This window comes from Paroedura picta, chromosome 8 (assembly GCF_049243985.1).
Source record: "Paroedura picta isolate Pp20150507F chromosome 8, Ppicta_v3.0, whole genome shotgun sequence".
NCBI lineage: Eukaryota > Metazoa > Chordata > Lepidosauria > Squamata > Gekkonidae > Paroedura > Paroedura picta.
This window is the reverse complement of record NC_135376.1, coordinates 89,507,559-89,795,916: the sequence shown is the minus strand read 5'-3', so window position 1 is coordinate 89,795,916 and position 288,358 is coordinate 89,507,559.

The following is a 288,358-nucleotide window of genomic DNA, read 5'->3' as shown; positions in this document are numbered from 1 at the left end:
ACCACATGTGGATTAGGGCAGGGGACATTTTGGTGTTTGTGGCCTAATCGCGCCAGTTTGGTGTAGTGGTTAGGAGTGTGGACTTCTAATCTGGCACGCCAGGTTCGAATCTGCGCTCCCCTACATGCAACCAGTTGGGTGACCTTGGGCTCGCCACGGCACTGATAAAACTGTTCTGACCGGGCAGTGATATCAGGGCTCTCTCAGCCTCACCCACCTCACAGGGTGTCTGTTGTTGGAAGAGGAAAGGAAAGGTGACTGTAAGTCACTTTGAGACTCCTTCGGGTAGAGAAAAGCGGCATATAAGAACCAACTCGTCTTCTTCTTCTTCAACAAGAAGGGAAATGACATTAAATGCAGAACTGGGAGGAATGGGTTGCTATGTAATCTCCCCCTAAGAAGAGCCTCCAGTCTGATTTTCCCTTCACATATCTGAAGACATGGCTCTTGAAAGCTCATCTGTAACCACTGTGCCACAATTCCCAAAGGTCAGTCCTCTCCCAAACTCAATGAACATTCCAAACTTCAGGTTCTTGACACCCATCACTCCACACCCCTGCCCTCATTTGCCACCACACCACCACAACCTCCCACACCACACACACATTCAACCCCATGCCCTTACAGACTAGACAAATCCTCCTCTTCCTCTTCCCACCTCCAAGCTCTAGTGCCCCTTGTATTCCTGGATGCAACGGGCTTTGCCCCTAGTAAGAATATAAGTGAAGTCATGTTGGATCAGTCCAGTGGCCCATCTAGCCCAATGCTCTGTGCCACACAGTGGTAAAAACCTGGTTGCTATCAGGAGTTCCATCAGTGGCTCCAGACCTCCAGAAGTCCTCCCATTGTTGCCCCCCAAGCACCAAGAATATCACTGCCCCAGACATAATATCCCACCTGTGTCCTTTGGCAAACAGGTACAGTTGGGGCTCTGCTCCCTAAGTTTATCCAATCCCCTCTTGAAGCTGACAGAGACAGCAAACCAATAGCAACTCCATTTTGGATGCTAAAAAATCTTGGTATAAACTACATTCCTTAATTCTGCCTAAGATTTTATAAGACTTCTGTAAGAAAGTTAGAACATGAAGACGGAAGTTAGAAGATGAAGACATAAACCGCAAACAGTTGCCTACCTTTGAGTAAATGCCTGTGATCTTTAGGGTAAGGGTGCCTTTGGAATGGGCATTAAAGAAATGGAATTGGTAAACATAGTAAATTATCATGAAAACATAGAGAATACATAATGAACCCAACATATTAATTGCTCTTTGAGTGAATCCTGGCAAGGGCAGAACACAGAGAACCTCCCCCCAATCAAACTAGCTGTTGACCCTTACTCACTGCTTTGTTGGGGAGTGGGAAAATATCAATCAAGGATCATCATCATATTCATAATGTTGTAAAGTTCTAAAACAGTCCAATCCGCTTAAAGCTTGGGGATTCTTTAGTGGTCCCCAACCACCGGGCCGTGGCCTGGTGCCGAGCCACGAAGGCCCTGGCACCGGGCCGCAGCTCCCTCTCCCTGCCCCCCCCCCGCAGTAAAAAACTTCCCAGGCCGCAAGCTTGCGGCCCGGGAAGCTTCTTACTGCAGGAGGGAGGGAGAGGGAAGCTGGGCTGCGCACGTGCAGAAAGTGCAGTGCATGTGCGATTTTGGCCGAGCATGGCACATGCACGCATGCGCAGCTGAGCATGGCACATGCATGGCTGGGCAATTGCCCTCCCTGCTGCTGCCGGTCCCCAGCCTCAAAAAGGTTGTGGACCAAGTTTAAAGGACAGGCAACCGTCATGCTCCTGCAATTTTGGTATAATTTGGCTGACCCCTCCCCCAAAAAAGTTCCTTAAGCTCCCACCTAAAGGCCCATTGGAGATAATAGGGCCAGAATGCCAATGGACTTGCATGGGCTCCATGTTCAGCACAGAGAAGTGCCATTGCAAATGTGGAAATCTTTTAAAGAAACCTGCCTTGGGTCTGGAATAACAGCCCCCAGAATGGAATGACAGTCCCACTCCATGTTCAGATAAAGGCGAAGGAAAATCAAAAGGAAGATTTGAGGACTGCAGCAGGGATAAGAAATCCTTATTCTCAGGTTTCCCAGATGCTGCTCCTGCCCGGGGTTCCAAAAACACTCCGGAAAAGATGGCAGACAGACAGGATCAGAAAGAGGTTGGTCATTAATACCTAAATAATAACGGGAAAAGGAGCAAGAAAGCCAAGGATGGAGATTCTGAGCAAGACCTGAGGACCACTGTAAAATCAAAGATGCACTTCCCCTGCAAAATTGAAGCCTGAACTTCAAATGCCCCCCCTCCATTATATTACATAAAGAATGTCCTTTATTGGTAACAAAAGGAAATGGTGGCAGATGCTGCAGAAATAATCCAAATGAGATATTTCATAACACTTTTATAGCGGTGGCTTTATTGCTCTGCTATGGGGAGCTTTAATTATTCAGTCGCCCCACCTGCTGTTTAGTTAGCAAAATCATAGAACTGATCAGTCAAAAATGTGGTCTCTGCTTGGATCACATGAAACATGTAAAATTTGCACACTGCACAGTAGGGATTAGCAAACCCTCCCACTGCCCATTCTCTGAATAACTGGGCATCAGAAGACTAAACTTGTAGATTTCTCTGGGGGTTTTTGGGGGACGGGGTGGAATTTTCCTCTTAAATGTATATTTCAATATGAATTTTTAATTTGGTGTTTGATATATTCCCTGTGCATTTAAGTGAATGAACAGAAGCAGGACTATAATTCACTGACAATTAAAAAAAAAATCCCAGATCTTCATATTCCACACATGTGCTTTTGCAGATGGATTTTTCTGTGCAAAACATGTGCATTGCAAAGTGAAGTGCATTAAAAGTGCATTATGCAATATGTGTGGAATGGGCAGTGTTAACAGGCAAAAACTCTCCTCAAACTGAAACTCTGAGTCCCTGTATAGCCTATAATTGACAACATGAGCTCTGAAGACCAAAGGTATAAGCCAAGTTCAGTTGTTCACACAAACAAATTCTGCATTCATGTATCTTCCCAGAAATTTGCCCAAGAACTAGCAAATTTGACAGATGTCATATCCTGTGTGAGCACAGTACCTATAGAAACTATATAGTTTTTTTGGGGGGAGGGTGACATCTTTATTATATGGAAGGGTACCAAAGACAAATTGGCTGAATTTACTGGTTTCATTAACATAGAATCATAGAATCATAGAATCATAGAATCATAGAATCATAGAATCATAGAATCATAGAATCATAGAGTTGGAAGGGGCCATGCAGGCCATCTAGTCCAACCCCCTGCTCAATGCAGGATCAGCCCTAAGCATCCTAAAGCAACATCATGCATTAAAGTTGACATGAAATGTGATAAGATAACCATGATCTTTTTAGGTGTGACAGTTAAAAAACAGGGCAATGCCATTCATATATACTTGTATAAGACCTCTCATTCTGGACCTTTTAGTAGAGAAACAAACAGCAGGATTTTCCAGTAACCAGGGTGGAATAGGAAATATTTTCTGGCTGAAGATTCTGCCAATATTAATAATTTGCAGGACCATACCTAGCCATATCAGATTTAATACGTCATGCTCCCTGGTTATAAACTGGGGGGAAAAGTTATATACAACTGTGTGTGTCTGTATATTGACCTCTGTTGAAGATCAGTATGATCGAAATATGTTAGATCTGGGTTTGTTGGCATTTGTGGTGTACACACTGAGATTTTTTATGTGTGTCCAATAGACATGATATTCTTGTATGGTTTTTAAACATTTTTGAGCTCTAATAATAAATAGTTTCAATTTTTCTATACATGTTTCCCCCCCCCCCTAACCTTATGGATGTCTTTGAGGCCAGGACCTACCAACAAATTTACACCAGACGAAAGAAGTGCTCTCAGGGGAACATATGGAGAGAGGCGGTCCCAGACCATGTAGAGTTCTAAAGGTCAAAACTGGCATCTTGAACCTGATTTGGAACTCCACTGAGAGCCAATAGAACTGCTGGAGGACCGATCAAATATGTACCGTTCATGGAATGGTCTGGGGAGCAGTTGTGATTCCACGAGGTCTCTAGGCCCCATCTGGTGGTTGGCAACCATACTTGGTGACTTAATCTCACTCAAAGTAGTTGGGAGGATGAAACAGAGGGTGAATAAACATTGTACATTGCCCCAAACTCCTTTGAGGAAGGGTAGGATAAGAGTTCTGAGAATAAAGTGTAGGATAAAAAGAGTTCTGTTCATTCCCAGAAATCCTTCTGTCTCTTGTCATGTCTTGTATGGTTGAAGGGCTCATGTTAACTATAACGAGACTTTATCAGGGAAGAAGGTTGCTTTTTTTGGCAACAGCAGCGAATCTCCTGTTACATGTGATTTTCTCCCAACAAATAGCTTCTTGCTGGCAGAATTACTGTTTCCCCACCATCGTGATACCTGCTCACTTGTCATGCTCCACACCAGTTTCTGTAGTAAAGCATGCACATGCTTTACAACTTTGTGCCATGTTTACAACTTTGTGCCATGTTTAGATTCCCCCTTCCCTCAAAACAAAATTGACCTTTGCATTCTGCTTTAATTCAAAAGTAGGGTGACAAACAGAAATTCAGAAAGTCTGTTGGTAAGGCAGACCACACTGGGTAATTTCCCAGTTTTCAACACAGTTTGGAGAAATTTAAAAGTACCACACATTTTTTTAAGTTTAATGTATGTTGTATCGTAAATGTATGTTACTAAATATGGTACCGGATAATGTTAAAATGTATAAAGACCTTGTAAAATATCTGTGCTAGGATCCGTCATGTATCCATATGGAAAAAAGATTCATTACCAGTTCTTAGAGCCTCTTGTGGCGCAGAGTGGTAAGGCAGCTGTCATGCAGTCTGAAAGCTCTGCCCATGAGGCTGGGAGTTCATTCCCAGCAGCCAGCTCAGGGTTGACTCAGCCTTCCATCCTTCTGAGGTCGGTAAAATGAGTACCCAGCTTGCTGGGGGTAAACAGTAATGACTGGGGAAGGCACTGGCAAACCACCCCATATTGAGTCTGCCATGAAAACGCTGGAGGGCGTCACCCCAAGGGTCAGACATGACTCGGTGCTTGCACAGGGGATACCTTTACCTTTACCTTACCAGTTCTTATGGACTGGTAAAAAAAAAACCCTGATGGAATATGGGACAATGATGAAACTTACCTATATGATACACAACAAATCAACATTAAAATTCAGAAGAAATTGGAGATCAATATTAGATTATACTGAACAGTAAAATAAAGTTGTACATAATAACAAGGGCCACCATTTAGACCTTTAGAGATTGCCTCTGTGCCCAGAAGGAGGCTGCAGAGCCAGACAACCAACATGCACCTGCCCATCTTGGTGGAGAAGAGGGTGGCGGGGGCTATATGGTAACTGGGCAACACTACCTGCTACAGACTCATCTGCCAGCAGTTCGGGCTGGGCATGTCTGTTGGCTGAGAGATCGTGCTGGAGGTCTGCTTCACAATGGAGGCAGAGCTCTAAAGCAAGGTGGTGTGCCTGGGAGGAGAGATTGGCAGACTGCGGTCCAGCTATGATTGTTAAAATATTTATTTTGCAAAAAAAGACACATAGCAACCCATACGCATGGCTATACCCCCTGGGCACATGCTAGGAAGACTGGCACAGTTTGTGCTGTGAGGTTGCTTTAGTCTAAAGTGTTTGCTTTGTTTGTGTCTCTCTTCCAGAACATGGATGGGTTGACCAGCTGGGATTCCCCCACTGCATTGGCACTTTGGACGGTTGCCACATCCCAATAAGAGCCCTGAACATGAGTGTCCAGGAATTGGAAACAGAAAGAAATTCTGCTCCATGTTCTTAAAAGGGATCATCAATCACACTGGATAGTTCATAGATGCAAAAGTGGGCTGGAATCCCACCTGCACACTGCCATGGGTGCTGGGGTTTTTGTCCCAGGAAACCTAACAGTCACAATTGAGGGAGTCCAGATGCCAACTCTGATCTTGGGTGATGGGGCTTGCCCACCTACAAGTGGCCATGCACCAACAATTAGAGGTACTACAACCTGAGGCATTCCCGGGCAAGGAATGTGGTGGAGCATGCCTTTAGGACAGTGGTCCGCAACCTTTTTAAGGCTGCGGACTGGCGGCGGTGGGGAGGGTGATTGCCCAGCTATGCATGCTGTGCATGCACGGCACTGTATGCGCATTTGCGCCATGCGCAGCCACAAACACGTATGTGCGGCACTCCCGCACATGCATGCATGTGCAGGAGTGCCACGCATGCACGTTTGCAGCCACGCATGGTGCAAACGCGCATGCACGGCCCTGCTTCCCTCTCCCCCCCACACAAAAAAAAGCTTGCCGGCCCGCAAGCTAGTCGGCCGCTTGCGGCCTGGGAAGTTTCTTACTGGGGGGGGGGAGAGGGAGCTGCGGCCCGGTGCCAGGCCTTTGTGGCCTGGCACCGGGCCAAGGCCCGGTGGTTGGGGACCACCGCTTTAGGAGAAGGGATGCTGGAGTTGCCTTCTTGCGAGGATTTATGCGCACCTGGACAATGTGACACCCATGGTCATTGCATGTGTGATTTTCAATGACATATGCGAGAAGGGGCATGGGATTTAAGGGGCATAGTGCACCAGGAAACTATGGTTGAGAATGAAGAGTCACTCATCACTGATCAGGCAAAAAGGAGGATTTAGGCCAGGGCAGGCCAGGCCAGGTATTCCAGTCCTGGCACGACTTAGGCCTTTTTTTGCCCCAGGAACATAGATTCGTGTTCCCTTCCCCCCCCCCCCGGGTGCCAACAAGGCCTATATTTGGCCTGGGCCATAGGGAAGGGAAAGAGCCTCTTGTGGCGCAGAGTGGTAAGGCAGCCGACATGCAGTCTGAAGCTCTGCCCATGAGCCTGGGAGTTCAATCCCAGCAGCCGGCAAGGTTGACTCAGCCTTCCATCCTTCCGAGGTCGGTAAAATGAGTACCCAGCTTGCTTGCTGGGGGATAAATGGTAATGACTGGGGAAGGCACTGGCAAACCACCCCGTATTGAGTCTGCCAAGAAAACGCTAGAGGGCGTCACCCCAAGGGTCAGACATGACTCGGTGCTTGCACAGGGGATACCTTTACCTTTACCTTTATAGGGAAGGGAAGATTTGGGCCATTATGGCCTGGATCCTCCCTGCCCACAGCTGCAACTAAAGCATCCCAGAAGGGATAAAAAACCCCGGGTGGTTTTGCTGCACAGTGCCTGGGGGATTTATATTATTTTTAAGAATGGGGTATTGTGTTGCAATTACCCCATTCTTCAAAATTAAAATGGTTCCCTGCCACCCTGCAGCACCTTGCTGCTCTGGCTGCCTCATCCAGAGGCACAAATCTGGGGCAGACTGGGTCCAGTGGGGAAAATGCTCCCCCTTCCGGAACCGGGAATAGGTGGGGCAATTTGCTCTGGCTGAAACATCCAGTAGCAGCCCTGCGCGGTGCTTCCAGTGCAGAGCAGGTCAGAGAAAGCATGAAAAGTGAATACTGAAGTCAAACATGCAGAATGGTTAATATCTCAAGCATGAGGCAAAGAACTTCAGAAGGATTTCTCCAAAGGGGGCAACAGAATGACAAAAAGGGTCTTAAATGAAGTGCAAAGTGACAGGTGCAAGAACCAGAGGCAAAACTCCGATGTTCCTGGGGCCAGGGGAGACGACCTGAGGGCATCTGGTGCTGTTTATTATGAATGCTAAGCAAATCTCAGCTTTTACAAGCCGGATGGGGGATTAGCTTCAAATCCCCATGCAAGCTGCTCTAAGGGTAAGTGGCATAGAAATGTGACCAATGAAATAAATATGTTGATGGGCTTTCAGCATGGAGTAATTCAATGAGGAAAGACATGCTGGTGTCATTGAAAGAACAGGTTCCGTGCAGTGTGAATAAAATGCAGAGTCTGTCTTTGTAGGGAAGCCCACAGTCTACAAGGAGAGTGCTAAGCCCCATTTCTGGGTTGCCTGAAATTGCAAAGATAGGGAGATTGCCCCCCCAGAATATGGGTCTTGTAGGCTGTATTAAACTTGGTACGTTTGTTTTTAAACTGAAAGTTGAATCTTTTGAAATGTGGTTTTGGAAGGATGTTTTATGGATGTGATGGACCTCCAAAAAGACAAATCAGTGGGTTCTAGATCGAATCAAGCCTGAACTCTCTCTAGAGAAGCTAAAATGACTAAACTGAAGATACCATACATATGTCACATTACAAGAAGACAAAACTCAGCAGAAAAGACAAGAATGCTAGGGAAAGTTGGAGGTAACAGGAAAAGAGGAAGCTTCAATGCATGGTGGGTTCATGTAATCAAGGAAGCCATGACCTTCTGTCTGCAAGACCTGAGTAATGCTGTTTACAATAGGGCATTTGGGAGGTCATTAATTCACAGGGTGGCTATAACTTGGAGCCAACTGGATGGTGCTTAACACTGTCGACAGAGTTTAAATTTGTAAAAGAGCCAAGCACTGACAGCTGAAAAGAATAAAACAGTTTTAACAAGAAGAGAGACAAACATTGTATAGAAAGAAATTCCTAATTGTCTATTCTGGTCTGGAGGCAGAAAATCTCCTACTGAGCCAATCAGGACACTGGAGGAGACTATTTGAAAATAACTTCCAGGACATTGGGGCAAAAACTCTATGGTAAATTTGGCTTCTACCATAGAATTGTTTCCTAAATACCAAAGCATTGCCTTGGCAACCTGGACATAATCACATTACTTCTGGGTCACATGGGCAGGAATGCTTCTCTTCCCTCTATTTTGGTGCAAGTCCCGCTCCCTGCTGGCCAGCTGATCAGTGGGGGGGGGGAGATGGGGCCCTCCACCAGGGGGGAGGTGATCTGGCAACCCTACGGCTGGCAGAAGAAATATTGAAGATGACTCATTTATAGGGCTATGGCTCAAAGCTAGAACAACTGCTTGGCATGCAAAATGTCACAGGTTCACTTCTTGGTTGGCAACCCTACTGTGATTGGGAGGGGCAGGAATGGTGGAACAGAGAAAAGGATGTTGTCATAGGCAGGCTTGAAAAACCACTCGAGGTGACCGAGTCACCCAGAGTTCATATTTAGGGAGATGAAAAGCCTAATAAGAGAATTCCAGGGCAATTACCATTCAGTGTAAATAAAGTCATAAAGCTTCTCCTGTGCGATTTGAGCTACAATTGCTACCCAGAGTAATCTCTGAACACTTGCTGAACTGTCGCTTGGCCAGAAATGCTTATTACAACCTGCCTGCGTCCAAGTCGTCTCTGGTGAATTAAGCCAAACACAGAAATAGGATAACGGGCCCAGGGTAATGGGCTCAATCTTCTTGCTATTTTAGAAGTGAATGCCGAGAGTGTTTTAGAGGCCTTGTCCATTGCTCTTTATGTTGTAAGGGAAATCACACCGCCAAACTCCCAGCCTTCAAGTCAACTGTCTTCTCAGCCATTTCTCCTATCCCCAACAATTTACACAACTCCTGCTTACCCTTTGTTAATTGAAGGTGAAGGTATCCCCTGTGCAAGCACCAGGTCATGTCTGACCCTTGGGGTGATGCCCTCTAGCGTTTTCATGGCAGACTCAATACGGGGTGTTTTTGCCATTCCCTTCCCCAGTCATGACTGTTTACCCCCCAGCAAGCTGGGTTCTCATTTTACCAACCTCAGAAGGATGGAAGGCTGAGTCAACCTTGAGCTGGCTGCTGGGATCGAACTCCCAACCTCATGGACAGAGCTTTCAGACAGCATGTCGCTGCCTTACCACTCTGCGCCACAAGAGGCTCTTCATTAATTAGTCAGTGATTAATATGGTCTTAGACCAGCAAAGGAAAGGAGCCTAATAATAAATGTATGCATGAATAATCGGCACTTATAAAAATTGATAAATTATAAGTTGAAACATCAAACTATTTTTAGGATAAAATATTAGGTCACCCATGGCCGTATGTATTTCACAAGTGACAGCACAAAGTCTCACAACAGTCTGATATATTCTAAGGTGGGGTGACCTCAGAAATTGTTCCTAATGGAGTAAATTGTCATGGAACGAACTGCTTGATAGAAGGGGCAGTGGAGTAAAACGTGCACTATGGACTCAATTCCCCCTGGTCTCTAAAGGGACACGCCCTTTCCATGAGCACAGTCTTCCAACACAGCAGAAAGTTTATTTATCTCATTCATTTCTATTCCACCTTTCCAGCTTGATGTAGTGGTTAAGGGTGGCGGTTTCTAATTTGGCAGGCCAAGTTTGATTTCCCACTCCCCCACATGCAGCCAACTGGGTGACCTTGGGCCAGTCACATTTCTCTCAAAGCTCTCTCAGCCTCCCCTCCCGCAATGGATGTCTGTTGTGGGGAGAGGAAGGGAAAGCAATTGTAAGCTGCTTTGGGACTCCGTCAGGGAGTAAAAGTGGGATATAAAAACCAGCTCTTCTTCCGCAAGGGCTAAGGTTGGCTTACAACGTTAATAGTTTAACAATTAAAATATTCAAACATTCAATTATTATTAACATGGATCTATAATTTTTTTTAAAACCTCCAAAGAATCACCACCTTCCCTTGGGTGGGAGACAGGTGGAATAAAGTGCTGGGATGAAATTTACTATATGGCATCCAGATGCTAGTGTCTACTTAAGGAGACCAATTATTGTGGGTGTCTCTATAAAACTGAGCCATAGACCTGGTGGAAGAGTTCTGTTTTACAGGCTGTATTGAACTGCTTTAAGTCCTACAGGCCCCGAGGTTTCTTGATGAGTTCCCAGAATGGTAAACATTTATTGGATGTTACAAACATATATGATCATGTTGACCTGCCCTCCCTCCCCAAATGGCCAATGATGGGCCTAGAGGAGTTGGGCAAGGGAGGGGCCCAGGGTGGGTGTATACATACACAGCTATGCTTCAGGGATTTCTCAACAGCAAAAAAGATTAGAAAGGTCTCCCACAGTAGTGGCAGATCAAAAGACCAAGCAGTGGCATGAATCCTACCACTCCGCTGAGCAAAATTGGAGACCTTCTTCATCCACTGGAAGACCCACTTGAGTAGGAAAACTTCTTAGGAGGGTGGAACTTCCACCCTAAGGCCCATGTGTCCAGCTTTTGCACCCAAACGCCTGAGATTACTTTTTAAATAAATCAAGTGCACCCAAATGGAGAGTTTCCCAGTAGACAGCATCTTCATTCATTATGACTTTAAATATACAAAGATCCAGGAAGTGAGTGAGCCGTCTGCTTTCTTAACAGCAGTGTTTGGGGAGTGTGAACATTGGGTCAGTACTTATCAATATAATATTTGGAGCCCAGGATCCGTGTTGGTTTGGAATCATGAAGCGAAACACGGAAATAGTAATCCATGTGACCATGTTTCCAAACTCACGTCACAGGGAAAAAAACACTTCTTTTCACTTCCGTTGATACCAAAATAGAATGACTGGCACACTCACTGCTGACACAGCAATCACTGAATTGTTCTGGATGCCATTTTTATGCTAAACCCCTTCATGGTCCAGAATAGACCCCGGCTCGTAATCCAAGAAAATGCCCAAAGCTGTTAGTCCACACGAGACATACAGTCAGTCTTGTAACCAGATTATTTTGTTGGCAGATGTGTGTATACGGCATAGGCTCAGCTTGCTCCTAAATATATAGGTTGCAGTGCAAAATCCAGGCAGGAAATTTGATTCGAGTCTCCTTATCAGCTTTCCACACACTTGTTTGCAGGGGGGCTTCCACTGAATGGGGCTGTGTCTTGCCAATGTTGATTTAGAGAAGGATGAAAAAGAGGGGAACAACCTTTAAGAAAAGCCCTTGACAGGATTTGGGATTAGGGTTTCCAGACAGAAGACAAACAGGCAGACGGGAGTTGTCTGCCACATTCCACAGCAAAGACCAAGAGCAGTTATAAACAAATCTCTCTCTCTCTCTCTCCCTCTCTTGCGCTCTCTGTCTCCTGTTCTATCTTCAAAATCTGTCACCTCTTCTATTTAAATTCAGGAGAGAAACTGAATATCCCACCTCCTTGCAGTTTGAGGCAGCTTACTCTAATAGTTAAAAGCATTTTCCGTTTAAAAGAAGAATAGGTTTTTATACCCTGCTTTTCTCTACCAGAGGGAGCCTCAAAGTGGCTTACAATTGCATTCCTGCCCCCTCTCCACAACTGGTGTTTTGTGAGTTAGGTGGGGATAAGAGAGTTTTGAGAGAACTATGACTGGCTCATGGTTATCTAGCGAGCATCATGTGGAAGAACAGGAAGAAAAAGAGTAGGTCTTTATACTCCACTTTTCTCTATTTTAAGGAGTCTCAAAGCAGCTCATAATTGCCTTCCCTTCCTCTCCTCATACCTTGTGGAGGTAGGTGGGGATGAGGGAATCCTGAGAGAACTGGGACTAGCATGAGGTTCCCCCGGCATGCTTCATGTGGAGGAGTGAAGAATCATACCCAGCTTGGTGTAGTGGAAAATAGCAGCATCTTTGAATCTGGTGATCTGGGTTTGATTCCCCGCTCTGCCACATGTACCCAGATAGGTGACCTTGGGCTTGTCACAACCCTAATAGTGCTGTTCACACAAAGCAGTCTCTCAGCCTCACCAGCCTCACAAGGTGTCTGTTGTGCAGAGACGAAGGGAAGGCCATTGTAAGCCACTTGGAGTCTCCTTCGGGCCGTGAAAATTGGGGTATTAAAGCAACTCTTCTTCTACCCAGTGCTCCAGATTAGAGTTAGCTGCTCTTACACACTATTCCTTTGTCTGGAACCACCTTAAAGCTCCCTTTGTCAGACACTGCCTGAAATTATCTTGATGTGTGTCCTGTTTTCTGTAGAAGACTGTACTGTAGCAGTTGGTGCCAATAGCACCCTATGGGCAAGGGGGCAAGGAATGAATGGGAGCTTTGGGGCTCCTAATACTTATTGGGAAAGACTGGGGGACTCAGTCAAAGTGACACTGATCATTAAAAAATGACATACCAAAAAAAATAATCCATCTGCCCAAATGAAAAGGGAGAAGGAGAAGAAGAGGGAAAAGAGTTGTGTTAATACCCTGCTGTTCAGTACCCAAAGGAGTCTCAAAGCCTTCCCTCCCTCTCCTTATAATGGACACCCTGTGAGGTAGGTGGGGCTGAGAGAGGTCCAGGAGAAGTGTCTGATCCAAGGTCTCCAAACTGGCTGCATGTGGAGGAGGAGTCGGGAATCAAACCTGCCTCTTCAGATTAAAATCTGCTTCTCTTAGGCACTGCACCAAGCTGGCTTCCTTCAAATGCTGGGCTTTCCACATGTTAAAGACCTGGAAAGTGACAGGTCCATGTACGCCTAAGAGAAACAGGCCCTTTTGAAAACAAAAGCTCAGTATTCAAGGAAAGAGCTGAGAAATGACGGGTCTCTAAGGGATTCTTGTAATGGAATTTCTATGCCAGAGAAAACTTTGCCTTGATTTTCTCACTTCAATTCCACTCCTAAAATAATACAGCTGTCTGTATAATGGTAGCAAACTGGGATTTATCTCTAATTTATTGTGATCACCCCAATGACACTCATTGCTTCTATGGAGCCTCTGTTACATTCTGGACAAGAAAGATGGGGCACCTCCATTCTGTGCAGTTCCCTAAAATTCAGAAATGTTCCCATTCTGGAGCTGATGGGGGTGGGGGAGAATTGTAACAGGACTCCCCCCTTGGATTCAGAAAAGCAGAAGTCTGTTCACAATTCAAATGAGGACAGTGGAGAAAATATTCTTTCTTTCTTGTCTTGACGAAGCCATTCTGTGCGGTCCAGTTCTTGCAGCTTCTGTGCCTTGGCGCCTGCTGAGTCTTCTGTCCCCAGTGGGTAGAGTAATGAGTTGCACTCGGTGTATCGGGTTTCGAAACGTCCAAATGGCAAGATAACAATTTATTTGGCGTGTTAGGAAAGCTAAACACTTTTGATACAGCCGCTGCAATCAAAGGAACTGTTTGGAAAAATAACAGTAACAGCTGTAATATCCATGCTGTGTGTGCATTGCCATGCATACATGCCAAATAATTAGCATTTTTGAAGGAGCGGGGAGTCACATTGGGAAGAAAATCAAAATCGTCTTTGAAATCCATCACAAGAGTTGAAATAGCACAGGACCCAGGAATCCTTGCTAAGACTGAGCTGGCCAGGGTTATGATTTGCAAGTGGGTAGGCGGTCACCTAGATAAACCACATGGAGGCTTGTGGTGTAAAGGAGACAGGATATATATTACCCAGGCCAGTGGTCAAGTAGGGGTGGGGAGTCTCCTGTCCTGGGCCCAGGTTCTTTGGACCAGCAAGAGAGAGAGAGGGGGGGGAGGGAGGGAGGGAGAGGGAGGGAGGCTTTGGCTGCATTGTTCTCACTTCTGGCAAAAAAAAAAAAAACAGAAGTGATGTAGGGTAACTCTAGGAAGCACTGGGAAATCTATGGTTTTACCATAGAGTTTGCAGTGATTCCAAGAACTACCCTACATCACTTCTTGTTTTTCCCCAGAAGTGACACAGGATGCAGCCAATAGCTGTTGTCAGACCTGGCAACCTTAATACACATGCAATTATAGGTGATTTGGTTCTCCTCTGTATGTTAATTTTGTCACAGAGTCATTACAATTGACATGTAGATTTGTAGATTATTTTTGTCTATGCACATATGCAGTTTGGGGAAAATTCACATTCTAGTGTCCTATTTGTAATTTATTCAGCGGTTCCCCTCCCTCTAAAATGAAGTTTAGTGACAGTCCAAATCCCTTGCCAGGACAAAGCTAAAGATGTAGGAGTCTGTAATCAAATCCTGACCTGGGAGGTTCATTCTCCAGTTCAGGGTCCCTGCATTGTGCCAGGAATTAGAAGGTGAAGAAAGGTGAACTGCAGAAAGAATTGCTTTGTTTTACATGCCAGGGTAATAGAGTTTATACTAGATTTTGGCCAATCCAAATGTTTGCTGGTGTTGGTGTTGGGCTGATGCTGCACCCCCCTCCTTACCTACACTGTTCATGGGACTTCTCCAGATGTGAACCCTGCCTCAAGGAACTACTTTCTTGGTTCATCCACCAGTATCCTTAATCAGCTTTCCCAGTGAACTGTTATGGCATCTCCAAACTCTTCTGACTAATCACTTGAGATGCAATGCAAATCTTTCACCCTCCTTGTTTTTGCAGATGGTAGCAATTGGAAGACTCATGCCTATAGCATGTGAAGTGGAGCTAATTTTTAGGGATGAGCGATTCCGTTTGGATAAGCCAAAAAGTACCCAAATCCGCACTGACCTATCCAAGCCAAATCACCCATTCTTGCCATTTAAACAGGCTTAATCAGTGATGGCCAGTCACAGTTTGGTGATTTGGCTGCATTCTGTCCACTTTAAATGCCTCCCCTCCCCCATGCTTTGTCAGCCAGCACCTGAAAAGGCAGGAGAGAGAAAGGCTACCAAGCAACTGCTGTGTCATCTTCAGCTACTTGGTGCGCCCATTAAATGCTTTCCTTGCTTACCCAAGCAGCACCTACCTAAGATGGCAGGGACTGGAGAGGGCGCACCAGCTGTTTTGAAAGCCCTTTAAATGCCTCAACACCCAGCCCCCCCCCCCCCAGCCTTCTCTGGCAGCAGAGAACTGTTTCTATTTGGAAAACTCCACTAAGTTCATCCATTTCTCAGCTTGGTCCATTCCAAATGGGTGAAGTCTGTGTGTCGTGCATTCCAGTGAACTCATGATGATGTCAATGGATTGTGCTGTAGCAAGTCATAAAATGATTCTGTAGACTAGGGCAGTGGTCCCCAACCTTTTTATCACCAGGGACCAGTCAACGTTTGACAATTTTACTGAGGCCCGAGGGGGGGGGAGTCTTTTGCCAAGGGACGTCGCTGCTGTCTGAGCCCCTGATCCACTTACTTTCCCGTTGGCGCCCCTGACTTCCTGCTGCCCGCTAGGGGGCGCTGCCAGCAGTACTATGCTGAGGAGCCCCAGCCATGGCGGCCATCAGAGAGCACCAAAGGTGAGCCGGCGGCAGAGTGGCAGGGCAGCCCTCGAGGCAATAGCCGGGAAGGAGGATGTGGAGGAGCCGTGGCCCGGTACCAACTGATCCACAGACTGGTACTGGTCTTCGAACTGGGAATTGAGGACCACTGGACTAGGGGATACCTGAGCCTTTGGCTTATTTTGGAGGAAGCCAGGCCTTGCTGCCAGTCTGCCCACCAATTTGGAACAGATTGGCTTGGCTCCGGATCAACAACGTGCTCATATGACAACCATGTGTTCACATGTCAGTCCGTATCACTGATATATTTGATCCGGATTGCCTAAATGAAAAGGGAGATGTTAAGATAAAATAAACTAGGTCCTAGGAGTGTAAAGTACCCAGGTTTCACAAATGTAGACAGAAACTGGCAGACAATACTGGTACATCATCAAGGCCAGTAGGAGCACAGGTGCAAGGCAGCAGATTCCCTTTAAGCAGTATTATATCCTCTGATAACAGACTACATAACAGGCCTCTGGGCAAGCCAAGCTAGGAAATGGCTCAAATGATCCTTTCTGTTCTCCATAAACCACTGGTCATATCTTATCATGTGGGGAGATTTGGGGGCTGCCTTTTACCGATCTTTGGGTTTGTTTCTACATATCTAAAAAACCTTATGTGCCACCCTCCCCAGAGACCTGCTTCATAGAACAGTAAAACATGAGAAAATGATCAAAACAGCATAACAATTGTTAACATTAATGAGCCAGTAAAAACAGCCATGAAAATCCAGATAGTTTAAAAAAACACCCAGCCAGAGCATAAAAACATCCAGAAGCCTACAATGATCATCATAATATAGTTTTCAGCCTAGTTATGGCTCTGTCCTCACTCTCCTGGCCTGTGAATGCTTTTCACAGTGGCAATGAGAATTCCATGGACAATCCCAGCAGAATGGAGGCAGACTTCAGCAATGTTGGAGAGGAGGCAGTTCAGACAGCAAACTGTAGAGAACAGGAGCATCTGCACATGCAGTGTTTTCAAATCACCAGGGACATATGATGACCCCTCATGGTAGAGGTACTAGCTCCAGGTTAGGAAATCCCAGGAGATTTGGGGGTAGAGCCTGAGGAGGGCAGGGGGTCCATGGTGTATAATGCCACAGAGTCTGCCTTCCATTCTCCCCCACATGCTACCAGCTGGATGACCTTGGGATCACCACAGCACTGATAAAACTGTTTTGACTCAACAGTAATGTCAGGGCTCTCTCAGCCTCACCTACCTGGGTGTCTGTTGTAGGGAGAGGAAAGGGAAGGTGAATACAAGCCGCTTTGAGCCTCCTTTGGGTAGAGAAAAGTGGCATATAAGAACCATTTCTTCTTCGTCTTCTTCTTCTTCCAAAGCACAATGTTGTGTATTATCCAGCCCTCTTTTTAAAGAGTTCAGAACCTAGACAAGACCCTAGCAACTTTTCCTGCTCCTTCTTCAGATTTTGAAAAGCTCTCATTTCTAATATCTGATAATGAGTGCTCTATAATAGAGCAGGCCTGGTGGAACACTCTGCCTAATGAGATCAAAGCCCTGCAGGCTCTTCAAGTATTCCACAGGGCTTGCTAAAGAGAGCTGTTCCACCAAGCCTATGGTTGAGATGGAGGACTACAGTTAACATCCGCTGTTCCCTCTGCCCATACCCATCCATTTACACCTACATTGCTGTTCCCCATCCCCTAGAAATAGGATATGTCTCATATGGAACAAGAACCATATATTTAAAATCATTATAACTGTAATGCCATTTTAGCTTCTATTCTATTTCTATTAGTTGTATGTGTGTATTTTAAACCTGTAGGCTGCCTTCGGTTGTAGGGAAAGGTGGCCTAGAAATGAAATGATGGAGGAGGAGAAGGTCAAGGTTAGCTGTTATTGGAAGGGTGGTTGATGCATTCATTCCTTCCTAATGAGGGAGACACGTGCTGAATTTCCACTGTGCCTTGAATGGGAGGGACCATTGTGGCTAGCGGAATGAATGTCAGTTCAGATCTTCACTGTACTGTGAAACTGATTAGGTGGCCATAAGCTAGCCGGTCTCTCAACTAAGCCTCCCTCACGGTTGTTGTGCTGAAAAAAGCAAGCATGCTACCCTGAGTTTCTTGGAGGCATGTATGTATAAAGGGTATGGCTATTGCCTCACCCCTAGCACAACGAGGTTAAAGGTATCTTGTATCTGCCCCCTTGCTCCATACCCTGTAGAAGTGCTCCATTCCAAACAGGCTTTGGGAGAGGTGAAATATTCTTGGCCCCTGCCAATTGGATGCAAATCAGATGGAACCACAGATAACCGACTTGATAGAGGTAGACTTTGCAGGAGGTCTTGAATGGAAAAACCCTGTTTGTTTGGAATTCAAGTTGGAAGAATGCTTCACTATTCAATTGCAAAAGGTTTACAGTTCGCATATGAGGGAGGGAGAACTACCTGTCCTTGGAAGAGCCATCCTTCTGTACTTCTGCATGTCATTATTTTAAAGATGCCCTCTGGCATAGGAAGCAATTTCAAACTCATGTTGAAACCCAGTGGGCAACCCACCAGCCTACAGTGGGTGATTGTGATGCATTGCTGTCTCAGAAATGATTGATGCAACAATACTTTATGCAAAGACAAAGAGCTTTTCCACATTCTCATTTTATTCAGTTGTCAGTTCCTGTTTCTTCTGGGGGTGATCTGTTCCACACATGTTTTGCTTCCTATTGTTAGTGGTCAACTCAGTATTACATCGCTTTATGCCCGGCAGAAAAGCCTGCAGTTTAAATCTGCAAGGAGATATGCCAGACATAAACTGGTGTAATATTAAATCGACCACTAGAGGGAGTGGAACACATATGCAACAGAGGAAAAGCCCTGAAGAAACAGGAACTTATGAATTATGATAATGAGAATGTAGAAAAGCCTACAGTTGGAGGTGTCTGCCCTGATCAGAGGATGTTTTAAAAGAATGCAAGTCAGTGCAGTCACTCATACAGAGTTGCAATGAGCAGCCTCTTCCATAGAAGGGACTGTTAGTTTATTTTACAGAATAATTGAGCAATTCTCTGGTAGTGCATTAGTGTTCCCAGGTGCACACCAGCATGCTGTTCCTGCTGCTACCTCCCTACACAGATACACAATTGAGAAGCTGATTTGCTTCCAAAGTCTTTGCTCACCCTATCTTAAATTCATATATGCCTAAAGAATCTTGATCATTCTTGGCAAGGCATCAACTGTCCATATAGAGTCCAGCATGACACCCTCTTTCAAGAGTGAACAGCAGCTGGGCTTGTTAGATTGAATTTCTCAGCTTCACACTTTCCCAGCTGCCAGACAGTAAAACTCTTCAGCTAAAACCAAGACTTATCAATGTCACTGACTTTTTCCTTATTTACTGCTGAAGAGGTCCATATGGCAAATTTACATAGCAAGATCAGAGCAACGTGTCTTGGAAAATCAAAAGCATGCCCCCCCTCCCACCATGTCCACACTGGCAATTCTGGGGGTTATTTCACACTTTTTTCCTCCTGAGTGACAGGATAGAGAAATCCATGTCATTTTCATCAGGACAACACTTCATAAAAAACTACAGGTTATTTACCGAGTTCTTGGGTGCCCTGGAGTTTTGAAATATTGGATATGCCACCAAATTAAAAATATTTTATATTTACATAGCAGAATCCTGCATATAGATTTGCCAGCTGTGGCTTGGGAAATACCTGAAGTCTTTGGGAGTGAAGTCAGGAGTGGGCAGGATTTGGGGCAGGACATTAATGGTTCATGCCCCCTGCAGGGCTCTCTGCTCTGCAGGCATAAACCTGCTGGCTGTCCTGGGTCCCCGAGACATTTGCCTGGTCTCAACCAGGGCCAGGGCTTTTTTGGCCCTGGCCCCAACCTGGTGGAATGAGCTCCTGGAGGAACTATGAGCCCTGTTGGAGTTGTCAGCTTTCCGCCGGGCCTATAAGTCAGAGCTCTTCTGCCAGGTGTATGGTGGAGGCCAGGATGGGGGTCTTGGTATTTCCAATGGAGGATCCCTTAGAAGTGGTTAGTTGCTCTTGCTCCTGATGGGAGAACTCATTTGACCGAATGCTGAACAGGGGGGTGGGAGTTAGAACTGGGATTATATCACCATCTTGAACATTTTAATGTTAAGGTTTATATATTAAGGGGTTTTAAAGGTATTAGATTTTAATATTTTATTGTAAACGGCCAAGAGACTATGGTAAGCGGCAGTATATAATTTCAAATATAAATAAAATACATATCTACATATCATGTGATCCAACAAGTAGAATGCAACCAGTTAGCCATTTATGTTTGTCCACCAAGGGAATGATAAGGATCTTATTTCTGTTGACTGCCCAACAATGCAAAAACAAGATCTGCTGACACTTAAGGTGCCCTGAAGTCTCAGAGATTACAACCCTAGTTGTAACTCCTTGAAGGACCATGTATTTTGCTAGGGCTACCACCCTCCTTGTAGTGGGCATCCAGGGGTAGTTAACCTGTGTTCCTCCAGGTGTCTATGGACTACAATTCCCATGAGCAAATGCTGGCAGGGACTCATGGGAATTGTAGTCCATGAACATCTGGAGGACCACAGGTTGACTACCCCTGCTCATAACCACTCAGAGTGGCAATAGGAGAACTTGTGGAGAGGCTTTACTTGTGGAAAATCCCAGAAATGATTTCATGCCCTTCTAGGAATCATTGCAAATTCTGTGATAGAAACCATAATGTTTCTGACAATTCCTAGGAAGGACTGATATCACTTCTTTGTCTGGAAGTGATGTCACTGGAAATTCTATGGTAACTACCATAAAGTGTTTGACAATTCCTAGAAAGGACTGGTGTCACTTCTTTTTCTGGAAGTGATGTCACTGGAAATTCTGTGGTAACTACCATAAAGTGTTGACAATTCCTAGAAAGGACTGGTGTCACTTCTTTTTCTGGAAGTGATGTCACAGACACTGATAAGACCTGCTCCCTAGGTCTCCCACAGACTGCTAGACTAGTACTGAAAATCCTATGCTTAGCTCATCCTCTCACATTGCTTTATTATTGTTAATGGTAATAATTATGACAATAATAAATAAATAATGAATAAATACATACATACAAATAAGTTGGTTCCTCAACTGATTCGGGTCCCAAGGAGTACTATCCAGACCTGTATAACTGCTCTTCAACCTGCTGCAGCAGAAGAGCTCCATGCTGAAATAATTCTGAAATCTTTTGCAAATCTGCGTGATTCCGGGGGGCTGTCCCTACAGGGGGATGTTCATTTTGTTGCAAGTTGCAAGTAAATGGATTGGCTGTGGCTAATGGGATGGGCACCTTGGTTTTGAAACCTCTGTGAACTATGTGTTAAGGCATGTGATTGTTCCTTAACACTGAGAGCCATTTTGAGATGTCAAAGAGTGAAGCAAAGCAGCCCCAAAGTGCCATTCAATGCGGCTGAGACTCACCTCCAGTCGCCGTTGATGTGGCGGAGGAGCAGGGCAGGAAGGAGTGCTTGGAGAAGCCCCCGGCAGCATGCACGGCAGGTGCGGCGATGATGCATCATGCCCGGGGAGGGGCTGTACGGGGAATGGAGTGCCTTAAAAGCTGCCACGTGCAGAGAGCCCGGCCTCTTTCACGCAAACTGCCACTAGAACAGCTTGCCTGTTCACAATGGCCAGGCAGTGTGGGGTGAGCCGGGCAGGCCCATCAGAGTGCGCTGGGAAGCTGGCATTAAGATGCTTGGCAAGAAGCTTACCAGGCTCTGCTGCATAAGGGCTTTCGGGAAATAATCCACCCCCTCCGGTTCGGTCAGTGCAAGGCTCTGCTAGCAGGGTGAAAGAGCCACCCCGCCCCCCACCTTCTTCCTCCTTCCCCCCATGGCTTGTTGCCTGGGGTAGTGAGGAACGTGTTGCACCTGGGGTGGGGTGGGAAAGGGCAGGACTGGAGCACCTTAGAAAGTGTCACAAAAAGCGGCCGCGGCTCGGCGGGGCCGCCATTGACGCCGCGGAGGCGGCCAGCGATGACGCGCCTCCAAAGGGCGTCATCAGGCCGCGCCGTCGCGCGGCCGGAGAGGGGTGGGGCGCCCGGCTATATAAAGGCCGGGCGCTCGGCTTGCGGCCCTCTTCGAGCCGGACGCCGTGGGAACAGCGTGCTGTTCCCGCTGCGTGGGGGAGTAGGCCGGGCATTCCAGGAGCGGCGCGCGGCGCTGTGGGCGCTTGCCGCCTCCTGCCCCCTTTGTTTTGTTTAGGAGGGGGGTGGCCCGGCGAAGAGATGCCGCGAAAACACGCGGCAACGACGACGAAGGGCAGGGCCACGAGGGCGGCCTCCGGAGCGCCATCCAGCGCGGCGAGGAGCACGGGCCGGGCGAGTCCAGGGCCCGTTTCTCCGCCCCGCGGGTCAGGCGGGCGGCGGAGTGAGCGGCACGCGGGGGCGAGGAAGAGCCCCGAAGGCGGCGGCCTGGCTGGAGACGGCGGCCGCACCGCGGGGGAGGCCAGGCCGGGCGGTAAGGCCGCGGGGGGTGGGGGCCGACCCAGAAGGGGAACGGCCACCCCCCCAGGTCCATCGGGACGGGGCGAGGAGCGGGCCGCGCAGTCAGCCCCGCCCCGACAGGGGGGGCAAGGCATGGGAAAGGGGGGCGGCGGAGGTCGTCTCCTGCCCCGGAAGAAAGGGGGGGCACCTTGGCCACGCCCTCAGCCTCGGATGCGGGGCCCGGGGGGGGCACGGGGGGCCGGGGCACACGGCGCACCAGTGCCCTTCAGGCCAGTAGGGCCTGGGCTTCCGAGATCCCCGTGGCCCGACAGCGGGAGGCTAGGCCCAGCACGCCCACGCGGGCGCGGCTGGGTGGGGACAGGGGGACCGGCCCACAGGGTGGGTCCGGGTCCAGCCGGGGGGGGCGCTCCCCTTCGGCTTCACCACAAGGTTCCAGGAGGGGGCGGTCCAGCACCACGTCCCGACGAGGGAGCTGGGCTGGGGAGTTCTCTGGTTCCAGCTTGTCGTCCGGTTCCCGTCGCAGCAGGCGGGGGGTCCGGGGCGACCGCAGGCTCCGGGGAAGGGGCCGTCCACGGACTCCGTCTCCTTTACGGAGGCCGGAGAGGTTGGGCGGCAGGAGGGGCTCTCGTTCCAGCAGGTCCCGTTCCCGAGCGTTGGATGAAGGCAGGCGGCGGCTCCTTCAGGGACGTCTGCGGGTCTCGCGGGACGAGGCCGCCCGGACCCGTTCTCCGCGTCGGTCGAGGTCCACGTCTTCAGATCGCAATGCGCCTCCCAGGTCTTCTGAGTACTGGGATGGTTATGCCAAGGCGTTGGGGCTTTTTACTGATCGGAGTCCCGGTCACGGGAGCCCGGCTCGACGTCGCGGTTCGTCTTCCGGGAGTCGGGATAGGAGCTCGGAGGGCACTCGGCGGACGGATCGGGACGGGCGCGGCACCAAGCGAAGGAGGAAGACGGATAGGAGGGCACACAAGAGGCGACGCTCTTCACGGCGCAGCCCATCCTCCGGTGAGTTCTCTTCGGGGGGAGCCGGGGACAGTGCAGCTCACGACGGGTGGTTCTGGATTGAGTCCGCCTACGTTCCTGGGATCCCCCCGTGGATGAAGAGCCGGAGGCGGACCACCAAGCGCCTGTTGGACGAGGCGGGCGTTAGTGAGCGTATGCGCGAACCTCCCGGGTGGTTCAAAGCAGGGGAGGCCCCTCCAGGGGTGCATCTCCCATCCAAGCTGCGTGAGAAGGCCCTCAACGGTTATTTCATAGACCTGTTTGACCTGGTCAGGGGTCGCAGGAAGGGCGGGGACACAGGGTCGCGAAAAGATAAGGATCAACCGGAGCTGCAACCAATCGAGCGCAACATGCTCAACTGGTTGAAGGGGTTCACGGAGTATCATGGCCTTATCTGCAGTGCTTACCCTGAGAGGGGTTGGCATCTTTGTCGGTACCTGTACACCGTTCTTGAAGCGTGGGAAAGGGGCAGGGAGGAAGCAGCCATGGAATATGACAGGGAGTTTCGTGAGCTGGCTTCGCATAACGCATCCACGCGATGGGATTTGAAGCTGCGCGATGCATGGATCGTGCAAGTGGGCTATTCTGGACGGCAGCGGAAGGACAAGGCCAAGACAGGGGCGACGGCCTCTCTAAGGAAGCTCAGCGGCTTGGTCTGTTGGGACTATAACCGGGGGGGGTGCAAGAGGCGGCGGTGTCGTTTTGAGCACCGCTGTGAAACCTGTGGAGGGAGTCACTCCATGGCATCCTGCAACCAGCCTCAGTCCTCTGGGCAGCCCTTTCGCGGGACCCGATCTTCCGGAAAGAAGGACGGGGGATCGGGAACTGGGGGAACTTCAACCACACAAAAGGCAGCCTAGGATCGCTGGGCGGCTACAGGGTTTAGCACCCACGCCGGTCAAGTTGGGCACACTGGTCGATTGGCTGGAGGGTTATCCCGACAGGTCGGCAGCTGTCACCTTGGCAAAGGGTTTTTTAGAGGGCTTTCGGATTCCCTACATGGGCGACCGTCGGCCATCCATGAGTGGGAATCTGCGTTCCGCTCGGGACCTTCCGGAAGTGGTGGCGGCAAAGATTGACAAGGAACGGGTAGCGGGACGGATAGCGGGCCCGTTCGATGAGCCCCCGCTCCCGAACTTACGAATCTCGCCGCTGGGCGTGGTGCCCAAGAAGACGCCGGGGGAATACCGTCTTATCCACCACTTATCGTATCCGAGAGGTGGGTCCGTGAACGACCATATTCCCCCGGAACTTTGCGCAGTGAAATATACCCCATTCGATGCGGCTGTGGCGATGGTGCGCAGCTGCGGTCGGGGGGCGCTGCTTGCAAAGTGTGATGTACAGTCAGCGTTCCGGCTCCTGCCCATCCACCCGGATGACTACTGCCTACTGGGTTTCCGGTTCCGGGACAAGTGGTACGTAGATAAGGCCATGCCGATGGGTTGTTCCATTGCTTGCGCGGCCTTTGAAACGTTCAGTTCCTTCCTGGAGTGGGTGGTGCGGGAAAAGGGTGGTTTCGCTCAAATAGCCCATTTTTTAGATGACTTCCTCATGGCCGGGTCCGGGGGGACGACGGAATGTGCCTCCCGTCTACGCACGTTTCAGGAAATGATGGCCGCCTTGGGAGTTCCTTTGGCCGGCGAAAAGACCGAGGGTCCGGCCACTAGGATCACCTTTTTGGGGATAGAGCTGGACACCGTCGCCGGCACGTCTCGGCTGCCAGAGGAGAAGTTGTCCTCTTTAAGGGGTTTGCTTTCATTGATGCTGGGCAAACAGAAGTGCACGTTGCGGGATTTACAAGTCCTGCTAGGTCATCTTAACTTTGCCTGTCGGGTGGTCACACCCGGCAGGGCGTTTTGCTTCCGGCTATCCAGCGCGACCAGGGGGTTGACACACCCTTTTCACCACGTCCGGTTGTCCAGTGCGGTCAAGGCGGACCTCAGGGTGTGGGAACGGTTTTTGGAAACCTTTAATGGGGTGGCCATTTGGCAATCGCCATTCGCCCCGAGGGACACCCTGCAGGTTCAGTCGGATGCCGCTGGAGCCAGCGGCTTTGGGGTGTACTTTTCAGGCCGATGGTGTGCTGAACGGTGGCCAGCGGACTGGCCCCCCGAGGTTCGAAGGGACTTGACCTTTTTGGAGTTCTTTCCAATACTGGTTGCCGTTCTCTTGTGGGGCCCTGACTTTGCCGACAAGAAGGTGGAATTCCTGTGCGACAACCAGGCGGTGGTGTATATCATCAATCGGCAGTCGTCAGGTTCCGCCAGGGTGATGCGCCTCGTACGGCGTTTTGTCCTCACCTGTTTGTCTCATAACTGCACTTTCAGGGCCCGCCACGTTCCAGGAGTCACTAACGAGCTCGCCGACGCTCTCTCCCGATTCCAGGTCGAGAGGTTTCGTCGGCTCGCTCCGGGGGCGGCCAGGGTTCCGGAACAGTGCCCAGCGGAAATTTGGCATCTTGGAGCCGATTAATTCTTGATGGCGTCCTTTCCTCCTTGGCGGCGTCGACCAGACGGGCTTACCGCCGGGCGGCGGTCGGCTTCTTGGATTTCGCTGGGAGGAGGGGCGGGCGTTCCGCCTGGCCGATGAACGAGGAGATGGCCCTCCGCTATTTGGCCCATTTGCGTGGGCGAGGCCTGTCGCATCGCACGCTAAGGGTCACGTCAGCGGGACTATCGTTTTGTAGTAAGGCCGCAGGTTCCTGGGATCCCGGGAAGTCGTTCCTGGCCAGGCAAGCGGTGAAGGGCTGGGGGCGGCAGACGCCGTCCAGTCCTGATGCCAGGCGCCCTATTACACAGGAGGTCCTGTCACGTTTGTTGGCGCTCCTGCCCAGGATATGCAGGTCTGGGTACGAAGCGGACATGTTCTCTGCGGCCTTTTGCGTGGCTTTCCACGGGGCTTTCCGAGTGGGTGAACTGGTGGCGCAGTCCCGGTCTGCCGCCGCATTCACCGGTCTCCAGGCCACCGACGCACGGTTAGAGGAGTCGGGGGTGGAGTTTTTTCTCCGCCGTTCAAAAACCGACCAAAGGGGAAAGGGAACGCACGTTTTCCTTAGGACCGTACTTGGGTCCCCGGTCTGTCCACAGGCCAGCATGTCTCGTTACCTTACAGCACGCCCCCCTGTACCGGGTCCGCTGTTTATTCATCGGGACGGTACTTGTTTGTCCCGGTTTCAATTCATTGCCGTTCTTAGGGCCACCTTGCAGGCCGGGGGGTATCAGGCATCAATGTACGGTGCACACTCGTTCCGTATTGGAGCGGCCACCCAGGCTTACATGTCCGGCAAAAAGGCAAGGGACATACAACGGCTGGGGAGATGGCAGTCCCGGGCGTTCAAGGGGTACATACGCCCGGGGCAGGTTGACTAACGTGTTCCTTTTTCAGGCATTCCAACGACAGCCTCGGTCGCAATAGTGGGGCACAGTATACCCTATTGGGCCGGCCGGTTTGCAGCATCGTCTGGTTGGGGATCGGCGCTTGGAATGGAGGACAGCTGTCGCATCGCGTGGTGGGCGAGGCGGGGTCTGAAGTGGCACTCCCTCCTGTCTGTCGTGGCAACTGAGGTACACCGTGCAGGAGCTCCTGACATCCTGGTGATACATCTTGGAGAAAATGACCTGCCGGCGATGACAGGAAAACAGCTGGGCGCCCACATCGTCGCGGATTTAACAGTGTTGAGGCAGCGCCTTCCCAAGACATTGCTGTTATGGTCCGACATGCTGGACAGACTGGCATGGCGGGACGCGGTACGGCCTGACAGGGTGAACTGGGCCAAACAGAAGGCAAATAAAGCGGCCAGAAAGGCGGCGTTGGGGTTAGGGGGTGGTGTTGTTCCGCACCCCGGGATCACGTTTCGTTCCCCATCCCTTTATCGGGCCGATGGTGTCCACCTGTCCGACCAGGGCTGTGAGCTTTGGTTGGCGGCCGTAAAAGAAAGGTTGTTACAGGTTTGGAAGGAGGGTTGGCGGGAACAGGCGTAATAATACCTGTTCAGTGGCGGTCATGCTTGGTGGGGAGCCTGTTGGCAGGGAGGCCCGTTTGCATGCGGGGCTCCCTGAGGTGGGGGTCTCCGTAAAGAGACCGGCCAGGACCTGGGCGCGGCCTACCCGGCTGGGAGGCCAGGGGCCCGGGGGCCAAGTGGCAAGGGGGTCCAATGGAGGCGGACGCCCTTTGGGCCCCTTGTGGCTGCTTCCCAGGAGAACCCGGGGTGAAAGGCGTCCCATCCTCCCGGCTGGGAGTGAGGCGTGGAGCCTTAGCCTCGGGTCTTTTCGTGGCAGCCGGACGGCTGACGGGGGTCAGGCTCCCTCACCAGCAGAAGGCCAACCCTCCGTTGGGGGTTGGGTGTTAATAAACGGCTGCGGCCAATTTATTCGCCAAACATGGAGTCGTGTCTTCGCTGGATTAGTCGCCTCCTGAAAGTCAATCAGAGGGCCCAGCCTCTTTTACTTGAGCTGCTGTTAAAACAGCTTCCCTCCCTCCCTATTACATTGGCTAATACTGTTATGCTCGTAAATGGGCCACTTTCATATGTCTTGAAATTGCATTTCATCACAGCTGACTCCCCAGGATTTGAGCCTCCTTAAGAGGTGGCAGGTCTGCAAGTACAGCCAACCTGGCAGGGAAGGCATAGGGCTTGCAGTGCCAGGTAGCCCAGGGTGGAGTGAAGGAAGGCATGTGTGTCTCTTTGGCACTCCAGGGTGGGCAGTGCCAAGTGGCCAGGGTGGGCAGTGCAAAGTGTGCACTTCCTCTTGGCACCCCAGTTGGACACTTCCCTACGGTGGGAATCCAGCAGCAAGGGGACCTGCGTTCCCATTGGAGGAACCAGGTGGGCCCCATGATGCTGCTGGACATTTCCCTTGGGTGGGACCCCGGAAGCAAAAGGGCCCGTATTCCTGGTGTGGGAACTAGGTGGGCTTGAGGATGCTGCTGGGGTCCAAGTTCTTCTGGTCTGACTGCAAGTCAGGCTCCCTCTCCCATGCTGTGCCATAATAAAGCTGTGGCCTTGTTCAAGCCAATGAAAATGTGCGTGTGTCTTCCTTGAGCCCAAGGTGCCCTCCTGCAAGTCAATGATATTTTAAGAAACAAATCCCAAGATTTCCTGTATCACATTTTTAGTTCTGTGATATTAGGTAAAGGTATCCCATGTGCAAGCACCAAGTCATGTCTGACCCTTGGGGTGACGCCCTCTAGCGTTTTCATGGCAGACTCAATACGGGGTGGTTTGCCAGTGTGTTCCCCAGTCATTACCGTTTACCCCCCAGCAAGCTGGGTACTTATTTTACCAACCTTGGAAAGATGGAAGGCTGAGTCAACCTTGAGCCAGCTGCTGGGATTGAACTCCCAGCCTCATGGGCAGAGCTTTCAGACTGCATGACTGCTGCCTTAACACGCTGTGCCACAAGAGACTGTGATATTACAGGTATCCAAATAACATTTGAGATCCTGGAAGGAGTAACGTTCCTGAAATGGACCAATGCTAAAAGAGTGTTGAGTTAGGAAATTGCTTGGGAATTTTTGGTGAGGCAATTGAGAGGGGAAAAAATGGGAAACAAGGAAAAAGCAGTGCTCTCTCTAAGGTTCAAGGGTAAGCGGCCATTTGTTTACAAAGGAAGCCCAGCAAAGTGAGGCCATGCATGGCCTTGCATTGTCCATTCCACATTTTAAGATTACAGCAGTGATATTCTGCTGTAGGATGAATTGCTTCCCTTAGTAAGGGGAACAGAATTAGAGGGAACACTGGAAGTAATCCAATTAAATTCTGCATTTTCATCCGCTTTGACAGTACTTTTCATGTCTCCGTTCAGTTCAAACATTAGCTGCAAATAACACAGTTGTGTTTCTTTTTATTCCATTTTTAGATCACTGTATTAAACAAAACACGCACACCAAAATACAACACACAAATAACTATAGGCATTAAAAGGTACAATTAAGCATTAAATTTATCCATTCTAATTGGATCATTTCTGATCAGCTAAACTGATTTTTCCCTCCTGTACCACTCTCTAAGCTCAATACTGTATTTAAATATATGCAGAAGTCCTTTGTGCTTACATAATGCAATATGTTAATTTTCACAGACTGATTATATACTGAGATTTATTATTCCCAGTGACAAACGTGAGGGTAATTCCTTGGATCCCCATTTTGGTGTGGTTAAAAGCCTCCCAGTGATTTATAGGGCCCAAACAAATGACTCATTCTTCCTCCTACCAAGATACAATGGGGGCAAGGATGCTCTTGTAATTGCAACCAGCCAGTAATTTGGTGAACTCAGCCTTGAAGGACTGTTGTTAAGCTGTTTAAGCAACTGCACTGTACCTGTGTGCTCACTAGTGGCATCAAGTGGCCATTGGAGAGGTTGCAGGAAATTCTGAGCCATGTGGTCTGGGGATTCCTCTGTCAAAGGTAGGCTCCCATCACTTCCTGCTTTTTTGGGAAGTACAGTTTAGTGTGATTGTTTGCTGAAGCAAGGACCAGCCATTTAGGTCCTCTGTTCTTTCCATTCACTGATGTGTAAGCATGTGGTCTGCTTGAACCAGCTATAGGGGCTTGCAATGTAACTATCTTTTAAGCTTTTGTACTTCTTACTGAAGCAGATGCTTCGGTCTTCTTACTTATCTTTCCTAGTAAAGAGTCTCTCTTTTAAAAGAGAGGGCCCAAACAAATGACTCATTCTTCCTCCTACCAAGATACAATGGGAGCAAGGATGCTCTTGTAATTGCACTTTGGGCGCTTTGAGTCTGGCTCTGTGCCTCATCCACAAAGCTGAAATAACTGCATTCTTTCAAAACACTATGTAACTCTGCAGCTCTATTTTTCTGGAGGACTCATGACCAAGTCTAGCTCAAAACCCTCAACACATGCCCTAGTAATATTTCTACTTTTGCACTTTCACTAAAAATAACCAAAACATTTGTAGTAATGTACCCCTTCCCTTGAGATTAATGATTGGGCCCAGGAAAGCAGACTTGATGCTTAAGAGTTTATAACAGCAAGTATGGTGTACCAATTCAGGTGTTGGACTAGGCTCTTGGAGACCCAAGTTCAAATTTCCACCCCGCCATGAAAGCTTGTCAGCCTAGCCTACATCATAGGGCTGTTGCATGGATAAAATGGAAGAGGGATGAACCACACCAGTCACTTTGAGTCTCCACTGAGAAGAAAGACGATAACCAAATAAAATGAGCCATGACTAGAACACAGTTAAGCTGTTGGAGGTAGTCCTGTCTTCAGCAGCCAGATTAGAGCACTGGCACATCTCCTGGAGGATGTCTACTGCAGCCTTTTTCAACTACTGAAATATTTTCCAAGCTTTGAGATAAAAGGAAGTGATGCCTCCCTGCCACACCCCCACCCAGAAGTGAGAGGAACCTTGGCCAGCAAAGGGTTAAATGTCTGTGGCCTCTCCCCAAAAATTGAAGTGAGTGAACAGGAAAGAACCATGAGTGAACCATGGAAGTGAGTGAACAGGAAAGAAAATATGTATGCTCCAATGAATACATATATACGGGAAAGTATGTGGCTCAGTGGTGAAGCATTTTCTTGGTGTGCAGAAGATCCCAGGTTCAATCCCCAGCATCACCAAAGAAAAGGACCAGGCAGATGATAATGCGAAAGACCTCTGCCTCAGACCCTGGAGAGCTACTGCCAGTCCACATAGATAGTCCTGACTTTGATGACCATTGGATCGATTCAGTATAAGGCCACTCCATATGCATGTGATGTGTATCGGATGCGTGCTCAGATATTTCACATCAAAGCATAAAACCAGCCATGAAGTTTGTGTTTTTTTACCCTGCCTCCCCTTCGACAATCAATAGCTTGTTTGCTCAATTGGAGCCCACCAATAATGTGGACATAATTCATTCGTCAAAAGGAACAAATGTACCAAATGCAGCACGATGGCACAACAAGGTGGTCAAGGGACGCTGCGAGCCGGAGAACAAAAGAGAGGCTGCTTCCAAGGCTACACTTTGCATTTCACTTATTGGCTTTCTTGCCCGGAAGTTAACGATCCGCCACAAAAACTTAACACACCTGCACGTTATTTTTCCCATCACCAGCTCCATCAATATTCGGCTTTCTTTTCTTTGTTTTTTCTTTCTTTCAAGCCAGTTGTATTTCAGCTCGGATACTGCAAGAATACAGCTCCCCGGGGAATGTTTACACTTAATATTCATTGATCAGCTCAAGATATTCTGCAACACTCATACTAAAATGTCCCTGGTATTTATTGCAACAACAATGGTCAGCAAATGTGTGTTTTATTAGCTCGAGCAGCAGAAATGACAGGGTCGGGCAGGACGTTCTTTTAAAAACTCTCATACGGTAGACCAGAGTGTCTGAACCATGGTGCCGCAGCACTGTAGGGTACCACAAAGGCCCCTCAATAGTACCGCAGCATGGGAGTTATCAAAATGGCAGCTGAGGATCACCTCCCAACCTGGGCCTGCCATCTCTGCTTCTGAGTGAAGAGGAAAGAAAAAGGGGGTTGATTTTGGGGGGGTAAGGTTGACCCGCTGCCTCCCCAAGTGGCTAATGATGGTCCTGGAGGAGGTGGGAAGGGAAGAAAACTACCAGAAATGATTAAATGGAATGATCTTTCATTGCATTGTCTTTTTTTGTAGTAGTAGTAGTAGTAGTACTAGATTTTTTTTCTCATTTTCAGCCTTTTTTTCATCCCAGGAGCTCAGAGTGGTGCTGATTACTCAAATGCAGGAGGTTACAGGTTACAGAGAATTAATGTTTTGATCCTGCCCTTCATTCAGTTTCTACGAGCAGAAGAAATATCATATTGGATCAGGACAATGGCCCATTTGGTCCAACACTGTGTCACATATTGGCTAAAACCCAGGTGCCATTGGGAGGTCCACCAGCAGGGCCAGAACTGTGTGCCCCCCCCCTCCCAAGAACCAGGAATATAGAACATTTCTTTCCCAGATAAGCCATGTTGGATTAGGCCAATGGCTCATCCAGTCCAACACTCTGTGTCACACAGTGGCTAAAACCCAGGTGCCAATGGGAGGTCCACCAGCGGGGGTGGAACTCCAGAGGCCCCTCCACTGTTGCTCCCAAGCACCAAGAATACAGAACATCATTGCCCTAGACATAAGCACAGAAGAGAAGCCATGTTGGATGAGGCAGTGTTCCATCAAGCCCAACACTCTGTATAACACAGTGGCCAAAACCTAAGTGCTCTCAGGAAGTCCACCAACAGGACCGGAACTCCAGAAGCCCTCCCATGCCCCCCAAACCCCCAGAGCTCGGGGAAGTGTATTAGGTTGTCCTCTTATTTTGCTCTCACAATACCTCTGCAAGGTGGGTTAGGCTGGTGGTGTGAGAGTGACTGGCCGCAGATCTCCTGCAAACTTCACAGAATACAACTTTGTACCTGGTTCTGCCAAGTCTTGTTCCAACCACTCCACCACACTGGCTGATACCATAAAATCCTTGTTCCTTCACTATCCAAACTCTTATGTTATAATGGGTGGTGATTTCAATGCAGGAATAGGCCCTGGGGTAGTTGATGTAGGAGGTAATAATACACAAATAGCCACCCATGCCTATCTCCTGGATTGTTCTTCAAAGCAGTGGCCCCCAACCTTTCTGAGGCTGGGGACCGGCAGGGCATCGGGCCGTGCCCGTGCGGACCGCAGCCGCTCATCGGACCTTGCCCGCGGGCCGCGCCCCTGCGGGCCATGCCCGCGCATCGGGCTGCACTTGCGGGCCACGCCCGCACAGGCCACGCCCGCGCATCAAGCCGCGCCCGCGGGCCGCACCCACACGGCCACGCGGCCCGGCCCTGGTTCCCTCTCCCCGCCCTCCCGCAGTAAGAAGCTTCCTGGGCCGCAAGCTTGCGGCCTGGGAAGTTTTTTACTGCGGGGGGGCGGAGAGAGGGAGCCGCGGCCCGGCGCCATGGCCTTCGCGGCCCGGCGCCGGGCCGCGGCCCGCAGGTTGGGGACCACTGCTTCAAAGGACAAGATCGTCAACAAATTTGGCCTCAAACTTCTAAAATTGCTCTTTGGCCAATCTATACATTTTGCACTCCACTCCACTAGCTAATTGTCCAGCTCAATGAATCATAGATTGAACACCTATTAAGGGAACTCATGTCCTGTGGTTTACATCTAGGGTTGCCAGCTCAAGGTAGGAGAATTCCTGGAGGTTTATGAAGATAGAACCTAGGGATGAAGGGACTTGGAGATGGCAAGGATTTCAGCCAGTCAGGGTTTAATGCCATAGCATACACCCTCCAACGCAGCTCTTTAATCCGGGGGAACTGAGTTCTGTCATCTGGAGATCAGTTCTAATCCTGGTTGAACTCCAGACCCCAAATGCAAATTGGGGACTATTTATGTTTCATGTTCATATCGAAAAGCATACAGTCTTCTCCACCTGTCCACAAAGGGGCCACTACAGAAAGTAAAGGGTATGGACCTCTAGCCAAAATGTATTTGCAAACTTGGGAAATGTGTTTGGTATCAGTGGCCTGAGCCTTCTTTATTGTGGCCTCCAACTCAGTGCAGTGATCCAGGAACTTAATGGAAGATGGATGACGATTTTGTTCCGCTGTGGCACTCTCTATTTTTGAAAATAAACAGATGGCCCTGCCACCAAGTGACCCAACCTCCACGCATTTCTCAATGGTGCTTGGAGATGTTTAGCCACCTGAGCACCACGGAGCAGAGCATGGGTGAGTGCTTTACATTCATAGCCATAATAGTCTTCCTCTGCCCCCAGTCAAAATGCATGTTCTCGCACAAAGATTGCTCCTTCCTCTGTTATTATAAATGCCTTGTATGAACATGGAAATGTACTTATATTTTTTTTAAAAAAGGATTCTTACGGCCTTACATCGTACGCCCTCTGGGGATGAGGTGAGAGGTCACGAGCAATTTAAAAACTAGAAAAGAGCTCCTGTAATTTGAATCTTGCCAAGTTTCAATGAGCGGCTGAAGAATACAAGGTGGGTATATCCATTCCCAACTTCCCTTTAATTACAACTTTGATTTACACTAAAGGCCTTCCGGTAAAACTCTGGTTTTACATATTAGCTCAATGCCTGCTATTCTGGGAGTGGGCCAGCTGACAGCCTGTGTATTTTAGGAACTCTCACTTCTACACATTCATATCAGTGAAGCTAAAGCAAATCAGCAAAACTGTGGTTTGTTTCATCTATGTTTTGTTGGTGAAAATCAAGATTCAGCTCACAGGCATCGCTCAAAAGTCTGGTTTGCCTGGGCAAATGCTGCTTGTATTGTTTTCTCACTGTCACCAGGGAAGGCCTTGACGGAAAGAGATCCCAGTGCTCGTTACGCACATGCCAGATAATGCACATTCAAGGCATGTAAGATCCAGACTTTCCTGTTCCACACAGGAAAATCCAGCTGCAAAAGCACATTGAAAGTGCTTCATCTAATGTGTGTGGAATGAAAGGCTTGTTCCGCACACATTGGACAATGAACTTTCAATGCACTTTAGTAATGATGGCAAAACAGCCAAAGGTCCACAGTGGACCCAGTAGGGGCAGGGAAGCTGCCTGGATACTATACCAGGCCAAGTGGCAGCTGCCAGAGAGCACAGGATTGGCACCGGACCAGATGGCAGATGTTGGAGAGCATAAGCCTGGCAGGGGTGGACTTCTATACCGGTCCAAAATCCAGAAGAAGAAGAGTTGGGTTTTATATTGGCTTGTCTCTACCACAAGGCTTACAAATCACCTCCCCTTCCCCTTCTCACAACAGTCATTCTGTGCCTGCCCCAAGGTCTAAATCAGGGGTCGTCAGACTGCGGCCCTCCAGATGTCCATGGACTACAATTCCCAGGAGCCCCCTGCCAGCAAATGCTGGCAGGGGGCTCCTGGGAATTGTAGTCCATGGACATCTGGAGGGCCGCAGTTTGACTACCCCTGGTCTAAATGCCCCAAAGTCTGCCCCAGCACACTTAATGTGGAGGAGAAGTTGGGGAATCAAACCTGTCTCTCCAAACTACATCATGGTTTTGCCAGGTGACCTCTCATTAAAAGAAAATCTGAGCTTTTGGCTGGCATACTTAATTTTCCTAATATCCCAAATGGGCTTGCACAGCATTCTCTGCTTGTTTCGTTTCTTAACTGGGGCGGGGAGGGGGGGTGAGGGTGCCCAGGGCAGACGAGGAAACACACCTCCTTGGTAAACTTTTCCTTTTGTTCTTCAAATTACCCCCTTTGTAGAGTCCATTTCAATTTAATTCCACCAAAACGAGGCTTTCAGCATATTGAAAGCTGGCACTAAAAGCCTGTTTACTATTTGCGATAAAAGCAGCCCTCTGCTGGAGCTGACCTTCAGGCAGCCGGCACCATGGCCCTCCTCATAAGCCTTGCAGGTTTTATGTGTCACTGTCCCACCTATTAAAATATGTGTTTAAAAATAAAGAAAGAAAGGGCAAGGAAATGTTCAGCACAGCATGTTGTTTAACAGCCTGCATCCCTCTACCTTGACATCTCCCTGTTCTCTGTTCACCTGTCTTCTGTAATCTTGGGTGCGCTACATCTTTGAGTATGAAATGCATGCACATGTACAAATAGAGAACTAGATTGTAAGGCTAATCCTAACATGCATTTGGCTAATCCAAGCTGGAAAAAAACACCTGTAAAATGCCTTATTGGCCTTTTCCAGATATTAATTCAGCCAGGTACTGATTTTGATGGGGGGGGGGGGAGCTTTCCAGCTTCCAAATGGCGAAGCCTGAAAAATCCTGAAAATATTTGGGATTTTGGGGGACTGCCGGACAGCTGCACTGGAAGTGCATAAAAGGGCTCTCAAATTGATCTCTTAACATAAAGAAGGCATTTAAAGGGACTGTGAGAGCTTTAAATACCTTTGGAGTCCACCTGCACCACTGCTGCAGCTTTCAAAAGGGATTAAAATGTTAAAGGAACCACTTTTCCTTTAAAGCTTAAATGCCTTTTTACCCATTGGGAACAATGGGGGATGGGGCACTGTCTTCGGGGATCCATAGAATTGGACCTCCTGGTTCAAACTTTTGGGGTTTTCTAGGAGAGGCACTTGGAGTGATGTTGTGAATGTGGTGCCTTTCTCTCCAAGAAAGGATCCTCCCAGAGTCCCAGATAACCCCAGAATGATTCTCCATTATAACCTATATATGAACCATTAGCTATAAGAATCCCTATAGGCTATAAGGGAGCTGGGGGGAAAAATCTGCATTCCTGAATGTTTACTGCATTTGAATCACATACTAGTATTGGGATTTGGGAATATCCAGAAATACCAGGGGGGGGGGGTGTTCAAGATATCCAAGCTCCCAAAATACCAGGGTTTTTTTGCATAACCCCATCAGACAGACAGACAGACAGACAGACAGACAGACAGACAGACAGACAGATGTCAGGACCCATCCACTCTGATTTCCACGGGAGTCCACTGTTCTTACTTTATAAATGTACTGGCTTGTAAATACACACATACCAAGGGGTGATAAGAGGTCAAGTTCTGGAGTATCAGTCTACCTACTGTTAAACTAGTTAAAGCTTTGGAGGATGCAAAGAAATTCATCTGGTGCAAAGCAGAGAAAGAAGGAGAGCTTGACTTAATTCCCTACCCATCAGGTGGGCCTCATGGGCCCAACACCACTGACTTTCTACATGGTGGAGAAAGGAAACCAAATCCAAATGGGATCAAATCCACTTCAAGTAGGATGGGCTGCATAGTCCTTTTATTACTGGATTTTGTGACCGATCTGATATGAAAGATCAGGTGTAATTGAATCAATTGCCCACATTATATTATACTGTGACTTTTATAAGGTTGCCAGAAGCCGTTTAATCTTGCCCTTGCTATCAAGGTTTCCTGGACTTACAGATGATCATCTAATTAACATCTTGCTTGCAGATAAAGATAATTCTGTTTCTTACGTGGTGGCAAAGTTTTGCTATACTGCCAGCAGAGTGCGGAAATCTTTGGCTATTGTTGATGCTGAATGACCTGACTGTCAAAATGCTGTATTTATGTTTTGTGCCTTTGTCAACTCCCTGATGCTGAATGTCCTGCTAAAAAGCTGTAATAATGTATGTCTGTAGATACTTTGATGCTGGTCAATGACCGTAAAAATAAATAAAAATAAAAATAAAAAATAAATAAATAAGATATGAAAGCTCAAGTTTTTTTAATGGTTTCTCCAAATAGAAATGTTGCTGTGAACCGGCCAGCTGCCTCCTCTTCTCAGAATGAGGAAATAGAAGAATTAGGTTCTATACCCCTGGAAAGCCCACCTGAGCAGTTGGAGTTAGAAGCAGAGCCAGCAAAAGGAGAGTCAGGAAATGGAGGTTGCTCATTCTGGCAGGAGATGAAAGAGCTAGAACAGATATCAGAGTGTCAGTTGTCGCTGGTGTCTCCTGAACCTGCTGAGTGCAGGAGATGTCAAGAGCATTGAACATCTCAGGAAAGACGGAGAAGCACCTGCTTAATTACACCATGGTGATCAGCACTAGTTGCTGAAGCAGAGTCATTTCAGGAGCAGGAATGACAAGCCACAGAGAAGCAGGGTTGAGTCAGCTAATTAGGCTGATACAAGGAACACACTCTGTGAGATGATTGCAAGCCCCAGTCCAAGGTCAGAAAGGCAGTCCAAAGTCAGGGCAGGCAGATGTTAGAAACATGGTCAGAACACAGTCCAAGGTCAGGGCAGGCAGGAGACCAAGTTGAACATCAAGGCAGGCAGGGGATTAAGACATGGTCCAAGGTCAAGAAATCAAAACAGACAGAGGTCAAAGTCTCAGAGCAGGCTGAGGAGGTCCTGTACAACAGTGAGTCAGTAGTCATACACTTTGCAAATCACTTTTCCCGGACATGGCAATCCCGGACATGGCAATCTGGACAGCATTCAGCTGTCATCTCGCAATGATTTTCTTTCTTTTTCTAGTTCTGTGCAATACTGGGCCTGCAGATGAATACTATGTCTTTTCTTTTTAAACCTTTGTCTCTGCTGCCGTCTAATGGTGTGAGTGCTTCAAGTGAGCCGATTGCACTTTCCTTCATGGGAGGTTCATTTTCAGGAGATGAATCTTCTGCAGAACCTCTCTCCAGAGACTTGGTTTCAGGCTGTTTGCTTGTGACATTAGGATCCAAACTTGCATAGAGAATTTGTTTTTTATACCCCACTTTTCACTGCCCAAAGGAGTCTGTTAAGGGGCTTACAATTGCCTTCCCTTCCTCTCTCCACAATAGACAGCCTGTGAGGTAGATGGGGTCGAGAGAGCCCTGATGTTCCTGCTCTGCAAGAACAGCATTATCAGGGCTGTGATGAGCCCAAGGTCACTCAGCTAGCCACATGTGGAAGAGTCCAGGAATTAAACTGGGTTCACCAGATCACAAGTCACTGCTTTTAACCACACTGGCTTTCTCAGATTCCTTATCTCCCAATGACTGCTGAGGATTGATGCATGACAACTTCAGACCAGGACCTAGTCTGCACACAATAGATAATGCACTTTCAATGCACTTTTGAAGTAGATTTTCCTGTTCCACACAGGAAAATCCAGATGCCAAAGCACATTGAAAGTGCATTATCCTGTGTGTGCAGACTAGGCCCTTGTCTCCTATCGTGGCCCCAAGCTTTGAAGCCTGTTCTCCAGAAATTCCTGTTTCTCCAGTGTTTGTACAGAATGTTTGGCTCCCTGTCTCTGTTTTGGTTTATTGACTTTATTCTTGTTTCTTGTTTTTGGCTCAATTGTGAGAACATCTGTACATCTGGATTCCCGGGCTGAGTAAAAAGAATCACGTTTTGCCCTGAACATGGCATTTGTTTTGCTTGCTATCAACTGGGTTTGTGCATTCCGGAGGTTCATGTCTGGTAAACACCAGGGTTGGCCTTGAACATGACATATTCAGCCACCCTCTTCCCTGACAGTGTGAACAAAGTCTACCAGAAATAATAAATAACATAAAATATTAAAATAGACGTCTCTTTCATTCTATTGTGTGTATCATTGGAACACGATGACTGAGACAAATTGGACAAAGAAAAATGGCAAAATTGAGTGGATAATGGGTTTCTCAATCATGTATAAAACAAGAATGCCCTTGTACTCATGCATCCTTCGTCAATCAAGAGGCACTGATAGAAAGAAGTTAATACGAGACAAAATGTTCTATGTGCTTCATTGTAGTGAGAATTGAGCACTAAGCAGTTAAACCCAAGGATTTACAATCTTTGCCCTAAAGATGTTCCTGATTCTTCCTAAATCTGTAAGGGCGGCCCAGTTGTCAGGAATGGGGCATCTCTGGGGACTGTTCCTCTCGTAAGCCAAAATAAGCAAACTCTCTTTGTTCAGACCCAGCAGCACGGGTGATTTCACATGTAGGCTACAATGACCCAAAGGAGACAAAGAGAGCTGCACATTAAGACAAGGTCATTCGGCACAAAACATGGATGCTCAATTAAGCTAAGCACCAAGGAAATGACCGCTTGCCTTACCTTGCTTAATAGCATCCCTCTTTTGGCAAGCCTTAAGGGGTGGCAGCAGGCAGGAGCTGCTTGCCGCTTAGCTTAACAAAAGATGCCATCCCCCCAAAGCATTACAAATACACCAAAGGAATAGTGGGATTTCTGTTCCTAACATAGAGATTGTTAATTAGAACAGCCACCAAATATAATCCTAATGAGCTTTGATACAGATACAAGAATGTATGCTCCAGTCTAAAAAAAACCTGGAAAAGCTGCCGCTGGTAGATAACTTGACATGGAATTCAACTCTGTTTAAAGCATGGAGCACTTTGAGAGATCAGGGATGGCCACTCTTAGGACAGTTGTCTCTGCCTTCCAGTATGTTCTTAATAATTCAGAGAATCCTGACACTGCAGCCCCCTCCCCTCCCCTCGCCCATCAGCTCAGTGTCTATATAACGTTTTCTTCAAGTAGGAGACTGATTTTTAAAAAAGACAGCTAAGTGGCTATTTTCAATCAATGTGGTTGAGTTTTTTTCCCTACTACTTCTAGGAAGGGGGGGAAGAAAAAGAACACCTTCCGTGTACCCATTAACGAAGAGAACCTCGTCAAAGTGATATCGTCTCCAATTAATTAGCCTTTATAGCTCACAGTGCAAGTGTTGTTCTGTTTCTCAGGGAGGGTTTTATTGCAGGAAACTGTTTGGATCCTACACCCATGGAGGAAAGAAAGCTCATTCATTTGTCATGGTCAGCAGAAGAATAATTGGACACTGTTTATGAGGCAATTGCCATTTCATCTCTTTGCCAGTGCAACTTGAACCAGGAAACTTCAGTGTTTTTGAGCGGGCGGTTCAGGGCGGCAGTTCAAACAGGTCTGCCGTAATCTAATGTCTAGCTTTACTGTGACTATCTAACAAGCTAAGAAGTTAAGAAGAACCTTGCTTCCATTTCATTCACCGTCTTGTTTCAGGCCGCTGCCCTGGAGGGCCAACAAACAGGGCATAGAGGCCAGCATCTTCCCCTGATATTGCCTCTTTACACTCAGATTCAGACATCAGTTGCCTCTGGATATGGGTGGGGGTCCCTTTAGCCATCGTGGCTAGTAAACAGGGATGAGCCACACTTCTGTGAAATGGTCTAATCCCCTTTTAAAGCCATCTATGTTCCAGGCCATTGCTGTGTCCACTGGCAATGAATTATATAATTTAATTACTCACTGAGTGAAGAAGTACATCCATTTGTGTGTCCCCATGTGGATTCCCAACCAGGGGCATAGACCCCTCCTACCTTAATGGACTCAGCCACAAGCTAGGGAACCAGATACTTCAATTGTTCCTCCTCTACCCCCTCCTGAGCATGAGTGAATTATTTCATGGTTTCTGCACTGAGGAAGGGACGGAGCCTGCATGCCTACTCCCACTTTAAACCACCTCCTGTCTCTCCCACCTTCAGTCCTCTTTGATATTACCTGTTAATCTGGGTCCTGATGTCACTTCCAGTGACATCACACTTCCGGGGGTGTGGCCAAGTGACACATCATTTTCAGGGCTCCTTGAAGCCCGAAAGATTATTTCAGGAATCCCCCTATGGTTAAAAGGTTGAAAAAGGCTGTTCCAATACCTGCCAAAGAGTGGGACCAGGGTATCGAAAAAGCCAGTTATTCTTGTGTGACCATTGCCCCCTGCCTAGACAGAGGCCTTTTCTGGGTTAGTATTCCGGGTGTGCAGTGCCCCCAGGAAAACTGACTCAGTGAAAACCATTTTCTATTTAACTCAGCTCTTAACCGTTGAGATGACCATGCTGATATTTTAATTTATTTCTAGTTTAATGCCGAGGTTGATATGGTTTTCAGGAGCGGTTTAAAAATTTGTGGGATCCATAGCACCACCACGAGTTTAAGGATTTGTGGGGCCCTAACAGAGTACACTTTCAGAGTGACCATCCAGACTGGGGGTGGAAGGGCCCCACACAGTGAAAAGGGGTGTCACTCTGAGAGGAAAGAGGGGAGCAGAGAGGTTATGACCCTGATCCATAGGGGGAAAGGCACCACACAGGGCCCCTGGAAGCACAGGGCCCATAGTACATGCCACATGTTATATGGATAATATGGCTTGGTTGTTTTAATACTTTGTTGGTTGGTTGGTTGGTTGGTTGGTTGGTTTGTCTTATATATTGGCACTCTCAGAACAGCTGGCTCATTGCAGTTTACAATACAAACATAACAATACAAAATACAATATCCCCATACATACCCATACAATGGATGGCAGCAGCAAATTTATCCTCAACCCCTCAACCCCTCGACTCTTCTGATGTGATGAACTGAAATGAAGACAATGATTTAATGTGTGTATTGATTATTGTAACTAATCTGTAATTATATATATATATATATATATATATATATATATATATATACACACACACACAAATACATACCTACATACTTATTTATTTATTTATTTATTTATTTATTTATTTATTTATTTATTTATTTATTTATTTATTTATTTATTTATTTGATAGTTGTATTTATATACCGCCATTCACCAAAAGGTCTCACGGCAGTTCACAATAAAATATAAAATCGCAGTAAATCACATAAAACCCGATAAGTGCCCATTATTAAAATAAAAAGATGGTATTCTATTCTGTGACTCTCCCCGCTTGTTCAGAGAGAGGTCAGATGTTAGTTCCATAAGAGAGGGAGGAGAGAAAAAACTGGCTGATGAATTAGGGATCTTGCATGGAACCCGGGCTCTGCCCTGGCCTCAACCATACGCCTGGTGGAAGAGCTCCCTCTTACAGGCCCTGCGGAAAGATGATAGTTCTGGCAGGGCCCTTAGCTCCTCCGGGAGCTCATTCCATCAGGTTGGGACCAGGACTGAAAAGGCCCTGGCCATGGTCGAGGCCAGGCAAACGTCCCACGGGCCCGGGAGAGTCATACCCACAGAGCGGAAAGCCCTGCGGGGGGCATAAGCAACCAAGTGGTCCTGCAGATAAGTAGGACCCAAGCCATGTATAGCCTTAAAGGTTAATACCAACACCTTAAACTTGACCCGGAAACAGACTGGTAGCCATTGGAGATGACAGAGTACTGGTTGAATATGGGCCCTCCAAGGTGTCCTAGTGAGGACCCTAGCTGCTGCATTTTGTACCAGCTGTAACTTCCGGATCAGAGTCAAGGGTAGGCCTGCATATATATGTATGCTGTGTTATAAGAAGCCATGCTATTGGTCCCCCTCAGTCAGTCCTGCCTACTCATATTGACAGTGGCTCTCTTGGATTTCAGGCAGAAAAAAAGTAATAATCAACAACTCTTCCAAGATACCTTTGAACTGGCAGTGCCTGTGAGTCAATCTGAAATCTGCCACAAGCAAACCATAGTCACCCTTCTCTTATATTCTCTCCTGAAAACCTCCACTGTCATTTAATTTAATGAAGAACAAGTTGGTTCTCATACCCTGCTTTTCACTGCCCAAAAGAGTCTCAAAGTGGCATATAATTGCCTTCCCTTCCTCTCCCTACAGCAGACACCCTGTGAGGTAGGTGGAGCTGAGAGAGCTCTAAGAGAATTGTTCTGTGAGAACAGGACTGTGGCTGACTCAAGGTCACCCAGCTAGCAGTTCCAGAAGATGTCTGTGAAGTTGAATGGACTGAAATTGACACAGAACATAGAACTCTGACAAAATATGGATAGCCCTACATCTGTGAAAGTCCATTGACTGTTTCTCGATAGGGCTTCCAAACCAGGCACCATAATAAATGGTGGAAGTCCTATTTCTCAACTAAGTTCAAATGCCCCCTCAAAGCTGCAACCAGAGTCAATTTGCGATTGCCTTGCTCTGATGTGACAGTTTGCTATTTCTTTTCTCTGCTGAGTCTTCCTTGGTGATCTCCCATCCAACTACAAGCCCTGCTTACCTTTCAAGGTCTGATATGGGGCTAGTCTGCGCTATTACAGCTGCTATTTCTCAACTGCAGGCAGTGATTTCCTTGCTTCCTTCTGCTGCTGGAAGAAACCACTTCCCGGTGGTCAGCGAAGCAGTGATGTAGCAGCTGGACAGGGCCTCTTAACAGGGCTATCTGTTCCACTTAATATTTCTGGTAAGGGCTTGGAGGAGGAGTGTGTCTCATGGCTTAAGTGCCACTCAGCACTTAACACCTACTCTGGGTGAGTGCCTTCTCCTCCAACCGGCTTGCCTGTCTGTCCAGCGGGCAGCCAATCACCTTCTATCCCCCACCCCTGACCACGCCCTTCTCTTTCCACTTCCCTCTGAGGCTCGGAGGCTGCAGATCCCTGCCGCATGAGAGCTGCCCCTGCTGGTAAATTCCATAACAGCTGTCTACAGCCTTTCCAGGTCTTGGGGGGAGGGGGAGGCTGTCTGCAGAGTGCTTCCACTTCACTCCCCCCCCCAATCTGGCACCCATATTCCTGAATTCAATGGGCTTGGCCCCTAGTGTACTTATAATTTGGAAATCCAGTCAGAGTCTGTTGCAAATACATTGGCTCCTGGGTGAACCAGACCTTGATTAGAGAGCAGAACCCAGAAATGAGTCTTGAACAGAGATCCTTCACTGGTGGATTCCCTTTTTTGAAAAAGGCTTAGAATCATAGAATCATAGAATCATAAAATCATAGAGTTGGAAGGGGCCATACAGGCCATCTAGTCCAACCTCCTGCTCAACGCAGGATCAGCCCTAAGCATCCTAAAGCATCCAAGAAAAGTGTGTATCCAACCTTTGCTTGAAGACTGCCAGTGAGGGGGAGTTCACCACCTCCTTAGGCAGCCTATTCCACTCTTGAACTACTCTGACTGTGAAACATTTTTTTCCTGATATCTAGCCTACATCGTTGTACTTGTAGTTTAAACCCATTACTGCATGTCCTTTCCTCTGCAGCCAACGGAAACAGCATCCTGCCCTCCTCCAAGTGACAACCTTTCAAATACTTAAAGAGGGCTATCATGTTCCCCCTCAACCTCCTTTTCTCCAGGCTGAATATTCCCAAGTCTCTCAGCCTATCTTCATAGGGCTTGTAAACAAGGATGCTGTCTCAGAGGGCCTCCAACCTTTTAGAGCCTGAAACATGTTTTGAATTCTGATACTGGGTCAAGAACCTAGCCACATGTCACCTACTTACCTGTTCTCATGGTCCCTTCTTTCATTGCCCAGTATGTTTCCACAGACCAAAGGCCTGAGGGGAGAAGCATGCCTCTTTTCCCAGAGCTTTTTCTATTGTTCTGACCTTTGTCATACCTAGATTTCAGTGTATGGGAAACATTGACCAGGAAAGTTGTGTGCCCGGTGTTTTGCTCAGTGTGCCTATTTTTAAATTGAAGGGAGGACAAATAAAGTTATGCTTATAAGCTTGCCTTTTAGTTCTATCAAGGAAGCACCTGGTACTCTGTTTGCTATTTCCTTCAACAGCGAATCTGCTTATTGAGAGTTTGACAGAGGCCTGAAAAGTAGGCACAACCACAAAATGGCTGCTGCAGGAGGCAGAGCCAGGCAAAAAATGGCTTCTGTAGCTTACTTTCAGATACACAGTGAAGATCCTTGTGCTACGGTGGCAGCTGCTGCCAAAGCAACAAAATCTCCACAGCCAATCAAATCTCCCACAGCCAGTGAGAAGCCCAAGAGTTGTACTTAGGATGAGGTGGGTGGTCTGGCCCAGGTGAAGCTTACAGAAGGCCTTGAAGCCTTGAAGCATCATGCTGCATCCAGCTGAACATCTTTCCTTTTATTTTCCAAATGCAGCCACGAGGGGCGCAAGGAAGCCCACAAATAGTAGAAATCATGTGAGGATCAGCTAAACTTCCTGTCCTCCAAAACTGAAGCAGATTCACATCACAAGAAGCTGCCACAGTAATTGCCAGCCTGTAGATAATTTCTTCCAGTAGTCTTTCTCTCTTCCTTTCCTTCCACCCAGCTTAGCCAGATCATGCAAATAGTAGTTAGGGTGTTGTAGCAACACTGTCTCATCTGTAACCACTCCACACACATACACAAGCATTAAAATTGAACAATTAAAATCTGCTCAGGGTCTCCAACCAACAAGAAGTAAAACTGGCCTTGACTTGGGCCAAGGCTTTTTCAGGACCTTGGACAGCTCCACATGGCCTGCAAGTGGCACCCTGTGGGGGTCATCCCCCTCCTCACATAGCAAATTGCTTGCAAACTGCAACACCCCAACTCTGCACAGATGCTAAACCCCTCAGAAAACCTGGTATTCAGAAGAAAAAGCTCGCCATCGAGGCCATGTCTCAGACCATGCGGTTGACTCAAAAGAGGCTTTGCTAACACGGTACATCTGAACATCAATGGTGTGTTCAACGAAGCCCACTACCCTGCCGACTGACACTTCCCGCGCTTTGAAAGGCGCGGAATGGATTGTTTGCCCACTGCAATGCCTCATGGGCAGACTAAGCCGAGTCTTTCTGCAAAGACAAGGCCATCAGTATGGTAAGCTTGGCTGCAAGGATTTTCTCCCCCTCCCTACCATAATGTTTTATGGGGTTAGCTTAACTCCAGATGCCAACCTGTTGATCTATGGTGCAGCAGTTTGCAGCCAGACGCAGAATGCAAATGAAGCATTGCAAAGGCTGGCTTTTGAATGGCTTTGTGTTCCGATTCCTCCCTGTCACTTGGGGGGAATATGAGCAACATTAACGTCTTGGCAGATTGCTTGACAACTGGGGCCGGGCCGGGCACTTGAGAAGAGATTGACAGATCCATTGAAGCCAATGAACTGTAGTGATTTCCATCCATGCCAGAGAAGATGAAACAAGTTGTTCAATATGGCAGGAGCCTCAGCTGAGAGGTCTTGGTGTGTGGTTGAGATGACAGGCATCTTATCCCCCCCTGGGGGGCCATGAAAACAGGGAAGGAAAAGCCAGAGATTGCAGAAAAACAATGACTGAAGGTGACAACCGAAGTCTGAAATGGAAATGCTGGGATCAAGAATGTCAACAGTGACAGATACAAATAAAAGAAAATCTGGACCTGGTTCTGTCTGTGCCTTCTCCCACTTCAGAAAAAGATACAGTCATAGATGTTGGCCAGCAAAACCGGGTCTTTTTCACACATGCAGAACAGGAGATGGCTGATTGCATGGACTTCAAGATTATAGCTTGAAGAGAAGGAGAAGAATGAGAAAAAGAAGAAAGAGAACAAGGAGGAGGAGGAGGAGACCAAGGAGAAGGAGGAGGAGAACATCTGGGTCTTTTGTATCCCACTTTTTACTACCCAAAGGAGTCCCAAAGCAGTATACAATCCCGTACCTTCATCTCCCCACAGCAGTCACCCTGTGAGATAGGTGAGGCTGAAAGAGCTCCGAGAGAACTGTGACTAACCCCTAGGTCACCCAGGGGGTGGAGGAGTGGAGAAATCAAACCCTGTTTGATTAGAGACCCCCAGTCAACTTGTCTCTCGAAAGAATTTCTGTCTCTCGCTCCAATTAATGAGAAGTTCAGATAGCCTTCCTTTCTCCTTCTCAGGCCCTGTCTATGCTGGAGATCATCAATCAGTGTCCCCAAGGCCATCATTAGTTATTCCTTTTGGTCATCACTAACACAGAATGACAACACTTGGCCTTCATTTTTTTAGTCCCCAGTGTCATTCTGTTCCCTTGAAGTGCCAGTAATTTGTGGGTGGCATGCTACCATCGAGGAGGGAAGGCGGCTTGGTGTAACCCGTTCTCATCAGATCTCAGAAGCTAAACAAGGTCAGTACCAGGAAGGGAGCCCACCAAGGATGATGCCGCAGAGGAAGGCCGTGGCCAACCACCTCTGCTCCTCGCTTGCCTTGAATGCCCCTTGCTGAGGTTGCAATAAGTTGATTGCGCCTTGACAACACTTATCCACGCATACAATTTAACTTTCCCTTCAAGGAGTTCAGTCTAACTGCTCTTTCTGTGGTGTCAGTTCCTAGGTTTAATAGGTTGTGCGTAACCGATGCCTTCAGCAGATTTAATATTTTACAAAGGTTGCATTGATTGCCCTCCCCCTCTGTTTTTTTTTTTTCTTCTTGCATCTGCGCGGCTAAAAATAAAGCGACTGACATCCCGTAACAGAAATTATGTTCTTTTTTGTTTGCGCCTAATGAAAAGTTAATAACTTCCCATGGGCTGTATCTAATTTGACTTGCCAAAAAAAAGAAGAAGAAGAAGAAGAAGAAGAAGAAGAAGAAGAAGAAGAAGAAGAAGAAGAAGAAGAAGAAGAAGAAGAAGAAGAAGAAGAAGAAGAAGAAAACAACCTCTGGACCTTCTCTCAACTGGATCTGACTTAACCGTTTGTCTGTGGGGATGGCAGGCACCCATTAGACGTGGGGTTAAATGGTTTTTCATGGAGGAGATGTGCTCAGTTGAATGCAGTGTCTAAATGTCATTGCCGATGGGTAGTGGCGCGGCGGGTTTGCTCTGTGACAGTGTCACGCTGGGGAGAGCATGTGACAGTTCTAAAATGACTCTGACTCATCATGAGCAAAGAACAATATGGCGGATGCAAGATTATAGTTTACCCTGGCAAGAGGTTTATCACCCTGAATTTTTCTCGCTGTTAAATGCTGGAGCCTGTGGAGTCCTATTGTGCCAATCTCTTGCATGAGGCCTGTCAAGAGCATTGTTACGCTATGGTGACAAACTGCATCGGACGTTCTGGCAGGGATTTTCAAAGCCAATGGGGGTGGATTCTAATAAGAGGTGAGCATTCTTGGCTGCCTTAATAGGAAATAAGCTACATTAAGCCAACTGAGAATTAAGAATCATAGAATCATAGAATGACAGAGCTGGAAGGGACCTCCTGGGTCATCTAGTCCAACCCCCTGCACTATGCAGGACACTCACAACCCTATCACTCATCCACTGTCACCTGCCACCCCTTTGCCTTCACAGAATCAGCCTCTCTGTCAGATGGCTATCCAGCCTCTGTTTAAAAATTTCCAAAGATGGAGAACCCACCACCTCCCGAGGAAGCCTGTTCTACTGAGAAACAGCTCTGTCAGGAATTTCTTTCAGATGTTTAGACGGAGTTTCTTTAGAATTAATTTCATCCCATTGGTTCTGGTTCATCCCTCTGGGGCAAGAGAAAACAACTCTGCTCCATCCTGTACATAGAATTTCTTTTGAATTAATTTCATCCCATTGGTTCTGGTCCATCCCTCTGAGGCAAGAGAGAATAACTCTGCTCCATCCTCTACATGGTGGCCTTTTAAATACTTGAAGATGGTTATCAGATCAACAAATGGCAGGATAGGGGAATTTGTGCAAAAATCCCACATACCTATCCAGACAGTTCCTCAGGGACATCAGAATCCAGTAAACTGATCCATGGGGTGTGAAAATCCTGGATCCTTCAGCCCCATGGCTATCAGCCCAAGGTAATGCCCACCTGTAAACTTCTAGCTTTCTCTTTTTTCTTACAAGCCCTCAGTTGCCTCACTGACTCTACGAAAATCCACCCCATGATCACCTGGTGGGGCAAGTGGGGGGAAAAAATCTTTATTGGAGTGAAAGATTGAGACATGCTACGTGCCCCCCTTCCTTCCGTACTCTCTCCCTTACTGGAAATCGTAACCCCAAGTGGTGTGTGGAGGGCTCAAGTAGGAACTAATTAAGAGATTACTCTGGGAGCACTCCATTCCGGAATATATATAAACAAAAGCTGCACTTTTATTATTGTTGTTGTTGTTGCTGTTCTTGTTTGATTTATTGCCTGCCACTCTTGGACATGCAGGGTTGTGGCGAGTTATATAGAATTCATTCATTCATTCATTCATTCATTCATTTATATACTGCCCTCCCCGAGGGCTCAGGGCGGTTTACAGAAAACGGGGAGGATACAATTAACACATGGTAACAGATAACAGTAACAGCAGTAATATTATAACAATAATAATTTAACATGATAATAACAATAATACCATAAAATAGAAATTGTAAGAGCCTCAGCTCAACTCTTACTGACCCTGTGGGCAACCGATTAATGTTGGTCGTGGGGGGGGGGGGGGAGCTTGAGGGCCAACTGGAAGCGGTGGTTTGGTCGACCTCAACCAAATGCCTGGCGGAGGAGCTCCCTTTTGCAGGCCCTGTGGAACTGTTTAGGTTCTGTCAGGGCCCTGATCTCCTCTGGGAGCTCGTTCCACCAGGTGGGGGCCAGCATGGAGAAAGCTCTGGCCCTGGTTGAGGTCAAGCAGGCTTCCTTGGGGCCAGGGACTACCAGGAGGTTGGAGGTAGTAGAGCGCAGGGCTCTCTGAGGAGTGGAGGTGGAGAGGAGGTATACTGGGCCCAGACCGTGTATGGCCTTAAAAGAAAAAGCTGCCTCTGTAAACGATGATGTACACTGGCAATTTGACTGGAAACAAAGGAACTCAGCGATAAACTATCTGGTTAGCTAAATAAACAGGCAAAGGAGATTCTCTTTGCTGTCTGGGAAGGTGGGGGAGAAGTATGTGCAGGGGGAAAAGTGCAGAGTGTTTCAGAAGGGTGGTTCAGGGGGTTCTGATTCAGCCTGAATCGATTCCCAACGAATCCAAAATGGTCCAATGGCACGTGCCTAAACTCTAGTCCAGGGGTAGTCAAACTGCGGCCCTCCAGATGTCAATGGACTACAATTCCCATGAGCCCCTGCCAGCGAATGCTGGCAGGGGCTCATGGGAATTGTAGTCCATAGACATCTGGAGGGCCGCAGTTTGACTACCCCTGCTCTAGTCTATTGTGTCCTGTTGAGATTCTCCCTCTTTCCCGGACGTCCTCTTTCCCGGACTACACTCCCAAAATCTCTAGGTAAGTCTGAACCCAGTGGGTGTTAGACCCTGGGATGGCAAGGATGAACAGTATTAAAGACTGTTTTGACAAGTGAATGTCTGAGTTGTTGTGCCAGAAGAGTAAGGCTGCCACTCTCCAGGTAGGGTCCTATCTAGAATTCCACTCAAACCCACAGAAGGAAGACTGAAGACAAGGTCCAAGGATATGGCAAAAATAAATAAGCTTTTAAACTTCAAAGCCCAAGTCCCTTTCTTCCTTTATTGTGTAGAAAATGTGCTCAAAATAATAATGCCCAAACAATTGTCAAAACAGCATTCCAGATTTAACAATCGTTTTCAATATTCACACCTTCTTCAGGGGTGCTCCTTATGGAGCAACAAACAGTAACCTTTATGTCTTCCTAAGAGTGGAAATCTCACCATGCAATTCACACTTGCAGGGGGATCTCCAAAAAATGGTGAGCTTACAGCCACATTTATGCTATAAGTGTGAATTGTATGAGCCGCAAGGGGAGAGCAGTCTATAAATATAATAAATAAAACAAATTCCCTGATACCTCCTAGAAGAATGGTTGAGAATCTCTAGCCATCCCAGTGTGGAAAAGGAACTGAAATAACCAACAAAAGTATGAGATATACATCATGGTAACCATAGGTCGGGGATACAGTCTGTTACCATGTCTTAGGCCAGGGGTGGCCAAATTGTGACTCTCCAGTGAAAATTGCTGGCAGGGGCTCATGATAACTGGTCACCCCTTGCTTTGGGCAAAGTATGTACATTGAGCTTCTCCTCATTATCTCTACAAAACTTCTCTGTCTGTGGATCTCTCTTGGCCAGTGTGCAATAACTGGGCTGCCTTGTACTTATTGTTTTCCTGCAACCCAAAGTGTGTATGTACATGTGGGGGCAAGGGTTGGGGGTGGAATAAAATGGAAAGAACGAGGAAGAGAAACCACCAAGGAAGCAGATAGCAGGGAAATCTTGCGTTAAAAAAATGTTTGCTACATGAAAGAGGAATTCCATCCTGATTTTCCCCCCTTATCAGCAAACAAACACTGAATCACAACACAGAGCAACCCTGGGGCAGAGCAAAGCCCCCTGGGCCCTCACTGACTAGCTAAGCAATCCCCCCACCATGCCCAGCTGCAAAGCTCTTTCACAACATCTCAGTCCAAAACCACAATAACAACAAAGGGAACTTGTACTTGTCTTACACTTATATAGAAGAAGAAGAAGAAGAAGAAGAAGAAGAGGAAGAAGAAGAACAAGAAGAACAAGAACAAGAACAAGAACAAGAACAAGAACAAGAACAAGAACAAGAACAAAAAGAGCTGTTTTTTTTAATATCCCTCTATTTCCTACCTGAAGGAGTCACAAAATGGCTTACAAATACATTTCCTTCCCTCTCTGATGAATGGCAGTTCTGTATTTGGCAGGCAGTAAAAAAGGTAAAGGTATCCCCTGTGCAAGGTCATGTCTGACCCTTGGGGTGACGCCCTCCAGCGTTTTCATGGCAGACTCAATACGGGGTGGTTTGCCAGTGCCTTCCCCAGTCATTACCGTTTACCCCCCAGCAAGCTGGGTACTCATTTTACTGACCTTGGAAGGATGGAAGGCTGAGTCAACCCTGAGCCAGCTGCTGGGATTGAACTCCCAGCCTCATGGGCAGAGTTTTCAGACTGCATGTCTGCTGCCTTACCACTCTGTGCCACAAGAGGCTCAATTGTCAGGCAGTAGTGCCTCTCAAGCGTTATAGTTTGGAAAACATCACCCCCAGCATTGTCTAGAGTTTTTTCCTAGATAGGTTTCATTTTCTTAGTTGTGGAGATTTATTCAGAGACCATCTGCATGCTGTATGTCACTTCCTGAGTCCCGATCCTGCTGGATTTTGTCATGTTTTGGCTCATCATATGATTCATGTCCATCCCTCATTAACATTCTCTCTCTCTCTCTCTCTCTCTCTCTCTCTCTCTCTCTCTCTCTCTCTCTCTCTCTCTCTCTCTCTGTGTGTGTGTGTGTGTGTGTGTGTGTGTGTGTGTGTGTGTGTGTGTGTGTGTGTGACATCAAAATGTATTAACATGGAAATGTTGGCAGGGATGGAAGCTTAACGGATAGAAAGTGACAGGGAGTGAGAGAGTTCATGAACTTTTGTGAGAGAATCAATTCTTCTATGTATGCAATAAAGAAATAATCTTACATAGAAGGCAGGGCAAAAAGGAATCATATAACTATCAGAGTTCAGAGTGAATAATCAAACGCCTTCAAGATTACTTTCATTAAGCCCATCTTGAGATGCTAATATTTGGGGAAGTTTTAGGAGAAGTAATGTAATCTCCTGGTATTCTTTGGAAACATTACTGCATTTGGGATTTCTTCACAAAAGTCCGCAAGCATTTTGCAAAAGAAGACAGTTACCAGGGTCATCTCCAAAAGGCAAACCCCATCCCATATACCATTGTGTAGATCCTGCCCAGTGAATCTAATAATAGGATGGTAAAGATTGAAGACCCAAAATATTCCTGCAAAATTATGCAGCTTGCCATGTGTTCCCCTCTCAATAGTGCTTATAATCATTTGCAACAAACATTGCTCTGTCGGATTTCAAATGGCCTTTGCAATCAGTTAGGTCACACCCTGCCAAAGCAGTGCTCTTGATGATGAATTCCATGATGGTCGAGTGGTGTCATAAACATAGCTTCTGCCTTCACTTGGAGATCAAGGAAAGGCAGAGGGGTGGGTCACAGAAAAATGGTTCTCTTCAAACGCTGTTTTTGAAGATTGACTCATCAGAGCACTTAACCACGCTGAATGTGTTTCCCATTGTAAGGCTGTTCTGTTCTCAAGGTTGTTCTACTGTTCCTTTTAACGTGATTGCTTGTGTTCAGAGTGCCATAGGCGTTCCCTCGAATGGGAGTGTGGGAGCATGCTTGGATCATCTGTAGACACGTAACATTTTACGGGAGAGAAACTTGCCCCGTGGTGCATAACAGCCTTTTATGTAACCTGGAACTGTGTGAGGGATGAACCACAACTGATGGGAACCAACTGACTGTTCATAGTAATGGGAGGCTTGTAGGAGCAAAGTCTTCTTGTCAAATTCCATGTCCACTTCCTTTCCAAGGAACAGCCATGGCATAATAGCAAAAGTGATATACTGAAGAAGCGATGCAAGGCTTATTATTCTTGTTGAAACAGAGCTGATAGGCAACACATTGATTATGATAGTTCCAGGTTCCTAGCCCCTACTAGCATCAACCCACCCTGAAATGTTGAAGGCAGAACTTCTCTTTTTCCCAAGGAAAAATCAGGCTCTTCTGGTCCCATGGAAAGTGTGCAAAGTGTTCAGGTGTACATGATATAATTTGTACCCAGCCGATCAAGGCCAGGCCTTGTGGTAACATCCTACCTCCCAAAGGGCCAGTTTGGTGTAGTGGTTAGGAGTGTGGACTTCTAATCTGGCATGCTGGGTTCGATTCTGCACTCCCCCACATGCAGACAGCTTGGTGACCTTGGGCTCACCACAGCACTGATGAAACTGTTCTGACCGAGCAGTGATACCAGGGCTCTCTCAGCTTCACCCACCTCACAGTGTCTGTTGTGGGGAGAGGAAGGGAATGCGACTGTAAGCCGCTTTGAGCCTGTTTCGGGTAGAGAAAAGTGGCCTATAAGAACTAACTCCTTCTTCTTCTTCTTCTTCTTCTTCTTCTTCTTCTTCTTCTTCTTCTTCTTCTTCTTCTTCTTCTTCTTCTTCGTCTTCTTTAAGGTGAATGCCTTAAGATATGAGTTGCAATTGTTACAACACTCTTACTCTCTGTTTAGAAGAAGAAGTTTAGAGATTATTTCTCAATATTGAGGTTCGTGTTGAAAACATTATAATCGATATCCCTTGAAAAAGTTATACAGAGAAACACATTGGGATTTGTTGGATATTAAAGAACCATTGAAGTTCGAAGACTCTGTAGAAGTCTATTCATTATACTGTTATATAGAGGATGGAGCGGAGTTGTTCTCTCTTGCCCCGGAGGGATTAGCCAGAGCCAATGGGATGAAATTAATTAGAAAGAAATTCCGTCTAAACATCTGAAAGAAGTTCCTGGTAGTTAGAGCGGTTTCTCAGTGGAACAGGCTTCCTCGGGAGGTGGTGGGTTCTCCATCTTTGGAATTTTTTTAACAGAGGCTGGATATCCATCTGATGGAGAGGTGGATTCTGTGAAGTTTCAAGTTAGTGGCAAGTTACAGTGGATGAGCGATAGGGTTGTGAGTGTCCCGCATAGTGCAGGGGTTAGACTAGATGACTCAAGAAGTCCTTTCCGACTCTATGATTGTATATCCTTAAACTGACTCTGGTGGTATTGGCCCTATGAATCCTTAAACTAGCCCTAGACAGAATATCTGGAATCCTCTCTTCCCCCACCCCCGAACTCATGTTTTCCCAGTTGTTCAATGACTGGGTGGAACATTGGTTATGTGGAGAGGAGGGCTGCATTTACAGTGTGTTTATTGCATGTCTCCAGAGACCCTTCCTACGTATTTCTCATATATACAGCTGGGTCTTCACCAGCTTTGTTCCATCTCCCCTGTCCAAACCCCTCCCGCCATCCAACTGCTTGAATTTTGCTTTTGCAATGACACGCCATAAAGCCACAGGATCCCTCCTGTTTATTGGGTTTGCAAAAGAAAACATGGTGCTGTTTATTTCTCCTGGCAGATAGACTTCATGCTTCTAATCGCCTTCTCCCAGAATTCATTCCTCTCATCTTATTAGCCACGTTGAATTCACTTGGCATCCATAACATGCCCTGTTGGGTGTTGCCAAAGCGTCTTTCTTTAACTAATTGTGGCTTTGTGCTTATTTTTACATGCCTGGCATTATCACTCACTTCTGGGGGCTAGCGCTACAACCTGCCTGTGTCTTCTCTCTTTTTTCTTTTAAGCACGGGAATCAGATTCATGCCAATTTCTTCTTTTGCTATTCATGAGCCAGTTGCCTATGGCTGTGTTGTATAAAGAGATGGGGAAGCCCAAGTGTCTGCCCATTGGCAGAAAATCAATGCAGGGGAATGCCAACTCAAGCAGCAATGCCTTAGAGTAGCAAGGGTCTGGATCCAAGGATGGAGCGGGTGAGCAAAGGTGTCCCCAACACATCTATATAACTAATAGCAGCATGGCCCCCATCTGCAGATCGTTAAGACTGCAGATCGGGAGCACATTGATGCTGTGTATTGTTCTGAAAACTTGGAGTACTCCCTAGATTTGCAGAAAAATGCACAACGTTTTTAAAAAATACACTGGGGTTTTAAATTCAGACCCGTTGTGATGGTGGTGGCCACTGTGTGTGTCAGCTCTGGGCCTGGTCACTGTTGGCAGAGGATGCCAAGTGACACTCAAGGCCTAGCCACACCAGCAGAACACTTTTGGGAGGCGCTCCCTGCTTGGTTGCCATGGCAGAGTGCTCTGGTGGAGGATTCTGGGGGTGCCTTTGGGGCCAGCCGTAGTGGCCGAGGTTGTTTCACTCAACAATGCTGTCCCTTCAGGGGAATGGTGGAGGCTGGATTTGTGATGGGGGCGGGGGGGAGAGAGATGAGATCCCCTCCTGTGAGTTTCACATGTCTCCCATTTGTTGGTTCCTTTTGCCCAAGCTTAGTGGATAAAGAGGCAGTGGTGATCTGGCCTTTCACTTTCAGGTCTTACAGAGTCAAAATGGAAGTCTATTTTCCTGTCTTGTGAATCGGCATTGGTATTTAAAAAAAAATAACTAGCATTGATGAACAGATACTTCATGGCAGACTTTTGTCCATGAGACACGCTACATAATCAACATGAATGCAACATACAAGAGTGTCCAGCTATTTTTGTGGATGTAGATTCTTGTCTTTCCTTTCACAGCTCACAGAACTCTGAACCTTGAAGTTAAGTTAGGACCTAGCAGTGGACCCTGTGTGGCTGCAGATGCAGAGTTTCCAACTCCAAGCTGGAGAATTCCTGGCAATTTGGGGATGGAACCTAGGGAGGGTTATGATTAGAGAGAGGAGAGGGAACTCTGCAAGGTATAATGTCGTTGACCAGGGGTGGCCAAACTGTGTGAGACAGGATGTTGGACTAGCTGGACTATTGGTCTGATCCAGCTCTTCTTCTTCAGTGCTGAACAAAACAGGAGACACAGGGCTGGACCCAGTCGTTTTATACTTTTAGAAAAGGAAGGATGTCCTCTTTGCTTTGTCCCCTTATGCTAGCAAATTGTGAGACCTGCATGGAACAAAAGCCATGTGGGTTGCAGGCTGAAATAAGGAGGGTGAATAGGAAAGACAGAAGGAAATATCTGTCTGGATCCAACCCATATTGTTTATGGATTATGTAAAAAAATATTGAATTCTTTCAGCTTTGCATTTGAGACACCCCTGTTGACCTCAATAAAACCTCCATCAAATATAGCATCCACACTAGTCAATTTAAATTCCAAAACCTTTCTACCCTCCTGCTAGAGCACCACCCTGCGGTATCTAGCATCAAACCACTACAAGGATTCAAGTTACAAAAGGGAATATTGACTTCAAATGAGAAAACAAAGTAAATGAGAGGAACCAGTGTCTATAGCTTAAAAAACTGAATTATGAGCAAATGAATTCCTCTCCCCCAAATAGCACAAATAATCAGCTCCCTGCTTTCAACTGGTGAGCACAATATGAGCCAAACTGGTAGATGTGAAAGATTCCCATTTCTAAAACCTTAAAAAAAACTGATTTTAATTTTTTTTAATGATGCTACCAGAGTTGTTTTTTAAAAGAAAGACCAGGTAGTGACGAAAAGATTGTTTTTTCTTCTGAAAATGACCTATTCCAACTGCAGTAAGCCCTGCTGGGGAAGCACCTGGGGGCAGATGCATTTGTTCCAACAGAAGTAAAAACAGCTTGGAGGGAATGAATTTTGGCAGGAAAGTGGTCCAGAGAGGAGAGGATTATGAAGTCTTTCTCCCTTTCAGTTGTCCTATTCTGTATCACAGCTCCAGTAAATGTAGTATATAAAATGGGGGGGGGTCCCCTCTATGTACCTACAACTTGCAGCTTTGCTTTTAAAGGGAATTGCCAGCTGGCTGCAAACATTATCACTTAAAACAACAGAGTTAGGGACCTGCCAAAGTTTATGGAAACCAAAGGACTTGTACCTCTCTCATTCTAATAGAAGATGAGGACTTTTTGAAATAAAAAAATGAAACTTGCACAGCACTGTTTGTGATTTGCACACATGGAGCAACCTGCAACTACACACCTGTGTGTTTTCCTTAGGTGTGTACCACTGCCCTTATCATTTGGGTTACCATATCCTCAGGTGGAGGTTGGTTTCTCAACCACTACCAGGCCCAGCCCCCCCCCCCCAGCTGCTGATGAACTGGCTGGCGGAGGGACTTCCCAGGAGAAATAAGGAGGCCCAAGCCACATTGCCAGTGTTGCCTAGGAAGGCGGGGGGAGGCAGGATATAAATTAAAGGATAATAATAATAATAATAATAATAATAATAATAATAATAATAATAATAATAATAATAAGAAGAAGAAGAAGAAGAAGAAGAAGAAGAAGAAGAAGAAGAAGAAGAAGAAGAAGAAGAAGAAGAAGAAGAAGAAGAAGAAGAAGAAGAAGAAGGGCAGCAATATTTGAGCAATACTCTGGTATCCAGGCAAAACTTCTATCATAGAGGTTTTGCCCAACTACCAGAATATTGCTCAGACATTGCTAGTGCAGTGATGTCACTTCCTGTACTACACTGGCAATGTGGCCTGTGCCTTCCTCTTTCTCCTGGTAAGTTTCCCCACTGGCCACTGGCTACCCAGAGGGATCTGACAAGCCTATTTATCATAATATTGACAAGTTCCTATGACCTGACAGGAAGAAGATTCCTCTGGTCTACCATGATTTCCTCCACGTTTGAAATATCTGCAGAGGGCATCTTTGACTGGGAAAGGACAAAAGGGATATGACTCACTAGGGTCTGATGTTTAAGAGAAGCCCTTGACTTTTCACAGTGCTATCAGTTACTTGTAACACAATACAATTTGGGCAAGACCAATTGCACCGGTGAACTGCAACAATGTTCTTCTGAAACTGCTCATACTGCGAATGCTGTGTTCGATTGCCCATTTTAAAAATCCCAGGAGACTGGACAGCCATTCTAGTGGATTTCCCAGTCTGTGGGCCAATCATTTAATGCAGGATGTGCCCATGGTATGATCTGCAGCTGGAAAAGGAAGGAACATAGTTGCGATCGACAGAAACTGAGTTACTTAAAGGGAGCTTGCATAGCAGCTAAACAGTGCTGCGGAAAAAATTAATTTCTCTTCATCTAGTTTCTCCCTCATTTCTAACAATCCATTTCTTTTCCTCCTTGCTGAAGGGAAAAACCGTTGGATTTTCTTAAATTATTACTGGAAAAATCCAGAACTTGATCTCAAAAGACCAAAACACCAGTAATCTGTACTTCAGAATAGTACTGAAATGATCATTTGAGACCATGCAACGTTTTCATGAGGTAGCATAATGAAACAGGTTAATAAACCAGTCAGGATATTATTATGGTCCCAATATAGGGAACGGGTATGCATTCAATGTGAAGCTAACTTTCAGACTGCCCTGTAAATAGGCAATGCAGTTCGATTTTGATGTAAAAAAAGCATGACGTCTCAACAATCTGTACTGTTTAGACATGAATACAATAAAGAAATACTGGAGGTCACACGGAAGTTTGATCTCTTTCGACTCAGACATCCGGCAGTTTATAATGCTTGTCTTCAAAGCAAGCTGGAAATTACAGTTTCTGGACTACTGTAATGAATCTTACAGTCCAGAAAATATTTCCTTCTCCTTCTCCTCCTCCTCCCCTTACCATCTTAGGGTTGCAAGCTCTGGGCTGGGAAAGACTTGGAGACTTTGGGGGTGGCGCTGGGAGTGGATAGGATTTGGGGCAGGAGGGGACCTCAGTGGAGTACAATGCTATGGAGTCCACCCTTCAAAGTGGTCAGTTTCTCCAGGGGAACTGACCTATGTCACCTGGAGATGAACTGAGCTGGGGGATCCTGAAGACTCACCTGCCCACTGAATCACCATGGGTTACAAGGCATATAGAATCATAGAATCATGGAAGGGGCCATACAGGCCATCTAGTCCAACCCCCTGCTCAACGCAGGATCAGCCCAAAGCACCCTAAAGCATCCAAGAAAAGTGTGTATCCAACCTTTGCTTGAAGACTGCCAGTGAGGGGGTCTTCAAGCAAAGGTTGGATACACACTTTTCTTGGATGCTTTAGGATGCTTTGGGCTGATCCTGCGTTGAGCAGGTGGTTGGACTAGATGGCCTGTATGGCCCCTTCCAACTCTACGATTCTATGATTCTATGATTCTATATGCCTTGTAACCCATGGTGATTCAGTAGCCAGGTGAGTCTTCAGGATCCCCCACCTCAGCTCATATCATTCCTTCTCCATTCCTTCTCAGGCCTTCTGAGAACTAGATTTCCCAAAGTACACATTGTGCCACAGACACAACATAAGTGAGGCATCCATGGGATATGCCAAGAAAGAGTAAGAGAAAGAAATAAACCAGTCAGGATATTATTATGGTCCCAATATAGGGACCAGGTATGCATTAAACATGAAATTATCATTCAGCCTGCCCTGTAAACAGGCAATGTAGCTCTGTTTAGAGCAGGGGTAGTCAACCTGTGGTCCTCCAGATGTCCATGGCCTACAATTCCCATGAGCCCCTGCCAGCAAATGCATGGACATCTGGAGGATGTAGTCCATGGACATCTGGAGGACCACAGGTTGACTACCCCTGGTTTCGAAGACTCTATGGCAGCAGCTTGTAAGCTGCAGAAGAACTTCAGTTTTCTAATCGTGTAAATGAGAGTGCTGTGGGGTTTTGAACACACTGCGGGGTTTTGAACACAATTGGAGGAGCTTGCGCTATGATTTATCTGTCTTGTTCCAAAGAGAGCTGGGGAGGGGGAGCTCACTCATCTCTAGGCAGTATGCCTCCATTCCTGATTTTTCTTCTTTTACCACAGAAGAGTCACCTTTACCCGGAAGGACTGGATGCCCTGCTATCATTAATCATCTCTAGTAATCCACAGGATTTCCATTTAGATGGCAACCTGTCTTAGCGAGTGGAGGTAGGACCTGTTCATAATACTTAAGAACACAGAAAGGGATTGATAGAAGTGGCGAGAGATTTTGTGGATGCGTTGTGCTTTTTTCATTCTCAGGAGATAGCAACTTTGGTTCACTGCAGAATTTGAGGCTTAGTGGAGTACAGCAAGACCTAAGAACCTGGAAAGAGCATGTTGGATCATGCCAGCAGGCCATCTAGTCAAGCATCCTGTCTCAAAGAGCGGTCAACTAGTTCCTTTGGAAGGCCAACAAAGGGGTGCAGGGACCATTGCTCCTGACATTGCTCCTTGGCACTGACATTAAGAGGTTGGCAACCTCTGAATGTGGAGGTTTCCTTTAGTCACCAGGACACCTTGGTTCAAGTCCTGGTTTAGAGTAAGACCCACTACATCCTCATGTGAATTGTAGTCCATGGACATCTGGAGAGCCACAGTTTGGCCATTCCCGTCCTAGAGCAATAGTATTCAAACTGTGGTTCAGTATTCAAAAGCGGGCCCTGGCAGGTTGTAGGGTTCCAAAGATTTGGGAAAGCTCAGTGACAGATTTGGGGTTGCTTGTGCATGCAATATAAATATGACCCTGAGAAGAGTAAACCATGAAATTGGTCATTTATATGGTGGAGGAGGGAATAGTGTGGAATTGCATCCACTCTTTGCAAAAGACTCAGTGGGCTATTAGACCTCTTTGCAAACTCCAGCCATCCTGTTCTGAATCCAGATATCACACTTCCTGTGTTCTTTCCATTCCCAATGTCGGCATCAGAAACCATATTACAAACAAACAAGCGACTACCCCAGTTCATAATTTCAAAGAGAAATTTGAAGAGAGGAGAGGCAGAAAAGGAGTTTCTGCTAAATTTCAGAATGTTATTCTGCAGATGCTCAGAGGTAGGCAACATCTTCCCCAAGCTTCCTGCAAGAGCAGCTTCCTGCAAACATAAAACAATGGCAAGGGCTGAAGTTTTGGCAGGGCACCCAATGGTGAAGCCAAAAACCACAAAGAGAACCCAAGAGAAATGGAAAGAGAAATTCCTCTTTTGAAAGAGAATAAGAAAACAAAAGGAGTCAACGGCTAAGTAAATTGCTCCCCAAAACAATACTAGGACGTTTATCACCCAGGGGGAGCCACACCAGGATGCTACCGGGTGTTTGCCTTGGGTCAGGTTGCCCCACCCCTTGGGTCAGGTTGTCCCACAGGGGAGTGTTTGGCCCAATGCACCACGTCCACCTCGGAGTTCTACTCCCGCACAGCAGCCAGGGTGACAAGGTTCCACGATCCTGTGGGTGGTGTGGGCCTTTTTTGTTTGTTTGTTTAAGAATGTTTAACAACACGATACCACATTCTGTAACAAAAAAATGCCCCAGGTGGTTCCACCTCACTGGAACATATTTTTGTCCCTTCTGGGATGTCGTATTAGGCATGGGTGGGGAGGAGCTGGGCCAGGACAGCCGAACTCTTCCACAGCTGCATGGCCCAGGCCCAACATATGCCCCGTTGATGCCCAGGGCAAAAGAGGGAATGCGGATTCCCTTACTGTGAGTCAAATGAGGGCTTGAGTTGGGCCAGGCCTGAGACAGCCATGGAACTGGGAATTTGTTCCACAACCGGACGGGTGGTAAGTCAGGCCAAATTCCTGGTGTGGAAAAGGTCTAGGTGAGAGAAAATGGCTGAGTCTTGATTTCAACATGTATCTCCCTGGTCCCAGTATGATCCTCTAGTCACTATACTACACTGACTATATCTTATTTGTCTTGATCTGTAGGAGTATAAGAGTAAGAGGTATTTGATACACATTTGATAAAGTTACAAGCTGGAGGAGTGAGTTTCCCAGTGCAGATTTTCCACACAGGGGGTAGACTTACCTATTAATTCAGAAATAATGGGTTAAAATAAGGAAGGTGAGTGAAATAATGTTGAATTACTGTTTACCCTTGAGTCCCAAAGTCACTCTGCTTGGCTTATTAGATATGGTAGGTACTGAAGTGCAAACCTACGTTTAATTAACAACCACTAAAATTATCGCACCAAAGAACTTGCATAACCCTGTAATTCTATCGATTAAAGGAACAGATGCTGAAATATCATGCTGAAATGTACAAATGGGTGAACTGTCAAATTCAAGATGGAAGGCTGATCTTAAAATCAGGGCTTCATCAGAGCCAAGATTCCAAGGGCTTTTTGCAAAACATATTGTTTTCGGTATCTGCAATTGCTTGTGAACCGAGTTCATCTCGGTTTGGTATTCGTTGGGGCACCATTTCAAATAGGTTTGCACCAATGTAGTAGCTGGGCAGAAGAGCTGGATATCTTTCAGCCTTCCAGTCACTAGTGGACCTTCATAACAGGTGAGATTGATTTTCCATCGGAATTATGGATGGTTGTGTAGTTAAATTACACTAGGACTGTGTATTGTAAATGACAACTGTCTTAGGACTGTGCAAAACCATGCATGTGTGAACTATGGCAGGTCTAGGCACATCAACAGCCATTATGGTTGAAGGGATACACACACACAGGTGAACATCAAGCTAGAAAACCTTTTTAATAAGTCTGATGGGGCTTATTTTTATGAGACCAGTTTTGTTCATTTTTCAGTTGAACAATTGGTTGTGGCGCAGAGTGGTAAGCGGCTGAAAGGCTGTCTGAAAGCTCTGCCCATGAGGTTGGGAGTTCAATCCCAGCAGCCGGCAGCTGGCTCAAGGTTGACTCAGCCTTCCATCCTTCCGAGGTCGGTAAAATGAGTATCCAGCTTGCTGGGGGGTAAACGGTAATGACTGGGAAAGGCACTGGCAAACCACCCCATATTGAGTCTGCCATGAAAACGCTAGAGGGCGTCACCCCAAGGGTCAGACATGACCCAGTGCTTGCGCAAGGGATACCTTTATGTTTACCTTTAGTGACAAAGAAGCAGTGATGCAGGGGAGGGGGGTGCCGATGTGGATTGTGTATGACTGCTTGCATACTCAGAAAGCAACCTGGTGAACATGTTCAACCTGCTCAGAAGCAACCTGAACTGCCCACCAGGCAGTTGGCTCCCTTTAAGGACCGAGAAACAGGGCATGAGTGAGTCTTCCAAGCATCATTACTGAAAGTGAATTATTGCTTTTCAGGTAACCAAAGTATAATATCGATATTTTGGAACCAAGTCACATGAATGGACTTTCTTTATGATTGGACTGTGTTGTCCAGCCAGAGTTACTTGTAACCCCAGGATTACTCCAGAGCTCCAGGATAGTGTCAGGAGGACAGAGTGGTTTTCTACTCACCTGTCTTGTCTACAGTGGCCTTGCTGAATCCACACACAATGGAAAAGGAATGGGAGGGAAGAGCTGAATCTGCACCATTGGCAGAGAGGTATGGCCAGCTGACATCACTTCCAGGGTTAGTTGAAGCCTGAAGAATATTCCAGGCTCCGCCATGGTCAAAAGGTTGAAAAAGGCTGTCATGAGGTTATCAGACTAGAGATGTCAGAAGAAGTTTGCCAAGTGGTTGGCCATTGCTTGCCTCTACATAGCAACGATGGACTTCCTTGGGGATCTCCCATCCAAGTATTAACCAGTGGCACCCCTGCTTAGCTTCTGAGATCTAATGAGATAAGGCTAGCCTGAGCCATCCACCTCAGCAGTGTTAATTGCACAGTATTAACATTTAATTTAAAAATTGTTTTGAATGCAAGGAGCTTGGGGGCTCAACGTCCTTTCTAGTTCAGAACTCTGTAAAATGTTGACAAACAAGGTCTTCCAAAGCAAACTGATGGAGGATAAGTCAATCAACAGCCATGATAGGTAAGCAGAATCTTCACGTTTAGAGGAAAAGTAAATTGAATAACAGTTTCTGAGATTAACAATTATACTGGCTGTCAAAATCATGTTATGCTTTTGTCTTGTTATATTTGTGCTATGCTTTGCCATGCTACATGCCATGGCATTTTGCATTGTATATTTCTGTTCTGTTATTTGATTTGTGTACCTCAGCTCTGTAATTTAATTCCTGTCAATTATCACCCCACCAAGATTATATGGGGTCCTAGGATTTTCAGCCTCATGGCCTCAGTTTTTGATCTTTTGTTACTGGCTAGAGTAGGAGTGAAAGGAATGAGCCCTGGACCTCAAACTTTCTACTTTCCTACTGTGGACAGGGGAACTGCCATCTTTCCCAGGACATGAAATCCCAGCTGGCACCTTCATGCAGCTACTGTTCTTGCACCTAAACCATTTGGGGCAGAAAGGAGCTGGGGGGGGGGCAAAGGGTAGATAAAGGAGTAGTTTGATTAGGATCTACAGTCTTACCAAAGTCTCCATGATGTCTAGTTCATTATTCTTTCAATAAAGACCTTTCTTTTTCATAAATGAAACCCACTCATTGGTAGTAATCAACGATTCTCGCATTGGCCTTTGTACGATTTAATTCAGTCTGATCCACTCTTACTAGGTTTTCCAATGCTAAGTCAGGGAAACTCCTTAAAATTTGGGAGATGGAGTCTGGGGGGAGGGGAGGGAGTTTGTGGAAGAGAGGGACCTGAGCAGGGTATAATGCCATAGCATCCACCCAAAGTACCCATGTTATCCAGGGGAATTGATCTTTGTAGTCTGGAGATCAGCTGTAATCCCAGGAGCTCACCGGATTCCACTGGGAGTTTAATAACCCCAACTCTTCTGTTTCTATTTTCTTACAATTTGCACAGTTTGGGTTGATGTGAAGATCACGCAGGCTGAGGCAAACACTCAGGGTGTAGCTGCTTCGTGTCTCGGTAGGAGCCCAGTTGAAATGAGAAGTGAGCCCAAAGTCCCACAAGGACCCATTATGCACGGGGGGAATAACGCACATTCGGGGTGGAATGGCAGCGACTAAAATGAGAGCCAGTTTGGTGTAGTGGTTAGGAGTGCGGGCTTCTAATCTGGCATGCCAGGTTCGAATCTGCACTCCCCCACATGCAACCAGCTGGGTGACCTTGGGCTCCCCACAGCACTGATAAAACTGTTCTGACTGGGCAGTGATATCAGGGCTCTCTCAGCCTCACCCACCCCACAGGGTGTCTGTTGTGGGGAGAGGAATGGGAAGGCAACTGTAAGCCGCTTTGAGCCTCCTTCAGGTAGGGAAAAACGGCATATAAGAACCAACTCTTCTTCTTCTTCTTCTTCTTCTTCTAAAATCACCGATAACGCACGGTGCCAGCTGCAACCGGGCGCAGATTCGGTGCATGCTGCTAAAAAAGCCACGTTAGTGAAACACGGAAGAAAGCGCAGCTTCCGGGTGACCGGGGCGCAACCAGAAGCGGCACCGGGATCGCCGCGTGCATAATCGGTTACTCTGGGTTTTGCTGCCGTCACACCCCGTCCCGTGCATAACCGGTGTGCTTCGCGTCTTCCCCCTCCGCGTTTTCCATGTGACCCGAAATTGCCATTTCGGCGGCCGTGCATAATGGACCAAGGTGAGTTGTTTTCTCCTGACCCAGCACCATGCCTAAAACAGGTCCTAGCTATAACAATACAAGGCAACCTTTCCTTCTTTTCATAATTGCAATGTATTTCGCTTGGGACATTCAGAAATTTTGCATGAGCGGATTATGTAGATAAAAGCCCTAACAAATGCTCGTCCCTCGCCAGTCTCAGGAAACTAGTCTAATTGTAACCCTCAACAAGTAGAAAAGACTGTGTAATGGGATCTAGGTTTTATGCAAATAAAACCATTATACCCATTACTGGAGCATAACAAAGCAGGAAGAACTCTGCCCTCCTGGATAATAGGACATGGGCTTTATTTATTTTAACAGTTCTCATTTTCTCTTCAGATTTTATGTGCAGTTTCTCACAACAATCTGAGCTCAGGAAAAATAAAAGGGGCTTTCTTGAACTAATCAATTGTGGAATGAATTACTTGAATGGGAAGGAATGCTTTTCAGTGTGTGTGTGTGTGTGTTTGTGTTTTGTTGCTTTGGGGGTATCACTCAAGGTCTTTATTATGGTCAAAGACCAGCACAAGCCTTAACAAAATTCCAGTCCACCCCAATGAGTAAGAGAAAACTTTAAATAATAATTGTATTTTATTTCTAAATAATTATGTCAAAACGTGGAATGAACTTTAAAAGAACCTGTCAAAATGGGAGAAATGTAAACTGCCCTTACTGGGGAGAATCGCAGTGATTATAATGAATGTATTGCCTAGAAGGTTATTAAGTTAAAGTGAATGTTAATTCTAAAAGTTTTGATATTAGACATGCAGTTTTGAGGATTTGGAGTAATAAATCCAGACTATGTTCAAAAACAGCATGGTGGATTTCAGCACAAGAAGCCTTTTACAGATGAGAAATGACAATGTTAATTTACGGAGATATATTGGATTTTTCTCAAGGGGAGTGTAAAACAAAACCAAATGAAGAATGAATAAAAGTAGGTTTTAATTGTCAATGTTTTAAATGCACAACTTGTAGAAAGATTTGAAGCTGATAAGAAAATTTATAGCTTTGCAAATCTTAAAACTGTTATTGAATGATCTACAAATGCTGAAAATGTTATTCCAAATTTATAAACTTTTATTGAAATGATACAGACGATGAACAGGCAAAAGTCTGTATGATTAAATGGAGTAAGAATTTTGGATACAACATACAAATGGAACAAGGGGGGAAATTGTCAGTGAAGGGGATCAAATTTACACTAAGCTCTAACCTAAACGAAAACTTTTATAACTGTATAAATGGTATATTACTCCAGATAAATTGGGTAGAATGTATTAAAATATGTCAGATTCTGGAAATGAACGATTAACAGGAACATGTGTGGTAGATTCGCAGTAGAGAATGGAAATCCTGAATACAAAGACAAGTATGCAAAAGATTGTAAAGATCAACTTTCCAATGAGAACAGAAGCATTTTTATTAGCCTTGATTGATAAGAAACTGGAAATAGTCATGGGACTTTGTTTTGGTATATAGTGACTGTGAGACTTTTATACTGTTGGAATTGGAAAACTACAAATTTATCTACAACAGAGGAAGATGCTAGAACTTGCTGAAGCTAGCAGAATGCCAGCTTGGTGTAATGGCTAGGATCATGGACATCTAATCTCTAACCTGGTGAGCCAGGTTTGATTCTGCGCTCCCCCACATGTAACCAGCTGGGTGACCTTGGGCTCATCACAGCACTGATAAAGCTGCTCTGACCCAGCAGTAATATCAGGGCTCTCTCAGCCTCGCCTCCCTCACAGGGTGTCTGTTGTGGGGAGAGAAAAGGGAAGGTGACTGTAAGCCGCTTTGAGACTCCTTCAGGTAGAGAAAAGTGGCATGTAAGAACCAACTCTTCTTTTTCTGATGAAATGGCTATAAACTTACAATACTGCCCAAAGACTGACCAGGCCTCCCCCTCAGAAAGTTTTTAACAATAATGAAGAAATTGCTTTTATCCTAATTTAACTAATTTTAAAATGTAAACTAGATTATTTTAATTAATATTGTTATATAAATTTTCTGCAATTGTTTTTAATTTTGTTGTCACCTGCCCTGAGCCTATCAAGGAAGGGCTGGCTATAAGAATATTATTGTTATTACTGAAATTATTATTAATACTATTACTATTATTATTAATAAATCATGATTCTTGGGGGGGGGGAGCACATATGATAAACACTAGCCAAAAAAAAGTTACTGAATAATCATAGTATTTTGATAATCTTTGGCACCTTTCTGTCTTGGCAGATGCTTCCTTTTTTAGGTCCAGACAGTCCTCATTCCAGGTTGATAACTCTGTTCTTTAACCAGATGGTGCTGGTAATATCCCCGTGGTGTTATTTGCAAGTGTCCATGGGACCATCTTGAGAACTAGGATCATGACATTGACCAAATTGCCTGGATCACCCCATATCAGTGGCATATACCTTACCCCTCTACTCAACGAACTCTGAAACCTTCCTCCAGGCCAAGGACCACATGGATACTAGAGGAAGGGCAGAAACATTGTTTGATGCTGTGCTTGCAAACCTACCAGTGGGGAAAATGAATATCCTACTGGTTTCCTGTAGCAGACCAGCAGCTGCTGAGTTTCATCCTGAAGAAGACTCCCGTTGTGTTCCACAGCAATGGTGCTTGTGTGTGGGAGGAGATGTCAGGGCCAGATAGAAAAGGGGAGAGAGCTGCAGTGACCTTTTAATCTTCTCCATTTTGTGATACAACCTGGTCTGTAATGGGGCAACCCCAGTCTGTCCACCATGCACTGCACTCTGGGAGTCCTCCTCTGGCAGTCATTCTGGAAGGTCTACATGATTCAGGAACCTGGCAAAGGGATCTTTGTCTCTAGAAAGCCTGCACCTTGGAAACCTTGTTGGTCTTAAAGGAGCTACTGGACTCAAATCTTCCTGTTGTACTGCAGATCAACATGGCTAGCCCCTTGAAACAAAATTCAGGAAGGCATCCAATATAATTTTACATTTGAGACATAGCTTTTTTTAGCCTCACTTTGGGTTTCCATTTTTATGTTGCCCTCCTCCCAGCTCCACTCCCAAACCTCCATATATTTCCCAACCCAGAGTTGGCAGTCCTCTCTTCCTCATGTGGGAACTCACTCATCTGTCTGCTGTAATCTTCTCAGGCCCTCAATCTCAGGAAGTCACACTCCTGCTCACCGTCTTTACTGCTCTCTTGATTGTCTCTGGTCCAGCGTCAGTCTGTGCAGGGCTCCATTGCCCTGTTCAGTCCAGGAAATTAAATGCGCCATCAAGCTATTTGTCATCCCACTACTGCTCTGAAACACCTCCTGTCTACAGTGTTAACTTTCATTGATGACCTAATTTAAACCAACTGTTTTTGCTAAATCAGAAATTAATGATGTGGACACTGCTAATTATGGTGGGGGAGTAGATGAAAGTTGCATGGCTAATGACAGACCAAAATGACTTTTAAAACCCTGCCAGTGTTCCAGACAGAATTCAATCAGATAATAAATTCTTGTCTTGAAGGAGCTAAAAGGGAAAAATCCATGCACCCGAATCTCAGTAAAAAGTTCTCCTGGTTTGTTTGGGCTCTTGGGGGAAGGTTACTGGCCAAGTGTCAGTCTGGACCAGCTAAAATGGCTACCAGGTATTGGGTTACATGTTTTTTAAAAATCATTTGAATTGATGTTGCTGTGACATCAGCAGTGACAGGATGCTTTGATATTTGGACAAAAACTCTATGGTTGAAGAGGCACATGTCATAGAGTTTGTCCAGATTCCAGAGCATCTTAAAGCACTCTATAATTATAAGGACAGATGGACTCACCTTACTACAAATTATGTCAGTCCTTAAGGTGCTGATGGATTCATGCTCTTTTCTATTGCTGCGGGCAGAGTGATATGGCTACCCATCTGGATCTTTTTTCACAGATGTGATGTCTGGTGGTGGAAATTGCCATCAAGTCATAGCCAACTAATGGCTACCCCATAGATCCCCAAACAAGAGATGAACAGAGGTGGTCTGCCATTGCCTCCATGTAGCAACCCTTCTGAAGAGCCTCTTGTGGTGCAGAGTGGTAAGGCAGCAGACATGCAGTCTGAAAACTCTGCCCATGAGGCTGGGAGATCAATCTCAGCAGCCGGCTCAAGGTTGACTCAGCCTTCCATCCTTCCGAGGTCGGTAAAATGAGTACCCAGCTTTCTGGGGGGTAAACGGTAATGACTGGGGAAGGCATTGGCAAACCACCCCATATTGAATCTGCCATGAAAACGCTAGAGGGCGTCACCCCAAGGGTCAGAAATGACCCGGTGTTTGCACAGGGGATACCTTTACCTTTAGCAACCCTTCTTATTCCCTGGTAGTTTCTCATCCAAATACTAACCAGGGCCAAATTTGCTTTGCTCTTCAAATCTGATGAGATCAAGCTAGCCTGGACCATCCAGGTCAGCACATAAAATGTGACATGGAATTTCAGCAGACTCGTGACAACCCTTTGTGGTCTTGAAGGCATGAGAGGTGGTTTCTCCATTTCCTGCCTACATATAGTGACCCTGAACACCCATGGTGGTTTTCCATCCAACAACTAAACAGAGCCGCCCCTGATTCAGGACTGGTTTATCCATGTAGCACATGTACAAAGTGCTAAGGACCCAACACTTCCAGGGCCCCTGCATGTCCAGGGGCCCTACATGGGGCCTTCCCTCATGGATCATGGCCATAGCCTCTCTCCTCCCCCTTTCCCACTTGGAGTAAGATCCCTTTCCACTGTGGGGGATCCCATCCTCCCCCAGTCTGGCTGTTCCTGCTGCAGTTTTATTCTGCTGCAGCCCTGCAAATCCTTAAATTACTCCTGTCTGGCTTAGCTGCCAAGATCTGATAAGATGATGCTAGCCTGGGCCATCTAAGCCACAGCAGGCAAATGCCTAACCCCTTGAAACCTCTACCACCTATTAAAAAAATAACTTTGAAGATTATGCAGCACAACTCTAGTTCTCCTAATATATTCTGAGTCAGTACACTGAAGTAAAGTCGACTCAGTCCCTTGCAGAAATCACATGTCATGAACTTGACCCGAATGCACAAACCGATTTGCTAAAAGGGATTTTAGCCAGCACTTACTGTCAAAAATAGCATGGGACATAAAAAGGGCTCACTGTGTTATTTATCAATATGTGGCAGTGGGTGGAACTTTCAGGACCAGCCCTCGGAGTAAGACATGCCATCAGCAACCCATCTTCTCTTAGGTCTGTGGTGTGATAGCAAAGATCCCAGAGCGTCTCATCAAGCAATTTTAATGCAAATGTGAAACTACTACTAACTTGCCCTTGCATATTCAGCATTAAATGTACCCCACGGATGAAACATTTGAAGTATCATTAGATGTAATTAAGGAAAATACCAACAGCCCTGAAATACATACTGCCTTTAACTATGGTGATGTGTGCTAATGGAATGCTACTGCGGAATCATTGAACAAACGAGCGAAAAAGCCTATTGTACTTAAAAATACAACAGGCACTAGGGTGCTCACCACCACCACTACGGGCAAGGCAGCCAAGACCTGGAGAGGCCATGGTGGGCCTTTGTGTGATGAGGGGGTGTTGGTGGGGTCTCCCCTCTCTCTCCTCCCACCCTGAAAAGGCCCACCATGGCCTCTCCAGGCTTCAGCAGGCCTGTCCAGTGGTGGGGGGAGTGCTGGCGGGGACTCCTTTCCTCCCCCCTTGGCCCCAGGCAGCTCTGATAAGGCCTGGCAAGGCCATGACTGGAGCTGTTCACGGTGGCAGGAGCACTGTCAGGGACTGGTTTGTCCTCTCCACCCCGGCAGCATTGCCAAGGCCTGACGAGGCCATGGCCTGGGTTGCTTGGGGTGGGGCAAATGCTGGCAGGGGCTCCCTTCCCTCCTCCCCCCTACTGGGCCTGCAGTCCAGGCCCTCCACCTTCCATCCCAGCTCCTGCTTTCTGGGCTGGCACTTCATCTATATGGAATACTCTGGAGGAGGATGCTGCCAGGGGACAGATGGCCAATGAGGAATGGGGCAGCCCACCTTATTGGTGGTTATGCGATGAGTCCCAACTCCTCCTAGCACTCTCGTACCATTTTATGTGTGTGTGTGGCTGCTGCTTCTTTTTTCAGCAAAAGACACATGGGCTTATTCTGCACAGGTGGAAAAGGACAGGAAGGCACTCTTATGGAAGCAGAGCTAATCCCTGCTTCCCCATGAAGTAGCTAGCAGGCTGGGCCCCTCCCGGGCGTGACATGGTCCCGGCCCTCATTTGGCCTGCACGAAGAAAATGCAGAAGAATTCACATTCCCCTTTTCACTGCAGGGACCATGTAGACACGAAACAGCTGGCCCTTCCAGGCCTCCCTAGCCTACAGAGGCCTGGAGGGGACCAAAAATACCCCACTAAGCTCTGCGGCACTTTGTGGCACTGTGAGGCCGAATGGGGCTTCTTTCTTTTTTTTACAGGAAGGTGGGATTCTGTTTTCACCCAATCCCACCTATCCACCCAAAAAAATGCCCATTCTGCCATGGGGGAGCAGTGGTGCTTGCAGGAAGGTGGGATTGTGTGAGAAACTCAACCCCCACCTGCAACACCCCCCACTACTACCACTACCACCCCCTACACGGTGGAACCTTTCTGCCATGGCTGAGTCCATTAGGATACAGAAACCGGGGTGGACAGTGTCCACCGCTGAAATGTGTCCCCTGTGGGGACATAGGAAGCAGCAGAGCATGCAGCTCCACCACAACACACCAGTGGTACCCCAGAGTGGCACCGCTGATGCAATATTGGCCACAATGATCTGCCATTTCCCTTCCTGAAGGCATGGGATTTTTTCACTGCAACTGCAGAGTGACCATTAGGTGCACCAGTGGGCACATATGTGCAGCTCAGCTGCTTAAACAACTTAATTACAGCTTCAAGGCTGACTGAAAATCACCCAGAATTTCAGTTGACTCCCAGAGATCCATTCCCCTGGAGAAATTGGTTGCTGTGAAAGGTGTACCCACCAACATTTATTTATTTGTTTGTTTGTTTGTTTGTTTATTTATATACCTCCTTCCCTGAAGGCTCAGGGTGGTTTACATGAAACAACAAAATAGTACAGGTAACATCATTCAAGTAACAGTAAGGTGGTAACAACAACAATAATTATATTACATTATATCCGATTGTGGTCCCGCCCCTGCTCTATCATCCTTGGATCTCAAGGAATCACCCAATCCAGAACAGGCAGTCCTAAATTTATGGGAATTGGCCTTCAGTCTTGAGCAGCCAAAGGACAGACACACATCCACAGGAAAGTGCTTGTGGGTTTGTGGAAGTCAACTCTTGCATCTGGAAGTGAGCCAAAATGTTTAGCTGAGATGCCTGTTTCAGTGAGCTGCCATTCCCTTCTGTTCTCCCCTGTATCCCAATCACTTCAATATTTACATAACCTTTGAAGTCGATAGATGCAACCCTGTCTGTTTTCCATTCTCTGGTTTGTATTCCAGCCTTGCGCTGTTCATAAATAGGCAAACCATCATTGACTTCAGTAAAGCTTACAGCAGGACAAGCGGACTCCTTATTGCTATTCTTTGTATTGGAAAATGCAAAATGGCAATTAGGCATATGCTGGGCGAACAAATTCTTGCCACTCTGTTAATCTGCCCATAACACAGCAAACTCCGTACAAACCGAGAAATGTAGGGGGAAGCTTTCCTCCGAAATGCGTGGGATTCTATTCAGCGCATAAAATCCGAACCCCAGCTCTCTTTCCTTCTTATGAGGCTTAATGCTGTTTCTGTAATTGTGATAGATTTCTGAAAAGGCCATTAGACCTTTGAAATAAACACCCTATTCACTGACCCAACAACATGATGTGTTTTATCAGTATTACATTATATGGGGGGGGGGGGCAGGAAATGTTCAGGCCCATTTGCTATTATCTGTTTTGAAAAGGAGACGAACTACTCCCGCCACCCCTCTGTGAACCAAACTGGAAGGGTGACGTACTATATCTAACCTGGAAGGTGCTCCTTCCCTTAGAAAGGTAGGTGCCCCTAACAAGGTGTCCCTGGGCACAAGGGTACCCTCGAAACCTTTCTTGATGCCTGCCAAAATGGATGGGGCCAGATAGAGTTTTCAAGCAACAGGGCTGCTGATCGGCTATGTGGATTTTTTAACAAAATGTTGCTTTGGCAGCCATTGCCACCGTAGTTCAGGGATCTCCACCGTGTAACTGAAGGTAAGCTGCATGTACGCAAAAAATACTTTGAAAATATGAGTGCGCTTTAAAAGGCAGTCTTTGATTTTCCTTACCATAGACCAGGGGTAGTCAAACTGCGGCCCTCCAGATGTCCATGGACTACAATTCCCAGGAGCCCCTGCCAGCGAATGCTGGCAGGGGCTCCTGGGAATTGTAGTCCATGGACATCTGGAGGGCCGCAGTTTGACTATCCTTGCCATAGACCCACTGGCTATGATAATATAGGCACGGAAAGCCAAGGACTGTGAGAGCAGAGAAGGTGGAATGATATGGAGATGTAGCAACAGGAATACCGAAGAATTCAAGGCCACAATGAAATGATGCCCATGTTCAAAAGAATGTGGCTTTTCTTCAGTCATGGTAACTTCTAGGACAGTGATCCTTACCAGGGTGCTTGTGAATTCCATAGTAATCACCAATATGTTTTCTAGTAGCTTTTCACTCAGAGTCTCTTCCCAAATACCCAAAAGCCAGCCCTAGCTCTCACTGGCTTAACTTAAACCGGTGTTTCAGAAGATCCTGGAATGCTCTGCAGATCACACCTGTTTGCCTGTAGGGCACACCAACACGAAACACGAAAAAAGGAAGGTTCACAATAGAATACCAACAGGAAAAAAACAAAAAACAAGGAACCGACCCAAAGCAATATTCTTGTTCTAACAAAATATATATTCGATTATAATATATATATATTTATATATACATGAAGAATCAACCATAACGGTTTCTAGATCATTTCCATTTTCAATATCTTCTTCACTGGTTGAGTCCTCCAATATAAGATTGTTGAAACAACAGTGAGGGATTAGTGTGAGAAAACCTAGTCACAGTGATCCATGCAACGGTCACCTCCAGAATAGATTTCTGTAACTTGCTGTACGCGGGCCTTCCCTTGTCCTTGGTCCGGAAACTCCAGTTAGTGCAAAACGCAACTGCCAGGGTCCTCACTGGTACACCTTGGAGGGCCCACATTCAGCCAGTGCTGAGGCAGCTGCACTGGTTGCCAATTGCTGCCCGGATCCGGTTCAAGGTTTTGGTTTTAACCTTCAAGGCTTTACGCGAGTTGGGACCCACATACCTGAGGGCCCGCCTATCGCCCTATGCCCCCCGCAGAGCCTTACGTTCTGCGGGAGAAAATCTGCTGGTCATTCCCGGCCCAAGGGACGCACGCCTGGCCTCGACCAGGGCCAGGGCCTTCTCGGTCCTGGCCCCTACCTGGTGGAATGAGCTCCCGGGAGAGCTGCGGGCCCTGCGGGATCTTCCATCATTCCGCAAGGCCTGCAAGACGGAGCTCTTCCGCCAGGTTTATGGTTGAGGACGAGGCCAGGATGGCCTTTCCAAGGTCGGTGTTGTAAATTTAATCTGGGAGTTGGCAGGTGGTACAAGGCAGGCAGCCATATCCCAGAGATGTAGTCATGAGGTCTGGTTCAAGGTCAGAGGTCCAAGCAAGCAAGGTTTCCGACAGGACTGGACAAGGAGGGTCTTAGCTTCCTAACACAATGCTCAGTTGCTTCCACATTGGCTTCTCCCCAGACTGTGGCTTAAATGTAGCCTGTAGACTGCCTAGGCAGTGGTTATGTGGCTACTCAGTGTCAGGTAACTTCAGCTGCCTCTGGCTAGTCTTCCAGATCTCCTTCTCTCATGCAAGACCCCTTGTAGTATTTCCTGCAGTGCTGGATCATGGAAGATGAGTTGGGAATGCTCTGTGTCATAGAATCATATAGTTGGAAGGGACCTCATGGGTCATCTAGTCCAACTCCCTGCACTATGCAGAACACTCACAACCCTATTGCTCATCCACTGTAACCTGCCCCTCCTTGAGCCTTCACAGAATCAGCCTCTCCGTCAGATGGCTACCCAGCCTCTGTTTAAAAATTTCCAAAGATGGAGAACCTACCACCTCCCGAGGAAGCCTGTTCCACTGAGAAACCACTCTAACTGTCAGGAACTTCTTCCGAATTTCTTTTGAATTAATTTCATCTCATTGGTTCAGGTCCATCCACTGCTGGTCTGCTAGTCACTGGTCTGCTCCCCTGTTTCCAGCTGCATTCTGTCAGCATCCAGGTGTCCTCACTTGCAGGTGTTTCAGCTGACTGCCAATCAGACGCTGCCCAGCTGGTCTGAGCTTTTTCTTCCTGCACCTCTTCCTCCTCCTCAGGAGAACTGTCAGTGCTGCCAGAGGAGGCCTTATTGGGAAGGCCTCCTCTGGGAACAGCTCTTTGGGGAACCTTGAGGCTCGTCCTACATACCCATTAGAACAGTTTTGTTGAGGTTTTGTTGCACTTTTACTATTTCCTAAGCCTATTTGAGGACCCCAATCAAAAGTGGGCATAGAGGCTTTTAAATAAATGAACAATCCATCCAGCTACTTTATAAGCAAATATTCACAGAGGTTTGGCACGGCTCTAAATTAAATCAAGAGTCAATTTTACTCTTGTGACGAATGGTTTTAAAGGCACATTTATCACATCAAGGTATTTTCAGGGCAATCCAGAGCAGAGTCAACACCCTTCTAAGGATATTGACATCAATGAACACAGGCGGGGGATAACTCTGGGTAGGATTGCGCTGTGCGTCTTTGTCCAAATTTACATTTTGGCAGTCAATATGGCAGGAGTTGGAGTCACTCATTTCATTAAAGTTTCATTAAGTTAGTGCTTTAGTGATTACTGCAAGCCTCCAGAAGGATCCTTTTGATTAAAGGGAAAGTTATAAATATTAAAAACAAACAAATACATAATTGCTATCACAAATACACAATTTTAATGCTCTCTGCTGAGGCGGTGAAGTAGGCCTTCCCTCAGTGCGTCTTCTGAGGTGAAGGAAATTGGAATGTGCCCCTGAGAAAACAAGATTACACAGACTGGATTCCATTAATTCCTGAATAAATCTTAAACTCTATGAATATATCTATTTTTTTCCTCCAAGGCTGTAATAATGATAATAACAATAATAAAATGGTTTCACGTGTTAATGTAGATATTTCCAGCTAAACCAAGCAGGCTCCTGAGGTAATACTTACAGAACCTCCTTATCTGATTGTTTTTTTTTTTATCTTTGCATAATTCTCAAAGATTTTTGATTTCCCCACATTGTATGAAATTGGGATTAATTAAACCAACTAGCCTGGCTCATAATAATTATAAATAGAGGCATTCGTAAGATTGAATGCACCATGAATGTCATGGGCATTCCTTTTAAAGTCTTTTAAAGCTTTCTACAGCCCAAGTAAAACTGCTCTAATAGTAAGGCTATTTTCATAGTCTGCATGTGGTGAAATAAAAAAGATCTGTCAAATATCTAGATTCAACAAGGCACACCTCTGTGAGGTCAAGGCCAGTAGCAAGATGGCCACCAGCCTCCAGCTGGGGGCTGGAGGTCACCTGGGGGCTGGAGGTCAACTGATTTCCAGAAGGTAAATCCCCTGAAGACAATGGCTGTGATAGAAGGTGGACTATCTGGTGTTACACCCTACTAAGGTCCCTCCCCACTCCACGCTCTCCCCTCCCCCCCAAAGACTTGATTTAACAGCTCAAGACCTGGGTATCTGAAGGGTATACTCTTCCCACACTATCCAGTCTACCAGTTAAGGTCTGCTTCATAAACCCAGATCCTCTGTCCCTGCCTTCACAGGTGAGGCAGGTGGTGACTACAGAGAGGGCATTTTCTGCGGTGGCACCTCATTTCTGGATGACCCTCTCCCTTGAGGCTCACCTGGGAGCTCTCTTATTAACCATGCCTTCAGGTAGACAGTTTACCTTACCATGCATTATTTATGGATGCCTTTCTTATGGATGGGCCATCAGCCTGATCCAACATGGCTTCTTTTACATTATTATACTCTTATTCTGTTTAGGAATAATCTTTATGCTGGTTATATCCAGTGGCTGATTTTAATGGCTTAATTTTATATATATTGTTATTACATTATTTCAATTGAAAGCCAACTTAAGCAGAACTTGGAAGAGAAGGAAGGAAGGAAGGAAGGAAGGAAGAAAGGAAGAAAGGAAGAAAGGAAGAAAGGAAGAAAGGCATGAGAAATAATTTTTGTGATTTTTTTTTTAAGTAGGGATCCATTTGAGGCTGTAATGATTTTTACAAGTAACTTTTATGGCCCGTATGTCGCTCACAATATGTATGTAAGTAAAGATCAAATGACAACTAATTCTGCTCTCAAGATTTATAAAACATAAGTTTCAGTGGAGAAGGACTGGTGAGGGAATGCTGGTCAAACATTTTTGTCTACATGGAGAACCATAGCAGAACCTTGGGCAGTCTATAAATAAAACATCTTTTTTTCAATAGGCAGCAAAATGCCAGGCATACACAGATAACAAGAGTCCCCCAGACCCCTAGATTGCATTTAAAGGGCTTTTTTTTTTTTTACATTAACCACCATGCACCTGAAAGCCCTCAGAACTGTTCAATGCCAGATTCCATTACAGCTACCTCCAGATTGGCCAGCAGTTCTTATACCTCTGGGAGCCAATCATTGTGAATTCGAAAATGTGGAAGTGTGTTCTTCAGAGCTGAGGGAAAGTAAAGTTTTTTTTAAATGTTTAAATATTTCATAACAAACAGAAACAACATTTTCTGGGAGAACATATATTAACTTTTCATACAAGCAAACCATTAGCAGTTGACCTTAACCCTTTTCATTAGAACTGTTATGAAAATATTAGAGATTACTATTATTTCTCTTTTTCCCCTACTGAATCTATGATCCACTTGCCCTGCCAGGCATTCTTCTTCTTTTAAATCTAACATCCCATACATTGTCTAGTATCCTCAATCCTGTGAAGAGAAGCCTGCATTTCAGTACACTGTTCTCTTTCAGCCTGATACAATTATTTAACTTATTCATTTATTCTCCATAGTCTGAACAGTGTTTTTGTGATTCTTTTTCCTCAGGCCTTCAGGAATGAAGCTAATCAATAGTAAAAGCCTTGGATTTTGAGGCCTTCCAGGCTGCATCAGAATAGTTTTCATTTTAATGCCAATAGGCATCAAGTGGATTAAATATTTTTTTTTCCCTCACACATTTTGCTTTCAGGCGTATTGAGATAAGCAGAAATAAATTGCTGACCAGCAAGCAGTAGCTCATGAACTACTCCAGTAAAATATAAGATTCATTTTCCGTCTCAGTTGCACCCGCAAAAGCAGTTTCCTGAGCACATTGATGTATACTCTGGTTACATCTAGATTAGAGTAGGGATGTGCAAAAAATAAATAAATAAACTTGTAATTTTCAGGTATGGGTGTATTACACCCCCCCCCCCCCAAATATCAGTATTTCCCAATATTCCCAAATCTCACTACTGGTATGGTATTGGGATTTAAAGAATATTTGGGAAGCTGGGTTTTTTTTTTTTGTCTCCAAGGCATCTAAAGGGACCAAAATCTATTCAAGTCAAATAGCCATTATTGGAATAAGAAAAAAAGAAAACCGTAACATGATATACAATCAACAATACCCAATTCAGACATCAAATTATATAATTGACCCAGGTCAAATAATTATAGCCTCATCAAGGAACTTGTCTACAATTGCTGTTGTTTCTTGGTCTGCATTATCAAGAAGAAACAGAACCTTAAGATAAGAACCTTATGCTAAATGTCTTAAAATAGGGTTTAAAAATTTAGAACAATAATCTGATTAAAAAAAAAAACCAAAGAAGAACATGAGGAAGCATTTCAGCGTGGACCTTCTCATCAAACAGCTGATCCTGTGGAGAGAATTTTGTCAGCAGGATGGGTGTGGGGTCTGCAGAGGGCTCTGATTTGAACCAGCCTCTCCACAAATAGCTTATACTGCATGGAGAGAACTTAGGGTCTTAAGGGGGGGCCTGGTTCGAATTGGGCCCTTCACAGAGCTTGCCAAACAGGGGATCCCAGGGCAAGAAGTGACTACAAAGAATTGGCTAAGGCTGTGCTGGGAAGGGGGGTAGTTTGAACCTGCAGAGCACACTGGAAGGCTTTTGAAAGGGGGGGAGCAAAAAGGAGGGTTTAAATGGCTGCCAGATCACCTGACCAGCCCTTTGAGCTGGTCTGAGGCAATTGTTTCATATAGTCATAACTGTTTTAAGAAACAATTCAGAAACATGATGGGGCATTTCACTATCTCGTTCTTCTTCCTTAATCACCGTGAGAGTCCTTAGAAATCTAGGGTCAGTGCCGGCATCTTAAAAAAAAAAAAACCTAATTATATCCCGCCATCGTTTTATTGATGATGCTCGCATCCTAATTGCTCATTCCACCATCGCTGTGGGCAACACAATTAATAAAAGATGTTAGTGCAGTCAAGCAGGGGAAAAAGTAATCATGGCGTATACTGAGGGTGCCTTGCTTTCTCCTTAGTTATTCAAGTTGTGCTTTGAACACCGACTTAATTGAGTTTAAGTTGCCCAAGCAATTTCAAAGATGCCTTGTGTTAACGGTGGGTTTAAAGCAATTGGGTAGCACAGCTGAGTTAGATGTTGTTACCTGTTAAACAGACAAGCGCACCTGGTTCCTCTGCAAACATTTAATAATGAATTAGTTTGGAAACATTCATTAAATTGGTTAAAAGTCTTCTCTTCATAGTTAAAAAACCTTCTGGATGAGGTGGTCAGCACAAGTGGATATCATCAGATGGTTTGCAGGTAGGGAGGTCATTGTTTGATAGTATTATTTATTTATTTGTTTTATTTTTCAATTTATTGACTACCAGTCCTAGACCATGCCAGCTTGTGTGGTGGTTTACAAAAGGACAACAAAATAAGAATAAAACACATTTGCCTGGCAGCCTAAACCAGTTACTACCCCCTCCGATTTCTCCAACCAGTCCCAGTATGCACCGCCCACCATCATTGGCCTCAACCATAGGCCTGGTGGAACAGCCCTGTACTGCAGGCCCTACAGAAGCTAATCCACTGTGTTTATTATTCTGCAACAGCTTGGTTGGACCATGATAGTAGGTACATTCTTTTCTTCATTGGCTGGAGAAAACTGAAGAAAATCAAGAAGAAGAAGAAGAAGAAGAAGAAGAAGAAGAAGAAGAAGAAGAAGAAGAAGAAGAAGAAGAAGAAGAAGAAGAAGAAGAAGAAGAAGAAGAAGAAGAGTTGGTTCATATATGCCACTTTTCATTGCTTGAAGAAGTCTCAAAGTAGCTAATAACCACCTTTCCCTTCCTCTTCTGACAATAGGTAGTAGGACTGAGAGAGCTCTGACAGGGCTGCTTGGTCATAACAGGGCTGTGATGAGCCCAAGAACAACCAGCTGGCTACATGTGGGGTAGAGATTTCAAGAGATGTTCATTCCACATACTTTGGATAATGTGTGAAACAGGGGTCTTATCTGCACTGGGCTTTTTACCATCTAACAGCCCACATTTTAATAAGCAATCTGAACCTTTTCCAATTTCCATTTTGATTTTAATCACTTTAAATTTTCCATCTGCAACGTCTGTGATTGATTGCGCGGTGACACCACTAAATCTGAGAAACATGTTCTGAAAGCCCTGTATTGCAAGTGTGGAAAGAGAGGCTGGAAATACAGCCCTCTCCAGCGTTGTGCTCCTTCAATGCCAGCTGGAGCTCCCCCCCCTTCCCCCACACTCCAGCATCAGAGCTGGCCAGGAAGGGAGAAGAAAGTGCATGTGGCCTCCCCCCCACCCCCGATCAAGCAGGAAGGAGAGAGGAGACTGACAATTGGAATGATTCAAGTGTGGAAAGCAGCATCTTACTGAAAGGTGTTTTGAGTTGCAGAAAAGGAACGTTGCAGATTTGTTGCAAGATCTAGGTTCAGATTGATCAGAATTCCACAGGATTGACAGTGGAGGGAAACATGAGTGTAGTCAGTACCAGGAAAATCTACTTTTAAAGTACACTGAAAGTGCCTTATTCAATGTGTGCAAAATAAATAAATCTGGTTGTTAAGAAAATGGCAGGGATGGAGATCGGGAAGAGTCTGTATTTAGTGAACTGGTAGAAAGATTGACCTTGTAAGTCAGTTGATCACCTCCACTCCTACATTGAAATATGGAGCAAAAGTGCCTATCAGACAGCTAGATGGGACCTGGAGATCCACTGGAATTACAGTTGAAGAAGAGTTTGTGTTTATACCCTGTTTTGCACAACCAGAAGGAGTCACAAAGCAGCTTACAATTGCTTTTTCTTCCTACCTCCACAACAGACACCCTGTGAGGAGGACAGACCTGTCTACAAGAACAGCTCTAACAGAACTATGCTTAGTCCAAGGTCCCGCAGCTTGCTGCATATGGAGGTGTGGGGAATCAAACTCGTTTCTCCAGATTAAAGACTATTAACTACTCCATCAACCTGGCTCTCTGCATTCCTGCTGCAATATTCCTGTGCCACAATTACCATCATCCGCACCCCATGTGCAGTTTATGAACTTGGTTTTCCCTGTCTTTATTGTGTACAAAAAAACAGTCCTTCTTTAAGCACAATGCTGACCTTGTAGAAACCTCATTTACCAAGCCCATGAAAGTGGAAATCCCTGTCCAGGGACCAAGGACAAACTTCAGATACTTCAAGCACACTTGAAAATGTCACCTGCTCCCCGGGCTACTCTCAGCTCCCCACCCGCATGTCTCACTTCTTTCTTTACAAGCCATGGTTGTTGTTTTTTTATGAACTGAGAGCTTTGTAGCCTTTTGACACATTTATCCTTCTGTTGTTCTTTCAGTCTCCAACAAAGTGATCGTTTGTGTGCCACCCCAAGAGTTTTTATAATCTTGCGGCAAAAAAAATCCCCATTCTTCAAAGAGTAATATAATCTGACATTTCCTCTCTACTTCATAAACATCTTTATGTATGTATCGTCTTTCTTCTTTCCAATCAGGATCCTGACATAACGGACAGGGTGGCAACATTTTTACAATAAGCTCTTAGGCTATGGAAACTTGAGACCCAACTGATTCCATCTTGATTAATCTTATTACATATTTTGTAAATATTTCATATGCCAGTAAAGGTGTTTGTTGTTAAATAGTTTTGTGACTTCTGCCTTACATAATTTTCAGATTTCACCATTTTGAAGAGGCCCCATGGCTTCACTAGGCATCCAAGGTCCTATGACACCTGGGCACAATTCCCAAATGTATATGATGACCCTTAAAACTAGTTCTTGTGTTTTGCACACATTGGGACAAAAAATTCCCACTTGTGGGGTCAGAATTTGCTGAGATTGAGAGGGTAAAAGTTCTTGGGGTCATAGCAGATAGCTGAATAAAATTGTAAACACAGAGAGTTTTCACATTAGCCTCACTTTAGAGTTCCTTTGGATGCAAATCTGAATGATATTGCTAGTGTAGAAATGGTCCCAGTGTGCTGCACCAGTGAAAAAAAAGGCAAAGTTTATGGTAGGAGTTATTATGTATCTTGGTAGTTGGTTTTGTTGCTATGAGTTGAACGGTACATTGGGGTCACTATAAGTCTGATTTAAGGGGTATAAACTTTCAAGCCAAAGCAGTTTGTATAGGTTTGTGAGCCATTTAAAGTTTAAGCCCCTGCTTTCTGCTCCCCACAGTTTTTCATGGGGAAGAAGAGAAAAAGAGCTGGTGTTTTTTTTTTTACTCTCCACTTTTCATTCCCTGAAGGAGTCCCAAAACGGCTTAGAAACACCTTTCCTTTCCTCTTCCCACATCAGAGACCCTGTGAGATAGATGGGGATGAGAGACCTAGGAGAACTGCTCTGCAAGAACAGTTCTAAGAGAACTGTGATAGCCTAAGGTCACCCATCTGGCTGTATGCGGAGGAGTGGGGAATCAAACCGGCTTCTTCAGATTAGAGTCCACACCTTTTTAACCACTAGAGCACTCTGGCTCCTGTGAAGAGCAGAAAGGAGGGGTTTAAAGGGCTTTGAACTTTTCACAGTTTGTGTATACAGTACCATCAAGTTGCATGTGACCTATGGTGACCCATCATCGGGTTTTCCAGACAAATGATGTATCACAGGTGGCTTTCCATTGTCTTCCTCTGCAAATTCTTCCTTGGTGGTCTCCCCCCCCCCCCATGTACTGATCCAGATTAGATGAGATCAGGCTTTACGATACCATTCCACATCTTGCCGTTCCCTGACCCAATCATATTCAAGAGCACATCCTTTATGTTTATGTCTCTAACTAAGGCAATCTTATTTATTCATTATTTATCATATGGGGCATGTAGCGTAGCCAGGGGACTGGAGGATTCTCTATCAGATTCTCTATAAGGAATGCTTAGAGGTGATTTGCCATTCCCTGACTCTGCATCATGGCCTCCTAGTGTTCTTTGCAGGAATTACCACCCAAATTTATGGAGGTCTCCCATCCAAATACTAGCCATTGTCGACCCTGCTTAGCTTCTGAGATTTGATGAGATCGGACTTGCCTGATAACAATGATCTACTGCAGTGGTCCCCAACCTTTTTATCACCGGGGACCACTCAACGCCGGGGACCACTCACCGGGGACCACTCAACGCCTTTTACTGAGGCCCGGTGGGGGGGGGTAGTTTACTCCTCTACTCTCAACCCCTGGCCTAACGCTCTCTGATTGCTATGGTAATGTTTAAACATCCCTTCAAAATAAGATACAGACACACTACAACAATGAACTTAAGGAACATTTTATTTTCATGGAAATTTTAACTCATGACAATGACAAATTAATGGGAACCCTGAGCTTGTTTCTCTGCAACAAGATAGTCCTATCTGGGAGTGATGGGAGAGAATGACACCCAAAGTGTGTTGTAAAGGGCCAGGGGGGGATGAAGTAAAGGGCCGGGGGAGGGGGGTGAAGGCGTCCTTCGGGGCCCACCTCCAATTAGTCGACGGACCACATGTGGTCCGCAGCCCACAGGTTGGGGATCGCTAATCTACTGCATCCATTTTCCTGGCAGGTAAGCAAATGGGTTATTACTTCCCTGCCTATCTTTCTCCATAAAGGTGGACTGCTCCTCTCAGCATGATCCCAGAGTTATTATGACTTAGTTTGTGGGTGAGAGCGTTTCATCTGAACCGAGGGCCTCTCAGGGTGTTAATCAAGGCACCCTGCATTTCCCAATTACAACACAAGGTCTGAACAGAGAACAATGTACTATAAAGTTAGGTCTTCACGTATACCTTAAGGCCCCCGTTATGCTTGTAGTATAATTGGAAATGCAGGCACCTGAAATAGGACATGCTAAAAGGGAAATGCCTCGCTATGCCTTGCTTGCAAGTGTTGGCCCACTTTTCATTCCCAGAAGCCAGTGCAGAGCTCAATCTGGAGAAAGACTGCTTATGCAGACAATAATAATAATTTTAAAATGCAGTGCCTTCTGGGCGAGGAAAGAACCTGACTCCTGGGTTCTGACTAAGCATTCTCAGAATAAAAACAGAGAGAGAGGAGATCAGACTGGAGCTAGGTGGGTAGGGGGCATTGCATTATGTCTTGATGAACCCATAATTATACATTGCAGGTAAAAAAAAAATCTAAAACTCCTCCGATTGCAGATTTAAAAATAGCAGATATAATTTTAGAAAGTTAAAACAAAATTAATGTGGAAGAGCAATCAAATAAACACAGACCTCCTTGCAATCAGTGCTGAAAAATACCGGCATTTAAGAAGTCCAAATGAATTAGGAAGGGAAATCATTAAACTTCAAGAAGTTTACTTTTGGACAATAAACTCAGGAGCTTAAGGAGACACTCTGTGAATGTCTTTCAATATTGCATCGCTCTGGAGAAAGGATGCTGTGGAAATCTCCCTTTTATGACTATCATATGCTTGGTTTAGCCTCAGATGCAAGGATTTCATCAATGTTTCCGGCAGGGAAAAATAAAGTATGATTAGATCCTTGAATTTATTGGTGAAAAGTGAGAAGCAGCTGAGAACTGCTTCTCCCTCCTCCCTCCCAAGTCATCCTGAATATCAGTTGCAGACAGAAACCAACATGGCCCTGCAGGTGGACCTCCTGGTGGCACCTGAGTTTTAACCAATGTGTGACACAGAGGGTGGGACTGGATGGGCTGTTGGCCAGATCCAGCATGGCTTCTCTTATGTTCTTGTGCTTTTATGGGGTGGTGGATAGACTGGGATAAAGGAGACCCTGGTTGTAATCCTCACTGTGTCATGGAAGCTCACTGGGTGACCTTGAACCAGCTCTTTTCTCTCATTGTAACCTACATCACAAGGTGGTTGTTGTGGTGATTAAATAGCGAGGGGGACAATGTCACAAACAATGTCTATCGGAAAAAGAGGCTGGGTCTAAACATCTCAAAACAGAATAAATAACATTCATGGCTTCCAAAGGTTAGTAAGATGCTGATGCTGAAGAAGAAAAGCTGTTTTTTGTACTCTGCGGAATAAGTGAGGCTGAGAGAGCTCTGGGAGAACTGTGACTGGCCCAAGAATACTCCTCTGGCTGCATGTGGAGGAGTGGGGAATTAACCTTGCAGATTAGAGAATGCCACTCTTAATGACTACACCAAATTGGCCTTTAAGCCATTTCAGTTCCTATTAACTGGGGTGGGGAGCAGGGCTCTTCAATTTAGACACTGATCTTAGATGTAATAAGGACTAAAATGGTAATTATGTCTGAAACATGTTGAGTCACAGGACTCTGAGGAAGAGGCAAAGAGTCCTCCGGTGGCCATTACTGCTTGGGAAAATGGCATGGGAGGGGAGCCGGAAGGACCTCCTTCCCCTATACAGGGGTTCAAGCCGCATTCATTGACAGAGAGCTTTTGAAGGTTATTCCGCACATGAATGCAGGATTAAGAATCCAGGTGGGCACCCATAATTCATGCACCTACCTGAATATGTTATGTAAGATGTGTTTCTATTTTTGTAAGTAAAATTTCTTTCTCTTGTTACAATTGGAATGAGATCATTTTTGTTATTGGTTTGAACAGCATTTTCCCTTAACTCGGAAATGCAGAGAATCAGGGGTACTCTGCAAAAAGCTTCTGTGCTTCCGAGGAACATTATATTCCTTTTTACATTTAAATCAATAAGATTCGGGGGGGGGGGGGTGGAGCCTGAGGAAGGTGGAGTTAAGGAAGGGGAGGGACTATTGATCCATAATGCTCTCAGGCCCACCCTCCAAAGCAGCCATTTCCTGTCCTGTTGGAATCAGAGCCGGAGACCTCCAGGCTGTCCACCCTACATGGTGCTCTGAGAAGCGTTATTGAAACTTTCATGAAATGTTAGCTTAAAAGAGGATGTAAAAACAACTAGAAGGTCAGAGAATCTGCTGCATTTTAGAGACTCAGAGAGTGGGAAGGGACCACACAGGCCATCTAGTCCAACCCCTTGCTCAATGCAGGATCAGCCTAAAGCACCTGGGATAAGTACTTGTCGAGTAATTGCTAATATCTACCGTATTTCCTTAAAACCTACTATTTTGAGGATGGTGATTGATGATGATGATGATGATGATGATAATGATAGCCATTCAGTCATGTCCAATGTTTGGCAATCCTATGGGTCAACTGTCACCACATTATTTGATCTTGCACCGCTGCTTCTTTTAGTAGAATAATACTCTGTCCATTTTGATCGTACCTAACCACCGTCCTCCTCCTCGTCCTCCTCCTTAGCTGCTGCCTCGGGGGCTGCCCTGCCACTCTGCTGCCGGCTCACCTTTGGTGCTCTCCAGTGGCTGCCATGGCTGGGGCTCCCCCTCAGCATGGCACTGCGCAGTTGCTGCTGGCAGCGCCCCCCAGCGGGTAGCAGGAATTCAGGGGCGCCAGTGGGAAAGCAAGCAGAGCAGGGGGTCAGGCAGCGGCAGCGGCAGCGACGACCCTCAGCAAAAGACTAACCCCCCCAGGCCTCAGTAAAATTGTCAAGCATTGACCAGACCCCAGTGATAAAAAGGTTAGGGACCACTGCTGTAGCTGATTCATCCTATTAATGGATTCTCTCCCTTTTCTGGTAGACTAAAGACTGGCCGCTGAGGAAACTGGGCAGCCCAATAGTTTTCTTGGTCCTGGTCTGGTCTCGCCCCCTCCTAAAGGGACAAGCTACCGAAGTCCAGGGATCAGCTCCCCTCTGTTCACAACAGCCAAAAACAGAACATTCGCCTGCCGAACACGCTGGCCCCAAATGCATGGCCTTCCCTATTCATAAGCCAGTCACTTCAAATCAAGCTCAGGGGAGTTTCCTCATTCCCAGTTTTGTAAATGATACGTTTGTCACCTGCCCGCCTGCTCGATGTGTGCTTGCAAAGTTTAAACATAGCACCGCCTCTTCTGTTGAATGCCGTCCTGTTCTCCCTCCTTGGGATTATGCTAAGCATATGGAGGCCTTGAAGGAACGGCTGCTCTTGCTGCACACGGTGTTCCCTGGGATGGGATTCCATTGCAGAATTAGATGCCTACAGCTGGAGCCCCCGTTCTGGATCGGCACATGGCTGCTAAGAATCTTCTCCTTAACCAGGGCAGTCAGATCAATGTGAAAGTAGAGCACGAAATCATCATTTGAATTGCGACCAACCCATATGGCCCCCATCTCCTAAAAATAAAATGTCAGCACAAATTTGCTGCTTGCTTGGCTGTAATAGAAATGTGAGCCGGACGAGGACTTGTTCCATCCAATTAATTTCGTTCTCTTAAGTCTGGTCCATGCATGCGGCAGAAGGAGGTGGTAAGGAGGGGAGAGAGCACTGGGGTTATAAAATGTGCCATGTGAGACTGTAGTGAGAATAGATATTAATTCAAAGTTCCCCTATAATAATGGTTCTCTGTGATGAGGAATTAAGCACAGCAGGTGAAGGGCTAGAGTAGAATTTCTCCCTGATGCGTTATTTTTTTTTTCCATTTGAAGGTAGCATTTATAGAGGCGAAGAATTAAAGATATCATCCCTTCCTCTGCATTCTGAAGTCTTACAGATAGATTGGCCAGGTTGCCGGTCGCAGCAGGCCTTGCTAGCTCCGCCCTGCTTTTCCAGCAAGAGAAAATGGGGTATGATGTCATAGAAGAAGGTACATCACTTCTGGCCATGGGGCCTGGAGTGCTCTAGGAATATCCCCAATCCCTGTAGTTTTTACTATAGAGATTGGAGGAATTCCTAGAGCAGTGTGGGAGGTGTGGTGATGACACTTCTGGCTGCTCTTGGAAGTGATGCTATGGTGTCAGCAGTGATCCCCCTAACCACCTCAAAAGCCACTGAACGGTGATCAACCCTATATAGCAGGGGTAGTCAAACTGTGGCCCTCCAGATGTCCATGGACTACAATTCCCAGGAGCCCCTGCCAGCGAACGCTGGCAGGGGCTCATGGGAATTGTAGTCCATGGACATCTGGAGGGCTGCAGTTTGACTACCCCTGCTATATACAGCCCATTCTGATGCATGTACAGACCAGACAGTAGTTAATACTGTGGTGGGAACGGCTAATAAGTTGAATTAAGGGCCATTCAGCACCACAGCCTTTTTGCAGTGCTTGGTTGTTCATTTTCTGCATTCATCTGCTCGTGGAATTCCAATGGAATTCCAATTCCAGTGGGTAGCCATGTTTATCTGAGGCAACAGAACAAAGTGTGAATCCAGTGGCATCTTTAGGACCTACAATGTGGTATTCTGAAAAAAAAAAGATTTTTGTGTCGATGCACATTTCTTTAGAAGTATCTGAATAACAACATCAACAACAACTTTATTTTTATAGCTCACCCTTCCCAGTTGGCGAAGAAGGTATCTGAAGAAATGCGCATGTACATGAAAGCTTATACCCAGAATAAACCTTTGTTGATCTTCAAGGTGCCACAGAACTCAAATATCGATGGAGATAGCATCACTGAAATATACTGCTTCCTGGATTTCTCATCTACGCAACAGATGGTTCTCCTCGGATCATGACTGTCTCCCTCTTGGATGGTTCACTGATATTTAACAACTGGTCTCCTGTGTCTGTCTCCAGTGGGGCTCTTGAAGTGGCTCACCAAGACAATTTTAACAATATCTACCAAAAATACCACAAGACGTAGCCCATATCTTATTTTGTCACTGCTACAAGATGGTCTCCAGTTTCCATATAACATTCCCTATCTTCACATGATTAAGACTGCTTGCACTCGAAAGCTCATGCCTTGAATAAATCTTTGTTGGTCTTAAAGGTGCTACTGGACTCTGATTTTGCATGATTAGTAAGCTGATTCTGTCTACAGTTTCCAGAGGGTCTGGCAACCCTCTCCCTTTGGGTCTGCCCCATAATTGTGGCTGTCTAGAAAACCCAAACTCTCCATTTCAAATTCCACATTTCTCCTCACAAAGTAAGAAATTGTACTATGCCTTAATATAATTTGATGCATATTAAACACACATCATCTCTCAGCATCTCCAGTTTACCTGATTTCTCCCCAACCCCCTCCATTTCTATCCTCACCATCTGGAATTCCATTCATAATTTTCCTCCACGGGCCTTTTTGCTGGTTGTTTAAAATATAAATAGCTGTGCTGCCAACTTTTGTCAAGGGGAGTTCTTCAAAGGATTTTTGTTTCTGGTGCTAATATTGCACAAAAGCCATTTGGGAGTGTTTCTGCTGGAAATGACGCACTACCTTTTTGCTACAATATGTTTGACTTGCATGGGGGAAGCTCTCTGCTTAATAAGACGAGGACGACAGTTGTTGGCATAACAGGCCTCAGCTCTTTAATAACCAAGCATGGGGTATGTTGGTTTGGCAGGGTGTTAAGAGCCACTCCATAGCTATCCAGCTCCCCTGGATCCCACACCAGTTCCCAGCTGGGAATGTACGTCCCCCCATGCCGCTGTAGCCCCTAACCAGGAAAGTGCTCACCTGGGATGCCAGAGGAGGCACAAACCACCTCTGGCTCCATCCCAGGCCACCTGGCCCTATAAGACCCCTAGCCTTCCTAGCCGGGTCAGCCATGCTCACATGTCCCCTGCCAGTGTGCAAGCTGTGACAAATAAACATAATTAACTTTCACCAAACCAAACGCAAACTGCTGTGCCCTTTAACGAATGCCAACCTGTCCAAGGGGTGGAAGGGTGGGTAGTGTCTCTGCCCGTTGCCCATTGAAAGAGGCTGGGCCGAGCACGCGGCTGCTTATAAGCAGCCGGCGTGCTCCACTGCTTCCCCCCAAATCGTCTGGATGCACGCTGCATTCCTTCCTGGCTGCCGCATCTTTTTTTGCCAGCTTCATGGCATCATCAACGGTGGTCCCGGGTGACTTCGGGCCGCTCTTTATTTCTATTCATTCTCATCAGACACATGGACACATGGAAGACAACTTTTATGAATCTGAAAGGTGAAGGTATCCCCTGTGCAAGCAGGGGTGACGCCCTCTAGCGTTTTCATGGCAGACTCAATATGGGGTGGTTTGCCAGTGCCTTCCCCAGTCATTTCTGTTTACCCCCCAGCAAGTTGGGTACTCATTTTACCGACCTTGGAAGGATGGAAGGCTGAGTCAACCTTGAGCTGGCTGCTGGGATCAAACTCCCAGCCTCATGGGCAGAGCTTTCAGACTGCATGTCTGCTGCCTTACCACTCTGCGCCACTGTTCACTTACCCTTCCAAAGAACAGTTTTATTAGTGTCTGCATGCAGTTTTACAGCATGGAGATTGTAAAGATCTAAAGAGTCCAGTACTTGGATGGGAGGTGTTGGAATTGCAATCAGAAAATAATTTGGTGAAAGCAACCTTGAAGAGCTGTTTAAGCAGCTGAGCTGTACCTATGTGCTCACCAGCACATCAAGTGATCACAGGTGAGGCTTCCATGGAAAAACTGGGGATACTTTTGCTTAAGATGGTCTCCTGCCCACTTTCTCTTCATCCAGGAAGAAGAGGAAGAAGTGGACATGTGTGCTTTTTGCTCAATTAGGAGCAGCACCCTTCAATAGGTTCAATAGGTTCACCCTTCAATAGGTTCCTTCTGCTGACGTGGACATGTAGTCCTACTTGCAAAGCCAGCCATAGGAGCTTGCAATGTGTTTTCTATGTAACTATCTTCCTCTTAATAATGGCCCCAGTTTCTTTGGTGGCATCCTGTTGGGGCATTTGTACTTGGCTCAGTCTTAGGTCCCTCCAGAAAATTAGAGCTGCAGAGTAAATTTTAAGATTTTGTACTATGTTTCAGTATGGAGATGGAAAGAGATGAATATATTTCATTAAATAACCATGCAGTAAAGATTCTCTCTTTTAAACCTCAAAGCACTGTGAGTGTGGATCTGTGCCTCATCTGCAAGGGTAACTATTAACTTCATACTTTCAAAATGCTTTGTTACTCGGCAGCTCTAATTTTCTGGAGGGACCTAGGATTGAGCCAAGTCCAAAAGCCCCAACAGAAGACCACCAAAGAAGTCTGGGGCTCTTATGAAGAGGAAGGCAATGGCAAACCAACTCTACTCATCTCCTGCCTTGAATACACCATGGAGTTGCCATGAGTTGACTGCATTTTGACAGCACATTCTTCTTCTTTGAAGAGTTTGGGGGCAGAGTCTTTGAAGGATTGCCTTCTTCTGTCCTCCTAAAGGAAATCTTTACACAGAGAGTGACTAAAATATGGAATTCTCTGAGGGGATGTAGTGGTGGCCACAGAAATATTTGTTTATATACCGCCCTCCACGAAGGCTCAGGGTGGTTTACAGGGAACAGGAAAAAGATACAGATAACATATGATAACAGGTGATAACAGTAATCCTTATCCATGTTTCCTCTATATATTTGTGAAACAGCCGGGGGGGGGGGGGTGGAACATGTCCAAGTTGGAATAGGGCCAATCAAGGTGCAGCCAGCTACTGATTGGCCCTGCCCCTGCAGTTCCCGCCCTCCATCCCTGGACTCTAGCCTCTTTGCTCTCAGACACACCTCAGTGCCTGGAGCCAGCAGCAGGTAAGGGGAGAGGGCCCTGGGCAAAGGGTCATGGTGGAGAGCCTGCTAACTAGGACCTCTTGGCCTGCTTGGCTGGGTCTGCTAAGGGCCTCCTGGCCTGCTAAGCAGGGCTTGCTAACGAGGGCCTCCCGACCTGCTGACTTCCTGCTAAGGAGCTCTGTCCGGGACCTGCTAACGAGCTGGCCAGCCCCCACTCACTCCGGCTGCGAGCTGCAGCCCAAAGCCAAAGAACCTGATTGGTCCTTATCACAGGCAACTCGTTGGTCCATAAGTTCTTTTAGTAAGAGTCAATGATTGGTTAATTTATGGTTCCTCATTTGCATAGTGTACAGCATTAGCACCATTGAGCCCACATACATAACCAATGAAATACTGGTCTGACCTATCTGGGTTCTTATACTATCTAGTTCAGATCCTCTTCTCATGCCCTGCTTTCTGTGCTCCACTTGCAGAGAGCATGCACATGGCAGAAAGAGACAGGATATTTCCAGTTGCTGGAAGGTCCCACCCCTTCAGGTTTGACTGGCAGCTAAATGACTTGCCTTTAGACACTGTATTCTTTTACCGAGGCTTTAATTTTTAGCTGTTTAATGATCTGCTTCTCTCTGAAGAGGGTTTCATCCATATCATTGTAGTCTGCTAAGTATTAGCTTTGTGCAGTCTCGATGCCCCTGATGGTTTTGAACGGCTTCTTGTTCGGATTCTTGTGATTCTCCTTGAGCAGCTTTTGGGGAAAGGCAGCATATATAATTTCGAAATAAATAAAATCACAAATGAGTTTGCTTTGGAAGAGCCTTTTCTCCACATCACATTATAATCTTTTGTGGTCTCTGGTGAAATGAAAATGCAAATTGACTTCTGAAGGAATTAATGTTACGCATGAAACAATGATGAAATGAAGGATTTCCAGTTCAAGGCAAATCAGGAATAAAACCATCCATTAGAGTTGCCATGGCCCCACTGGTCACTGGTGGGGTGGGGGGTTGGAAACTCAGGGTGGGAAACTCCTAGAAATTCAGGGATGGCGTCGGGGAGGACAGGGACCTCAGTGGGGTATCATGACACAGAGTCCACCATTCAAATATCCATTTTGTTCCACTTTGGATGCTGTTCATGTTTTTTGTGAAGAAATTCCAGATTCTGTCTGTGCAAAGATAAAGGAGGGTCTATGGTATGCAGAAGGCCCCAGGTTCAATCCCCGGCACCTCCAGATGCCAGTGTGTAGTGGTTAAGAGCAGCAGCTTCTAATCTGACAAGCTAAGTTTGATTCCATACTCCTCCACATGCAGCCAGCTGGGTGACCTTGGGCTAGTCACAGCCCTGATACTGCTGTTCTCACAAAGCAGTCCTGTTAGAGCTCTCTCAGCCTCACCTACCTCACATGGTGTCTGTTGCGGGGAGAGGAAGAGAAGGGATTGTAAGTTGCTTTGAGACTCCTTCGGGCAGTGAAAAGCGGGGTATAAAAACGAACTCTTCTTCTTCTCCAATTAAAGATCAGGTCGAAGGTCAAGTGAAAGGCCTCTGCCTGAGCCCCTGGAGAGCGGCTGCCTGCCTGAATAGACAATACTGACTTGGTTGGACCCAGGGTCTGATTCAGGATCAGGCAGCTTCATGTGTCCTTCCCTCCCCAGAGAGGTTAGATGATTGTCAGCAAATGTGCTTTTTGTTATAATGCCAGCTTCTAAAAGGAAGCTTATATCTTTCCAGGTCTCCCCAATGGTGTGTAGGCATGATTTATTGATAGGAAAGCCTAAGAGAGAGAAACCTGGACCTAAACAAGTGACAAGAGAGTTGTGATAAATATGTAATTGTGAGAAAATATCTATAAATGCAAGTCTGTGATCTAGTTAAGTTATATCTTCAAACATCCAATATGAATCAATAAGGCAGTGCTGTCAAGAATACGCACACTTCACACAATAAATCCTTGCAAGAGTCACTCTCCATAGATTTCCTATAGCTCGTTGACACTATAAAATCTGCTAAACTGTTAAAACGTGTTAAATTGGTCCACTGAAAAGGGAGGGGAAAGGAGCGAGAGTCAGTGGACAGCTCTCCAGTTGACTCTGCCCCTGAACAAATCCCATGAGAAGGTTCAACGGAATGTGGAAACCTTCCCATTTCATCATTTTCAACTGGATGTCTTTAAGTACATTGGGCTTTCCATTTTAATGGGGTCCAGCTGACACTGGCTGATTCTTGATCTAGCATTATTGCTGGACAAGCAAATTAATGCAGGGGCAAAACTATCTGGAAGAGGGCTGGCTACTTTGACTTGGCTGATCTGGACATGTAGATCCATGCTATGATTATTTGAGGCTAGACTGTTGTAAAGCACTCCACATGGGTCTGCCCTTAAAGTAAGCTCGGAAACTCCAACTGGTACACAATAGGGATGGGTACGGACCGGAAAATTCTAGTTTGGTTCAGGGCATTCTCGAATTGACCCTGCTGACCCAGATGACCCAACCCTCCAGAAGCAAACCAGTCTGTTTTGGCTGCTAGTTGAACCCCCAAACTGGACAAAGGTCTGTGAAATGTTCAGGGAAGGCACAAACAGTCATTTTCATGGGGAAAATTGGTTTACGCCCCGGTTCATGCCAATCCCTAGTACAGAATCTCTCCGTCAGATTACTCTTTGGCGCTAGCTGAAGCAGGTATGTCATAGCATCCTGCAATCACTTCACTGGTTAACTATGAGTTGCTAGGTTCAATTTAGTTCCTTTTTTGCCATCAAGTCACACCTGAGTTATGACAACCCTGTAGGACTTCCAATGGAAGAGATGTGGCTTGCCATGACCTGCCTCTGTGTCATTACTCTGGTATTCCTTGGTGGTCTCCCATTCAAATACTAGCCAGGGCTGAGCCTGCGTAACTTCTGGGAGCTGATGAGGCAGGACTGGCCTGGACCTTAAAGGCTGTAGACCCAAATACATGCAGGTCTTCTACTATGCTCCACCAGGAGAGATTGATGATATTCATTGATAGCCTAGAGAGGAAACAACTGAGGCAGGAGCTGATAACCATCCTCAAGTATTTAAAAGGCTGCCATATAGAGGATGGAGCAGAGTTGTTTTCTCTTGCCCCGGAGGGATGGACCAGAACCAATGGTATGAAACTGATTCAAAAGAAATTCTGTCTAATCATCAGGAAGAAGTTCCCGATACTTAGAGCAGTTACTCAGTAGAACAGGCTTCCTTGGGAGGTGGTGGGTTCTCCATCTTTGGACATTTTTAAACAGAGGCTGGATAGCCATCTGACGGAAAGGCTGATTCTGTGAAGGTTCAAGAGGGTAGCAGGTTACAGTGGATGAGTGATAGGGTTATGAGTGTCCTGCATTGTGGGGGCCGGTTGGACTAGTTGATCCAAGAAGTCCCTTCAAACTCTGATTCTGTGTTTTGGAGCTCAGTAAATTCAAATGGCTATGCTGGATTTTCAGCTCCACTGGAAATTTCCCCCTTCAATTTGGGGGAAATTCTACAGGAGTTTGCATGGAAGAAGAGGTAGCTTGAAGAAGAAGAAGAAGAAGAAGAACAACAACAACAACAACAACAACAACAACAACAACAACAACAACAACAACAACAAAAGTTGGTTCTTATATGCCGCTTTTTTCTGCCTGAAGGAGTCTCAAAGCGGCATACATTCACCTTCCCTTTCCTCTCCCCACAACAGACATCCTGTGAGGAAGGTGAGGCTGAGAGAGCACTGATATTCCGGCTTGGTCAAAACAGCTTTATCAGTGCTGTGGTGAGCCCAAGGTCACCCAGCTAGGTACATGTGGGGGAGTGTGGAATCAAACCTGGCTTGCCAGTTTAGAAGTCTGCCCCCCTAACCACTACACGAACCTGGGTCGGAAGATGAAGAATGAGTAATGAGAATGAAGAATCTGTAATTAACCAGATCAAGCTGAGTAGCAGTGTCAGTCTGTCTGTGGTCATAGAAAAAAGCAAGAGTCCAATAGCATCCTCAAGCAGGGGGTTGGGCTAGATGACCTGCATGTCCCCTTTCAACTCTATGATTTTACTAACAAAAGTTGTGACAGATTGTAAGTTTTCATGAGGTGCTGCTCAAGCCCCATAACATCAAATTGCAGAAGTTAATCAGGGTAGGCCCAGGCCTACCTGGATTATTTGGATGGGAATATTTGAATATTTGGATGGGAGCCCACCCAATATTGATTGATTGATTGTATGGCATGTGTAGTGTAGCTAGGAGCTCCAAGGCTTGTCTGGCAGGCAGGCAAGGCACATTCAAGGGTGGTTTACCATTCCCTGCCTCCATGACATGACTCCTAGTGTTCTTTGGTGATCTACCACCCAACTCCTTGGAGGTCTCCCATCCAAATACTAGCCAGGATCAGCCCTGCTTAGCTTCAAGAACTGATGGAATTGGGCATACTTGGACTATCCATCAAGGAATACCAGGCTCATGACTTGTTCTCTGGCTCTTTTCTACTATAACTAACCAGGACGGCTGTATCTTAACCAATTCTCCTGTCTTGGACTTTAGCCTGTGTATTGGAAATCTTTTGGATCTCCCCTCATATTTGTTGCCATGGGTTTGGATTAACTAGTATTTGGGCTGATCCTGACCAAATTGAGCAGGGGGTTGGACTAGATGACCTGTATGGCCCCTTCCAATTCTATGATTCTATAAGTATTTGAATTTTGGACTGGAATTCTGACCAACTCTGACAGCTGGTTACTCCCTTTGTCTACACACCGTGTCTGTAGCAGGACATGTTCTCTGGTATCCAGAACGTCTCTTAGTAAACACCCAAAGCTGCTTTCTACTGATTGGCCCTTCAAAGGAAATATTGCAGGCTCAGATGGGCAGACGAACTCTAGGGTCTTGAGCAAAGGACTTTCTTATTACCTACTGCCAGATCTTTAAACTGGAGATGCTGTGGATGCCAAGCAGATACTGTAGCACTCAGCCACAGCCCCACCTTCATCTTTGCTTAAGTTTGAGATTTGTTTGGGAAAATGGCTGAGGTACATAAGGGAGCCTTGCAATAAGAATCTCTGTTGTAGAAGAAGAGCTGGGTTTCTGTACCCTGCTTTTTACTACCCGAAGGAGACTTAAGGTGGCTTACAAACTCCAACCCTTCCTTTTCCCACAACAAGCACCCTGTGAGGCTGAGAGAGCCCTGAGGGAACTGGGACTGGCCCAAGGTCAGCCACCTGGCTGCATGTGGAAGAGGTGGGGAATCGAACCAGGTTCTCCAGCTCAGAGGCGGCCACTTTGGCTCTCCAAAGTGGTTACAGCCTTACAGGCGCCATGCTGGCTCTCAAGGTCACATGGAAAGTGCAGAGTGACTATATTGTGGTCTTGGGCCTAGACCAGGCTATCCCTTCCCTTGGCAATGCACAGAACAGATAGCCATGGGGAATAGAGAATGGCTCCTTCTCCATCAGTCACTGCTCAGATCTGCCCCTCGCCTTTGCTAGAAACCATCCTTACAGATTGTCAAAGGTGAGTCTTGTATTAGGCTCCAAGCAGTACGAATGACTGCCACACCATTGTAAATTTTCAAGGTTTTCATTACATTTCAACCAAGGGAATGAAACCTTGACAAATGGCAACCAGAATACTTATTGCAAGCCAATATAACCCACATCGGGCCTTCTCTCTCTCTCTCTCTCTCTCTCTCTCTTTCTCTCTCTGTTGTTAATACATGTTATTTATTAAAATGCCTAGAATCAAGATAAATTTTATTTCCTTGGTATTTACTGTTCCATCAGCTCAGAAGAGGGGGGGGAGGAAGCTGCGAGCGCTCTGATAAATGGGCCAAGAAGATGTCTGTTTTCCACACTGCTTCTTAAATACCGCTCTTGGTTGAAAGGCAGTTTTTGTAGCCTGCAACAATAGTCTTTGGGGAATCACAACAGCATCTCCTAGAATTGCATCGCTCTGCTGGGGATTAATTATCCTTGTTCCTCAAATATGGAAAGGGGGGAGGGAAGCCCTAGGCATAAACGCAAAGCTAAATAGCATCAGAATTTCAGATCTCAGTAGTACCAATAGAGTCGCCAACCTCTAGCTGGTGGCTGGAGATCTCTTGGGATTAGAACTCCATCCAGGCACCAGAGATCATTTCCTCTGCTTTGAAGGGTGGACTTTATGGCATTATACCCCATTGAAATCCCTCTACATCCCAAACTTCCCTCCTCTTAGTCTCTATTCCCCAACTCTTCAAGTATTTCTCAGCCTTGAGCTGGCAACCCACCTGGCAACCCAATTCTAGACAATCCCACCTTCCAGCAAAATTGTTAAAACCCCACAATTATCCCCACACACACACACACATATACATGGTAGAACTTGTTTGCCGCCACTGCATTTCCCAGTTCCAAAGCTCTGCCAGGAGAAAACCAGGAGAGTGCTGGGGACTGGGATTCTCTGAATCAATCGCTGCTGGTTGCACTGGTGCCACTGAACTCTGACTTTGCATAGCCATGGGCCTATGGGGGAAATCTATGGTCTGGCAAGAGTGGGGCTGGCAGAGCTTTGGAACTTGACCGTGGAACGCTGAACTGTGACCAAAGGCCCCCCCCCACGGCCCCCAGTTTCGATGGTAAAGTTGACAAACGGTCTGTTGGTGTGTGCGCTTGTAACCCTGGATTCCAACCCACCTGAAGACATATATAATTCTTTTACTGAACCCTGACTGTTGTATTTTATGGTTCCTATGGAAGACAGGTTGTGCTTTTACTTTGGGCTTTAGATTCTAAGAATGCTGTCATTTTGACTTGTTGCTTATATATGTTTTATGATATTGTATACTCTTAACCTTGGTTTTGGAATTGTTTTGGAATTGAATATAAGGGGAAGTTAGTTTTAAATGTGGGAGAGTGTCAGAACCAGGTTGGTTCTGCCAAGTAATGGTGGTTTATTGAATGGAACTAAGAAATTCATGTGCCTGGATTGGACATGCAGACTTGTAGTTGCATATAGATGATTTCTGAACTTGTATGTAAATAACCTTTCTTTTATGCTTATGTATGTTAGAGGTCTTTCACTCCTGTTTCCAGGATTGCTTAGTTTAAACTGGATCGGAATGGGAGGGGGCCTTAAGGGGAGCCGAATGTCATGAACCCAGATTCATGACGTTTTCATTTCCTGGACTCTGGCAAGGCTAGCCGTCATAAACCTGTAAATCTGTCCTTTGGCTCCAAGACTTTCCCTGCTTTCCCAGCGGGGCATCCTCCTCCCTTTCCTTTATCAGGCTGTTCCCGCGACCTTGTATAGACAACAAAGACTCAACAGAAGTATAGCTGTAGAGATTAGATTCTGGCCATCTGGCAGCCTGTGAACTCAGGCACCTTTGGTTCCCTCTACTCTCCCGCTGTAATGCCTATGTCCTCCCTCCCTTATCGAGAATAACCTATATCTGTTCTGAAGTGTCTATTGTTCTCCGTTACTGTTCTCCGTTACTCCGTTACTTAGGAGGTCTTGGCTTGCTCTAGTATTTCTGTAGATTCTGTTTAATAAAGTTCTTCCTTGGCTTTTCAACTACCTGTTGGATCTCAGATGTGTCTTTATCACGGACTCTACTGGCTAGGCTCAGCCTGAATCCTGATATATACCCATTCCATTGGGGGAGGGGTGTCATGATGAAGTTTGACTACTTCCTGCTAAGAACAGGTCACTGGAATGAGCAATATGTGCATGAGGCCCTCTCGGAGCTTTGGAAGACCACGAACTCATGTTATGGGGCTCCTGTGAAAAGGTGATAATTGCTATGAGTGACCAGAATTAGTGGCTTCAGTAGGGAGTGGCAGAGGTAAGTAGCAGATAAGGGGCAGCGAACACTGGCAGGGGCTCATGGGAATTGTAGTCCGTGGACATCTGGAGGGCCGCAGTTTGACTACCCCTGACTTAGACATTCAGTTGAGATCAAAGAACCAGTGCATGTTTATATACTTGGGACTGAAGAAGCCTGCCACACCCTGTAATGCAGTGGTTCTCAACCTTCCTAATGCCGAGACCCTTTAGTACATTTCTTCATGTTGTGGTGACGCCCAACCATAAAATGATGCAAGAGTTCTTTCGCAGAAATTAAACCAAAACTGACCAATGGGGTGAAGATCCATTGTTCATGATTGTATATAAATTGGGCATTTTTTCCCCAGGGTTTCTCAGTTCAGTTCTGTCCCACCATGCCAACCTTGCTCTTTTCTGCTGCTCCAGACTGATGAACGCTCTATCTCGATCTACCCCACAAGGCTGTTGTGTGGCGCCTCCAGGAGGAGCGCCAGTTTGACTACCCCTGGTCTGTAGCATGCGTGAAGAATATCCTGCAGGGGTCATTGGAGGAGTTGTGTATTTAGCATAGTTAGATGAATTCACCAATTCATCAATTTCCTGATATTTTTTTCAAATATTCTCCTCTTATGGCCTGATTGTCTCTTTTGGGGGCTTTCTGCTCCTTTGACCACATTTACTCCCTGCTTGCCTCCAAACCAGACTGAATAAATGCAAAACAATGGAAACAGGTAGGTCTCTGTCTCTGTCTCTGTCTCTGTCTCTGTCTCTGTCTCTGTCCCTGTCTCTGTCCCTGTCTCTGTCTCTGTCTCTGTCTCTGTCTCTGTCTGTCTGTCTCCTCTTTCTATACCAAGGCTATTTCTTTTCTTATTAAAACTAATAATTCTCTTAAGCAGCCTGGTTTTTTCATGCTTTGCATATTTAAACTCAGCTGACACAAACATTGTCTGGAAAATGAGACTCCAATAGCACCTTTCAGACCAACAAAGATTTATTCAAGGTGTGAGATTTCGAGTGCAGGCACTCTTCCTCAGACCAATGAGCAACCATCATAGCAGTGGAAATATAAGGCATATGCTAATTGTGATAAAGTCATAAGCTGTATCACAACATCCAAATTCAGCCATAGGATGCCAGATTGTAACTATTTCCTAAAACAGCAATCAGTCCCCTTAAGTTCAGTTGCAGTTCACAAAAACATTGGAGAAATAAAACTGTCTATGTTTGTAATTAATGGCTGTCACTTTACCAGTTGTTCACAATGCCAGCTGCTTCCTGGTTCTGCAGATCCTTAGGTTAAATTTTGTCTTGGAAGTAAGGTTGCCAGCTCCAAATACCTGAGGATTGGGGAATAGAACCCGGGGAGGTCAGGGTATGGGGAGGGGAAGGACTTCAATGGGGTATAATGGTGTACAGTCCACTTTCCAAAGTAGCCATTTTCTCTAGGTTGATGGACCTGAAGATCAGTTGTCATCCCAAGAGGTCTCCAACCACCATTTCAACCCTACTTGACAGATCCTGGTTCAGTACTGAGAAGTAGTGAACGAACAGGAACCCAAAGACCAAGCAGCAAATCTTTTGAAGGCTTCAAATGTGTCCTCAATGACCTTCCTAACTTGCAGATTAGTTTTGTTCTGCAAGTTAAATGGTCATTTGTCGGCCTGAATCAGAATTCACAGAATAGCTTAGCAGCTATTTAAAATGTAATCTCCAGGCCTTCCTTCAACATAGCAGCCAAGGGATCACCATAACTGTCAGTGATGGGAACGAAAGGTCCAAAGGCATTATTTTTGATTGTCTAGTTTTTGCAGCTACCTTGTTAAGATGGGTATGATGCATGTCCCAAGGCCTCTTGCCTGGTGCTGAACTCAGATGTGACAGCCATCTTTACATTGAAATCCTCAATAGAGTACCTCAAAAATTGCAAGTTTTATTTTTGACACTTTTATGATATCTTTTAGACTAATCATAGTTTTCAGGGTGATTTACAAGGATATCAGTTTAAAAAAACGCAAGAAGACAGCTAAATTTGCGATTGATAGGCTCTTAAAGACCAACAAGATTTTCAAGATATGAGCTATCAAGAGTCAAAGTTCCCTTCATCAGATACAAAGGGGAGAAGAAGAAGAGTTGGGTTTTATACCCCTCTTTTAACTACTCAAAGGAATGCCAAAGTGGCTTACAATTGTCTTCTCTTCCTCATATTTGAAAATGTCCAAAGAAGTCATGGCTAGAAGAAGGAAGATGCGACTTCCCTAGGGAGGAAATCCAATCAGGGAAGGCAGAGGGCCCTGCTCCCTATACTGAAAAACAGAAGGCTCAAAGTATAATATTAGTAAATATTAGGAAGGGTCCCTCTTTGTTTGAGATCCATGAGAGTCACTTCTACTCAGATTAGAAATTATTGAGCTGCGTGGACCAGTGGTGAGATGCATCATAATACAGCTTCTTCTGTTGCTTTCTGATAGCATTACAGTTGGGACCTTTGGGCTTGGCTTGGTTCTGAGTCCCTTCAGAGAAATAGAGCTGCATAGCATTTTGAATGAATGCAGTTATTATTTACCTTTGTGGATGAGGCTCAGTTCCAGACTCACAGTCCTTTGAGGTTTAAAGAGAGAATCTTTACTGGGAAAGATTATTTGCAAACTTATATCTGGATGAATTTCTGTCTTCAGTTTTTAAATTTAAACTGACTGATGTATCTTGACTATCTTTGTTTATCTTGCTAATCTGCTTTATGCCAATAAAGATATTGTGTGTGTGTGTGTGTGCAAACTTATATCATATTCAACTACTTCAGTCTCCTAGTACAAAACCTAGAGTAGATACAAAGAAAACACATTGCAAGCCTCTTGTGACTATGCTGCAGGCAGACTACATGCCACACATCAGCAGATGGAGAAAGCTAAGCCTAAGGGCTGCTCACTTGCTTGAGTAAAGGACACACACACTGATCTGGTCTTCCTGAAGAAAGAGGAAGTAGGCGGGTGTCCGCCTTAAACAAAGGAATCCCCAGCCATGTGCTTGGGTTTTTTCCAGTGTTCATGGCTGCAATTCCCAGCACTGACCACCCAGGACCACTAGAGAGCACTCAGGTGCAGTTTATCTGCTTAAAGATTAACTACAGACCTTTAGGGCTGAATTCACCAAATTACTTGCCGATTTTAATTCCAACAATTACTTTGATTCTTCTCCCTCCTTGGCTTGATCTATCATCAAATCAAATCTTCTCTCCAGCACATTGTCATTGAACCTCCAAGTGCTTTTTTCTGTGAGCTAGACAACTAACAAGCGAGGTCTAAAGATCTCCCAGAATTACAGTGAACAACACTGACAAGTCCAACCACTCTGGAGGGTGGACCCTAAGCATTGTACCCAACTGAGGTAGCTCCTCTCTCTAAACCCAGTCCTCCCCATGTTCCACTTTCATAGCTCCAGGAATTTCCCAGGCCTGAGTTGGCAACTGTACCATGAACAGACAGTCTCACACTCTGTTCAAGGATTCTGCCCTTCTTTTAAAGTAATTGCAACCCATCTTTGACTCATATGTCTCTGTATTCTTCCTCTTCTCCATTCTGCTGTTGTCTCTTTGGTACCCAGAATACTAAACCTGGGGACTTTCTTCCTTCTGCCTGCCCCCGCCCCCAGCCTCACTATAGCCCTCATGTGTTGCTAACCTCCAGGTGGATACTGAACTTACAACTGATCTTCAAATGACAGAAATCAGATCTCCTGGAGAAAATGTCTGTTTTGGAGAGTGGACTGGATGACGTTATGCCCTGCTGAGCTCCATCTCCTCTCCAAAACCTCCCCTCCCCAGGCTCCACTCCCAAAATCTCCAGTGATTTCCCAACTCAGAATTGATAATCCTTCCACTATAAGTGCACAATGTACCCTCAGACTTTTCCTCTCCATTCTACAGCTAAACAAATAGCTAGAACACCGACCTTGCCGTTCCTATCACAGCATGGATTCCTTAAACAATAATGAACATCTAATTCTTTCTTAAAGCAACAAGCCCCATGGGGGGGATGTTATTCTAAAAGCAGCCTTCCCCTGCCGCTAATGCACAGCCATCTCTCGTCAAGCAACTGGGTTGTTGTTGGGTGGATAAAATTGATAAGGAGAAATCCTGTGGCAAACCTCCTTGGATCTTAGCATTGCCAGATCTACTGGCCCAGATGGGGGTGTCCCACTTTCCAGACACACCTTGCCCGCAAACCCTCCCCTGAACACACCCCAGACCCCCCAAAAAGTCACTTTAAAATTTGACATACTGATGTCGGGGGGGGGGATGTCAGTCTGGGTTTTGGGCAAAACTCTATAGTTTGAAGCAAATTCTACCATAGAGTTTTCCCCCAAAGCCAGAGTGTCACCTCTCAACAGCTCTTATGTGCTGACATCACTTCCATGTGACATCAGGACATCCAAAAGCATCTGAAAAGCAGCGCTGATAGACCTGGCAGCCCTATTGGATCTCCAATGTGGAGAAGAGCAGATAAACATAGATCCATATTTAAATACATCTAAACTATGCAATAACTTTGGCTTAGTACAGTGGTTAAGAGTGGCTGTTTCTCATCTGGAGAGCCGGATTCAGTTCTCCATTCCTCCTCCACATGAAACCAGCTGGGTGACTCTGGGCCAGTTACACTTCTCTCAGCCCCCCTCACCTCACCTCACCTCACCTCACCTCACAGGTTCTCTGCTGCAAGGAGTGGAGGAGGAGGTGATTGTGGAGTACAAAGCGGGGCTCAACAAAACAGCTCTTCTCCTTCCATAACAACATACGGTAAAGGTATCCCCTGTGCAAGCACTGAGTCTTGTCTGACCCTTGGGGTGACGCCCTCCAGTGTTTTCATGGCAGACTCAATACGGGGTGGTTTGCCAGTGCCTTCCCCAGTCATGACCGTTTACCCCCCAGCAAGCTGGGTACTCATTTTCCCGACCTCGGAAGGATGGAAGGCTGAGTCAACCTTGAGCCGGCTGCTGGGATCGAACTCCCAGCCTCATGGGCAGACAGCTTCAGACAGCATGTCGCTGCCTTACCACTCTGCGCCACAAGAGGCTCATCCATACTATTGCACTTGAATCCCAGCCATGGCATTCATGGATATTCCCCCCCCCCCAAGTTAACCATAATTCTGAACCAACCTGGAGAAGAGGATACATCCACTTGGCTGCTTTGATGTTTTTGAAAAAGGCTTCAGGCAAAGCCCCATCTGCATTTGCCCGTACATATGCAAATGAAAGGTGATTAGGCTAGTTTAATCAACTTCCATCTGCTGGCCATTGCTCTTCAAAAAGGAAACAATCCCCTTCCCAGTTCCAGCATGGCAACCTGCTCACACGCAGCCTCGTAGCCTTATAATACCCTTGGCCTGAACGGGAAGGAAGCCCCCTGCCTGGCAGCGCATTCACGTAATAAACGTCAAATGGATCCATTGGAATACAGGGAGTGGATGCCGGTCTCTTGTCAAAGGCACAGCTGAAAGGGAATAGAAAGAACAGAGGGGGGGGGGAAATAAGGATGTAATTAAACATTTTAAAATCTTAATTGTTCTGCCTCCTTATGCCGCGTTCTCGGCAGCTGAGAACAAAAGCCGACGGCGGCGTTAAGCGGAGCCGCCACCTATGAAATCGGGAAAGGGCCAGCTGTACGAGAGTCCTCCTAAGCGGTTTCCCCACCGCCGACAACAACAAAATAAAGGAAATTATTTCAGCATTCATCCTATGGTGTGTGGATGATATAGCCAGGAGATTTTAGGACTGTCTTGCAGCAAGTAAGGTTCAGAGGTACTTTGCCATTGTCTGCCTTTGCATCATGGCCCTGGATTTATCAAATGGATACTGCAATCAATAGTTTTACACTATCTCACCCCCATGGTTTAAATCCTTTAAAAGTGCCAGAGAAGAGCACCTTATTTGGCTAACATTTCTTCCATGCCACTACAGATGGCTTTGACCTAGTTAAGGCTCCAAGTTAGGCCCACAGCCCTGTGATTGAACCTCTGTCTCCAGATTCCAGTGTCTATGTGTATGTAGAAACCTGGAAGTTGAGGATCTCACCCATTGTGTCTTAACACATCCACGATATTATGAGGCAGAAGTTTAAGATTAATTCCAGATGCATCCACAATGTCTGAGCAGGGTAAACGGATATTTTAATTGCCTGTCACTGATCCATATATAGCCAGCAGATTGGCTCTTTATGCCCTTGCAGACAGGAAAATTAGAGCCATAATGGCCATGGAAAAAATGGTATCCTAAGACTTTTAAACTCTAAAGATTGCACAACTTGCTAATGGGATTATATCTGTTATTATCTTTTTAGCTGCATTATATGTATACTAGGGGCCAAGCCCATTGCATTCAGGAATACAATGAGTGCTAGATTGGGGGGGGGGGGAGTTGGAAGAACTCTGTGTAAGGCAAGGACTATTTTGGATTCCTCATCCTTGCTGCTTTGACCCCCAAATCCCTGCTTTTCTCATGTCCTGTACAAAATTAAGCTACGGAGGCAAGGGAAAGGGGCACTCTCCAGAAACTTCCCCACCCCTGCATCTACCCAAATTCAGAAGAACATCTGGCATGCTGAAGTCACCAGAAGTGATGTTGGCATGTCAGAGACGTTGGGAGTGATGCTCTAGCTTTTGGGGAAATTCTATGGTAAAAAATCAATCTCAAACCATAGAGTCTTCCCCCAAATCCAGAGCATTCTTCCCTCCCAATGACCCCAGTGTGCCAAAGTCACTTCCAGGATACATTAGCACATCAGGGCGTTCTTCCTGGTCCCAGTGAGTGCAAGGAGGAGAACGTGGAGGGGGAGAACTGGGAGCATAAGGATTGACACAAAAGCAGCTGTTCGGAGAGGGATTTTCCTCTAGTTTCTGAACTTCCCCCCTCCAAGTGAGGGGGAGAAATGCCAAAGTAGGGGGTGTCTGGCATCCCTATTTAGTTGAGGTCTGACCAACTGAACAACATCTGCTGGTCCCTCAGATACCCCCTCCATGATCTGAACCCAAACTGACCTCCCTATAGGTTCACATTTAGAGAGTTATTGTTCATAGCATCATAGAACCATATTGTTGTAACATGAATTGTTATAATACTGTGGTTCATTTGGAACTCACTATTATGCTTGTTGTTGTTATAAGTGTGATGTATATGCCTACATTTTGTGTAAACCACCCTGAGCCTTATGGGAGAATGGTATAGAAATATAAGAGAATAAAATAAATATACCCTACTTTTCTCTAGTCGAAGGAGTCTCAAAGCAGCTCACAGTTGCTTTCTCTTACTCTCCCCACAACTGACACCCTGTGGAGTCGGTGGAGCTGAGAGAGCTCTGAGAGAACTGGGACTGGCCCAAGGTCACCCAGCAACTTTTATATGGAAGAGTGCAGAATCACACCTTATTCTCCAGATTGAAGTCTGCCGCACTTAACCACTATACCATGCTGGCTCTCTGTCGGCATTATAAATCATCGTTATATCATGTATTTTAGTGTGTATTTGCTAACAATCCACCTTTTTTGTATGTGCCATTCATACTATACTAATGGAGCATGAAAGAGCCTCTTGTGGCGCAGAGTGGTAAGCGGCTGAAAGGCTGTCTGAGGCTCTGCCCATGAGGCTGGGAGTTTGATCCCAGCAGCCGGCTCAAGGTTGACTCAGCCTTCCATCCTTCCGAGGTTGGTAAAATGAGTACCCAGCTTGCTGGGGGGTAAACGGTAATGACTGGGGAAGAGAATGGCAAACCACCCCGTATTGAGTCTGCCATGAAAACGCTAGAGGGCGTCACCCCAAGGGTCAGACATGACTCGGTGCTTGCACACGGGATACCTTTACCTTTAATGGAGCATGAAACCCCACATCATGTGCACACGACACCAACAGACTAACAATACTGTCCAAATCAATTGACCAAAAATATATATAATCAGTCTAAAATGAAAACTTTGCTGATGCCCACTGCCAGGCCTTTCGTTTTGCCCTTTAATTCACGCGACGTAAAGTTAAGACTTTCCAACATTTGCATGTCTTTATCAGTTTGGGAAGAAGTCCTTTCAGACTTTCCTAAATGAAGGCTTAAATATTTCATGGATTCATCTGCCGTTTTAATTATGCCTCCATGCTAAAAAAGCTGCCTGTGTCGACATATATTTTGCAATGCCATTATATAAATGTTTAAATAGCTGCGGTTCCATGTGTCTTTCTGGGTTGGAAAAACTGAGCCTTGCTTTCAAGGTGAGAAGATTTTAAGGCTACTGTAGGAATCCGTGTTGTAGCGGAACATAAGGTCAGACTTCGGGGAGAGAATGCGTGCCTTGCTCTTGCCCAGAGTCACGGAAACCTTTCAGAAGGAAGTCGGTGTCTTTAAAAGTGTGTTAACATTGGTGGGAAGCTGCCTCGGAACATCTTATGGTGTGATAGACTTGTCACATGCAAAGTTTGACAGGTACTAAGCTTCTTTGCACTAGGGAAAACTTAGACCAGGGGTAGTCAAACTGCGGCCCTCCAGATGTCCATGGACTACAATTCCCATGAGCCCCTGCCAGCGAATGCTGGCAGGGGCTCATGGGAATTGTAGTCCGTGGACATCTGGAGGGCCGCAGTTTGACTACCCCTGACTTAGACATTCAGTTGAGATCAAAGAACCAGTGCATGTTTATACCCTTGGGACTGAAGAAGCCTGCCACACCCTGTAATTCAGTGGTTCTCAACCTTCCTAATGCCGAGACCCTTTAGTACAGTTCCTCATGTTGCGGTGACGCCCAACCATAAAATGATGCAAGAGTTCTTTCGCAGAAATTAAACCAAAACTGACCAATGGGGTGAAGATCCATTGATCATGATTGTATATAAATTGGGTTTTTTTCCCCCAGGGTTTCTCAGTTCAGTTCTGTCCCACCATGCCAACCTTGCTCTTTTCTGCTGCTCCAGACTGATGAACGCTCTATCTCGATCTACCCCACAAGGCTGTTGTGTGGCGCCTGCAGGAGGAGCACCAACAGTGGCGGTGCCGCCCTGGCCAAGCTGCTCACCCTGCCGTGACCCCTGTGAAAGGGTTGTTTGACCCCCAAAGGGGTCCTGAGCCCCAGGTTGAGAACCGCTGCTGTAATGAGTTATTTTCTAAAAACGTATCTGAATGATTATTCTATACTGCCATTACACGTTATACATTTTAGAACATTTTTTACCTTATGGCAAAGTGCCTATATTTTTAATTGATCAAATAGTTTATTTAGTTATTATTAAGCTTATATACTGCTCCTGCCTGTGGACAGGTGTGGGGTAGTTTGCAACACGTTAAAATCATTTTTAAATACAATGAAACAACAAATACACCAAATACTCCAATTTGCCCGCTGCTTCTCCATATCTTCAGCATTCAGTGGTGGGAATTTATTCTGGAGAGGGAAGGAAAGCAGCCCATATGAGCTTATTTGCTCGTTCTGACCTCAACCATATGCCTGGTGGAAGAGTGCCATTTTGCACTATGATTGTATGTGAAGAATTGTTCACTTCCATTATACTTTCCAGAATTATTACTGTGCCACTGTTTTGGTTTCCCACTCCCTAACCATAAATTAGAAGAAATCATGTTAATTCCTTTGTAAATCAGCAAGGTTTCGTCAATCAATGGAAGCTATTTTGTACAACAAAGCAAGTCTTCTCTCCCCTCTCAGAATGAACATGCCCATAACATTCCTCTCTTTTTCTTTTTTAAAGAAACACACAAGAGCTTTCTTTGTTAGCCACCAAAGGCATTGCAGCGCAACTGCAAACCTACATTTTCAAAGGTAAAATAAAATCTTCTTTTAAGTGTCCACGGTATTTTTGGGATCAGGCAGACAAAACGCATCCCCTTTCTTGTTTTCTGGAAGTGGGAAATAAGCTGGGAAAGAAGGGAGATGATTGGGCAGCCTTCTCCTGATCATACAGGGGTCTGAGTACCTTGTTTTAAAGCCAACCATTAACACAAAATGTCTTTTTGGACTCCAGGGACCATGTTCAGCATCTTAGAAATTCTCCCCGACAGAAATAAAGTCCAAAAGAACACCAATCCCCAAAAGGGGGTGGGAATGCTTTATCGTTCTGGCTTTTCTCCATAGCAACACAGCAGTGTTGGTTTTTATTTAAAATTCAACTGTGTTGTGACATTACTGCATAGCAACAATTAAGTGTCTTTTTAAAAGAAAAATAATTTAGGGGCTGTGTGTGTGGGGGGGGGGGGAGAAAGTTACAGTCCATGGAAGAACCACTGTGCAGTGATTGGTGGCTTGCTGTGATTGACAAGTCAAGGAGCAGAGGGAGAATTCATTTTACTTTCCCTTGCTTTCCCTTGCAATGGGGCAAAGGGAAAAGGCAGGAAAGGTCTCCTGTGAGGAGGGCTGCAAGTGAGGTTTACCATCCCACATTTGCAAGCAGGAAGCCACTCGCATTTTATCCTCCATGCAGAAATGGGCTCTATATTCCAGCAAAGCTGACACTATATAATAGTTCCTTTACCAGAAACTCCTAGGCATGGCCTCCCAGTGGCCATAACTGAAAATTCGTGTGACTATTTCCTGTTCTACTGTTTAGAGTCATTAGTTCTGCAGATTATGTTGCCTAGCTGCTGCTGGGTTCCTCTATAAATGCCCCTGTTCTATTTTCTGGGATTTCTTTTTTTTATTAGATACTTCCTTAAAAGGCCAGTTGTACTGCGATCAGTCTGGAACAACTGAATGGACTGAATAGCATACCAGTTCAAGATATAAAAACGGTTCGCTTAGGTTTCTTATTCAAGGGGGAGGAATAAAGATAAAATGTATGGAAGTGCAATGAAGTTCAAAGTTAGAAAACAGTTTTTCAGGCAAGGCATGTGATTTTCGGAAAGCTCTAAGATAACAAGAAATCTTCTCAGGTAACTTAATAAAGTCCTTGGCACTTTAGGCTGATAGGATGTGACTGATGAGGAGGAAGTAATTGTATAGTAATATTTGCAGGACTGGTGGTCAAAAGAAAGAGGCAACAGGCCCTCCTGATAATAGGTTGATCTCAGGTTGTGAACAAAGGCCTCCAACCTGCAAAAAGCATTGTTTTTCAAATGTGTTAACCTGGATTGCAAAATGTTTTGCCTGCACTCATTTTCATGATCCATACATGCATTCTAGATGGGAGATACACTTCTAGGTAGCAGGGTGTGGGAACGAGATCTTGGGGTACTGTAAGCTAAATATGAGCGGACAGTGGGATGCAGTGGTTAAAAAAAAGGCAAATGCAGCCGTGGGCTGTATCAACAGAGGCATCACATCAAAATTGCAAGACGTCACACTCTCACTGTATGCTGCATTGCTCAGACCACACCTGGAGACCTGTGTACATTTCTGGAGGCCTCACTTCAAAAAGGATGTGGACAAAAGTAAGAGGGTGCAGAGGAGAGCGACGAGGATGAGCTGGGACCTGGGAACCAAGCCCTGAGAGGAAAGGCTGAGGGACTTGGAGAAGGGGAAGTTGAAAGGGGAGAGGAAGAGGTTGAGAGGGAACATGACTACTCTCTTTAAGTATTTGAAATATTGTCAGAAGAGGGCAGGGAGCAGTTCCTGTTGGCAGCAGAGGGGAGGACCGCAGTAATGTGTTTAAACTATGTGTGGAACGGCACTGGCTAGATATCAGGAAAACAATTTTCCCAGTCAGAGTAGGTCAGCAGTGGAATCAGCTGCCAAAGGAGGTGGTGAGTTTCGGCTCACTGGTGGTCTTCAAGCAGTGTCTGGATGCTTTGGACTGATCCTGAATTGAGTGTTTGTGTGTGTGGGGGGGTTGAACTAGATGTCATGGATGGCTCCTTCCAATCTTATGGTTCTATGATCCACCATCCATTATTTTTGTTGTTCAAAAACCAGGCAAATAAAATAAAACAAGGTCTTTTGATTCTACTGTCATGGAAGAGCTCTGTTTAGAAAGTCATTTTAAATCAGCCGGTTGCTGAGGCTTGCTGAGAGGCCGCTGAGAGACAGTGCAATAAAATCAGGTCTGAAATGGGAATCAAAATGAAATGTTGAGGCAAGGACCATGTGAAGTCTCCGAGCCCAGCAGAAGGAAACTGGCAAGCAGCCAAAACAGTCCTGAAGAGAGTATACACAGCATGGTTGAAACACTCCTTAGCCAAGTCCGTTCAGGGCAAGAAGAAGGTCCGTGATGAGGAGTCACAAGCCAAAGGTCAGACAGGAAAGCAGGGTCCATGGTCTCAAGGTGCAGGTCTGGTAGGAAATATATTGCCAGCACAATGGGCCTCTGCCTTCCACATCTTTTTAAGCCCAACATGCAGCTAATCATGCACAACTGCCTCAGCCTTCAAACTGGACCCTACAAAGAATCTCGGAGACCAGTTCTGCCTTGTGCAGCCAGCCTTTCACTCCTGTACCTTTCCTATGAGGCAAAGTGCTGCTTCCTACGGCATCGCTCTTTTGGGCTCAGGATACAAGACTTCTGCAACAGGGTGAGTGTCGACAGGCTGGAGGTGCTGAGTGCTTGTACCTGATTGTGACTTCCCTAGGCAGTTCTGGTGCTCCTGAGGATTAGTCTGTTGGCAGTGGTTGAAGCTCAGGGGCTGATCCTGGCAAGATGCTCAGATCTGACTCTTCCTCAGAGTCAGACAGGGTCAGAAGGAGCAGGAAATGAATGGGCTGTCCATGGGCCCAGGGGCATCTTCCAGGGCTGCCACTCATAATGATAGACCCCTTCAAGGAATGGAAAGGGCCGGTTGGCATTCCTGGGCCCATTCGGCACACATAGGATAATGCACTTTCAATGTGCTTTGGCAGCTGGATTTTCCTGTGTAGAACAGGAAAATCTACTTCTAAAGTGCATTGAAAGTGCATCATCTATTGAGTGCAGAATAGGCCCTGGAGAACAATCTGATCTGACTGGTTTCATCTCTCCAGCCCCACCTGGCTTTCCTTTGCTTGATTATGAGCACCTAAACACAAGAAGCTGCCTTTGACTCATTCAGACCCTCGGTCTAGCAAGATCACTGTTGTCTACTCCAACTGGTAGCATCTCTCCAGGGCCTTAGGTAATTTACTTCACCTGCTACCCAATCCTTCAAACAAGAGATGATGGGGATTGAACTGGAATCTTCTGCGTACAAAGCAAGAATTCTGCCCCTAAGGCAAGATAGAGTGCCCTGGAATCTAGGGGTAGGTTTAAGATGCTTGAGAACATAATGTTTAAGGCCAAGACTATTTTGGATTTCTTCTCCTTATTGCTTTGACCCCAAAATCCCTGATTTTCTTTTATTTTGTGTAAAACTATCTTGTGATAGTTGTGTGCATGTATGTTTGTGCCATTTTCTATTTCTGTTTTTGCACCAATACGATGTGCACATCTTTAACATGATTTGCAAAGCTCTTCTTTACTCTTAAGTTATGTTGTATTTATCCTTTCAAATGTGTTTGTGTGTTTGAAAAGTCCAGTCACTTAAGATGACCCCAACAAGGGGTTTTCAAGGCAAATGAGAAGCAGAGGTGGTTTGCTGTTGCCTTCTTCTGTAGAGTCTTCCTTGGTGGGCTCCCATCCAAAGACAGACTCTGCTCAGATTCTGAGATCAGACAAGCTCAAATTTCTAGAAAATGATGAGAAAATTCCACTCAGGCTTATCAATTCAAACTATTGTTATTGTTGTCATTGTTGTTGTTGTTGTTGTTTGAATTTATTACTCGCCTCTCCCTGGAGGCTTGAGGTAAGTTACAACACATAAAACCCCAGTAAAACCATACAATAAAATCCATAAAACAACAATACATACAGATAGCAAGCACAATAAAAAAAGATGCAGCAAAAAACCTCGAACCTATCTATACCACCCCTCAATAACCCATCCTAGTGGAGGGGGAGTCAGGGTACACTAGTTGATATTCACTACTGCTGCTGTAAGGGGGGCCAGATCATCCTTACAGCCCAGCCTCAACCAATGACCTGGTGGAAGAGCTCCATTTTGCAGGGCCTGTGGAACGCTGAAAAGTCCCACAAGGCCCGCAGCTCCTCCAGTAGCAAATGTGGAGTATACCTGCTATGACCTAGGGAGATTGACCACAAGACACACCTTCTGCCAAATAATTTGGAACTGAAAACAAATACCCAGTTTATGCCAGCAGTAATTGAGGAGCAGCTCTGATTTGCTTGTTCCTTTCTCCCAAAGGCCTGGGAAAAGAAGATCAGGGTTCAAGTTGCAGAGACTTAGATATATATCTCAGAACTGCTGAGAGAATCAGCAAACAGGAACACTTCAAAATGGAGCAATCCCTGTTCTGTCAACGCCAGCAGTTATCTCCTCTGCCATGTGTGTCTCAAAGTCCCATGGTGGCAATAGCAGAGAATTTCTTTGGTCAAGCCCTTTTCAGCTTTTCTGATATCTGACAAGAGAACCTTGGTCTGTTTGCAATCAAGAAGGCGCCTGCATTAATCAGGCCTGTAATGACGGGTCTCGGGGGTTGCAAGAGTGAAGAGCATTAATTTCATCTGATTAGTTGACTTGAGACCCCCTATCACCCCATTCCAGAATGCTTGAGGATTCATTTTATGTTATGTTTGTTGAGGTAGATGTTTGCAGAGGTGGCTGTCATTTCGTGAGGCAGGGGTTGTTATGAGGCAGATATTGTTTCCTGAAGTAGGTGTTGGGCTGAGGGAGATTATCTGGAGAGTAAAAGTAGGGGGGGTATCCAGAGGTTTCTCATTGGGCGAGAGTTCAGTGAGAAAGAGCAGCAAAAGACAGAAAGGGAAGCAGAAAGAGAAGGTGCTCCCCCACCACAACCCCCTGGATCACTGTTATTGGAGTCCTCCTTTCCAAAGAGTGTCAGCACCTGTTGGTGAGTGCAAACATTTTTGCTCCGTGGGGAGGCCCTGGAAAAGATCAGAATAAAGGGGGCTCTGAGACCATCAGTGATGGCCTGCTAGGGCCAGTCTCCAGTGGTCTGGTCTGGTGGCTTGGTGTCCAGCCTCGCCCCCTTCTGGTTCCATTCTCACCTTCTCCATCACACTAGATTGCTATGCAATAGGTGAAAAACAATGTTGGGCCAAAATGTTAGTCTGAAAGCAGAATTACCGTATATTTGCTTGCAAATAAAAGGAAGACTCTGCTCTCATTTATGCTCCACACTGTAAAATAATCTTTTATACTGTTGCCATATCTCTAAGCTGTCCCTTCCCAAAGGGCAGTCCCTGGGGTGGGCTCACACTCTCTTTTCTTATACGCCCAGACCATACAACTTCATGCATCCTATGTGCATTAAAACGAGCTCTAAGCCCACCCAGAGGCGGCTACCCTGATATGCTCATAAGCTTCTATTCTGCACAGTTGCAAGCATCTGTCTGTCCACCTTTGTCTTATATTCTTGCAGGTCCTTACTATTTGACTTGTGGTCTTAGCTGATCGCTGGTCTTCTATTCTGAAAACTATCTGGTGTTCTTTTCCCCCACTCACTCTTTCACTGAGGTGAATTCTGCCCCTTAAACAGCTTAAGCTGCTCTGTGTTAGAGGCCCAGCATGGGTCGGTTTCCTCAATCCTGATTTATTGATTTGGATATGCCTCATTCCCAGCCACCATTCAAATGCCAAACTCCATTACAGCTGCAAATAAACTAGTACGTAACATAAACCTTGGCCGTCTGTACAGTCCTAGGAGAGGAGTTTCCCATCCTGTCTCATTCCTCGTCTAATTAAACTTAACACTCTGTGACTGGATCTCAGGATGGAGGCCATTTTCCCACTCAGTACTGTCAATAGAGTTTCCCTATGTAATGAAACCATTATTTCCTCAGTTAATCGATCTTCAGATTGTAACTGAAAGCTGTTCTCTTCCCACTCCAGATTTCAAGTAATTTGACATGACGCGGCAAAACTTCTCAGTAAGGTTGTGTGTGTTGACATTCTTTCATGTTATGAAGGATTTGGGGCCTAGTAACTGCCAAGATACTGAATTATATAACCTTGTGCTCCAACACCTTGGCAATAACTACTAGTGAAGGACCTTCTCAAACTCTGTGTTAGGGCATCCAAGCATGCAGAGAGGGAACTCGTGAGTACTAAAAGAAATTAATCAGGCAATATAAAGTGCTAGTAAAGCCACAGACTCCTTCCAAAAAGGGGTGCCTGTAGCATCTCTGTATGATATACTGGTCTGAACTTGCCTCCAGCCAGCCAGTTAATTCGGCTTCTGATGTGAATCAGAGTTGATCGTAGCTCTTAATCACACCTGAGATTTAGCAGAATTGCTTGATATCAGAATGACTTGATAAAAATTAGTCTCTGCATGAGTTGCCATTCTGGATTCTGTGTGAAAGATCTCTAGTTGAGATCCTGGAGATGTAAACAAAAAGCTGCCTTATCCTGAATGAGACCACTGGCTCATCATAGTCAGTATTGCCTACTCAGGCTGGCAGTGGCTCCCAGGCTCTCCGGTAAAGGTCTTTCATATCACCTCCTGCCAGGTCCTTTTTAACTAGAGATGCTGGGGATTGAACCTGGGACCTTCTATATGCCAAACAGATATTTTACCACTGAGCCATAGTCTCTCCTTAGGCTGAATAGATATTGCTGACCTTGATAAACCAAGGATCTGACTAAGCATGTGTGCATATGTACCATCTGGTTGTTTCTTTTCATGACAATTCCAGGGCCAAGACTCAGGAAAGTGTGTGGAGCATTGATTCTACTCCCAAATGAATTGGTTCAATGTAAGAGTAAGAACTGATCAATCCTATTTAATTGATCCAACTCAATGGGTGAGGCTGAGGCTTGGTGGTAGATCATCTGCTTGGCATTCAACTCCTGGCATCTCCAGTTTAAAGGACGAGCCAGAAGGAGATGCAAAAGACCTCTGCCTGAGACCCTGGACAGCGACAGCCAGTCTGAGAAGACAATACTGACTTTGATAGACCAAAGGTCTGGTTCAGTAGAAGATTGCTTCATATAATGGGTCTTTTAAATAGATCCATTGCAACTGCTTATAGATGCTCATGGTTCTGCTAACCATTCAGAGCTCTGCATAAATTAATCAAAGAACTGACTTTTCTCTCTGTTCATGGACCACCATTCACATATACCAACCATCAAATACATTCCTCGTCTATCAGCATGTTCTCCTCTTGACTTGAGTCAAGAACACTGTGGATTTCAGTAACAAAAAGCCTCCAAAGGGATGAGTCTGTTTCTTTCTCTGTGTGAGAAAGAACAATTGGCTGTGCCTTTTCAGAGATATAGGAAGGCTTAATAAAAAAAGAGCTAAATAACATGAAGGGCCTTGATTGAAAAGGACATTGTACAAAAGGTTTGATTATGGGACCCAACAAGGTCTATGCTGAACTTGGTGCAAAGCATTTATTCTACTCAATGATGCTCCACATTGTCCTTCCCCTCTTTGATGCCTGGTCATGTTTTTGTTCCACTCTCTGCCAGCATGTTCCATCTTCTCCTTTCTTTAGTTGCTTTGTTATTTTCTTAATCTTTATCTCTTAACAGTTGCCTACTGATCAAAGAAAAGATGCTGACAAACATATTCTTATGACTTCAACAGCAGTATGGTACTGGGGGGGAGGGGGCTTTGGAATTCTGGCACACTGTGGTAGACACAGTCACAAAATGGCTGTCACTAAACAGCTACTGCAGGAGGTGGAGTCAACCACAAAATGGCTGCCACAGCTTACCTTGAATTGGCCAGTGAAGACCTTTGGACTGTGGTGGCAGCTGCTCAGCCAGTCAGAATTCCCGCTGGGCCAAAGCCCCATTCGACCCCATTCACTTTCTAAAAACACTTGGTGGACTCCAGGATTCCTCTAGGTATTGGAGGAGGCCATAGTGCCCTTGGCACCTTGTAGAGTACTAACAAGGAGCTAACAAACCAGGAAACAAGTTGGAATTGCACTCAGCAAGTAATTTGGCGAAGTGAACCTTGAAGAGCTGTTGTTAAACTGTTTAGGTAGCATATCTGTACCAGCGTGCTCACTAGTGCATCAAGTGGTCACAGGTAAGGTTGCAATGGAAACACCCTGAGTGCATGTCCTGGGGATTCTTTTGTTTAGGTTGGGCTTCCAAGCACTTCCTCTTTCTTCAGAAAGAAAAGATGAGTGTGTGTGCTTCTGCCAGCAAGGAGGAGCAGTCTCCTTTATTACACTCTACTCTTTCTGCATCTGTTGCTTTGTGAGATGTAGTCTGCCTGCAGCCTAGCCATTGGTGTTTGCAATGTGTTTTCTTTCTAACTTTCTTTTAAGCTTTTCTTCTCTGCTTCAGTAAGACAGCTGAAGCCAATGAATATGACATATTTCTGCAAATAATCTTTCCAATAAAGATTATCTTTTAAACCTCAAAGCTCTGTGAGTCTGAATCGGGGCCTCATCCAAAGAGGTAACTAATAACTGCATACTTTCAAAAGGCTCTGTTACTCTGTTACTCTAATAATTTTCTAGAGGGATCTAGGACCAAGTCTAGTCCAAATGTTCCAGCAGAACAGCTATGGCTGGTTTTCATTGGGGGGATTTAAGAATACACAAGGTGCCCCTGCTGGATCTGACCAGGAGTGTATCTTGTCTGGTATCCTGCTTCACCCAATGACAAAAGAGATGACCCTGGAAGGCTATACATTAGAGGCTTAATTTCATCTTGCCTTTTATCACTGCTATCCATTGGTTTTCTGCTTCTGAATGTGGAGGTTCCTTTTAGGGACTTTGGCTCAAAGCCATTGATGGATCTCTCCTCTCTGAATCTATGTCCAAAATTAATTATATACAGCTTTCATCCAAGGTAAGAGTATCAGTCCCATCATTCAATAGTCTCAAAATCTGGGTGACCTCTAAAATATGGTCAGTCTGGCTGCAAGAGGCCAAATTGCACTGTGGCTGATAGAGTGGATTATGGCTGATAGATTTTGGAATAAATCCCAGCTCAACCCCCCCCCCATCCCCCCAGTTATGATATGCATGATGCATGCCTCGCATGCAACCAGATTTTTGAAACTTTAATGATACTTTATACAGGGACTCTTTTTCGGAGGGTGGAGGAGGTGACGATACACGGTCTCTTAAGCAGCATTAACCTTGTGTTTGATGTAAACAGAATGAAAGGCACTTCTTAGCATTGCCAGTAAATGACTGTTCTCAGCAATGCTTATCACCCCCTTCCGTATGAATCATAAACTCCACCATTTATGCGGATAATCAAGGATTTGGGGAGGGAATATTAAATCAGCAGGAAGGAAGTTAATCCCACTTCAGGAACTCCCTTGTGTCTAATGGCATAACTTTTCTTAAACATACCTATTGAGTGAGAGAAATTCGGTCTGAGCTTTGTATAGTGCATCAATGTCATTTGTATGTAATAGATGAGGAACAGGATTAGAAGAGATGAAATTACAAAACTCCAAGACCCCCCAGAGGCATAGAAATCCTGATGAATTGACATGTTTCAGCTTGGTAATATTCGTCCTTACATTGTTGCCACAGTAGAGACATCATCTTGGTAGAGGAGATTGAAGTTGAGATGTTGATGACAGAGCGGCATAGACACTCATGGGTTTTATGCTGGCCTTATGCAGGAATTGCATTCTCATGTACTGGACACTCACCAACCACAATGGGATCTTTCTTCCATGTACGTACAGTGTCCACGTGCATGCATGGTACATCTGTGTATTGCCCAGTTCACACAAGACTTGGTTACAGTTCTGAGACCACATACTCTCGATATGCCTGACTGGGGGCTCGAAATTTTCGGCCCTGGTGGAATGGGCTCACGGAAGAGCTAAGGGCCCTGTTGGAATTAATAGAGTTCTGCAGGGCCTCCAAGATGAAGCTCTTCTGCCAGGCTTTTGATTGAGGCCAGGCTGATAGAAGATCTTGCCCTTCCTCTGGCGTTCCCTGATAACATCACCTTGGGAGTCTAGACAGATGTGGGGGGGGGGGTGATTGTTGGGACTGGGTTTGTGTGGTTTTATGTATTTTTACTGTTGTTTTTATTTGTTGTTAGCTGCCATGACCTAGCAGCTGGGAGCAGTGGCCTAAAAGTATGTATGAATGAATGAACAAACAAACAAACAAAAACAAACAAATGTATATAATCCTGCAGAAGGCTTTTGAAAGTGGCCAGCCTTATTCGCAGTCTCAATCACATTTCCTGGCTTTGGCAGCCATGCCTAAACCTGTTTCACAAAACATCTTTTTATGCAATACAGCTGTGTGGGTGGGGGTGGATAGGTGGATCCAGAGAGGTAGGTACAAGGTCCACAGACCACCATCAGGGAGTTAGGGTCTTTTCAAGGAGCAGTCGTATTGCTTCTGGACAATAGTCTGGGATAGGACTCCCAGATCACTGTGCCATCCCACCACTGACTCTCCCTGCCAAGGCCAATAAAGAGGTGTCAGGACCTTGGACAAGGGCAGGACCATGGACAGTTGGGACCTTCACATGTATTGGGCCAAAGTTTGCCTCTTGTGGTTACTTATCTCAGTACTTCCATACCCTAAGCTGGATGATGGGAAGCAATATCAAGGGGGCTGGTCAGAAGTGCCAGGCTTCTGCCATCGATTTTAGCCAGTTAGAAATGTAGATGTTAGGAATTCCTAAATTGCCTGTTATGATTTTCCTCTGATTTCACATCCCCACCACCCCCTCCCACACACACACATCCATCTCCATCAGTTTCCAGGAGTGGAGACAAAAGTCCTTGGCCATCTCTTTGATAATCAGGGTGTTTAGGCTTTGAAGCTCTCCTGCCGCTTCATGGGTTCTCATGGGAGTGGGTTCAACTGTGGGGTTATATGCTGAACCGGTATTGCTTTGCCTCAGTTCTGACAAGAAATCATTTATGTTAACTTGCTTGTTTTCAATAGACCCGAGCTTTTGCATCAAGTCAAGGATCCTCTTATTGGGCAATCTGCAGAAACCTCACAGGGCTCTAGAAGAAGCTTCTCTATCTATTCATATCATCACTGTCTCCTTTTTTCAGGGAAAATGGAACCGTCCCAAGGAGGGGACACTAGAGCAGTGGAAGGACAATGTAGTGCAATCCTTGGCAGAAGTTTAGCATCTATTTGAGAAGATAGTGTCCAATGATTGATGCCAGTGTTCATCAAAGGAGAGAAACTGGAGCTGATGGCAAGCAGGCCCTGACTGAAGAACTGACTTAATAGGGGAGGGGAGGGGAGGGGCGGACCAGGTAGAAGATTCTACCTTCCTCATTCTCCCTTGAAGCTCTGTCCCTGAGCCATCTCTGGGTGCCTGGTTGGCCTGGACTGTTGCTGGAGTTGCTCCTCAGTGCAGCCACAGTCCCAAAGAGATGAAGGATCCATACTCCCCTTTCCCCTGCTCCACATCCCACAACCATCAAAGTGGCCCTAGACTTACCTCCTGGCAGGGAAATGTTGTTCCAATCAGAGGACCAGGGAATTTTAAAAGAGGACCATTTAGCAAAAAACAGGAAGCAGGAGGCAGATTGATTCCCCATTCTTCCTTTTACAGCCAGCTAGATTACCTTGGGCTAATCACAGAACTCTCAGAGCAGTTCTCTTAGAGCTCTCAGCCCCACCTACCTCACAGGTTGTCTGTTGAGGGAAGACAAGGGGAAAGGTGTTTGTAAGATGCGTTGGGACTTCTTCATATAGGACTAAGTGGGGTATAAAAAGCCAGCTCTTCTTCTTTAGATATTTATACCTCACTGTTCTCCCCAAAGGGAAGCCCCTCCGTTTTGTCCTCACAGCACCACAATGGGACAGGCTGACAGGGATTAAAATAGATTTAAATGGTGATATTAGAATGGAAAGGAGAATACCTGTTCAGACTGTTTATTATTTAGATTATTTAGATTATTTTTGTTATTGGGATTGTTGGAATATGCAAGTTCAATAGTGTGCATGATTTGAGAGCATATGAAGCATACCTTACAGGGTGTGTGTGTGTGTGGGGGGGGGATATGTCATTAGCATTTTCAGATTAAGAACTTCCTGGTATTTTCATGCAATCTCTCCCACTGTCCTGATTGGCTCAGTTGGAGACTTCCTGTTCCTTTGAGCCCACTTCCTCTCTGCATGCCTCCAGAACAACAGTTAGACTGTCAGGACTCTCTTCCCTCTTCTTTACACAGTTATTTATCTTCCCAATAAAGCTATTTATTCTTTAAGCAGCTGGTGTTTTACCCCTCCTTTGCATATTTAAACTCTACCAACACATACAATATGAAATTCTGAAATAATATGGAAGGGGAGCGAGGGAGTGGCCTTTCCACCATGCATTCAGTGTCCCTTTATGAACGCATTCGACGCAGACATGACATTGCCATGTGTTCTTGCTGTTCCCACACACATCCCCATGCAAATCTTCCCTGGTTTTCATGTCACTTGCTTGAGGCTCTACATGTGGACTCCAAAGAGTCATGCTTCCTTTTTCTTTCTGCCATTCGCACACATAGGCTGAACTCCGCAATTCATCACCTCTGGTCAGGAAGGATTTCTGCGAGGAACAAGGGCGCTTTGATGCAACTTATTGCCACAGATGATAGTGGGCAGCTGCCAGAAACTTACAGGCTGACATTCATTTTTGGAAAATGCAAAGAAAAGGGCATTCTTCAATCCACTTGTTTGAACAATGAAAACACATAAGGAAAAGCAATTGGTGAATACTAGTCATGGGTTGTTTCTCCCCAACCACAGCACAACTATGGCCCCTGCCTCAGCAGGTTCATGTCAAAGCATGTAGAAACAGCACATGTCTTCCTTGTCCCTACACCATTTATTAGGAAATTTCTGCAGACTTGAAGCAGAGCCTGGGTGGGCAGGGTTTGGGGATGGAAGGGAGGGACCTAATCAGGGTTCAATGCCATTGACTCTACCCTCCAAAGCAACCAGTTTCTCTAGGGAATTGATATCTGTAGAGGTCCATTGTAATTCTGGGACATTTCCAGAGTCCATCTAAAGGTTGTCAACCCTACATGCTACTGGTGCCACCCAGTTGGAATTGCAATCAGCAAGTCATTTGGTAAAGTCAGCCTTGAAGGGCTGTTATTAAGCTGTTTAGGAAGTTGAGCTGTACCTATGTGCTCACTAGTGCATCAAATGGTCACAGGAAATGGAACCCCCACCCCACCCCGAGCACCTGTCCTAGAAATTCCTTTGTTTAAGGTGGGCTCCTGCCGACTTCCTTTTTCTTCAGGAATAAGATCAGCGTGTGTGCATCCTTTGCTGATGCAAGGAACAGTGTCCTCCATTAAGGCTGATGTGTGAGATGTAGTCTGCCTGCAACCTAGCCACAGAGGCTTGAAGTGTGCTATTCCTTCAGCCACTCTTCAAGCTTTTGTAAGTAAGGAGACTGAAGCAGATGAATATGATGTTTCTGTAAATAACCATCCAGTAAAGATTTTCTCTTTTAAACCTCAGTGTGCTTTGAGTCTGGATCTCTGCCTCACCTACAAAGATAACTAATAACTGCATACTATCTCATTCTCTGTTTCTCTGGAGGGACTCAGGACCCAACCAAGTTCAAAAGTCCCAACACAATCCCGGTTCCCCTTCCCCTTTTCCTATTTTGCTTTGATGCACAAAGACCGTTGCCCTGGTACACTAAGGAGGAAGGGAGACTTAAAGCTCTGGACTTCCATCCCAAATTCTTCTGCTGGATCACAGCTTGCATGATGAAAAAAAGAAAGAAAGAAATGCTCCAACTCTGTATCTCGGTTGCCATGGAAACCTCCTGAGCTTCCTGCTTGGTTTGCATGTTCCCTGCTTGTTTTTCCATGCCAATTTATGCCTGAAAAGTAACAAGCAAGGGGAAAGGTATGAATCTCCTTTGTCTGTTGTAGAATTCGCAGCAGAAAAGGTTTTCTGCTCAACAAAGCACACATCAATATATGCACCATGGACTGTATGCATAATATGCAATATGCAATACTTTACCGCACTGGGGAATATCTTAACTTAAATGTTAATTACACCAAAGTTCAGTCATTTCTCTCAGCGTGACTAACAGTGCAGCCCCGAGCGGAATTCTGCCCTTGCGAATTCCACAGAAGTCGATGGCTTGAGAACGGTGCAACTCTGTTTAGGACCGCACTGTAAATTTCCAAGTAAGATGTCATTCAGCAGAAGCAAAGCGGCCCATTGCAATGATTTACAAAGCCATCAAAACTCTGGAAATGCTCACGATAATCCAAATTGTAATTACAAGGAAAGTTGCTTTAGGGAAATTTATTAACGGAATAAAGATTAAAAGGATGTAAGCGTAGCCTGTCAGAGCGCTTCGATGATTGTTCTTTTTGTTTCCCTTGATTTGTATGTCTTGGGGGGGGGGTGTTATTTTATATTTATTCAGAAAAAACAAATGTGGCAAAAGTGGTAAGGGCTTCAGACTTCCAAGGGTCTTGTAAACACCAAGGGTTTCATTTTATTGTATTTATTTATAGCTTGGATTTATAACCCGCCACTCTCCAAGGACCTGAATTTATAACCCGCCACTCTCAAAGGACTTGTGGCGGGTTACACAAAAACAGATTAAACCCCCAATAAAACAGATCCTGTAAAGAAACCTGACATTATTCTGGTGCACAGAGTAAGACAGCAAATATTTGCTCAGTAGCTCAATGGAAGAGCCTCTACTTTGCATGCAAAAGGTCCCCGGTTAAGTCCCCTGCATCTCCATTTAAAAAGGACAAGAGAGGAAGTGATGGGAAAGACCTCTGCCTGGGATCCTGGACCATTGCTGCCAGGCTGAACAGACCAGCCTTTAACAACATTTTTATCATTGATTAACCCCTGAAACATTCTTCAGGCTTTGAGAAACCCCAGAAGTGGCGCAATCATGCAGAATATGGTTGGGAAGCAGAGCTGTGGTCACAGCAGGACAATCATGGCCTATATTGGGGGAGGTTGACATGAGCATATATTGTCATATCATATTTAACAAATTGTAATAATATAGTAAAAATGAATTAGCCCATACCCATTTGGAAATCCCTTCCAGGACTATCAAGAAACCCCAGGGTTTCATGAAACCCTGATTGAGAATGCCTGTAGTAGATGGTATTGACCTCAATAAACCCTCAGTCAGATTTGTAAGGCAGCTTCATGTGTGTTTGTGGGATGCTTTCTCCCTCAGGCCCCAGGTTAGGAAGAGTTTTGCCTCCTACTTCTTTGTCAATCTATTTATTTGCTCCCCATCTCCTATTAGTTTCTAAGGCTGTAAAGTTGGGGAGGAAACAACTATCTTAAGATAAGTATATAGAAGAAGAAGAGGAGGAGAAGAGGAAGAGGAAGAGTTGGCTTTATGCCCCATTTTTCTCTACCTGAAGGAATCTCAAAGCGGCTTACAATCACATTCTCTTCCTCTTCCCACAACAGGCACCCTGTGGGGTAGGTGGGGCTTGGAGACCCCCGATATTACTGCTCTGTGAGAACAGTACTATCAGGACTGTGATGAGCCCAAGATCACTCAGCTGGCTGCATGTGGAGGAGCAGGAATCAGACCCTGCTTACCAGATTAGAAGCCGCTGCTCTTAACCACTACACCAAGCCGGTTCCTTACAGAGGACATACATCCTTTTCAGAAGGTAATCATGTTGATCTGAAGTAGAACAACTAGATTAAAGTCCAGTAGCACCTAGAGACCCACAAACTTTGAGGGATGTGGGTTTTCAAGAGTCACATCTGAGCCAGAATGGAGCCCTCTGAGTCCTTAGACCCCATTTCAAGACTGGGATATAGGACTACCTAGTCCAGGTCTCGGCTACAAAAACTCAGATATCTCTATTTAATATGTCTGTGATTGTGATTAAGGGTGTTTTGACTCTCATACTTCAAAACTTTTGTTGGTCTCTAGGGTGCTACTGATTCAAATCAAGCATAGATTCATAGAGTTGGAAGGGGCCAAACATGCCATCTAGTCCAATTCCCTGATCAATACCATCTAGTCCAATTCCCTGATCAATGCAGGAGCAGCCTAAAGCATCTGTAAGAACTATTTGTCCAGTTGCTGCTTGAAGACTGCCAGTGAGGGAGAGCTCACCGCCTCCTTTGTCAGTCCATTGCACTGCTGAACTACTCGGACTGTAAATTTCTCCCTCCTGAGACTCTGTTTCAAGCCTATTACCCCGCAGGACGTTGGCATAAAGTCTCTTCCCACATTACGGAGTATGTAGGCTGAAACCAAGACCCTCACTACATGTCCTGTGCAATAGTCATATGTGACTTGGAGGGTCTCCTCAGTTTCCATGCAGGTGCTACCAGATGGAAAAGGCTCTTGTACTCCTGACCTGATGGGCCCATTCCACACACAATGGTTAATACATTTTCAGTACACTTTAGAAGTAGATTTTCCTGTTCTGCCCAGGAACATTTGGCTGCAAAAGCACACTGAAAGTGCATTATTGTACAGGTGTGGAATGAGCCTTGGAATGATCCTGGAGGGGTGCACTATTTGAAATGTTGGAGAAATCCATGAGTCTGCTCAGGAGTCTCTGGCTTTCCCTGCTGCTGTGTAAAATATTTAATGGGAGTTAACCCAATCACTCCCTTATCTGCACTACAATGAAATCAGAGTCCAGTAGCACCTTTAAGACCAACAAAGATGTATTCAAGGTGTGAGCTTTCGAGTGCAAGCAATGAGTGCTTGCACTCGAAAGTTCACACCTTGAATAAATCTTTGTTCGTCTTAAAGGTGCTACTGGACTCTGGTTTTATTGTGCTACTTCAGACCAACACGGCTACTCATTTGAATTTACCTGGGTAGTGTTGCTTAGGCTGATCTCAGCAGATCTCGGAAGCTAAGCATGGCCAGCCCTGGCCAATATTTGGATGGGAGACCTCCGAGGAATATCAGGGTTGTGATGCAGAGGCAAGCAACAGCAAACCAACTCGTTTTTAAAATATTTTGATTTAATTTCAAGAAGGAAAATAATGCAAAACTAAAGACAGCACCCGAAGAAAATGAGAAAATGAGAAATATAAAACACAAATTGTCTGAAACTTCATTCATTGTTCTGAGTCATATAAAAACATGATTTTTGTTGTAGTTCAAATCCATTATCATTACAAATTTCCATATACATTTTACATATATTGTATTATAAAATCCAAAGGACCCCAAAACTTTACTAAAATCTTCATTCTTTCCATGCAGACACCCCTGAATTATTGTAATGCTATTGGTTAATTTTCCCAAAATCATCAATTGCCTTATTTTATTTAGCTATTTATCTAATGAAATATTTTCTGCTTCTTTCCAGTTTGTGGCAGTTATTATTCTGGCTGCTCCAATAAAGAATTTCACCAATGTTGTCTGCTTACACTGAGCATTTCCATTCAAGAATAAATTAGAGTACTAATTGAGCTGAAGGTTCTAACATAATTTTACCAGTTTCTATTTTAAAAATCCAAAAATCACCTCTTAATGTCTCTTTGCCTTGAAAACTGCAGAGTCGCTATAAGTCAGCTGTGACTTGACAGAACACACATACACACATACAACACAATCAGACTCTAACAGATCTACTACTTTCTTATGGGGCTGCTGACTCTAGCTTTAGGGGTGGGGGATACTTGAGAAGGTAGGTTGGGAAAGGAGATGAATGGGTCTGTGTTTCTCTATTTCAGCCTATCTGAACTTTTTTTTTTAGCATTGAGGAACCCCTGAAATATTCATCAGGCTTTGAAAAACCCCAGAAGTGGTATGATTGTGCAGAATATGCAGAATATGTGCAGAATACGTCCCGTTCCCACCCCCTCCAGGCCCATCATTGGCCATTTTGGAATGGGGTGGGTGAGTTCACATGACCATATATGGCTTCAACACATTCCCTTGGAGACTGGCTTGCTGCTGATGTATCACACTTGCTTTCAGAAAAGTGACCATGGTTTCTTTAGACAACCCTTGTGAAATTTACAGATTCTATTTATTAAATTCTGACACCCTGCTTCTAATAACCAGTTCCATTATCTGAATTCCTCTGAATTCCTCTGAATTCCACCTGAATTCCCCAGGTGCAGTTCTTATCTTCAGTTAAAAGCTCAGATATGTGTGTTTGTTTGATTGATTATTCATTTGTTTGTCTGCTGTCAGGTCACGACCAACTTATGGCAAATTCTTGGGGTTTATCACAGCATGGGACATTCAAAGGCAATTCACCATTGCCTGATTCTCTGTAGCGACTCAAGTGTTCCTTGGTGGTCTCCCATCCAAATACTGACCAGGGCCAGCCTTGCTTAGCTTCTGAAATCTCACAGCATTGTGTTAGCTTGGGCTATCCCCCCACTTTTATCACGTGTATTGAACTGCCAGGTCTGTCTATTGTCTCATCTCATCCATATACCGTATATACTCGAGTATAAGCCGACCCGAATATAAGCTGAGGCACCCTATTTTACCACAAAAAAACTGGGAAAACTTATTGACTCAAGTATAAGCTGAGGGAAATGCAGCAGCTACTGGTGAATTTCAAAAACAAAAATAGATACCAATAAAATTACATTAATTGAGATATCAGTAGATTAAATGTTTTATCATGTGAACCTACCCTACTGTCCTCCAGTGGAGGAACTCAGGGTGGCCTAAGTTCTTAATCCATGCTCCATCATAACAGGCTCTCCCATCCAGCCTCCCCCCCCCAACAAATACAGAAAAGTCAAGAGGATGAATAGCTGCTGGTTTTTCTACCCCACTTTTCACTAACCAAAGGAGTCTCAAAGTGGCTTACAATCACCTTTCCTTCCTCTCCTCATGCCAGAAACCCTGAGAGAGCCCTGACAGAACTGCTCTGTGAGAACAGCTCTGGTAGGAGAACCAAACAGTACCCTCTAGGCCAGCAAACCAGAGCAGAACAACAGTACCTGGAGTTGGCAACCTACTACAACAAGTACAACAGCTACCAAACTGGGAGAATGGACCACTCTAACTACAACAACAGTGCCCCCCCAGAACAAAACACTGAAATAAAGCACTGTAAATATGAACACTGAAAGAAAGAACTGTAAAAATCAACTTTTAAAAGGAACACAACCCCAAGAAAAAATGTCAAACAATGCTGCTCCTCAGATAAAAGAAGAAAGAAACACTAGGAGAAAGAAACAGTGAATCCAAATGCACCCCCAAAACCCACCCGACCCACAGAAACCAAAATAATAGTTTCAAAGAAGTGATTTAGAAGAGGAATAAGAAAACTGAAGGCAAGAGGGAAAAAAGATCCGAGTCCCTCAGTCAAACTGTTGATGTCTTCTCTAGCGATGATCCTCCGATGTTCAGCACAGTAGCCAGCCAGCAGCACACTCTCTGGGAGTCAGACTGTAAGAGTCTACTCTACCAGACAGAGGAGCACAGGCCAGGAGGTCAGCAACAGAAGACAGGTAAGAAGACCTCTAGCCTTATATACTTTTCTGGCCAAACAAAGAAGATTTTCAAAAAGGAAAAACCTTCTGTGCTTGGCCAGGAAATGTTTTTTCCCCCCAAAACATGCTTTCCTGTAGGCTAACTTCCTCAGCATTGCAATACATTTTGCAAATGCAAAATGCATTGCAACGATTGGCTAGCCTCAGCAGGCTGTATAAAAGAATTTATTATAATTACCACATATACTCAAGTATAAGCTGCGGAGGCTTTTTCAGTGTAAAAAATGTGCTGAAAAACTTGGCTTATACTCGAGTATATATGGTAAGTACTTTTTTTTTATCCCATCCTGCCTCCAAGGAGCTTAGGGTGGTAGTTTATATGCTTCCCTCCTCCCCATTTTATCTTTACAACTGACCCAAGGTAACCTAGTGAGCTTCATGACAAAGTAGGGATTTGTACCTGGTTCTCTCAGTTGCTGCCCCAACTACTATACCATCATAATCACCTGATGCCTTCAACCTTCTACTCTTGCTTATGTTTCCTTTCCCACAAATTGCAACTGAAAACTTGAATCTTCACGAAAGCTGTGTTATATGAGCAAGCCTGGAAATCCCCTGGGATTACAACTGATCTCCATGCAACAGAGATAAATTCACCTGGAAAAAATGGCTGCTTTGGAAGAAGAGTTGGTTTTTATACCCCACTTTTGTGACTCAAAGGAGTCACAACGTGGCTTACAATCGCCTTCCCTTTCTCTCCCCCAATAGGCAACTTGTGCAGTAGGTAAGACTGAGAGAGCTCTGAGAAACTGCTCCATGAGAATACCTCTAACAGAACTGTGACTAGCCCAAGGTCATCCTGCTGGCTGCATGTGGAGGAGTGGGGAATCAAACCCAACTCGCAAGATTAGAAGCTACCACTCTTAGCCACAACACTAAGCTGGCTCTATGGCATTATACCCCATTGAAGTCCCACCTTTTTTCTGACTCAGAGTTGACAACTCTGGCAATATGATGAGACACAGCCAAAGACTTCACCTCCTGGGGTTTCTGACAGACACCAGATCCTGTTTCCAAAGACCTGCTTAAATGGGGCATGCAGGGGGATTTGCGAATGAGAGATTTGCAACACTGGCTTCTAAAACTTAACTCATCAGGCAGCTTGGTTTTCTAGAGACCACTATAACTCATTCTGCAGTCACCTAAGTGACCACAGGAAGACATCTCCAGAATTAGGGTAATACGTGTACCAGTGGTGTCACAGAACAAGTAGATAGCAGCGCTCTTCTCAAGTATTTTAGAAACATGGATTATACTGCCTCACTCCTCTGTGATAGAAATTTATGAAAGGAGAAAATGCCCTACATATCATAAATAGTCCTGCTGTCCTCAATTCTCCTTGCCCCCTCTGCCTTCCTGCAGACTCGTTCATTAATAAAATATCACGGCTTCACTTTTTAGTAATTACTCTTTTAATTTTATTGACAAAATGAGCTTGGAGTGGATGCTTTGAGCCATCATGCCACACCACCACCCACTGCCAATTATCATTTTAGGAGACAATAAAGGGAGAAAGTAGAGATTCCTATACAGACCGAAGGATGTAATTGGCTGGTTATGAAAAAGAAGCCAGGGAAACCACACAGAGCTGCGGTCGTTGTTCGTTACCTTCACTCATCACGATTTGGTTGCCTTTGTGCAGTAGCCTGGCTGTCAAGGTTTCCCATCACTGCTTCCTGGAATGAACAACGGCATGGCATGAAAGTCTCATGCTATGGGATTCTAGTCTCACTCTGAAGCAAAAGTGTGCAGTTTCATAGTTTGAACAACAATAATCTGGTAAATTTCACCTAATGTCTTTGTCTTCCACAGGTAGACTGCCATCCCTAATAATTTGTCCAATTTTGTACCCTTTTGCCTGCAGAGAAAAGTCCCTTGGAATGATTCGATTTCACATAGTTTGTAGAAGCCAGGAGAGTAGGGTCAATTACGCACTCACTGTTTTCTTTGTGTTATCTGAGTCGTCGATCTGCCAACCCTTTAAAATTCATCCCTGTCCTATTTATGCACGTGCTTTTTAAATGCAATTTTCTCTTGTGCTTCCCGAAGAAAACATTTCTTCACACAAACATGAAAAAGTGGACAAACTGCAGAAACTGGAAAAATGTTTTTAAGTGAGAGGGTCCTTCCTCCTGTTAACTCAACACTCATTGGCGGGTGTCATGGAGCAAGGGGTCAGTGGTTGATAAAGAGTGGCACAGAATGTCCATTGATGGATGTCCATTTGCAGACGACAAGGTGGAGACAAAACAGCTGAACGTTTCTGCTTTTTAAGCAATCCAACCAGGGAACAAAGAAAGGGAAGAAAGTGTTGCAAAGCAATTTTCAAATACCAAAGGGAAGTGGGTAAGGAAGGGGAAAAAATCCACGCAGATAGTGGGGCCACATGCAGAAACAAAAGAAAAACTGGAGGGGACTTCCAAATTGCAAGGTAGCCCATTGGGGCAAAATAAGGGCCTGAATTGGGCCATTCTTGGGATGGCCCCGGCCTGGTATCAGCATTGAGTGGTTCTGGGGATTTGCCCTGCCACTGGACAAGCAGTAATATGGGGCAAATTACCAGTGGAGTTTCTAAATTGATTTTGAGGGGGGGATTAATGTACAGTGCATTACATTATTCTAGTCCTGATGTCATGGAGGCATGTGGCCAGAAAAATCAAATCAAAGAAATGAACCAATCGTTTTTGTGAACCATAAACACAGTTAGAGTATCTGCAATCATTCAGAATACTTGGAATCTGAACCGAATGGCTAACACACAGTCAAAACCTGTGAGTGCCATGCAAACTTTCGCAATGCTGCAGTCTAATAAGATCATGTCAAATCATCAAATCATTATGAACTCACCATTCAAATTGCACACAGCAACCCTTAGAAAGAAACAACCTGTCACATGAAAACAGCGAATTCAGTTCCCTGAGGGTGAGTTGCATAATTTAGACTTGGCCTCAAACACTATCATCCAAGAAGCAGAATACCAAGGATTCTCTGATGGTTTCCAGATGTCATTATTTTTTTAATAGACTCAATATTTAATAGACTCACTACTGAAGACCAGGGTGCAGTTTGGGTTTTGATGAAATGGCCAACTGTACATTCTCAATATATGTATTACCAAATGATACATGAATCGGATCTGTACCTCTAACAATAACCCAACAACCTTCACATTGTTGTGAATTTGCTTTGGTTTCCATGGCTGCTGCCTCTGCCAGTCAGGCAGGTAATAGAGACATGAAGTTTCCCAAGCATAGGTTAATCAACTTTTGAATCTACTGGATATTCATCTTCTACCCACACCTGTCCAATCTGAGGAAATGGCTGGAAGGGATCCAACCCTGCACCTGCTTGCGTTCAGACAGACATTGACAAATAAGCTGTTTTTGTGGCGATCCTCTTGTAGTAACTCCCACTGCCATTAGGCTTAGATGCATTTGCCATGGTTGGGAACGATCTCTAGTTGGACTCTTTCATTTAAGGCTTGTCCCTGCCATCCAGAGTCCAGAGTTTTCAGCCTTTTGTGTGTTTTCCACAACAAAAGGTCAGAATCAGGCGAGCTGAAAGGGAGCCGCTATTTCTGCATGAGATCTCACAAAAGCACGCCAACCTCTCAATCTCAAAGGATACTTCCGAACGTAATCCGCACACGGGCTCCCTTTCAAAACTCACAATTCAACTCCGAGGGTGTGTTTTGCTGGCCAGAAATCCTTTGCATCCGAATGCAAAAAAAAGAAGTGCATTTGTTAGTTTGAAGGAATGCTGTTGACTCCCTGAAAGCTTGCTTGATAAGCATTCAAATGGAACTAACTGAGACTGAGGGCTAGAACGGAGGAACAGAAGGCCCACATGGCGTTATCTATCACTGGGCTCGGCCATTTTGGAGGGCAGGTGGGGACTGAATGTTTGAGTGCTCTCCTACATAAAATAGAAAACTGCCTTATGTGCCCAGAAAATAGCATGTCAGGGAAAAGGCTCACGAGGTAAACATGTGTAAGAAACTCCACAGCGGGAGAAATAGCATGAAAAGGGGGCAATATAGCAGAAGAATGGTGGGCAGGGAAAGATTTACATCTTCCTCCACTGCCACTTTTCTGAGGTAAATTGCCCCTCTTGTCAGGCGGCCTTGCCTAGAAGTGGCCCCCACTGGCGTTTAGCTACCTAAGTTTGAGTGTACTTGAACTCTCCGAGAAAAGCTAAAGAAGAAATGTTAATGAAAGTAAATCCTTCTCGGGGAAAGAAAGCTCTCCCCCCCCCCCCCCCGCTGTCTTTGAGGCCTTTGAGAAGGGGAGGGAGGGACGCTTCAGTGCTTTCCTTCGGCTTTTAAAAAATACATATATTTTGTTTCACCACCCCTGCTTTTCATCAAATAAACATAAAGCGGGGGTGGGGGAGGGGGAGGGGGGGATTGGAATAAAAAAAGGCATGGATTTTTGATCCGATCGCCCTGAAGGGCCGTGCCGAAAGCGGAGAGGGGGCGGCAAAGGGACCCTGGAAGAATGCTGACACGCTGGTTTCTGTGCTATTAGAAAAAAGCCAGCGCTGCCACCGTGGCTGTGGTCCTCTCGTTAGTGTGGCCCGCCTGCCATCACGTGCTCCAAAGCGCTTTTGATGATAAATTTGCTCTCCTTGCCTAAGCAGATTTGGGTCTCAGAGGTACGCTTTCCATCACTGCTGAAATTGAAATTCAATGCGGCCGACCGGCACTGCTCTGTAAGAGAAGGGATGGCTGAGAGGCAGACCTCGTGCTTTCCCAAGGAGAGAAACATGCCGATTGCAAGCTGGAAAAAATGTCTGCAGGCAAAGCCTCCCTGAAATGTATTTCTTTTGGCTCCTCGGCTGTTTGGTCTCAAAGGTGCTATTTGGAACAGGGCGGTGGTTCTACGGAATGAAATAAAAATATGAAATACGATTGAAGATCCTGGGCTGAAGGAGTCTCGTGAGGAAATGCAGAAAGAAAAGGAGGGAGGTGATACAATGGCTAGAGCAGGGGTGACCAAACTGTGGCTCTGCAGCTGTGCATGGACTACAATTCCCATGAGCCTCTGTGAGCATGTGCTGGTAAGGGCTCGTGGGAATTGTAGTCAATGGACAGCTGGAGAGCCATAGTTTCGCCACTGCTGAGCTAGAGCATCAGACTATGATCTCGGAGACACAAGTGCAGTTCCCCAATCTCTCATGGAAACTTGCTGGTTGACTTTGGCCCAGGCATACATTCTTGGCCCAACATCATGAGGATAAAAATGGAGGAAGGAAAGAATATTGGAAGCTTCTTTGGTTCCCCAATGAGAAGAAAGAAGAAGAGCTAGTTTTCTGTCCCCCACATTTTACTACCTGAAGGAGTCTCTTTGCCCCCTGAATGAGAACTGAGCTAAGTTTTCTTTCCCCTCATCTCTTCTAGGTTTGTGGAAAGGAGGGTCCTCAGCAGTGTACAATCCTATGGGGTCCACCCTCCAAAACAGTCCTTTCCTCCAAAGGAACTGATCTTTGTTGTCAGAAGATAAACTGTAATAGCAAGAGGTTGGCAACACTGCCCATCAACGCAAAATGTTGGCATTGCCCCCAGAGTTCAGGGTAGTGGACAGAGTCATGGAATGTGAGACAGATGGATTCAAATGCCTGCTTGGCTGAGAACCTCACTGGGCACCTTAAGCCTCAATTTCCTCACAAAGTTGCCAGACAAGATAAAACGGGAGAGCTGCATGCATGGCAGCTGAGTTCTTTGCAAAGAGGCCAAGATACAAATGGGATTAATAAATGCATTTCCACGAGAAGCCATAGCTCAGACTTCCTTTCGGCCTCGGGTCTGGTGATGACAGCACGAGAAATGATCACAAACCAGGGAGCGAGAGAGTCTGTGCACTGAGGATGTTGACTTGTGTGAAAACGTTAAAATCTGAGTGTAAATTTTGTGGAAGTATGCTTTGAAATGAACAAAAATGTTGTAAACCTGTATGGGAAATGCTTGTGTTCCCACTGCTTCCCCATTATTTAGAATGGTCTGGATTTTACAGTGATATTTTTGTTATGTTACATATTTTGCCTTCTGGCTTGGATTCAGAAAATTAGTGCTTCTGAATGTGGAGGTTCTCCTTAGTCACCATGGCTAGTAGCCCTTGATAGACTTCCTCCATGAATCTACCTCATCCTCTCTCAAATCTGTTTATTCCCATGTCCATCACTACATCCTCTGACAGTGAATTTTACATTTGAATTACTCTCTGTGTAAAGTAGTATTTACTTCTGTTTGGCCTGAACCAGCAGTTTCATGGGATGTCCTCAAGTTCTTGTATTTTGGGAAAGGGAGACAACTTTCTCTTTGTCATTGTCAACTCGTTCCACCACATACTTAATTTTATAAACCCCCATCCTGTCTCCTGTTGTCTCTTTTCTAAACTGAAAAATTCCAGACTCTTCAGACTTTCCTCATAGGGAAGGTGCTCCAACCACCAAGTCATCTTGGTTGCTCTCCTCTATAACCTATCCAGCTCTTCAATGTCCTTTTGAAATAGGATGACCAGAACTTTGCATAGTACTACAAATGAGGATGCACCATATATCTACACAGGGACATTACAATATTGGCTGTTTCATTCTCAGTCCATGTCCTAATAATCCTTTACAGAGAGTTTGCCTTTTTCACCACTGCAGCATCTGGCACTGGGACCATAATCTGCCCCCCATCCTATGTTGACTGTTGGGTATTAAGATAATGCAGTTCTTGCATTATTGAAGACTATTTATTTGAACCTGCAGTCCCTCTCTGGGTGTGCACTGACTTTTCAGAGCTGGAACAGATGAATGGAAATCACATGATAGATGCTTTGTTTGTTGGGCCATACCATTCCCACTGAAGATGGGGGTTCATCACATACATACAGCACAATGTTAGTGCTGGCTGGTTGTTAGATTTCTTTATGCAGTCCCTATTCTCACTTTTCCCTGTAGGAGACTATTTTAATCAACCCACAGTTTGAACTAGGATTTCTAGCCTCCAGATGGGAAATTACAAACATCAGTGTTATGGTGACGTCACACCTGTTGCAACCTGAAAGTGACATGATCACACAGCAGACAATGCTCTTGTATCCGCCCCAAACTCTATGGTTCATCTCCATGGGTGAATGCTAGAGCATCACACGAATTCAGTGATGTCACTTCCTGATAGCACCGGAAGTGACTCACTCCTGTCATGATCCAAGGAATGCAGCTCAGCTGTGGGCCCTCAGAACCAACCTAGCAGAGTCCCAGGCAAAATTTCGTCTTTTTTGAAGGTGCTTTATAGAAGCAAGCATCAACAGTAGGAACACAGAGAACTAGATGACTGACAAAGATGGGATAAAGAGGGAGAACTGGGGTTTTATCTCAACCCCACACCCCCAACTATATGTGGGAAAGCAGTTCCCAGGGAAGGAACTGTTTGATCCAGGAAAGTGCAAAACTAAGATACGAGTTTTCTGCCCTATGCTCATAGATTACCACAGCTGCCTATTGCAGCTAGCCTGATGTTTACAACTCAGGGCAAGGCCATTCCAATAGTATTTACATTTCATAGAAACTAGCCAAAACAACACCTAGATAGAAAAACACCGAAGGAACCAGAAGGGGACGGGGAGGGGGAGGGATATGGCTCCAGCTTGAGAGAAAACTAGGAAAAATTGGCATAGAACATGACAACTGCTCCACCAGCAATGGCACCCCTCCCCCATTTTCCCTCTGCTGTCCAACCAAGCAGCCTCAGAGGAAGAGGGCTGCCAATGGAAAGTGTCCCACCAGTTGGGGTGACCATTCAGCCCTAAAATCAGGCTTTGGGTTCTGTAATTACAACTGATCTCCAGACTGCAGCAAATGAGCCTTTCAAATGCACCACTTTATGGCATCATTACCCCACTTATCTCTCTTCCTTCCCCAAATTCCATCCTCCCCAGGCACCACCCACAAATCTTCATTTTCCAAGTCAGTGTTGGCCACAAGCTGGGTTTCTGCTCATCTCTTTCAGTCAGCTATCATTGATGGAGCTGATCCAGACCTAGCTTCAAGATATAGGGGCTTTACGCACCAGGATCTTTGTAGCAAATTGGTCACTGAATGAAAAATCGCCATTTAAAATAGTGGAATTCGTCGTTATGCATACTTGCCTTTGTAGTGGAATCCGGTTGCGTTTTGTAGCGTTTCCCACAGGCTTCCGGTCTCGGCAGAAATCGCTAGAAAGGAAGCGCTATTGCCGAGCTCATCCCACCCCTGGCCGTCAAGCAGCCAATGAGCAGCCGTTAGCATGCTCCCAAACAGCCCCTTTCCCTTTAAGAAAGGTTTAAAAAAAAAAAAAAAAACACCCATTGTAACGAATCTGTGTAGATTCGTTGAAACGGAGAGACCCATCCAGCTGCCTGGGGTGTTTGAGCTGTCGTTTGATCATTTGATCGTTGACACGCTGCCTCCGAGTGAAAAAAAAAATCCCCCCCCCCTCTCACGGGCCCGATTTTCGGCTGAATGACTGTGTAAAATGTGTGTGCTTAGTGACTGAAGGGGAGGGACTGAAGCCGGGGAAGCCTCTGTTTGAGCTGTCATTTGATCGTGGCCACGCTGCCTCCGAGTGGGAAAAAAAATCCCCCCTCCCCCCCCTCTCACGGGCCCGATTTTCGGCTGAATGACTGTGTAAAATGTGTGTGCTTAGTGACTGAAGGGGAGGGACTGAAGCCGGGGAAGCCTCTGTTTGAGCTGTCATTTGATCGTGGCCACGCTGCCTCCGAGTGGAAAAAAAATCCCCCCCTCCCCCCCCTCTCACGGGCCCGATTTTCGGCTGAATGACTGTGTAAAATGTGTGTGCTTAGTGACTGAAGGGGAGGGACTGAAGCCAGGGAAGCCTCTAAACTGAAAGAGGCTCGCTGGTGCGTTATCCCTGCTCGCTCGGAGAAAAAAAAAATGGCGAACAGTTCGCCGGAAGTTTGGAGGACAGGCTCAGGAGGAGGGACTTTGAAGAAACCGCAACAATGTTAACGCACAGGTCTTTTTCGCTAGTGTTGCAGATTGGTTGCAGGAGTGTATCGCTTTCCGGAGGGTGAATCCACTTTTGGGGATTTCCCTGAAAGCGCTACAAGGAAGCGCTTTTTGCAGATTGGTTTCAGATGTGTGGCAGATTGTCGACGATGTTGTGCAAAACAGCAAATCAGTAGCGTTTTCAATTGGCAACCATTGTGCTATTTTGAAGGCGTGCAAAAAGCCCCATAGGACTCATATTGCTGTTGTGCAGTAAGGAAAGAGGTTACCATAAGATTGGAGCATTGCATTAAGAACGGCTATAGCTTTATGAGTCAACCTGGTCTTCATTTTTCTTCTCGCTTACAGCTAGAAAGGATATGCTCAGCCTACTACAAGGGGTTCAGAAGGCCTTGGTCCTCAATAGGATTGCCAACCTCCATGTGGAAACAGGGGATATCCCACTATTACAATTAGCGGTCAGTTTACTGTGGGTTCAGTTTACTTGTTGCAGTAGATTTAGGCACGGCAGGAGCCTGTTTTCAGGAAGTCCAGTTTGCGCACTGGACTCCCTGGGGGTTGGGGGTCTCCTTAACAAGACCGGCAGACACATGAGCATGCCCTGCCCAGCTCGGAGGCCAGGAGCTCATAGCCAAGCGACCAAAATGAGGTGGATGCCTGGTGGGCTACGATGGGGTTGCTTCCCTGTGAGGGATTCTGGTCACAGAGGGTCTACTCTCCCGGCTGGGACAGAGTGGGCCCCAAGGCATCCAAGGACCCTCGGCTTAAGCAGCCAGATGGCTGAGGGGTCAGGCTACTTACCGTGCAGGGCCAACCCTTCTATGGAGGGTGGCATAATAATAAATGGCAGCAGCCATATTTATGCGAAAGAACGAATTGAGTCTATATTGGCAAAACTGCCACCCTGCTAACCAATTGACTTCCAGCCAACCAAGATCAATTCCCCTGGAGAAAATGGTTGCTCTGGAGGCTGGACTATGGTGGTGTTGTGTATGCTGCTTAGCAGAGATCTTAGTTCTAGCATTGGAGATGCATAATGGCCATTGGCTGGCATGCAGGATCCAGCCTACTATCCTGGGGAAACCACAGACTTTGGCGGGACCCCCTCAATTGTACATGGCCGTGGAATATCTTGGTTATCTCCTCAGAATACACTGGAACAACAAGGACTGGAGGTTTGCCTTTCCTAAGGCCTGTAGGTGGTGTGGGGATGTGGGGCCATTTTGATCTATTCTGGAGTGGTGGGAGGGGAAGTTTTAATGGGGGGGGGCGGGTCCATACGGCCAAGGGTTTTTTTGCTATTTTATCTATTGTATCTATTGTTTGATATGGGTTTTTACTGTAAACAGCTACAAGCTGGCTTGGTCCAGGAGTTTCAGTCAAGAAATCAATTAAATAAATAAACAAACAAACACACAAACACAATACAAGTTTGTGTGGTGTGTTGTTCAGTAGTTTAGTTGTGTATGATCAATAAGAGGTGATGTTTTGATACACAAGTGATTCCACACTTTATTGAGCCCATTATTCAATAGGTACTATACCCTCCCTAACGCCCCACAACCACAAAAAAAAAATCCATTCCCAAAATCTCCAGGTATTTTCCATATGAGAGCTGGCTACCCAGTTCTGCAACCCACCAAACTAAGCAAGAAAAAAAAGAATATAAGTGAGAGTCTGGATCCCTATAAAAGAGCAGACAAAATGTCTCATAAACAAGAGGACAAAATATTTATTTTCTCCCCCTTCCTTTTAGTATCTGGAGAGAGAGAGAGAGAAAACTACGGGGAAATTTATAGACACTTTTTTATTAGGTACTAGTAATATATTTTCTTTACAAGGCTCCAAAAATTGTATGTAGCAACATCATATATTTGGAAAGATTTCTGTTTTCTATGGCTGAGGTCCAAAGAACTATAGAACTGGTTTTGTGAGCCCAAACAGGGAGGGCTGGATGATAGCTTTCCCCCTCTTGAATCGCAGCCTGTTATGTTTCATGACAAATTGCTTTTAGAACTGAGAGAAGTTTCAAGGGCTGTTTGGGAGCGGCCCGGGGGTACATTTGTTTTTTAACTCTAATGACTTCCGCCATGAAGTTGGCCCTAATTGTTCCCTTCTATTGGAGAGAGTCATGGGAACAAAAGTGACATGTTAGAGCTTGCCTATATTCATCCAGCTGAACATCAAGCAGACAAACCTAGTAACTACTGGGGAAATTACATAACTTTAAGGTGGATGACAAAGAAATCCAAGTGGTTAAAAGATTTTCTATCCCTTGGTTCCCTTCACTGGCAGTCTTCAAGCAGAGGCTGAACAGATACTTATCATGGATGTATTCGGTCAGGCTTTCCCAGCCAGGGTTTTGTGAAACCCTGGGGTTTCTTGACAGCCCTGGAAGGGTTTCCTGACAGCCTTGGAAAGGTTCCCCTCCCAAAATGGCCAATTATGGACCTGAAGAGGGTGGGGAGGGACCTCGTGTGGGCATGTACACAGCTATGCTTCCTAATCATATTCTGCATGACTGTGCCACCTCTAGGGTTTTGTGAAGCCTGAAGAATGTTTCAGGGGGTTCTCAGTGGTAAAGAAGTTGTGAAAGGCTGCCTTAGGCAATTAGGAAAGGCTGAGGGACTTGGGAATGTTCAGCCTGGAGAAGAGGAGGTTAAGGGGGGACATGATGGCTCTCTTTAAGTACCTGAAAAGTTGTCAGAGGAAGGCAGGGAACAGTTCCTGTTGGAAGCAGTTGATAGGACTCACAGTAATGCCTTTAAACTGCATGTAAAACAGTACCAGCTAGATATTGGGGGGGGGGGATTCACAGTCTGAGTAGTTCAGCAGTGGAATAGGTTGCCTAAGGAGGTGATGAGCTCTCCTTCACTGACAGTCTTCAAGCAACTGTTGGATAGATCCTAATCCTGGCTGCTTTAAGCTGATCCTGCATTAAGCAGGGGGTTGGACTAGATGGCTTGTAGGGTCCCTTCCAATTCAATGATTCTATGATTCTATTCTGTCATCAACCAAAAGGGAGACTGTAACCAAGAAATCAGTAGGAGTTTGAGACCGGAAAGGGCCGCCATGAAGGAGTTAGAAAAGATCCTTTAAGTGTCTGGATATGTCACTGGTGATCAAGATGATTCATGGAGCAAGTATTCCCCATTCCAGTATGAGTGCAAAAGCTGGACCATAAAGAAAGCTGGCAGGAAATGTGTTCCTTTGGAGGAGAGTTTTTGGAGGACCACATATTGTCAAAAAGACAAATATGTGGGTTCTAGATCAAATCAAGCTTGAATTCTCCCTAAAAGCTAAAATGACTAAACTTTGGCCACATAATGAGAAGACAACCCTTACCTGGATAGCCCAGGCAAACCTGATCTTGGCCGATCTGCTAAGCAGGGTCAGCCGTGGCTAGTATTGGTATGGAAGACCCCCAAGGAACACTAGGGTCATGACATGGAGGGAGATAATGGCAAACTACCTTCAGGCGTCTCTTGCCCGGCTGTCAGACAATCCTAGGATCTCCTGGTTACACAACACACACCATATGATAAATAATGACATGAGAAGACCAGAGTCACTGGAAAAGACAATCATGCTATAAAAACTTGAAGGCAGCAGGAAAAGATGACCCAACATGAGATGGATGGGCAGTCAAAGAAGCCGCAGTCCTCAGTTGCAAGACTCAAGCAAGGCAGTCAATTATAAGACTTCTTGGAGGCCATTCATTTGTAGGGTAACCATAAGACAAAAGCAACTTGATAGCATCTGAAACATATACATATATCTATCCACTATCTTTTCTTCTAAAAGGAGTTTCTTATAGTCATGGGTGACAGAATTAGTCACAAAGATAGTCACTAGGCAATTGACCTGAATTGAATTTCTTCACTCACCTGCAGGGTGAGTTCCTTCTCAGATGGTCTTGATTTTCTTGCTGTTGTTAAACATGTCCTGAGCAAAAGAGCTGTTGGTGCTAAGAGCCCTTTCTTTCCTGAGGAAACTTGTCCTGCAGCTCATGGCTGCTTCTGTTCCTGCACAGTCTTCCAATAGCCTCTTCTCCGTGACTGGAGAGGAGGCACGTATCTCCTAGGGCCATGGCTAGGTCATTAAAGGATTGAGCACAGAACTGTTCACAAATCATGTCTTCTCCACAATGGAGCAATCTCTTAGGGTTTCTTAATGCTCTGGTCTACGGCTATTTAAATAAAGACTGATGGATTGCTTTAGAGGAACTGGATGTATCATTTACATTATTGGACCTACTGCTTGTGTTTCATGCCTGTGTAGTTAATTGCATCAATTTTTAAGTGATGGCAAAAATGGAAACAGCTGCTAATTTAGTTCTCTTTCCAGACAGATACAGAAGGCAAGCAGCAATATTTAAATAGTGTCACCTCAAAAATAACAGATTGATTGAAAAAAAATATTTTAACTATGTGTTGCTTAACAGCTGGAGGCAGTGGTTTCAGATGGAGCATTTTTAATTTATTTATTGCATGGCATGTGGAGTGTCACAGCCAGGCCAAGGATGTTCGGAGGTGGTTTGCCATTTCCTGCCTCTGCATTCTGTCCCCTAGTGTTCCTTGGAGGAGTTACCACCCAAATCCTTGGAGGTCTCCCATCCATAGAATCAAAACAGCCACCAGACTGATCCAGAGATCAGCTGTTTGGCAGCTCTGGAGGCATTTAAAAGGACCCAAGTTCCATTAAATGCCTCCAGAGCCTCCAAACAGCTGATCATGAGGATGTGCTGATTAGTGGGGCTTTTAAATGTCTCCCTGAAGTTCCCTCCGAGGCTGTGGAGACCAGTCTCTGGAGTGAAATGGGGAAAATATTTGCTCAAGGCCTGGATGGTTGGCCTCATCCAGGGATGACTGAACTCTCATAGTCTGAGAAAGAGTGCTTGCACTCAAAAGCTCATGCCTTGAATAAATCCTTGTTGGCCTTAAAGGTGCCACTGGATTCTGATTTTGTTTTGCTGAACTCTCACCGGTTCAGGGTTACTAACCTCCCACTGAGTCCTGGAGTACTCCTACAATTATAACTGATCTCCTTCCTTCCCAAAGGATCGGGCTTGCTCAGGCTACCCAGGTCAGGGCTCAGATGGAGCAGCCATTGCAAGAAAGCAGTCTAATCATACAAATGGATGCACCCAGGTGTGCTTGGATGCCTGCAGTGGTTTTCTCTGCATTGTCATTGCAGAACCTTCCTTGGTGGTCTCCCATTAGGAATGGGTGGGTAAGGTTGCATGATCCAGATTAGGAAACTCCTAGAGATATGGGGATAGACTGTGAGTAGGATAGGGGCTTCAGTGGGGTGAAACACCACAGAATTTCCCCTTCAAAGCATCCATTTTCTCCATGGGAACTAATATCTGGAGATGAGCTTTATTTCCAAGGGATCCTCAGGTCCCACCTAGAGACTAACATTCCTATCTCTTATCCCAGTACCAACCATTGTGACAAGACAGAGTTATTCCATACTGCTTTTCTCCCCTGGGAGGTACTGCTACTGAGTATAAATGGTCAGGGTTTTTAAAACTATACCTAACACTCTAGTGTGCTCTAATGGGATTTTCTATTTTGTACATTTGACTGCCTGCTCCTCCCATCATACATGACAGGCTAATAATATATATAAGTCAGGCAATCATACAGTTGCCATCTCTGGCTTGGGAAATCCCTGAGTTGAGGCTGAAGCCTCTTGAGGGTTTGGGGTTGGGGTGGAAGCTCTGTAGGAATGTGATATCATGGCCCATGATGTCACATCATTTGATTCATGTCCAGGTCAAAAGTCAGCTCTTCCTCCCAGTGAGGTCATTTCCTCTCACCAAATTTTCTATTTTAAATTTTCCTCCTCATCGCCACTCTCTGTCTTTTCCATCGAACATACATTAGTTGTGTGTTTCTATCTGTATGTGTTCTGTATGCCATAAGGTAAAGGTAAAGGTATCCCCTGTGCAAGCACTGAGTCATGTCTGACCCTTGGGGTGACGCCCTCTAGCGTTTTCATGGCAGACTCAATACGGGGTGGTTTGCCAGTGCCTTCCTCAGTCATTACCATTTACCCCCCAGCAAGCTGGGCAGATATTTTAATCCTAATTATTTGTTGTGGTGTAACTGACTGCTACATAGGTTTCACCAATCCTTTTTTTAAAACTCTCTCAAACTCTCTCTCCGAAGACTCATAGGAAGATGTCGGCCAAAAGCAATCCTATCTCTCTTTCAATTCCTGACCAGCCTCTGACCTTCTGTATCATTACTGATAACAATCAATCAGTTTCTTAGTCTCTATATTACCCCCAATAGCCTGTGTGGTATGTCATATCAGAGGTGGAAGTCCTAAAGCATTCACCCTCTGTAACCACTCTAGGACTTCTGTTTCTCCCACAGACTACGGTATACTACGAAGTCTGCTCTCCAGAGTCACCATTTCATCCAGTGAAATTGATCTCTGTAGTCTAGAGACCAGGTCCCCATTCCGAGACTGGTAACTCTGGGAGAACAACATTCCAGAAGTGAAAACAGATAAACATGTTGACACACAGAAACGCCGGGCGGGGAAGACAAGCAGTGTTCGTTTCCGAAATGCCGCTCTAACTGATGTCCCGGTTTACCTTTTCCTATCTTCCCCAAAGATCTATTCTTGTTTTATAAAAGCAGTAAGTTTACAGTCACGTTCACGATATCCCCCACTGTAGAAAGCAATTGATTGATTATATAACACGGAGCACCCCGGTGATACCATCTGCAAGAGTTCTGTAGAGTTATTGTTTCAGAGTATGCTTAAGTCGTGCTGTTTGGTGAGTGTCGCCTTTGCTCTTCATAAATTACCACCAGCACTGCCCCCTCGAAGAACAATCACTTAGCGGCAGGAGCTTTGTGGCCTCTCTGATAGGCTAGAAATTTAGACCTGGACTATCAATACTTCTAAGTGATGCTGTAGGCATCTTCTTTATCTCTCGAATATAAACCGCCTGTCCAGTTCTGATGTTTGCTGTATTTCTTGTGCACAGGAAACCATGCTAAATGATTCTGTGGGTGCCTCGTTGAGAAAAACACAGAAAGCATACGAGAAAACCACAGGGACGTTTGTCCTTGATTCGCTCCCTGGTAAGGAGGCTGTGACCATGGAGTTCATTGTGCCTTCCAGAATGAATAACAAGATCTACATCTGTCTTGCAGAAGATAATTATGATAGATACAGTTTCATGAATGTATCCCAGGTCTCCAGCTATAGAGGGACCTTGCGGCATCCCACTGAGTTGTCTGCCGGTGCTTCAAAGATTGTTGTCAGATATTGAACCAAGATATTGTCGTCTTACTGCAGGGAATGGTGCAATTACTTAGAAGGTTTTTGCTTGTTTGTCAATCTTTGGAAACTTATCAGGGCTTGTCCCAAAACAAAAAACAAAAATGCTGAAGGACAATTTACTTGATGCAAATAATATTCCTCTGAAAAAGGTGACACAGAAGGGAATCTTGTGTCTTTCAGTTTACAGTGGCTGATCCTGATGGCAAACAATGCTCCCTACAACAGTGGGTAGGTGGGAGCATGCTCTGCAGTCCTCTCCATAGAATCATACAATCATAGAGTTGGAAGGGACCTCATGGGTCATCTAGTCCAACCCCCTGCACTATGCACAGACTTGATATCTCTTTCATTCCTCTGTATAGAGTAATCAAGGCATCCTTGTGTAACTTCATCCCTTGGAGCTAGATTTGACAAAGGGCATTCCTATCCCAATAAATCTTGTCACACATACACATGCACTGATATTTGCATATCATGAGAGAGAAGATACAATTAATGAAACCATTATATGCAATTTGTGGAGGTCAAGAATAGACAAATATTAAATCTGCAACTTGATCTCACACAGCCTTATGGCAGATTGTAAAAATATTGCTACATTCTCAATCATGGCAAGATTCTATTCATTAAAAAAAACAACAACAACATAGCATCTTCAGAACAGCTAGCTTTTCTGGTTAAAGTGGAAATAAATATTTGGTCCAAACATCTACATAAGGTAAAGGTATCCCCTGGGCAAGCACCGAGTCATGTCTGACCCTTGGAGTGACACCCTCTAGCGCAGTGGTCCCCAACCTTTTTATCACCGGGGACCACTCAACGCCTTTTACTGAGGCCCAGTGGGGGGGGGTAGTTTACTCCTCTACTCTCAACCACTCTCCTAGCGCTCTCTGATCGCTATGGTAATGTTTAAACATCCCTTCAAAATAAGATACAGACACGCCACAACAATGAAGTGTGTTGTAAAGGGCTGGGGGGGATGAAGCAAAGGGCCGGGGGGGGGAAGAAGGCGTCCTTCGGGGCCCACCTCCAATTAGTCGAAGGACCACATGTGGTCCAGGGCCCACAGGTTGGGGATCGCTACTCTAGCGTTTTCATGGCAAACTCAATACGGGGTGGTTTGCCAGTGCCTTCCCCAGTCATTACCGTTTACCCCCCCCCCCCCCAGCAGCAAGCTGGGTACTCATTTTACCAACCTCAGAAGGATGGAAGGCTGAGTTGACCTTGAGCCGGCTTCTGGAATTGAACTCCCAGCCTCATGGGCAGAGCTTTCAGACTGCATGTCTGCTGCCTTACCACTCTGCGCCACAAGAGGCTCTTAACATCTACATAAACTGGGCAATACAATGAAGCATGTAAAACAGATTCTACACAATTTTGTCCACAGGGGCAAATTCTGATAGCATAAGGAATATTATGAAACGACCCAGGTAGCAATGCTGAAGGTAGAATGCTAATGGACTCACATCTAGTTGTTTTATTGCAAAGCTACATGGCTACCTGGTGAAACTCCAGCACTTGCTAGAATTGTCAACCTCCAAGTAGGGCCTGGAGATCTCCTGGGATCACAACTGATCTCCAGAGTACAGAGATCAGTTCTCCTGGAAACTGGGGTTGCTTTGGAGTATATGGAATTACTCTGCTGAAATCCCTCCCCAAACCACATCCAACCTGGATCTGGAAGCCTTGGAGTTATTTCATGTTAGACACTTGATGGAGGTGCACCAGCAGGAATGCCAGAAGGTCTGGGAGGATGTTGCCTGCCTCTGAACATGTACAGAGTGGAAACCTGGCAGAACCTCCCTTCCTGCCCTTCTTGACAAATTTCTGTGTGATCCAAATGGAAGGGTTTAGCCCCAAATTCCTAAAAAGAGGAAAATAAATGAATGGTTTCCAAGATAGCTCGGTAAAGAAGAATGAAAGGAATATCTCTGAACAACACTAATACAGATATTCTGTAACAAATCTTTTCAAAGGTCAATGGTATATTTTTAGTTGTGGAAAGTATTTCCTGAAGGTAAAAAATGGGGAAACCATTGTTTGTTTGTTTGTTTCTTTCTTTCTTTCTATTTATCTATCTTTCTTTCTTCAACTTATATCCCAACACCCATGGCAAGTTGTCCTGTGGCAGATTACATAAAAAGCCCACATAAAACAATTAAAAGCATCATGCATACAGTTTACATCCAGGGTGGTAACGGACACCCTCTCTCAAAACCAGTGTGGCTCCTCGAGGTGCCAGGGGGAAACCCAAGCCAACTATCCCCAGCCAATTATCTAAAAATGTGGTGACAGTCTCTCCCTAGAGAGCTGTCAGATCTTCCACAGCCTGGCCTCAACCATATACCTGGCAGAAGAGTTCCATCCTACAGGCCCTGCAGAATGCCAAAATGAGACCTCATTAAATCTCAGTACCACTGAATACATTGCTTCCCAGTTATCAAGCATTGATTTTTATACTCCACTTTTCACTGCCCAAAGGAGTCTCAAAGCGGCTTACAATCACCTTCCCTTACTCTCCCCACAACGGACACCATGTGAGGTAGGTTGAGGTAGGAGGCTGAGAGAGCACTGACAGGACTGCTATACAATTTTGTCCAAAGCCACTCATCTGGCTGCATGTGGAGAGAACAGGAAATCAAAGAGAGCCGGCTTGGTGTAGTGGTTAGGAGTGCAGACTTCTAATCTGGTGAGCCAGATTCAGTTCTGCACTCCCCCACATGCAGCCAGATGATTGACGGGCTCATCACAGCACTGATAAAGCTGTTCTGACTGGGAAGTAATGACCAAAGAAGAATTTTGAGAAGAATTTTTGGAAGACATCTCATCTCTACCAAATCCCTTGCTTCTTGTCCAAGGAAAAACAACAACACCCTTTTGTGTTAGGTCTCCCTATGTGACCTCTTTTGCTTGTTGTGCTTTAGACGTCCCCCTCCCTCCCCATTGCTGATCAAGTTTTGTTATAGAGGGTTAAAAGGAACTAAATCCATGACGGAAGATAAAAGTGCCACAGGAGGCAAGCTCATGAGCCTTTCACTGGCAAACATAAATAAAATATGGAGCCCAGGGTAGATATTTTTGGTGAGGATATTTCAGATGAAAGGCCTAGGCAAATAAATGAAACAGTTACAAAAATAAATTCAACTTCATTTTCTCCATTTTTGCTCTTTGATGTGCCCTATCATTAGTTCCTTAAGGCTCCCTAGCAGGTGGGCTGACACAGTTTGAACTGAACTAAGTAATTACACTCGGATTCTGTGTAATGTAATTAGCATCCATTTCAGGTTTTTTTCTTTCTCCTCTCTGTATCGCAAAGAGGGTATAAAAACGGCAAATCCAGAAACATTCCCGCTCTGAGGAAAACATCCTAAATTGTAATCACTGTTTTGGAGAAGAACACCGATCAGTTTTTTTCCCTAACTGTTCTGAGTACTCTAAATGCTCCCATCATTTCCAGGTTTCCAGGTTTTTTCAGTTTCTGGCAATTCCCCAAACAACATGATCTCACTTCCTGTTTTCACCAGAAGTGACATCACTTCACCTCACGATGTCCCTTGCTCCAGTTTCAGCCTAGAGATGCTCCTCTCTGGGCCCATCACACAGTACTTCTGAAATGCATTTATACTAGTGATTGGCCAGTGTTGGAAAGGGGGAGTGACTACAAAACTTCATGGATCTGCTTTCAGCATTCATAAAATTCAAGCAGGATTTCTCCACTGTTGAAAGGTCATAGAAGAAGGGTCCTCTTCCCTGACACTGCCTCCCCCCAAAAAAATATTAAGGTGAAGGGTAAGCAAGACTACAACTGTTCACCCCACGCAGCAGGGTCTCTGAAGTTAGACTATAGATACTTATGTGTGTTGATGTGCATAGAAAAGGTAGGTAAAGCTCACCTTTAGGTTGGCTCTCGATGCCATCCCACTCCTAATAACCTTTTCACCTTAATTTAAAGCAGCTTTTCTCAACTTTTTTACCATTGAGAATCTCATGAAACATTGCTCAGGCTTTTAGAAACCCCAGAAATATCGTGGTCATGCAGAATATGGTTGGGAAGCATAGCTGTGTACATACCCACCTAGGACCTCTCCTCTTCTTACCATCTCCAGGCCCATCATTGGCCATGAGGGGGTTGACATGACTATATATGGTCATAGAATCCTAAAATCATAGAGTTGGAAGGGACCACCAGCACAATGCAGGAACTCACAACTAACTGCCCAGCCATGGTGACCCCAATTTCATGCCCAAGTGATCCCTCCACCCAAAAATCTCCGGAATCCAGCCTGGCCTGGAGGAAGTTCACCTACAAACCCAGAGTGGCAATTAGCAATTCCTTGGGTATGCAAGGAAGGGCCACAAGAGACAAACACTGGCACATCCCTTCCTGCCCACCCACTCACAATCTGCCAAAGTTGATAAAATCAGCACTTCTGTCAGATGACTATCTAGCCTCTGCTTAAAAACTTTTGAAGAAGATTGTTTGCCATATGTTTAAAAAATCTTAAATATATATAAAAATTAACTCCCACCTATTTGGGAAACCCTTCCAGGGCTTTCCCTAGAAAGCAAAACCCTGGTTGAGATTTAGAGTATCAACATCAATCCTATCAGAAGGCAGAAAAGACACCGATATTGTACTACACATGATGTTGGTGTTGTGACCCAGATCTAGTTTGGCTTTCAGTAGCTAGAAACATGAAGTCTTTCTCCAACAGCCATTGGAGTCAATCCATTTTATTAAAAATATTGAAGTAGCCAGATTGATAGGAACAAAAATATTTGTGCAAACAAGCAAATGGTACACGAAATCAAATAATTTGGAATATCTTATGGGGAAATGGGATATAAATATTCAAAACGAAAACCCACAGTGCGGCTATGAACAGACTTGCTCAACAGTTGCACACAGTTGATGAACAAGATGTAGGCAGAGTACTGAACCTAGCGGTTCCTCTTTAAATAAGCCCTGGGGGGGGGATATTTCTATTGGAATATGCAAGATCTGTAGTGTGCATAATTGAATGGAATGTGGGGAATGTCCTGGAGGGAGCATCAGAAGAGATGTGTAGTTAGCATATTTACATCAGGAACTTCCCAATATTTTTTAAATAATCTCATCTGTGTCCTGATGGTCTCAATTGGAGATGTCCTGCTCTTCTGATCATCCTTCCCCTTTGCTTGTCTCCACAACAGACAGAATGAACAGAACAGACATTTATTTATATTCCACCCTATCTCCACAGAGTCAAGGCAGACTCAGCTACACTGTTAGGACTCATTCTCTCTCTCCTCTTTCTACACAAAGTGCTTTTTCTTCATAAATAAAACTATTTCGTTCATTTAAGTAACCTGGTGCTCGGCTCCTCTCTGCATATTTTATTTCTGCCAACAGCTTCAGCCTCTTCCATCCTCACCCACCGAGACCTACCAAGAGGAAAGAAAAACTTTGGCGAGCAGTTCTTGAGGCACCCTCCTGGTACTGAAGATGGTATCAAAGGATACTGTGGCTGACCATTTTAAAAGCAACTGGCTAATCTAACAGGAATAAAAATGTGTTCATCAAAGCACAAACCATCCTCTGGAGCAAATAAAGCGACTTCTGCTCTATAGCCAGATCTGAAGTATGATAAAAATGGGTCAAGGAAAGAGGATCCGTGGAGGAAGATGTGGAGTTCTGCTGCCAGATGATTGGACACCTTGCCTCCAAAATGCGCATGAAACAGGCTGGAAATTGTCATCCAAAAAGAATTATTTCTTATGCTTCATAGCATAGCTGGCATTGTTGTCCCTATGACCACATTAATCAGTGAACAAAATTGCTCCCAATTGATGGAAGCGGGAAAATATAGAAAAAATCGTAATCCTTTTCAATCTCCACAAGAATGGAGAAGAATGTGCTATAGCTCATTAGCAATTCCATCCGAGAAATACATTTGAATGCGTGCGGGAGTTTAGGATGAAAGCATCTGTCGTAATCAGCACGGACACTTTGCCCATTCTTTTCATGCCCTTGTTTTTGATATCTTCTGATTGGTCAGCAGGGAAAACCCTATTTTGCATGCCCCACAGGGAATCCCAGCTATTTTGTCTCCTGTCTGTTTCACTTATGACCAGTTCCCACCCCACCCTCACCCCCAGACAGATTTTCTGGCTTGCATCCTTAATGCGCTTGGGGAGAATTCCTTTGTAAGTTTGTCCTTTGGTTTTCTCCAAGCTTGTGGACAGAAAAATGCCCTCAAAGAGATTAGATCCTTGCTGGACTACAAGAATTGTGAAAGTGAATATCACAAAATGAGAATCATCTTGGAATCTCTAATGACGTTGCTTAATGTGTGCATAATGGACAAACACAAAGGCAAGTGTCCCATGCCTGAAAATCTGGAATGTTGTCAGGAACCAAGTGGTTGAGATTTGCACCACAGATTCGCACCACAGACATCACTCTCAGGCTTCGGAATGAAGCTTTAAGTAAAAGCCTTTATTTGGAGAATCAGGACAAAGATCAGCACATTGCATAAGCTGTTAGACAGGAATCTTGACAGAGACACTAGGGAAGGGGATTGCATAGAATATATACCTTGGTAAAAGGAGAGGGGTATAGAAGTAGTTTTTGGTGGGAACATAGATTCACTCAGAAAAAGGCAATAACGTTCTCTGATCTTCTTGTTGTTGTTGTTGTTGTTGTTGTTAGGTGCAAAGTCATGTCCAACCCATCATGAGCCCATGGACAATCATCCTCCAGGCCTGATCTACAAGGTGTCAAAACAGCCCATCTGGCCATCTGTTGTTTAGACTGAGTTCCCAGGCGAGGCCAGCCTTGGGCAAAGAGATTAGAAAAGGAATGTGGGATGAGCCTTTGAAATGCAAGGAAGAGATCGGATGGGCACTGGCTGGAGGGCCTAGGGAGATGCCACAAGTCAGCGGGAGATCCAGGAGCACAAGAAATGAACTGAACCTTAAAAGGAGATGAAAACCACGGGTCAGGAACTAGGGGTTCATGACATGTAGAATAAAATCATCTGGAGGCTGCAGGGAACTCACTGGCAGGGGCAGCTCTCACATGGCAGGGATATGCAGCCTCCAAGCCTCAGAGGGAAGTGGAAGGAAGAGGAGGTGGTGAGGGATGGGGGACAGAAGGTGATTGGCTGACTGCTGGACAGACAGGCAAGCCAGTTGGAGGAGAAGGCACTGAGGGGAGAGACAGTCACCCGGAGTGGGTGTTAAGTGCTGAGTGGCATTTAAGTCATGAGACAGGCTCCTCCTCCAAGCCCTTACCAGAAATATTAAGTGAAACAGATATTGGCAAGAACTTTTAATGTTTTATGATTCTTATTCCACCAACCAGGGTTCATTGTAGCTAATTTAAGGTGACCAGATTGTCCCACTTTTAGAGAGACATCTGGGGGTGCCTGGCAAATTGTACTTATGTTGAAATTAAAAAATATATACTACAATACTATTTTTGCATTCTATGCGTTCTATTAACCTTTTTGTTGCTCCATATAGACCAAATTTTTAATCAAGAAACCCTCCAGTCAATGGTGTCCCACTTTACCAGTGTTAAAATCTGGTCATCTTAAGCTAATTTGACCACGAATGAAGACCCTCTGGGTCTAGGCTCGTACCATGTGCAGCCTTTGAGACTATATGTGCAATGTTGCTTTAATGCTATTTTTCATTTTCTTAATAAATAATAAATAGTTGTATTTTTTAAATTTTAATACGTATTTGCTGTTCAACCGTTGGGTTCCTGACCTGTTTCTGCAGGTTAAGTTCTAATTCTCTTTTTGTTTTTTGTCTTGCCAGTTGAGGAGAACCCATAAATCAGAGGAGAAATGGGAAGATAAACCCCCATAAAGCAGTAGCTTCTCTAGTCCAACATCCTGTTTCACACAGTGGCCAACCAGTGCCTGCCTATTATGCTCCAAACTGGAATAGGATTCCACTTAAGCACCAATCCAAACACAGGTGAAGCAAGGTGGACAGTCACATCTTGAATATTGCCAGTTACGTGATATTGGATTTCAAAATAGGATCCAAGTTCGAATTTAAAATGAGAATGTATTTCAAAGGTTTGACATTTCCATTCCTAACAAGAAGACCCATGTGTTTCAATTATTTAACCCAACCCCAGCACTTTGCAACTTTGAATCAAGCCATCAGTAAGGGTTTGGAGTGAAACTATGCAGCTTAAATAGTATTACAACCTGATAAGGGTGTAGCTCTTCTATTGCTAACTCGAGTGCAGATTTAAATTTGCAAAAGCTCATATCTCATAAGAATTTACAGGGAAACATGGAAATACTACGACAATCTTTTTACAAATCTGAGCTGTCATTAATCCTGGAGGAATGGCGGCATGACCATATGACCTTAGCATCAAGATCTTCACTGCCTTTCAAATTAGATACTTAACTGGAAAGTTCATTCAGGGCTTGTTAACATTAGAATCTCATTTAATGTCCTTGGCACCTAAAGGCATGAGTCACAATGCAGTGGCATCAGTGTTCCTTCTAGTTCTAAACTGGCAGGACCCTGTTATAATCATGAAAATAGCAAAAGCCGGCTGTTCCTGTACAAAAGGAGGAATCTCTAGGGGATTTCTGAACATCATAAATATAGTGAAATGTTTACCTAATATAGGCATTATATTCTGGCCGTTCTGCATGATGTCGCCCACATCCAGTGTCTGGCCAGCTGACAGCTCACTACATCCTCCATTTTAAAGTGAGAGTTCAAGAATCGCATAAAGTGGATTCACCAACCTAAAAAGTGCAATCCACCAACAGACAGTCAGCAGGCAACCAGCAGAAGGAAGGAACATATGGAGGCTGAAACATGCTACTGTCATCTGCATTGTCCCATCCTTGCACCTACCTCCATTTCCATTGTTCCCGGGAATGGGAATTTCTTTTCTTTTTTTAAATGCCAACATGCCTGGAGCAACGAATAGGCAGACATGTGTGTACGCAATGCCAGAAATAAAAGGAAAAAGAAATTCAGTGTTGTACCACAAAGCGTGCCTCTCAAAAGTTTTCTTCCCCCAAAATCAAGAACTATATTAATTTTTCAAAGGACTCGTGATCCCAAAAGGGGTGGCATTCAAAAGGCACTATGCATCTATGATTCTATGCTTAGGAACTGCAAAGGATATGGATTTTTTAAAAATAATTGGCGGGCATCGCGGGACCTTTAAACTGTGTTAAAATATGGAGGAAGGGGTTTGGTTGCCTGAATTGACTGACAGGTGGAAGCGCAACGCAAATAAGGCACGTTGCTCTCTTTCACCACTTCCAGCAGCAGATGTGGAGCTTGAGATGCATGAAAAAGCAGCAGACAAAGGTGAGACAGCAAAAAGTTGAGGAGAGCCTGGGAAGCATGATAAAATTTTGCATTTTGCCATTCCATTGGTAGAACACTATTTTAATTGATATGTGGAAATGCCCCTAAATATTTTGGGAAGCCTCTAGGTATGTCAGGAAAATATGACTTTGTATTTAGCTGTGTGAAAAAGACTTGAGCCAATTGGCTATAGCAGGTTTTAAAAAATTAAAATAACTATGTCAGTCTTCTATATTTTAGTAAGAAGGTATCTTTTGTCCATCTGGATGGCCCAAGCTAAACTGATCATGTCAGATCTCAGAAGTTAAGAACGGTTGGCTCTGGTCAATATTTGGGTGGGCAGAAGAATAAGAGTTTACTGTGGGGCAAGTGAGGGGCAATTTGTGTGTGAAACAGAAGAGGCAAATTTCAGTGCAGAAATGGATGAAAATATCGCCCTTTACAGATGCTGTAGTGGAATTAGTCCTGGAGGCTGATTTGTGTTCTGAAATGGATGCCATGGGCCTATATTTTAAAATGGCTACCAGGGGGTGGAAAGGCTGTAATTGCCTATGCTTCCATGGGAACTTTGGGAAGGGAGAGGACCATATGCTCCAATGAGGACAGAGGAGTCAGGCTCCACCAGGGGGAGGAACTGTTGGGCATTTAGGCTTCAGACCTCTTGGAAGGAGGCAGATTCATGGTTTTGACCACAAATCACCAAGAACCTAGCCAAGGGGACTCACTGTCCCTCACAAAGGGGTACTCCAGTCAGTGAGTGGTGGCAGTGATGCAGAGGAAGAGATAGGCCCCACCCAGGGAAGGGGTGAAGTGCTGGAACAGAGCCCACTGGTTTGGCATCCGTTGAGTGGGAGGCCTGTTCCACCACATATCCAAACCCGAATGATAACCCTAGTGTGGAAACAGTCTGGGTCACTGTAGTTTGATGGCATTTTCCATTCCCCCCCCCCACCTTGTTCTGCCCCTAGAGAGTTCTCATTGGCAGCAAGAGTTGATGTAGCAAACAGTGAAATGCAGAAGAAAAGTAAAGGACAAATGAAGAGAGAGACAAAAAACAGCCTCAGGCAGACAAGGTCACACAGACCATCTCCACAGAGCTGTCATCCCTCCATCTCTTCCTCCTGTCCTTTTCTCTTCACCTGCATGTCACAGTTTAATTGGCTTGTCCCGTTTCCACTGGTTTCCTGCCTACTTCCCTTCTGCACCTGGTATCCAGCTGAGAGTCACTCAGCAATACAATCACTTCCAGAACAGCGGCCAACCCCTTGCAAAAGGAGTCTATGCTTAATCATGGAGATGTCTCACGGTTTGCAGGTCCCCTGTTTTCATACATCTGTCATTGACCAGAGATGTCAAGTCAAAAGCAACAAACCTTGTCTTTGCACCTTTTCAAGGGCTAACAACATTTGTTCAAGACTGAATGGGATTTGCCTGATTGTCATGCTGCAGGAAATAAAATGAAAAAGCACAAGGGGAGGAAAATGTTAGGTTTGGCTTTGGAACCGTAAAAAAATGTCAGATTCTTCTTATAACATCATGAGACACTTAGACATATTGTGACAAAGAAGCAAATAGTTACCTTGGCGGGGAGGGAAGAAGATGTGGCACAGGCTTTATCTTGTCAGACTGTGGAAGCTAAGCAGGGTTGGCACTTTGATGGGAGACCACCAAGGAAGACTCTGCAGAGGAAAGCCATGGCCAACCACCTCTGCTTCTCACTGGCCCCTTGCTGGAATCACCATGAGAGTTGTGAGCTGATGGCACATGTGTGCATAGTTACCTAGACTGGAGGTATTGCTTTAACGTGTTAACCTGTACTGAATCCACACATCATTGGCTATTGGGCTTGTTTCCCCCAAAGCTGCCCACTTTGCTGCTTCTTTGATGATCAGCAAAGACAGACTTCCATTTTTGTTGCTTATGGTAGTCCAACAAAGATGGACAAAGTTTGCCCAATAAACTAAAGTAAGGACGCCCATCCCTTCATTGCCAGGGCAAATTATAGATACTGCATTATGGGATCATGGGGAGAATTGCCTGGTTGCCTAGATAACCAGAGGATTCTCCCTATCTTCTCAGGGGCTTACAACTGTTTCCACACCTACAAAAAAAATGGCACAACACCTGCCTTAATGCACCACAGAGTTGCAAGCATTTCACACCAAAATCTTGCAATTCAGGCGCAGCCTTGAATGCATTCCCTGTTTGCCCCACGGTTTCTGAATGCTGCTAAAACCATATTCCTCCGCATCTTCTGGGAGGAAATTTGCAGAAGCTCAAAACTGTCAAGTTGGCTTCTTCTGTTTCCTGCCTCAGCAGCTGATGGTCTGCAGAAACATGTCATAAGAAGACCTTCCAGGTGGCTAACTGGGGAACACGATCTTCTAGCACTATACTGCACCCACCACACTTCTGTGATTGTGAAGCTTGCCATAAAAAAAAATTCATTGATACAATGGAGTGATTTAGGGGGCTTTTCAGATCCCATAATTCTTCCAAATTCACCATTCATCTTTGTGACATTGTTGTTGAGACCTGAGATACATTGAGTGTTCTTTAGCTTCTATCAGATTGTAGACCTAGAGCTCCCCCCTCAGAGTTAGACCAATATGGACTAGCATGGTCCTCAAGGGTTCCCATTGAGTTGTGGGTCAAAGCAAAAGGGCTGCAAAGTGGGGCATTGTCGAGGAGGGAGAAGGACCTTCTTTGCAGTGCCACCATGACAACTACCAGGAACTGGGGCCAAACTTAACCCAAATCCTAACAGTATCCCTGAGTTCAAAAGTATATTTTCTCATATATACATTAGACAGGTTGCAAGTGGTGAAACTATTGATAGATGGACAGCCCCCCGGCCAGAAGCAGATTTTTTAAATAAACACCTGCTTCTATAGTTTAATGCAATATACAACAACTCTCTTTAAAAAGGGAGCCGGTGTGTAAGAGAGCTACCTCGTCTTGGTTATAGTCTTTATTGTCTTCCTTTTGTTCTTTTATTGGCCTTTCCCAGGCAGAGTCTGCACTTACTTTGTTTATTTCATTGTCAATCCTGTTGAATTCAGATCGCTTTGAACTTGGATATTCCTCTTCCCCCCCCTCCCCATTGAAACAGGAAAGTCTTCTGCACGTGGTTAGGGTAGTTCAGAAGGGGGGGGGGGAGCCAAGCCTCTTTCTTTCTTTTCTTGAAGGGTGAGGGGAGAGGAGCCAAGCAGGGAGCCTCTTTCTTTTCTTGGAGGGGAGGGGGAGAAGATCGAAAAAGGCAGAGAAGGGAGAAAAAATCCAGGACCGACAGAAGTTGAGAGAAATTAGGGGCTTCTCCTTTAAGTCAAATTCATCACATGACCACCTGTGGCCAATCACGGGTCCTCTCCCACGGAGGAGAGCCCCGATTCAAAACAATGTGATTTTATAATATATTCAGGATTAAAAGCACTCTAAGATATTGCACAATAAAGGTAGAGTCACTCCTTATCAATCCTTCTTGCTGCAGAAGGAAATTTTAAATTGCCCCAAATCCAAACAGAAATCGCATTCTGTGTAGAGGGCAGGGACTGAATCGATCTGGGGTTGGAATAAAAGCTCCGTGCAGTTTACACCCCAGAACAAGTTGAATTTGCCAAGGCTGGCCGTTCAATGGAGCTCCATCTGCAATGTCTAATTCTATGGCCGGGTTTGGTTATTTTATGACCAGCTTCAAAAATCATCGTTTCCTGCTTTGTGTTTATGACTCTGCTGATGGCCTTTTTTATCACCACTGGATGATTCCCGGTGATCCTCTTCCTCACCTCAGACTCACCTGTCATGTGTGGCAGAAGCCTCCAAGCTATCAGCTTTGCTTCTCATAGCCCGACCTGGCCATCTGATGGGAATGGAACAGCCTGCATCTTATTTGATTCTCATTGCATAACTGTCCTCTTTAGGGCCTGCTCTGAGGCACCTGCAAAACTCCATCATCGTAAAAACAAACACAATCAGATTATAAAAGCTGCCGCTACCGCTGCATCTTCCCCATGAATCTCTCTCTCAGAACACTTCACGTACTAATGGAAATGTGGAGGGCTTGAACTGGTAAAGACCTAAACCGCATGCTTTTAAGAATCACTTTTCTCAGAAACATGAATGGAATAAGCTGAGCTTCACTTCATCTGTGTGACTGAATAGGAGGATCATAGCAGGGGACAGTCCTTTGGCTCCTCACCCCCAAGGTTTGTATCCATCCCCAGAAGTGAATAATATATCCATTCATCAAGAACACAGCTTTCTTTATAGGGATGCCTTATCACATACCTGGCCTAGGTTTTCTGTGAACAGGAGGTTAACTACTGAAGGTGGAGCCGGTGAAGTGCTGAAGGTCGAAAGTTCTAAAGTGATGGAGTAAAGTCACAGTGGACTTTTGGTGACCCCATAGGAATTTCAATGCAAGAGATGTTCAGAGGTGATTGGCCATTGCCTGCCTCGGAGTAGCAATTCTGGACATCCTTGGTGGTCTCCCATCCAGATACTAACCAAGGACAACCCTTCTTAGCTTCTGAGATATTTCAAGATCAATCTAGCCTGGGCAATTCAGGTCAGAAAAACAGGTTCCTCCACATCTGGCCAATCCAAAAAGTTCTAAATTACTGCTAATCACAGGAGCCACCGGTACCCTTGAGAAGTTCTCCAGCTCTCTCAGTTTGCACAAGTGTTCAGATCCTCCTCAGTTGCTGATTCTCTTCTCTGCCTCCTTCTTGGGTACAGTAAATTCCATCTGGTTAGTCTATGGGAAGACAACCCTGGGAGCAAAGTCAATTCAGAATTAGGACATGTCATATGACCAAATAGTCTGAGCCAGTCAAGTATCCCACAGTGAGCAGGAGAACACATCGGAACATCCCATGGCCAGTCCGTGTCTGCTCCTCTCATCAAAGATCAGCATGCAACTCAAGAGTGAGAAGGAGATGTGACTAGCCCACATGTGGTGTTGCACAGAACAGTCCACAAAGAGGCAAACTCGGCATGCAAAGAGCTCCAAGTTCAACCTGTGGCATCTCCAGTTACAGGATTTGGCACTGTGTGATGTGAGAGACCTCTGCCTGAGATGGAGAGCAGGTTGCCAATCAGAGTAGATAAAACTGACTTCGCTGAACCAAGGGTCTGATTCAATATAAGGCAGCTTCCTGCGTGTTCATGTGAGGCGTGCTGTCAAAGAAGCTACAAGAGACTTCCAGCAATTTTCTCTTCTTTATCAGAAATGGGCTGGAGAGGATTGAAGGTGTTCAAATTCCCAAAAGTGCCTGAACATAAACAAGATAGATGGTTAAGAGTACTGGCCTCTAATCTGGAGAATCGGGCTTGATTCCCCACTCCTCTGACACATGCAACCAGCTGGGTGACCTTGGGCCAGTTACAGTTCTCTCAGAGCTCTCTCAGCCTAACCTACTTCACAGGGTGTCTGTTGTGGGGCAAGGAAGGGAAGGCAGTTATAAGCTGCTTTGAGACTCCTTTGGGTAGTAAAAACTGGGGTAGAAAAAACAGTTCTTCATTTCTCCTCCATCTTATCCTCACAACAGCCCATAGCAGAGAGGGGAATCAAACCTAGGGTCTCCCAGATCCAGATTGACATTTTAACTGGTCAGCCTCTTGCATCAGGGTACAGCTGTTTCATCTGGAGGGAAATGATCCTGCTGTCAGAATGCAATGCTAGGACCCATAATGCACAGGGCTGGAAATCTGGGACAGCCCCATTATGCACCCCGCTGCCGCCATCCCAGCCCTGGCCTGGTGCAGCACCCAGGAAGACCCGCGACAAGGGAATGCAGAATCTTCTGCATTCCCTGGGATGCTGCAGGTGCCAGTGGGTTGGGCTCACCTCGTGCATAAGTGGAAGAGCCGGGCCTTTCAGCCCAATCTTTCCCTCAACCTATGGTGTTCCTGGAGGGACACTGCATGCCCCTGTCAGCTCCGCAGAGATGAGAAGCCGACCAAGGAGAACCCCCACCTTGGTGGAAGAGCAGCATACCGCTCCCCACCATTGTGCGGTGGGGGCCCTGTTCCACCCACTCCCCCTCCCATTCCCCTCCTCACTGCTGCTGCCTCCAGACAGCATGTTGGGCTTTCAAGCCCTGGTGTTTTGTGCATGCACATGCATGCTCTACGCCGGGGCAGCCCATACTCCAGAGGATTCCCTCCTCCGTTGGTTCACGGGAAGCGCTGGGGCATGCTGCTCTGGTGCAATGCCCAGCAGCAGCCCGATGTGGCTGCTGCCATGCATAAAGGGTCTAGGTCCCATCCCAGAATTACACCCCTTCCTCAAAAGATCCATATATGTTCTAGACCTTTCCCTCAAACACAGCCGAAGGGACCTGTTGGACATCTAGAGGATGCTTGGCCATTGTGTAATAAAAGATGCTGGACTAAATGGATCGCTGGGCTCTTCCATCAGGGCTCTTCCAATATCTTTATCAGATGAAGGCCTTGGCCTCTATGCCCTGTTGGTAGCCAGAGGAATGAGTTGGCCACTGTGCAAGACAGGATGCTGGACTAGATGGACCATTGGTCTGATCCAGCAGGGCTCTTCTGATGTTCTAAATGGACCATTTGTCTGACCCAGCAGGGCTCTTTTTATATTCTTATCAAAGGAAGATCGCAGCCTCTCTGCCCTATGTTGGCCCTCCAGAGAAACTGGTTGGCCACCGTATGAGATGGGATGCTGGACGAGATGGACTATTGGTCTGATCCATCAGAGCACTTCTGATGTTGTTACATTCACATCCCTGCGGTTTTATAGCGTCATTCCTTCTTTTATTTCCATTTTATGCACTCCCATGAAAATCCTTAACATTTCCCTCACCTCCCCACCAGATATAAAAGTGTTATCCATTGAAAGGTCACGTCGCTTAAGATTAATGTATTGTGCTGAAAACAAACACCGCTTCGCAATTACAGTGTTGGGCCCCAGCATTCCTTGGCAGCCCTGTAAAGAAAAGGTGTGAGTTTTAATTCCACACTACTGGAGACTGCTCGCCAAGTGACCTCTGGCACTGCCCACCGGTCGTCGATCCCATTTCATCTGCTCAAGCGAAAGGCAAAACAATGCCAAAGACCTTGGCTTCTTCCCGCAATCCCATTCCGCAAACACGGGGCTTCGGCTTGACATTTGCGGCTCGCTTACGTTGGAGGCCCATCCTCCGGAAATTTTCATCACATTGTTCAAGTGCACAGTTAACAATAGGGAAGGCAGAGCGGGAAACGCTGCTGAGATATTGGGAACCAAAGCACACTGACCCTTTGGTGACACCCACAGGTGTTTTTTTCCCCTTTCTTTTTTTTTAATATTCTCCTCTCTAAAATTACTATTAAATTCGAGGCTGTTCCTCATTGGTATAAGCATTCCAAGTAAAGCAGACCACATGCACCTTAATAACATCCTTATGAATCAGTTGATTGTTCCTTAGGGTATAAATCTGCTTAGTGTAATGATTAGAGCAGTCTCTCTCAACTTTTTTACCGGTGAGAAACCCCTGAAACATTCTTCAGCCTTTGAGAAACCCCAGAAGTGGTGTGATCATGCAGAATATGGTTGGGAAGCATAGCTGTGGACATGCCCACCCAGGACACCTCCACTTCACACCCCCTCCAGGCCCATCATTCTTTTAAGTTTTTGAACTCTGCTTCAGTAAGGAGACACAAGCAGATGAATATGATATATTTTCATGTATAATCTCTCCAGTAAAGATTCTCTCTTTTAAACCTCAAAGCACTGTGAGTCTGGGTCAGTGCCTCAACTGCAAAAGTAACTAATAACTGCATACTTTCAAAACATTCTGTTACTCTGCAGCTCTGTTTCTCTGGAGGAACTCAGGACCAAGTAAAGTCCAAAAGACCCATCTCCCCTCCCCTTTTTCTTCCCCTATAGCTCCCTGTGAGTTCCCTTTTTAAAAAATATTACAATATTGCTGCATGTCCAAAAAAGGAGGTTCCATACATGACAACACATTTAGTGAGTTTCATAATTAATGAATAGCAGAGTGAAGAATTGGTTTATCCAGTCTGATGATCAGCAGCCATTTGAAACAGTGATGACCATGCTGTTCCCCATGATACATCTGACCCTTTTTACAATGTTATGATGTTATAACATTACTACATGTGAAAAAAATGAGGGTCCATTGTTGATGAAGTACATGAGGACACATTTTGCATGTTTCATACTAACAGTGTAATGAATGTATGCAGTTCGACAATCGCCAGCCATTTTAAATGGCAGAAACCATGTTCTTCCCCACAATACACCCAGCTTTTTAAAACAGTGCTATGATGTTATAACATTACTGGGCATACACAAGAAAAAAAAAGAGGTCTGGTTGCTGATGAAATACATGATGACATGGCTGCACCGCCCCTTTCAAAGGAAGTGCAGAACCCTTGGAAGGGACTGATCCAAATCCAAGAAAAAAAATTCCCTGAAATAAATGCCTTTGTGTGAAAGGCATGCCACAAAATCAGAGCATCGACTGGGGAGTCAACTTGCCAAAAACAGTGGCAATACAAGATAGGGAAAAGGTCAAGGAATGCTCCAAGAATTCCCCTAGCCCAGGATTTTATGGTCTTCACATCCTGAGCCTCCTCAATCTTGAAGCTAGACTGGGCGTGGGTGGGTGGGTTAAAACAAAGCCCTATGAAAAAAAAATGCTTCCTGATATATAAAAAGATAGCTCGTCAGGAGCTACAGGCCTTGCTGAGATCCTACTTTTCTAAACAGAACTCTTCCAATTAACTTACAATGCACTTTACAACTGAATTTTACAGTGTGAATGTGACAAAATACACTTGCCCACTATCCCTAAAGTGCATACAAAATGGATTTGGAAGTGCATCGTTCAGGATGTGGGCAAGTGTCATAAGGAGCTATTTCAAGGAGGAGCCCTCAGCTCTGCTATCCCCCCCCCCCCCCCGTAGTATTTATTCCAAGAACAGATTTTTCTCTCCCTGTGATTTTAAACTAGCCTTAAGAATGGCAGAGACCCCGGTTCCTTCAGCTTATTTCAAAAGCGAGTACAGCAGAGGTGAAAGCAGCCCATTGTACAGCATAATACAGGCTAACAATCTTTTTTTCAGCCCAGCATTGCCTAGCACAGGAGCTGAAAAGGAAGCTCGCAGGCATATATAATCACTGAATTGGTCTAAGGGTAGAGACCAAAACGATCACCTTTTCAGGAACTGTTAGAGCAACATCTTCTCTCCCCCACCTCTGAAAAGCTTTTATGCCAAAATCTTACAATAAAGATTCAGCGACGTCCGGAGACATAATGCTTCTCTGCTCCTTCTTCTCTGTACCCGAGAGCTCTCATCCCTTTTGTAAGAATCCGGCCTCACACAGATGTACCAGATTTCCACAAATTGGCACCCTACACTCCCCCATCCCATTGAAAAGTTCATCCCTTGGCCTCTTTTCTTAATGGCAATATTTGAGGGAGAGCTCTAGTTAGGTGACATATAGGAGCATTGAGCTGAAATAGATGTTTTGAAATCTTACTTTCCCTTCAAGGTGTTTAGGACATTTCTCCCCCTCCCCATTTTAATAACTAGGGTTGCCTGTCACCAGGTGAGACCTGAAGACCTCCTAGGATGGCCAGCTTAGCATGTAGAAGGTCCCAGGTTCAATCCTTAGTATCTCCAATTAAAAGGACCAGGCAGTAGGTGATATGAAAGACTTCAGTCTGAGATCCTGGGGAGCGGCTGCAAGTCTGAGTAGACCAACCTATCTCAACTTTCTTATTGTTGAGAGACCCCCGATGGCCAATGATGGGCCTGGAGGGGTTGGGAAGGGGGGTCCCCAGGTGGGCGTGTACACAGCTATGCTTCCCATCCATATTCTGCACAATTGCGCCACTTCAGGAGTTTCTTGAAGGTTAAGAAAGGCTGGTCGAGAGATTTGGGGATGAAGGGGAGGATGGGAACCTTGAAGGGTACAGTGCCACAGCACTCACCCTCCAAAGCGTCCATTTTCTCCAGGAGAACTGATCTCCGTGGTCTGGAGATTTAATGCAATTCTGGAGGGGATCCCCAAGCCCCATTTGAATCCTAACATCCCTAAAACCTGCTGGAATTACAACTGATTTCCAGATTACAGAGTTCAGTGCCATTGGAGGAAATGGAGGCATTTCCACACCCACTAAATGTAGCATCATGCCAGTCAACTGCAAGCTGAAAATCCGGCTCTGCATATGACATCGCCTACATCCAGGTGACAGCTCACTACATCCTCCATTTTAAAGCGGTTCTTTGAGAATCACATCAAGTGGATTCACCAAACTAAAAAGCGCTAGCTACCAGAGAGCAACCAGCAGGCAACCAGCAGAAAGATGGTTTGGAGGCTCAAACACGCTGAAGTTGCCTGTTTTGTCCTGCTCTTGCACCTGCCTCCCTCTCCCTTGTTTCCGGGGAAGAGAATTTCTTTTTTTAAATGGCAATGTGCCTGGAGCAATAAATAGGCAGACACTCATGTAGGCGATGCCAGAAATAAAAGAACATTTTATTCAACAAAGCGTGCCCCTTGAAAGTTTTATCCCCCCCCCCATACACAAAAAAAATCAGAAACAATATTAATGTTCTGATTTATCAAAGGATTTGTGATCCCATAAGGGGTGGTATCCAAAAAGCACTATGAATCTAAGATTATATGCATAGGAGAAGTATGAATTAAAACAAAATTAGCAGGCATTGCGGGACCTTTAAACAGTTGTAGAAAGAGGGTTAGTTGCCTGAATTGATTGACGTGTGGAAGCACAATGTGTATAAGGTGCATTGTTCTCTTCCACCTCTTCCAGCAGCAGATGAGGAGGGTAAGACATGTGAAAAGAAGCCAGACGAAGGCGAGACAGCAAAAAAGTGAGGAGGGCCTGGGAGGCGTGATGTTATTTAGCGCTTCGCCATTCTACAGGCATGACACTGTTTTTACTAATGTGTGGAAATTCCCTGGCTGTTTTGGAGGGTGGATTCTATGGAATTCTACCTCCCTCCTGTCCCCAAGCCCTCCCTTATCTGTCTATCCAGGTATCCCCCAAGCCCACACTAGCAGCCCTCATCAGAATAGCCGTTCTTCCAGCCAATTAAATGCCACACCCCAGTGTGTTTCCCACATCACTACAAGCACCTTCATTCATCACCAACGCTTGGGAGTGTCACTTTCTCCATGACTACCATTGGATGCCTGTTTAGAAAGCGCTTTTTAGTAGTCTCATTGAGTGGGGAAGGGAAGGAATCTATTAAAAATTCAATGGAAAATAATTCTGTAAAGATTTTATAGAGAGGATTATGGGAGCCAATTAATATGTTTCATTCACTGCTTATTATGCTAACTAAAAAGCCTGCAATGCCCATAATCCGTATATCTTCTCATAACTATTGTTCTAAGGATCCCCTGGCAGAGTTTGGGAAGGTGGAAATATCCATTGCAAGATTCTTTTGCCCTATCATTAAGTTCAGTACTCAGAGTGTAATCTCATGTGCGTCAGAAAAATCTGAGAAGGATGTATTAGAGAGCCCAAGCCACCCAGCCTAAACATTCTAGGGAGAGATTCAGATCAAAGTTTGTAATGTTTGTATGCCTATAATACTTCTAGGAGTAGTTGAGCAGAGGATATGAGGTCATACCACAGTCCATGGCACATTAACTGCTTGTTCATACACAGCAACAGATCCATAGATAAGATGTTCACCAGAACTCTGGATGTAAACTGTGCTTCTGGATTGCCCTGTTTGTGTGTCCTGAACTCTCACAGAAGGCATGAGAGTAGAATGCTTGATTAGTTGTCTCAGTTGGGGGACATCTGTAGCCATTGGAGGGGGCAATGCTAACAGCTGAGCCCCTTAATCATGTTACCCATGCTAATCAATGCTAATCAATTCATGCTGAACACTGATCAGCAGAGGACATGACCTCATTTCAGTTAATCTGGACACCTGTGAGTCCTGGGGAATGAGGATTATGGGAAATTAATTGAAATCCGGGTCAAATTTGGTACAAAACATTGTGGCCGTTCTACAGTGACCGCAAAGCTCAGATGCGAGCGAGATCTCTGAGATTCTTTGGGCACTGCATATTTTATATACACTTTCTAAAACTAGCCCTGTATATAGTCCTTTTGACATGCAAAGAGTTTCACACAACTTGGCTGCATCGATTGATGCAATTGCCTTGGAGAGAGGAGAATACGGACAGTTGCAAAACTTAATCAGGTTTCTCCTAGTTCAGGGGTCAGGGCTTAATTCAAACTATCCTGGGGACTGTAGTTCGGGAAGGTATGCTGAGAATGCCATTAAAGAGCCAAAGTCTTTCCCACAGAAAATTAACATGGTGCATTGGTTTTAATTTCCAACTATGTGGTGGAAAGTAAGGTCAAGTCACAGCCAATGTTTGACTCCCTGGTAGGATTTTCAAAGCAGAGTTGTTCAGAGGTGGTTCGCCATTGCAGGGCTTTGCATATTCACCCTGGACTTCCTTATTAGTCTCCCATCCAAGTTCTGACCAGGGTTGTCTGTATAAAGCTTCCAAGATCTGACAAGATCAGGCTAACCTGAGCCATCCAAGTCAGAGCAAGGGCAGTGAGATTCAAGTTCAAATCCCCGCTTTGCCATGGAAGCTTGCCAGGGGAACTTGGGCCAGTCACATGAACCTTGTGCATATAAACTGTCCCTCTGTGCATGGGGAGAAGCATAGTACTCACCTCCCTGTGAAGGTCAGCTTATGAGCAAGGAGGCAATGTCTTTAATTCCTTCCCCTCAAAAATCTATTAATAGCAGTCTAACCCTCTTGTGGTGCAGAGTGGTAAGGCAGCAGTCATACAGTCTGAAAGCTCTGTCCATGAGGCTGGGAGTTCGATCCCAGCTGCCGGCTGAAGGTTGACTCAGCCTGCCATCCTTCCGAGGTCGGTAAAATGAGTACCCAGCTTGCTGGGGGGTAAACGGCAATGTCTGGGGAAGGCACTGGCAAACCACCCCGTATTGAGTCTGCCAAGAAAATGCTAGAGGGCATCACCCCAAGGGTCAGACATGACTCAGTGCTTGCACAGGGGATACCTTTACCTTTACCTTTTAACCCCCCATTTTGGAAAAAGTAGTTTGGCTATGAAATTTACCTTAACATCCAAAATGTAACTATATACATGCATGCATGCATATCCTGGGGTTTCTTGATGGCCTTAGAATGCTTCCCAAATGGGTGGGAGCTAATTATATATATATACCCTAACCCTAACCCAAAATGGCCAATGATGGGCCTGGATTGGGTGGGAAAGGGAGGGGCCTCAGGTGGGTGTGTACATAGCTATGCTTCCCAACCATATTCTGCATGATTGCTCTACTGCTGGGGTTTCTCGATGCCTGAAAAACATTTTGAGGGTCTCTCAACAATAAGAAAGTTGAGATAGGCTGGTCTACTCAGACTTGCAGCCGCTCCCCAGGGTCTCAGCCTGAAGTCTTTCATATCACCTACTGCCTGGTCCTTTTAATTGGAGATGCTAGGGATTGAACCTGGGACCTTCTATATGCTAAACAGATGTTCAACCTCTGAACCACAGTCACCCCCAATATTAGATGTGGTACATGTGTGTTTGCAATCTTTTTTTTAAAAAAATTGTCAGGCTAACCCTGAGTTGGGTAGCTCAGGCTAGCATGATCTCATCAGCTTGGAAACTAAGCAGGGTCAGCTCTGAGCAGTGTATGGATGAGAGACCACCCAAGCAATACCAGGGTGGTTACAAAGAGGCAGGCAATGGAAAAGCATTTTGGGATGTCTCTTGTGTTGGAAACCATTTGGAGTCACTGTAAGTGGCTTGACGGGGGAAATGTCATCATATATCGGCCATGTTTCCAATTAATGCTGCAATCCAAAACACATTCTCAAAAACCTCACATTTGTGTGGAATCGGGTTTGATTCCCTACTCCTTTGACAGATGCAACCAGCTGGGTGACCTTGGGCCAGTCAAAGTTCTCAAAGAGCTCTCTCAGCCTAACCTACTTTGCAGGGTGTCTGTTGTGGGGCAAGGAAGGGAAGGCAGTTATAAGCTGCTTTGGGACTCCTTTGGGTAGTAAAAACTAGGGTAGAAAATACAGCTCTTCTTCATTTCTCCTCCATCTTATCCTCACAACAGCCCATAGCAGAGTGGGGAATCAAACCTAGGGTCTCCCAGATCCAGCTTGACATTTTAACTGGTCGGCCTCTTGCATCAGGGTGCTGTTTCATCTGGAGGGAAATGATCCTGCTGTCAGAATGCAACACTAGGACCCATAATGCACAGGGCTGAAAATCTGGGATGGCGGCAGCAGGACAGCCCCGATTATGCACCCCACTGCCACTATCCCAGCCCTGGTCCAGTGCAGAACCCCGAAGACCCGCAACAAGGGAATGCAGAATCTTCTCCATTCCCTGGGATGCCATGGGTGCCAGCGAGTCAGGCCCGCCCCTTTCAGCCCAATCTTTCCCTCAACCTATGGTGTCCCTGGAGGGACACTGTATTCCCCTGTCAGTTCCGCAGAGCTGAAAAGCCAGCCAAGGAGTCCCCCCACCCCCACCTTGGTGGAAGTGCGGCATGCCGCTCCCCGCCATTGTGCGGTGGGGGCCCTGTGGAATGTTAAGTCTATGTACTGAGAACCGGGCTGTAAATGCTTAGGCACAACAGAGGCATCCGAAAACTGCATTCTGCATAAATCCAAAGCCAACAAGCTCCTTAACACTTTGTTGATTGAACCAGCACTCCTGTATATCATCTGCCTTGATCAGTCTTAGCAGCTGCACAGTGAGCCAAAGCAAATAACACCAAATGCAGTTACAGGTTTCAAGTTCCATTACCAGAAATACCCAAGCTCGCCAGCACACGCCCGCGCCAGGCCATCCCATGCATAATGGATGCGCTTTGCTTTTTTCCTCAGGGGCTGGAGGCTGTGAACTTAATTGGATTTGTGTCAAGAACTAGAATGAGGTGACTGTGTGTGTCCTACTTCTTGCACTCCCCTGTATTTTAATTCCTAGGGTCAGTCCTCATCAGTCCATATATATAAAAACACAAGCCATGGTGATGATGACTTACTTTTCCCGCAGCATTCCCCACGCAGTGCTAGCCAACATCCCCTGATGCAGCATCTACCAATCAGAATCATGGATTTCAGAAAGTAACAGGTGCCCTGCCCCCTCCAGACTTTCCCTCGTATGAGAGCATCAACTACCATATTAGCTGCCTAGTTCTGCCCCTTCCTACCAGAGCTGCCTCAGCTGTCAAAGCCAGTAAAACTCCCATGCCTACATGCACAGATGATGCAGGCATGTTGATGCTGTGGGTGGAATAATTAGAGGAACAGTATCCTGCCTGGGAATTACCTCCATCTTAGCCTGTCCTACCTTTGTGGCTTCTTCCTCTTTCTTCATGTTCCGGGGGGGGGGGGCAGTTAGTGGGCAGAAGCTGAGAAGGAATCCAGACACTCATCAAGCTGACAATGGGGGGATGGAGGCATGAAGTCAGAGCACCAAAGATGGGGGCATAAAACAAGCAAGTGCTGCACAGACCATGAGCTGACACTGTGCAGGGAATGCTGGGAAGGTAAGGGATAAAATTCTCCTCCACTTCTTCATCCACATGATGTCATCCAAATGATTTGGGGCCAGTCACAGTTCTCTCAGAACATTCTCTGCCCCACCTCAGAACATGACTGATATGAGAAGAAGAGTCTAGCCAGCTGGCTAAAGAACAAGGAAATGATACGTAGTTCCACTGTTCTACAGGAGTGGACAGCAAAGGTGGCCTATCGATGAAGTGTCCCTTCGGGGAAAAGCAATAACAATAGATTATATGATCAGAGGTCGCTCACTGTAAAGGTCAGCCCTAAGGATGTCCTTAATACCATCCTTGGAGCATCAAGTAGCCACCCACAGGAACTGTTGTTCTCCTTCCCCCTTTGGTATTCGTAGTTCCCTGTGGCATAGCTACACAGCACCCAGGTCCTGATATGGTAGCCCCAGTCATGAGAAGAGAAGCTTGACTTTGACTCTTATTCTGACTACGGGTCTTAATTTACATAATAGAATTATTGCAAGCTTTCTCAACGAGAGTTTCATGAAACCCTGGAGTTTCTTGATGGCCTTGGAAGAATTTCCTGAATGGTTGGGACTCAGGAGTTAATTAATTTTTATATATCTTTAAAAATTTTGTTAAACATTTATCTGGTGATATGACCATATATGGTCATGTTGACCTGCCCCCCCTTCCCAAAATGGTCAATGATGGGTCTGGATCAGGTGGGAAGGGGAGGGGCCCCAGATGGGCATGAACACAGCGATGCTTCCCAACCATATTGTTCATGGTTGTGCCACTTCTGGGGTTTCTCAATAGTAAGAAAGTTGAGAAAGGGTAGACTACTGCCTCTCCTTTGGATTCATATCCCATCTTCATGAGGAAAAACTGACTAATTTGTTTAGATAGTACTAACTTTTACCTACAACCCTAATCTACAGCATCCAGAGTTGTACCATACTCTTTCTACAAAAAATATTAGAATAGATTTTAGGAGGGTATTAATTATTCAGAATCACCTTAGTCACAATCAACACCTTTGCTTCTTTCTGAAGAGGACTAAGTGGTATTTATCAAGGGCATGTTCATTATCTTCAAATCATATCACAAATTTCTATAACAAAACAACATTCTCAGGATCTCTATAGAATGTTGAATGGAATAGCTTTGCAATTTTGTTTAGGTACAAGAAGTTTCCAGTTATTTTGCCTGTTGTCCAAATTAAGGAAGAAGTGGAAAACTTACAACAAATTTACCTCTACTCTCCATACTATTCCCTCTTTCCCTTCTCCTGGCAATCCCCACAATCTTACCTTTTGCTGTTACATTCTCTGCTTCCCACCCCCTTACTTTTATCTGCTCCCCATTTTTTATTATTTTGATTTTTGTTTGCTGCATTTATAACCCACATGTCTCCACGATGGGGAACCAAAATAGTTTACATAATTATATTCTCCTCTCCTTTATCACCCAATAACCTGAGAGGTAGGTTAGTTTGAGAATGAGTCACTGGCCCAAAGTCACCCATTGTTCTTCCATGGCAGAACCTGTTTCACTGATCCTAGTCGAAAACTCTAGTTACTATAACATACTGGCTTTTTTGGTAAACCTATTGAACAGTAGAAAGTAGCCAGGTCAGAATGAATCATGCAAGTTACAATGGAAGGAAGTCATCCATTGATTGCTGATGATGACTTCTCATCCAAACAGTCCTGGAAAGGGCCTTGACCTCACCCTGCTTTTGACTGACAGAAACCAAGGCTTGAAAGCTATCAATACTGTTGTAGTTACCAAGCATTTTTTCCCTTAAAGCTATAAGCACTGCTTCTTTTATTTAGAGTGGTGGTTAACCCCCTAGTGCAGGCTTAGTCAACCTGTGGTCCTCCAGATGTCCATGGACCACAATTCCCATGAGTTCATGAACATCTGGAGGACCACAGGTTGACTACCCCTGCCCTAGTGTATATTTAAGAATAACAATTTTTCTGCAAACCTTAGGCTTTTCACAGATTTTAGAAAGGCTTGTTTCAGATGTTCATGATTTCATTCTCTGGGGTGAAGTATCCACAGATTTGACCATGTTGAGAATTAAATATATTGACACTTTATGGAGTCACTCCATTATTGTTTACAATACCGAATATAATTAGCAAATATAATTAGCATTTGCCCTACACATCAGCTGAAGCCACTCTAGAGGCTTAGACAGACAGTTATCTGAAGTGGTCACAATTTGTACCTTAGATTGTGAAAATTTTAGTCCAGCATGTTTGTACTTTGCAGTAAATCAAATTGCCTATTTAAGCCACTCTGATTGCCCAGTTGTATTTTATTTTAGTCGTCATATTTTTTTAAAATAACTGCAACAATTACACATTGAAGTGGCCATGCCAATAGTAATTGTACCTGAAGCAGCTGTATGTGCACTCTGAAGCAGATATAAATTGTTTTTGAGTTATTGCCTACTTTGTACATTAGCTTTTGAAGCTCTTATAAATTGCAGATTTTCACATTAAATCTGACCCCGGCTAACCTGTCCAAATTCGTATAACTGCACATCGGCGCAAGCCTTTTGAAACTTCCCGGTCTGCACAATGGGACTTGACACTTGCAATACTTGTCTACTGAATTCATTACATTTTAGTCCTTGAAGCATTTTATAATTATTTATGGTTTATTACCAGGAATAAGAGTTACTATTTGTAGTTTTAAATTACTTTAAGAATTAAGCTTTCCGGGGATGCTAGGAAGTAATTTGCAGGAACACCTGAGAAGGAAAACATTGTTTTCTTAAAAAAAAATGGTCCTTAAACAGCCCCAAAGGAATTAAGAAAGGAGGCAGACAATTCTATTAAAAAACGAGACAGTTCCATTTCCTGACATTAGTGTTAGGAAAAGCTAATGCAATTGAGGCATCTCTTTTAAATTAAATGTTTTCTTCAAGAAGGATTGGATGCTGCAAGTGGCCTCCTTAGCAGAGTTATCCCCTTCTAAACACATTGACTTCAATTGACATAGGAGAATGTAATTCTGTTTAGGATAGCTGGAGATAGAACTTGAACAAATCTGGAATATTAGTTGATATAGTGTTTAGATTGCTAAACATGGATTTAATGGCTATCTTGTCACTGAATGTAAAAGGTATATATTTGCCCAATAGGTAGCTATTAAGGAAAGAAAAATCAAGATATTAGGGGGAATTGAATCTATTATTGCCCCCAGACTCACAAAAAGAGCAGGAGTTGCTACAATTTTCATTTGGGGAGAAGATCTGAATGGCGTCACTGACTCTGTGATAGACAACAACTTTAACTCTGGAACTTTTCTCCCAAAATGTATTGATTTAAACTCACACGTACCTAAGACCATCATTAAATATGAAATTTAATTTCAATGAGGAACTATAATCAATCCAAGAAGCTGTATGGACTGTGCCAAAGTCTTGGAGTATATGTGGAGTACAATGGAGTCTGGAATTATGATTGTTGTAGGAAAGATGTGCAGCAAGCAATTTAACAGAGACCTTGATTATTCTTTCCACTATGAGCGTCGCATCTGATGATTCATGCCCTATCATTTGGGATGTGACTAAGGCCTTTATTAAAGGTTGCTAAAACACAACTATTCATAATTCTGACTCAATATACATCGCCAGCTTGGGGAGAGGCAAGAATAATACTATTCATTAAGCCAGTTATGGATCCTTACATCTCTTACAGAATCATTTAGTTGCTGAATCGAAATTTTAAGATTTTGACATTCCTTTGCAGAAATATTGCTTGTCATATACTTCAAGACCAAAGTGATTTTAAAAAGGAAGAGATGATTTGGTTCAGATGCCACTTAGCATAATTGATATCATGAATGTAGACATGACTATTTTAGCATTTAGACTCCTAAAAAGCTTTTGACCATGTTGAATTGTGCTACCATCATTCATAATGCAACATTTTAATCTAAGAAAGTTTATGAACTGGTCAGTGCTAGTGCATAGAAACCCTTACACTAAAATGATAGTAATAAGCTATTAAAATATAGGAGAAACATGATAAATTTGCCTATCCCTTATACACCCTTTATAATTGGCCATTATAATCAGAGAGAATACCAGAATCATGGGGATTCATATTCCTAACTATTCTTTAAAAATGTCTTTGTGAATTAGATTTATTTCCTATACACTAGCCATTTTCTAAATTTTGATAATGGAGGAGCCCCTGAATTACTAGGCAGGCTCAAGGAGGACAGAGGGAGAAGAGACAGGAGGTGGTTTAAGGTGGTCGAAAGCGTTCAAGCCCCTCCCAGGCACATAAACTACAAGCAAATTCACCCACTCACACGGGAGAGAGGGGGAAGATAGAAGTAGCTGGTTCCCTAGCTTGTGGCTGAGTCTATTAAGACATGAGGGAAAAGCTGTGGACCCCTTCCAGAGCTCCCATGGACCCCCTGCAGAGCACCCGCAGAACCCTGGATGTCCATGTACTCCTGGTTGGGAATTCCTGCTTTACAGCATCTAAGTTTCTTTCCAGAATTAGTGCTTATCTTAAATGAATTTGTTAGGATCTCAGGGTTTAGGATACATCGAAATAAACCAGAATGGCTAGGCTTCAATACATCACCTGCATAAAAAAGTGACTGATCAAATAGCAATAAGAAATGTTGGAAACAGAAATTTACATGCTATTTATGAGCATGGGCCAAGAAGAGCTGAAGACATGAATAGACTGTAACCATTCTAAATTAATGTCTCATGTAACTGAAGATTTGAAAATTTGGCAATCCAGTCTTTATCTTTACAAAATCAGAGTCAGGTAGCACCTTTAAGACCAACAAAGATTTATTCAAGGTGTGAGTTTTCGAGTGCAAGCACTCTTGCACTCAAAATCTCACACCTTGAATAAATCTTTGCTGGTCTTAAAAGTGCTACTGGACTCTGATTTTGTTGTGCTACTTCAGAGCAACATGGCTATCCATTTGAATAAGCCTTTATCTTTGTCATGGTTAGATGGAAATGCTGTTATAAAAATTAGTGTTCTGCCAAAAACAATTTAAAAATTATTAATAACATCTGAAAGGGCTGTTCAAAAGAGCACACTGATTTCTCTTGAAAGAGAAATGAAAAAGAAATCTCTTTTAAAAGAGCAAACAAAGAGAAAAACAAGAATCAATGGTTATATCTAAAAAAGTGAATTTCAGGAAACAAAATTGTCTTCCCCTTTACAACACTATTTTGAAAGGACACTTTTATGACAATATGTTCACCTGGTACCCAGCCATGATTTACAATGTCAGAATGACTAAAGCTAGAGGTGTGACACTTCTGCAGGCAGCTGTAAAACACATTTCCTAGAGCTGCCCAGTCATTCAGACATTCTTTTGATGAACATTGGATTTGCTCTCAGATCTGTTAAGTTAGCAACTCTCAGACAAGCCACAAAACCACACTGTCCGGTTATTTGGAAAATATAGTCAAAAAGACAGATTTAGAATGGGTTGTTAGCTTATTGTTAGCCAAAGGCCTATGCAGTTTTACATCCCTATTGAAACAACTGCACTTTTTTCACTGAGCCGGGATAGCAATTATAGGCTCTCTCGAGAAGAGTAAATGAAGCTCCTGGCAGTGAGATAATAATTGTGGCAAGAAAATCTCTGGTCTTGATGATAGGGTACAAGCTAGCCATTTGGCATGAAGATTCTTTGAACACACAACCATTCACTTTTATTCAGTACTATTTCGTTCCCGCTCCTGCCAGGCTGCTACTTTGTTTTTTTCCTGAATTATTCTTGAGGGATGATAACACACAATCAGGGTTCATGCTGTTAAAAGGGTGATGTCAAAACATGACTATGCAGCCAGTCGGATCAGGCTTCACGTGTACAAGGGGTGGCAACTGAGGGCGAGGGCAAGTGAGGGTGCTACAATTGCAGCTGTGATGAGTTTTGCAAAAAAAGGGGGAAGTGTTTTGGGGGTGCAGTCTTTAAAATTAATGTTACAAAGTTAAGTAAAGGAGCTCAGGTTTTCTTATACAATTAAGAAATATAGGTAGGCTTTATTATTTCTTTTAAAACACCCCTTCAAGCTCTACATCTCCTGACAGGTTTAAAATGAACATAAGAGAAGCCATGCTGGGTCAGGCCACTGGCCCATCCAGTCCAACACTCCATGGCACACTGTGGCCAAAATTCAGTCGCCATCAGGAAACTCATCAGCAAGGCCTGAACTCTTGAAGCCATCTCTCTGGAGGGACCTAGAACCAAATCTAGTCTGAATCTAGTCCAAAAGTCCTGACAGAATCATAACTTATGGCAACCAAGTCAGCTGTGACTCAATGGTAAAAAAAAACGTATTTTTATGTTTTTAGTCTGCTTATCCAGAAAATGGCTTTGAATCTCAGGAGGCAGAGATGTGGCAAATAAATATTTTAAATAGATATAAATAATAAGTCAAAAATCTCCAGGTATTTCCCAAGTAGGAGGTTCTACATAGCTGTGCTTTAGAGAAATCACTGGGGTGAGAGGTCAAGCTGCTCTGCTTGTGACCCCAAGCAGATAGACTTCCAAGTCCACCCCTGTTTGCAGAACTCATTTCTAGACTCCCTTTCTTGGTCACACTCAAAGGCAACAGCAGCCAGGTCAAGCAAACTGTGCCTGTGTGTTTTAAATAAAAGCCTGGGTCCTAACAAACTGACTTCTCTTTCCCAGCAATGAAGAGAACAAATCAGAGACTGTTAAAGAATTGCATCCACTTGAAAGGCAATTGAGGCATTCACTCGGAAGTTAATCGGGCTCTCTTGCCCATATGACATGCATCTTTGGTGCAAAACTCATTTACAGAAAGGAATCAAATTCGGTGCCATCCTGGCTCTTTTCATCACACAAACACACACACACACACTCCTAGCTGTTGACAGCTTAGTGCTCCAGCCAAGAAAATGCACAGCCCTCGACTCCTGAGTGACAACAAGCTGAGGTTTGAGCGTTGAGGTTCACGGCTTTCTCACTGGCAGATTGATCATGCAGTGATGCTCTGAAGGTCTTTATCCCTCCATAGGACATGGAGAAATGCCAGGGATGTACACCCTGTTCCATCAGCAGTATTTGTAATATTCTGCCATACTACAAAATTATAATTGCAGTGGGGAGTCTGTCTGTGCAGCTCCATGAAATCTTATGAAGCTTCTCCAACCAGGATAGTCCTATTTTGATTTCAAATCACTATCCCCACACACAGCACTTGTGGGAGTTTCTTCCATCAAAGTGCGTGGCAGTCATTCAGTTCTATGGAGAAAAGAGAAGAGGTGCACTCAGAACAAAGATGGAAGTCTGATGGATTTGTGCTTGGAACTTGTGCTATGCTTTTGCTACATAAGCCTTCCATTTTTCATCCTCTGAGGAACCTCTACAAATCTGGCTGCTCTTTTCATTGCAACATGGATTCTATACACGTTTCATATGCACTGGATATGTGATCCTTCCATAATGATAATACATATCCAAATATATATTCTATTTGCATGATCACATGCCAACAGAAATTGGGTGGAAATAAAGCAGTTCACTTCTGTGACTTGGGATGGGGGCATGGGTGGGTGAAGCAAGGGAAGCTTAAAGAAAATTTCCATGTGGACACTCCTTTGCCTCTGAAAATCCCTCTTTATTTGCAGAAACACTGAGAACCAGGCAAAGCCACATAGAGAATTGCCAGCACCTGGATGGGTCTTGGAGATCAGTTTTCCTGGAAAAAAGAGCTGTTTGGTGGGTGAGCTTTATTGGCATTGTACCCTGCTGAGTTCCCTCTCCAAAACCCAGGTTTAACCCCCCCCCTCCAAATATTCAGGTTGGCAACCTTACCCTGGAGGATTCTTACCCTCAAAAGCATCTCCAAACTGAAGAAGGGCTACATGAGATGCCTAGCTGCTACTCCATGTGAATTAACAATGCCCACTGAAGATTGGTTCACACATGGAGAGAGATATGAAGGGAAAGGAGAAGGCAGAGGTGATAAAACAGACGGCCTCGCTTCCGACTGTGACGTTGAGTCCCACTTCCCTTGCATTAGAACATCCATTCCATTTGAAAACTCACCCAGCAGGAAGAGATGTTCTACTCCTTATCTCTGACTGTTGTGCCATTTTTTAAAATAAAATTTCAAGTGGTTTTTAACAAAGTGTTTCAAAGCAATCGCCATTAGGAAGGGCCCTTGGCCTAAATAGTCGGCGTTTGTAGACCAGGCCTGAGGTGTGCCTCAGAATCATCTGAGAAGTGCCTTTGTGTCAGATGCCAGAGGCTCCCTGACAAATGATCCAGGTGGACCTTCAGGTTTCCAGTGAAAAAGACCAATTGACATTGCACCCTTGTTCACTGGCTGCAGTGTCAAAACACTCGCCTTTTGTCAAGATTTCCATGGTGACTCATCAAATTGACCAATTGCAGGGAAGACAATTCCCTATCTTCATTTTTTAAAATATTTGATCTATATTTTGATTTATTGACCATGCCAGCTTGTGGCAGTTTACAAAAGACAATATATCAAGGATAAAACACATACCCCCAGCAGCCTTAAACCAGTCAGCGCTCTCTCCAATTTCCAAACCAGTCCCAGTATGCACCGCCCACCAACCTCAGGAGGTTGCCCAAGATGGATGGGCATTTAGGGCCATAGAGGCCATGAGGGGCCATTGGAGGAGGGATCCAGGTCTTCCATAGCCTGGCCACAACCAAATGCCTGGTGGAAGAGCTCCGTTTTGCGGGACCTGCAGAACTGTGATTTCTCCATCATAGCCCTCAGCTCTTCCAGGAGCTCATTCAGCAACCAGGTCATTCAGAACCAAGCCTGGGTAGTATGGAGGCTCTGCTTTCTGGCATTGCCTTGCAGCACAGAAACAGCCACTTCTGCCCTTATTAAGCTAATAAGCCTCTTGCTGTGAGGGATGAATTTGGAAAAGCAGAAGGTTCTGGGAGCAATTCACCTTCCATCAAAACCTGTATGATCACTAGGAATGGGATTCCAGCCATCTGTCTGGTTCAGATTCAGCAATCAAGCAGCTTGGTATGATTGACAGCCATCAACTAAATCTCTTGTAGAGAAGGGAAGTTCTGGGGAAATCAGCTTGCTGGGGTCTTAGGAACTGATTTGTTTGTTTAACTTTACAGGCTGCCCTCTCCACTTGAGTAGACAACATATGTTCAACAATACGTTAGAATCACAATTAAAAAATTCTAAACTCAATTCTAAAATCCGCTCATGGGTGTAAAACTAGAACCCAGGGTGGGGGTACAATTAGATATTGTACTGGCTGTATTTTACAGGCCCTGAAGAGCTGTATTTTATAGCTGTATTCCTGCAAATCTGAAAGGGCTGTATTTTACAGGCCCTGTGGTACTCAGGGAGCTCTTACAGGGCCCTGATGTTTTCTGGGAGTTCATTTCACCAGGCAAGAGCCAAGACCAAGAATGCCCTGGCTCTGGTTAAGGCCAACCATATTCCTCTGGGGCTGGAGCCCACTACCCTGTTTGCATTGGCTAAGGGCAAGGCTCTTCTGGGGATCATAGAATCATAGAGTTGGAAGGGCTCTCCAGGATCATCTAGTCCAATCTCTTGCAGAATGCAGGAAATTTGCAATTACTTGCCCACCCACAGTGACCCCCATTCCATGCACAGATGGTGGGCCCCCTCCAAAAAAAAAACAGAATCTCTGGCCAGTCTGCCCTGGAGGAAATTCACCTCCTGGCCCCAAAGTGGCAATCGGCATTTCCCTCATCATGCAAGAAAGGCCCACGAGAGAAGAAGAGTTGGTTCTTATATGCCGCTCTTCTCTACCTGAAGGTGTCTCAAAGCAGCTTACCTTTGCCTTCCCTTTCCTTTCCCCACAACAGACACCCTGTGAGGTAGGTGGGGCTGAGAGAGCCCTGATATTACTGCTAGGTCAGAATAGCTTTAGCAGTGCTGTGACAAGCCCAAGGTCACCTAACTGGTTGCATGTGAGGTGGGGGGGGCGGAATCAAACCCGGCTCGCAGGATTAGAAGTCCACACTCCTAACCACTATGCCAAGCTCAGACACAATCCCTTCTGCCCACCCACTCACAATCTGCCTAAATTCTCAGAATCAGCATTTCTGTCAGATGGCTATCTAGCCTCTGCTTTAAAAAGTGTAAAAGAGGAGAACTCACCACCTCCTGAGGAAGCCTGTTCCATTGAGGAACTGTTCTAACTGTCAGTAACTTCTTCTCCATGTTTAGCTGAAAATTCATTTGAATTAATTTCATCCCCTTGGTTCTGGTCCAACTCTGTGGAATGTATTTAGAGTGGTGGTCCTGTAGGAACACAGGGCCCAGGCTGCATATGGCCTTGAAGATTAAAACCAGCACCTTAAACTTGACCTGGAATACAATCGGTAGCAAATGCAGCTGCCAGAAGACACATTGAATAATGAGCCCTCCAAGAGGTCCTAGTCAGAAACAAGTATGCCTCATCTTCAATTGCAGTTTCCAGATCAGGGATAAGGGAAGGCTTATGCAGAGTGATTTACAGAAGTCCAATCTGGAGTGACCAGCCCATGTAACACTGTGGCCAGTGGTTCCAAATCAGATTCTTGAATGATAGTGTACATACAAGAAGAGGAGATGGAGGAAAGACTGTAGAGATTTCCAAGAGGAGTGAAGCATGAGGAGTTTGAAGCATTGGGAAGAGTGCTCCAAGGGAAATCTACACAACCTAGCAAATTTCCAATGGCAAATCAAAAACCTTGCCAGGCAAAAGTCCAACCTGCCTGCACCGACTTTAGCAAATTACTAGGTAGGCAATAAGAAAGGTGTCAGCAGAATGCCATGATGGGGATTCCTGCTCTATCCCTACCCTTTGATGACTATCAACTTTGGGTCTTACCTCTGCATAACACTGATCCCTGTGAAAAGCATTTGGGCACTGAAGGTTCAGCATTTGGACAGCTCCAACTTGACTTACTGAGGAAAGCTTGAAGGTCTTGAAATCCCACCGGGAGAGAAAAGGTTGCCAGATGGTGGGGTTTTCCCTTCAATTATGCAGGGTAAATTAATCAAGAGCTAGCAGGAGGCAAAAACCCATTGGCTCCTAATATGTCATTCCTGCCAAGTAGGACTTCAAGCCCTTCCAGCTTCCCCTGGCTATCAAAAGAGAGCCTTTGAACATTCAGAACAATCTGGCTGCTTTCTGTAGTAGTGAGTGAAAAATGAATAGCTAAGCTATGCCTCTGACTTCTGGGGTTTCTCCACAGAAGGCACAAATGGCTTCCAATGTACCTTCACAACCCTGGGAGGATTGAACATTGCTTTTGGAACCAAAGATAAAACCTGAGTTTTTTTTTTAAAAAAAAGCAAGTTCCTGTGGTCAATGGCACATTTTGTAACATTTCAGGACTTGCGCAGAATCACAGCACCCATCATCCTGACACATATATGTCTGACTATAGCACAGAGTGTGGTCCACCATACAGAAGAAGATCAAAGGAGGTCTGATAGATTAGGCCAGTGGTCTCTCCAGTCCCTCATCCCATCTCATGTGATGGCAAAGCAATTCCTCTTGAGGTAGAACTGGTTTGCCATCATGGCATAGGTACTGCCTGATAATGGGATTCAGAGGTTTACAGCCTATGAACATGGAGGTTACCATTAGACACCACAGCTAAGAGCCACAGGTAGACCTGTCCTCCATGAATGTTTCTTACCTAGTTCAGTTAACCCGAGAGAAAACCATACCAAGTTACAGAGGTACACTTCTACTGTAGCGCATTGTGTAGGAGGTCACCATCCCCAAATCCCTTTTCAGATGTTACATTTGGGGGATCCAACTGTGCACACCAGGAGATTCCTTCAATACACTGTTGTATCTGAAATGGACACCATGTATATTTTCTTCTGCTGTGTATGCTTCAACAAAACTCGATTCAATGTAGCCTGTAGTTTCTGAAAATTAATTTAATGTCGTGTCCAGCCTTTCTCACCCAAGCTGTCTTACAACTTCTCTCTTCCACTGTATCCTTACAACAAGCCAATAAGATGGCCCGATGACAGAGAAGATATTCTTACCAAGGTCCCCCAGATCTTAGTGCACCCTTTCTGAATGTTTTTACCATTGAGAAATCCCTGAAACATTCTTCAGACTGAGAAATCGCAGAAGTGGCACAATCATGTAGAAAATGCACTCCATCTGAATTTCAGCCTATCCCTGCAAGTTGTTATTGGAAAGCCTGAAGCAGGACGCTTTAAATATTCAAGGAGAGCAGGCCGAGTATGTTAGGGGCTGGATGAACGGTCGATTTTTTTAAGCCTTCATAAATATAAAAGCTATGGGTGCCTTACATAACTGGCCGGGCCTCTTGCCAATAAGGAGATGGATGATGGATCGCCCTGTCAGGCCGCTGAGAGAAGCAGAGCCCTGCCTGGAAAGCACCTGTAGGGGTGGGAGGCCATTCCGGAAAGACTTGTCAGGGTTGTTAGCATTTCTGTAGCAGATTTCAAGCCAGGGCGATTTTGGTCTGTGGCAAAACTGATTCAGTGACTTTCTGCTGGACAAGCTTAACTGTTGCCATTCACGAAAGCCAGTTTGCAAGCTGAATGCTGCACAGAAAAGACTGTGTTTTGGGTTCGCAACAAGATTTTAAAAAGCAGGAATATGGAACAGGGCAGGATCATCATAAACAAAGTGGCATATCCCTAAGGTCTAGATCCAATCAAGGCTAAATTCTCCCTAGAAGCAAAAATGATCAAGCTGAGGTTATTGTAATTTGGTCACATTATGTGACAACAAGTGGAAAAGATGATAATGCTAGGAAAAGTTGAAGAAAGCAGGAAACAAGGAAGACCCAACATGCTACAACTCAGTCAAGGAAGCCACAGCCTGCGGTTCGCAAGACCTGAACAAGGCTGTTAACAATAAGAGGTTTGAAGATCATTAATTTATCAAGTCACCATGAGTTGATTTGACAGCACTTAACACATATACACACAATGCTCTGTTATCCAGGGCTGTTTGGTCTTTCCCTCCCTCACACACACATAGACTCCTCCCCTCATCTCCACCTCCCCACTTCCTCCTTCCCTCTAGATTCCTTGTCCTCATCCCTGGGCCCTCCCCCTTCCTCTCAGACAGAGACACACAGAGACTCCTTCCCCCCTCCCTCCTCTTCCTCCCTCCTTACCTGTCATGGCAGGAGTGCCCTGGCCTCCTTCAGCTGCATAGGTGGTGCTCCAATGACTATGCAGGTTGCAGAGTGGTCCCAGTGGCATCAGGGGCAATGCCTCACTCCACAGTGGTTGCATGAGATTTCAGGGCAGGCCCAGCCGGTATCAGGGGTGGTGCCTTGCCCCACATCAGTCACGCAGCAGCCCCACTTGGCTTCAGGGGCAGCACCTAGAATCATAGAATAATAGAATAAGAGTTGGAAAGGACCTCCTGGGTCATCTAGTCCAACCCCCGCACTATGCAGGACACTCATAAACCTATCACTCATCCACTGTAACCTGCCATCCCTTTGATCCTTCACAGAATCAGCCTCTCCGTCAGATGGCTCTCCAGCCTCTGTTTAAAAATCTCCAAAGATGGAGAACCCACCACCTCCCAAGGAAGCCTGTTCCACTGAGAAACCACTCTAATTGTCAGGAACTTCTACTGGATTTTTAGACAAAATTTCTTTTGAAGTAATTTCATCCCATTGGTTCTGGTCTGTCCCTCTGGTGCAACAGAGAACAACCCTGACAGAACCCAAACAGTTCCACAGGGCTTGCAAAAGGGAGCTCCTCCACCAGGCATTTGGTTGAGGTCGACCCAAACTGCTTCCAGTTGGCCCCCAAGCTCCCCCCCTATGACCAACACTAATCGGTTTAACCCACTGGGTCCCAGTAAGAGTTAAGCTGAGGCTCTCGCAATTTCTATGTTATAATATTATTGTTTATGATCTTGTTAAATTATTATTGTTATATTGTTATTACTGTTACCTGTTATCATATGTTAATTGTATCTCCTCCTGTTTTCTGAGCCCTCGGGGAGGGCGGTATATAAATATAATTGATGATGATGATGATGATGATGATGATGATGATGATGATGATGATGATGATGATAATAATAATAATAATAATAATAATAATAATAATAATAATAATAATAATAATAATAATAATAATAATAATAATAATAATAAACTCTGCTCCATCCTCTATATGGCAACATTTTAAATTCTTGATGGTAATCAGATCCACTCTCAGTCGTCTCCTCTCCAGGCTAAATCAAGCTCTTCCAACCTTTCCGCATAGGTCTTCATCTCCAAACCTCTCAGGATGACAAATTTGAAATAAACACTTCTCTTGAAATAAGAAGCAGGTTTATTCAAAGCAGTTGTTCCAGGACTTACAAAGCCAAATCTGGAACCCAGGGCATAAGTTACAGTTCTTAACCATCCACTTTCCCGCCAAGGCAAGTTCACATCCCCCTTAGACAAAACACACACACACACCCAGTCCAGGGTGCCCATCTGGGAACTCTTCCAACTTAGAGAGGAGCCTCAGCTCCGATCTTGGAGAGCACAGCAGCAGTTACACAGTAATAACATAATGAGCACGAAGACAGTAGAAAGTTTCAGGGTTACATAGAAGTTCAGACAATAACAAAAATGGCTACACTTCAGTTAAGCATACACATACATCAAAACTGAACACAGTACTCCAAATGAGGCTGAACCAGAGCAGAGTAAAGTGGTACTACCACCTCCCGTGATCTGAACACGATACTCCATTTGATACAGCCCAAAATCCCATTTGCCTTTTTAGCTACTGAGTCACACTGCTGACTCATGTTCTATGTATGGTCTACTAAGAGTCCTAGTAGACTTACCCTGCAGCGGTCCTGCATTGGCCCCAGCTGGCTTAAGGGGAAGCACCTTGCCCCACAGTAATTCTGCAGGTTACGGGGTGGCCCCCGACAGCTTCAGGGGCCTTGCCATCATCTCTGCTGGTGCCTCATCTTCTGGCAGACTCCACACGTCTTCTGGCATACTACCTAGGGCGGGACTACAGACATCATATCCATACCCATTTTCATCACAGGGGGTGCACCAGAAGATGTGTTCCACATCAATAAACAGGACAGTCCCCCTCAGTCATCAGGGTCAGTCCCAGCATTCCAAGCACAAAATATGTTCCCCTAACAGTATTAAACTTGCTCGGGATTCCTGTTCCCCAAAGAGGTCCAGCTTGCTCTGATCAGAGCCAGAGCATTTTCAGCATTGGCTCCAACCTTTTGGAATGAGTTGCCAGCTGAAATCTGGGACCTGGTAGAGCTGTCAGAGTTCCAGGGGTACTGTGAAATGACACGTTACTGCCAGGCCTATGGTTGAAGCTATCATGGCTTAGAATCATGTGGGACCTCCTTACTCTTTTCTCGTTTACCCCTCCTCTCCTATACTTCTCTCCGTGCTTCCCCTCTTCCCCTTGGGACATGCTTTATTATTGTATTGGCCAAATTGGTTAGCTCACCCTTTCTCAGCTTTTTTACAAATGAGAAACCCTGAAACATTTTTCAGGCTTCAAGAAATACCAGAAGTGACATGATGGTGCAGAATAGGATTGGGAAGCAGAGCGGTGGATACGCCCATCCAGGACCCCTCCCCTTCCCACCACTTCCGAGCCTAACATTGGCCATTTGGGGGGGGGTCACATATTGACATTATCATATATGGTCACATTGCTTGATAAATGTCTAATGAATTTTAAAATATATTTAAAAATTATCTCCCACCCATTCAGGAAACCCTCCAAGGGCTGTCAAGAAATTCCAGGGTTTCATGAAACCCTGATTGAGGAAGCCTGGGCTAGCTGAACTGTGACAGGTGGTGGGAGGTGGAGAACTATCAGAACTCTATTGTGTTTTATGAAGCTTTTATTGCGTTTTAAGGTAAAGCTAAAGGTATCCCCTGTGCAAGCACCGGTTCATGTCTGACCCTTGTGGTGACGCCCTCTAGCGTGTTCATGGCAGACTCAATACAGGGTGGTTTGCCAGTGCCTTCCCCAGTCATTACCGTTTACCCCCAGCAAGCTGGGTACTCATTTTACCAACCTCGGAAGGATGGAAGGCTGAGTCAACCCTGAGCCGGCTGCTGGGATTAAACTCCCAGCCTCATGGGCAGAGCTTCAGACTGCATGTCTGCTGCCTTACCACTCTGCACCACAAGAGGCTCTTTTTATTGTGTTTTACTGTGCTTTAATATTATATGATGTGTTAGCCTGTGTCATAAACCTCCCCAAGTCCGTTCCATGGGAACTGGCAGCACATAAATTCAATTAAAAAAGAAACCAATTCTCGCAGGTGATGCAATTTGGTTTGCTGTTCTAGAAATGAGATCCCCCCGGAGTCCTGGTCGCTTCGCCATCCGAGGTGGCAGGGCACGGTGATGAGATTCCAAACTGAGCCAAGGTACAAAACTGGGGGGTTGTCACCATGCCAGCCCAATGCTGGCGCTCGGCCGAGCTGCACCTGCCGGCTCCGCTTTGTTGACGGGTACAAATCACCAGCCATCAAGGCGAGAACCGCCAAACAGACAACAACCCGCTTGCTGAGATCCAAGGTAATTACTTAGCCTGGAGCCTTAGGAGGCCTTTTTCTAAAGAGAAGCAGGTGGGCTGCCGGAGCTGGCTGCACAGTTGTTTGGAATTTAATAAGAGCCACGCAACGCAGAGGTGTTTTGCAAAGGGCAGCAGGAAAGGCAACATCCGGTGGGTCTGACAAACCTGTCTCCCTCCCTTTCTGTTGGCCATACTCTTTGCAGAGTTGCTTTCCAAGTTATTTTTCTTTACTCACGCTTGCTAACCCCACTGTATTGCTCAGTGCATGCTAACAAAGTCCAGCAATAACTGAAAAGGGCTGCATTCTGCTGTGGCAGACTTTCTCAACCTTTTTGACCCATGAGAAACCCCTGCCACGTCAAGAAAGCCCAGAAGTGGTGCAATCATATATTGGTGTTGAGTATACTTTGGTGAAAACTTTGTTTGGAAGTCTATTTTAATCTGATTGTGTGTGCATTGTTTGTGAGATTTTGAAAAAAGAAGAAGTGCTCAGATCGTGCAGAGTACAGTTGGGAGAATACAAAGGAGGGAATGCACAGTATATTGAACAGGAAAAACAAGGTAAAAGCCACTGTGGCTAAATATGAGTATCGACAATAGTATTCAGAAAATCATCGAGTAACTCATTATTCTTGAGATGCCTGAGTGGCTTGCCTATTCTTCAGGCTATTCTATTGTTTCTCTATATCTCTTCCTAACACTTAGATTGTTTCTTTTATAAATTGATGTATGCATTTTATGAAATAGTACTCTGTTTACTGAGGATTTCGGGATGCAGGTTGTGATTCCCCGCTCCTTTTTTCTAAAGATCGTAAGTAGCTTTAGGCATATTTGAATTTTGTTATTGAATATAGTTGGGAAGCATAGCTTTGTACAGGCCCACCTGGGTCCTCTCGCCTTCCCACCCCCTCCAGGCCTGTCATTGGCCATTGGAGGAGGCGACAAGTTGACATGACATATATGGTCAGACCACTCGATAAATGTTTAACAATTTTTTAAAAAATACATTAAACATGAATTAACTCCCACCCATTTAGGAAACTCTTCCTGGGCCATCAAGAAACCCCAAGGTTTCACAAAATCCTGGTTGAGGAAGCCTGTACTATGGTGTTGGAAAGTGGAGACCCCCCCCCCACACACACCCCTTTTGGCCATTGAGTTTAATTAGGTGGCTTTTAAAGCAATGTGCACAGTGTCAGCTAATTAGCCAGGCCTGGACGACAGCCATCCAATTCCTCCTTTCAAGCTTCTATTGCTCCCCCGTCATTCTTGGAATAGATGTTACTTTCTAGTTAAGGGACGGGAAAGACTGAAGACCACAGACAGCCAAATGCCATCACGTCGTCTACCTGGCTGTGTCAACGAGAGAGGAGGGCCTGTCCAAAATGGATGAGGTTGGCATTTGTCGACCAGTGAAGGGGCGAGGGAGAGTTAATTCCGCTCCTCGTCGCTTGTTAGAAGCGCTAGATGGGAATGTCCGGCAATGCTTTTTTTATATAAAAAAGAAAAAAGATGAGGATAAATGACAAACAACTGCAACTCTCCATTTGTGTCAGGTGCAATGAAGAAGGGCTATTTGTTATTGTTAAATTGACATTAAGAGGCTGGATAATTCCGTGCAAAGCTGAATTTGGTGATTGAAACACAAACACTTTGGGGTCTGCAGGGAAGGTGTGGGGAAGGCCGAGATATACATAAAGATGTACAGAGCTGGATGTTTGGCAGCCAAAGAGGTCACCACGAAATAACATGGACTGCGACCAAATGGAGAGGACTCAGCTGACCCTTATCACTTTCGATACTTTCTGATTTTGTCTGCACAACTTGCAAAATGAGCATAACTTTAGGTGCATTGTCACCAAAGATTCTAAAAATTGAATACAACATTTTTTGTAGGAGATACTAACAGCGTATGGGTAAATCATACAGGATGTCCTTGCATGGTGATTTGCAGTGCTGTCTGTTGAGTGCTGTCTGTTGTTTAAGACAGTGGTGCCCAACCCCCGGTCCGGGGACCAGAACCGGTCCGTGGATCACTCTGTACCGGGCCGCAGCTCCTCCTCGTCCTCCTCCCTGGCTGCTGCCTTGGGGGCTGCCCTGCCACTGGCTCACCTTTGGTAGTCTCCAGCGGCTGCCATGGCTGGGGCTCCCCCTCGGCGTGGCATGTGCAGCTGCTACTGGCAATGCCCCCCAGCGGGCAGTGGGAAGTCAGGTCCCAGCGGGAAAGCAAGTGGAGCAGGGGCTCAAGCGGTGGCAGCGACATCCCTCGGCAAAAGACTACCCCCCTCACCCGGGCCTCAGTAAAACTGTCAAGCGTTGACCGGTCCCTGGTGATAAAAAGGTTGGGGACCACTGGTTTAAGAAGTTCAACAGACAGCACTCAACAATATTGGAAATTGTGGGAAGAATAGAAGGAGGATACAAGAAATTGTTGCAATTAATTCGTATGAGTGTGAATGGCTTTAAATCAGGGAAGAAAAGTGGTACGAAGATACAGTACATAAACAAACACAAATGCTCCACCCCTTATCTATGGGTTGGTTCCACTGCTTAGGAGTCAGTCCCCCAGCTCTGCCATTGCAAAACCAAACAGAAGTTGAAGGATAGCTAAAGACCTCTTGCTTCAGTGCATGACCCAAGGTCAATTGAGGCCACACAAATTTTTCAGACTCTATTTTATGGAAGCAACAACAATTATCTTTGTCTGCTCCATTAAACTAAAGGCCTACGGGCCAACTGAGAATCAGTGTTCTATGCCAGTGAACAGGGTTAGTTTATCCATCTGGCACATGTAGCATGTGCTACGGTCCCTGTACTTCCAGGGGCCCCCATGGTGCCTCCCCCTCTCCTTCCCTCTTTTCCCTCTTTAAAGACACTCAGGGTGACACCCCTTTCGACTGTGGGGGGCCCCTCTGCCCCCAGTCTGGGCACTCCCACTGCAATGGTATTCTCCTAGGGCCCTGCGAATCCTTAAACTGGCTCTGATGCTATGAGCCTTGCAAATCCTTAAACCAGTGAACACATGAAGCTCAGAAGTATTGTCCCCAAATGCAAATTAAGTGTAAGCACTCTCCTCTCTAAAGAAGATAATTGTCATTAAAAGTAAAGAAAGACATTAATGTTGAAGAAAATCAGTTGCCAGGAGGCAAGTCAGTATGGGGAAAGTCCTACTTAATAAGATGTATCTCTTTCCCCTTCATTCCATTAGACACATGTGAATCAGCATGGCTGGAAGTCTCTGTCTTTTCATGATGGTTTATCCAAATGGGAGTTGCATGAGCAACACACTTCTTTTGGCATCCAAAGAGACTGACAAGCTGTCAGATTAGTCCAAGAAGTTATCGGGATCCTTGTATCCTGAAATGAGCCAGGCTGCGTTTCCTTTGGACAGCCGCTTACGCCGTATTTTTGTTAATCGTGCCTTTAAACACGATTGCCTGCTTTGAACTGGCCCAGTGCAAACATGCTTAGGCCAGAAAGAACTGGCTTGAACGGAAACCAGAGCGCCAACCAATCTGAGTGCCAAAGATTTGGAAGAGGCTCAAAACTGATTCAGGCTTGGTTCTCGAAAGCAGGGCCAACAGTTACTAATGAAGATTTCGACAAACTGAATTAGGATTGGTCTGAGATGGTTTCCCTCTAAAACAACTTATCTTCTTAACAAAGTAAGTGATCAAAGCAGAGTCCAAAATGCAAGAAAAACAGCAGTGAAAAACAATAAAACAATTGATCAGACTCTCTGGTTACCACACCCCTCTTGACATCCAATACTATAAAACATACATACATACATACATACATACATACATACATACATACATACATACATACATACATACATACCAAAATATTAGGAATTAAAACTAGCAGAACAAAACTTTGCCTTAAAAACAGTAGAATTGTTCATGGCACCATAAGGAGGCTAAGGGTGAAATTCAGCTAACTGAATTAGCATCATTCTAGGTAGAATTACATTTTTTAGGCTCCTTGAATTCCTAAGGCTTCAGAGGGGGTGTATCTTGGCTCACAATGGCATGGGGGAAAGCTGGCCTGTGCTTTACAAAGCCAGCTTGATGATATGTTTGAGAGCAGTGGTCTCGAATCGGGAGAGCTGGGTTTGATTTCCCACTCCTACTCCACATGCAGCCAGCTTGGGCTGGAGCTAGTCACAGTCCTGTTGGAGTTGTTCTTGCAGATCAGTTCTCTCAGAGCTCCCTCAGCCCTGTGCAAACAGCCAGTCCATGTATATAGACTTTAATATAACTGATGCTTTTGATAGAAGCTCAGAGGATAAAGCAGGTTCAAGTTCTCACTTCTTTATATCCAATTCTCCAAATTCTGACAAATTACCTGGATTGTAGTTCTTGTTTCAAATTATGTTCTTCTTCAGAATTTGAGAACTGGAAATAAAGAAGTGAGATCTGAATCTGCTTTAGCCTCTGAACTTCTATCAAAAGCATCAGTTGCTTTACAAAAAATAGTCTAGATCTTTTACCATATGTGGTGGACTTGTAAAAAAACAAACAAATGAAAAGATATTGGAAGGAAATATGTGGGAAAATGCAGAATATATTACAAATTAAATTCCCTATGGAAGCTACAAATATGCTGTTAGGAGTATTGCCTAGCAAATTACCAAAAGCTTTGAAACAAATATTTGAATAAATGGTGACAGCAGGTGGAATCACTTATGCAGCAAATATCAGATGTCTGCCCAAGCTTATAAGAATGGGGGAAAAACATGCTGAGCCAGAGTGGTATAATGGTTAGGAGCGGCAGCTTCTACTCTGGTGAGATGGGTTTGATTCTCCGCTCCTCTGCATGTTGCCAGCTGAGTGACCTTGGCTAGTCACAGCTCTGTCAGAACTGTTCTCACAGAACAACCCTGTGAGAACTCTCTCCACCTACCTCACAGGGTGTCGGTTATGGGGAGAAGAAGGGAAGGTGACTGTAAGCCACTTTGAAAAGCTGCTTCAGGCAGTAAAAAGCGGGGTATAAAAACCAACTCTTCTTCAGCAATGACAAAATTAACAAACTATTTGAGAAATAGATCAATTTTGAAATCTGAAGAGAGATGGAGTGTTTAAAGCTTTAAAATATATATAAACAAATATACTGTAACACATATAAGTGTGTTGCCATGCAAAAGCAGAGTGAGAACAAGTTTTGAATATAAGAAAGCAGATTCTGCACACAAATATTCTTAGTTTATTCATTGTGAATTATTTAATAGACTTTCTTTTGGATTTGTGACTACTGAAAGCTACAGGTTGCATATGGATATGACAAAAATGTGTAACACGGAAAGTGCAGTTGTGATTAAATTAATGAGATGGTTATAAAGTGCATCAGTTGTCAAATTTGAAAGTACTTGTTTGAAGGAAGGATTATGGTACTTGAAAGAGCAGAGGTGGCCAAACTGTGGCACTCCAGATGTCCATGGACTACAATTCCCATGAGGCTCTGCCAGCAGCATGCTGCCAGGGGATCATGAGAATTGTAGTCTATGAACATCTGGAAAGTCACAGTTTGGCCACACCTGTGAGGCTGTCTCAAAAATTATAATGTTGGGGAGAAATATTTTTTGTTTCATATACCCAGTAACGTGCAATGATTTCTGATATATATCATCTATTGCATGGACCCTCTTCTTCTTTTGGGACCCTTTTATATTATTGTCTTATGTTTTTTTTAATAAAAATATTTTTTAAAAAGAGTTGAGCTTGGCTTGTCACCATTTGCAACCATCAGACTCCCCCCCCAAGAGTGACAACAATTCATTTTTATTTATATCAACTCAATGCCTAGCAGATGTCAAAGTTTGTTTTCTTGCCATTGGAGGGGGGGGGGGGAGAGTTGCATCGTATCCCAGAGAACGAAACCTCAAGGACATCATACTATTTATAAAAGCAAACAGCAAGAGCGTTCCTTGCAGAAATGTCATGTCTGAGACAAACGGATGCCTTATTAATGTGCAGAATTTTTCCTGCTCTGCAAGGAAACAAAACGCTGCATTTACAAAGAGCCGCTCCTTCTCTGTGCTAATGGAAGGGGGGTGTTAGAAAGCAAAACTTTCGGAGTCCTTAATGCATTCCAGCCAATCTGTCAAGCAATTGCACAGCATCAGCTAAGGAAGGAAGACTTCCCCTTGCTTAGGAATGTTGCTTCTTACTGAAAACACAATTCGGAGACTCCGCAGGATAACAGAGTCAGCGAGCCATTGCAGACCGCAATTAAACCATGCCTGCTTGGCTGTTGTTAGCAAGTGAAGAACATTCACTTCTGGGCACAGCCTGGAAGTTGCAAGAGGAGCTCCAGGACTGGGGTCCAAACATGCTATCCATGGGCTCTGCCATGCTCATCATCACCTTTTATGGGGCCCGACAAGTGGTTTTTAGAAAGTGTGTGGGACCACATGAAGGTCTTACCCAACTGGGCTCTTGATTGACCACTGATCAGCTCTGAAGTTTAAAATAATGTTGATTCAGCTGCAGCGACTGCCAGAGTGTTGGCTTGATTCTGTCTCACTCCTGTTTCCCACAGGATTTTTAAAAAAGTATCCCTCTTCTTCCCTGTCCTTGGTCTTCTATGTGTGGTTGGTTCCCCCCTCACTCAGCAGGCGTTTTGCAGTTGGGCCTCCTGCCCTGTGTCAGAGATCCAAATGAGGCCACAGGCTCGAATGGTTGGGGACTGCTGCTCTAGGCATCTCTAGAACCTCTGTGGTTTTGTTTGTTTGTTTTGTTTATATACCACCCTCTCCGAAAGCTCAGGGCAGTTTACATGAAACAGAAACGATACAGATAACTTAGTTTATAACAATAATACAGTGACGATGGCAAGCAACATAATAGGACAATAGAACGATAATATGGAGAACATTAAATCAATGCCTACTGATATCCCAGTGGCTTGGGCAGAACTGCAGTGGGTGCCATAGGAGGGTGGCTCAGGGGGAGGGCCCATGGGAAGTGGTAGTTAAGGTTTACCTCAACCACATGCCTGGCTGAAGAGCTCCCTTTTGCAGGCTCTGCAGAACTGTTCAAGTTCTATTAGGGGCCTAATATCCTCTGGGCGCTTGTTCCACCAGGTAGGGGGCAGGGTGGAGAAAGTTTTGGCCCTGGTTGAGATCAAGCGAACTTCTCTGGAGCCAGGGATCACCAAGAAGTTGGAGGTGGTGGAGCACAAGGCTCTTTGGGATGTATAAGCAGAGAGGTGATCCCTCAGGTACACTGGGCCTGGGTTGTATATGGCCTTAAAGGTGATAACCAGAACTTTAAGTCTTAACTGGAATTCAACCAAAAGTCAGTGCAGGTGTTGGAGGATGGGCCGAATGTGGGACCTCCATGATGTCACTGTGAGGATCCTGGCTGCAGCATTCTGGACCATCTGCTGGTTAAGGGCAGGCCAGCATAGAATGAGTTGCAGAAGTCCAGTCTAGAGGTGACCGTAGCATGGATCACTGTGGCTAGGTGTTTTGGGGCTAAGTAGGGTGCTAGTAGTTTGGCTTGGCAAAGGTGGTAGAATCCCAGCTCAGGTACTGTCATTACCTGAGCTTCCATTGAGAGGGAGGCATCAAGAATCACACCCAGGTTCCTGGCAGAGTGGGCCACTGATAGCTGCACTCCATCCAGGTTGGGTAGGTGCACTTCTTCACTTGGACCCTTCCTGCCCAGCCACCGGACCTCCATCTTTGAAGGGCTGAGCTTCAGACGACTTTGCTTGAGCCACCCCATCACTGCTTCCAGGCAGCTGGCTAATGTTTCTGGAAGAGAGTCAGGGTGGCCATTCATCAGGAGGAAGAGCTGGATGCCATAGAGTCCCTGGCAATTCCTAAACCTTCCTACAATCATACTCTGGGTTGTACCTGGACATGACATGCTGGTACAGAAGATACCACCATTTTATACATTTTTCTCCTGCCACTTCTTGGAGCAGTAGTGAGCAAAGGCAGTGATAACCAGGTGTTTTGGCAAGCCTAAGCAAAGTTATATCCTTTGAGGGCCATCGGGCTCCGCAGGGTATGCATCCATATAGAAGGATGTAGTTCTTTTTTGAATTGCATTGTTGGTTGCTTCCAGTGGTTTGTTACCTAATCCTGTAAGCCAGGGGTAGTCAACCTGTGGTCCTCCAGATGTTCATGGACTACAATTCCCATGAGCCCCTGCCAGCAAATGCTGGCAGGAGCTCATGGGAACTGTAGTCCATGAACACCTGGAGGGCCACAGGTTGACTACCTCTGCTGTAAGCCCTTCTAATATTGATTTTATAGGGTGGTTATTATTAAGGCAGTTGATTGTGCTCCAAAAATTCCATGAGTAATTTGTTCTAGGAACAGCAACAGGTGAAAGGACTTCCCTCATCCCTCCAGGATATGATGAAAAGGGTCTCCAAGTGGTAACAAACAAAGACTCCTTTAGACTAAGAGACATTCCAAACCTACAATAATTCTGTTCAAAGAAATGTTGAGTATATTGCAGCAGATTTCCACAAGCTCTTCAATAAAAGAAATTCAGTAGAAAGGGAGACTGGTCTCCATATGTAGGACTCCATGAAGAGATTTGCATGACAAATTCCTTCTTTCAGTGGCACTTCCCATAACTCGCCGAAAAACTCATTTGTTTCCCACTGCTTACATGAAGAGGCTTTGAAACCAGTCGGAATCATTTACCGTTTTTGTTCATGGCCCCAGCAGAATCAATCCAAATGTATAAACAATGAAAGAAAGGGGGAAAAATGGAACCATTCATTGGGATTAAAAGATAAATGCTGGGTGCACTGAGGACTGGAAAATTACCTTTTTGTTCTGCCATCCGGTAGGCATGAGCAAAACATAACACAGCTATTACTGGGATCACCTGTGGTTTAACAACGACTTAACAGAGGTGGTTTTCTTTCCTTTTTTTTAACAAAAAAACAAAACAAAACACGTTAACGTTTTCCCTAGATGGAAGTCTCCTTGGTAAAACAAAAAATGCCACACATCGAGAAAATGCTGGCATTGTCTAGAAATAAAAAAATCCAAATCCTTCCTTGTATGCACACAGTGAACACATTTTTGCAATTTTGAATTAGAACATACATGCAAGGAGGATCAGCCACCTGAGAGCTCTTAGGTGTGACATCCTAAGAAGAGCTGACCCCGCCCCCTTGTCCATTGAAGTCAAGAAGCACAGAAGGATATAACACTCTTTCGGATGCCACTGGAGGTGTCAAGTACTGTAGATTTCCAGAGGTATCTGGTTGGTCATATCTGGCAACAGGATACTGCAGCAGAGAAATTCCGTTCTGATGCAACAACACTCATAAATTAATTAGGGCTGCCAGCCCATATATAAATTAGGGAGAGGGTGGTGACATTGGGGGACAGATCTCAGTGGTAGTGTGACATCACTTCCAGGAAAAGTAAACAGGAAGTGGTGCTGTGCCTCTCTAGGAACAGCTGGAAACTCTGGTGAACCCACTCAGTTTCTAGCCATTCCTAGAGAGGTGTGATATCATTGCAAAGCTTTTTCTGGAAGCTGTGCCATCAGTCCAACAACCTTTTCTATTGTTTTTAGTGTCAGTGAAGGGAAGATCCGCCACTCCTTCCAGGGCATCACTAATATACATCCATGCACCCTGTTAGGTCTGGTCATCATTTTTGTCCATCCTATCTTTTTAGCAGTATGACTACCAACATTCAGCAAGAGATTGGGAATTCTCTGTAGCTGTTCCTTGGCATAATTAACTAGTTATATTGTACACTCTTGCACACTGTAAGTTTGGGGTACTGTTTTAATTTGTTTTATAGCTGGTGTCGTTTAAAATAGCCTCTGGGATGACCTCCAAATATGGGTCACCTGGTATCTGCCTCAGTATGTGTTCCGTGCCAGGCCAAAATGCTTCTTGAACAGAGAGATTCCATCCTTTCAAGTTTTTATGGTGTTTTAGAACCTAAGAACATTCAGCATTTTGGGACACTGGGTGCCGTTTTATGCCCAGACTTCTTTTTATGCTGTGATTTTTGTGTGGCTTGTTTTTATATCGTAGTTTTATGCTCTACTTTGTTGTTTATAAGCTGCCTCCAAGAGATCTCTGGAGAGGCAAGATAAACATTAGTTTTTAAATAAATATTTTTCCCAGTGTGATTGTTGTTTGAATGCATGTTAATGGCACACAAATATTAGAGAGGTGCAAGAGAGAATTGATTAAAATAAATAAATATCAACAAAAACTTATTCTGTTGTTAGTGGTGAGCTAGAAGATTTGGGGCCATTCCGCACCAGGATTAATGTGGCAAATTGGTTGCGGGACGAAAAAACACCATTTTAAATTGTGGAATTCGTCATTATGCATACCTGCCTTTGTAGTGGAATCCATTTGCGTTTCTATTGTTTCCCACAGGTTTCCGGTCTCGGCAAAAATCGCTAGCCAGGAAGTGATATTGCCGAGCTCATCCCGCCCCTGGCCAACAAGCAGCCGTTATCATGATCCCAAAAAGCCCCTTTCCCTTTAAGGAAGTTAAAAAAAAAACATAAGTTGCAACGAATCTGCGTTGATTCATTGCAACGGAGAGACCCATCTAGGTAGCAGGTGGTGTTTGAGCTGCCGTTTCATCATTGCCACGCTCCCCCTGAGTGAACCTCCCCCCCGGCACGGGTGCGATTTTCAACCGAAAAATACAGTTAAAAATAAAGGGAAAATAAACCAGCAAACGGGGCTGTGTGTTGTTTCATGCTTGGTGACTTAAAACAGCTCTGCAGCCAGGGAAGCCTCGCTGGGTAAACTAAGGCTCGCCGGTGCGTTGATCTCCGCTCGCTCGGAGAAAAAAAAAATGGCGATCGCTTCGCCGGAAGATCAGAGGAGAGAACTAGGGGGAGGGACTTTGCAGAAACCACAACAATGGTAATGCACAGAACTTTCCCGCTAGTGTTGCAGATTGGTTGCAAGAGTGTAGCACTTTCCAGAGGGTGAATCCACTTTTTGGGATTTCCCTGAAAGCGCTACAACGAAGCGCTTTTTGCGGATTGGTTTCAGGAGTGTTGCAGATTGTCAACGACGTTGTGCATAACAGCAAAACTGTAGCGATTTCAATTTGTAACCATTGTGCTATTTTGGACGAGTGCAGAATGGCCCTTGGATTTTACACCCCATTTTTCAGTACCTGGAGTTATATTGTACACTCTTGCACACTGTGAGGTTGGGAGGCTTACAACTGCATTATCTTCCTCTCCCCACAACAGACAACTTTTGAGGTAGATGGGGCTGAGAGAGCTTGGACAGAATTGCTCTGTGAGAGCAGCTCTAACAGAACATTGACTAGCCCAAAGTCACCCAGCTGGCTGCATGTGAAAAAGTCAGGAATCAAGCCCAGCTCTGCAGGTTATAGGCCATCGCTCTTAACCACTATACCACGCTGGCTCCCGCAGTGCACAGGGGCGTGCGTCAGGAAAACATTGCAGAAGAACAATCATGACACAATCCTATCATGATATTGCCTATATTGTTGATGTGAAACACATTGTCTGTCGCACTCAGTAAAATGGAAGTCCATAAGTCCCGCCCACCAAGCTCAACAGAAGACCTTGACTGGCAGCCACCATGGATGCAGCCAATGATGATGGCAGTGACCGAGGAGGCTGGCCCAGCTGTGAGGGTGTCACCCACAAAATCAGGGCCACCGTGGCAGTGGAGAAGGTGGGCCTAGCTACAAAAGTGGAAGCCATGGAAGATGGCCCAGCTGTGGAGCCTGGCAGCTGCGGCAGTGGAAAAGTGGAAAAGGCTGAGGTAGCCACAGCAGCAAAGCCCATAGATGCTGAACCAGAGCCCATAGAGGAGGCAGAGTCCATGTTGTCTATCCCAAATGCAGCATTGCACATCGGGCCGCGCCCGGGAGCCGCGCCCGCACATCGGGCTGCGCCCCCGCATCGGGCCGCGCCCCGCGAGCTGCGCCCGCACATCGGGCGCGGCCCGGCCCCGATTTCCTCTCCCCGCCCTCCCGCAGTAAGAAGCTTCCCGGGCCGCAAGCTTGCGGCCTGGGAAGTTTTTTACTGCAAGGGGGGGCGGGGAGAGGGAGCCGCGGCCCGGCGCCATGGCCTTCGCGGCCCGGCATCGGGCCACGGCCCGCAGGTTGGGGACCACTGGGTTAGAAAAAGAAGAGAAGGCCCTGCAGGGGGAAGCTAGATATAAGGCCAGTAAGACAAGATAGTAAGTTCAACACCTTCTTTCCTGTGTCATTCCTTATCATTCCTTGTTTGTCTCCATATTGCTACTCTTATTGAACAACATATTGCTACTCATATTGCTACTGATATTGAACAACAGCTACTTATTCTTGGAGTTCCACAGTTCATCAGATCTCTCTTTTTCTCAGCTAACTATGTCTCCAGCAGAGGAATTCCCAGATCCACAGATCCAAGGATTCCACAGGGTTTCAAGAGGGGTCTGCAGGCTGTCCCTCCTGTCTTTATGAACTTGGCCACAAACTGGGGAACCAGACACTTCCATGGCTCCCCCTCTCCCTTCCTGAGCATGAGTGAGTTCTCTCATGGTTTCTACACCTAGGAGGGGGTGGAGCCTGCATGCCAACTCCCACCTTAAATAACATCCTGTCTCTCCCCCCCCTCCCCAGTCCACCTTGAACCAGCCTGTTAACACAGGTGATGATGTTACTTCTGGTGACATGTGGCAGGTGTGGCAGGGAGGCGTGGCCAGCTGACATCACTTCCGGGGCTCCTTGAAGCTTGAAAAATTATTTCAGGGACTCCTCCATGGTCAAAAGCTTGAAAATGGTTGTCTAGCCCTACCCTATACTATCAAGTATGTTAGTTCCTGAATGAAGCTTTCCCTACACTTAGAATCATAGAATCATAGAATCATAGAGTTGGAAGGGGCCATACAGGCCATCTAGTCCAACCCCCTGCTCAACGCAGGATCAGCCCAAAGCATCCTAAAGCACTTGCATCTGTTTGGTCACCCCTCTTGTGTTAATTGCTCTGTCAACATCCTCCAAGGTACTGAGACCTCACCAACTGCCCAAAGATCCTGGCCCCCCATTCCAGCCTCACATGCGTACTAGCAAAAGAACAGCCTACATGGGAAAGCTTTCATCAAGGAATGCACCTTAACATAATGAAAAGACGTCTGCGGGGAAATATAGTCTTCCCCCACCTTTGCCCCTGAGAGGTTAATGAAATCCACGCAGGTCAATGCGATAAAAAACTTCACTTCTCATTCAGCCAAGCACTTCCCTCGGCTTTTCAATCCGACTGCTAACAGCTAGGAAAACGGTCGTCAGCAACGGTAGCTAAATGGCAGATTCTATCCTGCCTTCAAGGCTGGGGAGAAGATGACAGTCTCGGAATATCAAGGAGAGGGAGAGAAAGAAAGAGCTTATGATTTTTATAATTTCCCTGTGGCTTTGAAGTGCTCGAGATAGACGGCAAAATCCTTTCTTTTTTCCCCCCCTCTTCTTTTTTTTTGGGGGGGGGTGGCAGTACCTGTTTATTATGGCACGCAAGGGATGTGGCATGACAGTCTTGACAGGAAAATAATTTCCTGTCAGCGCCAACGTGAAAACTCTAATTACCTCAACAATATCCCAAACGATAAGTCTCAACGGGTTTTCATTGACAAGTAAATAAATAAAAAGGAAAGTTGTCATGTTTTTGTGCGTGTGCGTGTGCGTGTGTGTGTGCATGTCCCAGGCAGGGGGGCAGTGGCGATTAATCCCATTTATTTATAGCTATTTTAACAGACCAAAAAAAATCACTATGGTTCATGATGCTGACACAAGTCAACTGAGGGGAGGAAGAATCTGGAGAGCCAGGTTTGGACACCCCTGAATTAGAGGCACATTCACGCTTTTGAGGGGGGAGGCGATGTGAGATAAATGGGAACTTGCCACAAGAGTCTGAACTAAGCTAATTCCAATTCCCTTGGAGGGGATAAGCAAAATTCCTTCTCAACCAAATCACATTGTTCCTCCACGAGCTCCCACTTTTTATTCTGAACTGGGGCTAGTCGGTCATCGAGTCCAATTTGCTCCCAGTACCCGGAAAGGCATGAAGCGACACAGTGGCTCAGGCAGCATTTCGGTGCCCCGTATTTATGCAGCTTGCCTGTCAGTATTTCTTAACTGCCTGGAGTCCAGCGAGGCAGAGATCATCTATCTCAGACTTGTCAGGGCCCTGCTGAGGACTCAGTGGCGGCTATCCTTGATGACGGGAGTCTCTCCGTGCCGAAAATTCCCTCCCCCGTTTGCAAACATCCTTCAGGGCAGGCTTAAGGTATTTTGTCTGCAAATGTTGAGGTCCGTCTGAGGAAGCGGTGTAAACAGCCCGTCTGGATCTCCTGAAGCTCTAAAATTCCCGTCCTTGGATGGGCCAAGGGCGCTTTCTCCGTATGTTTTCAGCTTTTCCCATCGAAGCTTAGTCTGACAGGCAGAAAGCAGATAAAAAAGCCAGTGTGGTGGAGATAAATCCAGGTATGCCACAACTATGCATCTGGCTTGACACCTCAGACACAATGGTCATCTGGCTCCCTCCGCTGTTGTGTAGGCTGTACTGCGAGAATATCTGCCAGAGTGAAGGAACAACTGAAGGGATGCAGCCTGGGACAGACAAGAACTTTTCCGGAATGTGGGAAGAAGATTCACTTTCCATGAGGTACACATATATTTATTGTGGCCCGCCAGTATCTAGGTTGGTTACATGTTCACAGGCAGGCTTTCATAGATGAGGGACTGCAAGGAAAGAGCAGCTGCTATTCCTGCCCTTGTTGTGTCACTATGTTCAGCTAGGATTGTCAACAGCAGGTGAGGAGAGCTGGTGGGGAAGCCGGGGGAGGGTGGGATTTGAGGAGGGCAGGGACCTCGTCAGGGTATAATGCATTCATTGCCAGTTGAATTCCACATGAAGTTCAAGGTTTTGGTTTTGACCTTCAAGGCTGTTTGCAGTCTGGCTCCAGCATACCTGAGGGATCAGCTAACTCCCTAGGCTGGGCTCTTCGCTCTGCAAGTCCAAATAGGTTGGGGTGAGTTATGCCTGACCTTGGCCAGGGCCTTTTCAGTTCTGGCCTCTACCTGGTGGAATGAGCTCCTGGAAGAACTGACAAAGCTATCCCAGTTCTGCAGGGCCTGCAAGATGGAGCTCTTCCAACAGGGGTTTGGTTAAGGAAAGGGTGCAGAATATCAGAGGGGCCCCTCCTGTAACCATCCTTCCATCTAACTATTTATTCAAACACCTGCCAAGCAGTAGCTAAGCACAGGAGATGTAGTGTAATGATTATTCTTACTAAAACTGATTTGATAGGCAATATATGGAGTATTATAACCCAAGAATCCCAACCCCTAGTATCCACAGAACTGCCACAGTGAGAGGAGGTGAGCTTTCCAGTTCTCAGGCCAAGCAACCTTTCCCAGGTGCAAATTCCATAGTCCTCTATAGCAGACCCAAGCCCAGCCCTCACAAGAGCACTCCAGCTCACCATCCATCCCCCCCCCCAACAATTTGACTCCACAACTGTACAAGTGCTCAACATATCAGAGAAATGTATACATGAAACATTCACACTTTCCTACATCAGCCTCTCCTGACCAGTCCCAACAGGTGATAGTACAGTGAGAATTCCCAGAGACCATGCCAGGAACCTCAAAACAGGCAGAGCCTGACACATAGCAGGAAGAGAGCCCGGTGTCTTGTGATAGTGGAAGGTCCTTGTGAGAGGCCAGAAGCTCTACAAGGCATGTGCACCTTGTTGCAGAACCACAAATGTATGCATTTAAACATCTGAATTCACATTTCCACTCTTGTTCCAAAATATTCTACTTGAACATGGCATTGTGTAGTGGTTAAGACCAGGAAGTTCCTAGTCAAAATATGCTAACTCTACGTCTCCCCAGTGCTCCCTGTAGGATATTCTTCATATGTTGTTGAATCAGGCACACTACAGAACTTGCATGGTACAACACAAGGAACGTGTCCTTTCTCGAACACAGTGCTCCCTGTCTCCTGGCAATGTGCCTCAAACTTTCTGATGTTTAATGGGAGCTTGCAAATGACCCAGGCTTTGTTTTATGCCTGTTTCTGCTGCTTAGTATTCAGGAAAATATATTGCAGGCCATATGCTGCTATCATTTTTTGCAGTACTGTGGAATTCCTTTGAAAAGAAGATCATTTTCTCCTCTGAGAAACTCTGTTCAAACCATGCATTTCTGTAGCAGGCCAAAGCATAATGGCTTTGGGGGGGGGGGATGATCAAGATCTACAGCAGGGGCCTGTATCAAACTAGGAGGATGTCATTTCATACTTAAGAGTTCATCAGCAAGAATCTTTTTGGATTTTTGTGTAGTGGGCTTCAGGTGTGAACAAAGTAAGTAAGTAACAAAGTAAGATGGAATCGGTTCTCAAGTGCAGGGCCTGCGAAACAGAGCCTGCCACTCTGTTCTTCATTCCTGAGATTGCTGAGCATCATTCTTGTTTCAAACTGGGCTATGGGGAAAATTGGAAGAAACCCACCTGGAGAGCAAGGTTGCAGCTATTCACTATCATGCCAGCCACAGTGTCAGAATCCTGTTGCTGCCATTATTTAGTAATGTTTATGTAGAGTGTTAGCCCTGTAGGGATTGGCATGGACCTGCCCTTTGGTCATGTTTTATTGTCCCATGTTATCTTTATTGCCCTGATGCTCCTTCCTGTATTCCTTCCCTCCCTGTCCCTCTTACCCCTACTTGATTCATCTCCTTCCCCACTGCACCCCGGAACTTTGGAATCCCTCTATCTTGGTGTTTTGACTAGTTGATGTTCTCCTGCTTTCTCTGGATTCCCACAGGAGGGGGGGCAGCAGGGTCAGAGTTATATGTGGAGACTTGTACCTTTTGCCTCAATTTTGATAATGCCTTGCTGAGAGTGCTTTCTTACTCAATAAATGAAACCTTTACTTCAAACCAAGACAACAAAACAAAATCAGAGCCCAATGGCACCTTTAAGACCTACAAAGATTTATCCAAGGTGTGAGCTTTCGAGTTCCTCTGACCAAGAGTTTGCTTTTCTGGGTAAATGGAGATAAAAGCCAAAATACATCTTGAATCTGATTCAAGCTGCAAATAGGTTCCAGAATGATATAATCATAGAATCATAGAGTTGGAAGGTATCATGCAGGACATCTCATCTAACCCCCTGCTAAACGCAGGATCAGTATCTGTCCAGCCACTGCTTGAAGATTGACAATGAGGGGGAGCTCACTACCGCCTTAGGCAGTCAATTCCAATGCTGAACTAATCTGACTGTGAAAAATGTTTTCCTGATATCTAACTGGTACTGTTCTACACATAGTTTAAACCCTTTACTATGGGTCCTATCCTCTGCTGCCAACAGGAACATTTTCCTGCCCTCGTCTTAAGTGAAAACCCTTGAGATACTAAAAGAGTGCCATCATGTTCCCTCTCAACCTCCTCTTCACCACACTGAACATCTTCAAGTCCTTCAGCCTTTCCCTCTAGGGCTTGGTCCCCAGGGCCTCGATCATTCTTGTCGCTCTCCTCTGTAGTCTCTCAATTTTGTCCATGTCCTTTTTGAAGTGAAGCCTCCAGAGCTGCACACAGGACTCCAGGTGTGGTGGGACCAATGCGGCATACAGAGGAACTATGACATCTTATGATAAGGGCACCTGAAAGCAGCATCAAAAGAAGAGCTGGTTTTTTATACTACACTTCTCACTACCTGAAGGAGTCTGAAAACGGCTTGCAAACACCTTGGCCTTTCTCTCCTCACCCTGTGAGGTAGGTGGGGCTGAGAGATCTAGATAGAACTGCTCTGCAAGAACAGCTCTAAGAAAAGTGTTACTGGCCCAAGGACATCCAACTTGCTACATGTGTAGGAGGAATGAGGGACTCCAACCTGGTTCTCTAGATTAGAGTCTGCCACTCTTTATCCACTCTACCACACTGGCTTTCATGGTGTAGAACAGGGGTAGTCAAACTGCGGCCCTCCAGATGTCCATGGACTACAATTCCCAGGAGCCCCCTGCCAGCGAATGCTGGCAGGGGGCTCCTGGGAATTGTAGTCCATGGACATCTGGAGGGCCGCAGTTTGACTACCCCTGGTGTAGAACATTTGCTAGCTGAAGCAGCAGCACCATATCAAATCCTTCCTCGTTTCTACTGATGGTTTGTAGAAAGTGCCATCAAGTCACAACTTATAATGACATGGGGGGGGGGGGGGTTTCAAGGTTAGAGACACTGAAATGTGGTTTGTCATTCCTGGACATTCTTGGTGGTCTCCCATCCAAGTTCTGACCAAGGATGACCCTTCTTAGCTTCCAAGATCTTTCTACTACCATGGAGAAACTACATCCTCTCTGCTCTGGGATCCACTGCCCACGTCATTTAAAGCCCTTTGGCTCTTATTGGATGGCACTGAAGGTTTTGCATCTCTAGCTACTTCTAGACCCTCAAACAGACACGTTGGCTACATATTACTTGGCTGAGAAAGATGTCCCCCAAATTCCCCTCCCTGTTAGAAGAGCTTCTCACCAGGCTTGGGCTTCCGTCTCAGCATGCATAAAAGGAAACCGAATCTCAGACTAGATGTTATACATATATTGTTCTTAGATTTCTATTAGGTTTCTAATAATAACATCTGTATAGCATCTAGTCTAAGATTCAGTGATGTTTCCAAAATTCCTTTCATCCTTGAAGTTAATAGTACGCATAGGAGGAGGAGGAGGAGCCGGCTTATTGTACCCGGCTTTTTACTGCCTAAAGGAATCTCAAAGCAGCCTACAATTAGTAGTCACAACAGACACCCTGTAAGGTAGGTGGGACTGAGAGAGCTCTGAGAGAACTGCAATTGGCCAAAAGTCAGTCAAGTGGATGCATGGGGAGGAGGAGTGAGGAATCAAACCTGGTTCTCCAAATCAGAGACCACTGCTCTTAAGCACTACGTCAAGGATCACCACCTCTTTTATGAACCTGTTTGACCACTATGCTGATCTTTGGAGGTTCTGCTTTGGCTTCTGTGGCAATCTGGAAGAGGCCTTCTCCGTCATGACATCAGAGTTCTGGAACTCTCTCCTGAAGATCAATCTATCTCCTATTGTTGCCATATTCTGCTAGTCAGTGATGATTTTTCAAAATTTCCTTTGGCATTCTTTCAGCGATCCATCCTTCCTCCCTACCAATGTTTTAATTTCTGCCATTATGTCTTTGTATATATTTCAGAAGAAGAAGAACCTGGTTGAAGAAGAAGAAGAAGCAGTCTCAAAGCAGCTCTCCCCACAACAGACACCCTGTGAGGTGGGTGAGGCTGAGAGCCCTGATATTACTGCTTGGTCAGAATAGCTTTATCAGTGCTGTGGCAAGCCCAAGGTCACCCAACTGGCTGCATGTGGGGGAGTGCGGAATCAAACCTGGCTTGCCAGATTAGAAGTCTGCACTCCTAACCACTATACCTAGCTGGCTCTGTTTTAGCTCTGTTTTTAATTGTTTTAATGACGTCTGTGTGGGTGTTTTGGAAAGGTTAATTTTGACAATTTTAAAATACGATTTCATCATGTGCAGCAGGTTTTAAATTGTTAACTGTCTTAGTGGCCTGTGTGAGGCGAGAAATGAAAGATATAGATTTCAGGAATAAATCATTTTTCTTCTAAAGGCCATAATCTTCTTGAGGGGGGAAATTGGCATCTTCTGTTTACAAATTTTGGAAATGTTTATTAAAATTAGTGAGAAGACACTTAATACTGGATTTAGCGCTGACCTGGATATTCCCAGCAAAGCCCCCTCTCCTCCGATCCCAGAAGCTAATGTGGGTTAGCCCTGGTCAATCTTTGGAAGGGAGACCACCAAGGAATAGCAAAGTCATGCTGAGGCAGGCAGAAGAATGTCTGAATGTCTCTTGCCTTGAAAACCGTACAATTTTGATCTGACAGCAAAAAAAAAAAAAGTATGCCATAATACAGAATCACATGCCAATTTGGGCCCTCATTATAATGTTACTACTAAAGAATACTTCTGCTTTGGGCTCCTTTAAAATTCTACATAGACCACGATGGGGAGGCGAGATATCCAGTTCCAGATGTCACAAGCCTTGGGAGGGTCTCCCATCCAAATACCACCATGGGCTGACCATGCTTAACTTCCCAGAGCAGCTGAGGTCAGGTCATCCTTGACCTGGGCCATCCATGTCTGAGCTACCCTCAAAACCAGTAAACCCCAAATGCAATGCAAGAGCAAGGAAACATAGTTTCAATTCGTTTCATCCTGCCATTAGATAAATATAAGTGAGCAAGCAATGCAAAAAAGAACTGGCTGGCATTCAAACTGGCAGATGGTCTCTCTGTGGAAATCTACTGCTCAAAATTAGGAAATAGGCATGAAATATTTTTGCAAAAGAAACATTTGCTCAAAATTTTCCAGTGGTTAATTTGGATTAGTAACCATACCACCTTGACAACAAGATTTTTCAAACATTCTATTTCTCACGAGAACATTTATTAACATTTCCCCGTTTCTAAATAGACACGGCTGACCTTGGCGATGCTTCGGCTAGATGCAGAAAGAGCATCTCATTGATCATTTCTCCCCCTAAGACAGTACATTTTTAAAGGTTTTGGTTTGCCCTTCTAAATAGTTGATAGAGTTGCCACATACTACCTTGTCCTGATGCATTTGGCTCAACTGCTTTGTAGTGGGCAGGAATTCACCAAAACCTCTCCAGGCATTAAGAGAAGAAGAAGAAGAAGAAGAAGAAGAAGAAGAAGAATTGGTTCTCATATACTGCTTTTCTCTACCCGAAGGAGTCTCAAAGTGGCTTACATTCGCCTTTCCTTTCCTCTCCCCACAACAGACACCCTGTGAAGTAGGTGAGGCTGAGAGAGCCCTGATATTACTGCTCGGTCAGAACAGCTTTATCAGTGCAGTGGTGAGCCCAAGGTCACTCAGCTAGTTGCATGTGGGGGAGTGGGGAATCAAACTCGGGTCACTAGATTAGTAGTCTGCACTCCTAACCACTGCACCAAACTGGCTCTAAGGGTCCCATACAAATACCCCCTTCTTAACCAAGAGTGCCCAGTCCCTCCTAGTGCCCATCCATTTGGACACAAAAGGAATTGTTGATTAAGCAACTTTCCAGTCTCAAGGATTGCAAACAGTGTCCTGGGCAAAGGGGTTAGGAGGACAGTCTTTCACATCTCAGGAGGAGCACAGGGAGACACCAGTTGCAGCATTCCCATTTCAGGGATGGGAAATAAGGCATCTAGCAAGACAAGGTACTACTAATGGGTGTCAAGATATGCAGCACAAGCATGTAATAAAAAAGTTCAAAGCAAATTATCAGAAATGGCAAAACATCAAGCATGATTTCGAGAGAAGGAGGAAAAGCTGGAATAGCTAGGGATAGGTTTGCCATCTCTGGTTAGAGAAATTCCTTGGAATTTTGGGGTGAAATCCAAAAAAAGTCAGTTTGGGAAGTGTTGGGATTTCAGCAGGGTATAATGTTAGAAAGTCCACCAAGACAGCCATTTTCTCCCAGGGAACTGATCTCTGCAATCCATTATAATTCCTGGAGATTTCCAGGCCTCACCTGTAAGTTGGTACCCCTGGCTAGAGACCTAATGGTATGCACAGTTCGTGAAGCCCCCAAGTTTTCCTTCATAGTTTTATCAAAGGCATGGTGTCCCAATATTAGTAGGCAGTGAAATTGCCAGGTTTCCCACTGTCGCAGGAGAACTCCCACTGGCAATCCTCTTTGCCCACCACCTCTGAGAGCAGCTATTGTAGAGGGAGAAAGAAAAATCCCATCAACCAATGGTTTTACCATAGAGTTCTTAGCAATTCCTAGAGTGGTATGATATCACTTCAAGGTTCCCCCTTGCCTAGTTCTGCATGGTTGCCCAAAGGCGCTAATATTGTAAATATATTCACCTGTTCATTTCTGCAGATCGAGTCACTGTTAAACACATGAGAGCAGGGCAGTTTGGTTTGGCTTCTGATCATTTGGTAGTGGATATCAGGAATTAAATGGACTGCCCCCTTTTCAGGAATGACTGAAGGCAGCTCACAGCACAGAAGGGACAATTTTGCCAACTGGGCTCTTCTAGAGGTGTCCTACCTATAGCTACTTCAAAGTCAAATAGGCTGGTTGTCTGAGAACAGCCAAATCCTGCCTACATCTACATGCTTCCCCCCACCTTTCCTATCTTGAGCCTGATGCCTCTCCTCATCTCCTTGCTGCACCATCTGCTTGCCTTTTGCTTGTCCCCTCATTCCAATTAAGCACTGTATCATCTTCTCTGCTCACTGTGCTGCTATTGGCTCCGCTTCGTGACTTAGTCTTCTGTGGATCTGCTCCAACACTCCATCCAGCTCCAGTTTTGCTAGGGACCTTTTCTTTCTCTTGGTTTGTCTCTCTGTCTCACATACCCACAGCATTTCCTCTCTGATCCACCACTGATCATAGGACACCTTTCCACCCCAACTTCTGGCCCTTCCGTGTTTGAGGCCATTTTAGGATTCTGGGTTGGAAATAATTGGAAATATTGGGGGATGGCAGGGTTTGGGGATAGAAGAGATTCCAATGGGGTATGATGCCATGCAGTCCACCTTCCAAGGTGGCCATTTTCTCCAGGTGAATGGATCTCTTTCAGCTAGAGATCAGTTGTAATCCCACAAGATCTCCGGTCACCACCTGCAAGCTGGCAACCCTAGGCAATTTTGTCAACCAAGATTCCCAAACTTACAAGTGGCTGATCCATCACCACCACCACCACCCTTCATCTCCTTCCACTTTTGAATATTAGATCAACACCATTGTTTTCATTAACGTTGCTACCTTGATGCCGTGGTGGCAGGTACATTCCAAATCTTTCCTGACAATGGAGGGGGAACAAATGGATGTGCTTACAGGAATGACTGGCTGCTTGTTAAGGGCCACACTCCCTTATCTGGGACATGAAGGTCAGCAAAAGTTGCCTAATGACTTTTTCCTAACATTTCACTGATGTGCAGAATATAGGGATGCCAACCTCCAGGTTGAATTTGGAGATCCCTGGGGATTCTAACTCAGTTCCAGATTACAGAGATAGTTCCCCTGGTGAAAATGGCTACTTTGTAGGGCAGACTCCATGACCTTGTAGCCCACTGAGGCATCTGCCTTCCCGAAGCTTCACCCACAAACCTCCAGGATTTTTCCAACCTGGATTTGGCAACTGTGCCCCCCTCCCCTCCCATTCTGGTGGTCCTGGCTCCCCTATTTCTAGGCCTGGAATGCTTCTGCTGGAATCATCAAGAATGGTGTCGTGGCTTGATCCAGTTCCTATCCTAGCAGGGCACTTCCATGAAAGAAAGAAAGAAAATGGAGCCAGTTCTCTGTGAAAGATGCTTAAAGCCTTGTGTTCAAAAATCTTCTGTAGAAATATAATGGGTATAGGCTTGCTAACTCCAGGGTGGGAAATTCCTAAAAGAAAAAGAAGTTCTTTTTTTATGCCCCCTTTCAACTGCCTGAAGGAGTCTCAAAGAAGCTTACAATTGCCTTCCTTTCCTCTCCCCACAAGAGACACCCTGTGAGGTAGGTGGGGCTGAGAGAGCAAAGGTCTTTCTAAACAGGATATGTCTGAGAAACTGGGCCAAGGTGGTTGGGCACACATCTTCTGACAGGCTGTTCCAAAGGAAGGTAGACTCTGTGAAGCCAGAAACCTCACAACCTCTCTCCTCTCCCTGAACTCCATGCTCCTCAGCCCCCACCCCCAAATCTCCATGACTTTCCCAAGTCGAGCTGGCAAACTCTAGTGGCCCCCAAGACTGAAGGAGTCTAACTTTCTAACTTTCCAGTCCATTCCTGGGCTGCTTCCAACAAAAAGGGAGTCTGGGAGGTGACCAAATGAACGATTCTAGGAGAAGTCCCCAACAGAAGGAAGGTAGCCCATAGGCTCATAACAGGAGAAGCAAACTAGGCCAGCTTGGTGTAGTGGTTAAGAACAATGGCCTTTAATCTGGGGTTTGATTCCCCCGCTCCTCCACATGCAGCCAACTGGGTGACTTTGGGTCAGTCACAGTTCTCACAGACGTCTTTCAGTCCCACCTACTTCACAGGGTGTCTGTTGTGGAGAGAGGAAGGGCAGGTGATTGTAAGCTGCTTTTAGGCTCCTTTGGGTAGTAAAAAGCAGCTCTTGGCTGCTGAATGAAGACTCTCGTGAGATGGACATGTATGCATACCTGAAAACACTGTTCCATCTTTGTGCACCTGTCACTGCCCTAAGATCTCTGCCAGGTTTCCTGAGATTACCTTTATTGGCATAAAATGGCAAAGCATAAAACTAATATTTTAGACAATTCCAGATACAGATTCCATCATGGAAAGATTTTCATTTGAATTGGCCAGCAAAGACTTGGCTACTTTTACAATAATTGCTGAGTCCCTCACAGAGAGTATCATTTTAATTCAGTGTTTCTCATCATCAACAGGATCTCAGATTTTTCAAATAATTAACAAAAGGGAGATGATATAGAGCAAACTTAGGACGCACCAAAAGTATGTGGTATAACATGTCGGGGACGACACTGTACACCCATGCAAACTGAATCTCTCCTGAGGAGAGATCTTCAAAAATCTATTTCATGTGAAAATTGAGGGAAAGATATTTAAGTGAGCTAATAGAAATGCTCTTCTTAACGGGTGTGCCTCCAAAATTTAGAGATACAAGGGCATGGTTTTGTATGTTAAAGGAATATCCCAGAAACTGGGAAAACATATGCTGTTATTAGAGGATCTGAAAACCTGAGCATCCCGATCTTCTAATCTCTGCGATATTGATTTTAGTGTAACCCCTTCCTCTTGCATGCTAAGGGTTGGGATGTCCAGACCCATCATTTGAAGTTTTTTTGAGATTTGACTTAACCAGTTAAGAGAGTAAGGGTCACTCAAAAAGTTAATCAGCAGACTACCTGGTTGGGCATGGAAATGAGTTTTTAAGGTTTCCTACTAACTGGCAAGCCCACTCAATTTGGCCTCCATGCTTCTAGGCTGCATTTCTGAACTTCACTGGGAAGTCAGGCGATAAGGAACCAAGTAACGAATATGTCATGTAAATTAGCCCCTTGCTTCCATGTTCAAATACAGATATTGCCTTCTTAAGAATGTTTCAAATGAATATCCATTTGTAATCCATTATGACAAAACGTCAGGGCCACTCTTCTGAGCTGAGACACCCCTCTGCTGGCCAGGAGATAACATCCTGGAGACAGTTGTAAAGTATGCTTAATTACAGTTATAAATTCTGTAAATGATATTATTGTATGGTTTTAATTTTTATGATGGTTTTAATGTATACCTACTCCGGATGCCAGGAGTGGCAGGGTAAAAAGACAAGGAAGGAAGGAAGGAAGGAAGGAAGGAAGGAAGGAAGGAAGGAAGGAAGGAAGGAAGGAAGGAAGGAAGGAAGGAACGAAGGAACGAAGGAACGAAGGAACGAAGGAACAACGGAACAACGGAACAACGGAACAACGGAACAACGGAACAACGGAACAAACATTAAAATTTAGTTTCTGACTTTTGCCTTGTGGGCCAACTCTCTTGATTTTGGCAGATAAATTTTTTGGATAAGTTGATGGTCCACCCATCATTTTGAATGGCACCTTCTCCCTTCCTGCCTTGGATAGCAATCTATTCTTTCTACTGGTCGATTTTTCTACCTTTTGGGGAAGTTCTGTCATTTTCTGGCCAAGGTTTTAACTCTTTGATAAATTCCGTCTGTTCTCCCAGCTAAGTTTCTCATGCTGCGGAGTGTACTTTTCTTCTCCAGATCATTTATTTATAGGTCTTTTTTATTCCCTTAATCTCCCCCTCCCTCATAAGGAAGTTGCTGTCAGGTGCTAAGACTTGTGTGGGCAGGGAATGTAGACATTTTGCTTTCAAATGAAGCTCCTATTCTTTCAGAGGTTCTGAAAAGATGTGTGTATGAAGCTGTAATCTTGACTTGAACATGCAGTGCTCTTGCTTATCATTTTCACATTGTATTTGGACTGCTGAAGTAGCCTCTACCCCCATTCGATTTTTATAGAGTTGCTATAGAACTGAATTTGAATCTAACTTGTAGGTGCCTGCTCTAGTGAAATGTCTGAACCAAATGTGAGGGGGGGAAGGAGTTTTGATAACACTAACAAAAAACAATGTGATTTCAGAAAACCCTATACTGATTCTCAGTTTTGCAGGTAGGTTTTCACTTGCAGGTGGCAAAACTGGGCCAAGAGGTGTTAGATTATGCAGAATCTGTCGGGTGCCTGATTCAAAGGCATAAGAAGAATATCCTACAGGGGGCATTGGAGGAGCAGTATATTTATCATAGAATAGGATCTTCCTGATGTTTTTCAAATCATCTCCTCCAGTTCTCTGATAGGGAGACTTCCTCCCTGCTTACTGGCACAACAGACTGAATGAAGGAATGAATGCAGAACAACAGTTAGGCAGTTAAGACTCTCTCTCTCTCTCTCTCTCTCTCTCTCTCTCTCTCCTGAGAGCCAGATTGGTGTAGTGGTTAGGAGTGCAGACTTCTAATCTGGCATGCTGGGTTCGATTCTGCACTCCCCCACATGCAGCCAGCTGGATGACCTTGGGCTCCCCATGGCACTGATAGAGCTGTTCTGACCAAGCAGTAATATCAGGGCTCTCTCAGCCTCACCCACCCCACAGGGTGTCTGTTATGGGGAAATGAAAGGGAAGGCAACTGTAAGCCGCTTTGAGACTCCTTTGGGTTGAGAAAAGCGGCATGTAAGAACCAACTCTTCTTCTTCTTTCTATAAAGAGCTGTTTCTCTTCATTAAAAATAACCCAAACTATTTTATGCTTTTAAGCATAAATCTTCCTTTGCATATTTAAACACTGCCATCCTGAGGTTCTACACATTCCAGGGATGATTGCAAGAGTCAACAGACGTTTCCTCAGAATATCTCTTGGCTTTACGCACCGGGATCTTTGTTGCAAATTGGTCACTGAATGAAAAATCGCCATTTAAAATAGTGGAATTCGTCGTTATGCATACCTGCCTTTGTAGTGGAATCCAGTTGCGTTTTGTAGCATTTCCCACAGGCTTCCGGTCTCGGCAGAAATCACTAGAAAGGAAGCGCTATTGCCAAGCTCGTCCCGCCCCTGGCCGTCAAGCAGCCAATGGGCAGCCGTTAGCATGCTCCCAAACAGCCCCTTTCCCTTTAAGAAAGGTTTTTTTTTAAAAAAAAACAGACCCATTGTAACGAATCTGTGTAGATTCGTTGCAACGGAGAGACCCATCCAGCTGCCTGGTGTGTTTGAGCTGTCGTTTGATCGTTTGATCGTTGCCACGCTCCCTCCGAGTGAAACCACCCCCCCTTTCACGGGCCCGATTTTCGGCTGAATGAAAGTGTAAAAAATAAAGGGAAAATACATCAGCAAACGTGCTTCTCTGTTCTGTGTGCTTAGTGACTGAAGGGGAGGGACTGAAGCCGGGGAAGCCTCTAAACTGAAAGAGGCTCGCTGGTGCGTTTATCCCCGCTCGCTCGGAGAAAAAAAAAATGGCGATCGCTTCGCCGGAAGATCAGAGAAGAGAGCCAGGGGGAGGGACTTTGTAGAAACCGAAACAATGTTAACGCACAGGTCTTTTTCGCTAGTGTTGCAAATTGGTTGCAGGAGTGTATCGCTTTCCGGAGGGTGAATCCACTTTTGGGGATTTCCCTGAAAGCACTACAAGGAAGCGCTTTTTGCAGATTGGTTTCAGGTGTGTGGCAGATTGTCGACGACGTTGTGCAAAACAGCAAATCAGTAGCGTTTTCAATTGGCAACCATTGTGCTATTTTGAAGGCGTGCAAAAAGCCCCCTCCAGTTTCCCCCTCTTGCCTCCCAGTTTTCAATCAGGACATAGCCTTTTTCAAACATTACTTGTGATGGCACACTCCTTCCAGTGCACGTGATCACGCATGGTCACCATTTTTTCTGACTGGAACAAGGTATATACATTCCACCTTCTAGCCACACATGCAAGAATCCTGATTTCTTAGGGTGCTGGTTGGCATGCACCAAAAGATGTTAACATGTGTATTGTTCCTTCAAACAAAATGGTCAAGCATAACACCAGAAAAGGGGAGTTTCAAATGAGTTGCCGTGTTGGTCTGAAGTTGCACAATGAAATCAGTCCAGTAGCACTTTTAAGACCAACAAAGATTTATTCAAGGTGTGAGCTTTCGAGTGCTGAGAGACCTGTGGCTGGCCCAAGGTCATCCAGCAGACTTAACGCGGTAGATGAAAAAGAGGATTTTATACACCACGTCTATCTACCTGAAGGAGTCTCAAAGTGGCTCACAGTCACCTTCTTCTCCCCATAAGACACCTTGTGAGGATGGTGGGGTTGAGAGAGTTCAGAGAGAACTGTAACTGGCCCAAGGTCAACCAGCAGGCGTCAGGTGAAGGGGCGAGGATTTGCACCCACTTCTTCAGTTTGCAGTCTGTCACTCTTAACCACTACACCATGCTGGCTCTATTTAAAGTTTAGAGAATGTGTAAATGGTTAGCTAAGGGGATTCAATAAGGCCAATGAAAGGGGACTGGAGAAGGTTTATTTCTATCAATGGACAGGAGTTAGACAGAGTAAATACATCCATAGTCCTAGGGTAAAGGTAAAGGTATCCCTTGTGCAAGCACCAAGTCATGTCTGACCCTTGGGGTGACGCCCTCTAGCGTTTTCATGGCAGACTCAATACGGGGTGGTTTGCCAGTGCCTTCCCCAGTCATTACGGTTTACCCCCCAGCAAGCTGGGTACTCATTTTACCGACCTCGGAAGGATAGAAGGCTGAGTCGACCTTGAGCCGGCTGCTGGGATTGAACTCCCAACCTCATGGGCAAAGCTTTCAGATGGCTGCCTTACCACTCTGCGCCACAAGAGGCTCATAGTCCTAGGGTGCACTGCAGCAATTACTCTGACCTCTCCAGGCACATGCCATTGGACCAAAAGGGGAAACTTATAGCCCTAATGTTGTTTTCAACAATGAATGCCAAGGGATTCAATAATCTAGAATTCTGGTCTATTGGGGTCTTTCTTCCCATTACATACCTAAGGATCATCAAGTCCCAACTTACTTATGACAGCCCCAGCAAGGTACTTTCAGTGCAAGAGAAGCAGAAGTGGTTTGCTGTTGCCTTTTTCTTGAGACCTTTCCTTGGGGGTCTCCCATGCAGGTCTTTCGCCTTGATATATGGTAGTAAATCAAAGTCTGCCATCAACTGTACACCAGTTCAGTAGCTGCGTGCCTTCCAATCTGTCTGATGTGTGTTACCTGTATGAGAACTGTTTCCAAATGCACTTGTATTGAGAGAATTGTAGGTGTGCTACTTTTTTAAAAAACGCATGTGGAAATTGACTCTTGGGTGTCAATTTCAAGTGGGGTCTTCTAATCTGGAAAACCAGGTTTGATCCCCCACCTCCCCTCCACATGCAGGTCTCTGGGCTGGACATTGGACCAGTCACAGTTCTCTCAGAGCTCTCTCAGCCCCTCCTACCTCACAGTGTGTCTGATGCAGGGAGAGGAAGGGTAGGCAATTGGAAGCAACTTCGAAACTCCTTCGGGAAGGGGGGAAAGTACAGTACAAAGAAACCCAGCTTAATCTCCCTGAAACCTGTAATAATTCACTTTTGGTCAACCACCAGTACAATACACTTGCATTCCGGACTCATACTTCCTGCAGGGTTCCTGACAGATTAGTTGACTAAAACACTGTGCCATTTTTCAGTCACCTGACCTTTTTGTTTCCCCAGCTACAGAGATTTGGAAGTTACTGAAGGGGGTAGTAAATTAAGAGAGAAATTCAGAGGCTGATGAAATACAAGTGAAGGCCAAAACCAAGATTTGGGTTTGGGTTTGTTTGTTTGTTTTACATTTTCACTTCCCTTTCTTCAGTCTAGGAACACCACCAGAAATCAAATTATTTGTGCAGTTTTCTGATGGGATTACCTGTGAAACTGAACGCTTTCTTCCTTGTCACTGAATCCCAGGTATCACTTCTCCCCTCAGCTCCATTCTGCCTTTATAGAGAAGGAGAACAGACTAATTAGTCACGTTTGCGCCTCAAAAGATGGGAAATTTGTCCTTCCCGATAACATCTTTATTGCTGAATTTTGCCCAGGTTAGTACCGCAGATGTCACATAGTGCCGCTGTGCTCAGTCCATTTCATCAACATCTTTGACAGAGGCCCCTGAGGGTTTCCCTGATGGAGTCAGAGCTAGAATTGGCCTCATTCTTTAAGTTTGGTGATTAATAATTCATCCGGTGATACTTACTGTATGTTCTCTCTGCCCTCGAGATAGCTGTCAACATACCTTTAATTAAGACTAACTTACTGAGTCTGGGCTATGTTTCAAAGCACATTCTGGAAACAAAAGAATCTAATTTTCCCCAGGACCTGTTAGCAGTACCATATGGATTTGCCACTATCACTGGGCCCTGAAAGGGTTGGGGCAAACCCCTGCAAGAGGGTGGTAGCAAAGTTTTACAAGGCTAGTTAATAAGCACCGTTGTGACCGTTTCCGTACTAGCAACATTGCTTGGATTTGCATTGTTAAAGGGCTGACTTTTCCATCCATTTCTGCATTAAAATCCACCCTTCCAGATGGAGACCCAAATTGCCCTCCCGCTTACCATGCAGGTAAGAAATTCCCAGTTACTGTGATTTCATTTTTTAAGGTGGAATCCAGTTCGGGGCTGCCCAATGGAGAAATGCTTGCTTTCAGGTTTCCCCCCTGCAGCTGCCATTTTGAGACATTTGTGTGTTTTCTTGGAAGACTCAATACAGGTTGGCTTGCCATTCCCTTCCCCAGTCATTGTCGTTTTACCCTCCAGCAAGCTGGGTACTCATTGTACCGACCTCGGAAGGATGGAAGGCTGAGTCAACCTTGAGCCAGCTTGCTGGGATCGAAATCCCAGCCTCACAGTCAGATCTTCAGACAGCATGTCAGATACCTTACCACCCTGCACCACAAGAGGCTCTATTTGTTGTTGTTGTTAGGTGCGAAGTCGTGTTCGACCCATCACGACCCCATGGACAATGATCCTCCAGGCCTTCCTGTCCTCTACCATTCCCTGGAGTCCATTTAAGTTTGCACCTACTGCTTCAGTGACTCCATCCAGCCACCTCATTCTCTGCCGTCCTCTTCTTCTTTTGCCCTCGATCGCTCCCAGCATTAGGCTCTTCTCCAGGGAGTCCTTCCTTCTCATGAGGTGGCCAAAGTATTTGAGTTTCATCTTCAGGATCTGGCCTTCTAAGGAGCAGGCAGGGCTGATCTCCTCTAGGACTGACTGGTTTGTTCGCCTTGCAGTCCAGAGGCTCTATACAACCAGTTAAAATTAGAATATAAAATTGATAAAACGAAAAGGATTTAAAAGTTGTCAAATCGGTTCCTACGTGGTAGTATAAAATTACACAGATAAGGGGGAAAATACATGGTGATTAGGGTTTTAGCTCTGGTTTCACAATATGGACCTTATTTTCCTAGTGGTGAGGACAAACAGTACAACTCTATTGGTAACATAGGCATCAATATCTGACAGTAGAAAAATCATATTTTCAGTTTTTGAGAGACTTGAGGTGGTAGTATTCTTTTGAAAAACTTGCCCTTCTTTGATGCCCACATCTAAACTCCATCTTTTTGAAGTTTGGGACCCAGAACCGGATTTGAATTTAGGAATTCCTTCCTGAAGTCTCTCTGGTATTTAACACCTCCAAGCATCCTTTTCAACCTTTTGACTATAGAAGTACACCAATAATGTTTTCAGGGTTTGAGGCACCATGAAAGTGATATCATCTGGCCCCACACCCCATATGCAAATAAAAATACAAAATAATATAAAATATGGAAATAAACATAAAACTCAATCCCCAAATCTAGTCACCTCAACACACTTTGCCTGCAATGCCCCATATGCAATCAATCAATCAATCAATCAATCAATCAATCAATAAAAATAAAGTTTTTCAGCACATTTTATCACAGCACATTTTGTTACCTCAGCTTATACTCAGGTATATATGGTAATTAAAATAAATTCTTTTAAACAGTTGTGGAACTTCAGCCAATCCATTTTGCAAATGTATTGCAAGCTGAGCTTGCTCTGGCAGCTTGTAGGACTTCAAAGGTTTCACTGAGGGACTTTGTTTTTTTTTCCTTTTTCCTTTCCTTCACTTCTTCCAAACTATTATTTTGGTTTCTGTGGGTGGGGTAGGGTGGGGTGAATTTTGGGAGTGCTTTGGGATTTACTGTTTCTTTCTCCTGGTTTTTCTTTCTTCTTTTATCTGAGGGGCAACATTGTTTGGCTTTTCTTCTTGGGGTTGTGTTGCCTTTAAAAGTTGATTTTTACAGTTCTTTCTTTCAGTGTTTTGTTTGGGGGGGGCATTGTAGTTGTAGTTAGAGTTGTCCATTCTCCCAGTTTGGTAGCTGTTGTACTTGTTGTAGTAGGTTGCCAACTTTGGTTACTGTTGTTCTGCTCTGGTTTGCTGGCCTGGGGGGCACTGTTTGGTTCTCTTGCCAGAGCTGTTCCATTTTGAGACTCCTTTGGTTAGTGAAAAGCGGGATACAAAAACCAGCAGCTATTCATCCTCTTGACTTGTCTGCATTTGCTGTGGGGGAGGCTGGATTGGAGAGCATGTGATGATGGAGCACAGATTAAGCATTTAGGCCACCCTGAGCTCCTGCTGAGGAGGAAGGTGTCCATGCTGTACCCTCACACCAGCTACAGCTGAAGCTCTGTTTAGACATACAGATGATGATGACGAATCCAGTTTTGAATGACTTTAACTCTTGCGTTTTAGCTTGGTTGCTGATTGAGCTAAGGTTTTTGCACTTTTAAAGCTATTGTTGATACTATATTGTTCTTGTTGACCCTCTTTTGCATTTACAGAGCTATTTGACTGTTTTTCTGTGAAATAAATATTCAAAAACATTTAACCTACTGATGCCTCAATTAATGTAAATTTACCAGTAGCTGCTGCATTTCCCACTCTTGGCTTATAATTGAGTTTTCCCAGTTTTCCCAGTTTTTTGTGGTAAAATTAGGTACCTTGGCTTATACTCTAGTCGACTTATACTTGAGTATATAAGGTATGCTTCCCTTCACTCAAGACAGCTCTGATGCCCAACAGAAAACCTACCAGGCCAACTTAACCCAGCCATAGGGGCAGAAATAGTGCTGCTGAGGTGGTGATTCCTTGCTCTGTGCAGCCGCCATTTTGGAATCCTTCATCTGAGGGGCTCTCGAGGAACACTGTTATACATTGGTACACTGGTTGGGAAACCCACCCTCCCAGTCTCCATGCCTAGAATCATAGAATCAAAGTGTTGGAAGGGGCCATCTCATCCAACTCTCTCCTCCATGAAGGACCAGAAGGCTGATCATCCTGCTATGTAGACCAATTAGCATTTTTATGAAGGTGGGCTGAAGTAACTCTGGAAAACAATTGAACTGACTTCTCCCCCCAACCCTGCCTTTTCTCTGCCCAAACGTGAGAAGGATTTTTTTTTTAAATTCAGAGTGAAGGTTTTGCTCATTTTAAACCTCCAAAGAAAAATGTGTTTCTCTACACATGCAAATTTCTGGATGAGCAACCCTGGTAATAAGTGAACAGCCCAATGATATGCATGTCTACTCAGAAGTAACTGCCATTAGCTTCAGTGAGGCTTATGTCCAGTGTGCCTAAGACACAAAGGAGAAAGAGAGGCAAGCCACAGCTTTTTCTGCTGCTAGAGTTGCATCGATAGGATGATTTTGAGGTTCTTTGGCATTCCAACCAGTGATGCTTCTCCCCTCCCCTGAAACGGTACCATTGAAGATTCAATGTTATTTGCTAGGTGCCATCTACTAGGAGTAGCCTCTTACAGATGTGTGAAATTCTGGATGCAGAGAGATTTAAGCAAGGCCTCAAGTGGCTCTCAAGCACAGCGCAGTTCACAAGAAAGCAATGACCTTTTAGAGCATTTCTTGATAACCTTTTATTTGCTTCAGATATGTTGATCAATGCATAATTCCATAATCAGTGCATTTCCCTCCAAGGAGCTCAAGTAGTGGTGGAAAAACAGACACCACTTCCCTCCTTTAGAGATGGGAATGCTGGTAAAAAAAGGTAAAGGTATCCCCTGTGCAAGCACCGAGTCATGTCTGACCCTTGGGGTGACGCCCTCCAGCGTTTTCATGGCAGACTCAATACAGGGTGGTTTGCCAGTGCCTTCCCCAGTCATTACCGTTTACCCCCCAGCAAGCTGGGTACTCATTTTACCGACCTCGGAAGGATGGAAGGCTGAGTCAACCTTGAGCCGGCTGCTGGGATTGAACTCCCAGCCTCATGGGCAAAGCTTTCAGATGGCTGCCTTACCACTCTGTGCCACAAGAGGCTCATGGGAATGCTGGTAGGCTCCAACTAAGATTGCCAGTTCTAGATTGGGATATATCTGGAGATTTTTGTGTGGAGTCTGAGGACAGGTTTTCGGAAGGGGAGGAAAGAATGCAAGTCTACTTGGAAGTCTACCTTCCAAGCATCCATTTTATTCAGGTGGCCTGATCTCTGTCCCCTGGAGAACATTTGTAGTCCCAGGAGATCTCCAGCCACTACCTCGAAGTTGCAAATTCTAGATACAACTCACATTCTTTTTCTTGTCTGAGAAGCATATTACCTCAGGTTTGCATTTCTCAGATGCAACAATAGCCCCACTGCATTAGGAAAATAAATATTTACAGTTTGATTAGATATTTTATGTGATGTGATATCTTGTGTATTTGTGATATCTTGAGAAAGTTAATGTCAAGCTTCTGCCCAGATTTTTTAGAGGGAAGGCAAGATATGCTATATCTAGACACCCTTCAGAAGACCATTAATGGATGGAGAGAAAGGAATTTCTACCAAAGGTGAAAGACATTATGATATTGTATTGAGTGCCTAATAAAAGAGGCAAGAGCCATCAACCACACAAAATACATTTTACAAGCTTTATTTGAAGTTTTGTGAAGTCGATTAGAGACATTTGTATTCATTAAAGAAGAATGGTTTCTTTGAACTTAAGTACTTTATTTATAAACTTTAGACTTTACAGGCAGCATAAGAACCATAAAAAAGTGATAAAATGGTCAGGGGGAAAAGCCAATTTTCCATGGTGCATTCTACAAAGAATAAGAACAACATTGCTTCTTAAATTCCTGTCTTAACTGATGCTTATGGGACTGATGAAAAATACATCACCAGCAGCATAGTAGTTGAGGGACATGGAAGGAGGCTATTAGACTGGAAGTTTGGTTAACAGCCAGACCCCTCCCCTCGATGAGGGACAGTTGAAAGCAAGAAAACCATAAACAACCTAATATCATCTCAGATATCATAAGCGTAATAGACCACCTGTCCCAAAACAGCACAAAATGAATGCCAGACAAGCCTGAATATGCAGTTGGGAAGAAACCTCCTTATACAGAAGTTTGGCTTACTGGGAAAATGAGCACTCTTGACAGTGAGAAGTTCTGTATTGCTGACCCACAAAGGTGAAAGTAAAATAACAGGAGAAGCCCCAGCTGGGCTCAAGCAGCCTCAGTAAGCCAGGAAGGAGAGAGAATGTGGCAAACACACACATTCTCTTTTGTTGCCTTTGCTCTTTCCACCTCCAGCTCATTTTGGCAGCCTGTCTATTTCCACTGCAGAAACCACAGACCTGTTATATCTGAGCTGCAGGAGGCTGAGTTTAGCAAGCATATATAGTTATTGCCAGTGAGTAATACAAGTGGGGCTGACATACATACAGGCACACACTGACAGCTCCAAGAGACGTGACAACCCTACAGATGTCCCTGATGTGCCAACATCACTTCCCAGTGATGTCAGCACATCATGTTATTTCTCTCCACTCCCAATAAGCAATCCTCATCCTCCACCGGCAGTGCTGATGGAACTAGCAACCCTATGGGTCTCATAAGAACCTATTGTTTCCCTTTGGACTAAACTCATCAACCCCCAGCCTCACTTCCCCTCACCCATTTACCATAATTAAGCCATACTTAACACTATTCACCAAACCTGATAGCTTTTCCCATCCAGCACTTATCAAGCACCATTTGCACCTTTAGTCCACCTCAGGTAAACCCATCACGGTAAACCCATCAAGCTTCTCCCAGATCATTGTCCACCTCTGGAAAATCCATCTATTGTTTTTGGGGCAAATACATACGCTTGCATCCAGGCAGCATTTCACCCTATAAATTATTGTATCCTGCTCCATAGCTGTGCATGTATGTTCAGAAATCCGTATATCACTCCCTCAAATCCATTCAGGCCTTTTCTCAGTCTCTTGAGAGTAAAGTTTTAACTACTTTTAAAAATTGTTCTATAGTGAGAACATGTTCTGTGCAGAAAAGGACAAGCTGGGCCACATAATCACTGTTTGGACTTTTGGACTTGGCTTGGTCCTGAGTCCCTCCAGAGAAATAGAGCTACAAAGTGACAGAGCATTTTGAAAGTATGCAGTTATTAGTTACATTTGTGGATGAGGCAGAGATCCAGATTCACAGTGCTTTGAGATTTAAAGGAGAGTAATCTTTACAGGGAAAGATTATTTACACAATATATCATATTCATCTGCTTCAGTCTCCTTACTGAACCAGAGTGCAAAAGTATAGAAAGTAGTTACAAAAGCAGCACAAGGCTGCAGCCAGACTACATGTCCATACATCAGCAAATGGAGAGAGCTGAGCCTAATGGCTTCTTGCTTCAGCAAAGCACACTGAGTTGCCCTTCCTGAAAAAAGAGGAAGGGGGCAGGAGCCCACCTTAAAGGAATCCCCAAAGTACATGGCTCAAAATTCCCTGCAACCTCAGTGAGACCATTAGATGTCACTAGTGAGCACATAGGTAAAGCTCAGCAGCTTAAACAGCATAACAACAGCTTTTCAAGGCTGACTTCACCCAATTATTTGCTGATTGCAATTCCAACAGGAAGCATATCCCACATCATTCAATATGGATAACTCCCAGAAAAAGAACCCCAGGTCTGTGGCCTAAATTACCCTTCTTTACTCTAAAGCAGCTTGTGTAGCTACCTTTTCTTCTTCCAGAGTTTGCAGATTAAATCTTTAAGAAGGTAATAAAATGTGACAAAATCAAAGCAATTGACCAATATAAGAAGCAGCATGGCAAGGGCAGAAGAAGAAGAAGAGTTGGTTCTTATATGCCGCTTTTCCCTACCCGAAGGAGGCTCAAAGCGGCTTACAGTCGCCTTCGCATTCCTCTCCCCACAACAGACACCCTGTGGGGTGGGTGAGGCTGAGAGAGCGCTGATATCACTGCCCGGTCAGAACAGGTTTTATCAGTGCCGTGACGAGCCCAAGGTCACCCAGCTGGTTGCATGTGGGGGAGCACAGAATCGAACCCGGCATGCCAGATTAGAAGTCCGCACTCCTAACCACTACACCAAACTGGCTGAAAGCAAAGCGTGAAGGCAGTGCAAACTGTATGAAAATGGGGCTAAGTAGGACTAGGTTTATCTTAGAATAGGGTTGCCACACACTAGGTCAGCAGGAGATTTTCTGGGATTACAACTGATCAACAGATGACATAGACCAGTTCCTCTGGAGGAAATGGCTGATTCAGAGAGAGGAGTCTATGGCCTTATATCCCACTGAAGTGCCTACCTTTTCCAAACCCCAACCTTCCCAGATCTCCAGGTATTTCTCAAGTGAGTATTGCCAACCCCACTAAGAGTGAAGTGATATTTCAGAGACATCTAAGGAATTTAGAAGAGAGGAACTTCTTAGGATTCGTTTAAGGTTTCTCACACCAAATGCCAAGAGATTTTTGGGGGAGAGGGGATGGATGGAGGATGGAGTTTGGACATAATATGATATCACTTCCTGTTGATACTCTAGGTCACTTTCCCAGTCTCTATGGTCTTTACCAAAGAGGCTAGAGGAGAGTGTTAATATGAGCGATCATTTTTTCTCTCATTCCTCAGTACCTTGGGGGCAGCATATTGGGTGTGGGGGCTGGTAATTCCCTGCCTTTGGTGGGTAAATGGGAGGCATCATTGCATTGCTGATACATTATTAGTATAAGTGACAGGATATCATATTCCCCTACAAAACACTGACATGTAATCCCTCTGATGTTTTTCCACGGTAGGCATTCTGCTCAGAACCTTTTCTACCCCCCCTTCCAGTGAGCAATTAAAAAACCCAGCCACAATCTCAGACTAATTAAACTCTGGATGTAATGTGTTTTTAAGGCCAAGATTGTCCTTGGCAAAGGAAAACTTTTACCCTGAAGTCTTTTCCAAAATAGGCTTTGTAGTGCCATCTCCTGCAGGGGCTCCCAGAGACCTACTGTTTCAGGTCACAAACATATGCCAACTCAATGGTCCTTGAATTTATTTTTCTCTCCCTGCAAGGTACCCATTCATCCATGGAGCAATTTCTTTAAATGAGGCATCTTAATCTGAATTGCCGGTTAGTACCTGTGGTGCCAGCTTTTCCTCCAAGCTCCTTTGGGAATTAAAAAGGCAGGCTCAATGACACTCAAAAGTTTTTGCTTGCTGAAATTCCAGGCAAAAACTTTGCAAATGTTGTAAGATGGGTTCGAGGAAGGAAATTCGAGGGATACAAAAAGGTTTTTAAAAATCAACCCATTTAAGAAATTAGGCATATTGATATCCAATCATCTGATTGATTGAGTTTCCCAACTCACACTTGATGGAGAATGCAGGCTGGGATCAGGGTCTTCACTCTGTGTCTTGTGCAACAGATACACGAATTATGGGTTCTCCTCTATTCCTGTTTGTGCACGGCCTGATCCAGAATTGCATCTGAAGGCCATAAACAAAAGGTACTTCAGCCTTGCCTCCTGCACCATTTTTGCTACTTGAAATGGTTCCAGCTGGTGGTGATCTTGGTCTGTTGGGGAAACCTCCAACTGTACACAAATGTTGCTTGACTGGCCCAGCTGTTTTGAGAGTCCAGTGGCACAGGTGTGGCTTCAATAGCGCCTAGAAGGTGTGGCTTCAATAGCGCCTTCAATAGTGCAATCATAGCTAACACCACCATCATGGATACAGAGATGCTTACAGCAAACATCCCTATCAAGTGAACAAACCATTTTTAAAAGGACTGATCACTTGGTGAGACCTGTTGGCTCTCCTCATCTCAAGCCATTTAACGCAGCCCTCACAGCATTTGCAGATGCATAGTAGTTGCAGTGGTAGAGCATCATTTCTTCCTGTATTGGAGGAGATCCAAGATGGGGACAGAGCAGCAGCAGCATTGTGAGAGGTCTGCCTATGCTGTCTTCTAATTAGCTTTATTATTTTAATCAGCATTTATCATTTAGTAGTGAAATCAGCTAAGCTGCCTGACCCACTATTACTATTTGAAGTAATTTGTGTCTCTTCTGCCAAGTTTCGGTCTTTTCTCATCTGTTATCTCCCAAGGATACGTCTGCATACTCTACAAACATCTGGAAGCAATTGGAAAGTGAAGAACCTTGTTTGTTTGTGTAAGTGCTAGGATTGTTATTGTTGTTAGGTGCGAAGTTGTGTCCGACCCATCACGACCCCATGGACAATGATCCTTCAGCCCTTCCTGTCCTCTACCATTCCCCGGAGTCCATTTAAGTTTGCACCAACTGCTTCAGTGACTCCATCCAGCCACCACATTCTCTGTTGTCCCCGTCTTCTTTTGCCCTCAATGGCTCCCAGCATTAGGCTCTTCTCCAGTGGGTCCTTCCTTCTCATGAGGTGGCCAAAGTATTTGAGTTTCAATAGGCAAGGCAACAGTATACAGCCTTGCCAAACTCCTTTCTCAATTTTGAACCAATCAGTGATTCCATGCCCGATTCTCACTGTTGCTTCTTGACCTGCATATAAGTTTCTCAAGATACAAATAAGATGCTCTGGTATTCCCATCTCTTTAAGAATTTGTCACAATTTGTTGTGCTCCACACAATCAAAGGCTTTAGCATAGTCAATGAAGCAGAAGTAGATGTTTTTCTAGAACTCCCTAGCTTTCTCCATGATCCAGTGTATGTTGGCAATTTGATCTCTAGTTCCTATGCCTCTTCGAAATCCTGCCTGTACTTCTGGAAGTTCACGGTCCACATATTGCTGGAGCCTAGCTTGTAGGATTCAGCATTCAGTTGGGTGTATCTTTCTCTTTCTCCCTTGCCTTTCACTTCCCTTCTCTCCTCAGCTATTTGTAAAGCTTCCTCAGGCAGCCATTTTGCTTTCTTGCATTTCTTTTTCTTTGGGATGGTTTTAGTTGCTACCTCTTGTACAATGTTGCGAAGCTCTGTCCATAGTTCTTCAGGCACTCGGTCTATCAGATCTGATTCCTTAAATCTATTTGTCATCTCTACTGTATATTTGTCAGGGATATGATTTAGTTCATACCTGAGTAGCTTAGTGTTTTTCCCTACTTTCTTCAATTTAAGCCTAAATTTTGCAACAAGAAGCTGATGATCTGAACCACAATCAGCTCCTGGTCTTGTTTTTACTGACTGTATAGAACTTCTCCATCTTTGGCTGCAGAGCACATAGTCAATCTGATTTTGTCATTGACCATCTGGTGATGTCCATGTGTAGAGTCGTCTCTTGGGTTGTTGGAAAAGAGTGTTTCCTGTGACCATTGTATTCTCTTGACAAAATTCTACCAGCCTGTGCCCTACTTCATTTTGTACTCCAAGGCCAAACTTGCCTGTTATCCTGGTTATCTTTTGGCTTCCTACTTTAGCATTCCAAGACCCCATGATGATAAGCACATCATTTTTTGGCGTTGCTTCTAGAAAGTGTTGTAGGGCTTCATAGAACTGGTCGACTTAATCCTCTTGAGCAGCAGTGGTTGGGGCATAGACCTGGATTACTGTGATGTTGAATGGTTTGCCTTGGATTCTAACTGAGATAATTCTGTCATTTTGGGGACTGTATCTCAAAACTGCTTTTCCTACTCTCTTATTGATTATGAAGGCTACTCCATTTCTTGGGTGGCTCTCTCAGCCTCACCCACCCCACAGGGTGTCTGTTGTGGGGAGAGGAATGGGAAGGTGACTGTAAGCCGCTTTGAGCCTTCTTCGGGTAGGGAAAAGCAGCATATAAGAACCAACTCTTCTTCTTCTTCTGAGAGATTCTTGATGGTCATCTGAATTAAATTCACCCATTCCTGTCCATTTGAATTCACTGATTCCTAAAATGTCGATGTTCAGTCTTGTCATCTCTTGTCTGACCACGTCCAGCTTGCCTTGATTCATGGATCTGACGTTCCAGGTTCCTATGGAATAAAAATCTTTACAGCATTGGACTGTCTTTTCACCTCCGGTTCCCTCCACAACTGAGCATCCTTTCAGCTTTAGCCCAGTCGCTTCATTCATTGTCGAGCTACTCATACTAGCCATCTGCTCATCCCCAGTAGCATATTGGACACCTTCCGACCTGAGGGGCTCATCTTCCAGCATCATATCGTTTTGCCTTTTGAACCTGTCCATGGAGTTTTCATGGCAAAGATACTGGAGTGGTTTGCCATTTCCTTCTCCAGTGCTATAATAGAGGATAGCAATCAAACTTATAACAGTGGGCAGGGAGCTCAGGGAGTGTCTTCAGGCAGTTTGTGAAGAAACCTACTTAATAGTTGCCCAGAGTTTGTACTGAAGTCTTTGGATAATTTTTACTGTATTTTACATACAGTAAATAATGGGGGCCAGTAAACGCCATCGAGATCCAGAGGAACCTGGTTATTTACCTGTGAGCAAGCAGACGAGAATTGAGGATACTTTTACTTCAAATACTAACAATACCCATAACAACATATTTACCATACAAATAACTAATCGCTACCTCCCCTTGTTGAATGATGGACTTGAGGAAGCTGGGAATTTGAAGGTGACTGCTGTTGATATCCTGTCTCCAAAAAAAATGGCCCCTTTACAGGAGGAAGCAAGGGAGGATCGAAGAAGAAGAAGAAGAGTTGGTTCTCCTATGCTGCTTTTCTCTACCCGAAGGAGGCTCAAAGCAGCTTACAGTCACCTTCCCTTTCCTCTCCCCGCAACAGACACCCTGTGAGGTGGGTGAGGCTGAGAGAGCCCTGATATCACTGCCCGGTCAGAACAGCTTTATCAGTGCTGTGGCAAGCCCAAGGACACCCAGCTGGCTGCATATGGGGGAGTGCAGAATCAAGCCCGGCATGCCAGATTAGAAATCCGCACTCCTAACCATTACACCAAACTGGATACCATTGCTACACAGCTGGAGAGTGCAACTGAGAAGTGTGTGGGAGTGTCAGAGCTACAGAGTTATCAATCTGCATTGATTGCAAGAACAGTGGAACTCATCTTTGATAGAATGAATTGGATAACTAAGCTATTGAATTGTATTTCCCAGCACGTTGGGCAACTGACCAGTGGCAATTTGGCCTGCAACGAACAACACCTGGAGCCTTCTATCACAAGAGGCCAATTTTCAGGATCCGTATCTGATGGCATGTAGAAGGACAGTATTGGGAACTGCACTAATGCTGCCAGTAATATGAGTATGGAAGACAAGCTCTCAAGCGGCAATAAGCAATCTCAAAGCTTAATTTTACAACCGCACAAAGTTTGCCTAACCATCTTCCATTATAAGGGACTACCTGTACCCTGGAATTCAAAATGTCAGGTAATTAATCACCTAAGAGTCATACTAAAGATGAACCATGATTCAATAGACCTCCTAAAGATTGATACCATCAATTATTTGCATCAAAATTATTCTTACCTTCAGCTCCTCAAGTATACCCTCTATAACTTTATGCTCCAAATCTAACTTGGGACGTAAAGGGATTTACCCAGTTAGAGTTTTTTCCAACATTACTGTATCACCCCGTGCCCAAATTTACATCTTCCTGTACTGTGCTCACTTATCCTGTACTGTGCTCACTTATTGGACTAGATGGCCTGTATGGCCCCTTCCAACTCTATGATTCTATGATTCTATGATTCACCCACAAAATAAAGTGAAGTCAATTTTCATTTGGCCTCATTGAAGGTTGTGCCAGGCAGTTAAATTATACTGTGCCAGGAAGTGCCAGGAAGTTAAATTATAAGAGGCAGAACTATGACTTCCAATGTGGCTTTGTGAGGATGCATATGTGGAAAATGCTGCACATCCCAACAGAACATCGGACCATTAATGTTGATCCGACAGATACAGAAAGAATGCCAAGTAATACAAATTTTAAACGTTTTGTAGAAGTGTTTGCTCTGGGGAATAAGCAGTGACCTGGTTGGGAAAGGTCATGGGTCATGGAAATATTTTTTCACATTTTTTACTTGTAAAAATGTGTTTAAGTAATAGGGATTTTCATACAGTTAAGTCATCAAGTTAGGGTTAGTGTTGCCTTATTTATGGTTCAGAGTGGGCTGTTTGGGGTTTCAATAGAAGCTTTAGGCCTGGGGAAGAAGCAGTGATATGGTTGGGAATGGCCATGGTATACGTAAATATTTGTTCATATAATTATAAAAAGTCAATAAAGGTATGGGATGTTCATAAGTTTAGTTCTCAAGTTAAGGTTAGTGTTGCCTTATTTATAGTTCAGGGTAGGTAGTTTTTTGGGTTTTGTAGAAGTGTTTGGACTGGGAAAGAAGCAGCGACATGGTTGGGAATGGCCATGGGACATGTAAAAAAATTTTCACAGTATACTACTTGTAATCAGTTGGTAAAAATTGTTGACTTGCAGGTGGCGACTGATCCAGAAACAACGTGACCCAGCCATTTGGCAACAAATTGGCCGCAGCCGTTTATTAAACACGACCCTCCCCAATGGAGGGTTGGCCTGAATGCTGGTAAGGGAGCCTACCCTCATCAGCCGTCTGGCTGATCACCACACCCACGGCGCTCTGGCTCCATGTCTCGCTCCCAGCCGGGAGGATGGGACGCCTTCCGCCGCGGGATCCCTGGGAAGCGACATTGGAGGACCCAACGGGCGTCCGCCTCCATTAAGTCCCCCATCCGCTTGGCCTCGGGCCCCTGGCCTCCCAGCCGGGTAGGCTGCTCCCGGTTAAGGCCGGTCTCATTAGTGAGACCCCCTGCTCCGGGGAGTCCCATGCGCAAATGTGCTCCCCGCCAACTGGCTCCCTACCTGGCATAACCCGACTGCGACGAATTATAACAAATGAACCATACAGGGCGGGATGGGAGGGTATCCTTCCGGGCGGCGTCATGGGATTGAAAAGGGGTGGGCTGCCTGCTCCAGGCCTATTTAAGGCCAGCAGCCCCGCCCTTCACCCGCCGCACCGCAGCCGATGACGCGGCTGGGCCTGCGCCATTCCCAGGCACCGCCGCCGCATCAATGGCGGCCGCGCTTAGTCGCTGCCGCTAATTAAAGGAACAGGGATTTTCATACAGTAAAGTTATAAAATTAGGGTTAGTGTTGTCTAATTTAAGGTTAAGGATGTTTCTTTTTGGGGTTTAGTAGAAGCATTAGGCCTGGGGAAGAAACAGTGAGGATGTTGGGAACGTCTATGGGACATGTAAATATTTTTTCAATTATTTGCAAAAGTTCAGAAAAAGAACAAAAAATGGACATGTAAATATTTATTCATATTATTTTACTGGTGGACAGGCAGTAAAGGAATAGTGATTTTCATATACTTAATTTGTCAAGTTAGGGTTAGTGTTGCCTTATTTATGTTCCAGGGTGTTTAGTTATTGGGTTTATTAGAAGCATTAGGCCTGGGGAAGAAGCAGTGACATAGTTGGGAGCAGCCATCTGACATATAAATATATTTTCACATTATTTTACTTGTAAAAATTAGGAAAAGGAATATGGATTATCATATGTTAAAATATTCAAGTTAGGGTTACTGGTGCATCATTTATGGTTCAAAGTGTTTAGATTTTGGGTTTTGTAGAAGCATTAGGCCAGGTGGAGAAGCAATGACATAGTTCAGAATGACCATGGGACATGTAAATATTTTTTCACATTATTTTACTTGTAAAAATTCTGAGAAGGAATAAGGATTTTCATATGATAACATTTCCAAGTTAGGGTTAGTGTTGCATCATTTATGGTTCAGTGTGGGTAGTTTTTGGGTTTAGTAGAAGCATTAGTCCTGGGGAAGAAGGAGTGATGTAGTTGGGAATGGCCAAGGGACATAAATATAAATTATATATTTATATTTATATTTATATTTATATTTATATTTATATTTATATTTATATTTATATTTATATTTATATTTATATTTATATTTATATTTATATTTATATTTATATTTATATTTATATTATTTTACTTGTCAAAATTTGGAAAATACGGATTTTCACATGGTAAAATTATCAGATTAGGCTTAGTGTTATCTTATTTTTTGTTCAGGGTAAGTAGTTTTTGGGTTTAGTAAAACCTTTCCACATGGGGAAGAAGCAGTAATGTGGTTGGGAATGGCCATGGGACCTTTAAATATTTTTTTCACATTATTTTATGTATAATATATAGGTAAATTAGCACGTATTTTAATACGGTTCTGTTGTCATTTGAGGGTTAGTGTTCCCATATTTTTGGTTCAGGCTGGGTAGTATTTTGGTTTAATAGAAGCGTTAGGCGTGGGGAAGAACATTGGCATTTTTGGAAATGGCTATGGGACAGTAAATATTTTTTCACATTATGTTACTTGTAAACAGTTGGTAAAGGAATCAGGATTTTCATACTCTTCAGGTCTAAAGTGAGGGTTAGGGTTAGGGTTAGGATTAGGGTTAGGGTTAGGGTTATGACGATTCAGTTCTCAAGATAGGGTCAGTGTTGGTTCAGGGTATGTATTTTGGGGGTTGTTTAGAAGCTTTAGGCCTGGGGAGGAAGAGGTGTTGTGGTTGGGAATGGCCATTGAACTTGTGAACATTTTTTCACATTATTTTACTTGTAGAAAGTTCGTATTTAAACAAGGATTTTCATACAATAGAATTATCAAATTAGGGTTAGTGTTGTCTTATTTATTGTGCAGGGTGTGTAGTTTTGGGGTTTAGTAGAATCTTTTGGCCTGGGGGAAAAGCAGTGATGTGGCAATAGCAATACCTGGCAATAGCCATGGGACTTGTAAATATTGTTTTCACATTATTTTAAGTGTAATATTTAGGTAAAGTTACACAGATTTTTATATGGTTCTGTTGTCATTTGAGGGTTAGTGTTCCCATATTTTTGGTTCAGGCTGGGTAGTATTTTGGTTTAGTAGAAGGTTTAGGCGTAGGGAAGAAGTAATGATGTGTTTGGAAATGGCCATGGGACACGTAAATATTTTTTCACATTATTTTACATATAAACAGTCAGTAAAGGAATAGGGATTTTCATACTGTTCAGATCTCAAGTTATGATTAAGGTTAGGGTTAGGGTTAGGGTTAGGGTTAGGGTTAGGGTTAGGGTTAGGGTTAGGGTTAGGGTTAGGGTTAGGGTTAGGGTTAGGGTTACATTAGGGTTAGGGTTACGATGGTTCAGTTCTCAATTTAGGGTAAGTGTTGCCTTATTTATGGTTCAGGCTGGGTATTTTATTAGAAGCGTTAGGCGGAGGAAGAAACAGTGAGGGGGTTAAGGACATTTCAATATTTTTTCATTGTTTTACTTGTAAAAATTTGGTAAAGGAATAGGGATTTTTATATGGCTCAGTTCTCCTCTTATGGTTAGTATTGCCTTACTTATGATTCAGAGTGTGTAGCTTTTGAGTTTAGTAGTAGCAATAGGCCTGCAGAATAAGCAGTAATGCAGTTGGGAACAAACATGGGACAGTTAAGTATGTTTTCACATTATTTTACTTGTAAAGAGTCATTAAAGGAATAGAGATTTTCATACGCTTAAGTTATCAAGTTAGTGTAAGTGTTGTCTTATTTATGGTACAGGGTGTGTAGTTATTGGGTTTAGTATAAGCATTTGGTCTGTGGAAGAAGCAATGATGTGGCTGGGAACAGCCTTGGGACCTGTAAATATTTTTTTCAGATTATTATTTTACTTGAAAAAAGTAGGTAAAGGAATAAGGATTTCCACATTGTTGAATTCTCAAGATAGGATGAGTGTTGCCTTATTTATGGTTCTGGGAGAGTAGTTGTTGGGTTTAGTAGAAACGTAAGGCCTTGGGACGGATCAGTGACATAGTTGGGAATGGCCATGGTATATGTAAATTGTTTTCCAGTTTGTTTTACTTGTAAATAGTAGGTAAAGGAATAGGGATTTTCATACTGATTCTAAGTTCTCAACTTAGAATTAGTGTTACCTTATTTATGGTTCAGGGTGCGTACTTTTGGGGTTTAGTAGAAGAGTTAGGCCTGGGGAAGAAGCACTGATGTTGTTGGGAATGGCCATGGGACATGTAAATATTTGTACACATTTTTTTACAGGTAAAAAGTTGGTAAAGGAATTGGGATTTTCATACGATTAAGTTCTCACCTTATAATTAATTTTGCCTTATTTATGCTTCAGGGTCGGTAATTTTGGGTTTAGTAGTTGCGTTAGACCTGAGGGGAAAGCATTTGCATTATTGGGAACAGCCATGGGACACATAAATTTTGTTTAGATTATTTTACTTGTAAAAAGTAGGCATTGGAATAGGGATTTTCATACGGCTAAATTCTCAAGTTAGGGTTAGTGTTGCCTTATATATGTTCAGGATGATTATTTTTGGGGTTTAGTAGAAGTGTTAGGCCATGGGATGAAGCAGTGACATTGTTGGTAACAGCCATGGGACATGTAAATATTTTTTCAGATTATTTTATATGTAAAAATTAGGTTAAGGCATAGGGATTTTCATATGGTTACGTTCTCAACCTATTTGTTTATTTGTTCATTTGTTTGTTTGTTTGTTTATTTATTTATTTATTTATTTATTTATTTATTTATTTATTTATTTATTTATTTATTTATTTATTTATTTATTTATAGTATCCATACAATTAAAATCCCCATAAAACAATTAGAAATAATTTACACAATGGTGGCGACCTAATATAGCTAACTCCCCTATTCCGGCATTGGAATAATAACTTAAGCAAAAATATATGATGGAATAAAAATGGCTAGATAGTAAAAACTAGGCCTCTTGCTGTCTAGCACTGCCGTTCAATAGGACCTTAAAGGTGGGGGACCCGATAGAAAACCCTGGGGCTCCCACCCAGGTTCAACCAAACCATTGGCGGAAGAGCTCCATTTTGCAGGCCCTGCAGAACTCAGAGAGTCCTGACAGGTCCCAAAGCTCATCCGGGAGCTTATTCCACCAGTTAGGGGCCTGGACCAAAAAGGCCCAGACCCTAGTTTTTGGCTTTAGTAGAAGTGTTAGGCCTTGGGAAGAAGCAGTGACGTGGTTGGGAATGGCCATGGACATGTAAATATTTTTTAACAATAATTTAAGTTGGTAAAGGAATGAGGATTTTCATACGGGTAGGTTCTCAAATTAGGGTTAGTGTTGCTTTATTTATGGTTCAGGGTGGGTAGTTTTTGGACATTTCTTTTTAATAAATACCTTGTAAATTTTGATGCTGATGGTAGTCCACATAGACTTCTACTGGGGAAGAACCATTGGGGAAAGGCAGTCTGTTGGGATGTGGGTTTTCCTCCAGGGGAACACAAGGCAGTGAACGATCCCCATAGTGACCATATGCTAGGCAGATGCAGACACAGAGGCAAGGTCTCAGAACTTGGAAGAAAAGCTGGGTGTCATGACCCTTCCTGTGGGCAATGCCTTACGAAGGTAAGGTGGCTGCAATGGTTCCTCGAGAGAGAGAGAAAAGCCTCTCGTGGTGTTTGAAAACACTCAAAGAAAGAGTGGGACAGGGCCTGCTGGCCAGAGCAGGCCTTTTCCACCATAGTCTGTAATTAGAGCACAGAACATTTCAGTCAAACCTTTGCCTCTGAGACAAGAAGCTTCCTGTATAAAACAGGATTGCTTTGCCTCAAGTATAGATCAAAAGAAATGAGCAGACTATTTCTGCTTCTCTAAGAAAATTTTAAAACCCTTGGCATGTTAATGCATGGAAGGTATGCTGTTGGTGCCTGGCTGATTTTTAAATGTAATATAAAATATATATTTCCAATGAAGGCAATTTCTGTCATTACAGAAATAGCAGTGGGCTCCATCTCAGTGTTTCTTGTATCAATGCTGATCTTAAAGCAGCTTGCTTTTTCAACTTTGTACATAGGATGGGGGGTTTATATAGAGAGCCTTTCAGATAATGTTCACGGAGGAGGCCTCTAGGAGGGAACATAATGGAAATCACTTAGGGATAATTGTGGCAGGTGGGGAAACCATGGTGAGAAGAAGATCCAGTGTGGTTTGCAGTCAGAGAGCACTAACCGCAAGGCTGAACAAGCCAGTGCAATTATCTCTTTCTCTGTTTATCCTTACCACAGCCTCCTGAAGTAGGTTAGGTTGAAAGACAGTGACTGGTCCAAGGTCACCAATTGAATTTCATATGCACCATTCTTTGTGCTTTTGTCATCAATGAGTCACTGAAACAGATGAACACCTACCACGTGGGGATGCCACATGGGTATACAGCTACCACATTGGCTAAGAAAACATACTGTGTTTCACAGCTTTAATCACCTGGGAAACAATCTTTGATATGTCTTCCTGCCCATGTTCTACCACCAATAACCATTGAACAATTTTTCAGCAGTACAACAGTAGGGCCTTTTGAATCTATGCCATAGGTGAAAATTCTGTCCCATGATCAACGGTGTTGGTGGTTCAGTCAAGTCAGGCTTCTTAATAACATAAGGTCAGGGCTACCCTCTCCATAAGGCTGTTCAGAAGTAGGGATGGGCATGACACAACTTCCAAACCAAAGTTCATGACATTTTTTGGCTGGTTTTTGGTTTATGAGCTCAAATCCATGGCAGGTCAACCAGCATGAATTTTCCACAAACGTTCAAGTTGTTTTTGGAGGTTTGTGCTGGTTCATGTAGGGAGACATTTCCAAACAGACTGCTTCTGTACAATCAAAATGTTTACAGAACTTTAGACTAGGTTCTCACCAGTAGGGAAGAACTGGTTGATGAGGTCAAAGTTGTGGGTGCACTTGGTAATAGTGACTGTGATTTTGGACTTTATGATCTTGGGGAAGTGAAAAGCTGTACATAGTCACACATACTGGCTGGACTTCAGAGCCAATTTTAACAAACTTAAAGTTATGTTGGGCAGAATCCCGTGGTCAGAAAAACTTAAAAAGTGGAAAACCAAGAATGCTGGGAGTTTCTCAAACGTGAAATACTGAAGGCACAATCATAGACAATTCCCTTGAAAAGGAAAACTGGGAGGAACCTAAAAAAACCAGGGTGTCTCCATAAACAGCTTTCAAAATAATTGAGTAATAAAAAAGACTCATTTAGGAAATGGAAGGAAGACTTTATAACCAAGGGTGGTTAGTCCATAAACATCTAGTTTCTTTAAACGAACCCAAATCGTCTGGGCCAGATGAATTGCATCCAATGGTACTAAAAGAATCTGCAGATGTAATTTCAGAGCCTCTGTCCATTATTTTTGAAAATTCTTGGAGAACAGGTGAAGTGCCAGAAGACTGTAGACAGGCAAATGTAGTCCCTATCTTCAAGAAGGGGAAAAAGGAGGATCTGGGTAACTACCAACCCGTCAGCTTGACATCTGTAGCTGTGAAAAATTTAGAACAAATCATCAAATAGTTAGTCCTTGAGCAGCTAGAGTGGATGGCTGTAATAACTAAGGGTCAGTATGGCTGACTCAAGAACAAGTCATGTCAGACTAACTAAACTTATCTCTTTTTTTGAGAAATTTTCTACCTTGCTAGATCATAAGAATGTTGTGGACATTGTTTACCTTGATTTCAGTAAGGCTTTTGATAAGGTTCCCCATGATATTCTTATTGGCAAGTTGGCAAAATGAAGTATGGATCCTATTACTGTTAGGTGGATTGAGAACTGGTTGACAGATCGTACCCAAAATGGTGCTTGTAAATGGTTTGTCGTCTTCTTGGAGAGAAGTGACAAGTGGAGTGTCTTAGGGATCTGTCCTGGGCCCTGTGTTGTTCAACATATTCATAAATGATTTGGATGAAGGAATAGAGGGGGTGCTTATTAAATTTGCCCATGACACTAAACTGGGAGGGGCAGCAAATGCACCAGAAGACAGAATCAGAATATAAGATGATCTTAATAAGCTAGAAAACTGGGCTAAAATAAAATGAATTTCAGTAGTGATCACTGTAAAATTCTTCATTTAGGAAGGAAAAATCAAATGCATCATTGTAGGATAGGTCTTGACAGTAGTACATGTGAAAAAGATCTGGGGGTTTTAGTAGACCATACACTGAACATGAGTCAGCAGTGTGACTCGGTAGCTAAAAAGGCAAGTGGGATTTTGGGTGGTATTAAAAGAAGTATAGTGTCCAGATCATGTAAGGTGATGTTACAACTGTAATCCACTCTGGTAAGACATCATTTGGAGTACTTGTTCAGTTTTGGGCACCACAACTGAAAAAAAGATGTACACAAAATACAGTGTGTCCAGAGGAGAGCTACAAAGATGGTGAGGAGTTTGGAGACCAAGTTGTATGAGGAAAGGTTGAGGGAGCTTGGTCTGTTTAGCCTGGAGAGAAGATGACTGAGAGGGGATCTGATAACCATCTTCACATACTTGAAGGGCTATCATGTAGAAGATGGAGCAACGTTGTTTTCTGTTGCCCCAAAGAGGCGGACCAGAACCAATGGGTTGAAATTAATTATGGCTAAACATCTGGAAGAAGTTCCTGACAGAGCAGTTTCGTTTTATTACGGTCATAGACCAGCACAGGATAATGCAAAACATCCATTAAATCCAGAAATTAGAATATCGTAAAACATAGTAATACAAAATAAAATACATAATAGGTAAAAGGTAAAGGTATCCCCTGTGCAAGCACCGAGTCATGTCTGACCCTTGGGGTGACGCTCTCTAGCATTTTCATGGCAGACTCAATACGGGGTGGTTTGCAAGTGCCTTCCCCAGTCATTACCATTTATCCCCCAGCAAGCTGGGTACTCGTTTTACCGACCTCGGAAGGATGGAAGGCTGACTCCACCTTGAGCCGGCTGCTGGGATTGAACTCCCAGCCTCATGGGCAGACAGTTTCAGACAGCATTTCTGCTGCCTTACCACCCTGCACCACAAGAGGCTCTTAAAATACATAATAAGAAGGTACATAAACACAGTTGTCCAGTTCACTTGAAACAGACCATTCTATTACGAATAGAGCAGTCCTTCAGTGGAACAGTCTTCCTCAGGAGGTGGTGGGTTCTCCTTCTTTGTTTTTTAAGCAGAACCTAGGTAGTCATCTGACACAAATGCTAATTTTATGAGTGGGGGGGGGAGCAGGAAGGGATGTGCCATTGTTTGTCTCTTGTGGCCCTTCCTTGCATACCTTGCATACCCAGAGAATTGCTGATCACCACTGTGGCTTGTTAGGTGAATTTCCTCCAGGCCAGGCTGAATTCTGGAGGTTTTTGGAGGGGGGGATCACTTGGGCATGAAATTGGGATTACTGTGAGTGGGCAGATAGTTGTGAGTTCCTGCATTGTGCAAGGGGTTGGATTAGATGACCCTGGAGATCCCTTCCAACTCTAGGATTTTATGATTCTATGAAAACAATAATGGGGGCGACGGGGTGAGATCTTTTTGCTCTGTAAAGAGAAACTTGGCATCCAGAACTGTTTCATAATCAGAAGGCCCAGCTTGTACTTGGCTGTGTTTTGAAATATTGCCAATGCTGATATGTCAGACTTACCTATTCTCAAGGCCAGAGGAAGAAGGTAAAATTGTTTATGTTAACCCTTGGAGGCTGGCATGGAGACAGAAGGGGTGGTCCTGTGGGATGTCCAAGGGGATGGAGACCCCAGGTTATTGGTTTGACCTGTAAGGTTTGATCTTTCCCCGCCTCCAATGGGAAGTTATATATTCTCTTGTAATTGTATTGTTCTTCACACAGATTTGGGAACTCCTCTATATTTCCTCTGCAGTAAAAATAGAAAAAGTTTTTTCTGTCCTTGTGATCCATTGGCGATGGGCTAAAGCAGTGGTCCCCAACCTGCGGTCCGCGGCCCGGTGCCGCACCACGAAGGCCAGGGCGCCGGGCCGTGGTTCCCTCTCCCCGCCCCAAGCTTGCGGCCCAGGAAGCTTCTTACTGTGGGAGGGGGGAAGAGGGAATCAGGGTCGCGCCGCGCATCGCGCATGCGTGGCCCGGCCGAGCATGTGCACATGAGCCATGCGCGGCCGAAATTAGGCTCTGCTTGCCTGGACCTGCCACTGCATAGGACTGGCTTGCCTGCCAAATCCAGGAGTCTGGGGGCTCCTACTCTTGGTCTATGAGGATTCCCTACTTCACATCTTGGCAAACTGGGCTGGGTCTTTCCCTGCTGCCCAGGACCATCTTTCTTTGCTCTGCAGATCATTGGAGCAACTGGGAGGCAGCCACACACTCACACACAGAGAGAGAGAGAGAGAGAGAGAGAGAGAGAATTTTATCACCAGCTGCCTGATTGATTTCTTCACTCTTTAATTATATGCTCAGGGGAGAGCAGCAATAGTAGCTCAGTTGGAAACATGAAGTTGGCCTCTCATCAGTCTGTGTGAGAATCAGGGTTGCCAACTCAAGGTTGGGAAATTCCTGCAGATTTGGGGGTGGAGCCTAATGCCATTGAGTCCAACCTCCAACGCTGCCATTTTCTCCAGGAGAACTGATCTGTGCAGCCTGGAGATCTCCCAGCTGGAGGTTGGCAACCCCTGAGAATTTACATGGGTGAAGCACTGCCAATCAAAGTGGGGCTGTGGAGTGTTCAGTGAGCAGTTCCCACATCTCCAGTGCTTTCACAGGACAGCCAGCTTGGTGTAGTGGTTAAGAGCAGTGGAGAGCTGGATTTGATTCCCTGCTCCTCCACATGCAGCCAGCTGGGTGACCTTGGGCCCATCACAGCCCTGATAGTGCTGTTCTGACCAAGCAGTCCTGTCAGAGCTCTCTCAGGGATGAAAAAATACACAGGAGGGCACCCAAGATTATTAGGGGATAAGAGCCCTTTCCTATGAGGAAGGACATAACTGAGGTTTCTAAATTAGGCATGGAGTAGAGAGAGTTGACAAAAATAAATTTTTCTTCCCTCTCACAAAATACTGGAATTTGAGTGCATCCAATGATGCTTACGGACAGCAGGTCCAGACAAACAAGAGGAATTATGACTTTACACAATGAGTAATTAAAATATGGAATTCGCTGCCAAAGGATGTAGTGATGGCCACTGAAAGAAACAGTTTAAAAAGGGAATTAGATTCGTGTAGGATAATTCAATTAAAGGCTACTAGTCACAGTGACCAAGGAGAACCTCCACATTTAGAAGCACTAAGTCTCTGAATTGCAGAGCCAGGAGGCAATGCTCTCAGCCTCTCTGCCCTGTTTTTGGCCCTCCACAGGAACTGGTTGGCCACTGTGTGAGACAGGAGGCTGGACTCGATGGACCACTAGTCTGATCCAGCAGGGCTCTTCTGATGTTCTTATGCCATCAAGTCACAATCAGCGTATGGTGCTCCCAGCAAGGGGCTTTTAATGCAAGTGAGAAGCAGAGATGGTTTGCTTTTACCTTCCTCTGCAATTTCTTCCTTGGTGGTCTCTCTTCCAAATAGTGGCCCTACTTAGCTTCCAAGATCTGACAAGATTCTTATCATACCATGTCCCCCAAATTTTGGTATATATCTGATCTAACTTAATTTAACAACTAGCTGATTGTATTCTGATTTGTGTTATTTTTATGCCAACAAAGGTTGTTGATTGTCTGTCTGATCTAACTATTTTCCCCCAGTTGACTGTCATGGATGGTCTTATGATGCAGCAGTGAGTACCTTGGTATTTAACAGAGATTAAAACAAATGGGGTGTTCCTGCCATATATTAAAATTAAAGCAATGATAATCTCATTTGCTTAAGGAACCTCCATTAGTATTCACCTGGTGACTAGCAGTTTTAATCTCCCACCATTAAAAAAAGAAGAAGCTCATTAAATAACAATTCTTTTTTTAATAGGGAGAGGAGCCTATGCAGAAATATTGCTGATATAACGTTCCACCTCATTGTTTTTAGTGACCACCAGTAGTAGTATAACAGTTTGGTATATCTCTTGCCCTTATGTTGGGGAAAGGGAATCCGGGGGGTCTTGTTGTTCGTCCCATGAAGCGTCACCAAGATTGGTCAATGAAAATTGCTCTGTTCTTTTATGTCTACAGTTCAATGCCACGGGAGAGCCTGATGTAATGGCTCTTAGCAATCAAGTTTCATTTCCCTTTCTGGAAAAAAAATGTCAACTTTCCCATGATTCCTTTCTCTTCAAGCAGGGAAGATAAAGCAATAGACCACTCTTGAATCTATGATGAGACACACTGAGATGCAGCAGATATCCTCCAGGGGTGGGTGAATTGCAAACTCCTTTAATTATTTATGGCTCATGGTATGATTAAGGGGGTTATTTCTTCAAAGAAACTATTTTCCCTATGAAGAAAGGCTAAGGAGATTAGGGCTGTTAGAGAAGGTAGAGAAAAAAGTCCTCTTCTCCCTTTCTCACAATGCAATACAAGAACTCATGGGCACTCAATGAAATTAAATAGCAGTAGGCTTAGAACAGATAAAAGGAAGTACTTCTTCACTCTATGAGTAATTAACATGAGGAATTCACTGTCACAGGAAGTGATGGCACCTACAGGCATGGACAGCTTCAAGAGGGGACAGGACAATCAAAAGGTTATTACAATCAAAAGGTTATTAGCCACAAGGTATGGATGGAACATGATGTCTGGGGCAGTGATGTTTTGTATTTTTGGTGCTTGGGGAGGCTCCAAGGGAGGGCTTCTGTTATGGCCCCTCTGGTGGACCTCCTGATGACACCTGAGTTTTGGCCACTGTGTGACACAAAAGGCCATTCCGCACCGGGATCCATGTAGCAAATTGTTTGCTGAACGAAAAATCGCCATTTTAAATAGTGGAATTCGTCGTTATGCATACGTGCCTTTGTAGTGGAATCCAGTTGCGTTTCTATCGTTTCCCACAGGGTTCCAATCTCGGCAAAAATCGCTAGAAAGGAAGCACTATTGCTGAGCTGTGTCCCGCCCCTGGCTGTCAAGCAGCCAATGGGTGGCCATTATCATGCTCCCAAACAGCCCCTTTCCCTTTAAGGAAGGTTTAAAAAACACACACACACACACGTTGCAACAAATATGCATTGATTCGTTGCAACGGAGAGACCCATCCAGCTAGCAGGTGATTTTTGAGCTGCCGTTTCATCGTTGCCACGCTCCCCCTGAGTGGAAAAAAAAAATCTCCCCCCCTCACAGGTGCGATTTTCATCCGGAAACAGTGTGAAAAATAAAGTGAAAATAAACCAGCAAACGGGCCTCTGTGATGCTTGTGCTTGGTGACTTTAAACAGAGGGACTGCAGCCGGGGAACCCGGAGAAAAAAAAATGGCGATCGCTTCGCCGGAAAATCAGAGGAGAGAGCCAGGGGGAGGGACTTTGCAGAAACCGCAACAATGGTAATGCACAGAACTTTCCCGCTAGTGTTGCAGATTGGTTGCAGGAGTGTAGCGCTTTCCGGAGGGTGAATCCACTTTTTGGGATTTTCCTGAAAGCGCTACAACAAAGCACTTTTTGCGGATCAGTTTCAGGAGTGTTGCAGATTGCCAACGACGTTGTGCATAACGGCAAAACTGTAGCGATTTCAATTGGCAACCATTGTGCTATTTTGGATGAATGCGGAATGGCCCAAAGTGTTGAACTGAATGGGCCATTGGTCTGATCCAGCAGGGCTTATTGTATGCTTTTGTGTTCCAACCCAGTTTGCAGTACACCTAACATTTGGAAACTACCATTCCCAAGCACTTTCTGGTATGATAGCCAAGCTTCAAAAGACCTAGAGTAGGATGGGGATGGGAGATCTCACTTCTATGTTTTCTTCATGTCTCTCTAAGAATCACCATCTAGGAATAATCTAGGATTCCTAGAGAGAGATGGTATCACTTTCAGGTTTCCCCCAGAAGTGCCAACACACCATTAGTTTTCTCTTGCTGCCACAAGTACTGGAGATGGGCAACCCCACCTTCACCAAGGGGTTGGTAAGCCTATTATGGAGTTGGTTTCCACTTGCAAGCACTGTGTGGGAAAAGGAGAATCTCCAGATTTCCTTCATACACAATTTTCTCCAGCAGGAAGAGCCATGGGAGGAGGTTCTTTTACCCACTCTGGTGTTTCATATGATACACTTGATACTTCTGGAGCTTCTGAGAGGGTCAGCAATGTGAGGGGGACTCTAGACAACTCCACTGATGCTGCTTAAGATCCATGACAGTTATTTTGAACAATATCGCTATTTTGCTTACTTAATTCCTCTGCAGGAATGGAACAAATATTTCCTTTCGTTATAATCAATATCTACCACATGATGGTGCACTGTCTCTCATAATCATTGCTTAAGATTACAGAGGGTCATTGTTACCAAAGTAGTGGGCACCGTATATTTTATTATTTGTCTATATGCCCAGCTATGAAAATTCCCAACATGTCTTTTTTTAAAAAAAAAAAAACCTTGTCCTCTGGATGTTTTCATTTAATTCATACCAAAAGGCAGCAAATAGATTTGTCGCTCGTAATCAGGCAGTTGTCGTAAGTGAGAATTGAATTTCAATATGGAATCTGTCTCAAATATGATACTTTCAATTTCATTTCATTTAAAATTGTGGGTGATAGATTAGTCCGTTGTTCACACTGAGAAGAAAAAACTTTCTTCTTTCTAGATAGCAAGAAATCAATGGACTTAATCTAGAGCAACTCTACATAGAATTGCAACCTTATAGTACAATCCTAAACATAATAGGATTGTAAAGAGTTACACCTTTTCAAACCCAGCAAAACAAAATCAGAGCACAGTGGAAACCTTTAAGAACAACAAAGATTTTGTTTTGTTGTGCTGCTTCAGACCAACACGGCTACCCACTTGAACCTATCTTTTCAAACACAGTCACGAGTAGATTTCAAAAGGAAGTACTCTGTTTAGGATTGCATTGCCAATTTTAATCCCATTCTTCCTGTTTCCCTGTTAGGAACAAAATAATGGAAGATAAGTCTATCAATGTCTACTAACCATGGTGACTGAGAAGAACCTTCACGTTCAGAGGCAAGAAGACTCTGGATTCCAGAGTCAGCAGGCAATATCAGGGGAAGGCCTTGGCCTCAATGCCATGTTGTTGGACCTCCAGTGGAACTGGATGGACACTGTGTGAGACACGATGCTGGACTAGATGGACAAATGGCCTGATCCAGCAGGGCTTTTGATATTCTTATGTTCTTAAGGTGTTCAGAATAGATATCCACCAATTATGTATGGGGTTTTGGCCATAAACTACAAAGAGACAGTATCATAATGAATTACGGTATTTCTAATTGATACTTTACAAGTGCTGATTCAGTGTAACAGGGCATCCTTTTCAATATGAATTGGTTGGCTATGGTTGGGGTTTTTTAGATTCCTCAGGAGAAATCAGATAATGTCTTCACTGTGCCATCTTTGACATTGGCAAATGATCTTTCATTAACATGAAGGTTTTAATCTGTTTGCTCATGCAAAGACCTATAGCACATAGTTGGCACAATCCAAGCCAGGTGATTAGAGCTGGAGTCCCATTAATGGGAATGAAAGAGTCAGACACAGGCTTAAAAGCCACATTGAAAATGTCATGGCTGAGGGGGGAAACACTCTGCTAGCAAAATGAATGTAGTGCCAAAACTAACTTTCTTATTTCAAATGTTGCCTGTACATATAGAAGAAAGCATTTTGAAAGACTGGCAGAGACAGCTAAACTAATTTATTTGGAATGGTAAGAAACTAAAGGTAAGTTTTAAAATATTACAAGATTAGAAAAAGAGAAGATTAGCAGTTCCAAATATAAAATCATATTATCAAGCAGCAGGCCTAGTTTGGATTGCAGATTGGACTGAAAACCAAAGTAAAAAATCAGTAAATCTTGAATCAGCAAATCCGGAAGAGGGATTACGCAATTTTTGTTGGATTAAGAAATCCATCAAAATGATCATAACACAAGAAAGAAGCCATACAATCAGAGATGGACTTTTGAGAATTTGGTTTGCATACCTGAACTTACTGACCCCTTCAAACTCTCTCTTTATGTCCCCAGTAGAAGCTCCTCATGTTAAATCCACTAGAAATAAAAATGACTTTTTAATACATGGTAAATGCTTAGGGGGGAATCAAACTTTGGTAAGATATTAAAGATGAAGGAATAAATATTTAATGACCAGATTTTAACAGTGGTAAAGCGGGACACCATTGACTGGGGGGGGGGGGTCTTGATTAAAATTTGGTCTATATGGAGCAACAAAATTTTTTATAGAATGCATAGAATGCAAAAATAGTATTGTTATATATATATATATATATATAATTATATATTTATATATATATAAATTTCAACATAAGTACAATTTGCCAGGTGCCCCCAGATGTCCCTCCAAAAGTGGGACAATCTGGTCACCTTATTGTTATAGTATCAATCAGTTTTGAGACTAATGAAGATCATTAACACAGAAGGTGGAGTTCCAAAAATTGTGACTGAGTTTAAACAGTTGATTACAAAACAAAAAGATCATTTACTACAATGGATTTACAAGTTGTTACTCCAGCTAGAAGTAAAAGTTTATAGCCAGCCAGGCATTAAGAGAAAGTAGCCCAGACAGCGTTTTTCCACCTATACCAAGAGCCTCTTGTGGCGCAGAGTGGTAAGGCAGCAGATATGCAGTCTGAAGCTCTGCCCATGAGGCTGGGAGTTCAATCTCAGCAGCCGGCTCAAGATTGACTCAGCCTTCCATCCTTCCGGGGTCGGTAACATGAGTACCCAGCTGGGGGGTAAATGGTAATGACTGGAGAAGGCACTGGCAAACCACCCCGTATTGAGTCCACCATGAAAACGCTAGAGGGCGTCACCCCAAGGGTCAGACATGACCCGGTGCTTGCACAGGGGATACCTTTACCTTTACCTTTACCAAGCATGGCTACTAGCATCCTACCTGCCCTCTGAACATTTGGCTACAGTGATCCATGCAACGGTCACTTCCAGATTAGACTACGCGGGCCTACACTTGGCTTTGACCCGGAAATTGCAGCTGGTACAAAATGCAGCTGGTAGTTCCTAGCATCTTGGAGGGCTGCAAGAAACATCTTGGAGGTTACCAGTCTGCTTCTGGATCAAGTTTAAGGTATTGGCTTTAACCTTTAAGGCTTTCCATGGCCTGGGTCCTATCTATCTGTGGGACCGCTTACCTGTTTATGGCCCCCGCAGAGATTTTTGCTCTGCAGATATGAATGTACTGGTTGTCCCAAGCCTCCGGAATATATGCTGGTGACCTGGAAGAGCTAAGGGCCCTCGGAGTTGTCAGCTTGCCGCAGGGCCTGCAAGACGGAGGTCTTTTGCCAGGTATATGGTTGAGGCCAGAGCAGTATCCGGTATTACCATCTGAGGATCTCTAAATTGAAGTCAAATAGATTCCTCATTTCCAGGGAGAAAGTTATTGATCCATGCTGATCAGGCAAGAGGTTGGGCATTTTATTGTTCACCATGTCGCTATGCTATTGTATTTTGTATTAAGGGGTATTTTAGGGGATTTTATTGATCTTGTAAACTGCTGCAAGACATCCGAGAGTGGTGGTATATAACTATAAATACAAACATAAATAAATAAATGTTTAACCAATTAAAAAATTTACGGGGCCCAAATTCATCCAGGAGGCATGATGGTGGAAAGTATTGTCAAGTCACAGCCAACTTATGATGACCACAAAGGGTCTTTAAGACAAGAGATATTCAGAGGTGCTTTGCCATTGCCTGCTTCCATGTCACAAACCTGGACTTTCCTGAGAGTCTCTCATCCAAGTACAACCGGGGCTGACCCTGCTTAGCTGGCAAGAGCCAGTGAGATTGGGCCATCTATGACAGCACTAAGGAAGCCGAGTGAGGATTTCAGAACTGGAGAACAATGTGGTGGAACTATGGGCCATTCTGCACGAGTTCAATGTAGCAGAAGGCTTGCAAATGGTAAACGCTACTAATTTGCCATTCCGCATGACGTCGCACACAATCTGCAACAGTCCTGCAACACTAGCGCTAAAATCGCTTCGTTGTAGCGATTTTGGGTGAATCCAGAAAAGTGGATTCAGCCTCAGAAAATCGCTACACTCCTGCCAACAGCCTGCAACACTTGCGAAAAAGACATGTGTGTTCTCAATGTAGCGGCTGCAACAAAGTCCCTCCCCCTGGCTCTCTCCTCCGAACTTCCGGCGAAACGATCGCCATTTGTTTTTCCTCGGAGCGAGCGGGGAAAGCAATGAACCAGCAAGGCTTCATTCACCCAGCGAGGCTTCTCTGGCTACAGTCCCTCCACTGAAGTGCTTTAAAGCTCCCCTAAGTCCCCAAGCACAACACAGCCCCCTGTTTGCAAGTTCCCTTTATTTTCAGCCGAAAATCGCACCCGTGCAGGGGGGGGATTTTTTTTCACTCGGGGGAGCGTGGTAACAATGACTCGCCAGCTCACACGCCTGCTAGATGGGTCTGTACGTTAGGAAGAATCGAGGCATATTCGTTGGAATGTGTGTGTGTGTGTTTTTTTTAACCTGTGCTTAAAGGGAAAGGGGCTTTTCGGGAGCATGATAACAACCACCCATTGGCTGTTTGTTTGATTGATGGCCAGGGGCAGGAACAAGCACAGAAGAAATTGCTTCCTTTCTAGCGATTTTTGCGAGACCGGAAACCTGTGGGGAATGAATGAAACGCTACTGGATTCCACTACAAAGGCAAGTATGCGGAATGCCGAGATTCCACTGTTTAAAATAGCATTTCCGCTTTGTGAAACCAATTAGCAACATTGATCCTTGTGCGAAAAGGCCCTATGTATTGCCTAAAGTAAGCCGTGTCATAAAGCTGGATTGTAGAAAAAGGGATTAGAATGGTGGCATTTCTGCCAATAAAGACCCAACTCGCTTTTTGGTGTAAATATGGCTGCAGCCATTTATTATTATGCCACCCTCCAAAGGGTTGGCCTTACACAGTAAGCAGCCTGACCCCTCAGCTGTCCAGCTGCTTAACCCAAGGGTCCAGGATGCCTTGGGACACACACCATCCCAGCCGGGAAAGCAAGTCCTCCACGTCTGGAATCCCTCACCAGGAAGCAATCCTGTCAAGGCAGGATTGAGGTGTCCACCTCATGTTGGTGCCTCATGGTTCGCTTAGCTATGAGCCCCTGGCCACCCAGCAAGGTTGGCTGTGCTCGAATTCAGCCAATCTCCTTAAGAAGACTTTCAACACCAGGGAGTCCAGTACACAGACTGGGCTCCCTGCCAACAGCTCTTAATGTACCTAGACTCTGCGACAGAAAAACACAAAAAAATGTAACAAAACTATAACAGGGTGTGAGTGTGGGAAGCTGCTCAGTGTGGAAGGAGGGCGAGACAGGCACACGTGGTAATGGGACATGCGCACCCCCGCCTCCTGCACACGCCGGCTGCGATGTGCGCCTGTGTGACTCGTCAGGCTTCCTGCCGCCACCCACGTCATCAATGGCAGCCGTAGTAAGTCCACGGCCACTAATAGACGAAATATGCACAACTAGATCTAAAGCCCATTTCACTGAGGAATGAAATGGGCGCTAGATTGTGTGGGAGCAGGGCCACCCCCCACCCGAGGCTCTCTCGAGCCTTCTCCTGGGCGGCGGAGAAGGCGGGGAGAAGGCGGGGAGAAGGCGGGGAGAAGGCGGCCAGGTCCACCCACCCCCCGAGGCTCTCTTGAGCCTTCTCCCGGGCGGCGGAGCGGCCTCAACGCATCTACGACGCGGCAAGGCCGCTCCGCCGCCCGGGAGAAGGCGGCGTGGCCCAGCGCTCACCCGTGGCTGTCTGTGCGGTTGAAGCAGGCAATGGGGAGCCGCGCTTCACGCGGCTCCCCATTGCCTGCTTGGGGCGGGATGGACACTCCTGATTGGCCCCTCCGAGTTTTTATCACGGACAGGGCCCGCCCTAACTCCTCCCACAGTGCCCTTAGTGCTTTATTCAGTCCATGGCGCTCCACGCCACGGGGCTGTTTAAAGATGATATTGCCTTAAATTCCATGAGCATTTAACTGCAACCTTACTCATTTCATTTAAAAGCTTGTGGTTGGAGTTGGCCCATTTGTTACTTAGCTTGTATGTACAGATTTAGCATGTTGAAAAACTGGTCAAGGGTTACATCCCTAGAGATGTAAGTCATAGAATCCTAGAGTTGGAATGGACCATCCAGGTCATCTAGCCCAACACCTGCTCAGTGCAGGATCAGCCGAAAGCATCTGAACACCTCCTTTTTCTGAAAAGTGATATCTTTCAGAAGGGCATTAGAGTTGCCACCTGAGAATTGGTAGGCATACCTGATAAGGGTGGAGTCTGTGGAAGCAGTTTAGCGGTGTGTACTAATATGCTAGGACTTCTGTTTTCCTAGGCTCTGTGGCAGCTTTTATCAACTATTTGACCATGGAGGAGCCCCTGAAATGTTTTCAGCCTTTAAGGCTCCCTGGAAGTGATGTCAGCTGGCCACACCTCCCTGCCACGCCCCCCTGAAGTGACATGTCTCCTGAAGTGATATCACCATTTGCATTAACAGATAGGTTTGCGGAAGACTAAGGGGGGGGAGGAAGAGACAGGAGATGGTTTAGGGTGGGAGTAGGCATGCAAGCTCCACTCCCTCACTGGCACAGAAAACCACAAGAGAACTCATGCTCGAGAGAGGCAGGAGCAGTGGAAGCAACCAGTTCCCTAACTTGTGGCTGTGTCTATTAAGGCTAGAGAGGAAAGGCCACAGACCCCCACTGGTGCTCCTGTGGACCCCCAGGGGTCAGCAGATTCCTGTCTGGGAATCCCTGCTCTATGATATGCCATAGACTCTGCACTTTGAGGATCAAATGTAATTCTTGGAGGTTTTCAGCCTCACCTGGTTGTTGGTACTCCTGGGAGCATGGAATCAGAACCCATTTGAAAGCATACTTCTTTCCCATTCCTTTTTAACATTTTTTTAGGCCTCACCAGGAGAAATTCTGGGATGGAAGAGCCCATTACTGATTGCCCAGCAGAAGCACAATGGTGGGGAATGTTTTGAAGCCTGGAGCATCAGCCATTTGCCGAAATTTACAAGCCAGTGAAAAAGGCGAGAGGCCGACGCAGAATTCTAAGCCGCTCCAATTCCCTGGCCTCACGGCCATTACACAGAGCGAAATTAGATGCCCCCCCTAGCAGCTGATGCCTCGAGAATGCCCATAAGTTCTAAATACTGAACAAGCTGGAGGAAATTCACTCCATTTATCCTCTGGGTCGTCTGCTGTATTTTTTTTTTAAGTAATGCACCGCACAAGCCTGGCACACTGATTGACTTGCAAATCTAGCTTGTCAGGGCAATATGCAATTTCCTCATGAATTTCAACCATTGCTCAGTGTTCGTGCCAAACATCCTGCTCTGCATATTGGCTGCTCTGCCCTGATGTAAATGCTGTACTTAATGTGGGGCTTTACGTTTGGAGCAGCTGTGAATGAGCAGCAGAAGAGGCTATTAGAGAGGGAAGTGCCACAGCAGCCAGTGTTTTATAGGGTTGGAATACGAGTCTTGGATCTATAACATCCAGCTTCAGCTAGCTAGGTATAGGGATGCCAGTCCCCAGGTGGGACCTGGGAATCCCCTGGTTTTACAGCTCATCTCCAGGCAACAGAGATCAGAACTCATTCTTCACACCTTGGCTAACGCACTTTCAATACACTTTAGAAGTAATTGTTCCTATTCTGCACAGGAAAATCCAGCTGCAAAAGCATGTTTAAAGTGCATTATCCAATTTGTGCAGAATTGGCCCAGTTCCCCTGGGGAAAATGGCCGCTTTGGAGGGTGGACTCCATAGCATTCTACTCCACTGAGGTTCCTTCATGCTCCTAATCCCACACACTCCTGGCTCCCCCCAAAGTCTCCAGGTCTGTTTTGCCTCATTGGGGCATAGATGGAAGTGATCCACAGAGCATGACTTCCTCTCCCCATTCCATAGCAGTCTGAATGCATTATGAGGAGTCCCCCAAATGCATTATGAGGAGTTGGGCCCTTTGTCATAAAGTTCACTTTATATGGTTGTAGTGAGGAAACAAAACAAGGCTAGGAAGGACTAAGTAGCCTGTTCTCTTGGGCAGGATTAACATGTGTAGAGAGAACATCAGAGTTCTAGAATTGTCCATAAGCAATTATTTCCCAGAATGGGAATTCAGTTCTATAGGACAGGGGGTGCCTTGGTGACCATCTTTCCTGACCACCCATCAAGTGTCATTAGAAAGCAGCTGGGACTGGGAGATACTTCGGTCCAACATAGCTTCTGAGTGGCTATTGGAAATTTGATTGGCTGTGAAAAATGTTTTAATCTTGCTTTGGCATCAGCTGCCACTATGGCACAAGAAACCTCACTGTGTGACTGAAGTAAAGCGATTTTGTGATTGGCTTTGTCTCTTGTGCCAGCCATTCTGTGTCAGGTCAGAATCTCATGGGTGACCACTGGGTCAAAAGGTTGTGGGCCCTTCTGTAAGATACAGAAGATATCTTCTGTAAGATAATGAATGTCAGTGAAAAGTTGGCTACAATATCTGGGGACAATTTCTGGCAGTGCTATTTCCAAGATATCGGGAAACAGCAGAACCCATACTGAAATTTATTATTAATAATTATTAATTTATTATTATTTATTTGAATTGTACCTTCATTTTGGTCCTCAAAGTGGTCCATGCACTGAATGTTGCCAAGTTAACATCTAGAGTATACACAATATACCCTATTCTATGGATAAAATAAAGGACAACAGCCCAAACCAGGAAAGAACCATCTGTAAAACAGCAACCATCTCCATCCAAAATGTTCAGATGAAAAGTTGAAAGGATATGGAGCAGGGGTAGTCAAACTGCGGCCCTCCAGATGTCCATGGACTACAATTCCCAGGAGCCCTCCGAGCGAATGCTGGCAGGGGCTCCTGGGAATTGTAGTCCATGGACATCTGGAGGGCCGCAGTTTGACTACCCCTGATATGGAGTATGAACCCAGGGATAAAATTATGCAGACTGGGTTAAAACAAGTTTCACATTTCTCTCTTCACTAGGATCTGCAAGGTAAAGTTTCTGTGTGTCGTGAGTATGCTGTGATGCATACAACATTTGATTCAGAGACAGCCAGTATGGTTCAGTAACTGAGGTGGAATATGGACCAAGCCTAAATAAAAAGTGTGTGCCATTAACTCACAACCAACTCATGGCAACCCAAAAAAAAATGTGTTTCAAAGCAAGAAACAAGCACTGGCAGTTTGCCATTGCATTCCTCTGCATTGCAACCTTGGACTTCCTTGGTTGTCTCCCATTTAAATGCTAACCATGGCTGACCCTGCTTAGCTCCCAACATCAGTTGAGATCAAGCTAGACTGGGCTATTATGTTTCTCAAATCCTAAATGTTACCTAAAACATTGCCTCTATATCAACTGACCTGTGGAAGCACCCTTCTGCTCCGAGCCCTCATTAGCAGAAGTCTGGCTGGAAGAACCTGTGAGAAGGTCATCTCTGTCACTGACCCTGATGATGGAACTCCATCCCAAAAGAGAAGTCAGGAAACTGATTTGTGAGCCTCCCACCACAACTTTTAAAAGTAATGGCACTCAAGGATAGCAGTCAATAAGATAATGTCATTGGTTTTTCAACAGCTCCTCCTACACCGATCTTTTTGCATTCATAGAACTAACAAGCTGGGAAAGTGAGCAATACAATTTCTAATTGCCTTTTAGTGAATGAAAGGCATAATTGGAAAAGGGAGTTGGTAGCTGTCTTGAAACAGCCGAGACTTCAAAGAGGCATTGTATAGTTTGACATAAAAGAGAATGAACATCCCAACACAAGAAGCAGAAAATCAGAATTTATGGTGCTTTATGTCTCAATTCCAGCTTTGACAACAAAGTGGGTGCATGACATTTGTGGCATGGAAATCATAGCCCTATGTCTTCCTTCCAGTCATTTTTGGTACTGGATTGTGGGTGGGACAATGTTTTGGTTCCTTCTCCTGTGAATGTTGCCTATTGATACCTCTGAATAATCTCCTCTTCCAAGATGGTATTGAATATTATGGAGCAAGGGAACAACTATGGCGGTTGGTAATGCAGTTTTAAATTTCGGTGCGGTTTGAATAGCCCAGAGTTGCCCAAGCTAAGCAGCGTTCACCATGATCAAGAAAAGAATCTACTCTAATGGATTAATAGGTTGATTTGCTCTCGTTTCCTGTTTATAAAATAAATCATCCTTCTGTTTAAGTCTTTCTCCCCTTGTTTATAAGAGTCTTTCACCCCAGTGTAGATAAAGCCCAGATCTGTAGTCTCCCTCACAAACTCCAAAATGATTAAATTTGGCTATTACCTTATAATCATATCAGTCACATATATGATGTGAGATAATATTTTAGAGATAATATTTTCAAGTGACTTACAAGTATGATAAGCCGATCCAATGGTAATGTGAAGTCAATCCAGCTCTTTCTGTTGGAGAGCCAGTTTGGTGTAGTGGTTAGGAGTGCGGACTTCTAATCTGGGGTGCCGGGTTCGATTCTGCACTCCCCCACATGCACCCAGCTGGATGACCTTGGGCTTGCCATGGCACTGATAAAACTGTTCTGACCGAGCAGTGATGTCAGGGCTCTCTCAGCCTCACCCACCTCACAGGGTGTCTGTTGTGGGTAGAGGAAAGGAAAGGTGACTGTAAGCCGCTTTGAGACTTCTTCGGGTAGAGGAAAGTGGCATATGAGACCCAACTCTTCTTCTTCTTCTTCTTCTTCTTCTTCTTCTTCCTTCTTCTTCTTCTTCTTCTTCTTCTTCTTCTTCTTCTTCTTCTTCTATGGAAATTGATGCATTTGTCCCTTGGCCATTATGCCCACCACTTGTGGATCCCATGATAGATATGATCTGATGAACATGGAGAGGGGCAGGATAAGTAACATGTTGAAATAATATATGATGGTACATGTGTTAATCTCTGTTTGGTTAGAAAATAAACTTTGAGATAGTTGATTACTTAGGTCCATTCCGCACGACTTTAATATAGCACTAGTCTTGCATGTTTTTTAACCACTGAAACTACATTCTACATGACGTCGTGAGCAATCTGCAACACTCCTGCAACACTAGCATAAAAATCGCTTTGTTGTAGCGATTTCCGGGGAATCGGGAAAAGTAGATTCACCCTCAGAAAATTGCTACACTCCTGCCAACAACCTGCAACACTTGCGAAAAAGACATGTGCGTTCTCAATGTAGCGGTTGCAACAAAGTTGCTCTTTCCTCCGAACTTCCGGCTAAGCGATCGCCATTTTTTTTTCCTCGGAGCGAGTGGGGAAAGCAATGAACCAGCAAGGCTTCATTCACCCAGTGAGGCTTCTCAGGCTACAGTCCCTCCACAGAAGTGCTTTAAAGCTCCCCTAAGTCCCCAAGCACAACACAGCCCCCTGTTTGCCAGTTCCCTTTAATTTCGGCCAAAAATTGCGCCCGTGGCGGGGGGGATTTTTTTCCCACTCGGGGGAGTGTGAAAACGATGACTTGCCAGCTCACATGCCAGCTAGACGGGTCTCTACGTTAGGAAGAATCAAGGCATATTCGTTGAAACGTGTGTGTGTTGTTGTTTTTTTAACTGTGCTTAAAGGGAAAGGGGCTTTTCATGAGCATGATAACAACCGCCCATTGGCTGTTTGTTTGATTGATGGCCAGGGGTGGGAACAAGCAAACAAAAAATTGCTTCCCTTCTAGCGATTCCTGCGAGACCTGAAACCTGTGAGGAACGAAGGAAACGCTACTGGATTCCACTACAAATGAAGGAACGCCAAGATTCCATTATTTAAAATAGCATTATTTCTTTGTGAAAGCAATTGGCAACATTGGTCTTTGTGTGGAATGGGCCTTAATATTGTAAATTATAACTTTTAGAGGTCAATAATTACTCTCCCTGTTCAGTGGGCCAGACTAAGAAAGCTTTATAGTGGCTGGAGGCTGGTTAGAAGCCCCTGCTTGGGAGAGTCATTAAAATACCTGCAAGGGATTTCAGAATTTCAAACCATTGCTCTCTTCTTAGGGGAGTTCTTTCGGATATTTTAGTTTATTTTGTGCAAAAATATTTCTGGTTTCTGTTGGATCAGACTAATAAGTACGCATTGAAACATATTGTTTAAGGTTTGCATGAATTATATGACCTGCTTTGCCTGTCAGGTTGATTAGTTTCACAGTTGCGCAATTGGGCAAAACAAGTATGGGGGGGTGGGCATTTTGCTTTTAAGAAGTACAGGTGCATAACCAGGATGGACCAGGCTAGCCAAATGTTGTCAGATCTCAGAAGCTAAGCAGGGTCACTTCTGGTTAGTATTTGGATGGGAAACCAAGGACAGTATTTGGATGGGAGGTCACTGTGAGTATCTTTAATTACTCCCAATAATCTGGCTTTGTATATCAAAAGGAAATTCTTTATTGAAAGAATAACAAACTTACCATCAAGGGAACTTTGCTAAGACTAAAGATCCTAATGAAACTACTCCTTTATCTACCCTTGGTCCCTGTCGTTCGCTGTGCCCAATGATTTGGGCACAAAGTCAATTTCTGCGTGAAGGCATCTGCTGAGGTTTAGAGTCCCGGGAAGGATGACTGTTCCCAGGTGCATCACAGTAGGGAGTCAGGAAGCTTGAGGTCTGGGGCTAGCTACATTCCCACGTACCCTAGTCAACAATAAAAAATCAAAACCAAAGTGATGAGGCTGAGGATCAAAAAGCTCTGTACATCCTGATGGGATGCAGGCAAAGGTAGAGCCACAGGCATGCCCACTGACAAGAATCAAATCACAGAGTAGAAATACAAAAGGTTATATGCAAATGAGTATAACATGCCCAGTGTAACATGATTGGGCAACACATGTCACCAGTATAACATGGCAAAAACTTTGATTTTGATGGCTACCAAGGAAGTCAAAGGCTGCAGCACAGAGTCAGGCAGTGGCAAAATGCCTCAGAAAATCTCTTGCCTTGAAAACCTTACATGTTCGCCGTAAATCAGTTGTGATTTGAAGACAAAAAAAAATGTAAATTGAAAGGTGTTTTTTTTTCCAAATGAAAAAGTGCATGTGGAGAAAGTCACCTGGCACTTAGAAGACAGTCTTGTAGCTGACCTGAATAAATAGGAAAGGCATAGCTTAACATATCATGTGTTTGGTTTAGGGAGTCGACTGAAGATGGCGCCATAAAAAGCTGGACTTCTGTTCAGCTCTTCAGCCATGCCGAGGGTCAGGAGCTTCTGCACCTGGCTGACCTGAGCAGATACGCAAATCTGCTCACCGGTCGCCCCAGGAACCGGGAACGGCATCCTGAGGGTCCTACAGATCCGTGGGGAGGTAGGGGGACCGAACTCCCCGGATTAATAGCGGCCTGTGCTCAAGGTCACGATGGCCGCTTTACAAGCTTGAAATGACCAGCTGACCCTACATTCTTCCCAGACCATCTTTTACCAGATTGACAGAAGTGCTGACAGAAGCTGGAGTCTGCAACAGTAAGAATTGAAAGCTTTCTGGCTCTTCCCTTTCTTTTTCCACAAGCTCTTCCCCCCCCCTCTTCAACCAATTTACAAGTGAATTCCCTCTTTCGCCGAGTGAGAGACTCCCAGCTAATTATACCCACTAACCAAACAAAAAGAGAACTTTGAAGTTTTGTTGAAAAAAGTTCAGTGGGGGTAACTGACTTGATACGGAGATCGACAAACTGATAATTTGGGATCGCCCGTGCTCCCGCGAGACCGCACGAGACTTTCTGTTTTTAATTTGTGACTGCCTGGAACTATGGAGAAATTAACTAAGGCACAGCTTTTCCATTTGTTATGCGAAGGGAACTCAAAGATACTGAAAGCAGTCAATAAGCTGGAAAAGGAAGTCCGTGGGATTAAGGGGGAGCTTTTGGACGGAGCCGACGGCCCGGAGAGAACAGCTGATACAGCTTTGTCAATAATAAATCAAACGAAAACTCAATGTTTGGAAGTTAATCAACTGGAGAGGGAGAGAGCCAGAGATGTAAAAACCCAAAGTACCTTTGAAGAACCTGGGAAAACAGATTCAAGGAAGGAAAGCACCGAAAACCTGGAAGTCTATTCAGAGCAGGAAATTATTTGGATCAGCAAAATAAAAAGAGTCTATTCAAAAGCGACAGCAACCAGGAAGCTATCAGGAGATATTCCTGTGCGACCAGAGGAAGAGATCCAGATTGATAAAATATTCAGAACCTACTCAAAAGCGACTGCAAGCAAGAATCAAGTAAGAGATTTCTCTGGCCCTGACAGAAGGACAATCAGAAACACTCTACTATGGAAAAAAACACAATTTCATTTTCTGCGACCACCTGAAGGATGAGTTGAACAATGGAGTATTCTCCTGGCTTCCTGTGGGAAAGACAGCAGTAGTAACTTTTAGGACAGGACCAATATATGAAGGGAACTGACTTTATATCATCTAAGACAATAATAGAATATATCCTTATAATAGATTATACTCTCATATGTATCAACAACTATTTTGTTAAGAAAGATGGTAATAACTCCTAGATCAGGATTAATATGCGATGGGAATTGAATATGTATGTCAATATGTATGCTAAAAGAGGATGACAAACCATACTTCATAGGCACTAACAAGACGGCAGTAGTAACTCTTGGGTCAGGGCCAATTTAAGGGGACTGACCTAATATCATTTAAGAACTAACAGAATGTATTCTTATAACAGATCATACTCTCATATGTATTAACAATCACTTGGCTAAGAAAAATGGTAAAAACTTCTAGATTAGGAATAATATGTGATGGGAACTGAATATGTATGTTAAAAGAGATGGCAAACCATATCAGCTGGTCGCTTTTTCTTCTCAATTTATCTGTAAATGCTTTATATAATAATAAATAACAAAATTATTTTTTAAAAAAACAACATATCATGTGTTTGGTGGGGGGGGGGGGCTGGTCAGCAGATTTCTCCTCCATTGAGGCATTTGTCAGACTATAGATCTGCTGCCAAGGCTACAGAACCCTTTGCTGGTGTGTTCCTTCTTATGATATTTATATATTTATTATTTAATTTATATCCTACCCCTCCTGACAAAATTGGCCCTGGGTGGCTTACAAAAGATAAAAGATAAAATACAAGAATCCCCATTTAAAAACCCTTAATTAATCTCCAATAAATAATAATACATTGGCTGGCCTACAACCCCTTATCAAAGAAACATAGTGATTCGGGTGAGGAGGGCTGACATATGATTCATAGATTTCATTTTCAGCTCTTACACAGAAATCCTTTAAGGTTCTACTTTGCATTTGGAACCTGTGTCTTCAGAATAACAATAAACTACTGGGTTAAATCAGACTAAAGTTTCTGCTAATAGAAGAGGTAATTTCTACCAGTTTCCTCTCCTGTTATAACCCAACCAGTTTGACTTTCATGCCATTCCTGAGGATCCCATGTCCCCCAAGAACAGTAGTTCAGAGTCATCAATTGGCTGCAACAGAAGGCAGAGGCAAGAAAGTTCTGTTATGCTGATTTTAGGGCCTCCTATTCACGAGAAACTTAGTCTGGATCCAACCCACATTTAGCAGAGGCTGAAGCTGTTTGCTCAGCTGATCCATGGCACCCAATGAAGGGGCTGACTGAAAGACAGTCCTCTTTATAGAATGTTGCGTGAAACAAAGACCAAAGTTGCCTTCTGTAAATAGAAGCATTGTGCGCTAGGGGTGTGTGATTTGATTCAGTATGAGAAAAACCATTCCCAAATCAACCCTGACTCAGGATTTTTCTTTTTTTGGCATCTCCTAAGCCAAACCGCAATAACCCTGCAAAGCATGGCCTGAATCTCTGAATTAATTGGGATTTCAGAGTGATTCAGTCAAAGCTGGAATGGCTTTGGAAACCGGGGAAAAGCTATAAGGAGCTCTGAAATTACTGCCGGCCATTTAAATTGAACAGCAGATTGGTGGATCGGTCAAGATGTTCAGTTTAAATGGCCAGCAGCCATTTCAGGGCTCCCTTTCACTTCCCCACCCTTCCAAAGGGAGGGAAGAGAGAAGGATCTCTGGAATGGCCTTGTGCGTCTGCCTGCTGTAAGGCTAGAATGGTTTCAAGCTGTATCCAATGGTCCCTTTCACTTCCCTCCCACTGGAAAGTATGGGAAATTAAAGGGAGGATTTAAATGGCTGGCAGTCATTTCAGGGTTTTCTTTCACTTACTCCTCCCTTCTAATGATGACTAAGGGGGATCTTCAGTAAACCTCTGACTACGAGCACTAGGAGACTGTGTTAGGGGAAAGGCTGGACCTTATTTTCCACCTGCTGGCCCTCCAGGACAACTGGGTGAAACAGGACGCTCAGCTCCATGGACTATCCACTCTTTATGTTCTTACGTGGAAAAAACTACCCACACACCATATACTGGAAAGCAGCTTGAACTATCAAGGAAGGACAGCATTAACATCATCTCACCAGGTCCAGTCTATCACTCTATTTTCTGATGAATGCATGAGAGGGTATTTTATTCTTCTTTTAAGATACATTAGGATGCGTAAGCCTCCAAATATAATGCTGGGGGGTGGTTTCCTTTTTAAGATATTTAATGTGCGTCTGGTGGTTTTTTACCTGCTGTACACAAATTCTTTCCTTCCTTTGGAACAGTAACTATGACTTTGCGGCATGAACTCTGAAACTCATTAACGGGAAAAGCCTCGGCTTTAAGCAAATGCCACATCACATTAGCGTGATGCATGGGATGTCGCACGGTGCTCTTAACTAGCCTTGCGCGCAGGGAGGCAAGAGTCAGAAACACTTCCTTGATGCATCATGAAGATGTTGTGACGACGCTGATTATTTCTGCCCGGGCTGGCTTTGATTGATAGCCGGAGTAATTATTTAGTATTCTATGCACAGGGAAAGCATTGGTGAGCTCTTGTTGGCGATAAAAGGCAGAGCACGCAAAGATTCATAGGCGAGGGAACCAACTTAAGGAGTGGGAAGTGTTCTTAAAAATCAGGGACAATGCTGAGATGGTTCACTAACACTCTTTCAGCTACGAGTAAAAGTCTATTCATTTAGAGAACGTGAGACAGGACTTTACTTTACAGCACTAATTTGTTTCTTAAAACACAACAACAATGCTTTGAAAGCCAAGCTACACGAAAGAGTGATACCAGGGTGAGTCTCACCTTTCTTATTGAGCAAGCTTAATTAATGTTTTAATGTATTTACTGAAGTATTTATAATCTGCATTTTCACAGAGCCAGATTGACATAGTGCAGGATGGCCAAACTGTGGCTCTTCAGACATGCACTATAACTCCTATGAGCCCTGCTGGCACATGCTGGTGGGGGCTCATAGGAAGTCTGAAGAGGCAGTCTGGCCACCCCTGGTAGTGGTTAAGAACAGGGAATTCTAATCTGGAGAGCTGGTTTTGAATCTTTACTCTTCCACATGAAGCCTGCTGAGGGACCTTCGGCTGGTCATAGATCTCTCTCAGCCCCATCTGCCTCACAAGGGGACTCTTGTGGGGAGGGGAAGAGATTGTGAGCCACTTTGAAAGTTCTTAATGTGGAGGAAAGTGACATATAAAAACAATTTGCCAACATCTTCATGGCAGACCTGGAGCAATGCTGCCTCAATGCTCACCCATTCACACCTCTCTTATACCTGCGATTCATTGATGACATTTTTATTGTCCGGACACATAGTAAAGAAGCCCTGGATATTTTCCACCAGGCACATACACTCCAATGACACAATCACTGGGCCTAACATAGGGAAAACAGGTCAACCCCTCCATCAAAGAATTAATGGGCACAAGTCTGACATCAAAAATCGCAGGACTGAAAAACCTGTAGGGGAACACTTCAACCTTCCAAGACATTCAATAAGGGACCTCAAAGTAGGTGTTTGATTGCAAGGGGACTCTGATTGAGGGGTTGACCTGTTCGCCCTATGTAGAGAAAGGAAGGTTTCAAAAATGCAAGTTATTACAACACTCAAAACTATTGCATAACCTGGACTCAACAAGGACATAATTTTTTTTATCTCACTATGCATACTAATCTTGTTCAACTCTTATATCCACATTCCTTACCATTCTCTCTTCTTTTTAATTTATTTTATTTGGGACAATGGGACTGTAATGTGATGTTAATATGTAATGTAATTTTGAATTTAACTTTCTCGTCTCAGGACAAGATAGTTGCCAGCATAGCTTGTCACTTGCAGGGATGTTTCCACACTTGGGTGGAGACGGATGGGGCCAGCAACAACTGGGAACGGTGTCTGCCATTAATTACTAACGTGGACAGTTTTATTTCTCCAATGTTTTTGTGAACTACAACTGAACTCAAAAGGACTGGTTAGCTATTTTAGCAAAGAATTATCATGTGGCATCATATGGCTTAATTTGGATATTATGACATAGTTTACTAATTTGCCACAATTTATTTTGTCTTATATCTCTACACTTATGATGGTTGTTCATTTAGCCTGAGGAAGAGTGCATGCACTTGAAATCTCACATCTTGATTAAATCTGTGCTCATCTTAAAGGTGCTCCTGGACTCTATTTTTGTTGTGCTACTTCTGACCAACATGGCTACCCACTTGAATATAAAAACCTTCTTTTTCTTCTTCTTCTTTTTGGCTCAAATTTTGAAGCCTTTCACCAATTTAAGAAGCCAATAAGTTGGACAAAGTCTTAGGCTGGAGAAAAGCTACCCGAGGAGGTGGTTGGATCCGCCCCATCAAACATCTGGAACATGTATCTGCAAAAGCAGCTCTGACATTTTAACCAATAGGATTGTCAGCATTTTGAAAATGTGTTGATGTTACTCCACACACACACACAACTTTTAACATGCCACAACTGAGGGTCCCACCCTATGTCCAGTAGTGCCTTGCATAAATGCATTGCAAGGAAGTTCTGATGACCGTTATATACCACCTGAGCCACGTTGGTGGTGGGATATGGCAGCAGGAAAGTTATGGGAGTGTTTTTTGTGGTTTTAGATCAACCATCTTGTTTTTGTTGCTTTATAATTGTTAAATTTGTTTAGGGATGGGTTGAAAGGGATTGCTGATGTTATTGTTTTATGGCTAGGTGGCTTTTCACCCTTGCATTCCCAAGCCAGCTTTTTCAGGAGGGGCGGGATAAATGTAATACTAAATAAAATGCTTAAAGACTTTTCATTATTTATAACTGTATACCAACAGGCTGTGGACCTGACTAACACTTGCCTTGAAACCCCCATGATAAGACCATCCAAATTGGGGGGAAAGGCGTCCCAACCCTCCAACTTAGCAAGGATGTTAGTGGAAGGCCATTTTGGAGGATATTCAGTCACACAATTGCCATAAGTTGGAAGTGACTGATAGCACTTAACACACACACCTGCATAGTTAACATCAGAAATCTGTGTGCTATACTGCATGATGTTTCTTCTGTCCTTCAATGGCACTGGTTTTGTGACCATTACTATAACCAGAGACTCCTTGTGTCATAATAAGTGATAGATTTCCAGTGTTTTTCAGAAATCAATCAACCAGGCATTGTAAAATGCACAATTACCTCTTCTTTACATAGCATTTTATGTCTTTTAAAGTAGCGGTCCCCAACCCCTGGTCCAGGCACTGGTATTAGTCCGTGGATGAGTCGGTACCGGGCCGTGACTCCTCCTCGTCCTCCTCCCTGGCTGCTGCCTCAGGGGTTGCCCTGCCACTCTGCCGCCAGCTCACTTTTGGTGCTCTCTGGCAGCCACCATGGCTGGGGCTCCCCCTTGGTATGGCACTGCGCAGCTGCAGCTGGCAGCGCCCCCCAGCAGGAAGTGGGAAGTCATGGGCGCCGGCAGAAAAGCAAGTGGAGCAGGGGCTCAGGCGACGGTAGCAACATCCCTTGGCCAAAGACTCCCCCCCCCCCCGGGCCTCATTAAAATTGTCAAGCACTGACTGGTCCCCGGTGATTAAAAGGTTGGGGACCACTGTTTTACAGCATTCAACAGGAAGAGTTGGATGGATTTGTCATATCACACTTTCTTGGCCAAACGGTCCGAGTTCCACAACTGGTACCACCGGCTGAAAAACAAGAGCATTTGGAAAGTCACTGCATGAATGTAAGCCAGCTATGTCCACTTGTTGTCCACCAGAAAGCTTCCCACTGCAATGTGCCCCCCCCAAAAAAAAACCTTCCCAAAAATCTCAAAACACCTAGGATATGTACTAATTACAGTAACACCCTTTGAAGTCAATGAGCTTAGCATGGTGTACATTTTCCTGGGATTGCATTGGTAATTCCTTAGGAGGAGGAAATGTATGTTTTGTTGTCGGTGCTCACAGACTTGACTATTACTAATGAGAGATGGAAATCTGGAGTAAGTTTTGGACCCAGAGTGTGAGAAGAAAAATTGCAATAGCAATACTAGAGTTACACGCCTGCCTTGGTTTCCAGCTTGATTGGAGAAATCCATTGATTTCTGCCCTTGGCGTAGGGCTGGTTGATGGATGTGGTGTTTGAAGCCAGATATGATTTGTGGTGCACCTTGGAAACTTGGCAGTGCAAAGCCACTGTTGTGAACTCCTAATGCTACCTCTTTGAGCAACTGCCAGTCAGCTAAGACAATAGCAGCTCGGACTTACCCAAGAGCCGCCATTTGACAAGATGGAGGCACGAGCAGGGAAGATGCACTGGGAGGACAGCCTGGGGCATGCACAGCAGGATGTTGTGCTGACATGGTGCCCTAGGACTGGCAGGGAGGTGCGAGCAGTGGTGCTTAAAAGGTGCCGCTTGCTTCGCTCAGCCGCTTTGCCAGGCAGCACTGGAGAACAGCTTCCCTCCATCCCATCCAGTTAGTGGCTGCCTGTCTGATCTTGATGGACCAAGGGTCTGATTCAGTAAAAGTTACTTCTCTTCTAAATAAATATTCTTTTCATCAGCTTGACACCTCTTTGCAAATGTAAAATCTGCCAACATTTTCAGTAGCGCTATACTATGCTATCTTTGGTATCGGCTACTTGAGGTGGATGGAAGAAGAAGAAGAAGAAGAAGAAGAAGAAGAAGAAGAAGAAGAAGAAGAAGAAGAAGAAGAAGAAGAAGAAGAATTGTATACCCTGTTTTTCACTGCCCAAAGGAGTCTGAAAGTGGCATACAATCACCTTCCCTTCCTCTCCTCACAGCAGACACCTGGTAGGTGAGAATGAGAACTCTAAGAGAACTCTGTGAGAGCAGCTTCTAAAAGGGCTGTGATGAGCCTGCATGTGCAGGGAATAAAACCCGGCTCCTCAGGTTAGAAGCTACCACTCTTAAACATTATATCAATAATCTGTAACATAAATAAAGCTGGTAAGGGTTGGTAGGAGAAGTTTGGCCACATCATTTACTAGCCACTCCGTTTGCCTGTTCAGCCCCCTCCCCACCCTGATTGGCTGCCAATCCAATGGGCGTCCAATCACATTGTGTTCCAGATCCCAGATGAGCATCCCAGGGTCGAGCCATACTCCTGTAGCACTCTGACACAGATATGTGCTTTCTGCCAGACTAGACAATTCCCTGGAGAGAGGCCACGGGATGGCTGCTTCTCTACCTGCTGCTCCAAGGGTGTTATCATGCTGACAACAATTTGGACTGCCCCACTTATCATAGACCTGCTCTCTAGGCACCATGAGCACTCTACCAATTTCCTGCAACATATTTGCTCCATTAACAGCTCCTTGGCATTTGCCTTCATGGGGGTGCAGGTTGTCCCTCCACCAAACTATGGCCAATACTGTTTTAGGATCAGTGGTGTCATCTACCACTGGACAGATCCACTGCATCCTGATGATGGTGAGGCCTGCAAATATGCACAGTTATATATGCTGGATATGCAGGACACAACACTGCAGCACCTTCACAGGCCCGAAAACAAAGCTTGTAACCCTCATCTTCTAGAGACCCTCAGTACCTTCATAATCCTTTTGCTCAGGTATGCAAGATGCTCTATGAGGTGGAGCAGGAGTGCCTCCAGGAAGCCCAGGCATATAATGCTGCCACTTCCACTGTCACCATGACCATCGTTCAGGACCGACACAATGATCCCCAAAGACTCCATTGTCAAATGAGGTCACAGTAATCTTTGAGTCTTAGCATGGATGCGCACCCCTCCACCGAAACTTGATTATCCACTGTTGCCACTGGGCCACACTGCCTACACTGAGCACGTTAGCATCCTTGATTCCAACCTCAACCCCCTGGTGCACCCCCTTCTCTTTCCATATGGTGATCAGAGCTGTGGAATGGATATCCCTCTCCAGCAATGGCCCCCTGCCACATTGCGAGTCCACAACCCAACCATGCACCAGAGTGACCCAGATGCAATACTATCAATACTGGCTGTCCATCTGAGATGCGTTTAACCCATTCTTGGCTGCGGGAAAATTGACCCAGCAGTACATTGGGAATGCCTGCGTGAGAACCAAAGCCAATTGCCATGACCATCAACAATTTGCAGGGCCAAACCCTGGAGAAAGTCAGCCTACATCTTGGGAAGTCTGTATTCAGTCACGAGTTGCCATGTCATGAGTCAGATGGTTCCAAGACTTCAAGGTCCATGTTGCCCTTGAACCTGAACAAGGAATGCTGTTCTTACAGTCAGATCACATAGTGACAGAAAAGAGTCATCTACCATGAGATCCTCCTCTGATGGACACACGCAACGCCCACACCATGCTTCCCCAAGGTTAGTCCTCTTCCCAACTCTCCCTGGCATATGCCCTATACCAGGGGTCCTCAACCCCCGGTCCACGGCCCAGTATCGGGCCGAAAAGGCCATGGTATCGGGCCGCCAGCGGCCATGCCTTCCTCCCCCCCCCCCCCCGCAGCAAGAGGTGGGGAAGAAGCAGGCACGGCTGCCGGCACGCCAGCGACGCAAACGCGCACGCGCGGAGCTGCCGCGTATGTGTGTTTGCGCCCCCTGCTGGCAAAAACGTGCACGCGCAGCAGCTCTGCACATGCGCGTTAGCGCCACCTAGTGGCGAAAACGTGCATGTGCGACAACTGTGCGTGCGCGTTTGCGAGCAGTGGCGGCGGCCGGGCCGCCAGCTCTCTCCAACCCTCGGAGGCGGTCCCCGACTACTAGAAGGTTGGGGACCGCTGCCCTATACATCCATGCTATGCATCTCTCTGCTCACCACAACCTGCACTACAGACCCCTGCACCCACATGCCCTTGCATACTGAACACCTCTCCACTAACTTCTCCCACCCACACAGTCTAGCGTCCATTATATTTCTGGATGCAACAGGCTTTGCCCCTAGTTTTTGTATCATCTGCTCTTTCACGCTGAGCGCCATTTCCTATGCAGGATTCTGTTAAAAGCACACATTGTTTGCTGACATAGTTTTGAGCACTGTACAGTAACCAGAAAAAGTCTAGGACCATTTCACTTCTCTCGCTAGGGAAATTCAGACAGCCTGTGGTCAATTTCCCCTAATGGTCATAGCTGCGCTGAGTTGTTATCCCCCTTTCCCTGTTTGCATATAACTAGGCAAAAGAAATTTGATTTTTATCCCCCCCCCCTCCCTTAAGTGAGTCTAAATGGGAGAAATGAACGAGACAGGCAAGGTTATTTCCTTTGCATGGTTCCGTTATTTAGACTTCATTTTGCTCCCGATTGCAGGTAATCAGTACCCCATGGGTTCCTTTTGCCCTGGAGGATTTACTAAGTCAATACAGAACAATCTTTTTCAGCCTTGTGACTCTGGAAGAACCACTGAAATATTTTTCAGGCTTCAAGGAACCCTGGAAGTGATGCCAGCTGGCCATGCCTCCCTGCCACATATCCCATGGAGATGCCACATCACCAGAAGTGATGTCACCCAAACATTCCCACCAGATGTGGCCTCACTAGTCCACTTAGAGAGAGTCCTAGAGAGGGTCTGGAAGAGGCCAGAGGTTCTTAGTTTTTCTCAGCTCCAATTTTTGCCTCTTCTTGGTGCATTTCTAGTTCCAAAGGTTCCTCCTTTCAGTCAAAAGACTGAAAAAGGCACGGTCCAGTCCTGAAAAAAATATGATCATTCTTTCCCCATTCATTGCCCAATTTTAAAAGTCAAGAAAGAGCTGGAGAAATGCTCCCATATGCATGTGGGCAAACTGCTGGACCAAATTATAAGGGAGAGCAGGTGGCTGGCTGCATGCATCGAGGGTTTGGCAGCAGGTCCAGTTGGTCTTGGCAGCATCAGGATGGGTAGAGCCAGTACTCACTCAGCAGGAGAGAGAAAAACAACTGCCCAGCTTGATCCCTAGTGGGCCTGTCTGTACCCTACAACTGGAGCCAGTGGGGTTTGGGACACAGGAAGGGCTCCTAGGCAGCAGGATGAGCCAGTGGTATGAAGGAGAACACTGCCCACAGACTCCACCCATCCATTGTTAGTCTTCCTCTGGCAGAGCTTTGCTGTGCCCCACTCGCCATACCATGGCAGGAGAACAAGGATTCTTCCTGCCCGGCTGTCCAGCGCCATAGTTGCAAAGTGGTATCTAGTAAAAGCAAGGCCATACAAAGTTCCCAGAAAGGTCAGAGAACCCCCAGGAAGCTCTTGTGGGGGTTGGAAGGTTGAAGTGTTCCCCTACAGGTTTTTCAGTCCTGCAGAACCCTGGTTGTTGTTATTTATCGGTCACCCCTACCCAGTGAACACACTCAGGGCAGCTTACAGCGTATTTAATACTAACATCAATAAAACATCTCTGAAAGATTATAGTGTAAAACAATTGCTGCTCTATTTTTCATAGCTCCACTAGCATTTCAGTGTAGAGGTGTTCAAAAACTATGGTGGGCAGGCCTCTCTGTGCAGGGAGAACTGGTATGGCCAGAGATGTTGGGATGGGAGAGGCGGAGGTAGGCCCCATAATTGTTCCTCATTTTAACATGACCTCAGTGGTAGGCCTGGTGGAACAGCACCATTTTACAGGACCAATGGGACCTCACTAGTTCTGTCAGGGCCTGGATCTCCACTGCTAGCTTATTCCACCAGGCAGGAGCCAGGGCTGAAAAGGCCCTGACTCTAGTTCAGGCCACTTGAATATCTCTGGGGTTAGGAATCCCTGATATCGAATAATAAGTCCCTGAAATTGAATAATAAATCAAATAATATTCAAATACGATAGGCAATATAGTGAATTTAGCAAGGGGCTGTTTCCTTTGGAGGAAGATTAACCAATAACAACAGGATTGGTTTCTGTGCCGCTAGCCGATCTGTTCTGCTCTGCTATTAATTATATCTATTAATTAATTTACTTAATTTTATTATGATCATAGATCAATAATAATGTATCAGCACGACATAAAAGGAAATGAGCACATATCCCAGTGTACCTTGCATCTGATCCTTGGAAAGGAGATGCAAGATGTCACATACGGTGTCTGTGTGTGTTAAGAACCATCAGGTCAGAAGTGGTTTGCCATTGCCTGCCTCTGCTTGGGAACCTGTAACTTCCTTGGTGGTCTCTCATCCAAGCACTAACCTGTGATGACCCTGCTAGCTTCCAAGCTCTGATGAGATGGGATACCCTGGGCCATCCAGGGTATATATGAGTTAGGCAAGGTTCGTTAAAGGACTGATCTATAAAGAACTATGAAATATTTGCTTTACCTCTCTTTAGTGCAGGTTAAACCTAAATGGACTCCAGGGAATGGTAGAGGACAGGAAGGCCTGGAGGATCATTGTCCATGGGGTCGCGATGGGTCGGACACGACTTCGCACATAACAACAATAACAACAAACCTAAATAGCAGGCCACTGAAGGCTGCTGATGTATGGGCAACTCCACCCTGGCTCAAAATTTGGTGCCTCTAATATAGCATCATCAGAATCGGTGCTGAGCTTCACCCACCTCCTTCCTGCATGCTGCTCAGTGCAAGGGAGCTCCCTTCTCGCCCCTAGAGGCCATAACAATTGATAACTATTTGCTTTGGATTATAGCTCATCTTTATCGCTGAGAATCAAGGAAGATAACGAAATAGGATATATGTGCTTTGGCAGCACATATACTAAAAAAGGAAAGGAAAACATAACAAGCAGTTCAAGCAGCCAGCAGAGATCATCCAATGAAAAGAGGCCATGACTCCATGGTAGAACATCTGCTTGCCATCCTAGATTCAATCCCCAGCATCTTCATTTCAATGGACAGTGACAAGGAAAGTGGCATGCCCAAACACTCAAAATGGTGGGCACAGCGAAAAGCTCAAGTGCACGCATTTCCACCATGAACAGTTGCAAATTAGACTGCGGTAGACCCCGTTCGAAAAGATGAAATCAGGTTTTCTAGGGATTCCTTTGCTGCAAGGCAAGTGAGGGAGCAATTCAGGTCTGCACCTGAAGACGTGGATTTCAGTGTGGAAATTGACCCCAAAAAGCAGCCCCTTTAAAAATGCCAAACCAAATTATTTCGCTAGTGCGGAAACAGTCCTGGGGAAATAATAGGGTTAAGATAGGAGTGACTGCTACTGTGATCTTTCCATGCATTAAGAGTGATCATAGCTGATTATTGAGACATTGCCTGTATTTTTGAGCGGGGACAGGACTAATTCACTGAATTACCATATAGAACTATTCACTGTGGGGTATAAATGAGGAGGCAGGCCCAAAGATACAGGGGTCTCAGACCGTTTAGGACCTTCCCAGTGGCCCTTCTGAAATTCACTGAAATATGGGGGTTTGCTTATGGATATCTATACAGTGTGGTATCAGCATGGCATACCATAATGCACAAAGCAAACAGCAATAATGGGGTGGTGCTCTGGCACACTGGAAGCTCCAGGTTCAATCTCTGCCATCTTTAATTTAAAGGGTCTAGTAGTAGGTGATGTGAAAGGCCTCTGCCTGATGCCATGGGAACCATAGCTAGACAGCTTAGATAATACAGACCTTGATGGGTCTCAGTATAAGGCAGCTACCTGTGTACTGTTTAATGCAGTCAAAGTAAAGTGATATGTGCCATAAACTTTGAAATGTTTAACAAAGAACCACCCTAGGACTGACATTATAAAGTAAGTAAGAAATGGGCTTAAAATGGACAATCAAATGGGACCTCCAAAAATTCCAGATCACCCCTTAAATCCATCAGCTAACCCAGCCTTTCTCCTATTTTACTGTTGAGAAACTCCTGAAACATTCTTCAGGCTTCAAGAAACCACAGAAGTGGCATAATCATGCAAGATATGGTAGGTAGCTGGGTACACATCTACCCAAGGCCCCTCCCCACCCCCTTCAGGCTCATCATTGGCTATCCTGGGAGCGGAGGGCAAATCAACATGACCATATATGGTCATATCATCCAATAAACATTTAACTCCTACCCATTTGGAAAACCCTTCCAGAGCTCCCAAGAATCACCAGGAATTCACAAAAGCCTGATTCAGGCTGATTCTGCATGGGCAGAAAAAGCTGGGGCAGAGTCTGTATAAACACAGAGCTAATCCCCATGTCCATATGATGTTGCTGGCAGGCTGCTACCCTCCTGGGCATTTTATGGATCAGACCCAAGAAACCCCACATTAAGGGAATGTGGATTCTTCCACGTTCCCATAGCCTGCTGCGGGGGGCAACAGAGCTTGTCCCGCATCAGGCCCATGTAAACAGGGAAGAGCCAAGCCTCCCAGGCCAGCTTCTCCCTACCCTACAGTAGCCCAGAGGGGGAGAAATGCCCCAGAGGTGGCAAGAAAAACATAATCCCACCTTCCTGTGAAATAACCTCCCCCCTGGTGGCCCAGCCACATGCGGAACCATTCCGCCACCACTGTGTTTCCTAGGGGGACACATTTCAGCTGGACACCAGGTTCCAGCACTGAAATGTGTCCCTTTTGGGGACACAGACTGCTGCAGAGCATGCAGCTCCACAGCAACCCACTGCCAGTGGTCTGGCATGGCCATTGCCATGCAGAATGGGCCTCATACTATCTAGTCTGTCCATAGAAATCGGCTGAGGAATCCAGCCCAATTCTTCCCTTGCACAATGATCTGGAACTTCAGCTTCCTTATTCTGTGTAGGGCCACATTCCCCTCCCTATCACATCCCCTCATGCTCACCACATCCTCAGTAAATAAAATGAACCTCAGCTCAGCGATGCTCCTGTGGTAAAAAAAGTAATCCAACCACATGCTGGCTGTAAAATTGAGGCACTAAAATTTTGAATTTGGATTTGCCACAGAATTAATTGGACAAGGCTCCACAGCAAACATTCAGTTTACCACTAACAAAAGTGTTCTTTTCTGTCCCACTGTGCATTCTGGTGAGGCGGGCAGCTTCCACATTATGTGATATCACAGGGGGATGCTCACATAAAACAACATGGTTGTTCCACTAGAAACAGATGGAGTCTTCATGGGCTCTCACACTCAATTTGCTCCGATATCTCCTGGTAATCTGATGAGGGGTTCATGTCACAGTTCTGTCATCTGCCAGCCTTTGTTTTGGCCAAGACACAACCAGCTGAGAAGAAAGAGCTTCACATGACTGGATAATGATGCCATTTGTCCAGAAGGCTTTCTCATCCAATTTCCACACGCCTGGAGAAGAGTCACAAGGGGGACTGAGATTATTGCAAAGGATTCAGTTCAGAATTATCTCTTTTTTTTTTACATTTGAAGTGGTGTTTTTGCAGTACAGCACAATTTCCTAAATGCCTGCTAGCTGATGGTCAACATTGAACATGTGTAGTTGTGAGACCTACCCACCATCAGAGAAGCCACTCTGTGGTGGGTGGCTTTTTCTGCAGGCAAATAATTGTGATGTCTTTGATCTGGCTACAACCAAATGCAGGAAACTAACCAATGACTGTTGAGGGCCCGACTCAGAAATAATAGTAATAGGATCAGGTCTACAGCAGGGGTGGGCAGACTGTGGCCCTCCAGATGTCCATGGACTACAATTCCCATGAGCCCTTGCCAGCAAACGCCCTGCCAGCAAACGTCATGAGCCCCTGCCAGAGTTTCTAGCTACATACTGTATAAAATGTTGTGTGTAGCTACAGATAAAGTTATAATTATCAACACAGAAGCAAATTGTTTTTGCAATGTGGGTGTCAAATTCAAATTCAAAAACCTTTAACGGCATATAAAGAGTGTCAAAATAGAAAAAATTCATAAGCATTGTGGATTTATCACTTGAAATATCAAAAAGATGGACATTTCAGCTAAAAGCCATCATCAGTATGAATACATCTACCAGGTTCATCAAAATTCATTACAGAAATATACAGAACATCCGATTAATACAGAAGACATAATAAAAAGCCAGTTCATGAAAACACAACAGTGTGTTAAATTGTGAATGCAGAGCCAGTTTGGTGCAATGGTTAGGAGTGCAGACTTCTAATCTGGCGAACCAGATTTGATTCCGCGCTCCCCCACATGCAGCCAGCTGGGTGACCCTGGGTTCGCCACAGCACTGATAAAGCTATTCTGACCAAGCAGTGATATCAGGGCTCTCTCAGCCTCACCTCCCTCACAAGGTGTCTGTTGTGGGGAGAGGAAAAGGAACGTGAATGTAAGCTGCTTTGAGACTCCCTTGGGTAGAGAAAAGGGACATGTAAGAACCAACTCTTTTTCTTCTTCTTCATATGTCAGAAATAACTAATAATTGTAGGAATTGAGAGCCAGGCTCAGAAATAATAGTGACAGTTCTGTTTAGATACAGGGCAGCTTCAGTCATGTAAAGAGTGAAGGCAAGGAGGGCTGGGAGGCACAGCATTATGGGAAAAAAGAAAATTTAAATAGCCCTTATGTACTCACCAGAAGTTCTTAATAGAAGTGACAAAGGGTAGCATCGTTTAATCTCTTCATAACCATGGAATGTTATCTCTTAATAACCATGAAATGTTCCCATCTAGGGAATCTAAGCCATCTCTGAGTAATGGATAAATTAAGTTTGATTTTGAATATGAAAATATGTCAAAGAATGGTATACATTAGTATGTTCTCATTAAGACAGCAGAGAGCAATATATTCAACCATGCTAACATAAATATTCTTCTGTATCTTAGGGCCATTCCGCACAAGGACCAATGTTGCCAAGTGTTTTCAGAATGCAGAAACACTATATTAAATAGTGGAATTTCATCATTCCGCATACCTTTATTTTTAGTGGAATATAGAAGTCCCAGTAGCGTTGTATTCATTCCCCCACATGTTTCCGGTCTTGCTGGAATCACAACAAAGGAAGCAATATTTTTCTGTGCTTCTTCCCGCCCCTGGCCATCAATCAAACGGAACAGCCAATGGACTGTTGTGTCCATGCTCCCGAAATGTCCCTTTCCCTTTAAGAACTGTTTTTTAAAAAACGCAAACACACCTATTGCAACGAATCTGTGTTCAATCATTGTTTCAGAAAGACCTTTTTTGCTGGCATAGGAGCTGGCGATTAATCGTTTACACGTTCCTCAAGTAAAAAAAAAAAGAACCCCCCCCCGCATGGGCGCGATTTGTGGCCGAAATTACAGGCAGTGCCAAACAGGGGAACTTCAAAGACACTTGCAGTGGGGAGCTTTGTTTAACTTTTAATCACTTCTGTGGAGGGACTTTAGCCGGAGAAGCCTCACTCGTTCGTTGCTTTCGCTGGTCTAAGGGGAAAAAATGGCGATCACTTCTCTAGAAGTTCGGGGGTGAGAGCGGGGGAGGGACATTCTTTCTACTGCTACATTAAGAACACACATGTCTTTTGCTGATGTGTTGCAGCTTGTGCTCAGAAGTGTAGTGATTTTTTCTGGGGAATCCACTTTTCCCGATTTCCCGAAAAGCGCTACAACAAAGCGATTTTTGCGGGAGTGTTGCAGGAGTGTTGCAGATTGTGTGCGATGTCATGCGGAACATTGAATTAGTAACGTTTACCAAAGGTAAGACTTCTGCTGCATTTAAGTCATGTGGAATGGCCCTTAGTAGTGTCAGCAGAAGAAAATATCTTGAAGTGGAGAATACCACAAATTTTAAGGCAGTTCATAACAATTCACGAAGAGCAGAAAGCAGGAGTTTAAATGGCTCCAAACCATTTAATCCCCTGCTCACTTGTCCCAGCTACTCAGCTGTTTTTCTCAGTGAGCAGAGAACAGTTTAGATGATTCCATGTCATTTAAACACCAACTTTCTGATCCCTGCCAAAAGCAGCAGAGAGCATTAAGCAGGGGTCACAAACTCACAAGCTTTGCTAACCAACATCATAACAGTTTGTGGTTCAGCAGAAGAAAATATCTTGGCATTTTTGTTGGCATGGGAATAGTAAGTATAGGACATACTCTCCAGACTTTTGTGGTCGTAGTTCTGTAGTCTAGATCCTTCAAGCAACATTCTGGTCCTAGAGAAGCAACTCGGACCTCAACAAGGGCCAGAGCTTTCTTGGACATGCCTCTATGAATTTTGAAATTCTCCAGCATTTTAAGGAACTGGAATAATCATTTGCTCTCTGCTCTCTGCCTATGGGTGTCAATGACTCAGACTCTCCTTTGCCATGTACATGCCAGGAGTTTATTTGGATGCAAAATATTGAGAAGATTTAAGTTCCCTAAAAAGGGTTATGCTCTTTTTGTTATCCCTTTCTGTGTTCTTTCAATTGCCTGCCCAGCAATGTGCCAAATAGATTTTCTGAAGTTAGAGAAATGCATTTATTTCAGTGGTAGGGCTACTCCGGAGGAATTCAAAATGGAATGAGAGGCTGCCAGATGCAGTACTATTTCCTCCTAAGGCTGTGTTTTCACTTAGACCACAATCAGGAAACTTTCTCCGATTCCAGAATAAACAAATTGCTTTGATCTGAAATGTGCTAGACAACATGCCATTAGGGGCTTTCTTTAAAAGAAATAAGAATTAATCTCAACAGATAAAGACGAGCCAGCCCCCACAGGCAAAAAATACAATTCGTGGCTCCATTTTAAGTGCTGTAAAATTAATATATTGCTGGTAGCTTTGTATTTTCATTTGCGTTGCCTGCACCATGAGCTACATTTCAGTGGCTTTCCAAAATTGGATATTAATGATTTACACTGTAATTTATGTATGTCCATAAAGCAAAGCTGGAGCAACATCTGAGGAATCAAAAATTTCTGTCCTGGGCATTGCTATTGTTTTGTATCTAACTCAACCCTTTCTGAAATTGCTCAGGGTTGCCAGGTTCTACTCATGGTTATGAATAAAGCAAATGCTCATTAACCTGTCCTTCATTCAGTTCATCAGCAAAACAACACTTCACCCAACAAATTTTCTCCTTGAAGCCTCAGTATCCACTGAAGGTTGTTACAATAGATAAGGTCTTTTAAATTTACATAATGATCCATCAGACAGCATTATAAGGCCATATGCTCCAGTGCATATTCTCATGTCTTCCATTTTAGCCTTACAACAACGATCCTTCAGGTGGGAATGGAGATCTCCCAGCATTACAACTGATGTCCAGACCACAGAAGGTCATTACCCTGGAGAAAATGTCAGCTTTGGAAGGTGGACATGGCATCACATCCTTTCTGAGGTTTCTCTCTTCTCCAAACCCCACCCTCCCCAGGTCCTGTCCCCAAATCTTGAAGTTGGAGTTAGCAACCCTGTTATATAGGCAAGATTGAGAGAGAGAGAGAGAGAGAGAGAGAGAGAGAGAGAGAGAGAGAGAGAGAGAGAGACTGGTCCAAGGTCACCAGAAAATTTCCAAACCCAATTAGGTATGGAATAGAGATTGATTGATTCCTATGACTTTCTTCTACAAAGCTGGAGCCTCTCACCCACTTCTACTAAGGCTTTCTTCAACAGTTAAATATGTCCACCAATGCAGCATAATTTTTTCTTGTCGAGAAAAACTCAAGCCCTTCAAGAAAAGACTTGACCTTCAAGAAGGAATTTCATAGTCTGTTGTTGGGGTCTATTTTAGTAACCTCCCCAGACTACATATGCTAATGAAGCAGACCCTACAATTTGGAAATTTTTAAACAGAGGCTAGATAGCCATATGACGGAGAGGCTGATTCTGTGAAAGCAAAGGGGTAGCAGGTTACAGTAGATGAGCGATAGGGATCTGAGTTTCCTGAATAGTGCAGAGGGTTGGACTAGATGACCTATGAGGTCCCTTCCAACTCTATTATTTTATGATTTTATGATTCTATGAGAGCCTCTTGTGGTACACAGTGGTAAGGCAGCAGACATGCAGTCTGAAAGCTCTGCCCATGAGGCTGGGAGTTCGATCCCAGCAGCTGGCTCAAGGTTGACTCAGCCTTCCATCCTTCTGAGGTCGGTAAAACGAGTACCCAGCTTACTGAGGGGTAAATAGTAATGACTGGGGAAGGCACTGGCAAACCACCCCGTATTGAGTCTGCCATGAAAATGCTAGAGAGCGTCACCCCAAGGGTCAGACATGACTCAGTGCTTGCACAGGGGATACCTTTACCTTTACCTTTATGATTCTATGAATTCAGAATTGCTTACTCAGGAGAAATCGCATTGAATAAAATAAGATTTACATTTGAGTAAGCATACATAGGATTGCTCTGAGAACTCTATTCAGGCAAGGAAGGGAGCGGAGAGATATGGTGACATCACCATCAATGTGGCTAGGCAGAGCTTGTACCTGTAAAGGCTATGATAACCTGTAGTTTATGGTAGCCATTCACCATGCACATGCATGATTTTGCGCTCAGGTTTCTTAAGCATCAGCTGGTAAGTTTAAGTGACCCAAAGAGTTCCTGACACCTTAGAAAACGTTGGTTCCGGTAATACTAGCCAAAAGGCAAGATGAAACTCATGCCTTCAAGTGGGGGCTTAGATTCAGACAAATTCTCTGAGTAAGATTATACACTTGAAGAAACATTCACTCCTAAGTAAAGCTGTTTAGAATCTAAATTAGAACCACCCCTGTTTTCCTTATCAGGATGCAATTGATGTGTAAAGGAAATAGTTGAAACTGATCTTGGAGATCAGTTGTAATCATTTGGAAATCACTTGGAGATCACTTGTAATTCCATGCTGTGTCCGAATTCCGAAGTTGGCTGCAGGTTGTTGTCAAAACTATATTTAAGACTTTTGCCATGTATTGCCTGTAATGCTTGGCCTGCCTTGCCATGGGTTGTTCCCTGTCCTATCTGCACATCACAGTGGTCTTTGATCCTGTATGGGCATTTGATCCATTGTTATTGATTAGCCTAAGGGCCAATTTAGCTATCCAGCCCCAGGGTTCTATGGGGAGGCCCCATGTTTGAAGCAATGTGAACAACTATCTTTCCCACCATCTTTGGAACTTTGCAAGTGCCTGCATCAGTCCTGGCCATCTGATTAACAACATGCTATGTGCGAAAACCATTGGGTGGAAGGTACATAAGAAGACTGTAGAAGTCTTAGCAAGGCCCCTGCGATGATCAGTTTGTTATTCTTTCAGTTTGTTATTCTTTTTGGTTTTAACCTTTAAGGCACTTTGCGGTCTGGGACCCACGTATTTGAGGGGCCACCTGTTGCCCTATGCCCCCTGCATGGGTTGTGCTCTGCGGATACCAAGTTGCTGGTCATTCCCAGAACCAGGAAAGCTTGCCTGGCCTTGACCAGGGCCAGGGCCTTTTCTGCCCTGGCCCCTACCTGGTGAAATAAGCTTCCAGAAGAACTGTGGAACCTGTCAGAACTCTCTGGCTTCCACATGGTCTGCAAGATGGAGATCTTCCACCAGGCTGAGCATAATAATAAGGGGAAATTGGACACTCCCCCTCCCTTAGTTGCCATGCATAGGTATTAGATCAGCAAGAACTACCTTGAGGTTTTTCCATCCTCAGCTGTTCCAGCATCTAATTTGACAGTATCAGAGGTCTGGGTGTATTATTGTTACTGCCATCATGGGAGTTGTGTAATATCAGGATGTTTTATTGGATTGTTGTTTTTATGATTTTATTGTTTTATTACATAACTAGATTTAAAGCCCATTTTATGTTAGAATAAAATGGGCACTAGCTGCCCCCCTCCCAATGGCAAAAACGGTCACAATGACTAGGCCCTGATCTGGATAGCCCAGGCTAGCCTACTTTTCTCAGATCCCAGAAGTTAAGCAGAGTTGGCTTTGGTTAGTATTTGGAAGGAAGGCCACCAAGGAATACCAGGAGCAACATGCAGAGGTATGCAATGTTAAACCATCTTTGAACATCTCTTGTTCTTGAAAAACTTACAGAGTTGCCATTAGTCAGTCTTGATTGCAAAAAAAAGCCACCTTGGTAGACTCTGGCAGATGCACAGGATCTGGCAACTAGGGACAGGCATGAACCACATTTTTGATATGAACCAGGATGTTGGTTCACAAATCGAATCAGTTTGTATTGTTTTGTGACCCCTACTTTCTGCTCCCTGCTGCTCTTGGCAGGGAGCAGGTGTTTAAATGGCTTGGAGTCCTTTAAACTCCTGCTTTCTGCTTTTCATGAATCATCACGAACTGCCTTAAAATTCATTATTCACTTCATGAAATCCAGTTTGCAAATCAGAAACTGACCAAAATTTATCATGAACTTTCATTTCTTGCAGTTCATCCCTACTGGCAAGTCTGACTGAGTTTCCAGATTCAAGATCTGCAAGAAGAAAGGAATTGTACCATTTTTCAGATCTTCCTAGGATTCTTTGAAGGAAAGGAATATACCAAAGATCATTACAGAAGGGCCAATAATGTAACACATGTCCAGCCATTTCAGTTTACCCAGTAACACAAGGGCATGAATGCTCATGAAGTGACACACCATGGTATCTCTTAATAAAGCAGATTGAAGAGCATTAAATCAAGCCAGAGTGAAAAGCTATGTTGTATTTTGGAATCAATGTATTAGCTAAATACGTTGACAACACCAACACCAACACCCACCTCCCACCTGCCATATATCCAAAGGGGTATTACCATTGAACATATCAGAGAAGGGGCTAAGATCTTCCTTCCTCCTGGCCTCAACCAAACATCTGGAGGAAGAGCTCCATCTTACAGGCCCTGTGGAATCATGTTAGTTCTGTCAGCAGAACTTAAATGGCATTAAAACGCTATGTCACAAATCCTTTGCTTGGTTTCAGATTTAGATTTGGAAAAACCCAAGTCCACGAAGATGCTTGGAGAATAACCGATAGATTATAGTTTCTCTGAAAGAGACTTTAACAACATCACCGGTGTGAAAAAAGCTATGATCATCCACCTTAATCCATGTGGGTGTCCTGGATCCTAGTCTACCATTCTAAGGACTACACCGCACAGGTTCTTGATTGTAGATGCCTTCCTGCTTTGAGCAGCTTTGATCCTTCTATACAACAGGGTGTCAGTAATTTGTTTCTTTGTTTCCCTTCAGTCCTCTCACTCCTTTGTCAGCTGAGCTTCCCCCTCAGCAAAATGAATTCTGATAGGATCTGATGTATCTCCCAAGATACTTTGGTAAACTAAATGCCCCACTGGTGTTGGCCAAGTCAGAAGACTCCCCCAACAATTAAAAAAACCTCCACATTTTGCCAGTCCACTGTCACAATCAATGAAACCAGAGCTGTTGTTGGACTTGAAGTTTTCACTTCTCATTTTATGCCAAGACGAGGAATGGTGTCCAGAGAAAAAGGTCTAAAAATGCACGTTTGTTCTGTCATCCAGTGTAATTGATTACCCCATTGCTGCTGAACTTAGAAGATGTTTCTGGAAACAAAGATAGGCCAGAACAGCATGTTCTCACTTCACCTGGAACCCCAAAATGTATTGTACAAGTCATTGTCCCTCCCTTTCTCTTGCTTTAGATCAACTTCTCCAGTGATACTTAAGTTAAATCAGATTTTGTTTCCCATTCCCTGTGCCTGCTATTTAAATGAAAAACCACTGTCAACCACGGTAATAAATCCCAAACTGTGTGCTTTGTGCCTTAAGAAATAAGTCCAGGTCAAAATATCTCCCTGAGCAAGAGTCTTGTTCTTGAATCACTGGGAGATTTTTGTGCACCCCGGCTCCAATATTAATAATGAAAAGGTACTTCTGCGTTGCTATGTGGTAATGCCACAACACAGATGTATTTTTAATAGAAATCAACACTGCCCCATTGTTATGGAGAAATGCCAGAACAATACAGCATTTTCCTCCTCCCCTCCTTTTTGGAATTCATGTTCTTTTTCAGTTTATTTCTATCTGGTGGATTTCTGAGACCCTGAACATCATAACTGGATCCCAAAACGACATTTCATGCTAATGGTTGGCTTTAAGACATTATCAGGAGAAGGCTGCCAGATCACCCACTGCCCCCCCTTTCCCAGATCATTTCCCACCTCCAGAAAATCGAAACAGCGCTTTGTTTTGCCTGCCTGATCCCCAAAAGACTGGATACTTCAAAGAAGATTTTATTCCACCTTTGACAATATAGCTTTGTGGAGCATGCCATTTAAAAAAAGATTTAAACATTAAAAAGGTAGCTTCATGTGTGTTTCATGTGATAAGTCTGTTATGGGCCAATAATGCATGGAATGTATGCAGTGGGACACGCTCACACGTCGGTAGGGCAAATCCCCACAGACGCATCAGCCCAGCCCCCTCCTGTCCCAGGCCCACATTAGGGCCTCAGATGCCCCACAGGAAGGGAATGCTGATTTTCCTACATTCCCTTCCTTAACGTGGGTGCCATCGGTTCCCATGCTGGGCTGGGCTTGTGCGTGCAGGGACACAAAACACCCTGTTTGGGTTCATGGAGCCAAACAGGGAATTTGTCAAGCCGGATGATTGTGGGATGGTGTCACCACGCTACCCCACCCTCATGCAGAGATGCCCCCAGCTCCCCCACCTCTGCCATGTGGCATGAATGAACACGCCTGCCCCAGAGTTGTGCATGTACACATACAACTCCGTGGTGGACCGTGTGTGTCGGGAGATCTTGTCCCTTGTGTATATACAGGAAGCAGCGGGGCATGTAGCCCTGCCTCTAGGAATTGGCAATGGCCCGGTACAGCTGCCACCATGCATAATTGGCCATGGAGTTCTTCACTGCCATGGGAGGTCAAAGAGAAGTACTGTTGACAGGAGGGCACAAGGAGGCATCTCTTCTTGGCTGAACTTATCTGGGATGCTGTGCTTTGTTCTGCACACAGATGGGCAACTTTGTGGGCTTCTGAGCAGGATCATCATTCATCCAGGAAAGGAGCCTCTTGTCCCTGCTCAGTGTGTATGTTTTTGCAGTGGGATCATTTCATCTGTCATCTGAATGAGAGCAGCACCCTTTAATACTTATGTGCTTTTATAGGACCCTGTTCTAGATTGGGAGGTCCCAGTGGTTGAATTGACCCACCACTGGAGTATCTTGTTAGCTGGAGATGTAGTCAGTTCTCACCCTTGACCCAAAAGTGAAATTCATGAACGCAGCTATGAACTTTAATGAATTTAGATGGGCGAAATTCATGTGAAGCTGTCTTATGCTGAACCAGATCTCTGGTCCATCAAAGTCAATGTTGTCAGACTAGCCGTAGTTCTTCCTGGTCTCAAGCAGAGCTCTTTCACCTCAATGATGTCTATCATTGTAATGGACAAACCACCAAGGCATTCAAATGGCATCCACTGCAGCTATTTTATGATTCTGTTGGAGTTTGCCTTTTTGCTGCATCTGTAATTATAGACTGGGACAGATGGCCGAAGTTTCATTTCGAGTTATGTGTCCATTCTCATAATGCATGCTGTCCAGAGGTTGTTCACTGATGTGCGGCACTTGAGGGGGGGGCAAAAAAGAAAAATGAGCATGAAAATCCACCTAGTTGGAAAGATCTTTGCCGCATCACAGATTTACTGCAAACGGGTTTGCTGCTGCTCAGTCTTTTTTGAAGCAACATCTGATTCCATTTGAGATACTTAAAAATCAATAGGGATGAGAATTAAATGCTCCAGTTTAAGAATGGGAAAATTGATTTCTCCCTCCCTCACACAAAGAGATTTCAATAAGGTCAGAAAAAAATAGTGTCTGTTTATGTTTTCCAAATATATCTGTCTATCATGATTGCTTCCCTCTCAGAAGGTTCAATTTATCATTTTAAAAAATAGGTCTTAGGAATCCTTCTAAGAAGGTTTTTTAATAGTTTCCTGTTTTAGAGTGACAAACTCCAATTGTTTGCCAGTAGACTCATCAATGACATACCCTGTCAGTTTTGAGATGTCCTTCATTCTCACCCTTGATCCCAAAGAGAAATTCAAGAAGGTAAAAATCTCACAGAGTCAACAGTAAGGGGAATGCTCCTCATCATAAATGTGGCTGGTTTTCTCAGGACTCTTTTGGTATCGCTCTTGAAATTCCTCAGGTAGTTTGCCCAGTGGGGAATGTCTGTCAACAGACACTAAATTCCTCATGACTGGATCCAGTCACTGTGCTCTATGTAGGTCATACCATTATCAATACAAAATCATATGATCCAGTGTTTCATGCTATCCTTGACTATTGATTAATCAATATATTGGGGATAGTTCATGCTATTCTGCAAGTACACAAGGGGTGGAGCTTTGGGAGAAAACTTCTATTACTTCCTTCTTAGGGTTAGAGGAAAGAAAGAAACATGATGGAGTAAATCAGAATTAGAAAGATGAGTTAGCTAGATGGTTGTTGTTTTCTTTCCATGTAATCCATTCTCTAATTTTGAAATAAATTCCATCAATAAAGAATTCTCCACCGCTTGTTTTGACATTGCTTTGTAATTTTATTATATTAACTAGCTTCAAAGCCCGTTCCTAAGAAGGGGCCTTGAAGGAGCCCCCTCCCCTGGCTCCTAGCCAGGCAGCTTAAAGTGGCTTTGGGCTGCAGCTTGCAGCTGGATCAAGTGGGGTGGGGGGCTGGGCAGCACATTAGCAGGGCCAGGGACAGAGCTCCTTACCAGGCAGTCAGCAGGCTGGGAGGCCCTCGTCAGCAGGACCAGCCTAGCAGGCCAAGAGGCCCTCATTAGCAAGGCCTCCACCACGACCCTTTGCCCAGGGCCCTCTCACCTTAGCTGCTGCAGGCTCCAGGCACTGAGGCATCTGAGACCGAAGAGGCTAGAGTTCAGGGACAGAGGGCGGGAGCTGCAGGGGCAGGGCCAATCAGGACAAAGCTGGATGCACCCTGGTTGGCCCTATTCTAACTTGGACAGCCGGACACATCCCACCCCCTAGACTGTTTCATAAATATATAGAGGAACAACAATGGATAAGGATGATGTGTTCATTCTGTTTGGTACAGGATTTCTTGGAATGGATGAATTCTGTTCATGTGAGTTTGAAATTCACTATTCACGGAGTCAGACAGACAGATACATTTATTTTGGTCAATGACCAGTACAAAATACAAAACAGTAAAACACTATATAAAATTGCATTTTTGGATACAAAAGTGTATATAAAATGTCAATATAAATGGCTGTGAGACCATATAAAAAATCGTCTGACAGAAATTCATTTCAAGCCATATCATCCAAGTCACATCAGAGAAAATATTCCTGTAGGTCCATTTATAAATTAAGGAGGAATTCTTCTACCTTAGTGATTTTCAAAGTGAAGAAAACTTTATGGAATTATGATTTGCAAGACAAGGCTATCCAAGGAAAATTGTAGAGAGCTATAATCAAGGTGTGCAATATGGATAAAAAGGTAAAGGTAAAGGTATCCCCTGTGCAAGCACTGGGTCATGTGTGACCCTTGGGGTGACGCCCTCTAGCGTTTTCATGGCAGACTCAATACGGGGTGGTTTGCCAGTGCCTTCCCCAGTCATTACCGTTTACCCCCCAGCAAGCTGGGTACTCATTTTACTGACCTCGGAAGGATGGAAGGCTGAGTCAACCTTGAGCCAGCTGCTGGGATTGAACTCCCAGCCTCATGGGCAGAGTTTTCAGACTGCAATATGGATAGGGGTATGTTATTAGAAAAAAGAGATGAGATAAAAAGAACAAATTAGAAATGCTTTCACACAAGTAAAGTGGTTCTGTGTGCCATTTACTGCTTTCAAAATCATTATAAAAAGTAAACAAGGGAAAGAACTGACTGACCAACCGAACATCAAGGACAGGTGGTGGGAATACACAGAACTACTGTATGCATGCAGAACAGAAGGTTGCTGTCTTCAAAATGAAAAAGAAATAGAAAAAGACCTTGAACTGTCCATCCTTTAGGAGAAAGTTGAACGAGTCTTAAGTCAATTGCCAAACACCAAGGCCCCAGGCATTGACATCATACCCGTGGAACTGCTGAAATATGTACCAATCAAAACTATTACAGCTTTGTGCCAGAAAATCTGGGAAACTAATAACTGGCAACAGGAGTGGAAAAGATCTGTGTTCACCCAAAAAAATGGTGACTCGAAAAGTGTTCCAATTACCTCACAAAACCCCTCATTTCTCAAGGTATCTTACTCAAAATCATAGAAGAATGCACAGCAATAACCAGTGAATGAGAATTACCACATATTCAAGCTTTCAATGAATGCATGGCACTTATGATCACATAGGAAACCTGCGCTGGATTTTGAAAAAGTCATGGGAATATCAGAAGGAATTATACATCCGCTTTACTAGAAAGCTTTTGATTGTGTGGATCACAACAAATTGTGGGAAGCCCTGCAAAATCTGGGGATGCCAGTGCATTTGATCAAAGTAATGCAGTCACTGTAACGCAAACCAAGAAGCCACTGTGCCTACACCATTTGGTGACACTGACTAGTTCAAAATAGGAAAGCAGTGCACCAGGGTTGTATTCTTTCCACTTCCTGTTTAACTTGTATGCTGAGATCATTATGAGAGACACTGAACTCAAAGAATCAAACACTGGAATTAAAATTGGGGGAAGGAATATAAATAATCTTTGGTTTTCTGATGACAATACCCTCCTGTCAAAAACTAAGGAAGGCCTGGAATAGCTAATTACAAAGGTCAATGAAGTAAGTAAGTAATTAAGCCTTTTCTTAAACATTGAAAGACAAAAATAATGTCCACTGCAAAAAACAGACATGTCACAATAACAATTGATGGTGAGGAGATCAAATGCATCCAAGAATTCATTTTTCTTGGATCACAAAATGATGTGAGTGGTGATTGCCGTATGGAGATAAAATGTTGAATTGCTATGGGTCGCTCAGCAATGATGAGCTTGAACCAAACATGGAAAAGCAAGGACATAAGCCTGACTACCAAATGTAGATTAGTTCAATCTATCATATTTCCAATAGCCACTTGTGGCTTTGAAAGTTGGATGATGAAAAAAGTGGACAAGACAGAAATCAGAGAAGGCTTCTGCAGGTACCATGGACAGCAAAAGTCACAAACAGAGAAATGCATAAAGACTGATATATCATTGGTAGGCAAAACCACGAAACTTCAGCTCACTTACTTTGGCCATATCATGTGATCCAACTCAATGGAGAAAGCAATTATGCTAAGATTTGTCAGTAAAAAAGGAAAACAGAATATCAAAGAATACAATATTGCATGGCTGAGGGAGGCAATATGGGATCAGGGAGCATGGTGACAGTTGTTTCATAGGATCACCAAGATTTGGACACAACTGAATTGCTGACAACATCAGCAATCTTTTGGAATGTTGTCACATCAGCCAATGTTTGTGACTGTATGAAAGTCTCTACCAGGCAAGGAAAGATAACCAACAAAGGAAGTATTTTCCGGTGACTTTTTGTGTTATTACTGATGACTATATATCATATGTTACTGTACAATACATGATATATTGTGAGAGACTTCAAATTCCAATTAAGCCAACTCTTGGAATTAATGTTCCTTTATTAGAAATGCAAGTACCTACTTTGAAGACATAGTCAGAACTCACTCACAAAGCATAGGGTAGGCAATATAGGGGCTCCCCCCACCCCTGGGAATGCCTACCAGGCACAGTTCAAAGGCAATCATAATAAAGAGATAACAGTCTGAGCTTCAAGGGATGGGGCAGCGTGAGAAACAAGGTCACAAAATGGGAGGAAAGGAACTAGCGGGCACTACAAGGGAGGAGGTGAGGATTATGTGGGGA